The sequence below is a fragment of the Aulonocara sp. 'chitande type north' Nkhata Bay genome, linkage group LG3, assembly GCF_057382095.1.
Source record: "Aulonocara sp. 'chitande type north' Nkhata Bay isolate Kocher_YH1m ecotype deep benthic linkage group LG3, A_spYH_male_GT1.1, whole genome shotgun sequence".
Taxonomy (NCBI): Eukaryota; Metazoa; Chordata; class Actinopteri; order Cichliformes; family Cichlidae; genus Aulonocara; species Aulonocara sp. 'chitande type north' Nkhata Bay.
The window spans coordinates 18,652,360-18,940,717 of NC_141346.1; the positions used below are offsets into that span (position 1 = coordinate 18,652,360).

Genomic DNA, 288,358 nt, shown 5'->3' on the forward strand with positions numbered 1-288,358 from the left:
TGGTCAGCCACCTGGCAGGGCCACATCCACCAGGCATGAAGGTGCCTATCACACCGACACACATACACCTGCCTATACATACAAGCATGAAAACACAGGAACTGCAGCACAGTGCAGCAAAAACAGATAATATAATATGAGTCACCAACTGCTCATGGACCCTCGGTTCCTTAGACCCAGGTGTCATGGTCTGTGTGAAGGCAGGCAGGAAACTGACCCAATATGCAGACTCACAGAGGCGGAAAATTAAACTCAAAGAATCTCAGGTTTATTGCTGGCAAAAAGGAAAACAGAAACCAAACTGGAAAGCTAGAAAACAGAACACACAGGCTAGGATGGGGATGACGCAACAACGAACGGGAACACACGCAGACATTAAAAAGAGAGGTGGGAAACACGGCTGACAGTAATTACAAATATGAGGTGGGGAGGAAGCAAAACAGAATACAATGACCTTCAAAGTAAAAATCCACAGACTAAACTCAGAGGCACAATGCTAACACAGAACCAAAACCTAAGAACTAACAAAGACACATCAAGAAATCTAAGATTAATAATAGAAAACAGAAAACACTGGCGTCACCGACCCAGGACTGTGACACCAGGTTCCTGACAATGGCATGGAGAACAGACTTTGACATATGACAAATATGACACAACCTCTTTCTTGCAACAATATGGGACTTTAGTGCCAGGGAGGGATCTAGAGGGTGGAAATCAAAGATGCATTGTATATATGGTTAAAATTCATCAAATGCAGTTAGTATGCACGTGTTTCATATAAATATAGTCTATAACTTTATTTTCTTAAGCCCACATAATTAAACATTCGAGTTACATAAAACATGTGAATTTTGACTTTATGTAAATAAGTACGAAAGCTACACAATGTGTGGTGGTTCATGCAAGAATAAATGTTTCACATTTGTTTTTTATTTGAAATAATCAAAATGTTACATCAGGGGTGGGCAACTCCAGGCCTCGAGAGCCGGTGTCCTGCAGGTTTTAGATCTCTCCCTGGGTCAACACACCTGAATCAAATGATTAGTTCATTACCAGGCCTCTGAAGAACTTCAAGACATGTTGAGGAGGTCATTTAGCCGTTTACATCAGCTGTGTTGGATCAAGGACAAATCTAAAACCTGCAGGACACCGGCCCTGGAAAGCTAGAAAACAGAACAGAACTGTTTCAAGCCCTGCTTTCCAGGCCCAGGCTCCAGGTCCAGGCCTGCGTTACATGCTTGCATTTACACAAAATATCAGAAATCTGCAATGTCATGAAAGATTTTTCACCAGTAGTTTAGACCTGATTATTCATGCCGATTGCCGTTTTTTATTTTCACAATCTCTCATCCTGTTTTGCTTCCTTCGTCCTGTTATGGCTGGTTAGTTCCTTCTGTGTTCCCCAGCTGCCTGCACTTTTCATTTGTATTTTGCACACCCATATATAAAGACTCACTTTTAGTTAAGGTTCCATTCTGCCTCAAGAGTCTGAATTTGGATCAACATTTAGCGATGTGCAAATAGAAAAGTAAACCAGTATTGAACATTTTTATCAGTTTTATTTAAAATGGGTTCCTTTATTCAATGCTTTGTTTTAGTGACATCTGGTGACAGAAAAACATTTTTTCAATAATCATATGATGATTGGTTTTTTTTTTTTTGTTTTTTTTTTGGCCTGTCCCGTTTGGCTCTTTTGCCATCAGAATTGTTGTCTAAAGGCAAAGAAAGATGCCCAACGGATTTACTTTACTAAATTGACCATCCCAGCCTTGCCGTAATGGTCCATTTGATTCACCTTTTATTGTTTATTTTATTTTCACTTACTGAATACGGGACAGACTTGACTGGGGGAAAGAAGGGGAGAAAGAAAGAGGGAAAGAGAAACAGCTGAGAAGAGGGACGGGGGAGAAGGGCAAAAGACAAAAACCAACAGAACGGGCAGAGAGAAAAAAATGCATATATCAATCACCTGGATCACCTGCTGAGAAAGAAAAAAGAAAGCAAGCAGAAGAGAACAAGAGTAATAGAATAAACAACATCACAATGATATATGGGAATATGACAGTAAATACTAAATGTTAAACATTATTGTGCAGCACATAAGATCAACAGAACACAGTGTGCTTTGAGGTAGGAGCCAAAAAGGGTGTAGTTTGTGGGTGTGATCACCCGTGTGTACACCTGTGAGCATGGACGCGCTTGTTTTTTGTTTTTTTAAAAGGTTCCTTCATGTAATAATCTGCTAGAGGGTGTGGGGGGGCCACAGCCCCGTCCTCCAGGGCGTGAAGCAGGTGTGGAGGAGATCAAAACTCCAGACATCCAGAGGCCCCCAGAACACAAGAGACCAAGGAAGACCAACAGAGGGGCAGCTGCGCCACTGTCCCGGAAAGAGCTGAGGAGAGTCCCAGATGAGGGCTCACTCAGCAGCCGCGGAGCAGAAGCCAGGGGGAGTTGCAGTGACGCGCCCGTGAGCTCCGCCGGCAGCCAGCTGCGCCTGAGTGACCGAGCCCCAGGCCGAGAGGCTGGGGGCACCCCACCTCCGAAGTGGCCCGAGCGAGCCCCAGGCTCCAGGCCCCGATAAGCGGCCGCCAAGGAGTGAGCCGGTGTGTACCTGGACGCCCATCCCCGGACACAAAGAACCACCAACGCACCGATGTCTGAGGGGGTCCGCCACTGGCAGGGGAAGTGGTGGTAGGGGGAGATAGGCCTCCAAACCTTGGAGGGCCTGAGATGTCCCCAGAGAGGTGGCGCCTGACACCCAACCTGACATATAGACACAGACATACAGTCACACACAGATACAAACATCCATTCCCACCCTCATGCTCTCATATGCACTTACTCCACACTCAACCAACGTGGAGACAGACATAAAGAGACGTTGTACACACGATCACACTCCCCAAGCGTACTCTACAAACCGGGTCTAGGTGCCCCCGCCCCTGGAGGGGGGAACTGCACCCAGACCCAGGTGGTGTTTCCCTTTTCCCTGCGGTGGGGGGAGGCAGACCGCCCCGACTCCGCAGCAGCAGGAAGGCTCCACACTCCAGACCGCAGTCGGACGGCCAACTCCTCCTCCTAGTCCTAGCCCCCCTGCTCCAGCAGGTCGCAGAGAACGGGGGTGAGAGAAGACTCCGAACCTCCCTCCACCCGCTCATTGTAATGTTGATGCATGTGTGTTCTAAGGTGCATTTAAAACCCAGGAGGGCTTGGAGCTACCTGCCAGAGAGCAGCAGGTAAGCGCATGGTCCCTCCTGCTAGCCCTCAATGTCTACATGTATTTAAAATTGAGAGGTGGGCAACGATGCCAGGGGTGGGGTGTACACCCTGATGGTACTTTGGACTCCGTGTATCGTGCCCACCCCCAAGATCCTATATGTATGTGTAATGAGAGTGTGAGTAATGTGAATGTCTAAGTTGTGGGATAAAATTGAGGCAGAGGCAGCCAGAAGGGGACAGAGGGGGGGGGTAGCCTCCTCTGCACCCTGGTGACATACCCCTACTCCAAGGCCCTGCATGTGTGGGTGGTTGTGGTGGAGCGGGAAGAGGGAGGCAGCTGGAGATGGGGAGGGAAGGAAGGGAGGGGCAAGTGACCCCTCCCTGGGGCCAGCTCCCCCGCTGACCCCAGTAGGCACCCCCATACTCCGCGACCCGCCAGGGAAAGGGGGCCCAGGCCCATCCAGACCGGGCCCAGTGCCGCAGCGCCGCCCGGCCCCACAGAGCCCGGGACAGTCCACCCAACCCCACCACAGAGAAAACTGCACCCACCCCACCATCCACTCATCTTCCAGACTACATAAGACAATAAACACCCAGGCTGAGATCTTCCTCCACCTCTCCTGTATCTCCCCCTCCTGCAGAGGGAGCTCCCGAGGAGAGGAAAGCTCCTGCAAGATGTGACAATCTCCCCCACCAGTTGAAGAGCCCCCCAGGTGGCTCGACGCACCGGCGGCACCCTGCTCCAGGGCTGGGCCCCCATGCACCCACCCGCCCACAACCCCGGCAACACACCAACCAGGACCCAAGCCCCCGAGGCCCGGTCCGGGTCCCAGCCCAGAGACGGAGCGCCCCCAGAACCTCACGCCCATCCCGGACCCACCCAGGGGCAGCCAGGCTACCAGGTCAGTAACCCACGTCCGTCAGCACAGACCCTCCCCTAGCCCCGCTGCACGCAGCCGCGAGGAAACAGTCACCGGAGAGCCAACAGAGCCCCTAACCGGACATGACCGCTACCCCGGGTTGAGCCCCCCAAGGAAGATGCCTCCGGGGAACCCCCCGACGCCCTAAGCCTGTCCCTACCCCCACACTAATCACAACAGTGAAGGCGGGACCAAACTATGACCCCCCACCCCCACTAGCTGATGGAGCTGATCAAAGGAGCCCAGAGCAATTGATCTGATGTGGTGGCAGAGGCTGTATCAAGACTAATGTAATCTAATAGATAATTTCTATATTGGTTAGAATTAAGATTATTTTTATTTTTCCAGTTCATGAGGACTGTTTTCTTGGCTATGCATAGGGCAGTGAAAACCATATGGGCGATATTCTTTTCTGAAGTGACATTATCTAAGCTGCCCAACAAACACACTAAGGGGGAAGTTGGAATGTTACATTTCAGACACTTCGATAAGTCTTCACATATCTCGCGCCAAAACTTCTGAACTGGTGGACAGAACCAAAGAGCGTGGATATAATTGTCCGGTGAATTGGTTTGGCAGTGTGAGCAGTTGTTGGTAGACGTAAAGCCCATCTTGAACATCCGATGACCTGTATAGTGCACTCTATGTAATATTTTGTATTGAATTAATTGAAGACTGGGATTTCTAATTAGATGAAAGGTTTTTAAGCAAATCTGAGACCAGAAGTTTAGGTCTAAGTTAACTGATAAATCCGCTTCCCATTTTGCAATAGGAAGTGATATTGATTCATCTGTTTTAGAAAGCATTCTGTATATTTTGGATAGTAATTTGGGGGGTTTAAGAGTAAGAAATTGAACCACACTTGGTGGTGTTTGTAGTTCAACTTGACCCGGTTTAAATTTATTTTTTACTATAGATTTAATTTGTTGATATTCTAAAAATCTTTTCTTGTTGATCCCATATTGTGTAACTAGTCCGTCAAATGAAATAAATTCTGTCCCTTCTAGTATATGTTCTAAATATTTGATTCCTTTATCACTCCAATCTGAAAAGTTTATCATATTATTGTTTTGTAATATGTCAGGGTTGTTCCAGATAGGTGTACGTTTGCATGGGATTAATGAAGACGCCGTCAATTTTAGAAACTCCCACCATGCTGTCAGAGAAGAGCTGATGTTGATGCTTTTAAAGCATTCATGTCGTTGGATGTTTGAGCTGATAAATGGTAGGTCTGAGATCTCTAGATTATTGCAGAGTGCTTGTTCTACATCTAGCCAAGGTTCATCTAAGAGGGTGTGTTTTAGCCATCCTGAGATAAACTGAAGCCTGTTGGCTAAGAAGTAGTGCTGAAAGTTAGGCAGTTCTAGTCCTCCTTTATCCTTGGTCTTTTGTAGTGTTTTTAAGCTTATACATGGGGGTTTATTTTTCCAAAGGAATTTGGACATACATGAATCTAGAGATCTGAACCAATCTTGTGGCGGTTTAGTTGGGATCATTGAGAATAAATAATTTATTTTTGGTAAGACCATCATTTTTATAGCGGCAACCCTTCCCATGAGTGATATGGGTAGACATTTCCATCTAGCCAGATCATCTTCTACCTTCTTTAAAAGTGGGATATGGTTTAATTTAGTTAGATCTGCAAGCTTGGGAGAAACATTAATACCTAAATATTTTATATTTCCCGATTGCAGTGGTGTAGAAGAGGAATTATGGAAGGAGCAATTAATCGGTAGGACTGTAGATTTTGACCAGTTAATTGAGTAATCTGATATTCTTGCAAAAGAGTTTATCAATTCAATCACCCCAGAGATATTGGTTTGTGAATTTTGGAGAAAGAGTAACACATCATCCGCATAAAGGCTGATTTTATGTTCCACGTTCTTGCATTTTATGCCCTTAATTACTGAATTCTGTCTAATTGCTGCTGCTAGTGGTTCAATAAAAATTGCAAATAGTGAAGGGGAGAGTTGGCATCCCTGCCTGGTGCCCCTCAAGAGACAGAAGCTGGAGGATGTCTGGTCATTTGTTCTAACACAAGCTGTTGGGGAATTATATAATATTTTTAACCAGTTTATGAAAGAGGATCCAAAACCAAATTTGTGTAAAGTTGCAAATAGAAATTTCCAGTTAACTCTGTCAAATGCTTTTTCTGCGTCTAAAGAGAATATTGTAGTTTCTAGGTTTTTACTGTATGAGTAGTCTATCAAATTAAGTAATCTACGTGTATTTGTTGATGAGTGCCTACCTTTTATGAAACCAGTTTGGTCAGGATGAATTAAGAGGGGGGTTATTTTCTCCAGTCTCTTTGAGAGAGCTTTGCAGATTATTTTAAGGTCTACATTTATAAGGGATATTGGACGATAGCTTGAGGGATATACAGGGTCTTTGCCTGGTTTTAGCAGGAGATTAATGTTTGCAGAATTCATATTTGATGGAAGTCTGCCCTTTTCTTTAATTTCCAACAATGTTCTGTACAAAACTGGTGCTAGAATCGACCAGAATTCTTTGTAGAATTCTGCAGGAAAGCCATCTGGACCTGGAGCCTTATTATTGTGCATACTTATCAGGGCTTCCTGGAGTTCACCTGGTGTCAGTGGTGAATCCAGTGCCATTGCTTGAGTGTCCAATAATTTTGGAAGAGTTATGTTGTTCAAAAACTGATCAATTTCTTTTTTAGATGGGTTTATTTGTGGTGAATACAACGTTTTATAGAAATCCCTGAAAATGTTGTTTATTTGTATCGGATCATATATTGTGTTCCCAGATGAATCTTGAACAGCACATATAGTTGTTTTTTCTTTATTTATTTTTAGCTGGTTTGCTAGAAATTGACCGGATTTATTACCATGTTCATAATTTTGTAGGCGTAGTCTTTGTACTAAGAATTTTGTTTTTTTATCAATTATCTCATTTAATTCTAGTTTTGTTTTGCGTATTTTGTTCAATGTTTCCTGATCTTGGTGGGACGCGTAGGCTTCTTCTAGTGATTTGATGTTTTTTTCTAATTCCTGAATATTTTTGTTTTCTTTTTTCTTTTTATGTGATGAGAAAGAAATTATTTTACCTCTCATCACAGCTTTCCCTGCTTCCCATAGAACAGAAGCTGATGTTTCGGGAGTGTCATTATAGTTCAAATATGAAGTCCACTCTTTTTTAAAATATTTAATAAAGTCTTCATCTTTAAGTAGTGATATATTAAATCTCCAGTTTTTTCTTGGCGTAGTATTATTCTTGTGCATTAGTGTTAAAGATACAGGACCATGATCGCTGACAGCTATAGGGTGAATCTCAGTGTCTGAAATGTCGTTCAGCAGTGAGCTGCTGACCAAAAAATAATCCAGACGAGAGTAGGAGTGATGGACATGTGAGAAAAAAGTATATTCCTTACTGGTGGGGTGAAGGGAGCGCCATGCATCGCAAAGACCAAAGTCGCTCATATACTGTTTGATTATATTTGTGGACTGCCAATTACGCTGAGTTCCCGCTGTATTGAGCCTATCCATGTCTTCATTTAGTCCAAGGTTGAGGTCACCTCCAAGAACAAGTGTGCCATCTAAGTGTTCAGAGAGTGCACTGAAAAAACCGTGAAAGAATGAGGGATCATCAACATTTGGACCATATACACTTGCAATACATAGCTTTTTATCACGTATAGATAGTTTAATGATTAAGAATCTGCCCTCTGGATCTATAACTGTATCGAGTACTGTGAAATTAATATTTTTATGTATTAAAATTGCTGCTCCCCTTTGTCTAGAATTATAACAAGCTGAGAACACATTAGGAAACTCAGGTGTTTTAAGTTCATTCGAACCTCTAAGAGGTCTGTGGGTCTCTTGTAATAGGACAACATCTGCCTGTAGATATGATGATTGTAACTAGGGTTTGGGTGAATGATATGTAATTTTGGGAAAATGGCTTGATTGGTCAGTTGATTCTATAAACTTATGTAATGTAGTAGTTGGCTGTAGAAGTGCTTGGGGAACAGAGGGTGCTGCTTGTGTAACTAAGGAGGATCTGTCATGAACCTCTACAGTAGCAGTGCTGTGGAAGGGGACATTGATTTTTACGAAGCATCTCACATTGTGTAGCAGTACCCATTGGTTTAGACCAGCCATACAATCAGTCAGGGGAAGAACAATTATTGTTCATGTGTGTTTTTCTGGCATTTTCCCTGAATGGTTCAGGAAAAATGCAACTTCGAGTTTGAAGCTTGTATCTGTTTCATATCAGCCATCATTAGTTTAATTATTTTAGAGAATTAAAATGATTATTTAGGAAATGCTTGGGAGAATTACCAGAAATATGGATTTTATGCTTGTGAGGAATGGTACAAAGCAGCATAAGCCTGACTCTCAGAACTAAATCAACAACTGTATTTGGCTGCCTAACTCATTTTTAATAAAACAATATAAATTGCCATTCTTGTGCAGTTTTACTCCTCTAGGGGGCACAGTTACCCCATTACAGGCCATAACAAATATATTTTCCTAAATACGCCACCATCTGATCTTAATCTGTTACACAATGTTAGAGGCAAAAGGTACAGAAACCTGTGTTTCTGGCTGACTTTTTACTAAAGGTATTTCAAAGACGTAAACAAGAAGAAAATTTGTAGGAAAGAACCTTAAAATAATTTTTTTTTTGGCATGTAAAATACTTTTTTTTAAAGTTCTGAGTTCAGGTTAACCCGTGAAACCTGAAAGCGGGAAACTGGAATGCAGGAATCAAAGAGTAGCCAGGAATATTGCTTAGTCTGGATCCACTAGGATTTCAAGAAGTGCTGCCTGACTAACAACCTGATTTAATGTCAGGGCCTAAATGACAGCTGAACCTGCTAAATCACTTACACTTTCACTTACTTAATTCGTTAATTGCATCGCTCTCTTTTTTCCTTTTATCTCATTGGTTCAGATTCTTTGTCTTTCCTATAGAATAGCGACATTCTTAAAAACTGCACCAATTTTCTTGGTACATTTTCTGCTGTGCACCTCAAGTAGTGGTGAGAGAAAACCACACTACACTGTAAATCTCAAAGAGGAAGGAGGTGGGCTTAACTGCTGTAAGAAATAGTCTGAACCTCATGTGACTTAACGATACGATGGGACAAACCACTCTGCTTTGCCTGCTCTGTAAGTATAGACATTTGCCTATATTATAAAATAATTAATTATTAAAATCTGTCTATATTATAAAAATTACATTACTAATGTCAAAGTTGTACAAAAAGAACACTAAGCTTTTACTTTCAAAGTTGCAGACTTTAATTTTACAAGACAAATTGAACTCTAAAACGTGAGTTTCAACATAAGGAAACAAATGCGATGACCAAATGTGCAAAAAAAAATATTAACTGTTTAAAAGCTGGTGTATGAACTTTGTAGCTACCGATGAATAACATATTCTTTTGTGGGGGGGATTTTACTGTTATATCTTTTTCACACATTTGAGGTATGAAAGGCATAAACTTCAAGAAAGAAGAAAAGAGCTCTCAGGATACAATCACCGTTGAAATGACCAGAAGAGGTCACCTGTAAAACAAAACACTAAACATTAAACTGGTTAAAACTTTTCTTTTGAATGTGATGATGTTTTCATGGATTTAAGCTGGATGCACAGATGCCTTCCTTTGGGTTAAGTTACAATACAATACAATTTTATTTAGATAGCACATTTAAAACCAAAAGTACACCAAAGTGCTTCACAGTAGTGCAATAGTCATTGTTATTAAACATTAACAAAGTACAAAAACAAGCACTCGTACTATCAGATGGGAAGCACTATTTAAACCAGGAGTGTGGGTTAAATAAATTGACCAGATGATCTTAAGGCTCGACTAGGAGTATACAAGCTAAGAAAGTCGGCAAGATAGCTAGGCGCAATGTTATTTATAATTTTAAAGGTAAGCAACAAGATTTTAAAATTAATACGATATTTGATGGATAGTCAGTTTAAGTCAGTGTGAACTGGAGTAATGGAAGCAAATGTTCCAGGAGACAAGCCGCAGCATTTTGAACAAGCTGAAGTCTATGAAGATGGATGGCAAATCCAATAAAATGAAAACAGCGGGGTGACCTGAGTCAGCAATTAAAAGAAGATCGTTAAAGACCCTCTGCAGAGCCGTTTCGGTACTGTGGCGTGGTTTAAAGCCAGACTGAGATTTATCACTAATACTATTTGTGTTTAAGTAGGCCTGTAGTTGCAATAACACAATTTTCTCCAATACTTTAGATAAGAAAGGGAGTTTGGAGATCAGCCTATAGTTTGCAGGATCATTCTGGCTGCTCTTTTTTTTAGAACAGGTTGCACTATCACATGTTTAAAGCGGGACACACAGCCCACTAGTAATGATAGTTCATCATCATCCAAGATAGAATATAAGGCCCAATTCCAACAAAACCATCCACCATCCAGAATTCGAACTGCTCAGCTGTTTAATTAATCTCTTGAGGGTGGACAGTGAAATTGGCTCAAACTGATAGAAAGTTGACATTCATCCTAAAGTAGGAAGAAGATTCACCACAGAAGGGTGTAAAAGTGAGGCCCTTGATAATAATTTTTTTTCTTGTAAAATGATTTAAAAATTGCTCACAGAGAGCTGCGGAGGCCAAAACTGACATTCCCGGACAAGGATTGATCACAGAGTTACAGATTTTGAACAGGATTCGGGGGTTGTGGCTATTAGTCTCAACAATATCCAACAGGAAAGCAGCTTTAGTGAAAAGAAGGAAAAGAGACAGATAGAAATGCATGAGGCAAAACATGAAATCTCAAGACAATAAAATGAAATTGGGCCAAGTGTGCAAAGAAAATCTGAAGTGGTTTAAAAGCTGTTATTAATTACAGTGTTTAAGATGTACTTCTACCTTTGACCTGTTTCAAAATTCTACATGTTGTATGAGTATATACAAAACTATATAGAAAGGAGATGGATGCAGTTTTGTTTTGTTCAAAAGTTGAACGAAAAGAAAACAAAGGAATTGCATGTTGAAGTGTTTCAAGACTGTTCTATCAGCCAAAATTAGCCAAAATTAAATTATTTCCCTCATATACATGACCTTTGATGAACTCCTTAATTATGAGTTTGGACACCTTACTATGTATCAATAAAGACATTGTTCGATAATCATGGCTTTTCCAAGGGTAGCCCTAGTGAAATGTAGGCAGAGATCAAACCCAGCCATTTTTAATGGAAAATGAAATGAAAATGAATCGCCTGAAATATAACAGAACCCACACATTTCAGAAAGCAGAAAAAAAAAATTAAAACGATTAATTGACATCCGAGGGGGAAACAGCTACTGTTAATTATGAATGCATCTTGTTAACTGAGCTATCTAGCAAATCCCAGAAAAACTCATTGGTTCTACCTGCTTGTGCAAATTTGCCAAATATGGTCTAGTTTGTTCTGCACAAGCTGTCACAGTAGCTACTTCCTTTTTAAAATATGGTATCTGATCTTAACCAGAGTTAAAACTAACAGACTCATTTCTCTGCAGTGCAGACATCTTTGCTCATCAGCAGATCAACACAAGGTAAGTAAACCTCTTGGAAAAAAGTAACATTTTCAGTGCGTGTGTTTCTATATTTTTTTGCTATATTACTAATGAAATATTCACACGAAATACAAGAATGTGAACATTCTACACATGATGCAATAACAGTGAGTGTAATAAATTCTCTCACAGCTAATCTGACTGTGAGTCCCAGCAGCTCTCAGTTGTTTGAGAACGAGTTTGTGTCTCTGAGCTGTGAGGATGTTCAAAGCTCTGCTGGATGGACCCTGAGGAGAAACACAAGTCAAGACATCAGTAGTGAGTGTGGACCTGGTTGGGGAAAACCAGCTGGTTCTTCTTGTAACATCAGCTACACTGACACAGTTGACAGTGGAGTTTACTGGTGTGAGTCCAGAGAGGGTCCCATCAGTAACATGGTTAACCTGACAGTCACTGGTAAGCTGAGTGTGTGGAGTTAGTGTTGATGAAGCTGTGTGTAAATGGATGAAATGCTGTAGTTTGTCTCTGTGTTGAGGTGGATCAGTGATCCTGCAGAGTCCTGTCCTCCCTGTGATGGAGGGAGATGACGTCACTCTGCTCTGTAAAACAAAGACCACTCCCTCCAACCTCCCAGCTGCTTTCTATAAAGATGGCTCCCTCATCAGGAAGCAGCCTACAGGTCACATGACCATCCAGCATGTTTCCAGGTCTGATGAAGGCCTCTACAAGTGTGACATCAGCGGTCATGGAGAGTCTCCATCCAGCTGGATCACTGTGACAGGTGACACACTCACCTGTCTGTGTTTCTGCAGGTTTCAACATTCACAATGTGACGACAACTTAATGACTGTGTTTGCTTTATTTTAGGGGAAGACACCACCACACCTCCACCTACATCCACACCTCCACCTCGTTCTACTTCTCTTCCTCCATCACTTGCTCCTCCAGTTCTCTTTGTGTTGTCATTTGTTGGGTCAGTCTGTGTTGTGACTTTACTGGTGGTACTGGTTCTGCTGGTGAGACGACTTGTTAAAAGGAAACTTAAAGGTGAGGAGATTTCATGGTTTCTCTCTTTTCAGCTTCAATTTTTAGTCTTACTTCATTCACATAGTAAGCATATATAGCAGCTGGATAGCGTATTCAGCTTTGGAACTTCAGATCATCCCTCCATGATGTCTAGATCCAGTAAGGGTCCCCAGGCTAATCAAGCCTAGCCTACCTTGAACATAAGCAAGCAAGAGCAATAACTGGTGTCATATACTGCCCTTTACTTTCAGTGACAAACAACAATGGAGCCGAAATCAAGCCAATATCAGTCACCATCTAATGCGGGATTTCCCAAGGTGCCCTGTCCACACTGCTGTTATAACTTTGTGTGATTATCAACAAGACTGGCTACAGATCCCGACTAAGGAAAGGAGCAAATCTGAACTACCTCTTCTATATGAATGGCATCAAGCCGTATGCCAAGAGTGATTGATAAAACCTCCAGTTCAGTGGAAGGCTCTAACCTATACTTCCCAAATGAAACATCTTTTGCCTGGCTTTGTATTTGCCATCAGTGACATCCGTAGTGGCTCATTCTGCAGCATTATTTGTCCTTGAGATGCTTTCAAAGAGTTGAGACATACTTCAAGATGACAAACTGATTTCAGGTCACAGACAGGAAGGCAGAGATAAGGAGACAGGGCCTGCTATTACAAGACAAAGATCAACACAGCACTAGCGTAACATCACAAAGTGTTCTGGTTATTGTAGGGACCACAGACCTGTTTTGATGATTGTGGGCCATAGATTGCAGAAGCAGCATGCTTCCACTACCCACATGGCCTACTTTTAATCCTTTGGGGGGCGGGGGTTCAGCTCTGTTTTCAGTTTCAAAACAAGACATTTCTGTATGAAAAAAACTTTTCTGTTCTTGTATCCTGTCTTATTTGTACCTGGGATATGGTGCCTGCATCATCTGCACAGTTGCGTCCTCCCTAAAGCAGCTGTTTCACTGCTAGTCGCTGATTTAAGAAATTTAGTTTTTCATTATGTCCAGTTTGAATACTGGAGACAAAAGAAGGGGATCAAATAATTTTGCATCATAATCAAAATATTAACAGCAGTACTTAAATGACTATCTGCAGTGATGTCCTCTGTGTGTGTTTTATTGTGCAGAGACTGATCCAGCTGCAGTCTACTCAGCAGTGAGAACTGAAGACGTCAGTTATGGGCAAATCACCATCAAAGAGAAGAAAAGAAAATTAAAGAAAAGAGGTACAGCTGCGCTTCTTTGTCTTCATCATGGATAAAAAATGAGAAAGAGAGTCCAGCAGGTGTTGAGATTACTGTCTGCATGAATGTGACACTGTTTACTAATTACTGTTGAGCAAAGCATCTTTATTTAAACAGGGCTGAAGTCAGTGTGAGATCATCACAGTTTTTTCACGGGACGCAGACACGTTTCTTTCATCAGATTCATAAAGCTGTGTGCATGCATGCCTCGGCTTTAATTACATTTCCACTCTCATCTGTAGAAGTGAAAGCTCCCGCAATGCTTGAAGCAGAGACACCAAGTTAATTGTCCGTTCAGACTTGTAAGGCCATCGCCTTCAGACTTTTTCATCTTTTCTGTGCATCATGGAAGATGCATGATGTGAAGTTATGGCAGAAGTCTTGACTAATATCTTTAATCATGTGTGGGTGTAGTCATTGCAATATTCATTTTTTTGCATAGAGAATCACTATTTGCACCAAATGTTATAAGCAGTGTTGGGTAAGTTACTTTAAAATAGTAACTTAGTTACATTACTAGTTACTTCTCTCAAAAGTAACTCAGTTACTTCAAGTTACTCGTTACTTTCAAAGTAACTAGTTACTAGGGAAAGTAACTTTGGTTTTACTCAGAATTCTCTTGTTAATGTGTTGCTTCCATAACTTTGCCAGTCTTCTAGCTTGCTTACTTGCCACAAGTGCACTGTGCCACCTACCAATAGAAAGGAAAAGATAATGTGCATATTTCCACTAGAGAAATCCCACGCCTGGACCGTCATTGACTGCTGCCATGATTCTAGCCTACGTCACAGTGTCATGTGCGCCTTTTACATCAACACAAAAACTGCAGTCGTGGTGCTTTGATTGTACTCAGAACTCGGAAATTCTGCCTTCTGAATAGGAAGATGTAGGTAACACCAGACTGCAGATGAGCTGCATACAGAGCTGGACTGGGACAAAAAAATCGTCCCGGGCATTTTGACTAGAGACCGGCCCACCATTATAGGAAAAATCATAAAGCCTTTGAATGAAAATAAACACTGTTGTGACAGTGATGTACACTGTTTTGATGGTATATATGCATCAATCTATCAATCGTTTGTTGTAAGATTCAGATTATTATTTTTTAAAAGATAGACATTTTAAATGAGAATAAGAAAGAAAGGTATTTCTTTGTGCCCCCCTCTCCCTGTTAATGCCCTACATGGACCCCTGGCAACACTTTGCTAGACCCGCACCTGCACAGTTACCAGCTGTCAGCTACGTAGAAAAGGATCCTGGTGTTATTTGTCTCTCAGAAACAGTTCATAACTTCAACTCATTCATGTCACCTAAAAGGTAAACCTGTTTCTCCATCACCTGTTCAGCTCTGATGATTCGGTAAGGACATCTCCTGGTTTCATCTTCATGTTTCCCTCTCACCAGATAACCAAACCATATCATGACCAGCATCTTTTTTGCAGCTGTGGCTCCAGCAAACATCAGCTGATACTAGAAATTAATATTAAATAAATTCTAACAACAGCTGATCAAGCTTAAAAGTGCTGCTGTTGTTTATCGCGACATCCGCTGGTTTCCTCTTTCGGCGCAAAGTGAGCGATAAACAAACAAGAGAGCCGATCAGCTGATCACTGATCAGTTTTCATGATTGAAGTAGAAACGGGAGAGGGAGGGTGAGAGGATGAGAGAAGAAGAGGCAGCTGTGCAGCAAAGACACAGAATAACTCCAGCTTTGTGCCTTTTCCATTGTAGCTGAATTACGGGACAAACTGTTCCTTTTCACCTCAATAAGAAACGCGTAATATTTTCTCTGAATACCAGACGGGATGGTTGGCAACTCTAATAACTTATGAACAAAATAAAGTTCAACATCATTAACTTCATAGCACCATCCAGCTGTATAGAAACTCCGTCATGCTAGCTAGCACGCAGTACGGAAAAAGTCAGCACAACGAAAATAAACTACACCTAAACTCGGTTTATATCTGACCCAGAGAGACTGCAGGTCATAACTTCTTACCTGAAGTTCAGTTCACACTTGGACCGGCGGCCGCCTCGGGTCTCTTTTCCTTCTGCGTCCCTTTTCCTTCATCCACCTGCTGCCTCCACCACTTGCTAATGTTACTGAATCTGTGGAAGCTCCGCGATAGCCACCACATGAAGTAACGAGTAACGAGCCTATCTAAATCCCAGTAACGAGTAACGCGTTCCTGATTTTGGCATAATAACTAGTTACCGTGCTCGTTACCACAATAATAACGTAGTTACTGTAACGCGTTACTTAATAACGCGTTAGTCCCAACACTGGTTATAAGACATGTAAATATCAAAGAAGTGCAAAGAAGTGCAGCTCAGTTAAAAATATTGCAGTTAGTGTGATGTACATGCATCCCATGATTTTAGCATGTTTTCATGAAAACAGTGCTTTGATCAGTTGTTTGGTTTAATAATAACCTTCACTTCCAGTTCTGTTTTCTTCTTTCATGACAGTAAAGAAAAGGGTCAAATACTATATGAATACATAATAAACCTATAAATGCCAACAGTTTCAGTTTAACATTTTTGTTTGATGTTTGCTGCAGCAGCACTAAACAGATGTGTGTCTGTCTTATTCCTGTTCATACAACATAAAAAAAGAAGTGTAAATAATCGAAATAGTTTTTTTGTCATATTAAATGTAATGGTAAGTGCCAGTATGAATGTAGAACTGCACTGATGTCTTCTTTGTGTGTTTTATTGTGCAGAGTGTGATCCAGCTGGAGTCTACTCATCAGTGCGAACTGGAGACGTCAGTTATGGACAAATCACCATCAGAGACAAGGAAACAGATCAAAGACCAGAGGTACAGCTGCTCTTCTTTGTCTCCATCATGGTTCAGAACAAGTGTTTTTTTCCTTCATAAGGCCGATATTTATTCTAAATATTGAGATGCTATTTGATTATCTGTTTATCTATCATCTATCTATCTATTTTACAATTCGTCTTTTCATTGGAACGTCACAAAAACTTCTAATTCATTACCTTTATGCTAACCATCATTTCAAAGAATTTGAAGTGTGCACTTTGTTTTGAAAACTAAAAAAAATACTGTGTTAGTGCAGTTTTGCAGTTTTTTAAAACTCAGTTTGCTTTAAAATCATTGTAAGTTTAGTGATCTCTGAGGATATTTAGATGTGTTTGCACTTTTTTGTCTCCATAGAAATGCATGCCTTAGTCTACTTTAGCTTATTAAAGACAGTACTATACCATGTAGGGTATATTTTGTCACAAAGTGCTGCTGTTTGGGTTTGGAGTGTTAGGATCAACTTTTCTAGCTTGAGTAAGAAGGCAAGCCACAGCATTCAGAATTTAATACAATTGCACATAGCTCAACATCAGACATGACCAAAAAATGGTCAGAAATACCAGCGTTGTCGATGTTCATATTACAAATATCCAGAGAAAATGAGAGGACCAAATCCAAAGTATGTCCTTTTTTAAAAAAATTGTTAGGCGAAATTATAATGATGTAAATGTTTCCAGTCTCCTGGTCACGTTGGTGTACAAGACAGCCCATTGACTTCAAATATATGAACACTTCAGGAAAAGAAAATCATTCCCACTATGAAGATGTCATAGTGAGTGATCCAAACAACACAGCAATGTATTAATGATTAACTGCGTTTGAGATTTTGAGATTTCCCTTCTTCTTGTGTCACACTGTACGCAATTTGTGGAGAACTCAGGACTACGAGGTGAAACAAAAAAGCTTTTATTGTTGGCTATTCAACAAGTTCAAAGCAAACCACAGAAAAAAGACTTCTAGGGGAAACAAGGAGCAGACAACTGTGAAAGTAGAACGGACAACTTGACATGAAAGCAGTGGGAGACAGACAATAAATACACAGCAGGTGATTGAACTGGTGGAAAACACAGAAGGAACAAATTAATGTGACAGAGGACGTTAAATTAAACATGATGTACATGAGCCAAGAGCCCTAACAAAATAAAACAGGAAACAGAACAGTGGGACAGAAAATAAAAATAAAACTCAGAGCAGAACAAGATGAGACAGTAGATCAATATATTATGTATATTTTTTGTATATATATATATATATATATATATATATATATATATATATATATATATATACACATATATATGACAAAGCGGAAAAATGGAAAGAAACTAAAAACAAATCAAATACCCTCATAAATGATGATGATTATTATTATTATTATTATGTATTGCTGATGCCAGAACAATAAACTATATTGTAAAACCTGGGCAAGCAGCCACACTGATTATTTTAACTGAAGGCACATTCTTAAAGTAATAGAGTACTTCTTCGATTTTATCAAGAGTATTTAAAGCAAAACCCATGTGTTTAAGCCGTGAGACCAGTTTTCCCGTGATTCACTCGTGTACGTCAGTTTGAAGAGGAAAAAGAACTCCACGGGACTCCGATGTGAAAAGATGTAACAAAAAATTTATTCCACAGTTTTTGCATCTTACAGGAGTGGTCAGGTTTAACTTGTCCTCAACAAAATAACCTACTACGGTAGGAAAACCGTGTGGCTCTGTTCTACCCTGCTGCCCCGTATAGCTTATGCCGTGTTAACTCCTTTTCTCTCTCTCTCCCCCCTCCCGCACCGCATGCACTAATTTGCATACATCCGTGATGCCCGGATTTTACTATAAACACGAGTCTTTAAGGCACATGTATTCATGGTACTACGTAACCTAGTTCCACCATAAACATGCATCTATTTCCTAAAATTATTAATTACACAAACAAGCTTAACAACAGCGAAATATAAATACTAAAACATATGAACTATCTTAACTTGGCTCCCACATACCGGCCCCTAATTGTGACCCTATTACACAATTACCAAATTACACTTGTGGAGCCAAGGTACACAAACTTCAGTCTCTGCAGTTGATTACTTCAGTCCGATTCCTGCAGAAGGCAAATCTTCGTAATGGGCCTGTCCAGTACACTCGTCTTGGTTTTGATCCTAACCTGCCGCACCATTCCTGCCTTGTCTGAGATAGCATGGATTACTTTCCCTGTAATCCAAGAGTTGCGTGGGGCTGTATCGTCAACAATAAGCACAATGTCTCCAACCAAAAAGTTGCGAGATGGACGGGTCCACCTTTGCCTCTCTTGAAGTTGTGGTAAATATTCCCTTGCCCATCGTTTCCAGAATATTTCCGACATGTATTGCACTTGCCTCCATCTTCTTCTTGCGTAGAGATCTTGCCTGTCGAACAATCCGGGAGGAAGAGATGGTTTGTTCCTGAGCAGCAACAGGTGATTGGGAGTGAGTACTTCCAGATCATTTGGATCACTGGACGCTTTGGTTATTGGCCGACTGTTAATAATGGCCTCCGCCTCACACAGAAGTGTATGCAGGCTCTCTTCATCCAGTGTCTGCAGCCTCAAGGTAACATTTAGGATTTTCTTCACTGACTTGATCAATCTCTCCCAGACCCCTCCATGATGGGGTCCTGAGGGAGGGTTGAACATCCACTGAATGCCTTGTTGTTTTAGGTGGTCTTCAATTTTGGACACATTCCATTCAGCAATGGCTCTTTTAAGTTCACGCTCTGCACCAATGAAGTTAGTTCCATTGTCAGAACGAAGGGTCTTTATCTGGCCTCGTCTGGCTATGAATCGACGGAGAGCATGGATGAAGGAATCTGTGTCCAGCGAGGCTGCCATCTCCAAGTGTATTGCACGAGTGGTATAACTGTATGGCTTCCTCTTCTGAGCTCACAGCCTTCAAACAGTCGTCCACATAGAAGTTGTGCAGGACTGTGTCAACCGCTTGGCTGTTGGCTGGATCTCGGTTGTCTTCAGCACATTTGCGCAGAGCAAAGCTGGCGCAGCTTGGTGACGAAGTTGCACCAAAAATGTGAACCACCATCTTGTACTCCACCATATTCTGAGTAATGTCACCAGATGTCCACCACAGGAACCGAAGAAGGTCAGAATCCTCATCAGGCACCTTTACTTGGTGGAACATTGCTTCCACATCTGCCATGATGACCACTTCCTCTTGTCTGAACCGGATAATTACCCCAAGAAGGGTACTGGTAAGATTTGGTCCTTGTAACAGCTGATCATTTAAGGTGGTGCCTTTGTACGATGCTCCACAGTCAAAGACCACTCGAAGCTTGTGTTTCTTGGGATGGTAAACTCCGTGGTGCGGTAGGTACCAAACCTTTCCATCGTCACGATCAAGGTCCTGTTCTGGCACTTTCACTGCGTAACCGTTGGTTATGACGTTACTCATGAAAGCCGAGTACTCTGCGTGGAATGAAGTATTCCTCTCCAACTTCCGCTTTAGGTGTAACGCACGTTGCTCAGCCACTTTGCGGTTGTTGGGCATCTTAATGCGCTTGTTCCGCAATGGCAGAGCGATGCTGTAGTGTCCATCCACAATAGTAACTGACTCTGTTGCTATCTCCAGAAACTGCAAATCCTCTCTTGACATTTCCTGTTTCTCGTTTCTTTCACGCTCAGGGAAATCACTTTTAAACTGCTGGTCCCAGAGTTCATCCAGTTTGCTAACTGATATTCGGTTTGCTGCAACCTGAATCAGTCCGCATGGTGCCTTTTGTGAACTGCTTCCTTGGAGGGGTTCGCTGATGGTCCAACCGAGCCTTGTCTTCACAGCATATGGACCGCCATTCTCGCTGGCTATAACTTGCCAAGGTTCAACAGCTTTAGGTGCATTAGCCCCGATTAGCAGTCCAATCTTTGCTTCAATCCTAGGTATAGACACCTGCTGAAGGTAGGTCCACCTGTTCACGTAGTCTTGAGAAGGAGCATTGTCGGCAGAAGCAGGAATGTCACTGTGACTGTACATTTCTGGCAACTCAAAGAAGTCATTGCTGTCTAAGCTGCTTATTTCCAACCCAGACACAATGTGGCTACTGACGACCTTTCCCTCTCCCATTGTTTTCAGCAAAATCTTTGTCTTTCTGCCAGACAAGTTAAGCTCATGCATTAACTCTTCAGTACAAAAGCAGGCAGTACTGCCAGGGTCCAGAAAAGCATAAGTGTGTGTCACCTTTTGTCCTCTTTTAGGTTTCACTTGTACTGGAACTATTGCCAAAATGTGCTCTGTTTTCTCTGCAGCGTGAGCAGGTGCCTCCATTTCAACAAATCCATTCACGATTGACTCTGTTTGGTCTTCTCTTTCTAATGATTCCACTTCAGAAGCTACCCTTTTGCTTGTAGCACTGGGCTTAGTCTTCATGTGTAACACTGTGGGGTGCAGTTGTGCACAAACCTGACAACTTGCCTTTTCTTGGCACGAACCACTCATGTGTCCCTGCTTAAGACAGCTGAAGCATAGTCCTTTAGTTCGCATGAAGTCAATCTTTTCCTTATGAAGTGACTTCTTCATCCTCTTGCACTGTTCCATGGTGTGCTCTTCACCACGACAGAAAAGACAGGGTTTGGAAAATGCACACACCTGCTTCCCGCTGACCTTGTTCCTTTCTTTAGAGGGTATGTCCTGTGTAGTGGTGATAGTTGCAGCTGCAGTGAATCCTTTTCTGTTTCCACTTCTCCTTTGCAACCTCTCATCCACTTGCCCTCTAACTTGGACCTTTAATGTGCTGTCCTTTATATCACCGAACAATGGATGCAAAACTTCTTTGGCCTGCTTATTGACAAACTCCACCAGATCTGCAAATGTGACTCTGCGTTTTGCCTTGTCTAAGACCCCACAAGCATATGTTCTCCACCTTTCTCTCAGCTTGTACGGAAGCTTGGAAACGATAGCACGCATGTTGGCCGTGTTATCCAACTCCTCCATGTACTCCACATCCATCATTGCATTACGACATCCAGTAAGATAGAGGCCGAAAGCATGCAGAGCCTCTCCATCATCTGACTTGATGGTTGGCCAGTTAAGAGCCTTGTGAATGTATGCCACTGATATCTTGTAGGCATTTCCAAAGTGCTCTTCCAACAGTCTCTTAGCCGTTTGATATCCATGTGTAGGTTCCATATGAAGACAACTCCGTATCAATTCTCGTGGTTGCCCACTTGTGTATTGTTCCATGTAGTACAATCGATCCTTGTCGCTCTCTGTTCTGTCCTCCACACCATGTTCAAAAGCTCGCATGAACAGCCGATACTCTAATGGGTCCCCTTTAAACACAGAAATGTTCTGCGGGGGCAACGTAGCTAACTTCTGTTGCTTAGTTAGCGCTTCGACCACATCCTGTAGAGCACTTGGTGTCTGCGATGGCTGGGAGGTAACAGTGTGTGTTTGCTGTGCGTTTTGGAGAATGTTCTTCTTCTGCGCTTGTCTTTCTCGCGTGGGGGATGGGCTATTTGACTGCTGTGAAGTAAATAAATCTCCAACCTTATGCGATGCCACGTAGGAGTTCATTCCATCCCGAGTGGATACGCGACTGGATGCCTTGGATGCACGACTTTCGTATTCCGATAAGATCTTGATCTTTGCCTCATTTGCTGCAAGAGCTGTTTGTATTTCTAGCTCCTCCTTTTCAGCTTGGAGCTTAGCCTCCCTTTCCTCCAGCAAGCGTTTCTGTCTTAAAGACGATGCCTTAATCAATAAGGTAGCTCGCTCCACCTCTGCCTTCATGCGTGTGGACGACACCGATGACGAAGCGCAGGAGCCGCGTTCTGTCAATGCCTTATCACTGCGTTTTGAGACAGATGCATTAGATATGCTGTCAGATGGATCCACATCTTCATTGCATTTTTCAGCCTCCACAGCGCGCATGGCCATCTTGTCAATCCAAGCCGAAGCTGTCTCAGCAAAAGCCTTAAAGGAATCAGCCTTAGGTTCAAACCAATTTTCCTGGTCTTTAGTTAAATCCTCCTCCGGCATTTGCTGGAGCACCTCTTTAACATTTGTGTTCAAACCACAAAACTCTCCAAACCGCTCATTAAAATCCTTCATTAACTGTGTTACTTCTGTTAGGCTGGTATCACATTCATTTTCCATCAGCTGGCGCACTTGTTTCACTGTGCCTGTTAATTTGGCTAGCTTGGCCTTCCGTAAATTGATAATACGTTGCAGCCTTTCCTCCATAGCTTTAGGTGTGATTTTCACCGCCCTAGCTTCCAATTCTGCTACTGTGTCTTCTTCTTCGTTGTTCATGCTATTAATTTCCCGAATAGCAACACCAAAATCCTTATTTTATCATCCAAAAATCATGCAGGTTGGCTACCACACAGTTCAGCATCCACCATGACTCAGCAATTTTTCCTCGTGAATTAGCTCCACTTACTCACGTTTGTTGTCGCTGCAGCAGCTCGGGTTTTTTCCTTCTTTAGTCGCGTCAATTACTCCACAACGAGCGGGTTTTCCTACAAAATGTTTAAGCCGTGAGACCAGTTTTCCCGTGATTCACTCGTGTACGTCAGTTTGAAGAGGAAAAAGAACTCCACGGGACTCCGATGTGAAAAGATGTAACAAAAAATTTATTCCACAGTTTTTGCATCTTACAGGAGTGGTCAGGTTTAACTTGTCCTCAACAAAATAACCTACTACGGTAGGAAAACCGTGTGGCTCTGTTCTACCCTGCTGCCCCGTATAGCTTATGCCGTGTTAACTCCTTTTCTCTCTCTCTCCCCCCTCCCGCACCGCATGCACTAATTTGCATACATCCGTGATGCCCGGATTTTACTATAAACACGAGTCTTTAAGGCACATGTATTCATGGTACTACGTAACCTAGTTCCACCATAAACATGCATCTATTTCCTAAAATTATTAATTACACAAACAAGCTTAACAACAGCGAAATATAAATACTAAAACATATGAACTATCTTAACTTGGCTCCCACACCATGCATTATTTTAACTGTGGCTGGTCCCATGTTGTTTGAACTTTTCAGAGTCGTCGCCTAGTCCTTGCTGAAGTCCAACCGCTGGAATCCAACTGCTGTTCCACGTGACCTGAGGACATTCATTACAAATCAGATCTGTATATATTGTCTTTAATCTTTTCAATAAATTCAAGTCAACTCCTACTCAAAGAGAAATTAATGTTTGTGGTAAAATAAAAGCTAAACTTCTTTAACGACTTTAAAGAAAAAAAAATACATGTATATTTTCATCACCCTGTCTTTCAGCATCTCAGTATGGCCATAACAGCAACATGTATCTATATAATACATGTTATGTGAACAATAAATAACAATCCTATCTAGTATATATCTAATATATACATGTAAAGTAATATATTTAACATACTTAGTTACTTGTAGAACCCTGCTGTTGTCTCCACTGCAGTGATCTGTATTCTCTGCAGGACTTTAGTTGGACTTGTTCTTCTCGTGTGGTTCTGTGGGTTTCATGAAGATGTCTGATGGAAAATGTGAACTGTTGTTGCTAACACATGCACATGTCTTCAGTGCAGATCAACAAAAGCTTAAGAACAAAGTGTGGATGTGGTTAATGAGTTTTGATTTAAGGAAATGAATTATGTGAGAATTTAGATGCTGTTTAAACTAAAAAATTCTCCATCAGTAGATAACAGTTTGCATGTGCATCTTAGTTACAGTGTTGTTGATATCTGTGGTTGTCCTTGCACAGGACAGTGAGGACATATGTGCTGTCTATACTCATTCAGTCTGATATGATCTCAGTTTCCATTCAGTCAAAATCGGGGTCAGATTATGCTGCAAAAACAAATGCTCAGAGAAAGACTGATGTACTAAGAGATATACTCAAGTAGAGTTACCAGAATCACCAGGATCTTTCCAGCCACTTTAATTATATGCATAATTAGTCAGTTCACAGCCAACTATAGGTGCATTCCAGCAGCATCCACAGACAGCAAAAAGCACTAACCACAGTTTAAAGCACGGTCTGGTGCTGCCATCTAGTGACACTGAAGAGCTCCAACGACTGATTTTAGGATCATTCTGGGTCACTTTAACTGCTGCACGTATTTTTGATTTCTTCTATCGATGTTTACAAAATGTATAGCGCATAGGGAACACAGAAAGACACATCTATACTACAATCATTATAGTATAATGTTGTGGACATTATAGCGTGACTCATTTTAATCTGACATTTCATTCTTTGCTCAACTGCACTGTGAAAAGCACAGATGTTTACAGTATTTGTATAAGTTATATACATGCTGCCACTCACAGTGCCTGTGTAATGTTAATGCAAAGTTTCATCAAGCTCAGCCCACTCATCTTAGGGAGCACACAGTCACACATGCATGTCTATGCTGCAGTTAACACAGTATGATACACACAGCAGTCATGGAGTAATGCAGAGTCTTTGTCATTCTCCCAACTCCTTCAGTTCATCATCTCTCACTCACTGTCATCTACATATAGACCTACACATAAACTAGCATATATATATATATATATATACATATAGATAGATAGATAGATAGATAGATAGATAGATAGATAGATAGATAGATAGATAGATAGATAGATAGATAGATAGATAGATAGATATAACAACAGTTCTAGATATAGAAGGAAGGGGGCCAGGGACTGGTGAGTGTCAGCACCACTGTCCAGGAGGAGAGAAGGAACATCCACGAATACATCACGAAGATGGCCCCAACTGACCGAGTGCTCAGTGAATACCTCAGGCAGCAGAAACCCAAGAAAGAGGAGGGAGACGAGGAACCATCATGGAAGGACAGGCCCCTGCACGGTATGTACCACCGGCAGATAGAGGAGGTGGCTGCTATCCAGAAATCCTACCAGTGGCTGGACAAAGCTGGACTGAAAGACAGCACAGAGGCACTAATCATGGCAGCACAAGAACAAGCTCTGAGCACAAGATCCATAGAGGCTGGGGTCTATCACACCAGGCAAGACCCCAGGTGCAGGCTGTGTAAAGATGCCCCAGAGACAATCCAGCACATAACAGCAGGGTGCAAGATGCTAGCAGGCAAGGCATACATGGAACGCCATAACCAAGTGGCCGGCATAGTGTACAGGAACATCTGTGCCGAGTATAACCTGGAAGTCCCGAGGTCAAAATGGGAGATGCCCCCAAGGGTGGTGGAGAATGACCGAGCTAAGATCCTGTGGGACTTCCAGATACAGACGGACAAAATGGTGGTGGCTAACCAACCGGACATAGTGGTGGTAGACAAACATGAGAAGACGGCCGTAGTGATCGATGTAGTGGTCCCGAATGACAGCAATATCAGGAAGAAGGAACACGAGAAGCATATAATCTGTTTCTTAGTGTATTTTCTTTAAAATGCGGTGTGTTTTTAATATCTTAATTCTATTAATCCATAATTATGTGATATGGATATTAAATACTTTTAGTGAAATATAATCCCTCCAGAAAGGCAGGAAAAGCCCTGTAACTTACTTTAAAACTAAATATGTTCCCTAAAACGGTGACAGAGCTACAGACCCATGACACCGTTACCCAGTTAGCTAGCAGCTAATGACCACCACTATTTGTGCAGTTAATGAAAATATAGGTGATGTTTGTTGTGGTGTTGCAAACACAGCACACTCATTTGTTTCAATTCGTCAGTTGTCTAAATGGATTGGTTCTTATAGAGCACTTTTCTACTCTGAGCACCCACAGCGCTTTACACAACTTGCCTCATTGACCCATTCACACAAGCACTTTTTTTTCCTATCTAACACGCACACACATTGGGGTTTAATCTTGGCCAAAGATATTTGCCACGCAGGCTGGAATTTAACCACCAACATTGCCACTTCATTGGGTACACCTGTTCAACTGCTTGTTAATGGAAATATTTAATCAGCCAATCACATGGCAGTAAGTCAATGTATTTAGACATGTATCATTTTATGATGCTTCATGCTACATGTTGATTCCTAAGTGTTTAGTTTCAATTTGATCCCGGTTATAATATAATATTATTTGGAAACTTTTCATGGGAATCATTCAGTCTAAGTCATTAGTCATGCAGGTCTTTCCACACAGCAGCTGTTTCTATGCAGTTTGTTTTCCTTAAATGGAAAGAACTGCTGACCTCCATGGGGAAGTAATTAGACAGTGTTTACAAATTTCAGTTGTTCATTGAGTCATCAAGTGTGATCTGTCAGGGGAGTGTGAGACAGTCCAGGAGGAGAAAATCACAATCAAGCTCAGTATGTTTGTGATGTCATGAGTATGACTAAAATACTTGTTGATCATTATTGATGTAGGTCTTTCATTTTTTTAGGAATAAAGTATTTATTTTGCTGCTTCTTGGCAAAATAAGAAGACTTTGTTCATGGATGAAGATTAGATATGATATGAAGGATAACCTGAGACAGGTCTGTAGTCTTAAAAACATCTTCAGCACAGAGGATCATTGGCTGTGCTCTTCTCTCCCTGGAGGTGCTGTAGGGGTCCTGCTGCCACAGGAAAGCCTGCAGCATCCTGAAGGACGCATCCCACCCATCACCTGTCAGAGCTGTTACCATCAGGAAGGTGGTTCAGGACCATTAAAGCCAAAACAAACAGACTGAGAAACAGCACATATGCCAGGGCTGTTGCATTAATAAATACAATCGGGGGATAAATCGCTGCGAAAACACAACATTCAACTGTGCAATATTTTCTTTTTAACTGTGCAACATTCTCAGGACTAAATCACAGTGCTCCAACCGTATCCTCACTTGTTTGTATTCTCACTTGTTCATATACAGTCTTGTATATACTATATTTATTTATTTTATTTATTTATATTTATTTTTAATTTATTGTACATATATGTTTCCTCCTCTTAAAAGTACCCTCTTTCAAATGTACTGAACGGGTCTGCATACAATTTTGGTTGATTCTGATTCTGATTTAACAAATATGCAGTTAATCACCACACAGACCCATGAAACTTAAGAGTCTGTCAGAGTCCTGCGTTCAGATTCAAAAGAGGTGATTTTTTTTTCTGATGCAGAATCAGCGTATGTCTGTGGCTGCAGGTCTTATCTCTGAAAACAAACAAATGTTTAATCTCTTTCACAGATCAGAACTGTTTTGTTGTGACAGCTTTGTCACAGTGATGATGATGAAAACAAACTGCAAACAAAGAACACACATTTTATCTAAGAGCAGCATTTAGCTGCGTGTCATACCAGTTTTCTTTCCTTAAAAAGCAGCTCACAGAAAGTGAAAACTGCACGCAATGAAAAGGTAAATATTTATTTCAGTTTTAAGTGCTTTCATAAAACTTTATATTTGCTGCTCATCTCAGTGTCGTCTTCACACTCTTTATGATGAATCGACAGACAAGAATATATGAAAATATGAAGCCCATCACATTCAATCTCAGTAGTAATAATTCATGTGACATTAGTTCCTACTCAATTAATGAACATTTTTAGAAGAAAAAAATGTCACTTCTGTGCAGCTTCTTTGCAACATATACAAACCTGGTCATGAAAGGAGGCTCTGTGTTTGAGCATTGTGAGGGGGGATGTTACTCAGGTAAAGGGACCAGGCGAGCTACAATGAGGCCCTCAGGTATTCTTCCATTTTCTGGTATGTTATTATTCCCGATGAGTCAACACACATCCAGACATGATGCAATCGTGTTGTGTTAGTCTGAGTCCAGAACTCAGAGTCAGAGAGTAACAGATGGCATCTCAGTCTGACATCAGGTTTGTTTCTTTAAATATTCATGCTCACCTGGTCATCAGTGGATTTCTGTCTCCCTGCTGGACTTGACACCCGAGGTCTGTTTCAGCGAGATCTCTGCTCATATCCTTTTTCTGATAAGCTTAAAGAAATCATGTTCATCTTGGATGTGTTATTAAATCTACTGAGTTACTGAGGCAGCATCACCTGAAGCAAATATGTGTGACATGAGAGGTATGAGTTCACATCATACTCTGAAACTGATACTGTCAGCCTGCAGTATCACAGAGACAATATACATGACGAATACATCATAGAAGATCATAGAAGACCCACTGTTTTAAAAAAATAAAGACACGTCTGTGTCCCATTGTTGGCTTTTAGAGTACAACAGGTTTTCAGTAACTTGTCTGATTCTTTTGTAAGAGAAAAATGCATGACGTTGAACCACTGGATGAAACTGAAATACGTATAATACACAAACAGGTTAAACATGAACAAAATAGATCACAGAGTTTCAGATTCTGCCCACATGTCAAGTGTACAGCACTTTGTGTTCAGCTGGTGGCTGATCTGAAAGCGCTACATAAATAAATTGCTTGCTTGCACATGATGTCAGCAGTAATAACTTTCCATTCAGTAAAACAAGTCCTTGACATCTTTCAAACCTCTTTCATATTCATGTAGGAGTTTTGTTTTGTTTTTCTGTTGTGTGTGTGTAGTTTACGTCATCAAGGTTATAATTTAATAACATGTTTATAGTGATTGGTGTATGAAGCCCTCTGACAGTTCTTCACCAGCAGGTGGCAGCACAGGAGATTCTGTCGACCCAACAACACATGGAGGCTTTCTCTGTGACCTCTGACCTTTAAGCCTGAAAACTTTTGAATTAACGAAGCGTGGTGCTGCTCTCTGTTTTCCTCCATGTTCCTCCAGCGGAGCGGACGAAAAGAAAAGAAAACCCCCCAAAATGAATCAAAGCACCCCCAAAGATTTCTTACTTTTTTGACAATATTTGGTGTTTGTGTGATACACTACAAAAAATATAGAAAGCATATAGTACTTGGTTGAGATGTAATATTTTAACAACAAAAGTATAGTTACCCCCAGTCCCAAAATGGTTTGTTCCAGCTCGCCTCTCCCCATCTCTGGCTCTGGTGCCCTTTGTGCCAGAGCGATAGTGGCTGAGACGCAGTAGAGCGGAGGTGTAAGTGCCTGGCTTAAAACAGGACATAATAGCTGCAATTAACCTTCAGTTACTCTTTATATACTTTGATAGGAGTCAGGCCATGTTTCTTTTTAGCTGAAAAACATTACACCAGGTAACCTGCAGTGTTGAAAACATGTTTTCCGACAATGTTTGCTACCCTACAATCCGTCCTGTTCTGTAGTAAAATCAGCGACATTTGACCATCCTGTTACTGTGTGTGTGTGTGTGTGTACAGAGAGATATATATAATATTGTTTTCCCTGAGACACGCTGGCTCAATTAAATTAGCAAATAAATAAAAAAGAAAAAAAATCATTTCAATTCAATGTTATTTATATAGCACCAAATCAAAACAGCAGCTGCCTCAAGGTGCTTTATATTGTAAGGTAAAGACTGCACAACAATACTGGGAAAACAGAGAAAACTCCAACTATCATATGATCCCCTATGAGCAAGCACTTTGGCAAGAGTGGGAAGGAAAAACTCCCTTTTAACAGGAAGAAACCTCCAGCGTAACCAGGCTTATGGAGGGAAAACCATCTAACAGTCAAATGTTTGATCATTTCTGAGACAGTCCTACACTTGTACGGACAAATTCAGGTATGAAAGTATGAATGTTTTGTGTGTGAAATTCACTGTTCATGAACGAGGCACTTAGACTGTAAATATACAGCATTTTAATGTCACAGCTATTTGAGCTGAGGGTAACTCTATCAGATGGAAGCAAATACTATTTTTATAATGGGTCTATCTGATGATTATTTATTAATCTTTCAACAGTCCAGTACTAGAAAATATTAAAACTATTACAAATACACAACGAAAATGGTGATCACAGTTGTGGAGATAGAATCGTGTGAATGGGGGAAATTTTGGTTGTGTTGTTATGGATGTTCTTCAGTTTATTTCATAAAAAGGATGAATAATGAAGAAAAACATTCTAGATTTTTGCATTTTTATTGTTAAAAACTGCTCAAGATGTTGCTCAGTCACATTTCCATAACAGATGGTGTAAGATCTTTATGCAGTGTCGGTGAGACGATCTTGCAGCAGATCAGTCAGGCAAAACACTCCTGCGGACACTCCTCTGTAGAAGGAAAAATGGAAAGTGTACGGTAATCAGTGCACATCAATTTGTATTTCAGGCTATTTTTATATAGAACTTCACCACCAATGTAAAAGTACCGGTTTTAGGAAGATGAACAATATTTTCAGGAAGGATGCCGGACTGCAAGCAGAGCTGGTTGAACTTCTCCTTCACCTCAGCGCTGAGGTCCAGACTACGTCCTGTGAAACCACGTGATGTAAATCTGCTGCAGTGGCTGCAACTTTACTTAACAGTTTACTGAACACAGCTAAATGCAACTTTACCATATAATTTGTTTTCAACATAGGTTCCATTCCGTCCGGTGTTGATGTAATGATTCAAGCAGTACTCGTCAGGCTTCCCATCGACCACACGAATTTCAGTCGCTAACCCCTTGACTGACAAAAAGGGAAACAGCAGAAGAAAAGATGTTGGAAAAAAAGTAATACTCAATGATGATGATGATGGAGCATTAACCGTGGTGGTTAAAATGTTTCCTGGCTTTGTGGGCGTACTCACAGGGAATGCTGTATGTGAATTTTCCAGGCACGTCAGTCTTGGATGCCACCATGTCTATTTTCAAACAGTTATCGCTACGGGTGCAAAGACATAACATTAATCATCAGTGTAAATATTTTAATGCTATCCAAATGGTATTTGCTTTGTCTGTCCTCTCGCACTCACGTAGGAAATGAGAAAGCCGCCTTAAAACCCCCATCTTCAGTTGGCTCAAGCATGACCGTGCCAGACTTAATACTGGCTTTGCGACAGACGAACCACTTGGAATTAGAGCACATTCCAGTCAAGTACCACTTACCTGTACCCTGTGGACACACAAATGGAAAGCATTGAGAATTATAGAGAAGCACAAGAGCTGTTTATTGTAACACTGTGTGCGTGTGTGTGTGTGTGTGTGTGTGCGCATTTGTAATACACTGATGTATATTAGCTTTATTCATGCTATATCTTGAGAAAACATTTGCAGAATTTTACATCAAAGTTTGCAATGCTTATATTTTGTTGTTCACACTCTGTTTTATATTTATATAGTTTTTTTGTTTGTTTGTTTTTAAAGCAATGGACAAAATAAATATTATCACACAAAATCCAGGGTGAAAAATAACCAATTAACTTAAATGGTGAAGTCATTATAGAAGTAAATTTTGCAAAGGTCAGCCTCCTGTAAAGACTGCTAAACTGTCTGGGGGGTGCCCTGCCTATCCTTGTTGGATAAGGTCCAGCACCCCTTCTTTCCATAAGACGGAGATATTTGTATGAAAACAGATGGGCGGTGAAATAAAAAATAAAAAGTATTATGGATGACTCTTACCGCCTGTAAATCAAAGTCCGCCTGAGGTAGGATTTCAGAAGCAGAAACCATGAGGGAGCACAGTACCACTCCCAGAAGGGCACGAAGTGAAGCCATAGCTGCTGAAGAGTGAAGAAATGATGATGATGGGTGAAGGAAACGGTTTCCAAGGCCTAATCCATGGATCGACTTCCTTCGAGGCGTGGACGTCTATCAGCAGAGAATGTACCTTAGTCTGTAACACAGTCAAATATATTCTCAAGTAATATTCAAGCATGCCATTCAGCGTGTTAGTACGAGCTCGGGAGCAGCTTGGGAGAACAAGAAAACAGAGACTGCTTCAGGTTGTCTTCCCAAAGTGACTCAACTTTATTCACAAGTACAACAGTTTATATAGAGGGTAAAATTCATGAGACAGCAGATTATCAGTTTAAACCAGTACAGACCAAGATAAGGCAGCGTCTTCCTGCCCTTGGGTGAAGAAGCATCCTTTGTGTAGTGTATCAGTTCAGCTACAATTGTGATTATCTCAGCGACATATTTTCAAGGCACAAAACAAAGAGTTCTTACATTAGTGAAATCTGAAACAAACCATTTGGCCTTCAACAGGCGTCTAAAAGATTAAGAAACTAATGTAGCTGAGGGAGTGATCTCTGTGGTATTTCAACCTTGTACCAGCCTGTGATTCTCACACATCAATTCTTGGGTCAAAGAGAAAAATAACTAAAACAAAGGGGCCTTATTGAATGACAGAGTTTTCCTGTATAATGTCACTATAAAACAATATCCAGTAAATGCTCCCATGGTACTAAAATACCTAACAATGGGGGAGTTCACAAATGAAGATCTGGAAGTTGCTGCCTGGTGACTCTTTATATAGAAGAGTGAGATTATCTCCCCACCAACCGGTTCACACAGTTTTTTTCTAAAGCTGACTGATTAGGAATCTCAAAGTTGGCTTTCCTTATAAGTAATACATGGTCTCAGTCAGACTGGACATGATCACTCCTACAGGAAGCAAAGTAAATGTACTATGATTTTATTTCACCTGTGAAATGATGAAAAACAGCAGAGTAGCTAACGCTAACAAAAGCGTGTTGAAATGTTTCATTTTCTGCTGTTTCATAGGTCAAAAGGGCGTTGAACCAAACTGAACCTGAACTGCTGCTACTGTTGTAGTGCAGCATCTGCTGTGTGGTTAATCATATAACATTTTGTACACAGCAGACAGAGGCTACTGGCACTTAAGTCCATCTGCTAGATAGCTTTTAAAATTGGTTAGGGAAGTGGCTTTGATAATACTGATACACGTTCTTTGCTACTGTGACAGGACAGGGATCCACCAGGGAATAGCTGTCAGGATAAAGAGCCTTCAGTTCTCTAAATATAAACTGGGTACTTGTAGGAAACTTTGGGAAGCGGCATTTTTCCTCATATCGTCTAAATTTAAGTTAGCTCAGGTACTTCTTACATACTTGCTCTACAGAAAGCCCAAATAAAGCCAAGGAGATATGTGAAAATAGGAATAGTAAAATATGCATCATAATCAGTTGTATGTGTCAACTATGTGGGCACCTCAGTCTTGTTGGCATGAAGAAAAGTTGTGTAATGTGTGCCATAAGAGCTGCAAAGGCATCATTTAAACAGTAGTCGTCTATTAGTCATAACGTATCTCCTGTTAAATAGTTAAATGTCCGTTCTCCATCTCTGTCCTCTCACAGCTCGGCGTATACCAACTCCAGGTCCCCACCAGCAGCTGTGGTAACAATGGCTGTGCCCATCAACACACTGAAGCTGAGAAGCCACCGGTTACTATTGGCGGCTCCAATAGGGTTACCTGTCAACTGTGGACACATGAAAGGACACCAGCAGAAGTTAAACAGAAACACAAGACAAGTTTACTGGAACATTTCCTATTGATAGCTTTATGGAAAAGTGTGTTTAAACAATTTTCTATTTTTTATTTTGTTTATGATTAGATTTATTGTGAAAGGAATTTCAAACTTTTACATTTAATTTGACCTTTCCCCTGTTTTTCATACAGAGTGAAGACGAATGGATGGTGCTTTCTTTGTTTGTTTAAAGATAATGAATATAACTCTAAAGACGTCTTAAACCACCCCTCGTTTCTATATATTTTGTTATATAAATGGAAATACAGTATACAAGACAAAAACTGAGCTTATATGATACTAAGGACCCTGTAAGTCAGTCCACCTTTATTATTCAGCACAGCCTTAAGTCTCTTAGTCAAGCTTTTTTGTATTTTCTGTAAAGAAGTATTCAGGAGCAGTTCTTTTCTTGGATGTTGGTTCCCTTTTATTCCATTCTCTGTTAAGACGTTTCAGTAATGTTGAGGTCTGGGGAGGCTAATCCATGACTGAAGTCCTGTGATGCTTCATACTGCATTAGCAGTTTGTTGTCATAGTGAAAAATGAAGCCACTGCCAATCAGACATTTGCATAGTGGATCAACTTCTGATGGTACTTTCCTGAATTCCATACCTATAATATGTTTGCACATGCTGATGAATATTTTCAACTGATTTTCCGTCCAGTTCCTGTGTAATGTGACATACGCCAGTCTTTCTCCCTGTGTCCCTTCCTTAAGAATAGAGCCATCCTTCCATTGAGACTGTTTCTGATGAGGCTTCATTGAGCAGTAGATGGATCCCTCAGCTCATCTAATCGTCCTATTTCTTAACACGTGACTTTCAGAAACTGTTAATCTGCAGTAGCTCGTTAACTCTTGCACTTCTTTTTTTTTTGTAATCTCTTAGTTTCCTCATTTTGTTAAGGTGGCACTGCACACCAAATCCAAAGTCAACATACTTTTATATAATGGAGTTGAACCTGTAACTGAGTTTGATTTAAACCAACCTAAGCGATTAAGTGAATGATGATGAGTAAAGGCGGAGGTCGTGGATGAAGACAGCTGTTGGCTTCTCATATATTGCAGAGTGAGGTTGTGTTTGCGCATTATTATAAAACCATGTTCACTATATATTTTAGCTGCAGACAATAACATTATTTGTTCTGCTGTGCTGATGTTATTCCACTTTTTATTCCAAGACCCTCAACACAAGCCTTGTAGTCCAACCATATACAGACAAATAAATGGTTGTGGTTGTAACAGCTCATGAACATGAATCATTCCACATTACTTTAAAAATCATTGTAAACTAAAATGGAATAAATGAGTGTTTATATATAGTTTTGTCTCAGCTGTTTACACACAGTGTTTCAGTTCTTATCAGAGAGTCCCACCGTCTCACATGTGATGAACCTTTAGCTCTGTTGTAAGCGTTTTGTTAGACCAGGTTTCCCTCATTTAAAAAAATAATCTCTCATTAGAAATGGATATGATGTCTAAGACATAGAAATGCTTATTATGGGTTCACTTGATGCCATTGAAAAGAGAGATGCACATAGGTAACGCGCAGGCCATCCGAGGTTTATCTTCTCACCTCGAGTTTGCGACACTCTCAGATAAGGGCGTGCACGTTTCTGCGTGATCTTCTAAATTAGAAAAAAACATTTCACAAAACAGAAGCTGACCATCACAAAACACTCATCACAAACCAAAAATGGCTCCACTGAGTGTCAAATTATCACCAGAATTTACTGATAATCTAAAGACTCACAGAACTAATTTTGTCTCATTTTGTCTTAGTTTGAGACATAAGTGCATGATTATAATACTGTGTAGTTAGATGAGACAGAACTGATGGTTCCTCTTAATTATCCTCTTCATTTTTCCTGAGCCTCAGTAGTGGTAGCTACCATGGATAGAAAAACAATGACTCATCTTAAATCTACCCAACCACAGTGTTAGGTGTGGCTGTGTGCAGGCAGGAATAGGACCCAAGGTGCAGACTCCGGAGACGGACGTGAACTCAAAAAGGCTTTAATTAGGTACTCAAAAATATAACATAACTGAAAAACTCAAAACAAACTTAAACTGGAGAAATGACAGAACACACAGCTAAGAAAACGGTAGATCGCGACACAGACACTAAGAAACACAGGGCTTAAATACACAGAGGGAGCAATCAGGGAATGAGTAACAGAAGGGAAACACAGCTGGGGCAAATCAGAACTGACGAGACCAAAGAAGCGTAAACTGCACACACTGAGAAAAGACGGAGACCTTCAAAGTAAAACAGGAAACACATAACACAGACTGAACAAAGACACAGACTCACATGCAGGCACTACAAAGGGAACAGAGACGTGGGACCAGGGCAGACACAAACACTGACTGAACACGGGGATATAGGAACTTAAGATACACATAGACGCGAACTAGACAAGGGGATGCAGGTGATAGAGGAGACAGAGCAACTAGAGAAGACAGAGACATAAACCATAAGACAGAACTTAAAGAAACCAAAAACTAGACAGTATAAATAATATCATAAACTCAAAAACCCTGGGTCGACGACCCAGGCATCCTAACACACAGACTGCAAATCTAAACAAACAAACATACGGTGAAAGAAAACAGGGACTTTAACCGGGGAAGTACACACTCAGACACTGTTGACTTAATGGTATTCCTTATCTGCAGCTGGACTTTCGTCTGAATTACACTGAAACTGGCAATTTCACTTAGTTTTACTGTTTTTTAAGCTATTAGGCTGCTTTGTGGCTCACTTAATACTAAACTAAGATACTTTCAGTGTGAATCATTTGCATGAAGCAGGATTTAAAGTGGCCTGCAGAACTTTACAGTCTCTGTCTCAAAACATGCTAACAGGTCTTTGTTTTTTTTTGTTTTTCCAATTTTCACTGGTTTGATGTAATAAAAGAAATTTTAAAGAAGCAGACAATTTTTCTTATTTTAGTTAGTATTTTAGTTTAGTATTTTATAATTTCATAAATCATGGTATGGATCCAAGTCAACATTAAAAATAAATGAGATAATACAGCACTTTTGATGTTTGCCTTTTTATTTTCCCAGCAGTACTCAAGTTGGTTCTCGGCTACGTTTACATAACAGATTTTAATGTCTTCAGCAGCTGGACACTCATCTGAGGAAGGAACATTGGAAAGGTGGTCAGTGCACAACTGCATTACAAATTTTATATACGACCCTGTATTTTATTGTATTTATATATTTTTAACATTTTACTTAATAGCTAACCTAGTATTGTGGATAGATGATCTCAGTTGTTCTCCTGACTGAAGTTTAGTCCGTTTACAGCATCCTGCCATGAAATTGCATTGCATTACATTACAGTACCACTTTTGGGAAGGATGAAATTATTTTCAGGAAGGAAGTCAGTCTGCAAGGAGAACTGCCTGAACTTCTCCTGCACGTCAGCACTGAGGTCCACACTGCACCCTGTGAAAACATTAGGTGTTTCAGCTAGACGTTTTAATAATAATAATGGATTGGATTCATATAGCACTTTTCTAGGCACCCAAAGCGCTTCACAATACCACTATTCAGTCACTCTCACATTCACACACTGGTGGAGGCAGCTACAGGTGTAGCCACAGCTGCCCTGGGGCAGACTGACAGAAGCGAGGCTGCCATATTGCGCCATCGGCCCCTCTGGCCAACACCCGTAGGCGGTAGGTGAAGTGTCTTGCCCAAGGACACAACGACCAGGACACAGAGAGCAGGGGGATCAAACCGGCAACCTTCCTCCCCTGAGCCACGGTCGCCCGAACCCTTAAAAAAAAGGATTCGTCAGAGTGTGAAATTATGCCTAAATACTGTTACTGTCTAGTTTGTTAGCAGATAGGTTTCATTCCCCTTGGTGTTGATGGAGTAAGTCAGGGTGTATTCATCATACTTCACATCAACAATGAGCAACTCGCTCAAATGTCCAAAGCCTGACAAAAGAATATAACTGAAATAATGAAAATTCTAAAAGGTGAAACTATTAATATCTTTCTCCCAGTGTGGGCGCACCCACTCTGACTTATGTGTCTCAACTTTCCAGGCACGTCGGTCTTATTGGCCACTTTTTCCATTTTCCGACATGTGCCATTATAGCTGAAAAGACATCATTGAAACCTGATTAATCTTCATTTTAAATTATTTATTTATATTTATATTTATTTATATGTAAAAGACTACAAGTTTAACTTCACATAATTATATGTTAATTGTTACCCTGAAAAAATGCTGTAGCTGGCATTTGTAACCAGTTCTGTTTAGAAACTCGTGGGTTTGCAGTGTGCTATGGGTCACTATTCATTTGAAATGGGAAGTGCTGTTCAGTTTTGTGATGGCTGCTGAAGGTGGCTGCTGTAAAGGCCTAGCAGAGCATCTCAAGGGAGGAAACACAGCATTTGGTAGTGATGTGACGTTCTGTATCGAGGCTTCGAAGCGATGCGCGTTTTGAGGCATGCTTCATTTATGGGAGGAGCTGAAAATGATGACGTCCGAAGCCTCGCTGCCCGGCTGTACCACGTGACTGGTTCATGAAGTGGTTCGAACTTAGCCGCGAGATATGACAGCGATATAAACCCCCTCAGATTTCATTCAAAATGTGGGTGTTTGATGGAGAGTTGCGGTTAGTGAGAGTTTGGAGACAGTTTGGAGGTTTAGGAAAGTGAGGAGAGAAAGTCAGGAGAGAATGGAGCCAGCTAAGAAGAGGAGGATGTCCTCCCCTGTGTGGGAACATTTTGATTTTATTCCTCCCAACAAGGTATGTAAATTTCTACAGAAGATGTATTTTCATAATACTGATGGTGCAATACAATTTATGTTAAGCTGTCTTGACTTTTGTACAAGGTGAAGTGTTTGCTATGTGCCAGGGAGCTGGGATATAACAACAACACCTCATCCATGCTTAGGCACTACAGAGCTTTGCATGAGAATAAGGGGAACACCGATTGTGGAGCAAGACCAGGTGAGCCATCAAATGCAATGATAATATAGCATGCAGTAATGTTACTAAATGATATAACAATATTATACAGCTGTTATAAGTTACGTGTGTGATATTTATATTTGTGCTTTGTCTTTATTGTCTTTCCTCAGGAGAACAATCTCCAATAGATGAAGACCTGGTTACCATGGTGATTGAGGACTCCCAGCCAGTTAGCATTGTGGAGGACAAAGGATTCAAAAGATTTGTTAAATCATTAAATCCTAGCTATGTTCTCCCCACTAAAAGGTCATAAAAGCAGTGAAAATTTAGTTTTTACAGAATAAAATGTGAACAGGCAGGACTGAAGCTCAAAGCCTCAGTGTGTAGCTGTCCATACCTCAACGTTACAAAAGCACAACCACTGTCCACACCCCAACCACACCTCACCTCACAGTAAATGATCATTTCCATTTCAAGCATTTCCAAATAATCATTTTCCATACTGCCAGTATAAATATACACAGTATACTGCATCACTACAATATACATGTTTTACACACTCCTTTTGTTGTTGACATTTACAGGCTGTGTGCAAAATGCCACACTCTTCAAATTCATGCCAACGAATATTTTTACGTCCAGTAGGTGTCCTGCTAGAGCAAATGAAGCTTCAAGAAGCTTTGCGCTGGGGTGAAGCAATTGGATGAAAAGCTTCAGTGCTTCATGAAGCTTCATCTGCCCATCACTAGCATTTGGCACTGTCCATGAATTCTGTGCTTCAGAATTTCACCCAAGCAATATAATCAGTTGTTAAAAAGGGCACATTATGTGCAAAATTGCTGTAATTAATAATTAATTAATGAATATAGTCAGGGGCGATTCTAGGATCAGAGCTTTGGGGGTGCTGAGCACCAGGAGAGCTGCCCAGTCAGGCAGGGTAAACTTTACTCGTCACAATGAGACTTCTTCCCCGTCTCTGTCAGTCCCTGCGTCCTTAAATGTCTCCAGTTGTCCCGGGTTCCCTCTGACTGTCTCCTTGGTGCATTTAAACCCCTGTCCCTCCCTGTCCTCGTCGTCTGTTGTCTTCATCTCCGTTATCAGTCATCATAATTTTACCATCTCTGTGCAAGTCTGCAAATTTCTTTATTAAATCATAAGATTCTTAAATTCATCAAGTCTCAAAACATGACATCATTGTTTTGTACATTTTAACACAATTTAATAAGCATATGCTTCAGCCAGTACCTTTTGATTATTGTCTCGGTTTCTTGCTTTGTGGTAGATCTTTATTCTGTTTTCACTAAGATATTTGAATGCTAATGAATAAATCAATATTCAATTCTAAAAAAAATAGAATCCCCACATTTGTGAAAGAAACGCAAAACACTTTTTTGAAAAGTCTGTAACAAAACCATCAAATCTGATAAAGGTTATTTAAATGCTGCAAAAGAAGAATGGATTGGAATAAAAAAATTACATATCCTAACCTTACTTACTGTGGGAGAATAATCAATGATGCTCACAGTGAGTGAAAAGTAAACTGAGTGCATTTTTTGGACAGAGATTCACGTTTAAAGTGTACGAATAATATAATACAGATACATAGAAAATACACTGCAAAAATAGAAGAGCCCTTGAAATGTACAAATGTACAAAATCTTAATTAAAAAAATTATAAAAATGGAGGCAACTGTGCCTATGGTATGATGTATGAAAGGATCTTTACTGCAGATGCTACTACCATGGCTCTGCAGATTTAGTCTTTTATTTTAACCTATGTCACCTCACCTTGAGGTTGGCAAATCTGTCACTGTTTGGTGATCAACTCTCTCGAGCAGTTTAACAGTTTGTGTTGTGCCTGTCACTGTTCCCTGTCTGTTTCCTTACCTGATTCTTCCTGATCTTGTACTTTCCTCTTTCCTCTCTCCCTCTTTGGACTGACAATCATACGCAAGATTGTATTAGATGAAAAAATTTAATTAATATGAAAAAAATTACTATTGAAATCACTAATAATAAAGTCCTCTCTCAGTGTACTTTCAACCAAAAGGCAAATAACCAAAGATTAAATATTGAAACACTGATCCAACATTATCCTTTATTGACGGATCATTTGATCTTACAATTTTACCTGAATGTGGCTCCTGTTTTTGAAAAAACGTCCTTATATCCATTATGAACCTGGCTGTCTCTCTGTACACCACACACAAACACACACACACACACACACACACACACACACACACACACACACACACACACACACACAGTAACAGGATGGTCAAATGTCGCTGATTTTACTACAGAACAGGACGGATTGTAGGGTAGCAAACATCGTCGGAAAACATGTTTTCAACACTGCAGGTTACCTGGTGTAATGTTTTTCAGCTAAAAAGAAACATGGCCTGACTCCTATCAAAGTATATAAAGAGTAACTGAAGGTTAATTGCAGCTATTATGTCCTGTTTTAAGCCAGGCACTTACACCTCCGCTCTGCTGCGTCTCAGCCACTATCGCTCTGGCACAAAGGGCACCAGAGCCAGAGATGGGGAGAGGCGAGCTGGAACAAACCATTTTGGGACTGGGGGTAACTATACTTTTGTTGTTAAAATATTACATCTCAACCAAGTACTATATGCTTTCTATATTTTTTGTAGTGTATCACACAAACACCAAATATTGTCAAAAAAGTAAGAAATCTTTGGGGGTGCTTTGATTCATTTTGGGGGGTGTTTAAATGGGCTAAAACGGCCCTTCTTACTAAGAAGGGGTTCAAATCCACAATCTGGTTGGTTTGCAATGTGTAATTAGAGTTAGGTTAATTGGTGATTGTAAATTACCCATGAATGTAAGTGCAAATGGGTGTTTGTCTCTATAAAACCATCAACCCCCATATTGGTTCATTAAGGAAGACTAGCAGTAATTGCCTTGATTAACAAAGTAGTTCTTCAAACAACAAGATTTCATTGTGTTTTCCTAAAGTTTTTAACTTGTGTAGAATGAATTAAAACAAATTTTACTCTACATACTTAAATAAATCACTTCAAGTCAATCATCGAGTCCATCCTCACCTCCTCCATCACCGTGTGGTACGCTGGAGCCACTATCAGGGACAAACAGAGACTGCAGCGTGTTGTGTGCTCTGCTGAGAAGGTGATTGGCTGCAGACTCCCATCTCTGCAGGACCTGTACACCTCCAGGACACTGGGGCGTGCAGCCCGGATCTCAGCTGACCCTTCTCACCCTGGACACAGTCTGTTTGACCTGCTCCCCTCAGGCAGGAGGCTCCGGTCCATTCGCACCAGAACCTCTCGCCATAAGAACAGTTTCTTCCCCTCTGCGGTCGGACACATGAACAATAACCGTATGACTGTCCCCGCCACTAACACATGACCCTACGCTGTGTTCACTGCATCATTCCATGTTTGGCACTGATCACCACCTGCACTCATATATATATCATGTATATATCTATCTACTTAGCACTTTTAATTCTTATTCTTATTTTTATTTCATGTCTATTTAAGCGTAATTTATGACACTATGTTTGCACTGAAGCACCGCAGCAATTTCCTAATGTTGTAAACCTGCTCAACATTTGGCAATAAAACCCTTTCTGATTCTGATTCTGATTCTGATGTATGTATACTACATTGATCCAACGTAATCTGATTACATTAAACCACCAAATGCCAAATGTGTTGGTTTGATACTGTCAAAAATAGGTTTTTGTACTTGGTTAAATCACGTGGAAAAAGGTGCCATGATTAAATTGTGTTCATCCAACAACAGATTTTTTTGAGTTTACGTTACAGTAGATCAGAGAAGTTAAACAATCAGTGAATATTAAACAGAAAATGGGCTTCTCCTGCCACCACCAGACACTAAATATTCTAAACAGCCAATTATATAATAATAATAATCCAGATTAGCAGTAATGTAGGCGATAAGAGTTTCTCAGGTCTTTGAATTCCAGCTAAACACCCCCACAGTAACAGCTCAGCCAGCTTCAGCTCCTGCTGTAGATGAATCCAGGAACGTGTTTAAAGCTTTTTTCTATATTTGCTCTGACTGTTAGGGACAAACATACAAATGAAGGTTATATATTTATATAGAGGAGGAAGGAGGCAGGCAAAGGAGAGATCAGATGTAAACAGGACACTCAGACTGAAAGTCAACCAGTGCCAACATGTTTTCTTTTGAAACATCACGACCTCAGAAGTTTCTAAGAAACGGCTGAACTGCATTCCAGACATGATGAGACAGGATTGAATGCTTCCTGATAGTTCCCAACAATAAACACATTCAGACACTCCTGTAAGTCAAAACTCTGATTAAAGAGAATTTCTAACATAAATATTAGAGGTCCATGAATAAATATGTGTCATGTTCACAAGAGCAGCCTCTGTGTTTAAATCTGACCTCCAGAGGGCCCCAAAGCTCCTGCTGGCTCATCTATAATGAGGTCATTTGTTTTAAGTGATTCTTTTTTCTGCATATTAAAAAACCTGCAGCGAAGCTTCTGTTCATCCATCTGAGTCATGCACAATGTTCCTTATATCATTAAAATGTCTAAAACGAGTAAAATCACAGAATAAATGTTGGAAACTTTCCACTGATAAACAAAATGCTGGTGGGTGTGGCCTTCTCTCTCACTTTCATTTCTTCTAAAACGAAGCTCAGTGCGTAACTTTCTTTTTCCCTCTTTTGGAATTTTATGTTTTAATACTTCAGAATAACTGATAATAACCAGTGAAATTCCCTGACTCCTAAACAGCTTCAGTTTAACTCATTTGTTTGTTTGTTTTTTGCTCTTCACAGAGCCATCACACTGTGAAATATATATATATATATATATATATATATATATATATTTATATATATTTATATATATATAAATTATATATTTATATTTATATTTATATATATATATATATATATATATATATATATATATATATAAAAATCAAACTGGACTGACACCAAATTGTAAAATAACTGAAGAATTATGAATAACCTTTAGACACATGGTTGAAATAGACACACCTCACTTCCGATGTTTCCGGCTGTCTGTGGACTGAAGCCCTCAGAGTCTGTGTTTTGTACACACACACACAGTCAGGGTTAAACTACTGTACACTTTGTCCTTCTGAAGTATTAACACACACTCACATTCTACCAGGCTGCACCTTCTTCTCCTAATTATACACCATTTAATATTTAAAAAGTTGTTAGAAATGAAATTATAAATCTCATCTCTCTTTGTGTCTTGTGTCGCCAGCTTCTCCTGCTATGCTGAGCAGAAAGATGAGTGATGCATGAGCTGAGGCTCTTTTAACAGACAGACTTTGATGTAAGGAAAGGATGGAGGCGCCCGTGTGTGCGACTGTTTTAGAGGACTCCACAAAGTGCATCCCACAATCTTACAACACAGTCCAACACGAGTTCCACATCATCAGTGATGTGACACAACTGCAACCTCAGCTCTCTCTATCAAATATTTTTATTTGTTTTTGCCAATAGAGCGCACAGAGTATTTGCAGAAATTACACGGACCTCACAGCAGGAAACAGGAACAGGAAACTGTTCATCCCCCTGAACACAGGATCCTGATATTGTCTTGGGTTGTACCTATGAAAGAGTTCATAAGGCAGAGCTGTATTCGTTTTTGGGCTTCTGGTCTATTGTTTACATCACTTCGGCTTTCCCGCACTTTAAAACTCATTTCTGTTGTCATCAGTCTGGTCCAATCATCTCACAGCCCTCCTTCAGTGAGCCAATCAGCCTCTGCTCTGTGCACTTCAAATGTCAATAAAGTCTGTCCCTCATAACAGCGCCTCATTAAACCCCACCCTGTGGCTCAGAACAAACTTAAACACTATTACACAACCGTATAGAAACACTCTTCATGTGAGCCTTGGTCACACAGACCTGAGGGCGGGATTTGCCACAGAGTGTGACATGAGGAAATGTGACACTCTGGATTTTTTATGAGAGTCGGCCTAAACAGAAGGCTCTCTGCATGTGTGGGACGAGTTTCTCCATTACGTGGAGTTCACTTTGTTTGACATGAATAAAATATTTCCTTTAGGGAAAAAAAAAAATGTTGACGTGTCATGTGGGCAAGCTGAGCTTTTATGCAGACTAACAGTGAAACATAGTAAAACTGTGTTTCTCTAACCTTGTTTTATAGCCTAAAGTCTGTGAGAAACATGTTCTTTGTCTGGTGCATGAAGCAACTTCCTGATTCAGTCTGCAAGCTCGAAACCACAGTGCAACAGCTTCAACCACAAACACTGTGCACATATGTGTGTACACCCATTTTGTTATCTCTGCTGTCTCTCAGGGACGGACCCCTAACTGACATTTAGAGATAAACACATTTTAGTTTTGATTCTTACACAGTAAAAACAAACTTTACTATTTGTATTTTCCAAGGAAATTTTTTAAAGCTGAGTTTTTCCCCCAGAGCAACATTTATGTTTCATCTTTCTGAGTCACAGAGTGACTAACCACACACACCAGACGGCACATGTGGAACTTAACCTGGCCCACATTAAGACCTTTATAGCTGAGGAGCTGACGAGGTCTAAAATGAGTGCTGTGTGGGCCAGATGTGGTAGAAGTGTCAGAAAACAGCGTACGTCTGACCTATAAGAGATGAAGCCGTGGCTGAGTTGAGACAGTCCGACTCACTCAACTTGTCACTTTCACATACGTTCCCCTTCAGGTTCATGTCCATATTTGACATTTAAAACCATCTTATCAAATTACTGCATCCCACAAATATCACAGTGTCACATGACCTCCAGCTTTAACTTCCTCTGATCCAGATGATGATGATCTCTGCTGTGATGATGACCTGGATGACTGAGAACCTTCACAGACAGATCTAACCACACGATGCAAACCACACGCGGCCATTTTGAGCTCTGTTTACTGTCGCAGGCTCATTAGGAGCTGTGCAGGTTACATTTTAACTTCAGTTTCTTTGTTGCACACTGCAGTTAAAGCAGGTCAATGATCAGGTTTAGTATCAGCCTCTGCATAAAGAAATATGTTTAATTATTCAGTGCTGCAGCTGCTCTCTGAGTGTTTTTCACCTGGTGATGCCTGAAGCTGATCTCACGTGGTGTGTTTGACTCTGGAACTGGATCAGCAGGTTTCCAGTAAAACTAGACCTGCATGAACATGCCCACTCGCAACGCTGAACACATCAACAGAAAAGAAAACAAGCATAAATCCTTTTTAAATACAGAAATGCATCACAGTACAATACAGAAACAGAACAATTGTTTTCATAGTTTGTTTTTTGAGTATGTATTAAGAACATCATAATAGAAAGTTTTAATACAGCCCTTGTTATTATTTAAACCACTGTTTTCTCTTTTAGGATCATATATTAATACTTACAGTCAGACGATTAAACAACCTTTCGGTTCTTAAAGATTTCAAGCATTTTACAGTAAAAAGATACTCTGCAAATAAGTTCATGGCATCAGGAATAGGCACCAAATTAATTTTGTGCAAACGCTTTTAAAAAGCATGTTTAAACATGCAAAATATTTAAGGACGATGGCTAAGCCTTTAAGAGGGAGCCTGCTCTTATCCAGGAGCTGCTGAGCTGATAAATGTGCAGATTAAACCATAACCTGAAGCAGCTGAATCAAAGATCAGCAGTGTTTACACATCAGGCTTCGTTTGCACTTTAGAGTCAGAGAAGAAGAACTGAAAACGTCTTCCTGCCTCAGGCTGAGAAACAGCTGAAGCTGAACTTCAGACAACAGCATGAACCTTTTTGTTTCTAGTTACAGTCACAGGCTCATCAGGAGCTTTGGCTGAACTTAAGTTTAATCCAAAGTATTTTTGCTACATACTGTAGTTAATGAAAGTCACTCCAATCACTTTATCACCAGCTTTTATTGAGTATAATCAGCGTGTGTTCTACACAGAGAACTTTGTTCAAGGAATAACTGATAAGCAGCCTTTATATCAGGTATAAAGAGCTTTAGACTCAAATGTGTCTTGAGGGAAAAGATTATTGACTTTTAAATCTTCAGTGCTGCAGCTTCTCTCTCTGGGCTGAGTTCAGGTGGTTCCCAGTGAGATTAGACCTGCATGAACATGATAATAGCTAGTTGTTGCTTTTTTTTCATATTCACCAGTAAAGGAAAGAACCTGAGCACGAAACAACAGAAAAAAACAAAAACAATATAAACTGATAGTTTTCCCTTTAATTTCATTTCACACTAGTCCTTCAAAAGGCACATTAAAGCATCAGAAGGTAATCATACAGGTAATATCACCAAAACAGGATTTTGTTTAAAAAGCTGATGCTAAATAAAATGCAAGAAACAGTAAAGAAACAGTAAAATGCATACTATGTTTAACTGTAGCTTATGAGAGGACTTCTGCTTCAAACAAGACATTGATATTAAACAGAGAATTATTTCAATTGGCTCACAGTGACTGATCTACTTATATACGTCATTACCAGACAGACCCTCAATCCAAACAGCAGAGCAGCAAATCTTTAGTTCATGTTCTGACAGACAGAGACAGAATGCATTCAATTTATAATTTATATAAAACTGTGGAAGTTTTAGTTTTTGTTATTTTCTATTCTTGCATTTTTCTTGTTGTTTTATATTTATTTGCCCTTAACAGACATTTTATTGCTAGACCAGCAATAAAAGGCTTAACATTTAGATTAAGTGATTTCATTTTATCTTTGCTCTCTGTTTTGAGGTGAGGATGAAGAGGTATTCCTCAGATGATGAATGTTTATTAACTGCCCTGTACAAAGAAACTGAAGATGAAAGGCCTATTGGGAGAATTTTTCTTATCCAGGTAACTTCAAACTTCAGGGTTCAATCTGTACTATGAAGGTGGTTCACTTTTTCCTGGGGTTCCTTGTTAATCTATGACCTAACCTGTTCAATAGCAGGTTAGGTCATAGATTAGAGATCTGTAGGTATGAAATGAGGTGTGAGATCACTTCCTACTGACAAACTAAGTCTGTGGCAAACAGCATCACCATTCCTGGAAGATCCTTCAGACCAGCGTGTGGATAGTAGTAGTTGTCCAAACTCTTTATATTATATTATTATTATCTTATAAGATTTTACATCAGTTCCAGGTGGACAGAGTGTACATTGGACAGTATACAGTATGTTATTCATATTGTAGTCTTATCTTTGCTATATAACACTGTCTGTGAAGGTTCTCAGTCATCCAGGTCATCGTAGTCAAAGGAGCTTGGAAAGAAAAGTGTCTGGACATCTTTAAGTTACTTGAAGATGTTTCACCTCTCATCTGAGAAGCTTCTTCAGTTCTGAAGAAGCTTCTCGGAAACATCTTCAAGTAACTTAAAGATGTCCAGACACTTTTCTTTGCAAGCTCCTTTGACTATATAACACTGTCCACTTTTTGCTGTGACAAAACAAATTTTCCACGTGTGGGACTAATACAGGTTATCTTATCTTTATTCACTCATGGGTTAACCAAGCAACTAGATGACAAGCTTCTTATGACCACCAATATCAGGAAAGATACCCTGGGTATTTTGAACTTGCTTCATAGTACAGGGCCCAGATTCGGACCTATATTATATTTCCACATGCTGAATGTCAGAAGTGAGAACTTGGAACAGCAGCAGGAAATTTAAAGTAAAGCTGAAAAAAGCTCTGAAAATTTTCAGACAGGCGGTTGTTCAGCTGGAGGCTGGTATGATTCCTGACTCTGTTGTTGTTTATGTTTTCTGTAGATCAAAAAGCCAACAACAGCAGCAACAAGAAGCACAGCAAAAACTGACAGAATAGCTGCAGGTCCAACAGATCCAATCTTCCCTCCTCCAGCGTCTGGGTTTTCTCCTGTCTGACCTGCAGGTGAGAAACAGGTGTGAGGTGTCAGCTGTCAGGTAGGTGATGAGTGAAGAACAGAACAGAATCAAACTGCTGTCAGACATTATCTACTGCACTCTGATCACATCACTCAGACCAGCTGCTTTCTACAAAGTCTCATCAACAACATCTTTAGAAACAAACATCAACAAGCAGGAAGCAGCTTCACCTCTGATCACACACACACTCAACTCTACTCACTCACCTGGAGGATCAACAACACTCAGGTTTATGCTGCTGATGGTTTTCACAGCTCTCTTTCTCCGTTCTCCCCTATGCGTGAGGATACGGCACTCGTATGTTCCATTATCTGCAGCTTTCACTTTCTCCAGAATCAAAGACACGTCTCCATTTTTCATCTGTTGGTCCTGGAGTTCCACCCGGTCTTTAAAAGATGGTTGCTGGTCTTCTGGAACAATGTGCCCGTCTCGGAGCAAAAGAACATATTCTGGCTCCAGGTCCTGTCTGCTCCACTCCACACCTGCGAGGTTGTTGCTGTTTGGAGCTCGACATGGCAGAGTGACTTTCTCTCCAAGCCTAGCTGTGATGGTTTTTATGTCTGAAAGAGGAAACAACAAAGATCAGAGAGGTTAAAGGGGTCAGAGTATAGGTCTTTACTTCTATAGCAGCCAATAAGAACAAGTAACTTTAAAGAGGAACTGCAAAGCTCTGATGAACTGGGCAAGAGATAAAACAACAGACCTGCACTGATGTGTGTTCCCAGACCTTGACCTTAAATGACTTTAACCTGAACATTAAAATCAGGAAAATCATATCAGTGTCTTCTGTACTATAGTTTTAGACTAAACCATGAAAACACACACACACACACTTCTCCTTCTGTTGACTGTTCCCTTTGATATGAATCTCCACAGCCACTGAGTTTGCTCCTTTGTATCCTTTTGATCCACATATTTAATAGGAGTGAGGAAAAAAATTGAAGCAGCCAAAGTACCACAATATTATAATTGGCTATACTGTATTAATACCTTAGTAGCATCTATTATTGTAGGGTCTTTTCCTTACAATATAGAGAACCTTGAACCAACTGTTGTTGGGATTTGATGCTAAATAAATAAAACTGAACTGAAATTATAAACAAGGAGAACACCTCAAGTCTTTTCATTTAAAGGGATAAATTAGAATTAACTACAAATTAAAACTAAGGCGATGGCAGCTTCTAGCTTTGCTTGCCAGTGTCTAGAAAAAAAACAGATGGCGCAAACTAGTCTTAGAAGCTTAGAAGTCAAGAAAAAACACATCACAGTTACTGACAGTTTGATAATAATACGTTTGTTTGCAGGTTTGCAGGGGCGATTTCCAATACGCCAGCAGATGTCGCTGTTTGAAATAGCAGGAAACAAATGCGTCAGCGTTTCCGTGTTTTACGAAGCCTTTTCTTTCCACCTCACTATCGATACTGTTTTTAAAATAGACATATTTATACGTTTCTGTCATACGAATCTTACAGGCACTTTGTACTGTCGCATTAACTTCCCATGTAAAGGTTTTTTTATGAAAAACAAAAAGACTAAATATAGACTACAATAAAAAAGCAACAAATTAAACTCACATAAAATGTATTAACCTGTTATTTAATCGTTTTTCACACATTCACATTGATCTACTAATACAATGCTCACCTTGTGCGGCAGAAATCAGTGGGTTTAGAAACAGAAGAATCAGGAAGGGCAGCATTTTCTCTCTCTTTTCATTATGTACACGTTTGTGTACTCCCCAACGCCAGACCTAGCAAACAACTGAAGTTTAATATTAAATTTGTAATATTACGCCTCTAATATTAAACTTCAGTTGCTCGCTGTAGAATCTTACAGCAAGAAGTGCTGTTAACTTTTGTTTTCCTTTCCACACAAAGGGAACATCCACGCCCTGTGCACACCACGTGATTGCCGATAACACATAGGTTTCATGCATTCCTACTTCAGTTCCCTTCCTAGCTCAGACGCCATATATATATATATATATATATATATATATATATATATATATATATATATATATACACACATATATGTGTGTGTGTGTGTGTGTGTGTGTGTGTGTGTGTGTGTGTGTGTACATAGATAGATAGATAGATAGATAGATATGGCGTCTGAACATTTTATACAGATAAAAAAATATAAAATATAAATAAATAATATGTATGTACCCTTACATAACAGGAAACAGTTTTATGCTGTTTAAGTTGTGTTGTGGTGAGAGTGCCATTGTCATTAATGGGTGTGTATAGTCTAAGAATATGTCACAGTTAAAACCAGGAAGCTCAGAGCAGCAGTTTTTACGCGCTTTTACGTTACATTACAAAGTTTGACTGAAACAACAGACCGCGCACATATTTGAACTCTCTGATTGGCTCTTCTTCAATTTATTGACCAATAGCTGTTCTCCTACAGCAGCGCACACTGTTGTCAGGTGTGTGTGGTGTAGCCGATTCTGTGCTGAGTGTTTTTAAATCCACTCACGTTCGTTAGCTGTGAATATTCGTGGATAACACTTTTTAACTGTAAACTGCTAGACCAGTTAGTCTGGGTGGTAAGGACAATACTATCGGTCAGGTTAATGTGTAAGAATATTTATGTACTCTAAGGAGCTTAGAAAGGAAAATGACTGGACTTCTTTAAGTTTCTTGAAGACGTTTCATGTGTTTGTTCTGACAAATAACAAAGCAGTGTTGTAGGTACGAAGTTAAAACAGAACTGCACGAAACTAGGATGTATTTGTATTATGTGGAGGGTTGTAGTTTTTTTTTTGTATGGCACTTTGCTGCTCTCTAGTGACAGACACAAAATAAAGTAGTCAACTGAGTAATTACTGTTACGTAATATTTTGGGATATTTTTACATGTAGACAACAATCAGCCAACACGTAAATAAAGACTTGAAGTCCATTTGAAACAGAGGCCATCTGACAACAGCACGAGCACAGGCAGCTCCTCGTGTGATGGTTTCTTTTCTTCCTTTCATTCTTTCTCTCTCACCTCTCTGATGGAACTGTAATCTGGTTTTACACGTTTTAAGGTGGCTCCTGTTCATTATCAATTCATAAAGCCTGCAGTATTTAAAGACACAAGTCCTGTACTGCACGCTCCCTCATTGCTTGTGGCATCTGTGGCATTTTGCTGTGAGACAAAACTGCACATTCCAGGGTGGCCTTTTGTTGTGGGCAGTCTGAGGTACACCTGTGCACTACTCATGATGTCAGATCAGCATCCTGATGTGGCACACCTGTGAGGTGGGATGGATTATCTCAATATAGCAGATGTGCCCACTACCACACATTTGGACTGATTTGTGACCACTGTTTGGGAGGGATGGTTATATTGTGTATCTGGAATGAATTTTAGGTCTCTACGTCCATCCCATGGGGAATGGGAGCAGTAACAAAGGTGTTGCGTTTATATTTTTGTTGAGTGTATGAAGCAGGGTTGTGGCTTATTCAAGTAACTCCACATTCACAGTACTATGAAGGTGTGTCTGTGAAGATGCTCAGTCATCAAGGTCAATTGTAGAACCACCTTCTCTACTATGAAGGTGGTTCAGTTCTCATATCTCTCGTATTAGCCAGTAGAATGTTCTTGGATTATTCCTGCAAACTCAACCCACTTTGGTCGTGTACTACAAAGCAAATCCACCATAACCTGGATGTCTTTTCTTTGATTTCATTAAAAACTGAAATTGAACATTAGTAACAAATACAGATTAGTAGACATAATTATTCGTTGGTCTTTCTTTATTCATTGATGTATATAAAAGAACTGAAGAAGCTTCTCAGCTGAGAGGTTAAACATCTTCAAGAAACTTAAAGTCCAGTCACTCTTCTTTTCAAGCTCTTTAGAATATATAAATATTCTTCAACAATGTACACATTAACCTGACTAACCAGTCTAACCATTTACTCTTTAAGCATGATATCCAGAGTTATCCATTACAGTCAAGCTGTGTGATGTAACAAAGCAGAGTGTGGTGCTCTGATACAGCTTCAGAGTTTTAAACAATTGATGGGTTAAAGTTCCTTAATCAATTTTATATTTGACATATTTTACTCAGCTGAGTGTTGTTACAGACACACACACACCCATTAATGACAGTGATAGTCTTGCACAAAGCAAGGTCCATAAGGTCAGGTAACATTTCATGTCTACAGATCTTTACTCATAAAGTGCAGTGTCAGCTTGAGTAAGCAAGAAAATGTGTTCTTTTGCTCCTTTTTGCTTTGGCTGTGCAGAATTGTTCAGTATGAGCGATATGGGGTTCTGACGCTGGTCAACCCCTCTGGTGCAGACACGGGGGAGTACACATGCTACCCAATGTACTGTGAACACACTGACTGCAGGAAGGAATACAGCAAAGCTGTTAGTCTTCGTCTTCTTTCCAGGTGTGATTAATACATTTTATTGATGCTTAGCCTTGCATTTCTCTGAACTGCAGACTTGACATGAATCTTTTTTACATCCTAATAATCTCATCATAAATTTGTCATATCTGGTCTCTGTACGGACCAGATCCACAACTGTTTGTTCCATCATCTGAGTATTACAAGGTGATTCAGCTGAGGGGCAACTGGCCTGCAGTCCTCCCCTGTCAGGTGACCTCACCTGAGGCTAAAGTAACTCTGCACTGTGAGTACCCACCTGTGGAGGTGGAGGTGGACAGAAGGGAGATCTCCTTTAATGTAAGAAGGGCTTCACAATCCATCGACCTCGAGCATATCATGCCGGAGCTTTATACTGTGTTTCCAGTCTGGAAAAACCTGAGGCAGAGCTCTATAAAGTACATGCTCATCTATGTTAACACAATGCTGCACTCCACTCTCTTGACTGCCCAGCACAGAGTCCTGACATCCACTCATTAGAACACCTTTGGGAGGAATTGGAGCGGAGACTACAACCCGGGCCTTTTTGTCAAACATTAGCGTCTAACCTTACAAATGGAAAAATTAAGAAAAATTCCTATAAACATGTTCCTAAACCTTGTGGAAAGAGTTCCCGGAAGAGATGAAACGGCAATAGCTGTAAATCATATTAAACCCTATGAATTAAGAATGGGATTTCACTCAAGTTCACATGTGTGTGAGCGCACACAAAACAATACTTTTGGCAATATAGTGTAGCTTTGTGTGACAGTACAGGATGTAAAGCCTATTTGCACTCACCTGTATTTATAAGGTGGCATCCAATATCACCAGTGGACAGTGTTGGGGAGTAACGGAATACATGTACCGCCGTTACGTATTTAAAATACAAAATATGAGTAACTGTATTCCGTTACAGTTACCGTTTAAAAAGGTGGTATTCAGAATACAGTTACTTTGTTGAAATAAATGGAATACACTGCGGTACTTTCCTGTTTCATTTTGTCGCGGGTCAGGACTGTTTGGGTTTTGTTTGACAGCTACGTTCTGTTGTTCCAGGCGGCAGCGTTATGGTTGCCATGGTTACAGGGCGACGCTCTCTCTCTCTTTTTGCGACTGTGTGTTTCCTGGGTGAGAGAGCGCCTTTTCGTTGTTGTTGTGCTAAGCTAACAGACAAAATGCTACAAGCATAGCTCTAAAGAATGTAGCATCATGGGCAGTGTAGTCCGTGTTGCAGGGAGAATGGACTGCCATACACGTTATGTGTCTGTGAGCGAGGAGGGAGAAAAAGGGGAGTGGAAAGGTACGAGTTGTCATCGAGGAAAAACGGGAGCTGGAAGCATGTAAATATAATAATAACCACTGCAGCCAAGAAGAGCCCTGACGAGCCCAGTTGTAAGTAAGCTATTAAGACTCGACTGTACACTGTGTTCGTGTTTTCCTCATAAACAATAAGTTCCGTTGGAGCAGCCTTTCAACGCCTCTCTCTGTCTCTCGCAAGAAAAGTTGACCCACACAACAAAGTAAAGCTATTTTTCGGCTACGAGCCGACAGGGACCCCGCCGTATTAGTCAGAGGTCCCTTTACTACAGTTCGGAGTCGCGGACCTTCAGTAATAGTAATAAATCACACAGCAATAGTACATTCACGTTGTTGTAAAAAGAATGATAATATATTAAGTAATCCAAAGTATTCAGAATACGTTACTGTCATTGAGTAACGTAACGGAATACGTTACAGAATACATTTTGGGGCATGTATTCTGTATTCTGTAATGGAATACATTTTAAAAGTAACCTTCCCAACACTGCCAGTGGATAGGAGTCGTGGCTTGGCAGTGTCTGGCACAGGAATGGCAGATGCAAAGTAACTCTGTTACATTGCAGGACATGGTATCAAAAAGAGAAGCCGACAATAACACAAGACTGCTTGTTGTGTAGTGTTTCAACACAGTAAACATCAGCATGCATCTGAGTGAATACTGTGTTCATCCAGTGTGTTATAGATATAGTAAATTAAGCAAAAAAAATCGTTCAAAAACATTGGACATGGATGTCATGCTCAATATTGATGTGTGGCTCAAAAAACCCATGTCAGGTGACCACGGGTAACTGAGGTTTTGGTGCATGTTGAGTCATGGCTTGCCCGCTGGTTTGGTTGCCAGAGTATTGAAAAATATTTATGATGCCACAAACTCCCAGACACACACACACACAAACTACAAGCACTTTTTCTAGGTCCAAGTGCTTTCTGTCTCACATTTGCACATGTTCAAACGCCAGTGACAATGTGTGACAATAGCAAAAGTGGCCATTGGGTGTCGCTGTTCAGATGGTTTTGAAACCTTGACTGACCAATAGAAGAAGAATGTTTGGTCTAGGGGACAGAGGCACTCTCCCGTCCCTAATGACAGAGCAATCATTATTTATTCCCATCTGGCAGACCTGATAGGGGAAAAAAATTAGTGAAGGAGGACAAAGAGAGAGAGAGCGTAAGAGAGAGAGGAAGCAAACGCAGGGGAGGGCTTACATACAGTTAGGGGAAGGGGGCGGGCTTTAGTTGGTGTCATTTAAAAATAAGAAAAAGAAATCCAATTACCGAGAACAGAAATAAAGAACACAACCATGCCAAGTAAGTAATATATATATTTATACATCTTTGTACTCTGATTGTATGCTTTGGTTGGTAACTGAGGGCTGGGTTTGGGATGATGACAGAGAGCAGAGTCTAAACTTTGATTTAGAAGTTGTGGCTTTGTTATGTGTATCCCATGTCACAAGCATAGCAAAGGAAGAAGGTGTAAAATGAACATTAATGGCATCAAATATGAGCTAAAGCCTTACACAAACAGTGGAGCATGAACAATAATTATAGAGAAGAATTTGAATTTAAGTGTTAGAGAGCGCACACGTGTGTGGGTGGGAATAGTTATGACTATTAGTTAATTGTTTAAATTCTGTTGATCTACTGGACAGTTGGCCATGTTGTTTCATAACCAAGAACTGAAGCCAAACCTGAAAATCTTTTATATTACGTTTAGTTTTTGGTTCAGTTTCAGTGACACCAGTTTCTCTATGATCGTGTTCAACAAAAGGCACAGGGGTCCTAAATATCCTAAAACTGCTTGAAATTTGAAAATTTCGATTGTGGATTTTTGAATGCTGATGTTTTAAGATTCAAAGCAAAAATAACTTTAAGACATGAATGATCTAAAAATGTTTGTGCATTATTCTTAAATCAACCAAATGCATTTACAGTCATGGCTCTAATTTGACAAATAAATGTTTTTGACAAATAAAGTGGGATTTCTCCCACTGATAACACTGCGTCCAGATGAACAGAATCAACTTTTTGGGATTGAAAAATAAACGTTTTAATGATTATTGTTTGTTTTTAAATTTTGCCTCAACATGTTCCAGACTTTGACATTAATTTGATGGCTTTAGGAAAAGTATTGCATTAGCTTTTTAGAATAACAGCAATATTTATAGACAGTCCCTCATATTCAGAGGTTTTAAAATGACTGGTCAGTTCCTGTGTTATTCTATTATAAATTAAGCAGATAAGGAGTGGTGGAGGTGGAATCTTCTGGTGCCACCTTCATTACTTCTTGATGCATGCTCAATAAGGTAAGTGAATCCCCACAAGTTGATTCTGCTCATCTGGACGTAGCATTTTCCACCCCAGAAAAACAAAAACAAACAAAAAAACCCCGCAACATCCAGATGAACAGAATCAACTTTTGGGCACCTTCACCAGTATTTCTCCATTGCTCTCTCTTTGGCTTTCTTGGTATCATGGTATTATTTGCTTTATCAACAAGTAATGAGGATTTTTAACCCTCACAGCTCGTCTGACTGTGAGTCCCAGCAGCTCTCAGTTCTTTAAATATGACTTTGTGTCTCTGAGCTGTGAGGAGGACGACAGCTCTGCTGGATGGACTCTGAGGAGAAACACAAGCAAACAACAGAGGACTCAGTGTGGAGATGGGTGGGGAGAAGGTGCTGGTTCTTCTTGTAACATCAGTCACATCTTCACATTGGACAGTGGAGTTTACTGGTGTGAGTCCAGAGAGGGTCCCATCAGTAACATGGTTAACCTGACAGTCACTGGTAAGCTGAGTGTGTGGAGTTAGTGTTGATGAAGCTGTGTGTAAATGGATGAAATGCTGTAGTTTGTCTCTGTGTTGAGGTGGATCAGTGATCCTGCAGAGTCCTGTCCTCCCTGTGATGGAGGGAGATGACGTCACTCTGCTCTGTAAAACAAAGACCACTCCCTCCAACCTCCCAGCTGCTTTCTATAAAGATGGCTCCCTCATCAGGAAGCAGCCTACAGGTCACATGACCATCCAGCATGTTTCCAGGTCTGATGAAGGCCTCTACAAGTGTGACATCAGCGGTCATGGAGAGTCTCCATCCAGCTGGATCACTGTCACAGGTGACACACTCACCTGTCTGTGTTTCTGCAGCTTTCAACATTCACAATGTGACGACAACTTAATGACTGTGTTTGCTTTGTTTTAGACAAACGCACCACCACACCTCCACCTACATCCACACCTCCACCTACATCCACTCTTCCTGCATCCCTTTCTCCTGCTGTTGTCTGCATTTTGTCAGTTTTTGGATCAGTCTGTGTTATGGTCATGCTGGTTGTACTAACTCTACTGGTGAGGCGATTTGTTCACAGAAAGCCTGAAGGTGAGAGGATTTCATATATACGTATATATACGTGTGTGTGTGTGTGTGTGTGTGTGTGTAATTTTGTTTATTTATATGTTGTTTATTTTTTATTTTGGCTCATGTCATCATAACTTGAAGAAGACGACGTCAGAGATGATATCAGATACAGTGAAATCAAAATCTCAAATCCTCATCAACAGCCAATGAGGCGGCGTAAAGGTGTGTGACTGTGTCTCTGTGTGTGTGTTTTCTAACAACATTCAAAAGAAGGAGAAAACTTGTTTTGATGGTTAATGTAAAGTGGCTAAAGTATAATATTATGTTGCACTTTTCAGGAGAAATATCTAAATAAGTGCTTCAGAGGAAAAATACTAAAACATTGAAACAGTAAATTTACCAACAGCACTTTTAAAAAGATGATTTTTAAACTGCAGTTTAAAAGAGACCGCAGATTTCAGGCTTAGAGCGAGAGCACTACAGAATTCGGGGTTATGGGTTTATTCTGGTATATTTTGTTCATAGTGAATAGTGATGTGTCGGTCCCAAATGAAACGATTCTTAGAGTCGGCTCTTTGAAGTGAACAAAGGAGACGTGCTTCTTTTCTTTCTGTCTCTCTCACACTTTTTTTTTTTTTGCTTCACGCTGCACGTGAGTCTTGTGTTTGCACTGAACACAGGGCGGAGAGGCGGTAGTTACACTCCCAGTAGCACAGGAACAGGTAGGAGAGGGAGAAAGAGAGCCAGGGACAACAACGTCACATTAGAAAGTTATAGTATAGGTATAGGTAAAGGTATAGTAATAGTAATCATCCACAACTATTTTCAGTTGTTCAGAAAGTTTATCCATGCTGTGAATCCTACGTATGCAATTCCAAGCAGGAAAACACTCTCCCAAAAAATCATCCCAGACCTATATGACAGAATATGCATCTTCTTGTTGTTTTGCATATTTTAATTTATATTTTATTGTGTTCTGGTTTGAAGTGTTTTGTGTTGTTTCACTTTAAATTTGTTTAAAAGAAAAAAGCTGAAAATTTAAATAGTTAAAAGTTGAAATGTAAATAGTTGGTTTTTGTATTTTATATTTAATTTTTTACATTTTATGTGCAGTGACCGGTCAGAGCGGGCACACTCTGTTTTGTGTAATTCTTTTTAAACCCCTGTAGAACTGCAACCACATAAGCTAGCGCAACAATTTTTTGTTTTGCACATGAAACCGGAGGAGTTGTACTTAGATTTTATGCCATCAGCTTGTCCTAAGTCACGGTTTCCGTCCACATAGGCCTTGCAAAAATTTTGTAAAAAGTATTTGCAGGAACAAAAACATAATATTCCAGAAACACGTTTTGCCAATCTGATCAGCTGTTTGTAACACTTCCTAACTGGAATAGACGTCAGCGCGAACTATCGCGTGTCCGCCATTATCTGCCCGAAACTGGAAGCAACATAATTTATGGGCCATATAAGTTATACTGGTGTTTTTAAAAGTCATGTTTGACTTTATGGTTTTCTGTATCGTTTCTGGGATGCTTAGAACTCAAATCACACTGCTGGAACACACATGTTGTTTTTGTTTTTTTGCAAATTTGCATTATATTAATTTTCCGGTTTTCCTTCAGTATTCAGGAGTGTCTATGAAGACACTCTAAAAAAAAAATTCCAGAGGTGGGAAACTACGTTGTCCAACTTTTTTGTATTTACAGTTTTGAGGGATAAATCTCTGAAATTTCTCTAACTAGAAATTATATGTAAAAAAAAAAATAATAATAATAATAATAATAGCGAAAGGTAAGGAATTTCAGAAAAATTATGCATAGCTATAAAATATAAAATATAGTGTTTGTATTGGTGTTGTACTTTTTTAAATGTAAACTTATCATATTTTACAAAAAAAACTGTATGTGGTGGAGGGAAATGGAGATCAAACATATAATTTACTAAAAATATCCCATGGAGCTGAATTTTTATTTATTAAATTTTTTTGCAGACCTGTGTAATTAAAAGACTCTCTCTCTCTTTGCTCTCTATAGATAATATAGGAAGAAAGCTTTTGTGTGGTGGTAAAATCCTAGGTTATCCTGATCTTAAAAACACATTAAAAACCTTTAGCCTTGGCAAATGTTGAAGACTAGTTTCAGAAAGTCTTATTAGTGAATGCCTTGGAAATGCCTTTAATTTCTGTGACATATGCCTCTAGGTTTAATCTCTTTGATTGAGGGGACACAATAAAGCTCTTCTCTGTAGATGTTATCTTCATCAATAAACCCAAGGCACATCACTCTCCAGGCACTATTCACTTGGGAATAGTATTATATTGTGTTTATATATTTATTTTATTGTATTTGTAGTTTTTAAACATACTATAAGACGTTTTTAGTGCAGTAAAAATCAGACAAGGGCAGCATTAACGAAAAAAGCATCTATTAATAGAAAAAATGGATTATTCAGTGTATTCAGATACACAGCTGTCGTCATTTTTTAGGCACGTAACATTTCTGGACCCAAACCTTCATTTTACAGCTACTTGGTGACGTTTTTTCTGCTGGCTGTGTATTTGTCATCAGTGACATCAGTAGTGGCTCATCCTGCAGCATTCTTTGTTCTTGAGATGCTTTTAAAGAGTTGAGACATACTTCAAGATGACAAACTGATTGTTTTTCAGGTCACAGACAGGAAGGCAGAGATAAGGAGAGGACCTGAGATTACAAAACCAGATCAACACATTGTGTAATAGCAGAGGCCTAATACTAGAGGTGTAACCTCGTAGAGTGTTCTGGTTATTGCAGGGACCAGACTTGTTGTGATGGTTATGGACCATAGATTGCAGAAACTGCACCCTTCCACTACACACATGGTCTATAATTAATATCTTGTGGTTTAATTTCACATTAGCATGCAAATGAAATAATTCACTTTATTTATCTTAGATTAGGTTTGTTTAAGTGATGCAACCAAAACTTAGTCTATAAATGTTCACACTGCTCACCCGCTGAACCGTTCACACAGTTGTTTTTTACATGCTGGACTGCCTGTTTGTCAGCCTGTGGTTAGTCTGTTAACATAACACAGCAGCTCTGTGGTTGTCCAGTTTCCTGTTTCTAATGAAACACCTCAACTGCTCAGGTTTCGCTGCAGGGCAGTAAAAGGGATTTTTAAACTCTGTATAGGTACAATACATTGACAAAAATATTCATTTTCAAAATATTAATTTTATGTATTAAAAAATAAAAATGTACAGTTCTGTTAATCATACCTGCCATCTGTCTTGCACCTCAGATAAGGTGCCTGCAACATCAGCACAAAGCAGCTGTTTCACTGCTAATTTGAATACTGGACACAAAAGCAGTAGCTGAAATGGTTTTGCATCATATTTAAAATATTAAAAGTAGTATAAAAATGACCGTACTGTCTGCAGTGATGTCCTCTGTGTGTGTTTTATTGTGCAGAGACTGATCCAGCTGCAGTCTACTCAGCAGTGAGAACTGAAGACGTCAGTTATGGACAAATCACCATCAAAGAGAAGCAAAGAAAGTCAAAGAAAAGAGGTACAGCTGCTCCTCTTTGTCTTCATCATGGATAAGAATGCGAGGAAGAGTCCAGCAGGTGTTGAGACTCCTGTCTGGATCAGTCTGACACTGTTTACTAATTACTCTTAAGCTAAGCATCTTTATTTAAACAGGGCTGAAGTCATGAAATAATTAACAGGGAAATGCATTAAAGTGCGAGGTCATCACAGTTTTTCCACCCCCAGAAACAAGTGATGCTGACACTTATCCCTTATGAGTTTCACAAAGCTATGTGCATGTATGCTTCAGCTTTATGCAGCTTGTGGTTACTGTACACACATGCACACGTGTGATTTCCACTCTCATCTATAGAACAGAAAGCTCCAGCAACACTTGAAGCACAGACACCAAATTTATTGTCTGTTCAGACTTGGAAGGCCATCACCTTATACTTTTTAATCTCTTCTGTTCATCATGAAAGATGCATAATGTGAAGTTATGGCAGAAGCATAGAAAATCACTATTTGCACCAAAAGTTATGAAATCTGTAAATATCTGCAAAGAAGAAGCGCAGCGCAGTTTTTGCAGTTAGCAGAAATTTTGCACTTAGTGTGATGTACACGCATCCCGTGATTTTAGCATGTTTTCATTAAAACAGTGCTGTGCTCAGTTGTCTGCTTTAAATATAACCTTTAGTATCACTTCTGTTCTCTTCTTTCTTGACAGTGAAAGTGTTATTGACATCTGTGTTATAAGAGTTATTCCTATTTACACAATTTAAAAAAGTAAATAATCTAAATAGTTTTTTGTGTTGTTTCTAATGTAATGGTAAGTGCCAGTATGACTACTGCACTGATGTCTTCTTTGTGTGTTTTATTGTGCAGAGTGTGATCCAGCTGGAGTCTACTCATCAGTGCGAACTGGAGACGTCAGTTATGGACAAATCACCATCAGAGACAAGAAAAACAGATCAAAGACCAGAGGTACAGCTGCTCTTCTTTGTCTCCATCATGGTTCAGAACAAGTGTTTTTGTCCTTCATAAGGACGATATTTGTTGTAAATATTGAGATGCTATTTGATTATCTGTAGTGGATCCTCTCAGCTGTTACTAACATGTTGCAGCCTGTGTTGGAGGATGGTGAGAGGTCAAGCAAGAAATCCTTCTTTATACATACAGGACAGATGTTACGAATTTCTTTTAGGGACACTAGAGGAGATCCTGCCAAAATGAAGACAGTCAGGGATTTTTTGTTGGGATAAATGAGCTGCAGGCTGTATGAGTACCTCTGAAACACCTCTGCTCATATGCATCCAGGCTTGTGTGATACATCCTTGCAACCATTCATGGGGTTTGATAATTTACTGATTGATTTACCATCCATCTGTTTTAAAAGTTGGAGGTTTTGAGAGCTTATTGCAGGGCAAACACAGGAAGACAAACTCAAATTCTCATGTATGACCAAGTTAAAATCAACATCTAATTTAACATGCATGTCAGAGGCCACGTGGCAAAACTAAGTAACAGTTCCCTCTAAGCTGAGCGCGTGAGCAATCGCACACTGCTGACACAGTCTCCACACAGAAAACCAGCGGAATTAAAATAAGTACATGTACTTAATACTTCAATTTCAATTCAGGCTGGATTTTTTTTGTGCGCAGTGCAGATTGTCTGTGTCAGCAGTGTGCGATTGCTCACGCGCTCAGCTTAGAGGGACCACTGGAACATTTAACATGTAAGAACTGTGATGAATTGTCCGTATCATCATATTTAAAGCAACCCTGCTTTAAATATGACATCATTAAGTCCTGATACTGAATCAAACTAACGGTGTCTTAGATGAAATGTTTAAATTAACATAATTTCTCACACAAATTTATCATTTATGTGTTATTGTATAAAAAAGTCTGAGCATTAAATATATTTGATGGCTCTGAGGTGATTCACAATAACAGGTAACTGGAACCTGGATTGTAGCTCCATCAGAATCAGAAAGACCTGAAATATATGACAGAGCAGCATGATGTTGAAGATAAGCACAGGGCATAAACAGGCAGTAAGAGTGAGATAAGAACCTGCAGAGCTGCTCTGTGTTGTTCATATGGATGTGTTCTGATAAAGTTAGAAGTTCTTCTTTTTTTAGCAGAGTATCACAAAAAAAGGTTGGTCTATATGTCTGAGAGTAAGCTTAAGCATTATACTATAGACTATTACAGTTACAATCTTCATAAAAGAAACATTAAGCATTAACACCTGAATTTTAAACATCTATATTTACATATCTATAGCCTCCTCTTTCTGAAATGCTTTTTGAGCCGTGAACTCAGTTAAAGCCTTTCATCAGAAACAGGAAACTGGATGACCACAGAGCTGCAGTAGAGTTTTGTTTAAAAAGTTTTAAAGATTGACTTCTCATCATAGTCCTGATGATAGTGTGTATATGTAGTGATAAAGTATTGGTCTATACAGTACTCTCTGGTAAAATGACACAGGAAAGATGACCACAGGGCCTCTGAAACCTGCTGGCAGTTTCTAAGAAATCTGATCATGATGCTTACTGGGAAATAACTTCTTTTAACACACATCCTGTATACTGACACCACTTTCTATGTTTCACTTCCAGCACTCGTGTCCTGTTAGACACTGTTGCTCATTATGCAATGACGTTACATACCTTTTAATTTTTGTAACCTGGCGCATACAGAAGCACTCAGGTTGAAGACATGAGATTTATTTTTGTTTTCTTCTGGCTCACCTGAAGCACCAGTAGTGCACCAGTGACAGGCCTGTGGTAACGTCATCGTTAGTGCATGCCAGAGATGGGCAGTAACGCGTTACTGTAATCCGATTACTTTTTTCAAGTAACGAGTAAAGTAAGGGATTACTATTGCAAAATCGGTAATTAGATTACCGTTACTTTCCCGTAGGAACGCTGCGTTACTGCGTTACTAAAACCGTGATTTTTTTTGCGAGAATGTCTCATGACAGTGACGTAAGCGAGTGCACCGTTCGTGACAACAGCTGTGTGCAGATCAACAATGGATCACATATCGAGTGCAGGAGAGAGTATGAGCGTGCAGCGTTTAAAGCGTGGAAGTACTGACCTTACTTTGAGTTTGATCCCAAGTGACAAAAACATTAGCGTCCATCATGCGTGGGAAGCAAACTTTTTACCGCGAATAAAACCCCTAAACTTCCAAGCAAGCATCGAGTGCACAACGACGTAATGGGAAACTCACAGAGAAACTCGCGGATTCTTCAACTGACCACGGCACACCTGCACCAGGGTAAACCACCGCCTACCGCAGTCCTGCTTTACAGGTGATAATAGAGCAACAGGACCGCTAGTCTTTGATTTTATTTATTTTCTGCTGTGTTTTACTTGCATCTATTTGAAAGAGTGAGTGTAAACACAAAAAATATTTTATTTTATGTGCTGGAATGTGCAGAAAATAGGTTTAAATGTTAAACTAATTTATTCAAGTCAGAGAATGTTGCATATAATTAAAATTTTGCTTGATACATAAAGTTAAAATATTAAAACTGATAAAACAAGTTAAAAAAAAGAGACTTTTTCATTTGATTACATTCTGTATGATGGATTATGTAGAAAAAGTAGAATTGGGCTGAAAGATCTATCGCTTTATCACCTCTTCAGGTTGTAAATCATGTTTTTAAAAAGTAACTAAGTAACTAAGTAATTAATTACTTTTGAAAATAAGTAATCGGTAAAGTAACGGGATTACTTTTTGGGGGAAGTAATCAGTAATTAGTTACTGATTACTTTTTTCAAGTAACTTGACCAACACTGGTGCATGCAACAACAAATATGGTGACTATAAAGTAGAGTTAATAGATTATTGATCCTTATGCAGCCAGAAGACCACAGATTCTAAAGTCTGAAGATAAACTGATAGAACTGAATGCATTTACTTTTTTCTAGCACAACTTTTTTAAAAGAAGAATTTCTTGCCAACTGTTGTTTTCACGTGGACACATTTTAATCACATTCAAAGTGACATCACAATGACGTGAATGTTTCTAGCTCTAGGTTTGAGTCTTGGGTCACCTTTCAGCCTGGACATTAAGCTTAGCACCAGGACTTTTTCTTAATTAGAAATCCGAGGGCTAAATTTGGTCTGTTTTTATTCTTCATCTGGTCATATGATGGTTATTTGCGCCCATCAGGGAATCACAACTTGAGCTTTTACTGAGAAATATTTAACTCTCATCAGGCTCATCAGGTCAGTATCAGCAGAGGTTTATAGTGAAACCATTGTGAGACGTTACCTGTGATGAGGCACATGATCAATAGTGGGTCAGTGGGACAACTCCCACTAGGGATTAAATACTTGGGACTCTCCACAATTTGACTTTAGAACTGAAGAAGAAGAGACGTGAAATGTGAAGAAACGTGATGAAGTCCAGTCGCTTTCTTTCCGAGTTCCTATACAGACACAGAACCACACAGATGGTGTTTTTGGAGCTGTAAGAATTTGGACTGTTTTAACTGGGAACTGAAGGAGCGTTGAATGGGCTAATTGTGTATTTTATCATTTTAACAAGTGTTTACAACATAACATGGAACAAAAACAAAGCCTTAATTACAACCTTAAAAAAATTGTAGACCCTGAACAACCAAGACATCAACAATATAGAATTATGTTTCTTATATAGTTTTTGTAGGAGCAACTTCTTGAGCCACACTTCTTTTTTAACATTTCATATGCAAGGAGATAGAAAATAAGAAGTGATTTTCTTGTAATGCATTAAAGTCTTGAGCAATAGTTCTCCAGGATCTCTGAAGACTTAAAGTTTTGTTTTGCACACTGGCTGCTTTTTCACTCATTTTCATCTTTCATCTTTCTAGTTTCCATTTTCAGAGGTACATTTCTCTTTTTGTTAATTTCTTAAGCCACTTAACAATCATTGAAGTACAAAAAAATCACCTAACTTAAGAAATGAACCAGTGTTGTGTTTACACATAAAAGAAACCAAAGCAAAACTATTTTTTTCTAAAAAGCACACAAACACACAGCTTGTGTCCCATTGCAGACAAGAAAAAGAAGGAAGACCAACTTTCTTAAATGTCCAGTGAGATTTATTATGCAATCATCTATATTTATCTATATGTTTATTTTGGTTCATTTCAGCCAGTGGAGGGAAATCTGGAGGTGATGACATCACATACAGTGACCTCAAAATATTACATCATCACCAGCAGCAGCCAACCAACCAGAGCAGAGGTATTGTTTTGTGTGGAAGGTCGAGTCAATAAAAAAAATCAATAAAAACTGAAGTTAAAGTGATCTCTCTGCTTTCAGCTCAGACAAGCTTCTCATGTATTTGCATCCATCCTTGACATTAATGCCATCTTATGCTATCAACAATTGCTTGTTGTCAAGTTTGCCTCCCATAGAGACTGTAGCATCTTCATTTCACAGGCGTTACTGTTAACAGTGGCTGGAGCTAAGATGCCAGCTGCTTTTACTGATTGTTTGCACATTGTGGATAAGCCTCTAGTCTTTGGGGGGAGATTATCATGCTAGACAAGCTTCCTCTGGATCTACTTTCACTTGTCCTGAGATCAGCTGCAAGTCTTGCTTTGTGTGGAAACACAGCTAGGATCAGCAAAAAGAGGAGTTTCTATGTTTATCACAGATATTCTTTTTTTGAAAAACTGAAGGGGAACATTAATCTCTAGAATCTCTAGAAATTTTTAAGGGCAGGGACTTAAACATTTAAGGAATCATTTCCCTTCTACACTAAAAGTGACATTGTGTGGTTGTTACATTTACAAGAGACAAACATGTAACTTGAACACAATGACTTTATGTTTCTATGGTGAACGTAATTAAATCATGTAGGATCTGCTTTCAACAACTTAAAACTAGTTAAATTTATTCATGTATAGCAACAGTGCGTAACTGCCTGGATTTGCGATATCACAATATCACATGCAATTTCAAACACAGAAGACAGAACATACACACACCACATGTATGCTATCTCCATTTATTGTGGCTTAACCTGTCAAGGACAGAAAAGTAAAGAAAATTCGGTATCAATCAGCTTTCCCACTTTTTTTTTAGTTTGGATTGACAGTTTGATGGTGCAGTGTTTAGCACTGTTGCCTCAAAGCTAGAAGATCCCAAGCTCAAATCCATCATCAGGCAAGGCCATTTCTGTGTGGAGTTTAAATAAACATTAAAAAAATCATTGAGTGAATTTCCACGCGGTTAAATTGCTTTATTTGAGCATTATGCAATTCTTTTATTCCAACTTTATGAACCAACTTCATTAACTCATGATGAGTGAACTTGTTTACTGCAGTTGAGTCCAACTGAATTCAGTTGAGTTGACCCAGCCCGTGCAAATTGTGTTAGTCCAATAAAAGTACTTAATAGAAAGACATTTATTAATGTGGAAATCCTTCCCATGATTATTCTAACTTCATTTAAAGAGTCTCGATGCATGCTCAATCATGCAGATAAGTAAAAAGAGTTTAAAGAGTTATTCTTTGGAGTGATCAACAAAGTCAAATTCTGGTTGACATAAAATTGTCATGTGCGTCTTTTTTTCCTCCAGTTTAATGGATTTAGGACACAGCTGTCATCTGTCCATCTGTACATCAGGGTTGCAGGAGGCAGGAGTCTATTCCAGCTGTCGTAGGGCCAGAGACACCCTGGTCACCAGTCTATCGCAGAGAGACAGACAACCTTTCACACTCACACATGTGGGCATCTTAGAATCATTAACCTAATCCCACTAACTTGCATGTACCCATGGAGACACAAAGTCCACACAGAAATGGCCTTGTCTGTTTTGCTGTACGCCAGGGACGACAAGGTTGCTTCTCTGCAACTTTGAGCAGGGGAATGGGTCCTTACTGTCGTCTATTCAAACATGCTGATTGACTGTTCAGAGTATCCGATACAGTGTATATATTTTGTGACAAAGTTGAGTCCGTTTGGCATTTCGCGGTAAAATGTGTGTTCTTCTTTTAATATTAATCACAAATGACCAGATATAATGGGCGGGTCCTTGTTCTTACTCAGTTAAACTATATCATGGACGTCTGGGTGCTGAACTTTATCGTAACACCCGGGCAAACAGCTGAAAGAATTTGGCCCCAGGAATCAGTGTTTAATACTACAAATGATACAGTTTATTATAGTGATTGAATCCCTTTTTGTAGGTCATGGGCAAATTACTTTGCCAAAGGATAATGTTGAAGTTTGGATTTATGCTCATATTTAATGATTTATGAGTCCCATGTTAACGTTCAGTGTAAGCACAGGATGTGGTTTGAACTTAGTGAAGAATTTAAGGGAGGTGAAACTGTAAAAGTTCAGGCAGTCAGGAAGGAAACCACTGCCTGGTTGTTTTGCACTCTTTGGTCAGTTGCAGCCTTTTTGTTGTTATCCACAGAATCCACGTATTTGAGCCGCCTGCTGGAAGTTCAGATTTAGTCTTTCTCTGAGTTTGAATAGAACACCTAATAAAAAGATTACCTATATATGTGAATATGTTTCCAATTTGGATCCTCCAACTTAAATTTTCGTGGCGCTCATCAGTATGTTTTTTTGAAACAGGGAGGCTCTGAGTCGCACTTCCTGGTTGGTCTATTTCACATTATTTGTGACAGTTTGGCTCCAAGACTATTAATGTGAAAATGTGGCACCACTGATGTTGACTTTTTTTAAATAAATGAGTGAGTTATTTTAACTGTGACTGGTCTCATATTGTTTGAACTGTGTGTTCTTGTGTTTTCAGAGCTTCCATCAAATCCAAATGTTGTCTATTCCTCACTGAAGAAATCTGCAAGTCCAACCTAACAACCAGCTGCTGGTCCACACAGGCCGTCAGACCAGAGGGCTTTCGTTATAAAACAGATGTGTATGTATTCTGTTTGATCTCTTCATTAAATGCACTCACAGAACTGCAGACGGACAAAGAAAAACTGAATGTGGTGATGAGACGTTTTTGTAAAGAAGCTCAAAAAAAAGTATTTTTGTCACACTGCCTCTCTATGTCTGCAAGGCCAAAACAGAAACATTATACTGTATGTATATGCTATGCATTATATAGTCTATAACTGATAAATAAACATAATGCAATGTATTTAAAATAATCAGTAACTTGTGGGACCCTGCTGTCGTCTCCACAGCAGAAACCTTTTTCTTTGTGCAGGATCAATAAACTTTGGTCGGACTTGTTGTTCTTCTCGTGTGGTTCTGTGGGTTTCATGAAGCTCTCTGATGGAAAACATGAGTTGCTGTGGCTAACCCATGCACGTCTCCACAGAGCAGATAGAAAACAACAAATATCAATAAAACCACAACCTCAGACTGAGAGCAGCACTAACATCACTCAGTGGCTGGAAACTTCACACAAAAGCTTGAGAAGCTCGTATGTGTCTGTGTACAGTAAGTTTAGATTCAAGGAAATGAAATATGTGAGACTTTAGATGCTGTTTGAAATAAATACGTCTCCATCAACAGATATTTTTCAGATGCATCTTAGTTACTGTGTTGTTGATATGTGTGGTTGTGCTTGCACAGGACACATAGTGACGACATCTGTCCTCATTCAGTGTGATGATGATGATCTCGGTATCGATTCAGTCAAAATCGGGGTCAGATTATGCGGCCATAACAAATGCACACTAACATGAATCATGTGTTTCTGAAAGAGAATAACTTCTACTGATATTTATTTATTTTGAATTTCTGCAATACCAAATACCACTGGGACCCGTCATATGACACATTTTTATTATCAAAAAGGTGAAGTAAACCATTCATTCATAATTTAGAATAATCTGGAATGAATCAGGAGAGAAAATCTAAGATTAGCACTGGTTCAGGTGGAAAAGTGAGACTTGCATTTAGCAGCAGTCTGTGTGAAAGTTTTCTTGCATCGCTTGTTGTTGCTTTTTTGTTTGCTTCATTTTTCAAAGCAGCGCCTCGAGTTTGTGTTAGAGTGATTTTTATACAGTGTCTCTCTGGTTTCCTTCAATCCATGCTTACACGCTCCTCAGTAAAAACATGAATTTAACTTTGTTCTCAGAGAGGTAGGAAGAGGTTTGAGCTCTACATGTTTATTATTATAGGTATGAGGATGAGTGTCATCTGTTCAAACCCAAATAATTATCTGTCTGTAGATGTGATCACGTCAGTTTTGTGCCTAAACTGTCCCCACGGTCTTTCCGGCCACTTTAATTATATACAATCAATAACTGGTCAGTTTACAGCTGACTGTATGTAGCTGATTCCAGCAGCATCCACAGACAGTAAAAAGCACCAACAACAGCTTAAAGCACAGTCTGGTGCTGCCATCTAGTGACACTGAAGAGCTCCAACCACTGATTTTAGGATCTTTCTGAGTCACTTTAACTGCCTCGTGTAATTTCGACTTCTTTTTATCTATGTTTAAAAAACTTATATTACACAGACAGACACATCTATACTACAATCATTATAATATGATGGTATGGACATTATAGCGTGACTCATTTTAATCTGACATTTCATTCTTTGCTCAACTAGACTGTGAAAAGCACAGATGTTTACAGCATCTGTATAAGATATTTGTATAAGTCAAATAGATGCTGCCACTCACAGTGTCCTATATAATGTTAATGCAAAGTTTCTTTAAGACCAGCCCACTCACCTTAGGGAACATACAGACATACGTGCATGTCGATGCTGCAGAAAATTCTTCATCTATGTTTCATGTGATGATCAGCTTTTCTGCTCCAACTGAGCATTCAAAGCCCCTTTTGGCATATTTGGCATGCAGACTGGAATCGAACCACCGACCTCCATGATTAGCAGTTGACTTTGCTCTACCAGGTCTGGATTGGTTTCAAATTTGCAGTGATGCACATTTAGGTCAATGTTACTGGCCACTTTATTGGGTACACCCCTTCAACTGCATGTTACTAGAAATATTTAATCAGCCAATCACATGGCAGCAAGTCAATGTATTTAGACATGTAGCAGCTTCTTCTCATGCTTTGTGGACTCCTCAGTACTCAGTCTGAGTGAATTTTAACCTGAGTGTTTGTGAAACTTTTTTCCTCTGTTGGACTTAAGGTGTCGGTCACTGTTTACACTGACCTCAGTGTATTTTAAGTTCTTTTGTGGTTTCAGAAAAGCATTGTTTTAACTCTACTTTGACAATGGTGGGAACTAAACAAAACCTTTGTAATTCAATACTTTGTGTTCTTGTGCAACATTTTTATTATTGAAAAAATCGCTATAACATCAACAGACGAACAAATTACCAACTACTGACCAAAACATGGTCTTGTGCTGCCAGTGTAGTGACACTGAAGTGCTGACAACTAAATGAGTCGACTGCAGTTCTCATTAGAAGTTGGACTCTGACAGAAGAGTAAACAGTAAACAAGTATTAGAATATAAAGCTATTACAGTTACTTTCAACAAAAAGAACATCGTGGGGGTGAAAAGCCTTATTTTTATCATAAACACATGTCTAACATTTGCACCAAACCTTGAAAATCCAGTGCAGCACTTTAGCGATGTTTCAGATCCACATCATCAAATGTGCTGAAGCTGTGCGATGCTATCATCTCTATACGGACCTCTGAGTAATATTTCCAGCACCTTGTTGAGTCCATGCCATGAGGGATTATGTCAGTTCTGAAAGCAAAAAGACGGTTCAATCCAGGACTAACAAAGTGTACCTAAAAATGTGGCCAATGAGTGTATGCACTGTGTAGAAAGACATCAGTCATAGGGCCAGTAGGTGGCAGCAGAGGAGCTTCAGAATGCTCAACAAATGGTGGTTTTCATCTGACCTTTGACCTGTCTGTTGATAATAATGATAACTGTTAATAATAATTTAAAAACTGTCTCACTGTCAACAGCAGATGAGTCTGTTTCTTTTGCATTTTTAGTTCCTGATCCAAAGAGATGAATTGGCTCAGACTGATGATCCAACAGTTTTATTCATGTCCTTTATTCTTTTAATTACGATTACATTTGTGGAGCTTTTAGTTTGTTTAATTTTGGCTTTGCTCATCTCTGCTATCTGTTCTGAGGCGAGGATGATGAGGCATTCGCTCCTCAGGTGGTAGAAGTTTATAAACTGCCCTCCACAAAGACGCTGAAGACCAAAGGCCTGTAGTATGAAGCAGAATTTTGTCTTATGCAGGTAACTTCAGGATTAACCCTGGATTTTTCTGTACTGAATGTTGGTTCACTTTACTCACCTAACCTAACCTTTTCCACAGCAGGTGGTAAAATCAAAACAAACAGAAGGCGAGAAAGAGAAAGAGAGAGAACACACCTCGGCAGAAAGTCAGTGAAAACGGGGTCCATGACAGAAGCTGGAGTCTTTTGGGTGTTTGTTTTTTCATAATGACTTGTTAACAGTGACCAGAGAGAGATTGACAGAGATAGACAGACAGACATGTCACCAGTTGCTACTGACAACTGTTCTCTAATTCTTGACTGATGGATGTTCATCTTTTTAGAAAAATAAAGTGAAATAATCTCAATAGTTTGTTGGAACTTTTTAAATAATACACTTACCATTCATGGCAGCGTACTGTTACATGCATACATACAGAGATATAATCATTAAAATATAAGAATGGTCCCTGATGAGTTTGTGACATTTTGTTTTGATTCAGGCATGATATCATCATGTTTCTCAAAAAAATAAATATTCAGATGTCAGTTTCTTTAATTTGTGCTGGCCAGACATTGAACTTTGTAAAGATTTGCATATGTGAATTTACATCTGTTTATGATTCATGTACAAGAAATCAGGCACCAGGTGTATTGAGTCACTCAGGTATTCTCCACTTTGCTCATATGGGGTTATCCCATTAGAGTCAGAGTCACGATTGAAGACTGAAGATTTATTTTTTTGTCATTATGTTGCTAGAACATAATAAAAATTGCAGTGTTGCTCTCAGTGAAAAAGAAAATGCAGAAAAAGATAAATAAATGAATAAAAAGACTTAAAAAAAGATAAATGCTTAGCATTCTTTAGAGTACAGTAACAGGATGTGAGTGTACGCACAGGGGGCCAATGGGTCTATGTGACGGTGTTTCCACAGGAGCAGAGGGAAGGGTGGGTGGACAGATGGCTTTCACAGATCTTGGGAAAAAGCTGTCCATCAGCTGGCTGCTGGTGGTCTTTATGAATCACTGTGATTCACCGTGTTAGGTAATGTCTTTGTTTCCATGATGAGTAACACGATACAGACTCTTGCATACAGTTTTACACTTATTGTTCCATATTTATCGATGTGATCATAAAATAGGACACTGTGGACTTTATGTCAAATTTAAATAATAAAACTGAACTGAATATTAAAACCTGCTCTGACACCGTCACACTACTGACTAGTGTTTTGTGTCACCTCTCACATCTGTACCATATGAAGTGAAGGTAAGGGGAGGCAGTTACACTCCCACTAAAAGTCCATTTAAACATCTGTATTGTGAAGTGTTTACAAAGTGTTTTCTTTATGTTATGTAATGTCTGTGAAGTCTTACGTCTCTAATCAGAGCAGCTCTGCTCTCCCCCAGACTCTGTGATACAGAGATAAGCATGAAAGTTGTATTGATCACAGCTTTTACACATGTACATCTCTTATAGAGACAGGTTAGACATAAACTTGATGGTAGCTTTATACAGGTTATGTCACTTCACCTTGAATCACATCAGAGAAACCTGGCAGATAAACTGCACTTCAGTCATACAAAAAATATGTTCACTGTGTGTGTGTGTGTGTGTGTGTGTCAGAGGTAATGAATGCTTGTGTTTTTCTTTACATTTGCCCCTGGTATCTTTGTGACACTCGCCCTGTCAATCAACATTCTTCGGTTGTTAAACACAAGTTAAGATAATATTCCATAAATGTTAGGCATCAATGGCATCTCTACTTTCATAACTTGTTATTAATAACCAATGAAATGCTTTGGATGCCACTCAGTCTGGTTTTCCTGCCACATTGTTTGATGATTGTGAAGAATGTCTTTAATCTTTTGGGCAGTAGCAGATCACAGAACAAGCCTGGAAGTGGAACCCGTCAGTTTATCCAAGTGTCTCAGCAAACCAACTTTCATCCAGATCTCCACAACTTGCCATTACTCCTCCTTAAGGAGATTATACTCATCACCTCCTGGCTCCTCTAAAAGATCATCTGAATGCATGCCAGTGTCTTCCTTTTGCTTAAATAAAACCCCGCTCTACATACCACTGTTTCAGACCATTTCAATCTTCTATTCATCTTCTACTGTATTCACACTAGCTCCTAAACTTTGGAAAAGCCTCCATCGGCCTGTCAGGTTGACTGGACCTTTGATTCTTTTTAAATCACTACTGAAAACTCAGTTGTATAAGTTAGCTTTTCTTAAATCTTTTGGTCATTATTCCAACAACTTATTTTGTGAATCCGGTACATAAATAAATAAATATCAGGCAAGCATGTGCTCACCTCATAAATGAAGGGTAAGTCAAAGTGTAGTATGTTCTGTAACTGTAAACTCTTGTTCATGGAGAACAGTAATGGTGGTTTTAACTTTCTTAGTGCAAACAGAGTGAACAGGGAAGTGGGTTGTGTGCGCCCATGTTACGCTGACGCTCCATCACAGTGTGACGCTGTTACTGCCAATGTTCTTTTAAATTTCACAGAGTTGAGAGAAAGTGATGTTTTTCTTTGCTACAAGCAACAAATCAAACTTGAATCCTTTTATCACCGAAAGTTAAAAGCAAATAAAGACATTATGTGATCATTTTCGAACTGAGTTTTATTGTTTTTTATCTTGAGGTTTACAGCAAAAATATTATAAACATTCGCATACTTTAAACACACAAAGTTTCACATCAAACATTCAGACTGCATTAAGCCGATCACAAAGACCTCCAGACTTTGTTTTAAACAAATTTAAAAATTATAAAAATAATATTGTCTGCAGATACTAATTTCATTTATAATAAAATCAATAGTTATTCCAGTACAAGGATAGGAGTTGGTAGGAAGGAGTATTAGGGACACATTAAGAAAAAAATAATATTTTTGACCATTTTGAGAATAAAGTCGAAATTTCGAGAGAAAAAAAAAGTCAAAACATGTTTCAAGATAAACTGCCACGGTTGATACATCATCTGAGTTAGCGAATTCAGGTGTGTTTAATTTATTAATTAATTTATCTTTTAACACATAAACACAGTTTGGTGATCTGGACGTTATAAATTTCTGCACCCTCTGGTCAGACATGACACACACAAACTCGGAAGAGTGGACTTGTACAAAAACGGACCGATGCAAAGTTATCGATGATTAACACTCGTGCAATAAATTAGATGTACGTTGTACAAAACGGCTGGTCAGTTTGTTTGTTTCAACTCATCTAAACATGGAATTTGGGTACAGCGAGGCAGTTTGTCTTATAACAACAACGTAATTTGCACACTCGAATTTTTATTTCGACTTTACTTTCAAAATTATCAATAATATGTTTTTTTTCTTAATGTGACCCTAATACTACGCAGGATGGTGAGGTTATATGGTCAGTGAGGTCAGATGAAAAAAAATCGTACTCCAGTGAAAAAAAGAAAGAAAAGAAAACCAACAACAAATAACAAAAAAAATAAAACAAACAAACTTAAACTGTACAATGTATTAAGAAACACACACACACACACAACGGCAATACAACTAGAAAACCGGTGTCCGAAAATGGGGAAAATCCGTGTGAACCCACAACCAGCCCAATATGATTTTAATTACTCTAAAACAAACACTGAAATTATTATAAAAATCTAGTCAAGACTCAGGAGTCCACAGACCATTTGTAAAAAGCTGAACCTGAACGGAAAGGGCTGTAAAGCGCGTGAGCTTACCGTCAGAGGCTAAAGCCAAACTGAAAAACGAGCCGACGGGGGCACCAAGAAAACCGACTTGAAATGAAAATGTCACCATGCGTTCAGTACAAAATGATTGCCCGGACACATCTCTTGGTCTGTGTCCTTAGAAAATGGCTACGATTGCGCATGCGTCGCTCTTCGGGGGCGTGGTCTCCGTCTTCTTGCTGGTTTCTGCTGCTGTAGGTGAGATTGACACTGGCACACATTCAAAACTGATTTTATACCCATTTAGCATGAGAGATTTTACACGTGTTTCTATAATGCTTAACTTAAAAAAGTTTTAGTGGTTATAAACTCTGGATGTTCAGACCCTAGACAACAGATTATTTTTGCCCTTCATTTGTATTATTTTAAATAACCGATGTGTTACTGGACTATTCATTGAAAATATGCTATCAGTTACCATAACAACTGTTTGAAAGGCTTGGGGCTACTTAATATTTTGTTGTGTTTCAGTCTTTATGTACTACCATGATAAACAAATCTCCACTGAAACCTCCTCAGTATTATTTTGGCCAACATTAATTTACTTACCAAACATCATACTGTTATGTAAATTTGGAAATTTTTTTGCATTTTGACCTTTGTAACTTCTCTGCTCTGTGTTGTTTCCTCTTTCAGATCAGAAACACATAACAGCTAAATCTGGACAAAAGAACGTCACTCTGACATGTCGAGTCCCAGACATCAGCTTCACAGCTGTACAATGGAGCAGAACTGATCTGAATGAAGAATATGTCCTTTTATACCGGGATGAGCACTTTGAGCCATTCAGGCAGCATCCATCTTTTAAGAGCCGGGTGGATCTGCAGGACAGACAGATGAAAGATGGAGACGTGTCTCTGATTCTGAAAAATGTGACGATTAATGACGCTGAAACATACGAGTGTCGTGTCTTCATGGAGGAAACGCAATCATGGTTGTACAGCGGCAACATCACACTGACTGTTGTTGATCCTCCAGGTGAGTGAGTAGAGTTGAGTGTGTGTGTGATCAGAGGTGAAGCTGCTTCCTGGTTGTTGATGTTTGTTTCTAAAGATGTTGTTGATGAGACTTTGTAGAAAGCAGCTGGTCTGAGTGATGTGATCAGAGTGCAGTAGATAATGTCTGACAGCAGTTTGAAGAGGAAATGGATTCTGTTCTGTTCTTCACTCATCACCTACCTGACAGCTGACACCTCACACCTGTTTCTCACCTGCAGGTCAGACAGGAGGACACACAGAGGATGGAGGGAAGGAGGATGGAGGAGAGAAGATTGGATCTGTTGGACCTGCAGCTGCTGTGACAATTCCTGCTGTGCTTTTTGTTATTGTTGTTTTTATCTATAGTCAATATAAACAACACAGTCGAGGTCCACACCAGCCTCCAGCTGAACTGCAAGACGTTTGAAATGTCTACACTCTAAGAAATAAAATGTTGCATTTACTCCACCCAGTTATGTCAACCGGTTCCACATAACTGGGTTAGTGAAATCTAAAATGTATGACACATTTAATTTGAACAACAAATTTTAAGTACATCTGATAAATTGACTAACCCTAAACGAGCTCTACTGAAACTATAGGATTAAATTACTTACTCTATTTAAAGTAAATTGAATAAATCAAACAATTTTATTCAGTTAACCCAACTTTAATAACACTTGGTGTAAAATGTGCTGAAGCAAACTTTGAGCTGTTCAAAATTCTAGATCAATGCCTTTTTCCTAAACAAAAATATCTTCACATGTATCCAAGTGCATATTAAGTTCAGGAAGACATAATACAGAATGTTAAAATCAAGTTATTAAAACTGGAAAGTGTTGTGATTCCAACATTTTTAACATTAACATGACTTAATTTAAACTTGCTTCAGGTACAATGGAAAACTCACAATACAGTCCTATAAACAACAAGTAGAAATGATTTTAGTGGCATTTTTGTCCATATTTAAAAAAAACTTTTTTTTTTTCAAAACTTAAAATGAAGTCCAAACTTAGGAGCAGTCTTGTTCAATGCAGCTGGATGGTGGTAAAAGTTCAACATGAACAAAGCATGCCAAAAAGTATGAGGCCTTGCAGAAGTTCTTGCGGAATTCAAACTGAACAGTTTATAAAGTGCAAGGAGATGGGTTTGAGAATCTTGTAACCAGTTCAGTGTCCTCTATAGTTCAGTGCAGGCTGTTTCACTCAAGCAGTTTGTTTTTCAGAACTTGCACCTTCATGGATAGGTTGTTCCCATCCAACTCCATCAGCACCTTCTGAAGAAATTCAAATATGTATTTCAGGTGCTTTGGGTACCTCAGATTTAGACTGTAGATTAGTCCAAGCAGGAGGGCACACCCCTTTGCCACATCACTAAGAGCTTTCAGCACAGTGTATCCTTCTATGATGACACAAATGTCCTCAGGTGTATCTGCAGAGTCTGCTCCTTCATGTCTGACAACACAGACTCCTAAAGTCAGCTGCTCCGTTTCTCTTCTTGCACTAAGATCCACATCCTTAAAATGAAAACAACGGGGGAAAAAGCTAATTGCATATAGATACATATGAACAAATGAGCCCATCTTCAATTTACTATCCCAAATTAAAAAAAAACAAACAAACAAACTGATCTTTCCCCTTTTCTAACTTACCAAGAATTCCTTGAACAGGTCATCTGGCTTTTTATTTAAGTAGACACAGTTTTTGGGACGCATTCCTGTCGAACATCAATGCTGATATTCTGGTGGAGATAAGAACTCAATGTGAGACAAGATTTTGGTTCTTTTCCACCTCTTCTCAAACCAAAGTCAAAAATATTAACAGATGAGTGATTAGCGATGAGTAATTAAACAATGTATACACATCTTACATTAGTGACATTCAGTGAGGTTAATGATTGGTTAGGCACTGACTCTTCTGAGTCAGATCAACAAATATATGAACAAGAAACTAGAAGCTTTTCAATTTTGACAATACATGAAAGCTTTCACTTTTGCTTTAATCAATTCTAGACTGTTCAACAATATAATTATTAATTGTACCCCTAAAAATGTTAAAATGAAATAGAAGATTAGAACTCGGCAATATGGATTCAAAATCCTATCACAATATTTTCTGGTATTTATTACGATAACAAGAGTTACAATAAAAGATAACAGTAACCACAATCACATCTGAGGCACTTTTGTTGCATCTACTGACAGACAGAACTAGCTGACCAACATAAAATGAAGGGGGAACACACAAATTGTCACTTTGATAATCAATGGAACTGATACAAGGAGTTAAATAAATTACATATAGCTATATTACACATAATGCTGCATTTTAATGACACAAGATAAATGCATGTCTTACACTTTAATCACTGATATTAACACTAAACCAGATATCAACACGGGGTAGAATTCCTTCAAACAATGTAGCAACTTATTTGATGCATGTTTCTAAAATACACTATACATATATTTCATTCTTCAAACGGATCGGATCGCTGGCGCTCCTGGTGCTCATTACTGACACCAGGGAGCATGCGCGGTAGATGTTGGGAGTAATTTTAAAGCTGCAGTTCTTAGTAGGCAAGTTGCAGCTTAACATGAATCGTAAAACATTTTGGGAAATTACACCGAAGTGGGCCCGATAATATTTGTTAAATGCCTGACTACTAACACCTGTGAGAGGCATACAAGCTAGAATGCTAAAAAAAATTACCAGACATCATTTGTTTTAAAATAAAACATACAGAAGTACTCCCGAAAATGTCGGATGTTTATCATTTAGTACACATTAACCAAATTTGTCATCCTTAAATGGTTGTACTTACCAAATAATCCTCAAATGGCAATGGATTTTATCCAGGCTTCTGAGCATGATGGCGGTTGTTCAAACTTCCACACTGCACATGTGCAAACTGAGAAGTACTGAGAGCCTGTTAGGACAATCCTCTTCAAATTAAAGTGCTGTTCATTTTAAATGAACTTTTTACGTTGGATTTAATGTACTGCATTTTGTTGTATTGAAATATTGTGTTATTAATTAAAATCAAAACAATATCCTTGTGTTTAGAGTTAAAAATCAATTGGTGACATTAATTTTAACATAAAACGTTTACATAATGCTAGCAACATCAGTGTATCATTTCTTAGCTTTTTCCAGCCTAACCACGAGTCTCCTGTTACTGCTCCAACTTCTTAGTGCTGACATTCAGCACATGGAAATTTGATGAAAATGAGCCTTTGAATTTATCTGCTTGTAAGTAATCCTAGTATTGTAAAACAACCTATCCCCACAAGCTGCGTGACTTTGGACAGTGGGAGAAAGCTGGAGTACCCGGAGGGAACCCACGCAAACACGGGGAGAACATGCAAACTCCACACAGAAAGACCCCGACCTGATGGTGGAATTGAACTCAGGACCTTCTTGCTGTGCAGCAACAGTGTGAACCACCGTGCAACTGTGCTGTGTGGATAGGTTAATTCATTAATCCAAATTGCCCATAGGTGTGAATGCGGGAGTGAATGTGAGCGTGAATGGTCGTCTGTCTCTGTGTGTTAGCCCTGCAACAGACTGGCGAACTGTCCAGGGTGTACCCCGCCTCTCGCCCTTTGACAGCTAGGATAGGCTCCAGCAACCCCCACAACCCTGAGAAGGATAAGCGGAAGCGAATGGATGGATTAATGGATTGTAAAACAAAAATAAATCTTGTAAAAGCATTACTGTTTCTGTTTGGGTTCTTTTCTTTAAAAATAAATGTGAAAAAAATGGCAGTGATCATGATCATGTAGGTCTAATCTCACTGGAAACCACCTGAAATCAGCTCCAGGCAACACCAGGTGAGAACGACAGAAAGAGAAGCTGCAGCACTAGAGGTGATTTCTTATTCCTTAAGACATATTTAAGAGTTTTTCCTCCCCTCTGTCACCAAAGTGCCTACCCATACGAGGTCGTCCCAGTTTTCTGCATAATAGGGTTTAATCTGGAATCTAACCTGCTCCCGGGGAGGTTAGATTCCAGCATAATGATAAACCACCATTCACCATTCGGGTTAACCCTGATCTTACTTGGGTAAAAAAAAATTCTACTTTATCAGAAGTACCTGAAGGTGCTTCAGCTGTGATAAGCTGAAAAGCACCTGGACAGGCCACCAGTCTGTTGCAGGACCAACACACATTCACGCTTAAAGCCAATTAGGAATCACTGGTTAAGCAAACAGGCCTGTATCTGGACTGTGGGAGGAAACCAGTCCATAGAGGTACAGGGAGAGCATGCACACTCCACACTGAAAGACCTGAAGTAGATTCAAAGGTGTACAGTAGTTCCACGTTATTTTAAAGCACATTAAACTATATTTAGCTTTTATTAATGACAATATTTGAAAAAACAACAAAAATATACTGAGTCAATCAAAATGACTACTTAACCTTAATTCTTTGGAACATTAAACACTTTTGATATAAACAAAAAAAAGGTGAAGGTGAGTTCACATTCAGGTCTTTTATGAAAACAGAGACATTCAGAAACTATTTTCCAAGCAAACTAAAGCATATTTATTGGGTGTTTGCATGCCTGAATTTTTCAGTGTTCAAATGCTTTTCATTACCTTTCCCAGGAAAAATACTCCTTTCTCACATTCCTTCTGTTACAGAAAATTAATCATTCATGAACCTGTACTAAAGAAAAACAAGCAAAAACAAAAACAAAGTGATGAATTTCACATTTAGCTTTTACTTTTTTTTCTGTGCTGAGGTTTGAAGAAAAGCATAGACACGAAGAAAAAATTCTGTAAAGGCTTTCAAAAATGGAAGTGTTAATCATTTATTGTCATCAACCAACAAAATGCAGTGATAGAAGAAAAGAGAAATCTAAATCAAATCAATATTCTGTGTGACCAACCTTTGCCTTCAAAACAGCATCTATACACTTGCACACAGTTTATGAAGGATCTCGGGTGATAGGTTGTTCCAAACATCTTGGAGAACTAATCACAGATCTTCTGTGTCTTCCTCTAATCCCAGACATACTCGATGATGTTGAGATCAGGGCTCTGTGGGGGCCATATCATCACTTCCAGTACTTCTTGTTCTTCTTTACGCTGAAGATAGTTCTTAATGACTTTGGCTGTGTGTTTGGGATCATTGTCCTGCTGCAGAATACATTTGGGACCAAAAAACAACCATTTTTATTTCTGAGAGCATTCTATGTTTACAGCATTTTTTCCACACCTGTAAAACTTTTGCACATTACTCTATATAGTAAATTCAGATCAGGCCACAGCACAGAGCCTGTTTTCATCATAATCTGTGATGCTGAGTCTGCTCTGCTCTCAGGTTTTAGTCTGTGAGTAGCTGCTGTTAAAGTATTTATATGACTAAAGTTCCTTTAACATTACCAGAAGATTTCCCCTTTATTCATTACAGGAACCTTATTCTTCTACTGAATGGCAGGAACAAATTTTTTCAAACTTCCCTTTTTTGTCTTGTTTCCTGGAATTGTAAAGAAAACATCACGAGGTGCAGGAATGATGCAAGGTCTTTTTTTTTTTTTGATTCATCTATTTTAGAAAGTGTTTTGTATATTTTAGACAATGATTTGGGCAGATTAAGAGTAAAACATTGTACCACACTTGGTGGTGTTTGTAATTCAACTTGACTGGGTTTATTTTATTTTATTATTTTTTTACTGTGGATTTAATTTGTTGATATTCTAAAAATCTTTTCTTGCTGATCCCATGTTGTATAACTAGTCTGTCAAACGGAATAAAGTCTGTTCCTTCTAATATATGTTCCAAGTATTTAATTTCTTTGCAACTTCAATCTGGGAAGTTAGTCAGAATCAGAAATACCTTATTAATCCCGAAAGAAATTATAGGTTACAGCAGGCAGCACGCTAATGGTGCATGCACACTTACGAAGGAACCCTCTGACCAAACATACTTTACACAAACATCACATTGAGGAGACATGTCAGAGAGCTAAGCTGATAGGAAAAAAAACAACGAAAAGTTGTTGTTTTTTTACTGCTTTATTGTCATAAAGGATGCTCCATTATTTACTCTGCTAAAAGAAGTCATAAGGGAAGCATTGATGCATATTTCCCTATTATTTAAAAAATCGAACCAGCTCTGATTGCAATTAATCGACTGAAATCTGAGTTGTATTTGTACCTCATGGTTGCAGTTTGTAAGAAATTCTTAGAGCAATGCAATGTGGTGGCAGATTTCTTTTCTCATGTATTAATCACATATTTAATCATATCACATTAGTTATAGCAATATTACTTTCTCACTTTACCATAGTAAGAGCAGTCCTGCCACTACTTTACATGCATGTGGAAAGTTAACACAGTGAGGCCATTGTAATGGGAGACATTAAACAGATAGTGGGACTCCTGCTTATCAGGGATGTAAATCCTTAGGTGAAGGCTAAGCAGAAAACAAGGTCATAATTCTCTCTGTGAGGGAGGAGGTATAGCCCCCCACCCCACCCCATGAGAGGGGCCAACATGTAAGAGTTTGAGAAATGTTCTTTGTCTGTGTGTCTGTATATAAGATGTAAGGGCGGTGGCCACAATTCAGAGATGGTCCTGGTGTTTCACTGGGATGCTCTCTCCACATTGCAATGTGTTTATTAAACCCACATCAAATCAAGCTCACTGGGTGTGTTGCAGGTTATTGTTAAAAATGTCCATAACAACAGAAAACAGCAGACTCTCTGATACATGAGACTGCTGGGAGTATTTGACCTTAAGACAATAAATAGAACCAGGTGACACCTTATACAGTTCAATTCAATTTTATTTATACAGACCCTATAAAGACCCTGCAATAACAATAATAACATCATGCACTTGGTGACAGTTGGTAGGAACTCCCTTTTAGCAGAAAGAAATCTTAGAATCAGGTTTGGGGAGCGACAACCTTCTGCTGTGAACAATTGAAGGTGAGGGGAGGAAACCAGGACAACCACTGTGTGTTAGGCAAACACTAACAATCCTTTCCCACGCTGTGAAACGCCTTTGTGTTGTCAGCAGTCTGGTCCAATCATTTCTTAGCTTTCTTGTAATGAGCCAATCAGCCTCTTTTCTGTGCACTTCAAATGTCAATAGTCGTGACATGTTTGAAAAAGGAAAGGTGACACTCGGGACTTTTTATGTGAGTCAGTCTAAACCAGGGGTCGGCAATCTGCGGCTCCGGAGCCGCATGCGGCTCTTTAGTCCTTGTACTGCGGCTCAGCGTGGTTTTGGAAAATAAATTAGAAGTATTTAGCTGAAGTGTATTTTATTTATGTTAGGTCTTTTTTAACTTGTAGTTCTAAATTGGAAGATTATTGTGATATTGAAATATAAAAATAAAATTATATTCTATTATTTTTTGCCTGTGAACTTAACAAACTGCTGACTGTTTAAAATGTATCAGCATAGGATCAAGCTCTGCTGTAAAATACATCCTGCACCTCTGTGCAGCATATGTTAGTTATTTAATTACATGCTGTGTGTGTGTTTGCAGTTTTACAGTTGCACTGAAATAAATGACTTGAATGTACAGTTGAGGGTGTGGTGGATTTTTTTTTTTCAGTTGGCCAATCATTGCAAACAGTCATGCAGCTTCAGCCAATCAGAGACTCTCCCCTAAGGCAATGTCAACGGACCTAAGCGTGCACGTCCATGCCTGCAGAGATTGTCTTTGAAAACAGTCACTGCATGTTATCCAGCTCGACCTACTCCACACATACTGGGTTGTTTTTCTAGCACATAGACAGATGTTGCATCACCTTCAGCGGTCTCGCAGGGTCATAGCTGTTTGCTGTTTCAGAGGGAGTAATGATGAAAAGAAACTGCACACAAAGTGCAGCATTCATCTGTTTGTTTGTTTGTTTTTACCACAAAATAAAAGTTCACAGAAAGTGCAAATGTGCAATGCACACAACGTGGACAGTGACACACATGTAGAGAAAGTGAATTTTCTCTAAAACATGTTTACTTTTCATGATAATAAGAGAAGCTGCTTAATGGACAGAGGTTGGTTTTTACAGTTGTAGACACATCAAACAGAGTTCAACACTGAATTTTTATGTAACTATTTGTGCTGATTTATTTCAGTTCATGGTGAACATTATTGCCCTTTGCCCCTTCTTCACTGCCTAAGAAATGAAAAAAATGTCCAAACCTAAATCCAATAAATCTCAGATTTCAGCCTGCAGCTGGCACAACCACACAGCATCTGAACTGTAGATGGAGTAATGTGCTTTACATCAGCAAGTTAAACAGGTGTACTGTAAACTAAATTAAACTAGAACATTAAATACATAAAACAAAATGCACCTCATCCTCCTGTGAGATGTGAGGAAGCCTATATTTGCTGCTCAACTGAGTGTCGTCTTCAAATTCTTTACGATGAATCCACATACAGGAGTAGAAAAATATGACAATATGAATATGACATTCTTACTTTCAACCAGTCATTACTAACACTTTCATCAAAAAGTAATTTCAATAATTTTACAAATCATCAGTTAACAAAAATAATCACACAAACTGAGTATAAATAAGTCATGTGATATGTCTCCCATTCACACTCAGGTAATTCCTAATCGATCAATGATCATGTTTTTAGAGGGGAAAAAAAGTCAAATGTCGCTTCTGTGCAGCTTGGTCCAAAATAAGAACCCGGTTCATGAAAGGAGGCTCTGTGTTTGAGCATTGTGAGAGACCCATTCAGCAGAGGGTCAGACGATGAATCTTTATGCACCAATCTTACCATTTTACATCAGTTTATGGGGGATGTTACTCAGGTAAAGGGACCAGGTGAGCTAGAATGAGGCCCTCAGGTATTCTTCAGTTTTCTGGCATGTTATTATTCCTGATGATTCAGCACACATCCAGATATGATGCAATCTTTTTGTCTTTGGCTACGTTCACACTGCAGGCGAAAGCGCATCAAATCCAATTTTTTTGACCCTATGCGACCCATATCCGATCATGCTATGACAGTGTGAACGGCACAAATCCGATATTTTCACATCCGATCTGGGTCACTTTCATATGTGGTCCTGAATCCGATACATATCCGATGTTTTAGAAAGCGACTGCTGTTTGAACGGTCATGTCGCATTAAATCCGTCTTTTACATCACTGACACAAGACAGACGCCAATTATCAGCTCCGGAGAAGACATCGCGAACGCTTCCTGGCCAATAAGTGTAGATGTTAGTGAAACTGTTGGGAAGACAACGTTGGGGAAACGTGAACATTTTATTTTCACGTATATTTTATGTACTGTATAATCTGCAGATTCTGACAGAAATCTGCAACTATCCTTTGAAGCACCGCTCCTCTAAAACAGCAATAAGGATCATTATTAGGTTATCTACGTTATTATGTAAATAACAAAACTTAAAGCACAAAAGTGGGAAACGTGAAGTCCGAAGTCTTTATATTAAGGCCCATCAGTCAAACATTATTGTTTGCTCTGGGTCTAAACAGAGCGCGTTGTGTGTGACGTCTTCTTTTGCGCATGCGGGCCGCTTTGAGCGTTCACACTAGAGCACCTTTGCTGTCGCATTTTATTTGTAGTGTGAACAAGCAGACAAAAAAATCAGATTTGATCAAAAAATCGGAATTGAGCATCAACACCTGCAGTGTGAACGTAGCCTTAGTGTGAGTCCAGAACTCAGCGTCAGAGTAACAGATGCATCTCAGTCTGACATCAGGTTTCTTTTGTTTCTTTAAATATGCATGCTCACCTGTTCAGTGGATTTCTCTCCCTCTGCTGGTCACCTGAGGTGTGTTTCAGCGAGATCTCTGCTCATATCCTTTTTCTGATAAGCTTAAAGAAATCTTGTTCTTCTTGGACGTGTTATTGAGTCTACTTAGTTACTGAGGCAGCATCACCTGAAGCAAATATGTGAGACATCAAACGTATGAGTTCACGTCACCTCTGAGTCAGCCTGCAGTATCACGGAGACAAAATACATCATAGAAGGTCATAGAAAACCCATTGTTGAAAAAGAAAGATACATCTGTTTCCCATTGTTGGCTTAGAGTACAACAGCTTGTCAGTAACTCGTCTGATCCTGTTATTAGAGGAGAAAAATGCATGATGTTGAAACAAAATGAAATACTTATAATACACAAACAGGTCAAACATGAACAAAATATATCACTGAGCTTCAGATTCTGTTCACACGATGTGAATAGTAATAAGTTTCCATTCAGTAGTAAAAAAAAAGTCCTTGACATCTTTCAGACCCCTTTCATATTCATGTAGGTTTTTTTGTTTTTGTTTTTCTGTTTTGTGTGTGTGTGTGTAGTTTATGTCATTAAGGTTATAACTGAATAACATGCTTATAGTGATTGGTGTATGAAGCCCTCTGACAGTTCATCACCAGCAGGTGGCAGCACAGGAGATTCTGTCCGACCAATAACACGTGAAGGTGTTCACTGTGACCTCTGACCTTTAATGAGAGGGAAAAAACCGAAAATGATAAAAATTGTAAATATGAGCTGATAGAGAGCAAACAATCTACATTACAGTGGATCAATAAACATCAGAGAAGTTAAACAATCAGTGAATATTAAACAGAAAATGGGCTTCTTCTGCTGTGCCCTCTGCAAAGAGCCAGCAGACACTAAATATTATAAGCAGTCACACCAATTATATCAATGAAAATTATCCAGATTAACAGTAACATGTGCAGGACACGTGTTTCTCAGTTCTTTGAATTCCAGTAACAGCTCAGCCAGCTTCAGCTCTGCTGTAGATGAATCCAGGAACGTGTTTAAAGCTGTTTTTCTATATTTGCTCCGACTGTTAGGGACAAACATACAAATGAAGGTTATACGTTTCCACGGAAGGGCTGAACCGAATTCAGGTTATGATAAGACAGGGTGTATGTGTGAGTCAGCGCTGATTAATGCTTCTTGATATTTCATACACACATTCAAACACTCCACTTGTCAGTCAACACTCTGGTTTATAAATATTATTAAAGACATAACATAAATATTAGAAGTCCATGAATAGATACGTGTCGTGTTCATAAGAGCAGCCTCTGTGTTTAAATCAGACCTCCAGAGGGCCCCAAAGCTCCAGCTGGTTCATTTGTAATGAGGTCATTTGTTTTAAGTGACTCACTTTTATCTGCATATTAAACAGAGAAAAACCTGTTTATCCATCTGATTCATGGACAGTGATCTTTATATCATTAAGATGCCTCGAACGAGTAAAATACCAGGACAAATTGTGAAAACTTTCCACTGATAAACAAACTGCTAGTGGGCGTGGTCTTCTCTCTCGCTCTCTCTCGATTCTTGTGAAACAAAACTTACTGCATAACTTTCTTTTTCCCTCTCTTGGAGTTTTATTTCATAATAACTGACAATAACCAGTGAAGTCCCCTGACTCTCAAACAGCTTCAGTTAAACTCATTTGGTGTTTTTGGTACGACTTCACAGAGCCACCAGAGGAAACATGAGAGCGGAAACTTTGCACGTTTGACATTCAAAGTTTCCACTCTCACGGCCAGTTTTATCAGAGATCTGTGTGCTGCGTCTGCTCTGGGGTTTCAGTCTCTGAGTAGCTGCTGTTATAGCACTAATATGACTAAAGTTCCTTTAACAGCAACAGCAGATTTCCCCCTTTATTGATTACAGAAAATTTTACTTCCCTGAATGACAGGAACAAATACTTTCAAAGTTACAGTATGGTAAACGTCCCTCCTCTATCCTCTATCCAACAGTGGGAAGAAAAAACTCCCTTTTAACATTAAGAAACCTCCAGCAGAATCAGGCTCAGGGAGAGGCGCGATCAATTATCTTTAAACCTTTAGTGCTGCAGCTTCTCTTAGACCCGCATGAACATATAGTATACGTTGTATGTATAGTACGTTTAGCTGAGAAACCTGCTTTAGCTTCAAACATGGCATTCATATTGAAAAGAAAATAATCGTTTTATGTATATTTTTCTTGTTTGTAATTTATTCCTTCCTATTAGCATTTATATTTTATTCCCAGTTGGCGTGGAACACTTACAATTTAATTGTACAATGACAACAAAGGGCTATTGTATTCTAATTGACTCAGTGTGACAGATCCAGGTTTCTGGATCACTATCAGACAACTCTCTGATTCAAACATCACATCTGTAGATCTTTAGTGGATTTTCAGCTCCTCACACAAAGTGATGAATTGCATCGTTCAGGCTGATGCATGATTATGTTGATATATTTTACTGTTTATTTTTTTAAATTTATATCTAATTTCTATAAGTTTTTATTATATTTATTTATTTTTCATTTCATTTTTTGCCTAACACACCCTTATTGCACCAATAGTATGGAAATGCTTAAATTCATGGATCCAAAATCCAATTCATTTTCATTTTTTATCACCTCTGCTGTTTGTTTGTCAGATGAGGATGATTAGGTAGATGGTAAAAGTTCATGAAGTGCTTTATTCTACATAGCAGAAGCAGAATTTTGTGCTATCCAGGTAACTTTACGATTAAACCTGTTTTTTTTCTATACTAAAAAAATGGTTCACGTCTTACTGGTACATCGTTAATCTGGGGGGACAAAATGAATAGCTGCATCTAAAAATCTGTATTTATTACTGATGCTCATCAGAAAAACAAACGCTAGATAATTTTCTCCTAGTACCAGTGCAGAGATTAGAGGGGTCCTCCAGGAACGGTGATGTTATTTCATAGAGAATTGATTGCTCAGAAAGCAGTGATTTCATACCTGCGGATCAGGTTAAGATCCAGATTGGACTGTGTATCTGGACTGTGGGAGGAAACAAATCCATAGAGGTACAGGGAGAGCATGCACACTCCACACTGAAAGACCTGAAGTGATTCAAAGGTGTACAGTAGTTCAATGTTATTTTAAAGCACATTAAACTATATTTAGCTTTTATTAATGATAACATTTGAAAAAATCAACAACAACAAAAAAAAAACAACAAAAATATACTGAGTCAATCAAAATGACTACTTAACCTTAATTGTTTGGAACATATATATATATATATATATATAAGGGTGAAGGTGAGTTCACATTCAGGTCCTTTATGAAAACAGAGACATTCAGAAACTATTTTCCAAGCAAACTTGTTACGGTTCTGGGTCAGTTTGACCCAGTATTTTGAGTTGTTATGTTTTTGCATTTTGGATTCTTTTCCGATGATGATGATGATGATGAATCTATGTTTCAGTTATTCTTGTTTAGGGATTAGTTCGTAGGTTTTGTGTTCTCATGTTTATTGCAGGTTTAGTTCAGTGTCTACTCTGTCTCTCAATGTCATGTCTGCGTCTTTGTTTAGTGGTGTCTTGTTTCCTGTTTTACTCTGAAGGTTCATGTTCCTGTCTTATGTCAGTGTTTCTAGCTTTGTTCCCCCCAGTCTCATTAGGTCTTATTCCTCCCAGCTGTGTTCCCCTTCTGTCTCTAATTCCTTGATGACTTCCTCAGTGTATTTAAGCCCAGTGTGTCTTTGTGTCAGTGTTGTGTCATCTGTTCATGCACCCTGTTATTTATAGCTGCACGTCAGGCGTCTAGCCTGCAAGAGTTGGCATTGGATATGTTCATAGTCACTTTCTCAGTCATGTTTCCCTGCACGTTCATGTGCCAGTACCGAGATCTTGTTCACAGTTTTTCATGTCGTGTTCATAGTCTGTCCACGGTACTTTGTCATAGTTCAGTCCTCGTTCATAGCCTTTAGTTACTCCCAGTTTAGGTTCTTTCTTTTGTCATTCCCATAGTTTATGGTTTATTTTGCCTTCTGTATCAGACCTGATTAAAGGCTCGCTTTGAGCTTAGCAAAAGTTTTGCCTCCTGCGTCTGTGTCCGCACCTGGTCCACCAAACACACTCTCTGACAAAACTAAAGCATATTTATTGGGTGTTTGCATGTCTGAATTTTTCAGTGTTTGAATGCTTTTTATTAACTTTAACTTTTTCCTTCTGTTACAGAAAATTTATCATCCATGAACCTGCACTAAAGAAAAACAAGCGAAAAACAAACAGTGAAGTGATGAATTTCACATTTAGCTTTTACTTTTTTTCTGTGTTGAGGTTTGAAGAAAAGCATTAATTACAGATCATTCAGATATTTTTTACAAAACTGACAAACAAATAGGTGGGCAGGACCTCTCTCTCTTTCTCTTTCCTGCTTTCATGTCATGTATAACAAAACTTACTGCTTTACTTTTTTAATCTCTTCTAGTTTTATTTTTAAATAATTTATAACAACTTACAATGATAAATGAAATCCTCTGAATCCCAAACAGTTCCAATTAAACTCATTTGGTTTATTCGCTCTGGGTTTAACAGTCAGCACACAGAGAGAGTACACAGACATGAGAGCAGAAACTTTACATATACAGTAATGTGCAAAAGTTTAAGGCAGGTGCAGAAAAAAATGCTGAAAACTAAGAAGGCTTTCAAAAATGACAGTATTAATCATTTATTGTCATCAACCAACAAAACGCAGTAAATGAACAAAAGAGAAATCTAAATCAAATCAATATTAAGTGGGACCACCCTTTGCCTTCAAAACAGCATCTATTCTTCTAGGTACACTTGCACACAGTTTTTTTAAAGAAAACATCACGAGGTGCAGGAATGATGCAAGGTTTTCTTTTTTGTTTTGTTTGTTTTTTACCGCTTTATTGTCATAAAGGATGCTCCAGTATCTACTCTGCTAAAAGAAGTCAGAAGGAAAGCACTGATGCATGTTTCCCTATTATTTAAAGAACTGAACCAGCTCTGATTACAATTAATCGACTGAAATCTGTGTTGTATTTGTACCTCGTGGTTGCAGTTTGTAAGAAATTCTTAGAGCAACACAGAAAATAGCAGACTCTCTGATACGTAAGACCGCTGGGAGTATTTGACCTTAAGAGAGTATAAGGGGTCACCTGTTCCAGGGTAGTGGAACAGGTGACCCCTTATACAATTCAATTTTATTTATACAGACCCTATAAAGACCCTGCAATAACAATAACACATCATGCACTTGGTGACAGTTGGTAGGAACTCCCTTTTAGCAGAAAGAAATCTTAGAATCAGGTTTAGGGACCAAAAAACAATCACTTTTATTTCATTCTATGTTTACAGCATTTTTTCCACACCTGTCTAAAACTTTTGCACACTACTCTATATATTAGAGTACTGTGCACAAAGCCTGTTTTCATCATAATCTGTGATCCTGAGTCTGCTCTGCTCTCAGGTTTTAGTCTGTGAGTAGCTGCTGTTAAAGTATTTATATGACTAAAGTTCCTTTCACGTTAACAGAAGATTTCCCCTTTATTCATTACAGGAACAATGGCAGGAACGAATATTTTCAAACTTCCCTCTTTTGTCTTGTTTCCTGGAATTTTAAAGAAAACATCACGAGGTGCAGGAATGATGCAAGTTTGTCTTTTTGTTTTTTTACTGCTCTATTTTCATAAAGGATGCTCCAGTGTTCAGTCTGCTAATAGAAGTCATAAGGGAAGCACTGGTGGATGTTCCCTTGTTATTTAAAGAATCGAACCAGCTTACAATTCATTTGTACATCCTGGTTGCAGTTGCAAATTCTCAGAGCAACACAGAAAACAGCAGACTCTCTGATACATGAGACTGCTGGGAGTATTTGGCCTCAAGACAATAAATAGAACCAGCTGAACGGAACAGGTGACACCTTATACAATTCAATTGATTTTAGTTATACAGACGCTATAAATACCCTGCAATAACACATCATGCACTTGGTGACAGTTGGTAGGAACTCTCTTTTAGCAGAAAGAAATCTTCGAATCAGGTTTAGGGAGCGACAACCTGCTGTGAACAATTGAAGGTGAGGGGAGGATAACAGGACAAGCATTGTGTGTAGGCTTTTAGGCAAACACTAACCATCCTTCCCCGTGCTGTAAAACTCCTTTGTGTTGTCATCAGTCTGGTCCAATCACTTTGTAGCTCTCCTGTAATGAACCAATCAGCCAGTAGGTGGCAGCAGAGGAGCTCAACACGTGATGGTTTTTATCTGACATTGAGTCTGGCTCCAGCTTGTCTGCCTTCAACAGGCCTCATGTTCATCAGTGATATATTTATAGGTAGTAATATTTGAATCTCTGTGTTAACTTACTGCTAATATGTGTAAATGCTGATACTTACTGACCTAGTAAGAGATGCAGTAGGAGCATGTAAAGCCTGAGCCCCACAAATCATAAAAATGAAGTGAGAAGTCAGTCATTGACTGATCAGTGTTTATGTTTTTAAAAATATATAAACGTGAAATAATTTCAACAAGTTTATGAGCTTGTTAAATTCTCTTCTTACTGTTCATCTAGTATCCTCCTAAAACTCTATAAGATGGGTTATAGAAATGCATTGATAAAGGAATATAATCACTAAAACACGAGACTTGTCCCTGAGGAGTTCGTGACATTTTACTTTTATTTGAACATTAATATTGTTTGAACCTGCTCTGACACCCTTACACCACCGACTTGAGTTCTGTGTCACGTCTCACATTTGTCCCATATGAAGTGAAGGTAAGTGGAGGCAGTTACACTCCCCCTAAAATTCCATTTAAACATTTGTATTGTAAAGCCTTTGCTTTGAAAGATGTTTCACAGGCTAGCAAAGAGGTTTTTTTTAATTATTTAATGTCTGCAAAGTCTTAAGTCTTTAATCAGTACAGCTCTGATCTCATCCAGACTCTATGATACACAGAGATAAACATGAAAGTTATGTTGATCACACATGTACATCTCTTCTTATAGAGGAGGACAAGTCTAAAGACAGATTAGACATAAAATTGTTGGTAGCTTTGCAAAGACTATGTGTCACCTGGAGTCATTTCTGATAAACAACCTCCAGAAGATTCCAGATAAACTGCATTTTGTATGACTGAAACACAGATGCCTTTCTAACAAAGCCATCTGTGTTTGTGCGTGTGTGTGTGTGTGTGTCACAGCTAATGAATGCTGCATTCATAGCTGCAGTCATAGCTGTATTAGGAGCTGCATTCATAGCGGGTTTTCTTTACATTTCCCCAAATGTCAGAAATTCATAAATAAATAAAGTTACTGTTCTCACAAGGAGCCTCATGGTGAGTAAATCTGACCTCTGACCTACAGAGGATCCCAAAGCTTCTCTATGGAAGTTATATGCTACCTCATGTCAAAACTGATTTGATTCTATCTGCATATTAAACAGAGAAAACTTGCAGTGAAGTTTCTGTTCATCTCACACACACAGTGATCTTTATGACATTAAAAAGGTTTCAAATGACTTAAATCAGAAGAAAAATTACGGTCTTTCACCTGCTGCATACTGCAGGTGCTCTTTCTTTTCAAACGAAATGTACTTCTCTACTTTCATTTTCTCTGAAGAGGGATATTTTTTCTTCTTCTTTCAATTCATAATAACGTCTTGAATAACCAATGAAATCTTCTGGATCTACTTTCAGTTAAAAGTCGTTTGTTGGATTGTTTTGTTTTCAGTTTAACTTGGCACAGACTCATGAAGCAATGAGGAAATAAAACAGAGCCAGTTTTCTGATGGGTCCAAGAAGTTTTTATCACCTGAAATCTAAACATTTCTTTAATCTGTGTGTTTGTGTTCAGATCCTCCATCAGAGCCACGGGTCACCTACTCCTCACTAAAGTCAAAGAGGACACCTTCAAAACAGCTAAACCAGTTTGACCAGTGCTGACAGGCTGGCTGCTAAATACAGTCCTGCACACGTCTGTGGATCATATGTTATGTATTTATCACATGCTGTGTGTGTTTGCAGTGTTACAGTTGGACTGAAATAAACAGCTTAAATTTAGACTTCAGACTCTTTAAAAAAATAAAAAATAAATAATGCAACAACTCAGTCACTTGCTCAAGTAAGTACATGCAGCCAATCACAGTCCTGCATTCTGATTCAAAGGTTGAATGTTTTCTTGCCTGAAGAACAATCAACGGACTTCAGTGTTCTTGTCGGTGCCTGCAGAGCTTATCTGTAAAAACAGCTGCTGTAAATCTTCACAGCCCTCAGAGAGTGAGACGTGTTTTCTTGTGCAAACCTGTTCACAGAGTTCTGGTTAAAACAATAGGCACACAGAAAAACATCCATTCTGTGTGCAGCTTTTCTGTTGCTGCATGTCACATACAGACACGATCCTCTCCTATATGTGTTTATGTGAGTGCAGACCTCAGAGTCAGAGAGTAAACATTTCAGTCTGATAACAGGTTGCTTCTGTGTCTTTAAATATGCACCATCACCTGGTTAATTTATAAGCTGAGGTCTGTTTCTGTGATCTCTGCTCATCTTTTTCTCTCCACTGAAAACACAAGATGCACGTCTGTGTCTGAGATGAGTTCACACTCCTCTTGCATGTGTTATTGAGTCCGCAGACTCTGGGTGGAGCACAACCCTCCCCCTCTCTCATTTCTTGTAAAACAAAACTTACAGCATTACTTTCGTTTCCTCTGTGAAATCTTTTTTTTTCAGACTTATAGTGAATTATAAATAAATTATAATATCCCCTGAACTCGAAAAGGCCTCAGTAGAATTAGCTTTCTTTATTTGCTCTGAGTTTATCTTGGCACTGAAGTACCAACAACACAAAGAAGAGACTGTAAATATGACATGAGCACAAACTTTGCATTTGATTTGAAATTCAAATCATTCATGTTTTACTAAGATATGTGAGTCTGATTTGCCTAACTTATCCTGATCGGACTCTCCTCTACTCTCCATTTTAGTGTCTGACTAGTCATAGTCATAATATTTATTTAACTTAAGTTATTTTAACAGCAAAAGCAGAATAAAAACTTGTGTTTTGACATAAGACACAATATGACTTGTGACTGTATGTTTATATTATTTTAATATTATCAGAGCCTGACTTTTTCTCAGATGGTGATGATAAAATGGTGATTAAAAATCTATAAAGAATAGAAAGAAATGTGCAAATACGAGAGCAGCTTAATGCTGCTGAAAATCATTCATCCTGGGATTTATTACACAGAGCAGTAAAACAAATATTTTAATTTCTGCAAATTTTGGTATCGCTGAGTGTGCTCTCATGGCTTCTGTTTATGGTTGGACACTAGAGCCTTGAAACTTAAGTTCTTATTTCTCCTGACAATATTGTCAGTTAGAGAGGTTTTTTTTTTTTTCTCATCCTTCGGGTCTCTGTTTTGTGTGTGTGTGTGTGTGTGTGTGTGTGTGTGTGTGTGTGTGTGTGTGTGTGTGTGTGTGTGTGTGTGTGCAGTCGGGAGAGTTGGGGTATCCAATTTCCTTTTTTTGGGTGCCTTCTTGTGAGGGCTGTCTGTTTTCCACATTCTGCAATGGTAAAATACGACTTAGAGGCGGATATTTGTTTTACTTATGGGCAACAGTTGTCTGCCCTTGTTCTTGCTCGTGACAAAACTCGCCTCCTGTTGACAAAACTCGCCTCATGGTTTAAACTTGACTCTGAGAAAAAAAACCTCTTTCCCACAGAGGGGGGTGCTTTAATAAACTTATTCGAATATGAGCTTTTTTTCCCACTAAGGCTTATTTTATGGGGAGATGTACGAAATTATTTACCGGGTTACAAGCAATGATAATATCGGCTGTTGACTCCTCAGTGTCATCATTTTCATTTTCTGTCTATTGAGAAAACCCATTGTAAAGGTATTGAAGAAAAAAACTCTACCAAGGAGCAGGCTGCGCAAAACCTACCTCATATAGATGTTTTAATAATAATAATATTTTTTGGGGGGGCGCATTATAGGAAATAAGCATTGAGAAAAAACTGATATCTGCTGTCTCTCTCCTCCTTGACCCGCGGTGTGTGTGTGTGTAACAAGATCGTCTGTCATGGTAATTATGGTTTGTTTTTCAGTCCCTTGTAAAAGGGACTCTCAAAAGGAAAAGTAGTATTCAAAGAAAAGTATTCACTAAGGGATATTTATTCATTTTTACACATACGGGGTAGACAGCCTGTAGGTTACAAGCGGATAGAAAGTTCTTCTTTTCATCACTGAAAGAAAAAAATGTCCATCCCGGTTTTCCCTCCAAGGCACGAGCGATAAGCAGAGTTTTGTCCTTTCCTTCTAAGATTCCTAATTATTTAAAGTAACACTCAGGTATGCCATTCAGCGTGTTAGTACGAGCTCGGGAGCAGCTTGGGAGAACAAGAAAACAGAGACTGATTTAGGTTGCCTTCCCAATCGACTCAAAGGTTTATTTAGTACATAACAGCTTATATAGAGGAAAAAAAGGTTCGTGTGTCAGCAGGTTCCGGTACAGACCAAATAAGGAAACGTCTTCCTGCCTTGTGAGCAAAGAAGTATCCTTTGTGTAGTTTATCAGTTCAGCTACAATTTATGATCATCCCAGCAAAATACACTCCTAGACATAAAATACAGAGTTCTTTCATTAGTGAATTCTGAAACAAACCACCTGGCCTTTAACGAGCCTTTTTCTAAGAGATAAAGAAAAAGGGAGGATGGGAGTAAGGAAGTGGTCTCGTCTCTGTGGTATTTTCGACCTTGGGGTACCAGCCTGTGATTCTTACACATCAATTCTTGGGTCAGAGAGAAAGAGAAAAACAACTAGTAAATGGGCCTTATTGAGTAACAGTTTTCACTACAAAGCAATATCCTGTAAATGCTACCATGGTATCAAAATATCACAACAATCACAAGCTATGGTGTGTGTTGGGGGAAAACTCTGTAAAAAACCCAGGAGAAATAAAGACACAATGAGACAAAGTTACTTTCTTTATCAAACGTGTACACGGGTGAGCTGCTAAGAACAACTCACACCATGCACAGTGGCTTGGTAATTTTTATAGGCACAGAGCACAGAGACAGTGAGAACAGGATAACAAATAATAAACAGATAAAATAAAACAACTCCATATATGGTGCTAGTCTCGTCAGCAGAGAGCTAGGGAAGATAAAACAATCTAAAACAATATGTCCCAGAAACAAGATGTGTTTGCTGGGAAAGTCTAAAAAGATAATTCTAAACTAATCTAACCATAGACAGAGGGCAGACAAAAGGCATCTTTGTACATTTAAAAGAAGGTAAAGAAACATAGAATCATTTTTCCTGTAACAGTGTGAAAATGCAATTTGTTCACACAAGACACATGATTTACTCAGTCCATCACTTTTTTTGTTGAGCTGCTCTTAGTCTGGCTCATCACCTGAAACCTGTTTGTCATGGAACTGAACGCTCCAGGATTTGAGCACAAAAGCCTCTCCACCACGACAAGGTGGCAGCCCGAGGAGAGGAACTATACTGTTGGTGCAGACATGAGGAATAGCTAAATCTACTGTCGTTAATTTTGTTCCAGCTGAACATTTTGTGGCATATTTCCTTATTTTTTTGAAGGGTTTTGGGTTCCCTTGGTTTCTACCATATTTATAGTTAAAATTAATGGGAACCCTGAAACATGTTGATACTGTTGCTTTAGATTTCTTTGTTGTAACGACGGTGGATGATAATACAAGATCCTCTGGTTTGTCTGCTGTGACATAAAAATTGTCACAGCAGTGCAATATTTCATGCCACCTGCGTGTCAGTTGCTTTATCACGAGTACGACAGAAATACTTTACAGTGGTCAAAATACAAACTACACAAATAAATGATAAAGATGCTATCAGTGGAAAATGTCCTCTTCCATGACCTCCTGTCAGTCCAACAGATCCATCGTCCTTCCCTCCATCCTCCTTCCCTCCATCCTCCTTCCCTCCATCCTCTGTGAGTCCTCCTGGCTGACCTGCAGGTGAGAAACAGGTGTGAGGTGTCAGCTGTCAGGTAGGTGATGAGTGAAGAACAGAACAGAATCCATTTCCTCTTCAAACTGCTGTCAGACATTATCTACTGCACTCTGATCACATCACTCAGACCAGCTGCTTTCTACAAAGTCTCATCAACAACATCTTTAGAAACAAACATCAACAACCAGGAAGCAGCTTCACCTCTGATCACACACACACTCAACTCTACTCACTCACCTGGAGGATCAACACTCAGGTGGATGATGTGGATGGGGTCAACACCTTGCTTTCTGCGGTTTGCGAGGACACGACACTCATATGTTCCAGTGTCATTAATTTTAACATCATGCAAAATCAAAGTCAGATTTCCATCCTTTATCTCAAGTTGTGTTCGGTTCTTAAAAGATGGATTCTGACTGTCTTGATCAAACTGTTTATCCTGGTACAAAAGGACACATTCTGGGTTGAGGTCAGGTCTGCTCCACTCTACCACTTTGATGTTGCTCGCAACTGGACATGGTAGATAGGCAGTTTCTCCAGGCTTAGCCTTGACCTCTATTGGCTCTGTAAACAACACAAAGCATGCACAACCATTTACTTCTACAGAAACTCCAGAAGGACTCTTGAGCTCTGCTGAAGTGAACCAAAGTGGAAACTTTGTGCACTGAAATTATGCACACTTGTTAATCCCTGCCAACTACCCAGACAGTTTACTGACAGACAGACATTCATGGTCATGAAACTGTATCATTGAAAGTACAAAATATTCCAAATCTAATTCAGTCCATTATCTGCAAGCCTGCAGCTGATCCTTTTATAATTAGCCTGAATTTCCCCACCTTATATGAAAAAAAATTTTTTTTATAAAAGATTATGGGCGACCGGTATTAGTTGCTCTGTGGTCTTCAATTTGTCATTAAAAATGCTCTAATATCTCACTGCATTAAAAGTAGCTTGAAATATAAAACATTTCAAGGCTGCTGTTAGACTTGGTGTGGTAAATGCCAAACTGCAGTTGGACTAACAAAATTTATTTTTATTTTTTAGGTGTGTTTTGTATTTATTTAAAATTGACAGTTTTCAGTAAAGATTGTCCTTCTTCTTGGATGTTGGGGAACTTGACTCTACTTTCTTTCTTTCTTATCATAATAACATAAAGTGAGAACATGTGTTGTTACACAGGAAGCACTCTTTTTTTTTTTTCAAAGACGTCCATAATAATAACAGCTTCACTGTGCAGTGTAATTACAAAGGTGATGAATTGTTGTCTGGATTTTTTCAGAAGGGTGTGTTCCATGTACGTAGGCTTGGGTTCAGCAGGATACCAAAGACATCTGGTGTAACAACAACGTAACACGTAACAACAGCCTCCATTCCTCTGATCTAAGGGACTTTTATCCACTCTAAAGGTCCGTGGAGGAGGGGATATTCCGAGCGCTTCTCTTCACTAGCTCCTTCTTGATCTCAAAAGTCTCATCCGCTTTCTGACATGACAGAATTGTTTTTTTGACAAGAAAACTGTAGTATCGGGTAAATGATAGGAGGTGGGAACGTTTGTGCTGGGTTCTTGTGGGGAGGGGGTTGAGAATAATAAAGGATACTCGCTGGCGTAATGGCGAGTCTCGTGTGTAGTTCAGTAAGATAACATCAACCACCTCCAATGACGGAACAGAAAGTCCTGAATGTCTTCGTCTGCATTCAGCACAATCAAAACTACTATCGTGAAACAGTACTTCACAGGAAAAAAGGACAGAATAAACATTTTTAAATCTTACGTGCAGATGTAAGCCCCAAGAAGACGACACCTGGTAAAGTCAACAGCAGAGATATTAAAGCCGCCCTTCCCATGTCCGCTTCTGCAGAGCTGTTGAAGCTCACCAGATGTCTGTGTGTCACTGATAGTCACAGTGAGTGTGCCTTTTTATAGGCCTCCCCTCTCTCTCCCTGGCGATCTCTCGTGTACGGTCGTGTACGAATGGGCGTGCGATTAAAGTGTTCGACTTCCGCGAGGAAGTACACGATATCTCAGGCTTCATCGTTAGTTACGCTGGCGCAATAAAGTATGATTCTGTTTACTCTGAATTAGTTAAACTTTTTTTTTTTGCTTTATACCAGGAGTATTTCATTAAAATTTAAGACAGTCCAGTTCTTTGCAGCAGTTTAAAATAGGCTCAGTCATGCAGTATTATAAAAATAATGATGGGAAACCAGTCAATCAGTCTGCAGAGACTTCAGCAAACTTTGCAAGTCTTATTTTTTTAAAATATATCTTTTAAGACGAATCTGCCTAAATTCAAAGTTACCATGAAAATTTTCATCCACACCCATGTAGGCCAGCCTAAAAGTGTTAAGATTTTTTTTACATTTATTTTATATCCATCCATCCATCCATCCATCCATTCGCTTCCGCTTATTTTATATCACATTTACATAAATATTAAGACCTTTTTGAGAAAAAAAACACACTTGAATTTCAGCTCAGGACCCTTCCATTTCTTTATCATTGCTGAGATGGTTCTGCACCCACTGGAGTCCACGGTACACTGAACTATAATTTATTACCCATTGTTTAAAAATTGTCTAAGCCATTTATTACAGAGTCTAAGAGACTATTAAAATGTAGCAGACAAGTTAAGAAAAGGCAATACAGCATTGTACTACTACTACTGACTAATCCACAGAAGTACTAAATGTGTTGGCAATGTCTTGAGGAACATTAATCTAAATGTATAATATATATACTATAATAATCGTATTATGTTGTTATTGTTTGTCATGACTTGAGTGTCATTCTGCAAATGGGGTATGCTTCTGCTTTATTTGATGGCCTCTACCCATGAACTACACTTAAGGTCTCAGAAAATACGCGAAATACAAGTTGCCACCATAAAAATGGTGCCAGTAAGGAATATCTTTATTACACGTTGACTGGCCCAGGTCTGAAGGCTGATGAGGAACTGGCTTGGGTGTGAAGCTGTTGCTCTCATAGGTCCAAGCTTCCTCTTTGATGGTATAACAGAGGAGGTAGGCTCAAACAGGTGGATTGTGGCAGCAGCATCTTTGGATGCAAGCCGCTGTTAAAAATGAAAGATGTTTCAGCATGCTGTTCTGCCTGTAAAATGTTGGTCATAAAGTCTATGGAGATTAAATGGTATTAGATGCCAAAAAAGAAAAAGGAAAAGCTTACACACTTTGATGTGACATGGAAATGTTTAAAAATTATTTCAGTTTTTTTTTTTTTTGCTACTGGTAGGAGCACTCATTTTTGAACTGCTCCTGTGGATTGTATTTGAGTGTAGGAATAAATGACTTATATCACTGACTGGACTGGACTGGAGGACCTTTTGAGATTTCCTCACCAGCAGGTGCCTGTCTCTGTAGGAACCTGAACAAATGTGTTGGCAATACATATCATTTTCATGACACTGCCAAAATCACCTTTGAAGTCTTTCACAACTGTGTTTCTAACTGGTACACACCTCTATTCAGAGCAGATAACAAAGAACAGACAAACAGCTAAACCTCAACCACAGACTAAAAACAGCAGGAACATCATCGAGTGGCTGAAAAGATTCAGAACACAGTGTGTGTGTGTGTGTGTGTGTGTGTGTGTGTGTGTGCGCGTGTGTGTGTGTGTGTGTGTGTGAGTGTGTGTGCGTGTGTTTGTTTGTTTGTTTGTTTGTTTGAAGAGTTTCAATTCAAGGAAATCAAATCTGTAAGAATTTTCTCCCTGGCTAGCTTGGTGTTAGCATGCTCTTTGTGCAGATGTTTGCACAGTTAAAGCCGCAATGTGATTTTTTTTCTGTCCTTGATGCAGTTTACACTTTACCATCACATTCTCAGCCTCTCATGCTACAAAAATAAGAGGAATATCTCCACTCATCCAAAGTTGTGGACCTCACCACCAATTTCCTCCTCCGTGCACACAAACTTCAGCTGCTTGTAGCAGGAAGGAAAACACATCTGATATGTATTTAATCCGTCCATTGTGCAGATATTTAAAGAGCCTTTGTAATGCAAGTAGCAACAAAATTGTAATATTATTACAGAATTTTGTACAGTAGTGTGTTGTATTACTACATTATGCTAATGTAAATGTGTTATTTTGGAAAGCATTACACACAACAGTAAACCAGTTACATCAGGAGGTGTCCTGGTAACAGTCAGTGCTGCAGGGGATTTCATTTGTTGTAATACCAAAAGTGACCACTTGTACCTAAAACTACACAATTTGTGTAAAAGAAGTAAAGTAGCCAAAGTGCAGATGATAGTTTAGGTGTTGATTTGGATTTTACATTTGGAACCACACATCTGTGTGTGTGTGTGTGTGTGTGTGTGTGTGTGTGTGTGTGTGTGTGTGTGTGTGTGTGTGTGTTTGAAAGCTTTGTGATGAAAATTGCTCTTCTAATGACCGTCCCAAGGCAAAACCATGGTCTGGTGCTGCCACCTACTGACACTGAAGTGCACCAGCAAACCCTCCAGCACTGTCAAGATGACAGAGTCCAAAATGCACAGCATGTGAGACCAGAGAAGTTTGGGGATGCATGCTCAGGGTGCTGTGATGGCTTTAAGGTAAAATAAATAAATCTGTGTCCTCCAAAGTTTGACCTGGGAGTATAGAGTATGTCTGGGGAGTATGAATAGGTGTATAGTGCTCATTTCTGTTTGTCTCCACGTTGGGTGAGTGCTGAGTATTTGTGTGAATGAGGGTTGGGAACGTATGCTTGTGTCTGTGTGTGCCAGTTTGTCTATGTCTATGAGGTCGAGTCCCCACATCCGCCTCTCCTGGAACATCTTAGGGCCCCCAAGGGGTGGAGGCCTAGCTCCACCCACCACACTACCTCCCGGTGGCCGATGCCCTCAGCCGTCAGTGCGTTGGTGCTTGTCGGTGTTCGGGGCTGGGCGCTCAGGTACGTACCTGCCTCAGTCCTGGCGGCTTCTTGATGGCGCCTGGAACCCGTGGCCTTATTGCCCTTGAACCTGGACTTCATGTGTATCACTGAGACTTGGCTTAACACACCATAATACTTGTTGTTGAACATATTTTGACACTGTCCCCTGTTTACAGCATACAGCTTTGCATAGTGCCTGCCGACTACCAGTACAGTCATTGGTGGGGACCTTGACTCCATAGGAGCTGGTAATAGCATGAAGTAAAGTCACCAATGATAAAACTGCTGGTTTTAGGTTATTTAGGCTAATTCTGGCTGTGCATTTTTTATTTAAAGAAAATGAGTAAGAAAATACGAAAGAAAAAATAAATTTAGTGTGACAAATACTTGCACACACTCACACGCACATAGAGACAGAGAGAACAAGAGCGACATTAAGGAAGTGGGCGGGCTCTCGTTGGTAATATTAACAAAAAAAGGTGTAAAAAAAATCACAAAACTGAGAAGTGCCATGGAGGAAATTTCATTACAATTTCAGTTCTGTAAGTATTTTATTTACATGTTATGTGTTAAATTCAGTGTTTTAGTGTTTAAAAATACAACAATTTTTTTGGAGAAAAATAACAACAGTTTGGTTTTATCTCTAAAAACTGTCAGTGAATGAAAACTCTGTTTCTCTGAAGATGGAAATATAGAGGGCATGATCTATAATCTCTATTTTATTATCTCTGTGATACCACTTTATTTATTTGTTTTGCCATAAAGAAAAACAAAGTTAAGTATGTTAATTAACCGTGTGTCATTTATCTTTAGTTCTGATCTTATGGCTGCTCTGCTTTACAAACCAAGGTCAGTAACCTTCTATCACAGTTTAAATCTTTTTAATTATTCTGCGACTCCCCAGGTTTGAGGCTTTTAATAGGAATCTTCAGAGCAGACATTTTTGCTCCTCAGAGCAGAAAAGTGCAGGAGTTACTAATAACAAATAAACTAAATTATGAATTTAGGTTAGCTAGTTCTCAGGTCTTGGGATTGTGCTTGTGATCTTAATATTAAGTCCTACTAGAACGGTTTTCATGTTGTGTTCTGGTCAAATTTAACCCATTTAAAAGTTTTATCTCTTAAAAAATGTAGTTAATTTGATTAGACTGACCTAAGATTCCATGAGTTTGCCCACAAAAATGATTTCTTAACATTTTCAAAAAAATGTGAAGCTTTGATGTGTAATACTATTTTGAGACATGCCTCAAAAAGTTTTCAGTTCATTATGTAGCAGCTCCAATACACTATAAATGAGGCTCTTTTCTAGATATTTGATCACTACACTAGTAAGGAGGAGAGAGAACGGCTCCTGACTGAGTCCATCAAAACCATAATGGTAAATGCGACTTACAACATCAAAGCATACACGAGTCTTAATTCTAAGTGGTGTTTAGAAATTAATCTATCAGGAGTTTATGGTATGCAGAGTCTGGTCAGACAATTTCTCGGGCAACTACAACACTTCATGTTGTTATGGATGATTTGCTTGTCCTTGGTCTTGTGATACGAGACGAGGCTGTCGTCAATAAGACAAACTGGCAGTGATCACAGGCAAGTGTGTGGAGTGCCAGTCACTTATCTAGGTCCTAAATTCAAACATCATGGTGAATGAGTGCCTGGTCATTTTTAGGGAGGATTGTCCTTTCATACAATATATGCCAAGCAAACAGTTTAAATATGGCATGAAGATATGGGCAACATGTGGGCAACAAGTTATGTTTGGAACAATATGTCTGTGAAGGTTCTCAGTCATCCAGGTCATCGTAGTCAAAGGAGCTTGCAAAGAAAAGCGTCTGGACTTCTTTAAGTTACTTGAAGACGTTTCACCTCTCATCCGAGAAGCTTCTTCAGTTCTAAGGTCAAATGGTGGAGAGTCCCAGATATAAACCTAGTGGGAGTAACTGGGTGTGAAACTCTGGGCCAATCAGCCAGAGTTTCGGGTGAACTCATTGTGTTTGCATGATAATGTGGGGCCAGGTTTCACATGAACTTACTTTTTTTCATATACGAGGTTGAGATAGTTGAGGTTTGCTGCAACAAATGAAATTGTATTTTACATGATGATCACACTTTTTGTTTGAGCTGAAACATGTATGTGTGAGAAATTTGCAAAAAAAAAAAGAGAACTCAGTAAAGGGGCAAATATTTTTCACAGCACTGAAATAACATTAAAAACATATCAAATGTTTAAAAATTATTTAATAATTTAAAATGGGAAACTAGACAATTTTTAAGACAAAAAAGTCACTTAAATTTGATGGCAGCAACCTAGATCAAAAAAGTTGGCACGGGCTACCTTTGACATATGCTCTCTTTTATTAACAACCGTTCATAAACCGTTCATGGGAACTGAGCTGCTGGAATTTTAAAGTTGTGGTTTTTGGTTTCTAGTTTAGTGAACCTCTGCCAATCTTAACTTCTGGAAATTCTGTCTCTCTAAAATGCTCTTTTTACACCCAATCGTGTTAATAACCTGTTGTCATTTAACTTTTGCAACTAATTTGTTGCAAAATCTCCTCCAGCTGTTTCTTTTTGCAACCACTTCCTTTTCCTGGCTGTTGTCCAAACTTTTTTGAGACCTGATGCTATCATCATATGTCTCTTTTAGAATTTCATTAGTTTTCTATGTTGTATTATGAAAAAAAAACACTTGTTTAAGAGACTGAACAAGTCACTTAGATGATTATTAAAACATTTTTCCCACTAAAAATTACACGTCCGGATGAACAGAATAATTTATTTATTATTCAATCAGTGCATGCATTCAAAAAATTCCATGATCATTTGCATCAGACTTAAGTTACTGTTTCTAGATCTCATCAATGATTTATGTTGAAATTTAGGGGGATGACAGTATTGATGCAACTACATGACTTTATCATCTCTATGCTTGTAGTTATGGCCCCCAAAATCACAAAAAAAATTGTACAGTATTATATGAGCTGCTCATTCTTTAGATTTGGTGAAGGGTTTCTGTGATTGAATGAATTTGCAATTGTATTAACATTATAAGAAAGATGATTTTTCATTTTAACACTTCACAGCTCGTCTGACTGTGAGTCCCAGCAGCTCTCAGTTCTTTATTAGAGACTTTGTGTCTCTGAGCTGTGAGGAGGACGACAGCTCTGCTGGATGGACTCTGAGGAGAAACACAAGCAAACAACAGAGGACTCAGTGTGGAGATGGGTGGGGAGAAGGTGCTGGTTCTTCCTGTAACATCAGTTACATTTACACATCACACAGTGGAGTTTACTGGTGTGAGTCCAGAGAGGGTCCCATCAGTAACATGGTTAACCTGACAGTCACTGGTAAGCTGAGTGTGTGGAGTTAGTGTTGATGAAGCTGTGTGTAAATGGATGAAATGCTGTAGTTTGTCTCTGTGTTGAGGTGGATCAGTGATCCTGCAGAGTCCTGTCCTCCCTGTGATGGAGGGAGATGACGTCACTCTGCTCTGTAAAACAAAGACCACTCCCTCCAACCTCCCAGCTGCTTTCTATAAAGATGGCTCCCTCATCAGGAACATGACTACAGGTCACATGACCATCCAGCATGTTTCCAGGTCTGATGAAGGCCTCTACAAGTGTGACATCAGCGGTCATGGAGAGTCTCCATCCAGCTGGATCACTGTCACAGGTGACACACTCACCTGTCTGTGTTTCTGCAGCTTTCAACATTCACAATGTGACGACAACTTAATGACTGTGTTTGCTTTGTTTTAGACAAACACACCACCACACCTCCACCTACATCAGCCTCCATTAATACAACCACACCTCCACCTACATCCACACCTCCTCCATCACTGTCCTCCACTGCTCTCTCTGTGTTGTCATTTCTTAAATCAATCTGTGGGTTCTTACTGGTGTTACTGGTTCTGTTAGGGAGACCATGTGTTCACAGGAAACCTGAAGGTGAGACTCAGACTTTCTATTTCATGGTAAATTATTTTGATGTGATGTTCACTAATATTTTATGAAAGAGTAAATTATTTTGCTGTTCATTCTGACTGATTTCAGCTGATGGGGGAGAAGTTGGAGATGATGACATCACATACAGAGAGAGAAAATCTCAAATCATTGGCAACAGCCAATCAGAGGAAGCAGAGGTAGTGTTTAATATGCTGTGTCGAGCGTTTTTTAGTTTTTACTTTTCACCAGCAGGACGCTCCTAATAAAGTTAAACAGTTACACAGTGAATTAGCGTTATTTATTATATTTACAAAATAACAAAGTTTTTGTCTTCGTCGTGTCATTTTATTTTGTTGTATTTATTTCTAAGCCTTCATGGTCGACGTGGGCAAGGTCCTCCAAAGACCGAGAAGGCCAGAAATGCGAGGCTGTGAAGTGGGACGGTGTAGCCTTCAGATTTGCGTCACCAGTTGTCTCACCAGTTACCGCGCTATGATTTCTGAGACATGGTAGGCCACGAAGAATAGAAGACCCATCTTTCAAATCAGGGGAAATGAAGGACGCATTTGTCGGCCCTGTTTGGAGCAGTCTTAGAATTGGGACAGCCTTCGTCGTCTGGCTGTGACGTAATTGGCCTTCAAATGTGGCCTCCGAAGGATGCAGCTCCTGAATGAAAACGCTATCTGCTTTTTGCACAAAATTATCAAATTTGCAGCTTCAGTTAAGTTAAGTAGGATGGTTTGTCAGAACACCGGCTGTAGGTGTGAACGAGTGTTTAGTTGTCTGTCTCTTTGTTAGTCCTGTGATGGACTGGTAACCTTTCTGCTGTGTATCTCAGCTGGAATAGACTCCACACTTTGTGCTTCCATAAGATGGATCAGTGATTCAGAAAATGGATGATTTCATTCAATGATACCATTTTACAGAACTTATTTAAAGACTAGAATTGAACTCACTGTAGGTGTTCTGAGTTTGTAGGTGACCGTTAATGAATGCTGCTCTTTGCATGTGTTTTTCAGCCTGTGGTTAGTCTGTTAACAGAAACAACAGCTCTGTGGTCGTCATGTTTCCCCTGTCAGATAAAAATACTTCAGCTCCTCAGGTTGTACTGCAGGACTGTTAATGTCACAGGTTTGTATTTCACTGGTATGATTGCAATTATTTTGTAGTTTGCATGACATCCTGGTCCAGTGAGTCTGTGAGGACCCCTGATTCAGCGGTTCTGTGTTCCACACGTACAAACATTATATTTGTATTTATGAGTAAATCTGTTTTATGCTTGTGATAGCCTAGCTCTGTATTTGTCAAAGTGTGTGGCATAGTTCTGAGTTGGGGCACAAGTTACCTGGCAGAAGATTCATGCAGAACTAATGTTTAACATTGGAATCACTTTTACAATGGAACAAAGAAATTTGCAGCAGTTACTTTAATAATATGCACATCCGCTGAAAAACTGCAGCCGTGTGTGTAAGGGGACAGCCACAATGAAGAAGAAGTGTACTGCAAAGTGCGAACATGTGGTCGGGTCTGTCGTGCTAGGACTAAGACTAGGACTGAACTTTATTTTTCAATGTTTGACAATATCTAAAAAAAAGTTGCAGCTTTTCTGTCATTGTTTTGTTTGGATGGGGCGTGAAAAAATGTCTTCCTGCTATTTGGTAAAAGATGTAAAAAGTTTGAGAACCACTGGCCTAGATGAAAAAGATTGTGAGTTTATGAGAGGCCACAGTATCTCACATAGAGTTGTTATGCCTGTGATCAGGATATATTTATGCAAGACAGATTATGAAGACGTCATAAAATGTGTGTTTTCTTCTCATATTTAAAAACAATAAGCGAACAAATATATCTAGTGGGTTTTTCCCCCCAAAAAAGAGCTGATCAAATTTTTAGGAATTTTTTTCATTGTGCTACATAGGAATAGTAACTTTTATCTTTTTACACACATCCTGTTCAATAGCATCACTTCTATAACTTCTAGTATTTGCAGTGATGTCCTCTCTCTGTGTTTTGTTGTGCAGAGAGTGATCCCGTTCCTGTCCACTCAGCCCTGAGAACAGAAGACATCAGTTATGGACAAACAGCTGTAAGAACAAACACACTCTGGTACAGCTGCTCTTTATTCACTAAAAACAGAGTAATTATTTTTCATTATTATTATTTTCCACATTCAGCAAATTAAAGTCTAGGGTCTTCAGAGACCTGCAGCAAGCTTTCTTCTCCACACTGAACCAGGTCCTAGCTTACTATGCTAGTAATTAACAATTTGGAATAAATCATCAACAGCTGAGCGAGAGAAAAACTAAACTAGAAATCCAAGGTGAACAAGATGATCCCTTAAAAATGTCATATTGATTTTATTGATGATTGATTTTATGTATGAATTTAAACAGTTACATCCTACTGTAATGCTTTACTGTTATAAAGAATTTAGCAATCAGATGTCATGTTTACTGTGTAGGACAAAAATGTTCATTTTTTGCATTTGTTTTTTACTGAAATGAGCTCAGATGATGAGAAACACCAACTCCCTCAAATGCCTTGAAATGTTTGACTCTGTAAGATCTGAATTAAAAATGTTACATAAGTCAAGAATAGATTTAGAAAAACGTGTCCCAAGAATGAAAGTAAAAGTAGATCTTATGACTCATATCTGATTTTACCTGACTTTATTGCATTACTGATCCTGGTATTCAGGAAGGATATTGTCAGGGAATTTTTAACTTTTATTGTCATGAAATGTAACTGAGTGATATACTGATAAGCAGAGATGGGCAGTAACGCATTACTTGTAACGCGTTACAAGCTCACATAGATGAGGCCCTCATCTATTTAATGTGATGCAGTGTTTGTCTCTTTTCTTTAATGAAAGTGAGCTTCCAGAAATTATTAAGTTGTTCTTCTTGGCCTCTTTTTATAAATAGACCAATATTATATACAATACCACAGAATGTGACAGATCTGACAGACTCAGTAGATCAAATTGTAAAAATGACTTTTATTAAGATAAAATCACATCAGCAGCAACCTCCATCTGTAAAGTGTAAACAACCTGTAAAATGTGTGAAAATAGGAAGATATGTCCATACTCAGCAGTTAATTTATTTTAGTTTATTTCGTATTTTGTAGTTAAAATTCTTTTGTACAGCCATGTGGACTGTTAATCTGTTAAACTTTAAACTGAACTTACATAAATGAAGCTTTATCTGGAGTTTGTTTCTTCTGTCACAGTTTAATGTTTCAGAGAGACGAGGTCTCAGCGTCACTGTCTGAACACTCAACAACACATTTAAATTTAAATCCTCTCCCCATTCTGTCAGTTTACTTTACATAAACATAACTGAGTTTTCAGAGCTGCTTATCCTTCTCATGTTGAACTGTGTGTGTTTGTGTTTAGACTTTAAGCCAGTGCCCAACGTCGTCTACTTTTCACTGAAGCAGTCCACCGGTCCAACCACTGATGTCCAGCTGCTGGTCTCTAACTGGCCCACGCAGCCCTTGTAATCACTCTCAGTGGTTGTATAAGTCTGTCTGCATATAGTGTAACAAAGCGTAACTAAAATATAAATGTAATGAATTATTTTAATAAAGTTTGCTTTTTGTTACATTTCATTTCTAAGTGTGGCACCTCTGTTGCTTCTATACAGCAGTGAACTGCTTCCTCTGCAGCGTCAGTAAACTTTGCGCTCATGTGTCATTCCTGTCGTGTGGTTCTGTGGGTTTCAGAAGTAGTGCTGATGGAAAATTTGAACTGTGTTTCTAACTGGTACACACCTCTATTCAGAGCAGATAACAAAGAACAGACAAACAGCTAAACCTCAACCACAGACTAAAAACAGCAGGAACATCATCGAGTGGCTGAAAAGATTCAGAACACAGTGTGTGTGTGTGTGTGTGTGTGTGTGTGTGTGTGTGTGTGTGTTTGAAGAGTTTCAATTCAAGGAAATCTGTCACAGTCTGGCGAGGGCAGACTGTAGGGGTTGACAAAAAGACCCAAAACGCAGACTCCAAGGAACAGGGAACAGAACTTGAAATGTTAACAAAAGGCGAGCCGTTTAATATAGCTGGTAGAAAAGGTACAAACAAAGGGCAAGGCAAACTGAAGCAAAATTAACACAAACCTAAACTGGGGAATCTAAACAAACAATAAGAAAAACCTAGACAAGAAACTTGGAAGCATGGCATGGCATAGGAAGCATGGCGTGGGCAACAGACGACCTGACAATCACACGGTGAAAACAGAGGACTTAAATACACAGGAGGTGATTAGGGGAAGTGGGAACACATGGAGGAACAGCTGACTGACATGAGCCTAAGGACAGGACAAGGGAAGTGAAACAAAATACAATGAACAAAGAACACACGACTCCTTCAAAATAAAACAGGAAACATGAGACAGACATGATAATACAAACTTGATAACATAAGACATGCAGCATGAAACATGAAGGGTGAAGGGAAGCTTAAATACAGGGGAAGAAAACACAAGGAGTCTAATAACCAAATGAACTTAGATAACCTAATGAACAAAATAAACTCAAACTTAAAACGCTGGGTCAAAAGACCCAGGATCATGACAACATCAAATCTGTAAGAATTTTCTCCCTGGCTAGCTTGGTGTTAGCATGCTCTTTGTGCAGATGTTTGCACAGTTAAAGCCGCAATGTGATTTTTTTTCTGTCCTTGATGCAGTTTACACTTTACCATCACATTCTCAGCCTCTCATGCTACAAAAATAAGAGGAATATCTCCACTCATCCAAAGTTGTGGACCTCACCACCAATTTCCTCCTCCGTGCACACAAACTTCAGCTGCTTGTAGCAGGAAGGAAAACACATCTGATATGTATTTAATCCGTCCATTGTGCAGATATTTAAAGAGCCTTTGTAATGCAAGTAGCAACAAAATTGTAATATTATTACAGAATTTTGTACAGTAGTGTGTTGTATTACTACATTATGCTAATGTAAATGTGTTATTTTGGAAAGCATTACACACAACAGTAAACCAGTTACATCAGGAGGTGTCCTGGTAACAGTCAGTGGTGCAGGGGGTTTCATTTGTTGTAATACCAAACGTGACCACTTGTACCTAAAACTACACAATTTGTGTAAAAGAAGTAAAGTAGCCAAAGTGCAGATGATAGTTTAGGTGTTGATTTGGATTTTACATTTGGAACCACACATCTGTGTGTGTGTGTGTGTGTGTGTGTGTGTGTGTGTGTGTGTGTGTGTGTGTGTGTGTGTGTGTGTGCTTGAAAGCTTTGTGATGAAAATTGCTCTTCTAATGACCGTCCCAAGGCAAAACCATGGTCTGGTGCTGCCACCTACTGACACTGAAGTGCACCAGCAAACCCTCCAGCACTGTCAAGATGACAGAGTCCAAAATGCACAGCATGTGAGACCAGAGAAGTTTGGGGATGCATGCTCAGGGTGCTGTGATGGCTTTAAGGTAAAATAAATAAATCTGTGTCCTCCAAAGTTTCCAGACACTGAATGCTTGCTGTATTTCAATTAAAAAATGTGCTATTTCCTGTGTTTTAATGAATCAAATATCACATTTCCTTCACTGTCTAATTGCCCTTGAACCTGGACTTCATGTGTATCACTGAGACTTGGCTTAACCCTGGTGAGTCCAGTATTTTATCAGAACTTTTACCAGCGGGTTGTTCCTTTTTAACACACCGAGGGAGAGGAGGAGGTGCGGCAGGTGAATTTTAAAAATGATTTTAAATGTAAAGAGTTCTTTTTGAAGTCTTTATCTTCCAGCTCTGATCTGACGTGTTTTGAAGTCAATCACTCCAACTCAGTGCTCTTTGCTGTTATTTATCGTCCCAATGAGAATTTTGTAAATGACTTTTCAGAATTTCTAGCTGGGATAATGTTCTTATTATGGGAGATTTTAATATCCATGTCTGCTGCACTGACAAAGGAGGAGAAGTTTTATTGACTCTTTTAATCTGGTCCAGTCCATACCTGGTCCTACACATGAACATGGTCACACACTAGGCCTGGTCTTGTCACAGAGTCTACCTGTGCCTAATGTGGAAGCTGTCGGATCATTAACCCTTCTACTGCTGCCCTGTTCTCCTCTGCTTTTAGCCAGCTGTCTGTCCCCACTGTTTTCAGCTGGGAGTTGTTCTGAGAGTGAAAATAAATACAGGGAGTACAGAATTATTAGGCAAATGAGTATTTTGTCCACATCGTCCTCTTCATGCATGTTGTCTTACTCCAAGCTTTATAGGCTCGAAAGCCTACTACCAATTAAGCATATTAGGTGATGTGCATCTCTGTAATGAGAAGGGGTGTGGTCTAATGACATCAACACCCTATATCAGGTGTGCATAATTATTAGGCAACGTCCTTTCCTTTGGCAAAATGGGTCAAAAGAAGGACTTGACAGGCTCAGAAAAGTCAAAAATAGTGAGATATCTTGCAGAGGGATGCAGCATATATTACATATGATATTTATTTATTTTGAATTTCTGCAATACTAAATACCACTGGGACCCGTCATATGACACGTTTTTATTATCAAAAAGGTGAAGTAAACCATTCATTCATAATTTAGAATAATCTGGAATGAATCAGGAGAGAAAATCTAAGATTAGCACTGGTTCAGGTGGAAAAGTGAGACTTGCATTTAGCAGCAGTCTGTGTGGAAGCTCGCTTGCATCGCTTGTTGTTGCTTTTTTGTTTGCTTCATTTTTCAAAGCAGCGCCTCGAGTTTGTGTTAGAGTGATTTTATACAGTGTCTCTCTGGTTTCCTTCAATCCATGCTTACACGCTCCTCAGTAAAAACATGAATTTAACTTTGTTCTCAGAGAGGTAGGAAGAGGTTTGAGCTCTACATGTTTATCATTATAGGTATGAGGATGAGTGTCATCTGTTCAAACCCAAATAATTATCTGTCTGTAGATGTGATCACGTCAGTTTTGTGCCTAAACTGTCCCCACGGTCTTTCCGGCCACTTTAATTATATACAATCAATAACTGGTCAGTTTACAGCTGACTGTACGTAGCTGATTCCAGCAGCATCCACAGACAGTAAAAAGCACCAACCACAGCATAAAACACAGTCTGGTGCTGCCATCTAGTGACACTGAAGAGCTCCAACCACTGATTTTAGGATCATTCTGAGTGACTTTAACTGCCTCGTGTAATTTCGACTTCTTTTTATCTATGTTTAAAAAACTTATATTACACAGACAGACACATCTATACTACAATCATTATAATATGATGGTATGGACATTATAGCGTGACTCATTTTAATCTGACATTTCATTCTTTGCTCAACTACACTGTGAAAAGCACAGATGTTTACAGCATCTGTATAAGATATTTGTATCAGTCAAATAGATGCTGCCACTCACAGTGTCCTATATAATGTTAATGCAAAGTTTCTTTTCTGCATGTCGATGCTGCAGAAAATTCTTCATCTATGTTTCATGTGATGATCAGCTTTTCTGCTCCAACTGAGCATTCAAAGCCCCTTTTGGCATATTTGCCATGCAGACTGGAATCGAACCACCGACCTCCATGATTAGCAGTTGACTTTGCTCTACCAGGTCTGGATTGGTTTCAAATTTGCAGTGATGCACATTTAGGTCAATGTTACTGGCCACTTTATTGGGTACACCCCTTCAACTGCATGTTACTAGAAATATTTAATCAGCCAATCACATGGCAGCAAGTCAATGTATTTAGACATGTAGCAGCTTCTTCTCATGCTTTGTGGACTCCTCAGTACTCAGTCTGAGTGAATTTTAACCTGAGTGTTTGTGAAACTTTTTTCCTCTGTTGGACTTAAGGTGTCGGTCACTGTTTACACTGACCTCAGTGTATTTTAAGTTCTTTTGTGGTTTCAGAAAAGCATTGTTTTAACTCTACTTTGACAATGGTGGGAACTAAACAAAACCTTTGTAATTAAATACTTTGTGTTCTTGTGCAACATTTGTATTATTGTAAAAATCGCTATAACATCAACAGACGAACAAATTACCAACTACTGACCAAAACATGGTCTTGTGCTGCCAGTGTAGTGACACTGAAGTGCTGACAACTAAATGAGTCGACTGCAGTTCTCAATAGAAGTTGGACTCTGACAGAAGAGTAAACAGTAAACAAGTATTAGAATATAAAGCTATTACAGTTACTTTCAACAAAAAGAACATCGTGGGGGTGAAAAGCCTTATTTTTATCATAAACACATGTCTAACATTTGCACCAAACCTTGAAAATCCAGTGCAGCACTTTAGCGATGTTTCAGATCCACATCATCAAATGTGCTGAAGCTGTGCGATGCTATCATCTCTATACGGACCTCTGAGGAATATTTCCAGCACCTTGTTGAGTCCATGCCAGGAGGGATTATGTCAGTTTTGAAAGCAAAAAGACGGTTCAATCCAGGACTAACAAAGTGTACCTAAAAATGTGGCCAGTGAGTGTATGCACTGTGTAGAAAGACATCAGTCATAGGGCCAGTAGGTGGCAGCAGAGGAGCTTCAGAATGCTCAACAAATGGTGGTTTTCATCTGACCTTTGACCTGTCTGTTGATAATAATGATAACTGTTAATAATAATTTAAAAACTGTCTCACTGTCAACAGCAGATGAGTCTGTTTCTTGTGCATTTTCAGTTCCTGATCCAAAGAGATGAATTGGCTCAGACTGATGATCCAACAGTTTTATTCATATCCTTTATTCTTTTAATTACGATTACATTTGTGGAACTTTTAGTTTGTTTAATTTTGGCTTTGCTCATCTCTGCTATCTGTTCTGAGGCGAGGATGATGAGGCATTCGCTCCTCAGGTGGTAGAAGTTTATAAACTGCCCTCCACAAAGACGCTGAAGACCAAAGGCCTGTAGTATGAAGCAGAATTTTGTCTTATGCAGGTAACTTCAGGATTGACCCTGGATTTTTCTGTACTGAATGTTGGTTCACTTTACTCACCTAACCTAACCTTTTCCACAGCAGGTGGTAAAATCAAAACAAACAGAAGGCGAGAAAGAGAAAGAGAGAGAACACACCTCGGCAGAAAGTCAGTGAAAACGGGTCCATGACAGAAGCTGGAGTCTTTTATGTGTTTGTTTTTTCATAATGACTTGTTAACAGTGACCAGAGAGAGATTGACAGAGATAGACAGACAGACATGTCACCAGTTGCTACTGACAACTTTTCTCTAATTCTTGACTGATGGATGTTCATCTTTTTAGAAAAATAAAGTGAAATAATCTCAATAATTTGTTGGAACTTTTTAAATAATACACTTACCATTCATGGCAGTGTCCTGTTACATGCATACATACAGAGATATAATCATTAAAATATAAGAATGGTCCCTGATGAGTTTGTGACATTTTGTTTTGATTCAGGCATGATATCATCATGTTTTTCGAAAAAATAAATATTCAGATGTCAGTTTCTTTAATTTGTGCTGGCCAGACATTGAACTTTGTAAAGATTTGTATATGTGAATTTATATCTGTTTATGATTCATATACAAGAAATCAGGCACCAGGTGTATTGAGTCACTCAGGTATTCTCCACTTTGCTCATATGGGGTTATCCCATAAGAGTCAGAGTCACGATTGAAGACTGAAGATTTATTTTTTGTCATTATGTTGCTAGAACATAATAAAAATTGCAGTGTTGCTCTCAGTGAAAAAGAAAATGCAGAAAAAGATAAATAAATGAATAAAAAGACTTAAAAAAAGATAAATGCTTAGCATTCTTTAGAGTACAGTAACAGGATGTGAGTGTACGTACAGGGGGTCAATGGGTCTATGTGACGGTGTTTCCACAGGAGCAGAGGGAAGGGTGGGTGGACAGATGGCTTTCACAGATCTTGGGAAAAAGCTGTCCGTCAGCTGGCTGCTGGTGGTCTTTATGAATCACTGTGATTCACCGTGTTAGATAATGTCTTTGTTTCCATGATGAGTAACACGATACAGACTCTTGCATACAGTTTTACACTTATTGTTCCATATTTATCGATGTGATCATAAAATAGGACACTGTGGACTTTATGTCAAATTTAAATAATAAAACTGAACTGAATATTAAAACCTGCTCTGACACCGTCACACTACTGACTAGTGTTTTGTGTCACCTCTCACATCTGTACCATATGGAGTGAAGGTAAGGGGAGGCAGTTACACTCCCACTAAAAGTCCATTTAAACATCTGTATTGTGAAGTGTTTACAAAGTGTTTTCTTTATGTTATGTAATGTCTGTGAAGTCTTACGTCTCTAATCAGAGCAGCTCTGCTCTCCCCCAGACTCTGTGATACAGAGATAAGCATGAAAGTTGTATTGATCACAGCTCTTACACATGTACATCTCTTATAGAGACAGGTTAGACATAAACTTGATGGTAGCTTTATACAGATTATGTCACTTCACCTTGAATCACAGCAGAGAAACCTGGCAGATAAACTGCACTTCAGTCATACAAAAAATATGTTCACTGTGTGTGTGTGTGTGTGTGTGTGTGTGTGTGTGTGTGTGTGTGTGTGTGTGTCAGAGGTAATGAATGCTTGTGTTTTTCTTTACATTTGCCCCTGGTATCTTTGTGACACTCGCCCTGTCAATCAACATTCTTCGGTTGTTAAACACAAGTTAAGATAATATTCCATAAATGTTAGGCATCAATGGCATCTCTACTTTCATAACTTGTTATTAATAACCAATGAAATGCCTTGAATCCCACTCAGTCTGGTTTTCCTGCCACATTGTTTGATGATTGTGAAGAATGTCTTTAATCTTTTGGGCAGTAGCAGATCACAGAACAAGCCTGGAAGTGGAACCTGTCAGTTTATCCAAGTGTCTCAGCAAACCCCGTTATTTAACTTTCATCCAGATCTCCACAACTTGCCATTACTCCTCCTTAAGGAGATTATACTCATCACCTCCTGGCTCCTCTAAAAGATCATCTGAATGCATGCCAGTGTCTTCCTTTTGCTTAAATAAAACCCCGCTCTACATACCACTGTTTCAGACCATTTCAATCTTCTATTCATCTTCTACTGTATTCACACTAGCTCCTAAACTTTGGAAAAGCCTCCATCGGCCCATCAGGTTGACTGGCCCTTTGATTCTTTTTAAATCACTACTGAAAACTCAGTTGTATAAGTTAGCTTTTCTTAAATATTTCGGTCATTATTCCAACAACTTGAATCCGATGTTAGGAAATATCAGGTAAGAATGTGCTCGCCTCAGAAATGAAGGGTAAGTCAAAGTGTAGTATGTTCTGTAACTGTAAACTCTTGTTCATGGAGAACAGTAATGGTGGTTTTAACTTTCTTAGTGCAAACAGAGTGAACAGGGAAGTGGGTTGTGTGCGCCCATGTGACGCTGACGCTCCATCACACAGTGTGACGCTGTTACTGCCAATGTTGTTTTAAATTTCACAGAGTTGAGAGAAAGTGATGTTTTTCTTTGCTACAAGCAACAAATCAAACTTGAATCCTTTTATCACCGAAAGTTAAAAGCAAATAAAGACATTATGTGATCATTTTCGAACTGAGTTTTATTGTTTTTATCTTGAGGTTTACAGCAAAAATATTATTTGCAGAACATTCGCATACTTTAAACATACAAAGTTTCACATCAAACATTCAGACTGCATTAAGCCGATCACAAAGACCTCCAGACTTTGTTTTAAACAAATTTAAAAATTATAAAAATAATATTGTCTGCAGATACTAATTTCATTTATAATAAAATCAATAGTTATTCCAGTACAAGGATAGGAGTTGGTAGGAAGGAGTATTAGGGACACATTAAGAAAAAATAATATTAACGACTATTTTGAGAATGAAGTCGCAATAAAGTCAAAACATGTTTCAAGATAAACTGCCACGGTTGATACATCATCTGAGTTAGCGAATTCGTAGAAATGATCATTTATCTTTTAACACATAAACACAGTTTGGTGATCTGGACGTTATAAATTTCTGCACCCTCTGGTCAGACATGACACACACAAACTCGGAAGAGTGGATTTGTACAAAAACGGACCGATGCAAGGTTATCAATGATTAACACTCGTGCAATAAATTAGATGTACGTTGTACAAAACGGCTGGTCAGTTTGTTTGTTTCAACTCATCTAAACATGGGATTTGTATAGTATACAGCGAGGCAGTTTGTCTTATAACAACAACGTAATTTGCACACTCGAATTTTTATTTCGACTTTACTTTAAAAATTATCAATAATATGTTTTTTTTTCTTAATGTGACCCTAATACTACGCAGGATGGTGAGGTTATATGGTCAGTGAGGTCAGATGAAAAAAAAATCGTACTCCAGTGAAAAAGAAAAAAGAAAGAAAAGAAAACCAACAACAAATAACAAAAAAATAAACAAACAAACTTAAATTGTACAATGTATAAAGAAACACACACACACACACACACACACACACACACACACACACACACACACACACACACACACAACGGCCTACAACTAGAAAACCGGTGTCCGAAAATGGGGAAAATCCGTGTGAACCCACAACCAGCCCAATATGATTTTAATTACTCTAAAACAAACACTGAAATTATTATAAAAATCTAGTCAAGACTCAGGAGTCCACAGACCATTTGTAAAAAGCTGAACCTGAACGGAAAGGGCTGTAAAGCGCGTGAGCTTACCGTCAGAGGCTAAAGCCAAACTGAAAAACGAGCCGACGGGGGCACCAAGAAAACCGACTTGAAATGAAAATGTCACCATGCGTTCAGTACAAAATGATTGCCCGGACACATCTCTTGGTCTGTGTCCTTAGAAAATGGCTACGATTGCGCATGCGTCGCTCTTCTGGGGCGTGGTCTCCGTCTTCTTGCTGGTTTCTGCTGCTGTAGGTGAGATTGACACTGGCACACATTCAAAACTGATTTTATACCCATTTAGCATGAGAGATTTTACACGTGTTTCTATTCGTGGGATCAGAGATAACTTAAAGAAAGTTTTAGTGGTTATAAACTCTGGATGTTCAGACCCTAGACAACAGATTATTTTTGCCCTTCATTTGTATTATTTTAAATAACCGATATGTGTTACTGGACTATTCATTGAAAATATGCTATCAGTTACCATAACAACTGTTTGAAAGGCTTGGGGCTACTTAATATTTTGTTGTGTTTCAGTCTTTATGTACTACCATGATAAACAAATCTCCACTGAAACCTCCTCAGTATTATTTTGGCCAACATTAATTTACTTACCAAACTGTTACGTAAATTTGGAAATTTTTTTGCATTTTGACCTTTGTAACTTCTCTGCTCTGTGTTGTTTCCTCTTTCAGATCAGAAACACATAACAGCTAAATCTGGTCAAAAGAACGTCACTCTGACATGTCGAGTCCCAGACATCAGCTTCACAGCTGTACAATGGAGCAGAACTGATCTGAATGAAGAATATGTCCTTTTATACCGGGATGAGCACTTTGAGCCATTCAGGCAGCATCCATCTTTTAATCAGAATCAGAATCAGAATCAGAATACTTTATTGATCCCTGGGGGAAATTATTTTTTGTTACAGTGCTCCATTTTAAACCAACATTAAAACAAGACAGACAATACGCTAACTAAGAATAGTACAATATATACATATATATACATACATACATACATAAGTCACTTATAAATAAATATTTGGAAAAGAAACATGTGTAGTTATAGCAGCAAACAGTGTGTTAAGTGGATGCATTGTACAGGGAGATGGCCACAGGCAGGAATGATTTCCTGTGTCGTTCAGTGGTGCTTTTCGGTAATCTCAGTCTCTCACTGAACGAGCTCCTGTGACTGACCAACATGTCATGGAGTGGGTGGGAGGTGTTATCCAACATTGTCTTTATCTTGGACAGCATCCGCCTCTCCGACACCACCTTGAGGGAGTCCAGCTCCATCCCCACAACATTGCTGGCCTTACGGATCAGTTTATTAAGTCTGTTGGCATCTGCGACCCTCAGCCTGCTCCCCCAGCATGCAACAGCATAGAGGATCGCACTGGCCACCACAGACTCATAGAAAATCCTCAGCATTTTCTGGCAGATGTTGAAGGACCTCAGTCGCCTCAAAAAATAGAGACGACTCTGGCCCTTCCTGTAAAGTGCTGTGGTGTTTTTAGCCCAGTCCAGTTTATTGTCAATGTGTACTCCAAGGTATTTATAGTCCTCCACAATGTCAACACTGACCCCCTGGATTGAAACAGGGGTCAAGTGCCGGGTGGATCTGCAGGACAGACAGATGAAAGATGGAGACGTGTCTCTGATTCTGAAAAATGTGACGATTAATGACGCTGAAACATACGAGTGTCGTGTCTTCATGGAGGAAACGCAATCATGGTTGTACAGCGGCAACATCACACTGACTGTTGTTGATCCTCCAGGTGAGTGAGTAGAGTTGAGTGTGTGTGTGATCAGAGGTGAAGCTGCTTCCTGGTTGTTGATGTTTGTTTCTAAAGATGTTGTTGATGAGACTTTGTAGAAAGCAGCTGGTCTGAGTGATGTGATCAGAGTGCAGTAGATAATGTCTGACAGCAGTTTGATTCTGTTCTGTTCTTCACTCATCACCTACCTGACAGCTGACACCTCACACCTGTTTCTCACCTGCAGGTCAGACAGGAGGACACACAGAGGATGGAGGAGAGAAGATTGGATCTGTTGGACCTGCAGCTGCTGTGACAATTCCTGCTGTGCTTTTTGTTATTGTTGTTTTTATCTATAGTCAATATAAACAACACAGTCGAGGTCCACACCAGCCTCCAGCTGAACTGCAAGACGTTTGAAATGTCTACACTCTAAGAAATAAAATGTTGCATTTACTCCACCCAGTTATGTCAACCAGTTCCACATAACTGGGTTAGTGAAATCTAAAATGTATGACACATTTAATTTGAACAACAAATTTTAAGTACATCTGATAAATTGACTAACCCTAAACGAGCTCTACTGAAACTATAGGATTAAATTACTTACTCTATTTAAAGTAAATTGAATAAATCAAACAATTTTATTCAGTTAACCCAACTTTAATAACACTTGGTGTAAAATGTGCTGAAGCAAACTTTGAGCTGTTCAAAATTCTAGATCAATGCCTTTTTCCTAAACAAAAATATCTTCTCATATATGCAAGTGCATATTAAGTTCAGGAAGACATAATACAGAATGTTAAAATCAAGTTATTAAAACTGGAAAGTGTTGTGATTCCAACATTTTTAACATTAACATGACTTAATTTAAACTTGCTTCAGGTACAATGGAAAACTCACAATACAGTCCTATAAACAACAAGTAGAAATGATTTTAGTGGCATTTTTGTCCATATTTAAAAAAAACTTTTTTTTTTTCAAAACTTAAAATGAAGTCCAAACTTAGGAGCAGTCTTGTTCAATGCAGCTGGATGGTGGTAAAAGTTCAACATGAACAAAGCATGCCAAAAAGTATGAGGCCTTGCAGAAGTTCTTGCGGAATTCAAACTGAACAGTTTATAAAGTGCAAGGAGATGGGTTTGAGAATCTTGTAACCAGTTCAGTGTCCTCTATAGTTCAGTGCAGGCTGTTTCACTCAAGCAGTTTGTTTTTCAGAACTTGCACATTCATGGATAGGTTGTTCCCATCCAACTCCATCAGCACCTTCTGAAGAAATTCAAATATGTATTTCAGGTGCTTTGGGTACCTCAGATTTAGACTGTAGATTAGTCCAAGCAGGAGGGCACACCCCTTTGCCACATCACTAAGAGCTTTCAGCACAGTGTATCCTTCTATGATGACACAAATGTCCTCAGGTGTATCTGCAGAGTCTGCTCCTTCATGTCTGACAACACAGACTCCTAAAGTCAGCTGCTCCATTTCTCTTCTTGCACTAAGATCCACATCCTTAAAATGAAAACAACGGGGGAAAAAGCTAATTGCATATAGATACATATGAACAAATGAGCCCATCTTCAATTTACTATCCCAAATTAAAAAAAACAAACAAACAAACTGATCTTTCCCCTTTTCTAACTTACCAAGAATTCCTTGAACAGGTCATCTGGCTTTTTATTTAAGTAGACACAGTTTTTGGGACGCATTCCTGTCGAACATCAATGCTGATATTCTGGTGGAGATAAGAACTCAATGTGAGACAAGATTTTGGTTCTTTTCCACCTCTTCCCAAACCAAAGTCAAAAATATTAACAGATGAGTGATTAGCGATGAGTAATTAAACAATGTATACACATCTCACATTAGTGACATTCAGTGAGGTTAATGATTGGTTAGGCACTGACTCTTCTGAGTCAGATCAACAAATATATGAACACAAAACTAGAAGCTTTTCAATTTTGACAATACATGAAAGCTTTCACTTTTGCTTTAATCAATTCTAGACTGTTCAACAATATAATTATTAATTGTACCCCTAAAAATGTTAAAATGAAATAGAAGATTAGAACTCAGCAATATGGATTCAAAATCCTATCACAATATTTTCTGGTATTTATTACGATAACAAGAGTTACAATAAAAGATAACAGTAACCACAACCACATCTGAGCCACTTTTGTTGCATCTACTGACAGACAGAACTAGCTGACCAACATAAAATGAAGGGGGAACACACAAATTGTCACTTTGATAATCAATGGAACTGATACAAGGAGTTAAATAAATTACATATAGCTATATTACACATAATGCTGCATTTTAATGACACAAGATAAATGCATGTCTTACACTTTAATCACTGATATTAACACTAAACCAGATATCAATACGGGGTAGAATTCCTTCAAACAATGTAGCAACTTATTTGATGCATGTTTCTAAAATACACTATACATATATTTCATTCTTCAAACGGATCGGATCGCTGGCGCTCCTGGTGCTCATTACTGACACCAGGGAGCATGCGCGGTAGATGTTGGGAGTAATTTTAAAGCTGCAGTTCTTAGTAGGCAAGTTGCAGCTTAACATGAATCGTAAAACATTTTGGGAAATTACACCGAAGTGGGCCCGATAATATTTGTTAAATGCCTGACTACTAACACCTGTGAGAGGCATACAAGCTAGAATGCTAAAAAAAATTACCAGACATCATTTGTTTTAAAATAAAACATACAGAAGTACTCCCGAAAATGTCGGATGTTTATCATTTAGTACACATTAACCAAATTTGTCATCCTTAAATGGTTGTACTTACCAAATAATCCTCAAATGGCAATGGATTTTATCCAGGCTTCTGAGCATGATGCAAGTTTCGGTTAAAAATGGCGGTTGTTCAAACTTCCACACTGCACATGTGCAAACTGAGAAGTACTGAGAGCCTGTTAGGACAATCCTCTTCAAATTAAAGTGCTGTTCATTTTAAATGAACTTTTTACGTTGGATTTAATGTACTGCATTTTGTTGTATTGAAATATTGTGTTATTAATTAAAATCAAAACAATATCCTTGTGTTTAGAGTTAAAAATCAATTGGTGACATTAATTTTAACATAAAACGTTTACATAATGCTAGCAACATCAGTGTATCATTTCTTAGCTTTTTCCAGCCTAACCACGAGTCTCCTGTTACTGCTCCAACTTCTTAGTGCTGACATTCAGCACATGGAAATTTGATGAAAATGAGCCTTTGAATTTATCTGCTTGTAAGTAATCCTAGTATTGTAAAACAACCTATCCCCACAAGCTGCATGTCTTTGGACGGTGGGAGAAAGCTGGAGTACCCGGAGGGAACCCACGCAAACACGGGGAGAACATGCAAACTCCACACAGAAAGACCCCGACCTGATGGTGGAATTGAACTCAGGACCTTCTTGCTGTGCAGCAACAGTGTGAACCACCGTGCAACTGTGCTGTGTGGATAGGTTAATTCATTAATCCAAATTGCCCATAGGTGTGAATGCGGGAGTGAATGTGAGCGTGAATGGTCGTCTGTCTCTGTGTGTTAGCCCTGCAACAGACTGGCGAACTGTCCAGGGTGTACCCCGCCTCTCGCCCTTTGACAGCTAGGATAGGCTCCAGCAACCCCCACAACCCTGAGAAGGATAAGCGGAAGCGAATGGATGGATTAATGGATTGTAAAACAAAAATAAATCTTGTAAAAGCATTACTGTTTCTGTTTGGGTTCTTTTCTTTAAAAATAAATGTGAAAAAAATGGCAGTGATCATGATCATGTAGGTCTAATCTCACTGGAAACCACCTGAAATCAGCTCCAGGCAGGTGAGAACGACAGAAAGAGAAGCTGCAGCACTAGAGGTGATTTCTTATTCCTTAAGACATATTTAAGAGTTTTTCCTCCCCTCTGTCACCAAAGTGCCTACCCATACGAGGTCGTCCCAGTTTTCTGCATTATAGGGTTTAATCTGGAATCTAACCTGCTCCCGGGGAGGTTAGATTCCAGCATAATGATAAACCACCATTCACCATTCGGGTTAACCCTGATCTTACTTGGGTAAGAAAAAATTCTACTTTATCAGAAGTACCTGAAGGTGCTTCAGCTGTGATAAGGTGAAAAGCACCTGGACAGGCCACCAGTCTGTTGCAGGACCAACACACATTCACGCTTAAAGCCAATTAGGAATCACTGGTTAAGCAAACAGGCCTGTATCTGGACTGTGGGAGGAAACCAGTCCATAGAGGTACAGGGAGAGCATGCACACTCCACACTGAACGACCTGAAGTGATTCAAAGGTGTACAGTAGTTCAATGTTATTTTAAAGCACATTAAACTATATTTAGCTTTTATTAATGACAATATTTGAAAAAACAACAAAAATATACTGAGTCAATCAAAATGACTACTTAACCTTAATTCTTTGGAACATTAAACACTTTTGATATAAACAAAAAAAAGGTGAAGGTGAGTTCACATTCAGGTCTTTTATGAAAACAGAGACATTCAGAAACTATTTTCCAAGCAAACTAAAGCATATTTATTGGGTGTTTGCATGCCTGAAATTTTCAGTGTTCAAATGCTTTTCATTACCTTTCCCAGGAAAAATACTCCTTTCTCACATTCCTTCTGTTACAGAAAATTAATCATTCATGAACCTGTACTAAAGAAAAACAAGCAAAAACAAAAACAAAGTGATGAATTTCACATTTAGCTTTTACTTTTTTTTCTGTGCTGAGGTTTGAAGAAAAGCATAGACACGAAGAAAAAATTCTGTAAAGGCTTTCAAAAATGGAAGTGTTAATCATTTATTGTCATCAACCAACAAAATGCAGTGATAGAAGAAAAGAGAAATCTAAATCAAATCAATATTCTGTGTGACCAACCTTTGCCTTCAAAACAGCATCTATACACTTGCACACAGTTTATGAAGGATCTCGGGTGATAGGTTGTTCCAAACATCTTGGAGAACTAATCACAGATCTTCTGTGTCTTCCTCTAATCCCAGACATACTCGATGATGTTGAGATCAGGGCTCTGTGGGGGCCATATCATCACTTCCAGTACTTCTTGTTCTTCTTTACGCTGAAGATAGTTCTTAATGACTTTGGCTGTGTGTTTGGGATCGTTGTCCTGCTGCAGAATACATTTGGGACCAAAAAACAACCATTTTTATTTCTGAGAGCATTCTATGTTTACAGCATTTTTTCCACACCTGTAAAACTTTTGCACATTACTCTATAGTAAATTCAGATCAGGCCACAGCACAGAGCCTGTTTTCATCATAATCTGTGATGCTGAGTCTGCTCTGCTCTCAGGTTTTAGTCTGTGAGTAGCTGCTGTTAAAGTATTTATATGACTAAAGTTCCTTTAACATTACCAGAAGATTTCCCCTTTATTCATTACAGGAACCTTATTCTTCTACTGAATGGCAGGAACAAATTTTTTCAAACTTCCCTTTTTTGTCTTGTTTCCTGGAATTGTAAAGAAAACATCACGAGGTGCAGGAATGATGCAAGGTCTTTTTTTTTTTGATTCATCTATTTTAGAAAGTGTTTTGTATATTTTAGACAATGATTTGGGCAGATTAAGAGTAAAACATTGTACCACACTTGGTGGTGTTTGTAATTCAACTTGACTGGGTTTATTTTATTTTATTATTTTTTTACTATGGATTTAATTTGTTGATATTCTAAAAATCTTTTCTTGCTGATCCCATGTTGTATAACTAGTCTGTCAAACGGAATAAAGTCTGTTCCTTCTAATATATGTTCCAAGTATTTAATTTCTTTGCAACTCCAATCTGGGAAGTTAGTCAGAATCAGAAATACCTTATTAATCCCGAAAGAAATTATAGGTTACAGCAGGCAGCATGCTAATGGTGCATGCACACTTACGAAGGAACCCTCTGACCAAACATACTTTACACAAACATCACATTGAGGAGACATGTCAGAGAGCTAAGCTGATAGGAAAAAAAACAACGAAAAGTTGTTGTTTTTTTACTGCTTTATTGTCATAAAGGATGCTCCATTATTTACTCTGCTAAAAGAAGTCATAAGGGAAGCATTGATGCATATTTCCCTATTATTTAAAAAACCTAACCAGCTCTGATTGCAATTAATCGACTGAAATCTGAGTTGTATTTGTACCTCATGGTTGCAGTTTGTAAGAAATTCTTAGAGCAATGCAATGTGGTGGCAGATTTCTTTTCTCATGTATTAATCACATATTTAATCATATCACATTAGTTATAGCAATATTACTTTCTCACTTTACTATAGTAAGAGCACTCCTGCTGCCACTTTACATGCATGTGGAAAGTTAACACAGTGAGGCCATTGTAATGGGAGACATTAAACAGATAGTGGGACTCCTGCTTATCAGGGATGTAAATCCTTAGGTGAAGGCTAAGCAGAAAACAAGGTCATAATTCTCTCTGTGAGGGAGGAGGTATAGCCCCCCACCCCACCCCATGAGAGGGGCCAACATGTAAGAGTTTGAGAAATGTTCTTTGTCTGTGTGTCTGTATATAAGATGTAAGGGCGGTGGCCACAATTCAGAGATGGTCCTGGTGTTTCACTGGGATGCTCTCTCCACATTGCAATGTGTTTATTAAACCCACATCAAATCAAGCTCACTGGGTGTGTTGCAGGTTATTGTTAAAAATTTCCATAACAACAGAAAACAGCAGACTCTCTGATACATGAGACTGCTGGGAGTATTTGACCTTAAGACTATTGTCTTAATAGAACCAGGTGACACCTTATACAGTTCAATTCAATTTTATTTATACAGACCCTATAAAGACCCTGCAATAACAATAATAACATCATGCACTTGGTGACAGTTGGTAGGAACTCCCTTTTAGCAGAAAGAAATCTTAGAATCAGGTTTGGGGAGCGACAACCTTCTGCTGTGAACAATTGAAGGTGAGGGGAGGAAACCAGGACAACCACTGTGTGTTAGGCAAACACTAACAATCCTTTCCCACGCTGTGAAACGCCTTTGTGTTGTCAGCAGTCTGGTCCAATCATTTCTTAGCTTTCTTGTAATGAGCCAATCAGCCTCTTTTCTGTGCACTTCAAATGTCAATAGTCGTGACATGTTTGAAAAAGGAAAGGTGACACTCGGGACTTTTTATGCGAGTCAGTCTAAACCAGGGGTCGGCAATCTGCGGCTCCGGAGCCGCATGCGGCTCTTTAGTCCTTGTACTGCGGCTCAGCGTGGTTTTGGAAAATAAATTAAAAGTATTTAGCTGAAGTGTATTTTATTTATGTTAGGTCTTTTTTAACTTGTAGTTCTAAATTGGAAGATTATTGTGATATTGAAATATAAAAATAAAATTATATTCTATTATTTTTTGCCTGTGAACTTAACAAACTGCTGACTGTTTAAAATGTATCAGCATAGGATCAAGCTCTGCTGTAAAATACATCCTGCACCTCTGTGCAGCATATGTTAGTTATTTAATTACATGCTGTGTGTGTGTTTGCAGTTTTACAGTTGCACTGAAATAAATGACTTGAATGTACAGTTGAGGGTGTGGTGGATTTTTTTTTTCAGTTGGCCAATCATTGCAAACAGTCATGCAGCTTCAGCCAATCAGAGACTCTCCCCTAAGGCAATGTCAACGGACCTAAGCGTGCACGTCCATGCCTGCAGAGATTGTCTTTGAAAACAGTCACTGCATGTTATCCAGCTCGACCTACTCCACACATACTGGGTTGTTTTTCTAGCACATAGACAGATGTTGCATCACCTTCAGCGGTCTCGCAGGGTCATAGCTGTTTGCTGTTTCAGAGGGAGTAATGATGAAAAGAAACTGCACACAAAGTGCAGCATTCATCTGTTTGTTTGTTTGTTTTTACCACAAAATAAAAGTTCACAGAAAGTGCAAATGTGCAATGCACACAACGTGGACAGTGACACACATGTAGAGAAAGTGAATTTTCTCTAAAACATGTTTTCTTTTCATGATAATAAGAGAAGCTGCTTAATGGACAGAGGTTGGTTTTTACAGTTGTAGACACATCAAACAGAGTTCAACACTGAATTTTTATGTAACTATTTGTGCTGATTTATTTCAGTTCATGGTGAACATTATTGCCCTTTGCCCCTTCTTCACTGCCTAAGAAATGAAAAAAATGTCCAAACCTAAATCCAATAAATCTCAGATTTCAGCCTGCAGCTGGCACAACCACACAGCATCTGAACTGTAGATGGAGTAATGTGCTTTACATCAGCAAGTTAAACAGGTGTACTGTAAACTAAATTAAACTAGAACATTAAATACATAAAACAAAATGCACCTCATCCTCCTGTGAGATGTGAGGAAGCCTATTTGCTGCTCAACTGAGTGTCGTCTTCAAATTCTTTACGATGAATCCACATACAGGAGTAGAAAAATATGACAATATGAATATGACATTCTTACTTTCAACCAGTCATTACTAACACTTTCATCAAAAAGTAATTTCAATAATTTTACAAATCATCAGTTAACAAAAATAATCACACAAACTGAGTATAAATAAGTCATGTGATATGTCTCCCATTCACACTCAGGTAATTCCTAATCGATCAATGATCATGTTTTTAGAGGGGAAAAAAAGTCAAATGTCGCTTCTGTGCAGCTTGGTCCAAAATAAGAACCCGGTTCATGAAAGGAGGCTCTGTGTTTGAGCATTGTGAGAGACCCATTCAGCAGAGGGTCAGACGATGAATCTTTATGCACCAATCTTACCATTTTACATCAGTTTATGGGGGATGTTACTCAGGTAAAGGGACCAGGTGAGCTAGAATGAGGCCCTCAGGTATTCTTCAGTTTTCTGGCATGTTATTATTCCTGATGATTCAGCACACATCCAGATATGATGCAATCTTTTTGTCTTTGGCTACGTTCACACTGCAGGCGAAAGCGCATCAAATCCAATTTTTTTGACCCTATGCGACCCATATCCGATCATGCTATGACAGTGTGAACGGCACAAATCCGATATTTTCACATCCGATCTGGGTCACTTTCATATGTGGTCCTGAATCCGATACATATCCGATGTTTTAGAAAGCGACTGCTGTTTGAATGGTCATGTCGCATTAAATCCGTCTTTTACATCACTGACACAAGACAGACGCCAATTATCAGCTCCAGAGAAGACATTGCGAACGCTTCCTGGCCAATAAGTGTAGATGTTAGTGAAACTGTTGGGAAGACAACGTTGGGGAAACGTGAACATTTTATTTTCACGTATATTTTATGTACTGTATAATCTGCAGATTCTGACAGAAATCTGCAACTATCCTTTGAAGCACCGCTCCTCTAAAACAGCAATAAGGATCATTATTAGGTTATCTACGTTATTATGTAAATAACAAAACTTAAAGCACAAAAGTGGGAAACGTGAAGTCCGAAGTCTTTATATTAAGGCCCATCAGTCAAACATTATTGTTTGTTCTGGGTCTAAACAGAGCGCGTTGTGTGTGACGTCTTCTTTTGCGCATGCGGGCCGCTTTGAGCGTTCACACTAGAGCACCTTTGCTGTCGCATTTTATTTGTAGTGTGAACAAGCAGACAAAAAAATCAGATTTGATCAAAAAATCGGAATTGAGCATCAACACCTGCAGTGTGAACGTAGCCTTAGTGTGAGTCCAGAACTCAGCGTCAGAGTAACAGATGCATCTCAGTCTGACATCAGGTTTCTTTTGTTTCTTTAAATATGCATGCTCACCTGTTCAGTGGATTTCTCTCCCTCTGCTGGTCACCTGAGGTGTGTTTCAGCGAGATCTCTGCTCATATCCTTTTTCTGATAAGCTTAAAGAAATCTTGTTCTTCTTGGACGTGTTATTGAGTCTACTTAGTTACTGAGGCAGCATCACCTGAAGCAAATATGTGAGACATCAAACGTATGAGTTCACGTCACCTCTGAGTCAGCCTGCAGTATCACGGAGACAAAATACATCATAGAAGGTCATAGAAAACCCATTGTTGAAAAAGAAAGATACATCTGTTTCCCATTGTTGGCTTAGAGTACAACAGCTTTTCAGTAACTCGTCTGATCCTGTTATTAGAGGAGAAAAATGCATGATGTTGAAACAAAATGAAATACTTATAATACACAAACAGGTCAAACATGAACAAAATATATCACTGAGCTTCAGATTCTGTTCACACGATGTGAATAGTAATAAGTTTCCATTCAGTAGTAAAAAAAAAGTCCTTGACATCTTTCAGACCCCTTTCATATTCATGTAGGTTTTTTTGTTTTTGTTTTTCTGTTTTGTGTGTGTGTGTGTAGTTTATGTCATTAAGGTTATAACTGAATAACATGCTTATAGTGATTGGTGTATGAAGCCCTCTGACAGTTCATCACCAGCAGGTGGCAGCACAGGAGATTCTGTCCGACCAATAACACGTGAAGGTGTTCACTGTGACCTCTGACCTTTAATGAGAGGGAAAAAACCGAAAATGATAAAAATTGTAAATATGAGCTGATAGAGAGCAAACAATCTACATTACAGTGGATCAATAAACATCAGAGAAGTTAAACAATCAGTGAATATTAAACAGAAAATGGGCTTCTTCTGCTGTGCCCTCTGCAAAGAGCCAGCAGACACTAAATATTATAAGCAGTCACACCAATTATATCAATGAAAATTATCCAGATTAACAGTAACATGTGCAGGACACGTGTTTCTCAGTTCTTTGAATTCCAGTAACAGCTCAGCCAGCTTCAGCTCTGCTGTAGATGAATCCAGGAACGTGTTTAAAGCTGTTTTTCTATATTTGCTCCGACTGTTAGGGACAAGCATACAAATGAAGGTTATACGTTTCCACGGAAGGGCTGAACCGAATTCAGGTTATGATAAGACAGGGTGTATGTGTGAGTCAGCGCTGATTAATGCTTCTTGATATTTCATACACACATTCAAACACTCCACTTGTCAGTCAACACTCTGGTTTATAAATATTATTAAAGACATAACATAAATATTAGAAGTCCATGAATAGATACGTGTCGTGTTCATAAGAGCAGCCTCTGTGTTTAAATCAGACCTCCAGAGGGCCCCAAAGCTCCAGCTGGTTCATTTGTAATGAGGTCATTTGTTTTAAGTGACTCACTTTTATCTGCATATTAAACAGAGAAAAACCTGTTTATCCATCTGATTCATGGACAGTGATCTTTATATCATTAAGATGCCTCGAACGAGTAAAATACCAGGACAAATTGTGAAAACTTTCCACTGATAAACAAACTGCTAGTGGGCGTGGTCTTCTCTCTCGCTCTCTCGCGCTCTCTCTCTCTCTCGATTCTTGTGAAACAAAACTTACTGCATAACTTTCTTTTTCCCTCTCTTGGAGTTTTATTTCATAATAACTGACAATAACCAGTGAAGTCCCCTGACTCTCAAACAGCTTCAGTTAAACTCATTTGGTGTTTTTGGTGTGACTTCACAGAGCCACCAGAGGAAACATGAGAGCGGAAACTTTGCACGTTTGACATTCAAAGTTTCCACTCTCACGGCCAGTTTTATCAGAGATCTGTGTGCTGCGTCTGCTCTGGGGTTTCAGTCTCTGAGTAGCTGCTGTTATAGCACTAATATGACTAAAGTTCCTTTAACAGCAACAGCAGATTTCCCCCTTTATTGATTACAGAAAATTTTACTTCCCTGAATGACAGGAACAAATACTTTCAAAGTTACAGTATGGTAAACGTCCCTCCTCTATCCTCTATCCAACAGTGGGAAGAAAAAACTCCCTTTTAACATTAAGAAACCTCCAGCAGAATTAGGCTCAGGGAGAGGCGCGATCAATTATCTTTAAACCTTTAGTGCTGCAGCTTCTCTTAGACCCGCATGAACATGTTGAACATGTCAAATTCACTTCTAGAGTAAAGAACCAAAGCAGGAAAACAGACAACAAACATCAGGAACTGTGTTATATTATTATTTATTTATTTATTTATTTAGGTTTTCTTTTGCAGGATAGAAGTCAAAAATAAGCAGGATACTTTATTCGTTTTACATTAATCCTATTCAGTCTTAATGGGGGAAATTTATATTTTAAACAAATCTGGAACGAACTTCATTAAATTTTAAGGCTGTAGCAGTTGTTCACAAATCCTTCATTGTCTGCCAAAAGTCCTTGCTTCATCCTTATTTGGTTTAAGCCAATGTTATTTTCTTTAAACAGTGGTGCACTGTTACTGAAACAATGTGCATTTGAGCCTCCTGCCCTATGACAGCTGGGATAGGCTCCAGGCCCCCTCCCTCACAACCCTGAGAGAGGGTTGGAAGAAGACTGATTTAAAAAAAAAAAAAAAAAAAAAGATTGCTAATCTCCTCCATTATTTATGATAACATCTACAGAGACAGCCAATGAACCAAAATATAGGTACAAGCATAGTACCTATCCATATCACACCTTGGAAAACTCCAACCCCTGAGCAACACTGACTTGGACAAGTGGAAGAAGGAAGATGGATATTGGATTTTTTTTTTTTTTTTTTTAAATCAGGATGCACTTTTTGCTAATCTTCTCCATTATCCAAGATAACATCTACAAAGACAGCCAATGAACATGAAATATATGAACAACCATAAAAAAAGAAAGAAAGAGCACGTGGAGCCTATCCCATATCTCAAAGGGATCTCAGTACTTTGGGTTATTGTTTTTAATTTATTTTAGTTTTAATTTCAATACATGTTACTTTTTAATATTTATTATTTTTACGGTTTTTAATTGGTTTTCTTCATAAGCATAGTTGGTATGTGTTAACTTTTGAGACAGCGGGAGATAACATTGTTAAACCTATGAATAACTGTGAGCCACTGCTAAATAATGTCAAGAATGTCAACGAGTCAGAACGTTGTATATATAGTATACGTTGTATGTATAGTACGTTTAGCTGAGAAACCTGCTTTAGCTTCAAACATGGCATTCATATTGAAAAGAAAATAATCGTTTTATGTATATTTTTCTTGTTTGTAATTTATTAGTTCCTATTAGCATTTATATTTTATTCCCAGTTGGCGTGGAACACTTACAATTTAATTGTACAATGACAACAAAGGGCTATTGTATTCTAATTGACTCAGTGTGACAGATCCAGGTTTCTGGATCACTATCAGACAACTCTCTGATTCAAACATCACATCTGTAGATCTTTAGTGGATTTTCAGCTCCTCACACAAAGTGATGAATTGCATCGTTCAGGCTGATGCATGATTATGTTGATATATTTTACTGTTTATTTTTTTAAATTTATATCTAATTTCTATAAGTTTTTATTATATTTATTTATTTTTCATTTCATTTTTTGCCTAACACACCCTTATTGCACCAATAGTATGGAAATGCTTAAATTCATGGATCCAAAATCCAATTCATTTTCATTTTTTATCACCTCTGCTGTTTGTTTGTCAGATGAGGATGATTAGGTAGATGGTAAAAGTTCATGAAGTGCTTTATTCTACATAGCAGAAGCAGAATTTTGTGCTATCCAGGTAACTTTACGATTAAACCTGTTTTTTTTCTATACTAAAAAAATGGTTCACGTCTTACTGGTACATCGTTAATCTGGGGGGACAAAATGAATAGCTGCATCTAAAAATCTGTATTTATTACTGATGCTCATCAGAAAAACAAACGCTAGATAATTTTCTCCTAGTATCAGTATCAGGGGTCCTCCAGGAACGGTGATGTTATTTCATAGAGAATTGATTGCTCAGAAAGCAGTGATTTCATACCTGCGGATCAGGTTAAGATCCAGATTGGACTGTGTATCTGGACTGTGGGAGGAAACCAGTCCATAGAGGTACAGGGAGAGCATGCACACTCCACACTGAAAGACCTGAAGTGATTCAAAGGTGTACAGTAGTTCAATGTTATTTTAAAGCACATTAAACTATATTTAGCTTTTATTAATGATAACATTTGAAAAAATCAACAACAACAAAAAAAAAACAACAAAAATATACTGAGTCAATCAAAATGACTACTTAACCTTAATTGTTTGGAACATATATATACATATATATATATGTATATATATATATATATATATATATATATATATATATATATATATATAAAAGGGTGAAGGTGAGTTCACATTCAGGTCCTTTATGAAAACAGAGACATTCAGAAACTATTTTCCAAGCAAACTTGTTACGGTTCTGGGTCAGTTTGACCCAGTATTTTGAGTTGTTATGTTTTGGTGTGTTTTTGCATTTTGGATTCTTTTCCGATGATGATGATGATGAATCTATGTTTCAGTTATTCTTGTTTAGGGATTAGTTCGTAGGTTTTGTGTTCTCATGTTTATTGCAGGTTTAGTTCAGTGTCTACTCTGTCTCTCAATGTCATGTCTGCGTCTTTGTTTAGTGGTGTCTTGTTTCCTGTTTTACTCTGAAGGTTCATGTTCCTGTCTTATGTCAGTGTTTCTAGCTTTGTTCCCCCCAGTCTCATTAGGTCTTATTCCTCCCAGCTGTGTTCCCCTTCTGTCTCTAATTCCTTGATGACTTCCTCAGTGTATTTAAGCCCAGTGTGTCTTTGTGTCAGTGTTGTGTCATCTGTTCATGCACCCTGTTATTTCTAGCTGCACGTCAGGAGTCTAGCCTGCAAGATTTGGCATTGGATATGTTCATAGTCACTTTCTCAGTCATGTTTCCCTGCACGTTCATGTGCCAGTACCGAGATCTTGTTCACAGTTTTTCATGTTGTGTTCATAGTCTGTCCACGGTACTTTGTCATAGTTCAGTCCTCGTTCATAGCCTTTAGTTACTCCCAGTTTAGGTTCTTTCTTTTGTCATTCCCATAGTTTATGGTTTATTTTGCCTTCTGTATCAGACCTGATTAAAGGCTCGCTTTGAGCTTAGCAAAAGTTTTGCCTCCTGCGTCTGTGTCCGCACCTGGTCCACCAAACACACTCTCTGACAAAACTAAAGCATATTTATTGGGTGTTTGCATGTCTGAATTTTTCAGTGTTTGAATGCTTTTTATTAACTTTCCCTTTTTCCTTCTGTTACAGAAAATTTATCATCCATGAACCTGCACTAAAGAAAAACAAGCGAAAAACAAACAGTGAAGTGATGAATTTCACATTTAGCTTTTACTTTTTTCTGTGTTGAGGTTTGAAGAAAAGCATTAATTACTGATCATTCAGATATTTTTTACAAAACTGACAAACAAATAGGTGGGCAGGACCTCTCTCTCTTTCTCTTTCCTGCTTTCATGTCATGTATAACAAAACTTACTGCTTTACTTTTTTCATCTCTTCTAGTTTTATTTTTAAATAATTTATAACAACTTACAATCATAAATGAAATCCTCTGAATCCCAAACAGTTCCAATTAAACTCGTTTGGTTTATTCGCTCTGGGTTTAACAGTCAGCACACAGAGAGAGTACACAGACATGAGAGCAGAAACTTTACATATACAGTAATGTGCAAAAGTTTAAGGCAGGTGCAGAAAAAAATGCTGAAAACTAAGAAGGCTTTCAAAAATGACAGTATTAATCATTTATTGTCATCAACCAACAAAACGCAGTAAATGAACAAAAGAGAAATCTAAATCAAATCAATATTAAGTGGGACCACCCTTTGCCTTCAAAACAGCATCTATTCTTCTAGGTACACTTGCACACAGTTTTTTTAAAGAAAACATCACGAGGTGCAGGAATGATGCAAGGTTTTTTTTGTTTTGTTTGTTTTTTACCGCTTTATTGTCATAAAGGATGCTCCAGTATCTACTCTGCTAAAAGAAGTCAGAAGGAAAGCACTGATGCATGTTTCCCTATTATTTAAAGAACTGAACCAGCTCTGATTACAATTAATCGACTGAAATCTGTGTTGTATTTGTACCTCGTGGTTGCAGTTTGTAAGAAATTCTTAGAGCAACACAGAAAATAGCAGACTCTCTGATACGTGAGACTGCTGGGAGTATTTGACCTTAAGAGAGTATAAGGGGTCACCTGTTCCAGGGTAGTGGAACAGGTGACCCCTTATACAATTCAATTTTATTTATACAGACCCTATAAAGACCCTGCAATAACAATAACACATCATGCACTTGGTGACAGTTGGTAGGAACTCCCTTTTAGCAGAAAGAAATCTTAGAATCAGGTTTAGGGACCAAAAAACAATCACTTTTATTTCATTCTATGTTTACAGCATTTTTTCCACACCTGTCTAAAACTTTTGCACACTACTCTATATATTAGAGTACTGTGCACAAAGCCTGTTTTCATCATAATCTGTGATCCTGAGTCTGCTCTGCTCTCAGGTTTTAGTCTGTGAGTAGCTGCTGTTAAAGTATTTATATGACTAAAGTTCCTTTCACATTAACAGAAGATTTCCCCTTTATTCATTACAGGAACAATGGCAGGAACGAATATTTTCAAACTTCCCTCTTTTGTCTTGTTTCCTGGAATTTTAAAGAAAACATCACGAGGTGCAGGAATGATGCAAGTTTGTCTTTTTGTTTTTTTACTGCTCTATTTTCATAAAGGATGCTCCAGTGTTCAGTCTGCTAATAGAAGTCATAAGGGAAGCACTGGTGGATGTTCCCTTGTTATTTAAAGAATCGAACCAGCTTACAATTAATTTGTACCTCCTGGTTGCAGTTGCAAATTCTCAGAGCAACACAGAAAACAGCAGACTCTCTGATACGTGAGACTGCTGGGAGTATTTGGCCTCAAGACAATAAATAGAACCAGATGAACGCAACAGGTGACACCTTATACAATTCAATTGATTTTAGTTATACAGACGCTATAAATACCCTGCAATAACACATCATGCACTTGGTGACAGTTGGTAGGAACTCTCTTTTAGCAGAAAGAAATCTTAGAATCAGGTTTAGGGAGCGACAACCTGCTGTGAACAATTGAAGGTGAGGGGATGATAACAGGACAAGCACTGTGTGTAGGCTTTTAGGCAAACACTAACCATCCTTTCCCGTGCTGTAAAACTACTTTGTGTTGTCATCAGCCTGGTCCCATCACTTTATAGCTCTCCTGTAATGAACCAATCAGCCAGTAGGTGGCAGCAGAGGAGCTCAACACGTGATGGTTTTCATCTGACTTTGAGTCTGGCTCCAGCTTGTCTGCCTTCAACAGGCCTCATGTTCATCAGTGATATATTTATAGATATTAATATTTGAATCTCTGTGTTAACTTACTGCTAATATGTGTAAATGCTGATACTTACTGACCTAGTAAGAGAGAGGCAGTAGGAGCAAGCCTAACCATTACTGCATTTAAAGCCTGAGCCCCACAAATCATAAAAATGAAGTGAGAAGTCAGTCATTGACTGATCAGTGTTTATGTTTTTAAAAATATATAAACGTGAAATTATTTCAACAAGTTTATGAGCTTGTTAAATTCTCTTCTTACTGTTCATCTAGTGTCCTCCTAAAACTCTATAAGATGGGTTATATACATACATTAATAAAGGAATATAATCATTAAAACACGAGAATTGTCCCTGAGGAGTTCATGACGTTTTACTTTTATTTGAAGTTTGACCTTAAGACAATAAATAGAACCACGTGAGTGGAACAGGTGACACCTTATACAATTCTATTAAATTTTATTTATACAGACCCTATAAAGAACATACAATAACACATCATGCACTTGGTGACAGTTGGTAGGAACTTCCTCTTAGCAGAAAGAAATCTTAGAATCAGGGAGCGATGACCTGCTGTGAACAATTGAAGGTGAGAGGAGGATAACAAGACAAGCATTGTGTGTAGTCTTTTAGGCAAAAACTAACCATCCTTTCCCGTGCTGTAAAACTCCTTTGTGTTGTCATCAGCCTGGTCCAATCATTTTATAGCTACCCTGTAATGAGCCAATCAGCCTCTTTTCTGTGCACTTCAAATGTCAATAGTCCTGACCTGTCTAAAGGAGGAAATGTGACACGCGGGACATTTTGTGAGTCAGTCTAAACAAAAGGCTCTCTGAATGTGTGGGTTGATTCTGTCCATACAGCACCTGCTTCCATTACGTGGGTTTTACTTTGTTTGACATGTGGCACAAATGTCACAACCCAGCTTACGTGTGACATATAAGAGGTGAAGCTGTGGCTGAATTGAGACAGTCTGACTCACTAAACTTGTGATACCCATTGTGAACCAGAAATTACACACAGCCAGCCTGCTGAGGAACCAGCACACATACTAATATAACAGAATTGTAAAAAGACTTTTCCCTGCAGCTTTACCTATATACATTTGAAATTTAAAACCAAAGTCAGAAATAATAAATAAATAAGAGCCAGTAGGTGGCAGCAGAGGAGCTCAACACGTGATGGTTTTCATCTGACATTGAGTCTGGCTTCAGCTTGTCTGCCTTCAACAAGCCTCATGTTTAAAGGCCTCATATTTATAGGTAGTAATATTTGAATCTCTGTGTTAACTTACTGCTAATATGTGTAAATGCTGATACTTACTGACCTAGTAAGAGATGCAGTAGGAGCAAGCCTAACCATTACTGCATTTAAAGCCTGAGCCCCACAAATCATAAAAATGAAGTGAGAAGTCAGTCATTGACTGATCAGTGTTTATGTTTTTAAAAATATATAAACATGAAATTATTTCAACAAGTTTATGAGCTTGTTAAATTCTCTTCGTACTGATCATCTTAGTCTCCTCTTAAAACTCAATAAGATGGGTTATATACATACATTAATAAAGGAATATAATCATTAAAACACCAGAATTGTCCCTGAGGAGTTCATGACATTTTACTTTTATTTGAACATTAATATTATTTGAACCTGCTCTGACACCCTTACACCACCGACTTGAGTTCTGTGTCACGTCTCACATTCGTCCCATATGAAGTGAAGGTAAGTGGAGGCAGTTACACTCCCCCTAAAAGTCCATTTAAACATTTGTATTGTAAAGCCTTTGCTTTGAAAGATGTTTCACAGGCTAGCAAAGAGGTTTTTTTTAAATTATTTAATGTCTGCAAAGTCTTAAGTCTTTAATCAGTACAGCTCTGATCTCATCCAGACTCTATGATACACAGAGATAAACATGAAAGTTATGTTGATCACACATGTACATCTCTTCTTATAGAGGAGGACAAGTCTAAAGACAGATTAGACATAAAATTGTTGGTAGCTTTGCAAAGACTATGTGTCACCTGGAGTCATTTCTGATAAACAACCTCCAGAAGTTTCCAGATAAACTGCATTTTGTATGACTGAAACACAGATGCCTTTCTAACAAAGCCATCTGTGTTTGTGCGTGTGTGTGTGTCACAGCTAATGAATGCTGCATTCATAGCTGTATTAGGAGCTGCATTCATAGCGGGTTTTCTTTACATTTCCCCACATACCACATACATTCTTGGCTTATTGAACACAAGTTAAGAGCAGTGCAAATGTCAGAAATTCATAAATAAATAACATTCCTGTTCTCACGAGGATCCTCATGGTGAGTAAATCTGACCTCTGACCTACAGAGGATCCCAAAGCTTCTCTATGGAAGCTTTACGTTAACTCATGTCAAAACTGATTTGATTCTATCTGCATATTAAACAGAGAAAACTTGCAGTGAAGTTTCTGTTCATCTCACACACACAGTGATCTTTATGACATTAAAAAGGTTTCAAATGACTTAAATCAGAAGAAAAATTACGGTCTTTCACCTGCTGCATACTGCAGGTGCTCTTTCTTTTCAAACGAAATGTACTTCTCTACTTTCATTTTCTCTGAAGAGGGATATTTTTTCTTCTTCTTTCAATTCATAATAACGTCTTGAATAACCAATGAAATCTTCTGGATCCACTTTCAGTTAAAAGTCGTTTGTTGGATTGTTTTGTTTTCAGTTTAACTTGGCACAGACTCATGAAGCAATGAGGAAATAAAACAGAGCCAGTTTTCTGATGGGTCCAAGAAGTTTTTATCACCTGAAATCGAAATATTTCTTTAATCTGTGTGTTTGTGTTCAGATCCTCCATCAGAGCCACGGGTCACCTACTCCTCACTAAAGTCAAAGAGGACACCTTCAAAACAACTAAACCAGTCTGACCAGTGATGACAGGCTGGCTGCTAAATACAGTCCTGCACACGTCTGTGGATCATATGTTATGTATTTATCACATGCTGTGTGTGTTTGCAGTGTTACAGTTGGACTGAAATAAACAGCTTAAATTTAGACTTCAGACTCTTTAAAAAAATAAAAAATATATAATGCAACAACTCAGTCACTTGCTCAAGTAAGTACATGCAGCCAATCACAGTCCTGCATTCTGATTCAAAGGTTGAATGTTTTCTTGCCTGAAGAACAATCAACGGACTTCAGTGTTCTTGTCGGTGCCTGCAGAGCTTATCTGTAAAAACAGCTGCTGTAAATCTTCACAGCCCTCAGAGAGTGAGACGTGTTTTCTTGTGCAAACTTGTTCACAGAGTTCTGGTTAAAACAATATGCACACAGAAAAACATCCATTCTGTGTGCAGCTTTTCTGTTGCTGCATGTCACATACAGACATACAGACACGATCCTCTCCTATATGTGTTTATGTGAGTGCAGACCTCAAGGAGTCAGAGAGTAAACATTTCAGTCTGATAACAGGTTGCTTCTGTGTCTTTAAATATGCACCATCACCTGTTCATGGTTAATTTATAAGCTGAGGTCTGTTTCTGTGATCTCTGCACACAAGATGCACGTCTGTGTCTGAGATGAGTTCATACTCCTCTTGCATGTGTTATTGAGTCCGGAGACTCTGTGTGTGCGTGCATGTGCAAAGAAGTTACATTTATTTAAAGCTTCTGACCTTGAACTAGAAAACTCATCATTGTTAACTGATTATTGTGAAAAATAGGTCTATTCTGTTTTCACTGCTGGGTCTTTATGGCATGTATGTGATAAATGCAGGGACAGGAGGGAAGCAGCACAAGTAGAAACTTAGATCTAAATAGCTGAAGTTAACTGAATTATTTATTTGAAGGTAATCAGACCCAACATGATATTTTTCAAACCACTGAACACATGACTTCTCATCAGCCAGCAGCTGAATGCCTTCCAGTCAAGTTCAGACGTGTATACTGGGTGTATGCTTTTGTGTGGTAAGACTGATTGATGTTTGCGTGTTTCTCTTTACTCTTCGACGCATTCACATATTTCTCTTGACTCTGGGTTTAATAGATATGCTTAAAGAGCAGAATGAATATCATTAATGTTAGAAATCTATAAAATATCTATAAATAAATGTCTGTCCTGTTTAAAAGTACAGCTCATAGTGTTTATATCTGACCTCCAGAGGGCCTCATAGCTTCTGCTGTTTGTATTGAGCTCAGTTGTTGCAACTTTATAATTTGTGCACTTTTTTTCTGACAGGGTAAAACCTGCAGCAAAGCTCATGATATTCCATCTGAGTAATGCACAATGAGTTATATGTCACCAATATGTTTTAATGGATTAAAATCAGAGAATAAATGTTGGAAACTTTCCACGTGACGCAGCTGCTGCAGGATGTGGGTGGAACACAACCCTCCCCCTCTCTCATTTCTTGTAAAACAAAACTTACAGCATTACTTTCGTTTCCTCTGTGAAATCTTTTTTTTTTTTTCAGACTTATAGTGAATTATAAATAAATTATAATATCCCCTGAACTCGAAAAGGCCTCAGTAGAATTGGCTTTTTTAATTTGCTCTGAGGTTATCTTGGCACTGAAGTACCAACAACACAAAGAAGAGACTGTAAATATGACATGAGCACAAACTTTGCATTTGATTTGAAATTCAAATCATTCATGTTTTACTAAGATATGTGGGTCTGATTTGCCTAACTTATCCTGATCTGACTCTCCTCTGCTCTCCATTTTAGTGTCTGACTAGACATAGTCATAATATTTATTTTACTTAAGTTATTTTAACAGCAAAATCAGAATAAAAACTTGTGTTTTCTATTCAACTTTATTCATATCCAGCACTTTTCTCTTCAGTTCTTGATCACCTTTAATCCTTGCTGTTTAAAAGTTGAGGAAATGATGAGCAAAAGAAACTAACCTGAGGACAGACTGTCACCAAACTACACCCTCCACTTGGGCCATTTTATGTCATTTAGTTCATTGTCCTTGTTAAACCACGTTTAACTGAGTTGCCCTGTGAGTTTAACAACCTGTCAAATGTTAAAACATACCCACTATACATCAAGATCTGCTGTAAGAAACATCATGACTGCAGCATTCATACGCATGATGATGTGTCACTCATCAGTCATGCTGACTGTCTGGTCTGATGGTGAGATGGTTTCTTATTGCTTCTCCTTTCAAAACACTCTGGTGTCACCTCAGCTGATTAAGTTACTTTTTTTCTAGAAACAGTCCTGAGAAGAAAATAATCTCGATTCTGTGTTGAATATTTTCGCCATGTTTTGCAGTTTGTGACTCTGGGCTATGAGAAAACAGCAGATCGACATGTGAGAGCCACTGGGAACACTTCACCTTGTGTTTGCACAGTAAACAGAGAATGAATGAACTCAAACAAAAGCAGGCAGGGAACAGATGACATGTATTGTTTGCTAAATGAAACAGAATGACGCGGGGAAAAATTTCCACCCTGAGCTGTAAAAACAATATTTTACCAGCATCTACCTGCTCTGAAGGACAACACATCACCTGTGACTTGTGTTAAATAAATCATGTTTAACAGGTAAATAGTATAGTTCTCTATTCTGCTTATGTACACAAACACGGTTATACAACATCAAGACTTTTACCATGAGCTGTGGTCAGTGATAGGGGATGATGACAGATAAAACAAGCACGTGCAGGCAGTCATCATGGCTCGGAAATTTCCCAGGGAAATGAGACACTACCCATGAGTCAGAGGACAGACATTAGAGGCATTGTGTGCTGTTCACTCCTTTTTTGGTTTGGTATGAGAGAAACAAAAATACTTCCATTATGGCAGTAAAAGGGAAGTGTTTATGTTTAAAATTAAACATTTTTCTCATGATTTCAACTTCCAAAACGGAGTTCAACTGAGCAGTACTTATACTCCACCCATATACTTCAGTTGTTTGTGCAGGACGGAGGTAGTTTTAGAGGGAAGCTTACAGCAGATGAATCTAATGCACACTTGCAACATGCTGTAGATGTTTCTGTTAGGTGTGACAGTGTGGTGTTAATACCACGTAGATGCATCATATAGACAGACTGAGTCTGCTTGGGTCGCATACTGCATAATACTAAAAGTGTGATACTTTAACCCTGTTTTATGTGTTGAGTTAAAGAAAAACCACTATAAAAATTGTAAAAACTGTAAAAGTTATTTTAGTTTAAAGTGGATTTTATAAAGTTCATCTAACTGTCCTGCACAGTCCTGTTAACCCTCTCAGGCTCAAATTAAGTTTTTGTTGCTAATGCACAACCAAGTCCTGCAGTGGTATTTCTGAGTAAAAAAAACTCATACAATATGTATGTGGAGTAATCAGGTTGTTAGTTTTTAACTGTTGCAAATCGGCAACGCCTGCCTCGAGAGGGTTAAAGAGGAAGTTTCTGTGCTCTGTGTAGAAGGCAGCGCTCTGCTGTTTCTATGGTGTGGGGGAGGTGTTCAAACTACATTGCAAAACAGTTTCAAACAAAGACATGTCATCTGTTTCCTGGCAGAGCCCGGCCCTGAACACAGACTGAAACACAGTTTTAATTCTTAGTCGCACAGTCTCTGTATTAACCACAGAAATTCCACAGCAATGTTTCTGTTTCATCTTTCTGAGTCTCACATTGGGAATATGAGACAGCAGAGGAAGGCTAAAAAGAGTTGTGTGGGCCAGATGTGACTCAAATGTCACAGAAACGCTGACCTACATGAGGCAGCCTAGAACTCTCATTGAGTTACTGAGTAAATGAGTCCCACAGATATCACAATGTCAGTTACCTCGAGCTGTAACTCCATGTGATCCAGTTATTACATTCAGCTCTGCTCTTTGCATTTCAAGTCTTTCATCAGCAGCTGTGTTCTGACCACATGATGACTTTAAGAGGAACAGTCTGCTTCTCATAAAACACAGAGAGACAAATTACAGGAAAGAAAAGAACCGGTTCAAACTGGAAACGCATGACTGATAAAAGCGACCGGATCTCATTTTTGACATTCAGAGTCTCAGGGAGAGATTTGTAAAGATTTGAATGATGAAATGGTTTTAAAGTCTGAAGATATTCTGAAACTAGTTTCTGATTTCTGTTCTCTGTAAAAGACAACAACAACAAAAAAAACACTTCCCCGTTTCAACAGTGACTGAAGGTGAAGCTGAGCAGCAAACCACAACCTCCATTTTGTTCTCTTCTTACAGTCACAGGCTCATTAGGAGCTGTGAAGGTTACATTTTAATGCGTTTTATAAAATTATATACTGCAGTAAAAGAAGCTCAAAGTCCAGGTTTATCATCAGCCTTTAGGAAGTAATAATCCTGTGTTTTAAAGGTGGGACTTTGTTCAATAAATAACTTATCTGAATCCTGCTTTATGTAAGTCAAACAGAGAAAAAGGCCAGAGTGTAACCTTTACCCAACATGTTTAAAAGGACATCTAAAAAATTAGATAAATAAATATGAAACACATATCTATAAGCCTTCAGTGCTGCAGTCTCTGTCAGCGTGTTTTTCACCTCGTGTTGCCTGGAGCTGAACTGAGATGAGAGCTGCACAAACGTGACCGCACCCAGCACCATTGAATGTATGAATCCTTTTTAAACAAAGAAGTAGAACGCAACATAACACAAACAGAACAATGCAGCGATTCTTTATAATTCTTTAATGTATTTTTTTGGGTGTGTTTTGTATTTATATAATGTATTTATATATATATATTTCTCCCTTAAAACCCAGCGCTGAATCAAGCCGTGGTAGGAACAAACTGCAAAGTAAAACTCCTGCAACTTGTAATAAGAGCTTCATTTTGTTGTCTCTAATTACATGAGCAGGACCAGACTAGCTAGGAGGATTATTATCAGGAGACACGCAAGGATGTTTTCAAAAAATGCTCTAAGGATTAACTTGGTAGATAATGAATGGGTATCTGTGTTTTTCCATCTGTGGTTACTTGGAGCAAAGCCCAGAGGGTGTGTCGCACGTACTTTAGTGCTGTTTCAACAAGATACTGGGTGTGTACCAACAGGATCAGGATTACACACTGAATGGCTTTTGTGATCATTTCTGGAGAAAGGAAACCAAAAGCAAATGTTATTTTCAAAATGTGGAACACAATTTATTCTCGACAAAAATGTTTATGCAAATATGCATCTAGAAAAAATGTTTTCTTTAAGTTATTTTGTTAAAGAATATAAATCAAAAATAAACAAAAAACTCCAAGCAGGTTTCACAAAAAATCTACTTTTAGATCACTTATTAAATATAAAGATTAGTTGATTAATACACATTTCACTCTGTGCTTGTAATAAAGCCTGAACCAAAACTTCTGATAGAAGAAAATGTAATACATTCATTTTCCTAAATGAGTAGATGAAGCACTTGACAGCAGCAGGGGATGAGAACCTCCTGTATATTCACTGATTTATTTATCTTTTTTGTTTTTTTTAAAGAAAAACAACAACACATTAACAGTCTGAAGCAGTTAATATATAGGAGCTCCACCAGTCCTATCTACAGCAACAAACCAGAGTTCTTGTATTTTACAAGTAGATTTTTTTATCTGGTCTGTTAAAGATGAAGTTTTGCAAAGTACTTTAGGTATTATTATTATCTATTTGATATTTGTATCACAAATATCCACAAAACCATCAGTCTGCACCTTAGTTTAAGGGCTTCTCTTTTATTTTTACTTGTATTATACAACTAGAAGTCACACACAAGTAATGATTTACTCATTCTATCAGTGTTTTTTTCCTATATGATTTTATGTTTTTAGCTGCTCTTAGTCTGGCTCATCACCTGGGACCTGTTTGTCATGGAACTGAACGCTCCAGGATTTGAGCACACAAGCCTCTCCACCACGTCAAGGTGGCAGCTCGAGGAGGGAAAGTATATTATTGGTGCAGACATGAGGAATGGCCACATCTACTGTCGTTAACTTTGTTCCAGCTGAACAGTTTGTGACATATTTCCTTTATTTTTTAAAGGATTGTGGATTCCCTTGGTTTTGCCTAAAACACATCTGTACTCTTGCTTTTGATTTCTTTGTGGTAACGACGGTGGATGTTAATTAACATACAGTTTGTGCTATATTTCATGCCGGCTGCATGTCAGTTGCTTCATCAGGAGTAAGAAATACTAACAGAACAGAATCCATTTCCTCTTCAAACTGCTGTCAGGAGGACAAACTAGTTCATTCTCAAGTGTCAGAGTGACATCAGGGATCCTTGTGGAGTGTCCATGACAGTTGTTTGCTTCCAGGTCATTTCTGGTCAGGAGATTCAGAGTTTAGAAAACTCTCAGACATTTCGATCTGTGGTTCAGTGGGAGGATGGTGTGAGTCCTGATTACATTGTTTATGTTTTCTATAGATCAAAAAAAGAACAACAGCAGCAGAAAGCACCACAGCAGCAACTGAAAGACCAACTTTCAGTCCAACAGATCCACCCTCCTTCCCTCCTGCTTCCTTCCCTGCCTCCTTCCCTCCATCCTCTGTGTGTCCTCCTGTCTGACCTGCAGGTGAGAAACAGGTGTGAGGTGTCAGCTGTCAGGTAGGTGATGAGTGAAGAACAGAACAGAATCCATTTCCTCTTCAAACTGCTGTCAGACATTATCTACTGCACTCTGATCACATCACTCAGACCAGCTGCTTTCTACAAAGTCTCATCAACAACATCTTTAGAAACAAACATCAACAACCAGGAAGCAGCTTCACCTCTGATCACACACACACTCAACTCTGCTCACTCACCTGGAGGAACATTTAACCTGATGGTGGTGATGGGCTTAGTCTTCAGATAAGCTCTCTTCCCTCGGTTTGTTCTTCTCGTGATGACACGACACTCGTATGTTCCTTTGTCTGCAGTTGTGATGTTCATCAGAATCAAAGACACGTCTCCATCCTTCATCTGTCTGTCCTGCAGATCCACCCGGTTCTTAAAAGATGGATGTTGGTCATCTGGAACAAAATACCCGCCGCGGTACATAAAGACATATTCTTTGCCAAGGTCGGCTCTGCTCCACTCTACAACAATGATGTTGTTGTTTGGAGCTTGACATGTCAGAGTGGCGTTCTGTCCAGACTCAGCTGTGATGTTTTTCTGGTCTGAAAGAGGAAAAAACAGAGAGCAGAGAGGTTAAAGGGGTTGCTGAACTGCAGAGCTCCTTCAGTGACAGACTGCGTTTCCCTAGGTCCTTCCTCCTGCAGCTGTCTGTACAATCAGAACTGCTCCCAACAAACATAGAAGTTTACATCTGCGCTGTAATTTGCACTATTTTATCAACCAATTCACTCTATAACCTGTCTTTGACTCTTATCTGTTGTTATTTTTATTTAATTTAATAACTGTACAGTACTCTGTTTATAGTAACCATTGTCCTTAATTTAAATATGTAAGAAAAATTGTGTATGTTTCTGTTCTGTGTCCTGTGTACTGTTTGTTTGTATATGTGTCTTTCTGGCAGCTGTTACAAACAAATTTCCCCTTGTGGGACAATTAAAGGATTATTCTATTCTATTCTATTCTTCTATTAAGTATTAAAGTGCATAAAAAAATGCTTTTCATGTGAAGTTTTATTTCCCAAAGTAAAATTAAGTCTGTCAATAAATTATTCTCACAGACAACATCAGTTTGAGGTGCCTCTTGGTGAACATTTAACATCCATCATCATGTAAAACCCAGAAGAGAATAATAATGTTAAAGCATATTTAAAAAAAAAAAATCAAATTCTTTTTATGTTCATAAAGTATTTTAACAGTTAAGTGAAATTTTGATTAGTTTTGAATTTGTAAATATTTCTGAACATATCATATTTAACAGTGTGTACACAATCTTTTCATAAAATATTTAGACCTCTACACTTTATGTAAACATCGTGTTGGAGACTATACATTTTAAATGAATCTCCCTGATCCATTCAGACTTTATACACCACAACGATAAAACAAAAAAATATTGCGAATACACACCCAGCTCATCTTGTGAGTCAGCTGAACGTAGAACCGTGACAGCCAGCCAAATCCACCAAAGTGACAAAGATTTTAAAGGAGCCATTTGCGCTCTGAGTTGAGTTTTGCTGATTTCACACGAGGCTGGAATGAAATATCTTTACGCAGACTGCTGCTGAAACAGGTCCAGCACAATAAACTGGTTTCATGACCTTTTTGTTTCGCCTACACTGTGGGTGTCTCGTCTTTTAGCTCGTTTTAAAAGCTAAGACCACATGGTACAACCGTAGAAGCCGCCCACTGTAGTGATGGGATTTCCGGATCTTTTTAGAGAACCGGCTCTTTCGGCTGGACTCACTAAAAAAAATCGACTCTTCAGGTTGTTTTGTTGCTTTAATTAATTTATTATTAACAATAATATAAAATTATGCACAAAAGGAATTACTAATGTAAAAAAAAAAGTGGTTTTATTTATATATGTTTATATATAAATATATGCGGTGGCCCCTTGAGACAAAACACGTACAAACTCCAAAACACATTTCTAGCGTTAACTGAACTTCCAAAACAGAGCTACCTAGATCACTTAAATTACACAATTGAAAGCATGTGTGTATTGTTTGTTTATTTATATACAAGCACTCATATATATTCAAATAATTTTTTTCAAATGTTCATTTACCTGTTACTACCACACACCAAATCCGGTCATTGGTAATTGCTGGCTTGTGTAGCCACTAGGTAACAAAAGCTCAACACTGTGCCTAGCATCCTGGAGCACTTCTGTTGTCTTTTGTACATGTTTTGGAGTTTTCACGTGTTTTGGAGTTTGTATGTGCTTTGTCTCTAGGGGCCACCGTAAATATACTTTTATTTATTCACTCCACATAAAATCTAATAAATAAATCATATAATACAAAAACCAACTTTTAACTATTTAAATTTTCAGCTTTGAAACAATACAAAACACTGCAAACCACAACGCAATTAAATATAAATTAAAATATGAAAACAAAAAGAAGATGCACATTTTCTGTCGTATGGGCCCGCATGAATAAACTTTCTGAATCCTTTATCATCCGCAACTGAAAATAGTTGTGGATAAGGAGCCGGCTTGCGTCGGTCACGTCAAAGAGTCGGCTCTAAGAGCCATTTCGTTCGCGACCGACACATCAAACTGCAATCAACTTTGAAGTACTGCCCTCTGGCGATACAAATGTGCAATTACACAAATCAATGACATTAACATGTTCAAGTGAACAAAACATGCAGAAAACAAACAAAATAACACACAAAAAATAATTATTCATTTCATTCATTCATAAACACTATTGCTGTAACATAAAGAGAATTAAACATATTTAAGACCTCTTTTCACATCTTACAGGCATATATGTATTAGAAATGTGATATGTGATATTAGAATGTGATATTAGAAGTGTGTGTATTTTAAATATTGAAATATTTTTTAAGAATAGATAAGAATTTATGCTTAAAGCTTAAAGGCTGAACAAAGAAAAATATTTGCATTCATAAAACAGTGGATTAGTAACAAGCATAAGATAGAAAGAGGCGATGTAAAGAAAATCCAAGTAAATTAAATAAAAGTTACATTCGATCACTGGTTCTGATTATATTAGTGATTGTATATCAGTAGTCGTACCACCCCCTGCTCCACCTCTATTCAGTCAGTGTTGGGTTATTTTAAAAAGTATTTAAAAAAGTATTTAGTTATAGTTACTAGTTGCTTCTTCAAAAATGTAACTGAGTTAGTAACAATATTATGAAAGTAACTAATTATAGTAAAAATTAACTATTGCGTTACATTAAAAAAATGTTTAACCCTCTGGGGTCCAGGGTATAACTGGCCGTTTTTGACTACTTTTGATTTTACCTCTACATTTCACCTTTAAAAACGGCTTGCTTTGTTTAGTTTCATTCTTTTCATCACCACCTCCCATGCCTGAATTTACAGTTATTTTTTTCATTTTGGCATACTGTATTACCACAAATAATCTAAAATCAGAAAAAAAAATCTGAGTAGAAACTTTTACTGTAACAACCACAAAAATTTTTAACGAATCATTTTCATAATGTCATGGTTCTGAGTCATTTTGACCCAGCATTTTCAGTTTCTTGTATTTTTCTGTGTTATGATTTATGTTCTGTTTCTTTAGTTGTGCTGTTTTGATTATTATTATTCTAGGTTTCAGTTTGATCCTGGTTATGAGTTTAGTTGTTAGAGTGTGTTTTTGTGCCCTTGTATTTAGTGTATGTTTAGTTCAGTGTCAAGGCTGTGGCTGTCATGTGCTTCCTGTTTTACTTTGAAGGTCCTTGTCTCATGTTAGTGTTTTCAGTTTTGCTTCCCCTTGTCTCGTTATGTCCAATTAGGGGGTGTCCAAATTCATGGGCTGCATCCTCCTGAGGCCGCATTTGTAGACCGATTACGTGACAGCAATGCACCGAAGGCTGTCCAAATTTGCAGACTCCTCCAAATGCAGCCGACAAATGCGTCCTCCTTTTCCCCGAATTTGAAGGATGGGTCGAGTGTGTCCTTTGTGGCCCACCATATCCCAGAATTCATAGCGCGGCCCATAATATATAAGTCACTTAGACAACCTAAAAATGTTATTGTTTGGCTTTTTTCATTGTTTTATTTGTTCGTGAGTAAATCGGTTTGGCTGAGATTAAAGTTATTAGACTAGAGTAGATAAAACAAAACTTTATTAATCCATTGGGTGGGTTCCTCCTTGGTTTTCACACAGCTGAATAAACGTCAAACAGAAAACTGATTAAACAGAAGTGTGAGACGGTCAAGAATTTACGCCAGTGTCCTGTTATATTTTAGATAGCAAGGAGCAGACGGCCGAGTTTATTAAACTCCACCAAGACAGCGTTGACGCAAACCTGAAGGCTAGACCGTCCAATTTCACAGGCGTTTACTTCCTGTCTGTCTGCCCCACAGCACTCACCAGTTTGCAGTGCTACCGGGATTTAAAAATAGTTACGCAAAACAGAGCGTGCCCGATCCGACAGGTGTTCTGGGAATCCATCCTACCTGGCAAACCATCCTACCCGTTGTTTCTGCGCATGCGCACAACACGAAATTCAGTGGCAAATTGTCCTACTTTTGTTAATCTGAGCTACATTTCAGTGGCGAACCATTCTACCTTTCTGAATATGAGCTAGAAGCATACTTTAACAGCTAAAATTCAGTGGCAAATCATCCTACCTTTGTTAATAACAGCTACACACATGTATACACCCATACTCTGACGGGTAAAATTAAGTGCCAAACCATGCTACCTTTGTGAATATTACCTACAAGCAATGTTCCCTCTAATCTTTCATGTGTCTGAGCGACCACACAAACTCCCTGAGCACAAACTCCCTGAGCACAAACTCCCTGAGCGATCCCTTGGACCACTGTGAGCAACAGCAGACATGTGCACTGTGGTCACGCCAGCATCGAATCCATCCAAGTTACATGGTTTATTAAAATAATGGTGGTGGTCAGAGGGCCCAGTGGCGCCTGTGTCCGGCTGCCTCGCCTCTGTCAGTGCGCCCCAGGGCAGCTGTGGCTACAATGTAGCTTGCTATCGCCAGTGTGTGAATGTGTGTGTGAATGGGTGGATGACTGAATGTAGTGTAAAGCGCTTTGGGGTCCTATGGACTAGAAAAGCGCTATACAAATGCAGGCCATTTACCATTTACCATAATCAAATTACAGCGTTTACATTTATGTTAGACTACTTTTAATTAACTGCTTTAGCCCACTTACAATGAAAATGTAAAAAAAATCTAGCCATTGACCTGTGTAGTATGTTAACACTATTGGAAGTTAAAATAACTTGAACTCCAATTTTGAAAACATAACTTTCTTTCTTTTTTTAAAAAAGCTCTGACTTGTATTGTGAGTCTGTGGTCTGGGAGAGAGTCCTGTAACTCTCTGTCTGCAAACTACAGTATATAAAGACCAATTCTGGGCAATTAATTATATAGTTACTTCTTTAAAAAAGTAACTCAGTTTGGCAAACAAGTTTTTTTGCAGCTATTTTTTTTAAATGCAGCCAATGCATTTTTAAATAAACATTTCAAACTATTTACAGAACAATCAGCTGTTCTGCATCAAATTTGATGCCACACAAATTATTTGTGCCACTCCAAAAAATAATTTCTGTCCACTATGAGATAAAGGAGAACAACAGCCTGATACCTGCAGGCCTGACAGCAGGAGATGTATCACTCCTGTAACACCTGTAACGTTCAGCAGTCGCCTCACTGTTCTGACTCACACAACAAAACTATTGACTACACTACACACTAACTACACAAGAGTTGCGCTAAACGTGGCAAATCTCTCACCTCTCAAAACACCGCTGTCACTCCTAAAACTTCCCCCTGTTTCTTAACAACTAGATGCCACGTTGCCATATCATTTTTTGATTGGTCGACATGGTACTTTTTTGGACGAATAGGAAATGAAGAGGGGGTGGATTTTGTTTTTGCTCACAGGCTTTCGAGCCTTTTTTCTTATAAAACGCCGTTTTTATCGTTTCTTCGGGAAGTAAATATAAACAAAGACAGTATTCAGCAAGGAAACCAAATATTGCATATATTTTTTATCACAACTCTGGTTTTATGTGGCCTATCAACACAATTTAAAAACTGGTATAAAGTCCACACTTTTTCTGTCAATTGTTCTGTCTGTCCTGCTCACATCTCCAATGGTTGTCCACGTTGTCATTAATGTGGCTTCACTCCTCATCAGCCGCTTTGCTAGCTAAAACACCGGTGTCGGCACATAAGGACGCTGTCATAGCCTGTCAACGACGTGGATTAGCTGCGTATATACAAATGTGAATCGCATCATTGGCTGGACTATGGGTTAAGGTGGAATCGTTCTAATCCCATAGGGGAGCAGCCAGTCACTTACTGACTAACACTGCAAAAAAGAATTGTTAAAGTATTTTAATTTCAATTCAGGTTAGATTTTTTTTGTGCGTAACAGAGATTTTCTGTGCGCAGAGACCGTGCCAGCAGTGCGCAATTGCGCACGTGCGCAGCTTAGAGGGAACATTGCCTACAAGCATACTTTCACGGGCAAAATGAAGTGGCAAACCATTCTGGCTGTATGCATATGAGCTACAAGCATACTCTGATGGGCAAAGTTAAGTGGCAAACCGTCACACCTACTTAAATTGGTGCTGGAATTACTCTGTGACAGCAGAAATGTGCATAAACTACTTACGGTAGGACGTTTTGCCAAAGTAGGATGGTTTGTCAGAACACCGACTTTAAAGGGTTAATAAAACCTCTGGTTTTATGTGACCTATCAACACAATTTAAAAACGGGTATATACAGGGTGGGCCATTTATATGGATACACCGTAATAACATGGGAATGGTTGGTGATATTAAAGTCCTGTTTGTGGCATATTAGTATATGTGAGGGGGCAAACTCCCCAACATGGGTGGTGACCATTAGGGGTGGGTTTTGATAATCGATTTATGGATTAAAATCGATTCTGGCTTGGATAACGTGAAATCGATTCATTAAAATCCTTAATCGATTTTTTAATATGAATTTATTTTGCCCGAAATGCCAGAATCTCAGGTGAAAGATTCGACAAACAGCTAAAACAGTAAATGAGAGCTGGTACACTGATTCTGCACAAAGACGTAAACACAAAGCGCGGACCCGCAGACGGATCAGAATCAGTGAGATGTGGCTTTCTCACCCGACGGCACGGACACGGTCAGGGCTGAAAGCTGACAGCTCACGGATTCTGATGTTTCGGCGGGTCCACGCTTTGTGTTTATGCCCGCTTTGCACTGATTCTAAAGCTGTTAGTTTTATCTCTCTCCAAACAATATTGACCGAACCAGCAGGAAAAGAAGATCCAAACTATGCTTCACATAAACATCGTCATGGATTCCCTTTTACTTTTGCTGTTTTGCTTCTACCACGATAAAATCACACTTCATGCGCAGCTCTAAAAGTTACGTTGAAACCAAGCACACCATTGTTTTTCTTGTGACATTACCAATAAGTTTGATGTGTCACATGGCCCTCTTCCTATTGAAAAAACAAAATTGTATCCAAGATGGCCGACTTCTAAATGGCCACCATGGTCACCACCCATCTTGAGGAGTTTGTCCCCTCACATACACAAACAGGACTTTAATATCACCAACCATTCCCATTTTATTATAAAAAAAAATAATGGATTGCATTTTATATAGCAATCAAAGCGCTGTACAATTCCTCTATTCATTCACTCTCACATTCACACACTGGTGGAGGCAAGCTACAGTTGTAGCCAGAGCTGCCCTGGGGCAGACTGACAGAAGCGAGGCTGCCATATCACGCCATCAGCCCCTCTGGCCTTCACCACTAGGCGGTAGGTGAAGTGCTCTTGCCCACAACGACCGAGACTGCCGGGGCTCGAATCGGCAACCTTCTGATTACAAGACGAACTGCCAACTCTTTGAGCCACGATCGCCCATATTATGGTGTATCCATATAAATGGCCCACCCTGTAGTTTGAAGTTCACACTTTTTACACAAAAATGAACACTCAGGGTTGTCTTGGGTTGACATAGCATCTTGTTGCTATGTCATCTTAAGTGGGTCATGTGACTGGTTTACTATGACTACATAAATCTTCCTCAGCCAATCAGCAGCACCCGCCACAACACCGGGTAAACTGAAATTGAAGCTTCAACCATCTTTGTGTAGAAACTAGTAATGCGTCCACGTTGTAACTATAGAAGTAGTAACTAGTTAGATTACAAAGCAAAGTTATTCTCATCACTGTATTCAATCCCGTGTTTTAAGAAAGAAACACACTGATTCATGGGTGATGATAGCTTTTTATGACTGTTACACCACCTGTTTTGTTGACATTTAATTAAAATGTCAGGAAAATTAATAATTAGTAAAACTGACTTAAGCATTTATTCCTAAATTTCTTCCATTCTATTATTTCTTGGCTCTCGGAGGAGGCGGACACATCTTTCGCTCTCTCCCTCCCTTATTTTCCCTGCTTGTTGCTCCTATGTCCTTGTCTGGTCTCATCTTACTCTAACCCTGCGAGAACCTCTTATTCTCGCTCTTGTTCTCTAAAACCTAATGAAGAACTATGGATTTGATCAACTGGTCCCTTAATGCGTTTGACAATCTATTCTCGACAAGAACCCTAGGATCGGGAGAAACTGAGTGCCCTGGAGGGACGTTCCCTGCTGGATGGCAGAAGTAAGGCGTTGTGTGAGCTGGCTTGGCCCTGGCATATCAGAAATTGAAGAAAGCGGTGACTGCTGTTCAAAACCCCACGAGGCATGCCGCTATGGTCGAAAGTGTGGGAAGAGCCGTGAGTGCTCAGACTGTTCTTACTGAACGAAATATGGGAAAAATCTTGGAGGAGCTCATGGCTTTTAAAAGAGAGAGTAGACACCTGGTGACCAGTGATGGTCACTGAAAAATTGATGCACTCTGTCCGCCCTAAATGCGGCTATAGCCCCAACCCTGAGGTTGCCAGCTGCTTGAAGGTTGACACTGAGGAGAACAACAACATTCTTCCAAAAGATATGAGAACGAACTGACTCCTCTGAACTGACATTCCTCAAGGCCACCTGTGTACGCTATGGACTGTTGATATTAGGCGAAAGGACATTTTCTCAGGCTGAACTCAGGACACACATCCTGACACGCATGCACACATGCACACTGATACTGATACGCCCTCACCACCACCCTCGCTTCCCCAGATCCAACGCCTCCTCCCATGCTTACCTCCCACCCAATGGAGACAGCGGCTCAGCCAGATGCGCGGTAAGGTCGCAGCATCCATGACACGCTGTGCACATTGGCGTACTCCCACCCTATGTTTCTTGTCTGTGTTTCATGGTGTTATAGTGTGATGATATCTGTGCTTGTTTATGTGCTATGGAGTTTTTTGTTTTCTCCTCATAATGACTCCCTTGTTGGGAGTCATTATAAGCAGAAATCAATTTTTCAATCAATTTCAATCAATCTCCTGTAACATATATGTAACCCTATATGTTACATATTTCATTATCTATTCTTTTTTGCTGCTTAGCCTGACCTGTCTCCCCAATGTAAAGTTTGTATATTGTATGTATGGTCGACTAGGTCTGTCATCTCAGTTGCAGGCAACTGCAACCAACAAATAAAGCTTGTCCTTATCCTCTAAAGTTTTCTTGGATAAGATATAATAAATGTAAAAATGTAACAAATTCAGCAAAAATGGTCATGTTGCTGTGGCAGGCAGGATGAGGACCCAAATGTAGGTTTCGAAAAAAAAAAAAGGTTTAACTGAAGAAGACAGCTTTAATGGCTGTTCAAAACTCAATAGAAGAAAACATAACCAAAAACTAGTAACAAAGAGCTCAGAGAAACACACAGCAATGTGGTACAATGCAACAACAGATGGAGAAAAACACAGGGCTTAAATACACATGGGAAGTAGAAACATATGTGGAAAAATGGGTTAATAAAATATAATATTGCTGACCCCACAACACAATCAAACAGTTTTTAGATGTTTTCCATCATGATCATTTACATCATTTCCTGAGGTTGTATTTGCATAAGAATAATAAGACTGAAATTAAGTGGTTTAAGCACAAGTCACAGCCAATCCTTGTGTTATTAATACAAATGCTATGCAATATCCCGCCTTCACTAGAGGCATGGCTTTTTCCTCTAACTTAACTCGAAATTTAAAAAAAGTAACTCAAAATTTCAAGTTAGCTCTGCCAATCAGTAATCTACATGAATGACGTCATTTTCTTTTTAATCCCGAAGGATATGGCCCAGAGGAATGCGCAAAGCTGGACTGGCCATCGGGCATACCGGTGGGCTGATGGTGATTTTTCGCTTTTATGGGCCGACGTAGGTTTTTGCTGTTGTTGTTTTTTCGTAATGGTGTAAACAATGAAAGGTAGTGGATTGGCCAGATGCTGGCAGATGTGTAAAAATAACTCAATTGTTTGGTGGTGGCTATGGTGGAGCTTCCACAGATTCAGTAATAGTAGCAAATAGTGGAGGCAAGCAGGTGACTCGTGTCAAGACAGCCTCCAGTTTGTTTTCTGTTCCCTCTGTATTCAAAGTATTACGGGAAGAGATGTGGAAACCTGATTTCAAAATAAAATCCAACTTCGAGTGAATTAACAGATATGTTAACAACATAATAAAATATAATTTAGTGTTGTTTATACACTCTAATGTTAGATCCACATGACACAACCTTGTACCCTAGTAGCGCCCTGTCAATATCAAGGCCACTTTATTTGGGATTTCCTGTGAATTTTTGTTTTTGAACTATTCTTTGAATGATTCAGAATGCTCTTAAAAGCAAAACTTATATTTCCAAAGACTAGTTGTGCTTTATATCAACAGTATCCAACCCCACAGTGATACCATGTCAATATCAACTCATTCTAATTTTGCTTTTCATAGTTGAAATTGCCCATTTATGACTTACTCTTAACGATTTCAAAATGCTCTAAAAATGAAAATTGCTGTTTCCACAGGATAATTTTACTTTAGATCAACAGTATCCAACCTCTCAGTGATACCATGTCAATTTCAAGTCAGTCTGATTTTGCCTTTCGAAATAAAAGCATTTTCAAATTGCCCATATATGACTTAACTTTCAATGATTTCAGAATACTTTAAATAGGGAAATTCATGTTTCCATGGGATAGTTTCACTCGTCATTCTGATTTTGCCTTTCAAAGTAATGGCCCATGTAAGAGCATTTGTTAAATGAGTAAGTCATATATGGGCAGTTTCAATGGGCCATTACTTTGAAAGACAATATCAGAATGACTTGAAATTGATATGGTATCACCGCGAGATTGCATACTGTTGATCTAGAGTGAAATTATCCTGTGGAAACATGAATTTCCTTATTTAAAGAATTCTGAAATTATAAAAAAATTGAGTCATATATGGGCAATTTGAAAATGCTTTCACTTGAAAAAAGTAATCAGATTACAGTAACGCGTTACAAGTAACCCCTAAACTTCCAAGCTGTTACAAGTAACGCATTACTGCCCATCTCTGGTTACAATACACAACACAACACAAGCACCGCCCACCGTAAAACCCCCATGGTTGCAAAAGACAAGGCACTGTGTGTGTGTGTGTGTGTGTGTGTGTGTGTGTGCGTGCGTGACCTTCTGATCACAACTGTTTTTAACAACATCCTTGGTCAAAAGAGGGTAATCTCCCCCACACCCAATACAGTGGCTTGCAAAAGTATTCGACCCCCTTGAACTTTTCCACATTTTGTCACATTACAGCCACAAACATAAATCAATTTTATTGGAATTCCACGTGAAAGACCAACACAAAGTGGTGTACACGTGAGAAGTGGAACGGAAATCATACATGATTCCAAACATTTTTTACAAATAAAATGAAAAATAAATAAAATAAAAAATAAATAAATAAATAAAAATTCTTGCCCTTTTTCTTTGCAAAACAGCTCCAGTTCAGTCAGATTAAATGGACAGCGTTTGTGAACAGCAGTTTTCAGATCTTGCCACGGAACACTGGTCTTATCAAACCAACTGGAGGAGTGATATTAGATTAATATGTTAATGCTTCTATTATACAACTACAAAGTTGTAAAATGGTAAATATATCTACTTAATGATAAAATATTGTTGTTTAAATTTATTTATGTATTTATTGCTAAAAGTGACCTCCTGACCCAGTATGAACCTTCCAGATCCCTCAGGTCATCTGGATCCGGTCTTTTATCAGTTCCCAGAGTCAGAACCAGACACGGAGAAGCTGCATTCAGCTTTTATGCTCCTTATATCTGGAACAAACTCCCAGAAAGCCTCAGATCAGCTGAAACACTCAGTTTATTTAAATCCAGGTTGAAGACTCACCTGTTCTCAGCTGCATTTGAATAAAGCACCAAATCCACACTTTTAAGCTTAAATTTCAAAACTTACATTAACTACTGATTTTATCTATTTCTGATTTTATCTGTTTTGATTTTATATACTGTTTTGTTTGTTTGTTTGTTTGTTTGTTTGTTAAGTGGGTTTAGAGCTCTGGGTAGCTCCCCAGCTGGGTCTAGACTGGGTCTAGAGAGTATTTTAAATTCAGGGAATTTAAAATAGAAAGTAGCTCGTCCACAGAAGGACTGGTAGCTCCCCTTACGATAAGGGTTCAGATCGCGCGAACAGGTGTGAATGTGAATGTGTGTGTTTAGTTAGTTTGTTTGTTTGCTTGTTTTAATCAATTTTAAATCATGCTTTTTATTTGTTCTTGTTTCTAATGTCTCTGTAAAGCACTTTGAATCACCTTGTTGTTGAATTGTGCTATACAAATAAATTTGCCTTGCCTTGCCTTGCCTAAAAGGTGATATTAAAAACAACTAAAAGTCAGAAGAATTTAAATTTGATATGACCACCTTGGTTTAACTAACGCTAAAACAAGCACCAAAACCAGCTGTCTAAAAAACAAAAAAGAAGGCTAGTCAGTATATTTTACATAACACTTTTACTTTGAAATGATAAAACCACTGAGACACACAGACTCAGAGGAAGAGGGCGGGCTTTACTTGGTGTCAGTGACAGAAATAAAGAAAAGCTGAAATGAGTGAGAAGGACGATGAAGGAAACATCTGTGCTGTGTCTGCTCTGTAAGTAGAATCTCTGTGTTTGTTTGAATTCTTGTACTTTGACTGCTCTCCTGATAACTGATGATGGAGGAGAAGACATGGAAAACAAATCAGGCTGAATTCAAGTTCAAAACACCATGAGGACCAACTGCAGGTCTACATAGAAACTTTATATAGCTTAACCAGGAAACAAGAAAGAGAGGTTCAATCAGTGTCATCAACATATCAACATATATATCATATCAACATAACGTCAATGTAGACATGTATTCACTTTTGTGTAATTTAGTGTTTGTTGCATTACATGTACTAAAGCAAAAGGCTAAAAAAAATAGAAGACAGAGCAGCTGTCATAGTTAATACACTACAGTGATGAAAATTTATGTCTAACTTTGGATTTATTAAATTATGGAAAACCAATATGGTTTATACCTGATGTTTTGAACTCCAATGATTATTGTTAATCCATAGTTAATCAGAGTTAATCAGCAACAGTGTAGCATGGAGAGTAATTTTTATTTATTATATGTTTTCATTCTCTCATAATACAACATTCACATGTACAGCAAGAGCTACTAGTGCTAATAATCATTTTTACAGTGAAAACAAGGCTCCACTTTTCAATGCAAATCTACATGCTAACAGATGAGAGACATCCTTCCTTTTTATTGGAGTTTAGTTTGTAATTTAGGAGCATCCTTCAGAAACTCAATTTGTGTCCAACATCAAGACAAGTCTTTCTGTATGTACAACTGGGTTTGTAAGTTTTTTGGTGGCAAATTTTTTTTAAATCATATAATCACTTTAAACTAACCCAGATCTAATTTATCTTCAGTTTTGTCCTCATTTCTTTGCTGCACAACAAGCCAAGGTCAGTAAACTTAATTTCTATGCTTCTAAAAATTTCATTCACACAGAAAACTTAATTTTATAAGATGTACTTTTTTTTACCCCAAAGTTAAGAAATACATGTGTCAAAGCAGCTGAAACAGCAAAGGCAAACTGAATATATTAAAGCATTTCAAAAGCTTAACAATTTATCCATTTTGAGGTTTTGTGCTGTACACTATTGCAAGAAATATATGAGTTAACTGTTTTTGACAATAGTAAAATAATCATGAGTTTTTCCATTTTAACCCTCACAGCTCGTCTGACTGTGAGTCCCAGCAGCTCTCAGTTCTTTGAAGGAGACTTTGTGTCTCTGAGCTGTGAGGAGGACGACAGCTCTGCTGGATGGACTCTGAGGAGAAACACAAGCAAACAACAGAGGACTCAGTGTGGAGATGGGTGGGGAGAAGGTGCTGGTTCTTCCTGTAACATCAGCTACATCTTCACATTGGACAGTGGAGTTTACTGGTGTGAGTCCAGAGAGGGTCCCATCAGTAACATGGTTAACCTGACAGTCACTGGTAAGCTGAGTGTGTGGAGTTAGTGTTGATGAAGCTGTGTGTAAATGGATGAAATGCTGTAGTTTGTCTCTGTGTTGAGGTGGATCAGTGATCCTGCAGAGTCCTGTCCTCCCTGTGATGGAGGGAGATGACGTCACTCTGCTCTGTAAAACAAAGACCACTCCCTCCAACCTCACAGCTGCTTTCTATAAAGATGGCTCCCTCATCAGGAAGCAGCCTACAGGTCACATGACCATCCAGCATGTTTCCAGGTCTGATGAAGGCCTCTACAAGTGTGACATCAGCGGTCATGGAGAGTCTCCATCCAGCTGGATCACTGTCACAGGTGACACACTCACCTGTCTGTGTTTCTGCAGGTTTCTACATTCACAATGTGACGACAACTTAATGACTGTGTTTGCTTTATTTTAGACAAACACACCACCACACCTCCACCTACAACCACTCCTGCTGATTTCTCATTACTTCGCCGTGTGTTATTTCCTGTTGGATCAGTCTGTGTTGTGATCCTACTGGTGTTAGTGATTCTATTGGTGAGACAATGTGTTCACAGGAAACCTAAAGGTGAGACTAAGAATTATTTCTTTAAATAGTTATGTAAATTATTTTAAAATGCAATTTACAAACATGTTCAATAGTTTTCTTAAGTGTCCATTAAGACTACTGTAAAATAAATTACATTGATTTTCATTTTGGCTCATTTCAGATGATGTTGGAAAAGTTAGCAAAGATGACATCACTTACAGTGACCTCAAAATATTACATCACCAACAAAAGCCAATCAGATGGAGCAGAGGTGGTGTTTTATGTGGTGTGTCCATATGTGAAGTATATATTTATTGCTGAGTTTTTAAAGTTTTTCATAACATTTAGTATTTCTTAAGAAGGCGTTCTTCAGTTCCACACCAACATTTACAAACCTAATTTCTTAAAGACATTACTCTCTACATTGGTGTCAGTTTAACTCTTAGGTGCAATGACACCTTAGACTGTATATAAAAGATCGGCATACAATCAGATGTTGGTTATTGCCATCTGTTTTTTTTGTAGCCACAATTAGGCATGGTTGAACAAGAAGTTTGGAGTGCAAACTTCTCAGCTTCAATGCTTGGATATTAAGTTGCATCCGTAGTCTATCTGGGATAGTAGCTGTTAGCTCGCCACTCCAACCAACTGTGCAACCATCCATCTGTCAGTGAACAAAACTTTTATTAAAGAAATGAATATTACCCCCTGTAAATGGCCTGCATTTGTATAGCCCTTTTCTAGTCCCTAAGGACCCCAAAGCGCTTCACACTACATTCACACACAGGTGATGGCAGCTACATTGTAGCCACAGCCACCCTGGGGCGCACTGACAGAGGCGAGGCTGCCGGACACTGGCGCCACCGGGCCCTCTGACCACCACCAGTAGGCAAACATGGGGTTAGTATCTTGCCCAAGGATATTTGGCATGCAGCCAGGAGGCAGCCTGGGATCGAACCACCAACCTTCTGATTAGTGGCTGACCTGCTCTGCCACCTGAGCTACAGCCACCCCAAAGTTGATATGAATGGTGTAATTAGCTATGGAGGCCAAAACTATTATTTTCATCAGGTTACATGTGCCAGGGCTCTGTGTGCGGGCAGGCGGAGATGAGGATCCAAACGCAGGACTCGAACACAGAATAGTAACTCAAAACCTCAGCTTTATTGCTGGAACCAAACAACACACAGGCAGGATCTGAGGGTATGACGCAGCACTGAGAAAGGGCAAACACAGGGCTAATAAACACAGGGACATAATCAAGGAATGGAAAACAGGAGGGAGACACAGCTGGGAGAGATTGGCCCTAACATAATTTAGCCTGCTATTTTAATCTGAAGGCTTTCAGAACAGTTCAACATGAATAAAAATCTTTGTTGATTTGTTTCTTGACTTTAAAACTAACGTGACCCAAAGATCTGATTTGACTATGTAAGTGGGGTCCTGTCAAACCAGGTCTGCTCCTCGAGTGGCCACCCACAGGGGTGCATGCTCTCGTTCTTACTATTTATCCTGTACACAAATATTTGTTAGAGTAATTTTGAAAATAGGAAAAATTGAAAATATGTAGATAATTCTGTTATTGTCTATCTGCTCCAGGAAAATGAACCCATCCATGGCCCAGTTTTTGCTAATTTTGTCCAATAGTGTGATGGGTCCTGCCTACAGCTGATCATACTGAAAGCATATCATTGATTTTACGAAAAGTACTCATACACACAAAGTCACTTTTATCAAATGTCACACTGTGGAATGTTTTCAGTGCTATAAATATCTTGGAACAGTTAATGATTCAAAGCTTAATTTAAAGCAAAGTCTCTGCTATATCCAGTGCAGCATACAGAGAGATCAGACAATGAGGCTCCGGTTACATCAGTGCAAAAACAGCTAATAAATAGATAGAAAAAGGAGAAAAAGTAAATATACGCTTAAGTCTTAGGGGATCAAGAGAAGTTACAATTCGAATTTACAATTTACAGTTTGGAGTGGTTTGATTACCTGTGTTGACCAGTGTAGCAGCTTGCAAACCTGAAGTAAAAAAATGTCCATAGAGTAGCATGTCTTACAGACGCAGGGGTTTGTAAAGAATCGGTTAACAGATTGTGTGTGTGTTGGGGGGAGGGGGGGGGGGGGTGCTGGCAATGGGTTCAGGAGTCTGATGGCTTGTGGGAAAAAGCTATTGCGCAGTCTGGAGGATCAGGCCCCGATGCTGCGGTAGTGTCTGCTGGATGAATGCAGAGAGAAGAGTCCATGTGAGGGGTGTGACAGGTCAAGCACAATACAGGAGGTCTTACTGATGCAGCGGTTTTGGAAGATGTCCTGTAGCAGAAAGAGAGAGAGATGTTCCAATGATCTTAACAGCTGCTTTAAAAAAGCTGCTTGTTTAAGTGAAAATACATTGATGTGTTTTTTGCACTAATAAAGTTGAGGAGTTGTAAAGTATTTTGTCTAGTGTCAATTATATCGTCAGTTATATCGTTATCGCAAATTTTCAAATGCATATTGTGATAAATATTTTTTGGTCATATCGCCCTGCTCTAGTGTGTAGGGTGGTGCAGTCATGTGTCAGGATAGTGAACAACAGAGGGCTGAGAACACAGCTCTGAGGAGCTCCTGTGCTCAGCCTGATGGTGCTGGAGATGTTGTTGCCAATTCGGAAGGACTGAGGCCTCTCTGACAGGAAATCTAGTATCCAGTTGAAGAGAGAGGTGCTCAGTCCCAACTTGCTGAGTTTATCAAACATTTTTAGGGGATAATGGTGTCAGAATGCTGAGCTAAAGTCTATGTGCAGAATTCTGACATAGCTGTCTTTCTTGTCCAGGTGGGAGAGGTGAAGTGCAGTGGAAATAGCATCCTCTGTCAATCTGTTCGGTCGGTATGCAAACTGCAGCAAACTGTGAAGCTGTGTGCAGAAGGGTCACCAGCGACTCATGTCTGAGAAACTTTTCTCATTTCAATGTTGACAAAACCATAAAGAACAGAATCTCACTCAATCAAATTGTTAAGTCATCTAAGAACCACAGCTCAACCTAGCATCCCTGCATACCAGTTAGATCGTCTGGCTGATTCAATTTTCCTTGACAGAAACCCATTGCATAGTGAGTTTTAGTTCCTTTTTTGTGTGTACTATGTGCAATCATTGTCTGTTATGGCTGTATTAAGAGAAAGAAAAGAAAGAAGAAAGTGCACTTTATTGGTCCCCGTGGGGAAAATCCCTCTCTGCATTTAACCCATTCACTCAGTGAAGCAGTGGGCAGCCACTGGGCGCCCGGGGAGCAGTGTGTAGGGACGGTACCTTGCTCAGGGGTACCTCAGGGTAGCTGTTCAGGGGAATCGAACCCCCGACCTGTGTGCATGTGACGATAGATGACTCACAAAAGCAGCACAGATGTAGCTAAAGGTACAAATAAAGTAACCTGAACCTTCTTTGTGTAACTTGGAAATAAGTGAGGTGGTGCCAGAAACCTCTGCTGCATTTCCACCCCCACTGGAGCTAAGATTGCCTCAAGACAATTGCTTCAGTGATTTTATTAAAATAGCTTTTTGCACCACAAAATCTCAGACAATGACATGAAAAGAACAACAGAAGCACAGAATGCTGTAGGCCAGTGTATTGTAGCCGGTCAGGGCTGTTCGGGGTTTTGTTTGACAGTTATGGTTTGTTGTTCTGTTGCCATGGTTACAGGTCACGCTCTCTCTGCGACTGTTTGTTTCCGGGTGGGAGAGCGCCTTTTTTTGTTGTTGTTGTGGTGGTGTGCTGGTCTGCCTGTGTTAATAAACGGCTGTGCTCCCTGGCTAGCTCACGGGAAGCAAGACCAAACGATACCTCCGTCTCCTCCTTGTCTGAGCTCGCCACAGTATGTTATGTTCTAGGTTACACAACATATTTACATCCTGTGGTTTCAGCAAGTTTTCATGAAAACAGCTGTGTTATTTTTAATGTAATAGCAAGTACATATATGACTGCACCACTGCAGTAATGTCTGCTATATTTGTTTTACTGTGCAGAGAGTGATCCAGCTGCAGTCTACTCAGCAGTGCGAACAGAGGATGTCAGTTATGGTCAAATTATCATCAGAGACAAGAGAAAAAAATCAAAGAGAAGAGGTACAACTACTCTACTTTGTTTCCATCATAGTTCAGAACTACAAAAACAGTGCAACAGGTCTTCAGAGCAAATAAGAAAGACCTGATAGAGGTTTGATTGCATTTCACAGGGGCAATATTTGTTGTAAATACTAGGATGCTGTTTGATTATCTGTGGTGGGTTCTGTTAGCAGTTTGCTTGCATGTTGTAACATAGTTGGAGTGCCTCAAGTGTGTAACTCCAGTGAGGGTTCAAGGAAGAAATAAATCTTAATACCCAATTTCATTGCGCAAGAAACTAAAACGTTCTAAGTTCTAATGCAGGAGAGAAAATCACAAAGTGCTTAAAGGGAAAACAAATGAGATCCCACCACTATAAATGCAGGCGGTATTTTTTACTGGAATACTAAATGAGCTGGAAGGGTTTTTTTCTACGGTGGTATGAAAAGGTTAGAAACAACTCTCTTGTTACATAGATACCCCATGCAGACTTATGAGATGCATCTTTCCAGCTCCTCAACAGTTTGATTGTGGGAGCCCATAGCAAGGCTAACACAGTGAGACAAGGTCACATTCACACGTACTGCCAAGGTAGGAACTAGAGCTAAGCTAGCGTATGTGTTTAGGTAGTTGAAGGCCAAATACCAAAACTAAGCAACGGATAAGGTTAAGGTAACATTCTAAATTCTCTGAGTATTAAACCTGTTTCCACAATGACTAACAGAAACAGGTAACTTAAAGCTGAAATTAAGCTCCAGAAACCTGCAGAGCTGCTCAGCGATGTTTGCAAGGAGTTAGAAGATGTTTATGAAGCAAAAGAGACAAAATGAGTTATCTGTAGCTCTCATGTTAAGTCGGATTTTAAATGGACATTAAAACTGTTTAAATGATGGACAAACATCATCATATTTTACATTCTGCTTATTTAGACCAGAACTTAACGTGTTGATAAATGTGTTTTCAGCAACTGTTCTTTACCTAAATTAGTAGGTTTGTGTGTTTTAAACTTGTGTGAAACCACAAAGGGTTATTTCCTTCTTTTGTTTCCATGAAACTGACATGTGAACGCAGAATTCTGATCATAGTGTTGATGATAGTGTGCATATAGTGTGACAAAGTGTGAGTCTGGTATATATTTTGTGGTAAAATGTGTATTTTATCTTCCTCTGGTGTTAAATACGAATGACCAAAAGTAATGTGGCTGTTTGTCTGAAACAGGAAAGATGACCACAGAGCTTCTGAAAGCCGCTGACAGTTTCTGTGAAAGGCTTTAATAGAGCTACCTGGGAAATGATAACTCTTCTTTTAACGCACATCCTGTGCACTAAGAGTACTTTTTATAACCTGCTGTATGTGCAGTGACATCTTCTGTATGTGTTTTACTCTGCAGAGTGTGATCCAACTGCAGTCTACTCAGAAGTGAGAACTGATGATATCAGTTATGGAGAAATCACCATCAGACCAAACAGACCCAGAGGTAACTGATGCTCTTTGTTCACTGAGAAAGAAAATTAGTTTGTTGTCTGATAAGGAACTGCTCCTTTTTTAAAACATGAGCTGCCGACATCAGTTGTTCAGGAGAAGACTTTACTGACTCCAACATGTAACAAGTGCCAGTACAAACAGAGCAAAATGTTTTTGTTTTTACCCCTGAATAGGAACAAGATAAATCATCTTTGGATGAAAACTTCCTTAATAACAAACTAACATCTAACTTGGCAAATATTTGTAAAGTAACTTTTTCATTGATGCTTGGATGTTAAACTTGGATGTGTTAAACACCTGGTAAAACAGCCACAATGGCCATTTTTTTAAGCTAAAAAAAAAGACTAGGTTTGAGACTATTTGTATCTCTCGCGTGTGCCTCAGTCTTTCTAGGAACTGAAGGAGTCTGGAAAGAGCTGATGGAGATTGTGTATTGTATGGTAAATGGTAAATGGTCTGTATTTATATAGCGCTTTACTAGTCCCTAAGGACCCCAAAGCACTTTACATATCCAGTCATCCACCCATTCACACACACATTCACACACTGGTGATGGCAAGCTACATTGGAGCCACAGCCACCCTGGGGCGCACTGACAGAGGCGAGGCTGCCGGACACTGGCGCCACCGGGCCCTCTGACCACCACCAGTAGGCAACGGGTGAAGTGTCTTGCCCAAGGACACAACGACCGAGACTGTCCAAGCCGGGGCTCAAACCGGCAGCCTTCCGATTACAAGGGAAACTCCCAACTCTTTAGCCACGATCTTAGCTCTTAATCGCCATGATCGCCCGTAATTGTATGACCCCGAGTACAGGAAAGTCTGGAACTGACTATCTGTTTAAAAAGTCTGAGTCTCTGATCCTACAGTATGAGTATTACCCAGTAGAGTTTGGATGGACCTGGGGAGGACAGTACCCTAGCTCTAACTGCTTCTCAGTGCTCTGGATGTTGTTCCTTGCTCCCACTGAAGGCATGCTTGCCAAGGTGGCCTTCCGGGCCAATGGCTGGATGGCAGGACTTCTCTTTCAATCCCACCTCTCTCAAGACAAACATAAATCACAATCTGAAAACAAAACCTGCAAAATAAATCTAATGCCTGTAGTACTATATTGGAAAAATGTTAAATATTATATAATGTTCCTTATATTTAACTCATTTTTTAAATTAAATTGTTTTTTTTATATTTTAGCTGCAACATTGGGATTATGATAATTGAAGGTGTACTGAGTGCATACCAGTGTTCCCTTTCACATCATTTATTCACTTGGTGTGAGCCAGAACAAATTTTAACTACTCTGACATATATCACTCTCCCTCATGTTGAAGTAAAATGAGTCTACAATGTGCTGAGACTGTCTTCCTTTATATGAACTACATAACACTTCCTGGTGGGCTTCTTTCACATTAAAAGGTTTGACTGCAAGGCCTTTAATATGAAACTAATGAAGAAAGCGCTGAGTTTCATTCATGTAACTTTGATATGATTCAGGTGTTGAGGAGCAGCTGATGCTTTTTTTGTTCAAATAAATTGGTGCTTTCAAAATGTATAAGAACAACCGGAGAACAGGGAAGAATTGTTGAACTGGAGGAAAATTCAATCCCAAAAATGACTTCTGGATTATTTTATTTTTTATTATTATTATTATTTTCCCTTTCACTGGTCTCATACTGTTTGAACTGTGTGTGTTTTTATTTTCAGAGTTTCTACCAGAGCCAAATGTTGTCTACTCCTCACTGAAGTAATCCACCAGACCAAAACACTCAAATCCAGCTGCTGGTCCTCAACACTGAGGACATTTATTGTAAAACAGATTTGTATACATTCTCATTGTTCTTCTCACTAAATATGCTCTTACAACCTCAGCAGTGACCTGTTTTTTCTGCAGGATGAATAAACTTTGGTCTCACTTCTTCTACTTGTTTGATGGAAAATGTGAATTATTGTGGCTAACCAATACAGACCTCTCTTCAGAGGAGATAGCAACAAACAAGCACAAATAAAACCACAACTGCAGAGTCTGAGCAGCATCGGTCCCAAAGTCTTAGACATGGCTTTATAACCTTTTCCAGGCTGATATGTGTCAGTGACTTTATTTCTCAGGTGTTTCTTTAGATCGTGGCAGGATGTGTTGCTTTTTGAGATCCAGTCTACCTCACTTTATCAGACAGGTTCTATTTAAGTGATTTATATAATATAATATAATATAATATAATATAATATAATATAATATAATATAATATAATATAATATAATATAATATAATATAATATAATATAATATAATATAAGTGATTTTTTGATTCAAAAGGTCTGCCAGTAATCAGGCCTGAGTATGTTTAGTGAAACTGAATTCAGTTATCCAAAAAATGTGAATAATGACAATTATTTCACAATTTCACAAAGGGACAATTACTTTTTCAAACAGGACCAGGTAGTTTGGACAGTTTTTTCTTTTAATAAATTAAATCATCAATTAAAGAGTGCATTATGTGTTTTCTCGATTTGTCTTTGTCTAATGTTAACATTTGTTTGATGTTTGATGATCTTAAACAAGCAGACAAATTTGCAGAACATCTTGATATCAGAAAAGTAAGACTGTAATTCAGTGTATTTACTTGAACGCTTATTTGTATTTTATTTCTAAGTGTGCTTCTGTTTCCTGCACAGATCTGGTTTCTCTGCACAATCAATAAACTTTGGTCTGACTTGTTGTTCGTCTCGTGTGGTTCTGTGGGTTTCATGAAAATCTCTGATGGAAAGCACAAGTTGTTGTGGCAAACCCATGCATGTTTCTCTTCAGAGCAGATAACAAAGAACAAAATAAATACAACCACAGCCGCAGACTAAAAGCAACATGAACACTATTCAGTGGCTGGAAACTTCACACCAAAGCTTCAAATAAAGGTTGTGCATGTGTCAGTGGTTAAAGTTTTGATTCAAGGAAATGAAATCTGTGAGACTTTATTTTAGATGCTCTTTAAAATAAACATGTCTCTGGAGATTTTTCAGCTTAAGACGCTGCACACATTCATCTTAGTTACTGTTTTATTGATATGTGTGGTCCAGCTCTCTCACTGGGGACATCCATGTCGGTCCTCAATCACTGATATATCTGGGTTTTAGTTCAGTCACAGTCAGAATCAGTTTATGCCACCATAACATGAGTCATGTGTTTTAGAACGAGGAACACTTCTTTTATTATACTCCAGTAGTGTTTTCAAAGGAAGTAGTTTGTGTTTATGAATGTGATATTTATCTGTGAACAAGTTTATACAATCTGCACTCATTCTGTTTCTGTGTGAACAGATACATATTATCATCACTTAGTACAGTGTTTTACACATGGAGCACACACACAGAGTCTCTAAGTTATTGTAAAAGATGCAAACTTTTAAAAATAACCAATAAGAGTGCATTTATGTATCATGTGATCTCATACACAAACTGGAAACACAACGGTGTCGTAATCTTTCAACAAATGTCTCAGAGCAGCGTCTGTTTATAATAAAGTGCCCTCTAGTGGGCACAATGGTTAAAAACAAAGCAGGAAGCAAACACTTGGCTTTAAAAATATGGACATTTCCTTTGACTCACCTACAGATTTGAAACTTTAAAGAATTTCATTTCTAAGATCTGGTGAAATATTAAAGAAAAACCTCTGTGTGCATTTGATGTTCTGTAAACCAGCACGATCCCCAACCCCCACGGATCAGAGTCGTTTGGTACCTGGCCGCGAGAGTTGAGGCTCGAGCGTGAAATTTTTCAGGGTTTTCAGGGTTTTTATCATTATTTTTTAAAATCGTTTTTATCATTAACTCGGTTTCCCTGGGTCTTTTCCCGTGTGTTATGAATAAATCTTTTTTTTTGTACCGGCACTGGTATTAATTTTGTTGTATTTATCTGCGACACCTTAAAGGCCGCAAATATTGTGGGACATAAACCAGTCTGTGGCGCAAAAAAGGTTGTAGACCACTGCTGTTAACAGTCTGTGCTGGAGGATATTTACATTTTTTATTGCAGTACCAAAAATGACCGCTAGTATTGCTCAAATGGCATGGGCTATATTGTGAAAAAGTGGGACGTCGCTGTATTTTGGAACAAATTTTGTATGTTTGATGTGTCTTTCAGGGTCTGACTTTCAGGCATTTTTCTCCTGAGATGTTTCCTGAAAATCATCTCAGCAATCCTGAAAAGAACAGACACATGACTTCCCCAAACGTAAGACCAAAGCATCCCGATGTTAAAGTAATTCTGTATCCTTGTGCTTATGACTGAGATCCTCTCTGCATTAAATTCCATTATAGTTCCATATTTTGGTTTTCCTTTAAATATTAAAAGACATTTCCATTATTTATTAGTGTTTTAAAGATTCCCCAGAATTCCAGAGAACTCCAGGGATAAATACATTTAACACAGACCAGTTCAGTTGAATTAGTTGAATTCCACTCATCATGTTACAGCAGATCTAGGTTTGAAATTTGGTGAGATTTCTGTTAGAAAACAAAAGAACGTATCCAATAATCAGCTGGCACTGTGAGCTCTAGTTCAGCTTCCAGTTTCTTCTTAATGTGTGTCACATTTTTGCCCTTAGACATATGTAACACCAAGAGAATTAAGGACTCTTTATGGATGCTGACTGTAACTTGTGTCACTATCACGTCAATATGAACCAGATCCTTTGAGTAATGTTTCGAGCACCTCTTTGAGTCTGTGCCATGAAGATTTAGGGCAGTCCTGAAGAAAAACAAGGGTCAAACAAAGTACTTACATTTACCTAATATAGTGGCCAATGAGTTTAAGTTCTCTGTATAACAAACAGTAGGTGGCAGAAGAGAAGCTTCAGTTTGCCCAACACATAATGGTTTCATCTGACCTTTGACATTTAATGTCACAGGAGAAAAAATGTAAATATGAGGTTAGAAGTGGAAATAAAAATTTGGGTATTAAAAAAATAACAGGACGGAACAGTCGACTGACATAAAGTATTATGCGCGTTGTGCAAGACAGAATTTTCTTTTCACCGAAGCACTTCCACCTTAAAATATCACATGGGCTGTGTCCTAATTCAGGGTCTGCATGCTTGAAGTACGCATTTTAAGTGCGATTACATCACCGCCACGCGACGACGGCTGTCCCAATTCGAAGTATACTCCAAATGCGCCGTCGATTTCCCCAAATATCAAGCGTGGTCTGGTGCACGATTCGCGGTCCCATATATCCCACAATTCATAGCGCGGCGGTGGGTGTGGAGAAGTTTGCAGCAAAATACGGCAGAAGAAGAGTGAACTGTCAAAAGTAAGTACTGAATATACTCAGGGCCTTCAAGTTACACACTATGAAAGGCGGCAACAAGTTTAATATTCAGAAAAATAAAGTATGTATCAGCAGCAGAATGGAGCTAAAAATAAATGTTTGTTTCAGTTCTATGAAGCTTTGAGTATTTTGGATTAGTAGTACTGCTGTGTTTGTTGCTGTAATTGTTTATATGCTTTATATATTCTGAGGTAAGTTGATCTATAGTGTTACATCATATTCTATAAGGATGTTATGTGTTTGTGTACTTTCTGCCCAGTTTGACCCATTTAGCAGAATTCAGCCTGTTTAAGGCTCTGATATCTATTCTGTATGACTTAAAGCAGTTATGACATGGTCTGATTTTCTCACCCAATAAAGGAATATTTCATATATCAGTCTACTCTTCATTTTATCAGAAACAGTTTTCACAGCTCGTACATTTGCTTTTTACACATACTGTATATGTAAGCATTGAGCCAAATTTAGTAATGCCAACATATTAAACGAACAATATTTGTCTCTTATATATAACACATCTATATATACACTGTTTTTACTGTTAATGCAATTACATTCCATTTTGGATGTGACTTACATGAACGTAATTTTTGTGTTGTGACATCCTGACATGTTGATAGCTGGTACGTTCATCCTGTAGTTTCAGCTCTTAGCAGCTTTGTGCCCAGTCAGTTTACATGTAGAACTTTATATTGTTATTTAGAGCACTGATATTTAAAAGGAAAATGCTAGTGTCGGGTTTATCTAGGCACAAACACGAGACACTCAATAACTGCACGACGACAAAACAAGGCAAGAAATGTTGAAATGTTTGTCTGCTATAGCATTGTTCTAAACTTTTCCCTTTCACAACTGTACAAATAGGAAGAAGAATAAATAATGTCACCTTTGTGTTATGATTTATGTGACTGGCATTATGTATGTGACTGAACTACCTGCAATGATGTCCTCTGTGTGTTTTATTGTGCAGAGACTGATTCAGCTGCAGGCTACTCAGCAGTGAGAACAGAAGAGCTCAGTTATGGACGAATCATCATCAAAGAGAAGGGAAAAAAAGAACAATACCAAGAGGTACAACTCCTTTTCTTTGTATCCGTTAGGACACAGTTAGCTCATGGGTAAATAATGGAGAGCAAAGATGAGCTGATGGCGTTTTTTGTTGTTCTCAGGACTGAATTTTTGTAGTGATACACTCTGTATTGGTTTAATATCCTGTTGCTTACTGGTAGACCTGCTGCTTGATTCCACAGGTGTTAACGATGAATTGCTAAAGATAACGGGTGGGTTTTCCAAAACAAACAAAAAAGACAATAACCACAGAGCTGCTTAATTTCTAAGAAATGTGTTATAATGTCCATGAAAACAGTGAGTGTCATATTTTAAAGCACTTCTGTGGACTAACATTTGTATAAGTTGCTTTTCAAATAAAGATGTGGTAAAGGCCATATAGCCTTTGAATGAAAACAGACGCTGTTGTGACAGTGATGTACAGTCTTGTTGGTATATGAATGATTTCTATACATTTTACATCAGATGAAAACTTTGGTTGTAAGATTCTGATAATTATTTATTAAAACTAGACATTTTACTATGAAAGTGTACCTAAAAAACTGGCCAAACTGTGCGTTGCGCATACAAGGTCACAGTCAGAATGACAACAGCCAGTAGGTGGCAGCAGAGGAGCTTCAGTTTGCCCAACACAATGTGTCTGACCTTTGACCTTTAATGTAACAGGAGGATCAATTAAATTAAGCGGCTGTGGTAAAAAAAAAACCCCAAAAAAAACTGAGTTATGAGCACTGTTATGCCTGTTAAGTTCATAAAATCCAGTTTTAGCTGAGATCTAAAAAAAAACCAAAAAAAACACCTGTTTCCTTGTCTCTCTTTCCTTGTGTCTCTTCCTTGTCTCCTCTGCTCTTATCTCTGGTGGAAGCGAGTAAGACACGAGGAAAAGAATCAAGGAAGTCCAAACTGTGAGAGAAGAAGAGAGTTACAAAGGCCGACTGAGTGATAATATTGGGTTGAGGTGGCAGTAGGTTGAGCAGGGTTTTCAGACAACCTTCTTCCCAGGCACATTTCCCATTTCCTTCTGGGGGATCCCCAGGCATTCCCTGGAAAGACAAGAAACATAACCTCTGCTCTGAGTGCCTGGAGGGTCTGGATGTACCTTGGGGTCTCTTTTAGAGTGCCTGAAACACCTCCAAAGAGATACACAGGAGCAAGCAGTATCAAAGACTTGTTCTTTTGATATTACTAACCAGTCAAATCCAAGTTCAGATTATTTGATCCCAGTTTATTTTGGCACAGTCAACTTTCTTATATAGTTATATATATTACATTAATTTACATTAATTCTCTGAGTGTTAAATGTGTTTGATGGCAATAAAATGCACAGTTAGCAGTAACTTGAAGCTGAACTAAGCCTTAGAGTAATGTTTACAGGACCTTTTTGAAAATCTGCTATGAAGGATTAAGGCAGTTCTGAAGGGGGTTAAATCCAGTACTAGCAAGGTGTACCTAATAAAGTGGCCAATGAGTGGATGTACTGTGTATAAAGGCACAGAATAATAAAGGTCAATAGGTGGCAGCAGAATTCACCTAACACATGCGAGCTTATCTGACCTCTGACCTTTAATGTCACAAGAGCGAAAACAACTATAAATATGAAGTTAGAACTCAAATTTCACTGACATCTCATTCTGACTCCTCTCTCCTCATGTGTCTTTCTCGCCTCCTCTGCATTCATCTCTGGTGGAAGCAGGAGGCCATGCTGATAAATGTTTTTCCTGTTCATAGGTATAGCATTGCTATTATATTTGTTTCATGTTAGAAAGTACTATCATCCTCAGATCACCACAGTCCAGCTATTTTGTGTTATTGTAGGGCCTTTACCTTACAAAATAAAGTGCCTGGAGGCAGCTGTTGTTGTGATTTGACACTATATTAATACAGTGGAACTGAATTGAATTGAGGTGGCTGTAGCTCAGGCGGTAGATCAGGTCATCTACTGATCGGATGGTTTTATCCTTGGCTCTCCAGTCTGCATGCCAAGTATCCTTCAGCAAGATACTAACCTCAAGTTGGTCTAAGGTGCCTCCATCTGAGTGTGAATGTTGTTAGTTAGTGAGCATTTAAACAGCATAGAAGAAAGTGAATGTGCATGTTGTATAAAATGCTATGAGTGCTTCGTGAGAGTAGAAAAGCACTACATAAGATTCAGTCCATTTACCAACTGAATTGGTTGCACATTACCAATCCAGCCCTATTGTGCAGCAGGCGCAACAGATGGGGTCTTGTGTTTAGTGTTTCCAGTGGTGTTACATAGGTTAAGTGAGGTCAGACAGGAGTCTCCATGGACTGTAATGTTTGCAGATGGCACTATCATCACCTCTTTCTCGAGGAAGAATAACCTGGACCAGAAGCTGCAGCTTGCCTTCTACTGCTCCTCATTGGAGAGCATGCTGTCCTACTGCCTGGGTTTTTGGAACACAGGGCGACTACCGGTATGAGCCTAGGTCTAAATAATCCTTATCACTAGGACACTAGGACAGCTGGGTGTCCTGGTGTGATATATTTTATCAATATAAGCCTATAAATAAAAGAATACTATAGTTGTTCTGTGTTTGGAGATGACCGTTAACTGTGAGAGCCGTTCATTGCTCAACATCCTCAAGCATGTTTTTCACTCTGTGGTTAACAGAAACTAACAGCTCTGTGGTCGTCCGGGTTCCTGTTTCAGATAAAAACACTTCAGCTTCTCACGTTTTACTGCAGGGCTGTTAATGCACATACAGAAAAACTAAATTTTGTACAACTATAATAAAAATTTAAAATATATAAAGAAAGAAACAAGAAAGACAAACAAGAAATCTAACAGTACATTTTTTGTTCTTTTTGCAGTGACATCCTGACATGTTGACCAGCTGGTACGTTCAACCTGTGGTTTCAGCACAGCTCTGTGCTCAGTCTGTTTAAATATAGCCTTTAGTATCAGCTCAGCCCCCAAACTACTTTTTCGTGTCTTTTTATAAATAGGGGAATTAAAATTGTTTTTAACAATATATCAAAGAAAAAAAATGAAATTACAAGTTTTTATGATTTAAATACCATAAAAAGTATTAGCCAAAAAAATGTGGTTTTGACTTTTCCAGCAGTCAGTTGGAAGTGTGGAAATGTTTTTCTGCTGCAGCATTGCTCTGATTTATATAATATCTATGACTGTACCACCTGCACTGATGTCCTGTGTGTGTGTTTACTGTGCAGAGACTGATTCAGCTGCAGATGCTCTGTGTTATGATTCATGTCCTTTTGCTCACATGTTCTAACACAGCTGCAGCTGTTCATGAATGTCCCAGTAAAAATAAATAAAAAAAAGCAATCAGGGTTTTTACAGATATATGATATGGGAGATTCCTCCAACATAAACACATTATATAACAGGTATTCAGAAGAGAAAGATTTTGGTATGAAAACCTACATTTGAGATTATTACCCTGTATCATTAAAACACTTCTAGCATTCGTAAGTCTGAAAATCACTTTAAATGTATTGAATTGTCATCAGTTTTTCATTAAACCCCAAGAATTAATCACTGGATGGTCAATGTTTGCATAAAAGGTTTAAATAGAACAGCTTCAGCTTGTTTCAAATGGACTGTGTGATGCTACAGAGAGATTTGACACTACGGTTCTAATCATAGTATGAGACATGACATAGTGCTGTTTTGTACCTTGCTGTAAAATGTGTTGTGGGTTTTTTTTCTTCTTCTGGCGTTAATGACGAATGAGATAAAAAAAACACAGTGACATTAGTTTCTATGGAATTTTGTTTTTTATTTTTATAATGTCACATGAAACTAATCATTTCCATGTCATCATCACGCACTAACACTACATTTATAAGTTGTGGTATCTTTACTATTATTATGCAGAGGGTGAAACAGCTGCAGTTTTCTCACGACAGAGCAGACTGTAGCTGATAGAAAAGCTGCTTTTCAAATAAAGATGCGATAAACGAATCAAATTTATGAAGAAGGTAATATTCATTGTAATATTTAAAGCTGCAGAGTCACAACCCTACTGAGGCTCTTCAGACATAAATTGCCAAACGCTTCCTGGTGGGTTTCTTTCACATTAAAAGCTCATTAATGAAAGAATGTTCCAAGAGTTTTAATGTGGAAATTCTGGAGGAAATGCTGAGTTTCACTGATGACAGCTTGATATTGTTTAGAGTTCATCAGTGCTCCAGAAAACAGGAAAACATGAAATGCAGAGTTTGTGTTGTGGGAATATATTATTGTGACTTTAGAGATTTAGCTGCAGAACTGTTAGCAAGCATCATACTTGTTAGTCATTTAAATAGATTATAGGTCAGTAGGTCTAACACGCGCAGACACACACAGAGGGAGAGAGAGAGAGACCCTTTACTAAGGTAAAGAGTCGGGTGACAGGAGGTGAGGGTGCAAAGTGTAACTGCTGAGTCAGGGGGGTTCAGATCAACTGGTGTTATGTAAGGGCATACCAGAGTTTGTGTGCAACTGATTGATCTCCAAATGCACATTTGTTTAATTTGTCTGCAATAAAAGTTGAACCTAGTCAATTGTCTCGTCGCACTTCTTCTGCCAGTATCAAAGGATCGGGGAGAGACGGTGAGGGCTTTAGTCTCTACAGTGTGTGTGTGTGTGTTCAGACTTTAAACCAGACCCAGACGTCATCCGCTCCTTACAGAAGTAGTCCATTAGTCCAACCACTGGAATCCAGCCTTCATCTGTAATATTCATTTGTTTGTGTGCTCTTCTGATTAAATTTATGTAGCCTGGCTAAATTAACCAGCCCAGAACACAGATTATCTTTGGGGTTCTTTTAATCTGAATGATAAAGTAAGCGCTCAGAAGAAAATAAAAAAGCTTGTAAAAATAAAGAAATAAAATTGTTACAGACAGTTCTTATCTAGTAACAGCTTTGTGCACTGGTAACCCACTGCTACTGCAGGTTATTTCCCCAACTTTATCAGCATCTGGAACTCAAGTATGGAACGCCAGGACTGCCATAATGAATTAATTAAATACACCATTAAATAATTAATTAAATGTGGCAATAATTAATTAAAATTGGAATTAATTAATTAAATAAATAGTTATGATATATGTAATTAATTAATTATTGACACATTTAATTAATTATTTATGTATTTCACGTTTTAATTAATTATTGACACATTTAATTAATTAATTATTGACATATTTAATTAATTATTTATGTATTTCACATTTTAATTAATTATTGACACATTTAATTAATTATTGACACATTTAATTAATTATTTAATGATATATTTATTTATTTCATTTTGGTATTCCTGACGCCTGGCTCTCATCATGAAATAATTTTATCTGTCAGCCTCACCCATCAAACTCAGGGGGCGGGGTTAACGCTGATCGAGTCAAAACCATTGCTTTGGCCTGGTGGCCATTGTTTCTAGCACACAACAACCGGCATGTGGAAGCTAACAGAACTGAGCTTTGAAAAACCCTGTTTGTGTGTTACCAAATACCGTTTTAATATTTTTTTAGCCGAGAATGTAGTGGTTTAATCTTCATGTGTCTGGTCGGTTTGTCAAGATACAGCCTCTTTGCAAAAGTGTTTCGATGATTTCGGAGATGTCGTCCCAGTCTCACGGCAAAGCGTGGGATAGACCCGCTCGCCTCGCAAGCAATCCCACCGACAAAGCGCAGGCCCCGGTACACAGCTGTAGTAACCCCCGCTGACTTCTTTTACTGAGGTTATATTTATCGGTGTTTTATTTCCTGATGTTCTTATGTGTCCTACGTGTTTCAGTCGCCAATTCTGAATTATAACTAACATTAAAAACATGTTTAAGGAGGAGAGAGAGCAAATAAATCTGTTTAACATCTGATCTTTGGGTTTTTGTTCAGTAATCAGCGTGACCTGTGTATAAACGCATAAAAGAGATAACGTTGGTGTTTCCGTCATGTAGTAACTGCTGGCTTTAACTGTACAAAGGTTGTTCGACACTATGAAACACATACAGACTTCATGATGTTCGGCTAATATTTTTATTGTGAATATTAATCATGCTGACCTCGCTCTGTACACCACGCAGCGAGGTCAGCATATCCACGATATCCTCAGCTCCATGAGTTAACACAAAGTTTCCCAGCTGACTATCTAACTGCCAACTATTCCAGAGACGTGAAAATATACAGCATAAAGAAAAGTGTAAGAGACTCAGCAGCAGATTAGAATAACAGTTTGTGGCGTGAATAAGACACGGCGGGACCACGGAGCAACGTTCAGAGTCATCTTTATTTACATCTCACCACACCACAACACCCCCAAACCCCTCAGTCCCCGTGTTTTTAACTAGGCGGGCGTGATTAAGGATGCCGTGCAGGTGCGTCCGCCCTCCCTGCACGGCACCGCAGACCACGCCCCACCACATACCCCCATCGCCCGATTGAGGCCGGGGAGCCATCCGGCCGAACCTACTCCCCCACCGCCAGTGGGAGAGGGAATCAGCCCGGACAGCTGGCACCCCCAGGCCCCGGCCAAGCGACGGGGAGGTGCGAGTTCAGGCGGCCGCCCGCGAATCCAGCGGCGCAGGCAAAGCTGGTTCGGAAGTCGGACACGTGACAGGTGCACCCGGCGCGGCCGGCACAAGCGTGAGCCCCAGCTCACAGGTGGCTGGGCAGAGGTGTGGCGTGTACAGGCCTCTGGTGGTGGTGAGGCCGTTCTGGCGAGCACGGCGATCTCAAGCGTGGCGCCCGCCTCGCTCGCCAGTTCCACTCGAGCAAGCTCCCCTGGCACTGGGACCTCCAGCTCCTTGCGCGGCCCCTCCGTCACCGCTGTCGCTCCCTGCTGGAGCAGCCCATAGCGCGACTCCTCCGTCACTACTGCTCCCTCCGCCGCCACTCCCGGCTCGAGCAGCCCCTCGTGCAGCTCCTCTTTCTCCAACCGGCGCAGACCCTCGCGCACCTCGTCTGCCGCCTCCGGTTGGAGCGGCTCATCCACCACTCCCGGCAGGAGCAGCCCTTCACCTGGCTGTTCCCCCTCCTCCGGCAGGCGCAGATCCCCGCGCGCCTCGTCTGCCACCTCCGGCTGCTGAGGTGCCTCACGCGGCTCCTCCACCGCTTCACTGTCCTCGGGACACACCTGTGGGGGTGGCGCCCAGAGCAGCGCCGCCAGCTCCCCAATCCTTTCCAGGTGCCGCTCGGACTGGTCCTGCAGCTCTTCCTGCTGGCGACGCACCTCCGCCGCCTGCTCCCGCTGGGCGGCCGCCATTTCGGCCACCCTCTGGGCCAGCTCCTCCATTCCCTGGCTCCGATATGGACCCGCCGTGCTGCCTCCTGGGTTTCGGCACCAATGTGGCGTGAATAAGACACGGCGGGACCACGGAGCAACGTTCAGAGTCATCTTTATTTACATCTCACCACACCACAACACCCCCAAACCCTTCAGTCCCCGTGTTTTTAACTAGGCGGGCGTGATTAAGGATGCCGTGCAGGTGCGTCCGCCCTCCCTGCACGGCACCGCAGACCACGCCCCACCACACAGTTATACATTTAATAAATCACCAAATGAATCCAAGAAACGAGCAAACCTGTTCCGACAATTTGAATTTGTATTCCCTCAGCTGCAGACTCGCTGCTGTTTAAATGTTTGAAAAGGAAGATTAGATATAAACAAACGTCAAACATAGACTCAGTCTGCCTTCACATTTGATATGAGGCCAGCACGTATAGTGGCCTCAGCAGGCTATTACTGAAATACACGTGCTATATCATAAACTATGATATAAACAGGGAGGTCCTATTAACATGTTTAGTTTTAAAGGACACCTTCCTGCCTTTAGTCTCATTCATGAGCAGTATTCGTTTTCTTCTAACATCCAGAAGTCTGCACAATGTGTTTCATAGTTTGTAACAAGCCTTTGACAGGTAAACATAACATGACCGAAAAAGCAAAAAAAAAAAAAAAAAAAAAAAAAAAAGAGAGAGAGAGAGAGAGTGTTGACATAAGAAGAGAAAATGCTCTCAATTATGGAGACAGGCAAATGGTTCATTTATGTTTGATGTGTGTTTATTCCTCCCTAAATATCGTCGGTGAAGTTTGCCATGCACGTCAGATTTTCCTGCGCATTTTTATACGTCTGCCAACAGAGAGAGAAAAAAAATCACATTCTAACAGACAGCTGGTGCTTAGAATACAGTTGAATAACTATTAAAAAACAGATGATATTTAGATGATAGTTCAGTCTAACACATGTGCCAGTGGTTCATTAAACGTCTGTGAAACTATGCAGTTATGAAACGTAACTTTAACCTCAGCCAAACCGATTTGCTCAGTTGTAAATAAAACAGCGAAGTAAACGTGACCCGACAGACAGAACCTGAGTGAATGAAGTCCAGCGTTTAACCACTGAGAGCTAAAACTCAGCTGAGGTTTGAAAGCTGTGTGCCGGTGATTGGACATCAGCCGCTGATAAAGCTGGCTCGCCTATAAAGTGCTCTGTAAGGAAACAAGCTCCAGCAGCTCTGCGCTCGGGGAAAATACTATATTTACTTATCTTGTGCAGTTAAACTGTGACTATCACCAGGTAACTAGGCGTGTTTCTTGAATTAGCAGCAGGTGTTAAACAGCTGACAGATGAGGAGGAGGATGCATGCAGGTAAACTGAGGGTCTGCTGAGCTGATCGCTGGTTTCGTGAGAAAAATGTCAGCTCGTTCTTTATGTTACAGAAGCACAGAGACACAAGACCAGGCGGAAAGAGACGATCGTTCGGTGAAAATGAGAATCTGCGAATGCAACATGTGGAACACGGAGAGTGGAATATGTAAACAAACCGGTTAATGTACCCCCTCGGTGCGCTCTGCATGCTAACTGTTAGCAGAGCTAGTGAAATCTCTGAAAACATCTGAGCACTTTTGCAAACATGTTCTATGTTGACAACCTGACCAGACATACCGACATTCGCGGCTAAAACACTGTTAAAAGTGTAGCTGGTGACAGAAAAACGGCCTGTGATTTGATCTGCATTCTGGGATACCTGGCTGCCCCAAGTCTACACAAGCAATCGATTATCTAGGATCGACCTGTTTTGACTTACTTTGCACGGCAACCAATCAAATGTTAGAGAAGCTGCATGGGCAGCGTTAACCCCGCCCCCTGAGTTTGATGGGTGAGGCTGACAGATAAAATTATTTCATGATGAGAGCCAGGCGTCAGGACTGCCAAAATGAAATAAATAAATATATCATTAAATAATTAATTAAATGTGTCAATAATTAATTAAATGTGTCAATAATTAATTAAAATGTGAAATACATAAATAATTAATTAAATGTGTCAATAATTAATTAATTAAATGTGTCAATAATTAATTAAAATGTGAAATACATAAATAATTAATTAAATGTGTCAATAATTAATTAATTACATGTGTCATAACTATTTATTTAATTAATTAATTCCAATTTTAATTAATTATTGACACATTTAATTAATTATTTAATGGTGTATTTAATTAATTCATTATGGCAGTCCTGGCGTTCCATACTCAAGGACGTCTAGCGTCATTTTGTGTCTGATATAAACCCATACATAAATAAAACAAACTTAGCAGTGCAAAAGTAACTGTAGTGGCTTCTCCTGCTAAGATACAGAGCCAAGATTAAACAGTTAACAAGGTACATTTCCCTCTTACCCACAGAGATAGTATAATACAAGTGTGAACTCAAATACATGCAGTGCATTAATTCAGCAGAAAACGGAATATAGATCCCTCTGAGATGAACGGGGAAGTTGGTTGCAGCCACTCCTGGTGCCTTAACTGTTGCACACTTTGCATTTAAAACATATCAGGCAGCGAAAAAAGGCATTGCACACCCACATAACACCAATGCAAGCTAGCACTCCCGTGAATGTCTCTGTAGATCCCCATGATCCCTTGCGCTCTCAGGGATACCCCAAAAGAAACAGCGCCATCCAGTGGCATGTCCCATAATATCGAACTTCCACCTGGCTACATTTAGATTTAGTCACTTACAGTTATTTATTCACATTTCAGTCACTTTAATTTTTAAAACTGTGTTATTTTAAAACTGTATATACTGTATATTCTGTGTATTTATTATTTCACTCCTATTGCCTGTTCTTATTGTCCTTATCTTCAATGTTATGCTGCTCGGTTGTTTGTTAATTGCCCCTTGGGGATAAATAAAGTTTTCTGATTCTGATTTTAATTAAAACCAGGGTGATCGTGGCTCAAAGAGTTGGCAGTTCGTCTTGTAACCGGAAGGTTTCCGGTTCGAGCCGCGGCTCAGACAGTCTCGTCGTTGTGTCCTTGGGCAAGACACTTCACCTACCGCCTACTGGTGATGGCCAGAGGGGCCGATGGTGTGATATGGCAGCCTCGCTTCTGTCAGTCTGCCCCAGGGCAGCTGTGGCTACAACTGTAGCTGCCTCCACCAGTGTGTGAATGAATAGTGGAATTGTGCAGCACTTTGAGGGCCCCGAAAAGCGCTATATAAATGCAATCCATTATTATCATTATTATTAAAACCACAGAGAGAGTGGTTATTAGAATTCATATAATAAAAACGTTATGTATTATCACAAAAAGTAACTTACATATATGCAATGTATGATGTGCATTTAATTTCAGAGCGAAGTTCAACACAGCCTTAGTGTTCGCTGGCTTGACTAAACATAACTTCAGTAGAAGATACCGGGTATCAGGATCGTGGTTATGAACTTTCTCTATTAAGCTGGATTCCCTGCTTCAGGCTCTGTGCACGCTGAGCAAAAAAAAAAAAGTTAACATGACTCTTTTTCTTTGCACAATTATTCCTGTGAGTGCCACTACTGTAGTACTCTACTCTACTAGAGACAAGGTCAGATGATGAGGATGAGACTAAAATGAAAAATTACTGCAAGTAAGATGAAATTTAAATGCTGCAGGAAATCACTAATCTTGTGATGATAAAATAAATCAAGTGCACTCTCAGTGCTGCACTTTATTTCTAACATGCACGTCAGGGTCTGAGACTTTAAACCGGACATTAAACATTACTGTCTCACAGCCAAATAAAGGAGACATAGAAATCACTTTCATTTGTGAAATTACTTTTATCAGGTATTATTGATGTGCTTTCTGTGCTCTAGTGTAAAATAGATTTAGCAGCAGGTTAAAATTAGATTAAAAATACAACAATGTATGTATGTCATCAAATAAATATATGTACTTTCCTTTGACATGTAGTTTCAGTAAGGTATGAATTATATAAACTGTATTTCCCCTGTCAGAGAATGTGTATTTCACCTGCAATGTGCTGTAAAATAAAGTATCTGTGAAATTGTTGCCCTTTTAGGGGATTTTATATCAAAACTTAGAACATAACCTGCTCCTGGTTAATGAGCTCAGTGTAAGTTAACAAGTTATTTAGGAGGAACAAAAGAGAGCCACTTTAGTGACTACAGAAACACAGTTACATTATAAATGTCTTCTCTTTTAACCCAAATAATTATCTATCTGTAAATGTAAATGTCTTTGAGCTTTGTGCCTTTTGTAATTTCCTGCTTTAATTTTCATTTCCAACAAATGAAAATCCAACAGAGCACCTTTGGACGTGATGTGACGGGAGATTTAAATCATGTGTACTGACATATCTGCTCTGTCCAATCATGTCAATATCAACCAACATCTTAGAGAAATTTTTCCAGCACTGTGTTAAATTTATACCATGAAGAATTAAGGCAGTGCTGTAAGCTAAAGGGTATACCTAATAAAGTGGCCAGCAAGTGTTTGCACTGTGGATGAAAGATCAGTCATAAAATGATAAGAGCTAGTAGGTAGCAGCAGAGGAGCTTCAGGAGGTGATGATTTCCACCTGACCTTTAATGTCACAGGATAAAAAACAAACAGTAAATATCCTCTGGAGACCAGGGGCCCGTTCTTCGTACCTCGCTAAGTAAGTTAGCTGGATTAGATTGTTGACGATTTCGCGTGATCCTGGATCGTTCGGTTCCCCGAAGCTCATCCGGGACTTGCTGTCATAGCAACAGAGCCGTAAGCGTAAAGCTGCTCGGGAGCAGGTTTACTTTATGTAAACAGGATTAGATCGCGGCCACGCAGGTATGTCCGCTTCATTTATACGAAAGCAACAGCGATATTCCACCACTGTTTCACCATAAATAAATAACATCAATGTAACTAAAGATAATGCAGCACTTGATCCTTTTATTGATGTCACACAGATACATACAGGTCATTTCCTAAAAAAGGGAAATGTACTATTAACATTCTATTACATGTATGTGATTATTACGGATGTAATTCATATTTCAGAGTAGTAATTGTAAATTACTTCGTGTAATCAAGATGAGAGACCACGGCTATAAAAGCGAAGGTGGATTTGGGAAGCCTGTCGCAGCCATGTCCTGTCCGTATACGCGAGCAACCCATTGCGGAAGGTGCAAGATTGATAAGGAGAGTCCTCAGAATTCAGTGTATATTGCGGGACAGACAGGATCCTTTAGCTCAGCGCGACAGTGTGCTCATAGAGAGATATCGATATTCCCGTGAGGGTATTATTTACTTAACCAACTTGTTGACGAGGGGGTGCAGGACCACCACCTGTCTTTTTTTTTCCTCTGCCCTTTTCTTGGTTGCTGTTATGAACAAACTAACAGAGTATTACAGGCCAGTATTACCTTGCTAAGAGACGAAAAGCAATCTAAGAGATAAATATTACCATTCTGTAGAATACTCCTGTATTCCACTTTTACTTGTTCCCATGTTCTTGTGGGTCCTGTTGTGGCTCTAATGTGAAAGGGGATATAATATAACATATTATAATATAATATAATGCCATATGATATTGGACAATATAGTGTCATATGATAGATCTACCCTACCGCCTACTGGTGTTGGCCAGAGGGGCCGATGGCGCGATATGGCAGCCTGGCTACAACCGTAGCTGCCTCCACCAGTGTGTGAATGTGGGAGTGAATGAATAGTGGTATCGTACAGCACTTTGGGTGCCTTGGAAAGCGCTATATAAACCCAATCCATTATTATTATTATTATTAAATTACCTACGACTTTGATTTGTCAGCAACTTTCTGCCAGCCCTCTCTCCTTGCTTCTGCAGCCTTTGCAGTGTTCTCTTGCGTTTTAATTAAACTCTGAAACTCCTGAAATCCCTCACTCATGAGTTCTTGCTCTGCTGCCGGAAAATACCGAGCACGCCCCTTCGACATTTTCGCCGACCAATCAGCGGGTTGCCGATCAATGTTTCTACTATCGATGCGTAGCCCCTTTTACGACACCCAGTGATGTCACATTACTGTGTCCAGCTGTACTAATCGTCAACAGCAGGTGTGTTCGGGGAATCGGATTAGCGAGCTCACGGTTAGCGCGATGGTTTGGTCTTGGATGTGTCATTTGATCTTGGATGTAGTAAGCGACGTACGAAGAACGGGCCAGGGGCCCGTTCTTCGTACCTCGCTAAGTAAGTTAGCTGGATTTGATTGTTGACGATTTCGCCTGATCTTGGATCGTTCGGTTCTCCGAAGCTCATCCGGGACTTGCTGTCATAGCAACAGATCCGTAAGCGTAAACCTGCTCGGGAGCAGGCTTACGTTATGTAAACAGGATTAGATCGCGGCCACTCAGGTATGTCCGCTTCATTTATACGGAAGCAACAGCGATATTTTACCACTGTTTCACCATAAATAAATAACATCAATGTAACTAAAGATAATGCAGCACTTGATCCTTTCATTGATTTCATACAGATACATACAGGTCATTTCCTAAAAAAAGGAAAATGTACCATTAATCATTCTATTTCATGTATTTGATTATTCCAGATGTAATTCATATTTTAGAGTAGTAATAGTAAATTACTTCATGTAAGCAAGATGAGAGTTTTGCGAGATCCCGAGTTTGTTTTGCGAGATCTCGCAAAAGTTTTGCGAGATCCCGAGTTTGTTTTGCGAGATCTCGCAAAAGTCCGTCTTAATTTTTTTTTCCTCCCATGTCCCCTGCGGGGCTCCATACTTTGCAGTGTTCCCTTGCGTTTTAATTAAACTCTGAAACTCCTGAAATCCCTCAATCAAGAGTTCTTGCTCTGCTGCCGAAAAATACTGAGCGCGCTCCTTCGACATTTTCGCCGACCAATCAAAGGGTTGCCGATCAATGTTTCTACTATCGATGCGTAGCCCTGTTAAGCCACAGTATGTTATGTTCTAGGTTGCACAACATATTTACATCCTGTGGTTTCAGCAAGTTTTCATGAAAACAGCTGTGGTCAGTTAGCTTAAATACTGTATAGCCTTCAGTATCAGTTATTTTTCACACATTAGTACCAGAAAAAAGAAACATAAAACTTTTTGTGTTATTTTTAATGTAATAGCAAGTACATATATGACTGCACCACTGCAGTAATGTCTGCTATATTTGTTTTACTGTGCAGAGAGTGATCCAGCTGCAGTCTACTCAGCAGTGCGAACAGAGGACGTCAGTTATGGTCAAATTATCATCAGAGACAAGAGAAAAAAATCAAAGAGAAGAGGTACAACTACTCTACTTTGTTTCCATCATGGTTCAGAACTACAAAAACAGTGCAACAGGTCTTCAGAGAAAGACCTGATAGAGGTTTGATTGCATTTCACAGGGGCAATATTTGTTGTAAATACTAGGATGCTGTTTGATTATCTGTGGTGGATTCTGTTAGTAGTTTGCTTGCATGTTGTAACATAGTTGGAGTGCCTCAAGTGTGTAACTCCAGTGAGGGTTCAAGGAAGAAATAAATCTTAATACCCAATTTCATTGCGCAAGAAACTAAAACGTTCTAAGTTCTAATGCAGGAGAGAAAATCACAAAGTGCTTAAAGGGAAAACAAATGAGATCCCACCACTATAAATGCAGGCGGTATTTTTTACTGGAATACTAAATGAGCTGGAAGGGTTTTTTTCTACGGTGGTATGAAAAGGTTAGAAACAACTCTCTTGTTACATAGATACCCCATGCAGACTTATGAGATGCATCTTTCCAGCTCCTCAACAGTTTGATTGTGGGAGCCCATAGCAAGGCTAACACAGTGAGACAAGGTCACATTCACATGTACTGCCAAGGTAGGAACTGGAGCTAAGCTAGCGTATGTGTTTAGGTAGTTGAAGGCCAAATACCAAAACTAAGCAACGGATAAGGTTAAGGTAACATTCTAAATTCTCTGAGTATTAAACCTGTTTCCACAATGACTAACAGAAACAGGTAACTTAAAGCTGAAATTAAGCTCCAGAAACCTGCAGAGCTGCTCAGCGATGTTTGCAAGGAGTTAGAAGATGTTTATGAAGCAAAAGAGACAAAATGAGTTATCTGTAGCTCTCATGTTAAGTCGGATTTTAAATGGACATTAAAACTGTTTAAATGATGGACAAACATCATCATATTTTACATTCTGCTTATTTAGACCAGAACTTAACGTGTTGATAAATGTGTTTTCAGCAACTGTTCTTTACCTAAATTAGTAGGTTTGTGTGTTTTAAACTTGTGTGAAACCACAAAGGGTTATTTCCTTCTTTTGTTTCCATGAAACTGACATGTGAACGCAGAATTCTGATCATAGTGTTGATGATAGTGTGCATATAGTGTGACAAAGTGTGAGTCTGGTATATATTTTGTGGTAAAATGTGTATTTTATCTTCCTCTGGTGTTAAATACGAATGACCAAAAGTAATGTGGCTGTTTGTCTGAAACAGGAAAGATGACCACAGAGCTTCTGAAAGCCGCTGACAGTTTCTGTGAAAGGCTTTAATAGAGCTACCTGGGAAATGATAACTCTTCTTTTAACGCACATCCTGTGCACTAAGAGTACTTTTTATAACCTGCTGTATGTGCAGTGACGTCTTCTGTATGTGTTTTACTCTGCAGAGTGTGATCCAACTGCAGTCTACTCAGAAGTGAGAACTGATGATATCAGTTATGGAGAAATCACCATCAGACCAAACAGACCCAGAGGTAACTGATGCTCTTTGTTCACTGAGAAAGAAAATTAGTTTGTTGTCTGATAAGGAACTGCTCCTTTTTTAAAACATGAGCTGCCGACATCAGTTGTTCAGGAGAAGACTTTACTGACTCCAACATGTAACAAGTGCCAGTACAAACAGAGCAAAATGTTTTTGTTTTTACCCCTGAATAGGAACAAGATAAATCATCTTTGGATGAAAACTTCCTTAATAACAAACTAACATCTAACTTGGCAAATATTTGTAAAGTAACTTTTTCATTGATGCTTGGATGTTAAACTTGGATGTGTTAAACACCTGGTAAAACAGCCACAATGGCCATTTTTTGAAGCTAAAAAAAAAGACTAGGTTTGAGACTATTTGTATCTCTCGCATGTGCCTCAGTCTTTCTACTTTCTAGGAACTGAAGGAGTCTGGAAAGAGCTGATGGAGATTGTGTATTGTATGGTAAATGGCCTGTATTTATATAGCGCTTTACTAGTCCCTAAGGACCCCAAAGCACTTTACATATCCAGTCATCCACCCATTCACGCACACATTCACACACAGGTGATGGCAAGCTACATTGGAGCCACAGCCACCCTGGGGCGCACTGACAGAGGCGAGGCTGCCGGACACTGGCATAAACGGACTCTGACCACCACCAGTAGGCAACGGGTGAAGTGTCTTGCCCAAGGACACAACGACCGAGACTGTCCAAGCCGGGGCTCAAACCGGCAACCTTCCGATTACAAGGTGAACTCCCAACTCTTGAGCCACAATCTTAGCTCTTAATCGCCACGATCGCCCGTAATTGTATGACCCCGAGTACAGGAAAGTCTGGAACTGACTCTCTGTTTAAAAAGTCTGAGTCTCTGATCCTACAGTATGAGTAGTAGAGCTTGGATGGACCTGGGGAGGAGAGTACCCTAGCTCTAACTGCTTCTCAGTGCTCTGGATGTTGTTCCTTGCTCCCACTGAAGGCATGCTTGCCAAGGTGGCCTTCCGGGCCAATGGCTGGATGGCAGGACTTCTCTTTCAATCCCACTTCTCTCAAGACAAACATAAATCACAATCTGAAAACAAAACCTGCAAAATAAATCTAATGCCTGTAGTACTATATTGGAAAAATGTTAAATATTATATAATGTTCCTTATATTTAACTCATTTTTTAAATTAAATTGTTTTTTTTATATTTTAGCTGCAACATTGGGATTATGATAATTGAAGGTGTACTGAGTGCATACCAGTGTTCCCTTTCACATCATTTATTCACTTGGTGTGAGCCAGAACAAATTTTAACTACTCTGACATATATCACTCTCCCTCATGTTGAAGTAAAATGAGTCTACAATGTGCTGAGACTGTCTTCCTTTATATGAACTACATAACACTTCCTGGTGGGCTTCTTTCACATTAAAAGGTTTGACTGCAAGGCCTTTAATATGAAACTAATGAAGAAAGCGCTGAGTTTCATTCATGTAACTTTGATATGATTCAGGTGTTGAGGAGCAGCTGATGCTTTTTTTGTTCAAATAAATTGATGCTTTCAAAACGTATAAGAACAACAGGAAAACAGGGAAGAATTGTTGAACTGGAGGAAAATTCAATCCCAAAAATGACTTCTGGATTATTTTATTTTTTATTATTATTATTATTTTCCCTTTCACTGGTCTCATACTGTTTGAACTGTGTGTGTTTTTATTTTCAGAGTTTCTACCAGAGCCAAATGTTGTCTACTCCTCACTGAAGTAATCCACCAGACCAAAACACTCAAATCCAGCTGCTGGTCCTCAACGCTGAGGACATTTATTGTAAAACAGATTTGTATACATTCTCATTGTTCTTCTCACTAAATATGCTCTTACAACCTCAGCAGTGACCTGTTTTCTCTGCAGGATGAATAAACTTTGGTCTCACTTCTTCTACTTGTTTGATGGAAAATGTGAATTATTGTGGCTAACCAATACAGACCTCTCTTCAGAGGAGATAACAACAAACAAGCACAAATAAAACCACAACTGCAGAGTCTGAGCAGCATCGGTCCCAAAGTCTTAGACATGGCTTTGTAACCTTTTCCAGGCTGATATGTGTCAGTGACTTTATTTCTCAGGTGTTTCTTTAGATCGTGGCACGATGTGTTGCTTTTTGAGATCCAGTCTACCTCACTTTATCAGACTTTTTGATTCAAAAGGTCTGCCAGTAATCAGGCCTGAGTGTGTTTAGTGAAACTGAACTCAGTTATCCAAAAAATGTGAATAATGACAATTATTTCACAATTTCACAAAGGGACAATTACTTTTTCAAACAGGACCAGGTAGTTTGGACAGTTTTTTCTTTTAATAAATTACATCATCAATTAAAGAGTGCATTATGTGTTTTCTCGATTTGTCTTTGTCTAATGTTAAAATATGTTTGATGTTTGATGATTTTAAACAAGCAGGTGTGACAAATTTGCAGAACATCATGATATCAGAAAAGTAAGACTGTAATTCAGTGTATTTACTTGAACGCTTATTTGTATTTTATTTCTAAGTGTGCTTCTGTTTCCTGCACAGATCTGGTTTCTCTGCACGATCAATAAACTTTGGTCTGACTTGTTGTTCGTCTCGTGTGGTTCTGTGGGTTTCATGAAAATCTCTCATGGAAAGCACAAGTTGTTGTGGCAAACCCATGCATGTTTCTCTTCAGAGCAGATAACAAAGAAAAAAATTAATACAACCACAGCCACAGACTAAAAGCAACATGAACACTATTCAGTGGCTGGAAACTTCACATAAAAGCTTCAAATAAAGGTTGTGCATGTGTCAGTGGTTAAAGTTTTGATTCAAGGAAATGAAATCTGTGAGACTTTATTTTAGATGCTCTTTAAAATAAACATGTCTCTGGAGATTTTTCAGCTTAAGACGCTGCACACATTCATCTTAGTTACTGTTTTATTGATATGTGTGGTCCAGCTCTCTCACTGGGGACATCCATGTCGGTCCTCAATCACTGATATATCTGGGTTTTAGTTCAGTCACAGTCAGAATCAGTTTATGCCACCATAACATGAGTCATGTGTTTTAGAACGAGGAACACTTCTTTTATTATACTCCAGTAGTGTTTTCAAAGGAAGTAGTTTGTGTTTATGAATGTGATATTTATCTGTGAACAAGTTTATACAATCTGCACTCATTCTGTTTCTGTGTGAACAGATACATATTATCATCACTTAGTACAGTGTTTTACACATGGAGCAGGAGCAGAGTCTCTAAGTTATTATAAAAGATGCAAACTTTTAAAAATAACTAATAAGAGTGCATTTATGTATCATGTGATCTCATACACAAACTGGAAACACAACGGTGTTGTAATCTTTCAACAAATGTCTCAGAGCAGCGTCTGTTTATAATAAAGTGCCCTCTAGTGGGCACAATGGTTAAAAACAAAGCAGGAAGCAAACACTTGGCTTTAAAAATATGGACATTTCCTTTGACTCACCTACAGATTTGAAACTTTAAAGAATTTCATTTCTAAGATCTGGTGAAATATTAAAGAAAAACCTCTGTGTGCATTTGATGTTCTGTAAACCAGCACGATCCCCAACCCCCACTGATCAGAGTCGTTTGGTACCTGGCCGCGAGAGTTGAGGCTCGAGTGTGAAATTTTTCAGAATGGTTTTCAGGGTTTTTATCATTATTTTTTAAAATCGTTTTTTATCATTAACTTGGTTTCTCTGGGTCTTTTCCCGTGTGTTATGAATAAATCTTTTTTTTGTTACCGGCACTGGTATTAATTTTGTTGTATTTATCTGCGACACCTTAAAGGCCGCAAATATTGTGGGACATAAACCAGTCTGTGGCGCAAAAAAGGTTGGAGACCACTGTTGTTAACAGTCAGTGCTGGAGGATAGTTACATTTTTCATTGCAGTACCAAAAATGACCGCTAGTATTGCTCAAATGGCATGGGCTATATTGTGAAAAAGTGGGACGTCGCTGTATTTTGGAACAAATTTTGTGTGTTTGATGTGTCTTTCAGGGTCTGACTTTCAGGCATTTTTCTCCTGAGATGTTTCCTGAAAATCATCTCAACAATCCTGAAAAGAACAGACACATGACTTCCCCAAACATAAGACCAAAGCATCCCGATGTTAAAGTAATTCTGTATCCTTGTGCTTATGACTGAGATCCTCTCTGCATTAAATTCCATTATAGTTCCATATTTGGTTTTCCTTTAAATATTAAAAGACATTTCCATTATTTATTAGTGTTTTAAAGATTCACCAGAATTCCAGAGAACTCCAGGGATAAATACATTTAACACAGACCAGTTCAGTTGAATTAGTTGAATTACAGCAGATCTAGGTTTGAAATTTGGTGAGATTTCTGTTAGAAAACAAAAGAACGTATCCAATAATCAGCTGGCACTGTGAGCTCTAGTTCAGCTTCCAGTTTCCTCTTAATGTGTGTCACATTTTTGCCCTTAGACATATGTAACACCAAGAGAATTAAGGACTCTTTATGGATGCTGACTGTAACTTGTGTCACTATCACGTCAATATGAACCAGATCCTGAGTAATGTTTCGAGCACCTCTTTGAGTCTGTGCCACGAAGATTTAGGGCAGTCCTGAAGAAAAACAAGAGTCAAACAAAGTACTTACGTTTACCTAATATAGTGGCCAATGAGTTTAAGTTCTGTGTATAACAGACAGTAGGTGGCAGAAGAGAAGCTTCAGTTTGCCCAACACATAATGGTTTCATCTGACCTTTGACATTTAATGTCACAGGAGAAAAAATGTAAATATGAGGTTAGAAGTGGAAATAAAAATTTGGGTATTAAAAAAATAACAGGACGGAACAGTCGACTGACATAAAGTATTATGCGCGTTGTGCAAGACAGAATTTTCTTTTCACCGAAGCACTTCCATCTTAAAATATCCCATAGGCTGTGTCCTAATTCAGGGTCTGCACGCTTGAAGTACGCATTTTAAGTGCGGTTACATCACCGCCACGCGACGACGGCTGTCCCAATTCAAAGTATACTCCAAATGCGCCGTCGATTTCCCCAAATATCAAGCGTGGTCTGGTGCACGCTTCGCGGTCCCATATATCCCACAATTCATAGCGCGGCGGTGGGTGTGGAGAATTCTGCCGCAAAATACGGCAGAAGAAGAGTGAACTGTCAAAAGTAAGTACTGAATATACTCAGGGCCTTCAAGTTACACACTATGAAGGGCAGCAACAAGTTTAATGTTCAGAAACCTAAAGTATGTATCTGCAGCAGAACGGAGCTAAAAATAAATGTTTGTTTCAGTTCTATGAAGCTTTGAGTATTTTGGATCAGTAGCACTGCTGTGTTTGTTGCTGTAATTGTTTATATGCTTTATATATTCTGAGGTAAGTTGATCTATATCTATCTCTGTTACATCATATTCTATAAGGATGTTATGTGTTTGTGTACTTTCTGCCCAGTTTGACCCATTTAGCAGAAGTCAGCCTGTTTAAGGCTCTGATACTGTTTAAATATGAAGTTAGAACTCAAATTTCACTGACATCTCATTATGACTCCTCTCTCCTCATGTGTCTTTCTCGCCTCTTATGCATTCATCTCTGGTGGAAGCAGGAGGCCATGCTGATAAATGTTTGTCCTATTCATAGGTATAGCATTGCTATTATATTTGTTTCATGTTAGAAAGTACTATCATCCTCAGATCACCACAGTCCAGCTATTTTGTGTTATTGTAGGGCCTTTACCTTACAAAATAAAGTGCCTGGAGGCAGCTGTTGTTGTGATTTGACACTATATTAATACAGTGGAACTGAATTGAATTGAGGTGGCTGTAGCTCAGGTGGTAGATCAGGTCATCTACTGATCGGATGGTTTGATCCTTGGCTCTCCAGTCTGCATACCAAGTATCCTTGAGCAAGATACTAACCTCAAGTTGGTCTAAGGTGCATCCATCTGAGTGTGAATGTTGTTAGTTAGTGAGCATTTAACCCTTTAAGACCTACCATAGAACCAAGTCCGCCAGAGCTTATATTATATTTTTACCTGCTCTGGAGCCATTTTTGGGAGCATTTCAAGTTGCTATACATCAATACAACCATTATAGCCCAAATTTTAATAATATGTCTGCATTAAGTGCATAGTAATTACATAAATTGCAACAAAGTGCAATAAACTACAAAAAAATTTAAAATCGTTTTTGCTTTTTTAACATATATTTCTAGTTAGAGAAATTTAAGAGGCTTATCCCTCAAAACTGTAAATACAAAAAAGTTGCACAAACTAGTTTCCCACCACAGGAAATTTATTTTGAGTGTTTTCGTAGTTTTATTTTTGAGATACACGATGCAGTTTTTGCAAAGCTATATGTGGAAGGAAACTGTGACCGAGGACAAGCTGATGGCATAAGATGTAAGTACAATTCCTCCGGTTTCATATGCAAAAAAAATTATTGCGCTAGCTCACGTGGTTGCAGTGCTACCGGGATTTAAAAATAGTTACGCAAGGGTTTTAAACGGCATAGAAGAAAGTGAATGTGCATGTTCGGGAGAGTAGAAAAGCACTACATAAGATTCAGTCCATTTACCAACTGAATTGGTTGCACATTACCAATCCAGCCCTATTGTGCAGCAGGCACAACAGGTGGGTTTAAGTCTTGTGTTTAGTGTTTGCAGTGTTTAAGTGAGGTCAGACAGGAGTCTCCATGGACTGTAATATTTGCAGATGGCACTATCATCACCTCTTTCTCGAGGAAGAATAACCTGGACCAGAAGCTGCAGCTTGCCTTTAACTGCTCCTCATTGGAGAGCATGCTGTCCTACTGCCTGGGGTTTTGGAACACAGGGCGACTACCGGTATGAGCCTAGGTCTAAATAATCCTTATCACTAGGACACTAGGACAGCTGGGTGTCCTGGTGTGATATATTTTATCAATATAAGCCTATAAATAAAAGAATACTATAGTTGTTCTGTGTTTGAAGATGACCGTTAACTGTGAGAGCCGTTCATTGCTCAACATCCTCAAGCATGTTTTTCACTCTGTGGTTAACAGAAACTAACAGCTCTGTGGTCGTCCGAGTTCCTGTTTCAGATAAAAACACTTCAGCTTCTCACGTTTTACTGCAGGGCTGTTAATGCACATAAAGAAAAACTAAATTTTGTACAACTATAATAAAAATTTAAAATATATAAAGAAAGAAACAAAAAAGACAAACAAGAAATCTAACAGTACATTTTTTGTTCTTTTTGCAGTGACATCCTGACATGTTGACCAGCTGGTACGTTCAACCTGTGGTTTCAGCACAGCTCTGTGCTCAGTCTGTTTAAATATAGCCTTTACAGGGAGTGCAGAATTATTAGGCAAATGAGTATTTTGTCCACATCATCCTCTTCATGCATGTTGTCTTACTCCAAGCTGTATAGGCTCGAAAGCCTACTACCAATTAAGCATATTAGGTGATGTGCATCTCTGTAATGAGAAGGGGTGTGGTCTAATGACATCAACACCCTATATCAGGTGTGCATAATTATTAGGCAACGTCCGTTCCTTTGGCAAAATGGGTCAAAAGAAGGACTTGGCAGGCTCAGAAAAGTCAAAAATAGTGAGATATCTTGCAGAGGGATGCAGCAGTCTCAAAATTGCAAAGCTTCTGAAGCGTGATCATCGAACAATCAAGCGTTTCATTCAAAATAGTCAACAGGGTCGCAAGAAGCGTGTGGAAAAACCAAGGCGCAAAATAACTGCCCATGAACTGAGAAAAGTCTGACTGTACCACCTGCACTGATGTCCTCTGTGTGTGTGTTTACTGTGCAGAGACTGATTCAGCTGCAGATGCTCTGTATTATGATTCATGTCCTTTTGCTCACATGTTCTAACACAGCTGCAGCTGTTCATGAATGTCCCAGTAAAAAAAAAAAAAGCAATCAGGGTTTTTACAGATATATGATATGGGAGATTCCTCCAACATAAACACATTATATCATAGACATTCAGAAGAGAAAGATTTTGGTGTGAAAACCTACATTTGAGATTATTACCCTGTATCATTAAAACACTTCTAGCATTTGTAAGTCTGAAAATCACTTTAAATGTATTGAATTGTCATCAGTTTTTCATTAAACCCCAAGAATTAATCACTGGATGGTCAATGTTTCCATAAAAGGTGTAAATAGAACAGCTTCAACTTGTTTCAAATGGACTGTGTGATGCTACAGAGAGATTTGACACTACGGTTCTAATCATGTGTTGTGGTTTTTGTTTTTTCTTCTTCTGGCGTTAATGACGAATGAGATAAAAAAACACAGTGACAATAGTTTCTATGGAACCTTTTTATAATGTCACATGAAACTAGTCATTTCCATGTCATCATCACGCACTAACACTACATTTATAAGTTGTGGTATCTTTGCTATTATTATGCAGAGGGTGAAACAGCTGCAGTTTTCTCACGACAGAGCAGACTGTAGCTGATAGAAAAGCTGCTTTTCAAATAAAGATGCGATAAAGGAATCACATTTATGAAGAAGGTAATATTCATTGGAATATTTAAAGCTGCAGAGTCACAACCCTACTGAGGCTCTTCAGACATAAATTGCCAAACGCTTCCTGGTGGGTTTCTTTCACATTAAAAGCTCATTAATGAAAGAATGTTCCAAGAGTTTTAATGTGGAAATTCTGGAGGAAATGCTGAGGTTCACTGATGACAGTTTGATATTGTTTAGAGTTCATTAGTATTCCAGAAAACAGGAAAACATGAAATGCAGAGTTTGTGTTGTGGGAATATATTATTGTGACTTTAGAGATTTAGCTGCAGAACTGTTAGCAAGCATCATACTTGTTAGTCATTTAAATAGATTATAGGTCAGTAGGTCTAACACGCACAGACACACACATAGAGAGAGAGAGAGAGAGACCCTTTACTAAGGTAAAGAGTCAGGTGACAGGAGGTGAGGGTGCAAAGTGTAACTGCTGAGTCAGGGGGGTTCAGATCAACTGGTGTTATGTAAGGGCATACCAGAGTTTGTGTGCAACTGATTGATCTCCAAATGCACATTTGTTTAATTTGTCTGCAATAAAAGTTGAACCTAGTCAATTGTCTCGTCGCACTTCTTCTGCCAGTATCAAAGGATCGGGGAGAGACGGTGAGGGCTTTAGTCTCTACAGTGTGTGTGTGTGTGTTCAGACTTTAAACCAGACCCAGACGTCATCCGCTCCTTACAGAAGTAGTCCATTAGTCCAACCACTGGAATCCAGCTGATGGTCTTTGCTGGTCCTCAGGACCTTCATCTGTAATATTCATTTGTTTGTGTGTTCTTCTGATTAAATTTGTGTAGCCTGGCTAAATTAACCAGCCCAGAACACAGATTATCTTTGGGGTTCTTTTAATCTGAATGATAAAGTAAGCGCTCAGAAGAAAATAAAAAGGTTGTAAAAATAAAGAAATAAAATTGTTACAGACAGTTCTCATCCAGTAACAGCTTTGTGCACTGGTAACCCACTGCTACTGCAGGTTATTTCCCCAACTTTATCAGCATCTGGAACTCAAGGACGTCTAGCGTCATTTTGTGTCTGATATAAACCCATACATAAATAAAACAAACTTAGCAGTGCAAAAGTAACTGTAGTGGCTTCTCCTGCTAAGATACAGAGCCAAGATTAAACAGTTAACAAGGTACATTTCCCTCTTACCCACAGAGATAGTATAATACAAGTGTGAACTCAAATACATACAGTGCATTAATTCAGCAGAAAACTGAATATAGATCCCTCTGAGATGAACGGGGAAGTTGGTTGCAGCCACTCCTGGTGCCTTAACTGTTGCACACTTTGCATTTAAAACCAACACGTTCTCACTCCCAACTCGTCAAACGTGTGACGCATGGTCAGGCTCCCTCTGCTGCACTTATGGACGCGCAGGGTACCCCCCTGGCGTCGGGAATTGACGTGAAGGGTCCTCCGATGATTGCCGCGGAAGAGCCTTTTGTCCGTATATTTATATATTTCCGAAATCACATTGTAGTGACGTATACAGAACACAATAAATTATATAATGTAAACAACTACCTGAGAAACAGGCAGAACGATACTTTTGTATGGTTTATTGCATTTACGGAGGGAGTGGTGTATGCTGGGTAATGGCACAGCTAGCTACTGGGTGACTTTATTCACCCGCTTCGGCTGTTATCAGTCCAAACAATGGGCGTTATTAGCACAAATCTGTCCCATAGATATGGGCTATCTCCTGCTAGATTGTTCAGAAGGTTGTTCTCATCCATCCAGATGGAGGATCACTAACAGGAGCGTGGGAAGACTCCAGAATCCACTCTGGCTGGAATCCGGTGGATATGCAGTGTGTACAGGTAAGACCGTTTAAACGGACAGCATTTATAGAATGACTATTAAAAGTCAGCGAGTGTCAGTAATGTTAATGTGGTTATGTTAGTAATACACCGAGTGCTAATATAACAGCTTTAAGATGCATTTGTAGATATTATTACGTGTTTTACCGTCTTTATGGTGCTAGCTTAAAGTTACGGTGTAAACGTTAGCTTATATTGGAGTAAAGCTGTTACTGTTTAAACGATGTTAGCACAGAAATATTAGCTTCTGTCATGACTGATGAAGTTACTAGTTAATAAAGTTTCCAGTAAAGTGTTTAATGGCAGCCACAGATTGACAGCAAATATCTCGATTAGCTTCAGTGCATCTGTAATAAATATGTGCAAGTTTCAGTGCTTTGTTTAAACTGTATGATACTTATACTGACCCAGGGTCAGTGTAAAATACAATCCTAGCTGTGTGAACAAAGCCTGGCTCCTTTAATCCTGCATGACAAACCTCAGGATGCAGGCTATTATTACTCTTTCCTGCTGGCACACCTGTCACACCTGAGAGTCAGCTAGAAACTTACAGTGACGTGGACATCATGCAAAGACTGCCAGACTCTGTAATACTGCAAATGATCAGTGACTCAGGTTAACACTAAACTTTAAACGGCACCTCTGTGTCTCTGTGTGCTGCATATGCTTAGTTGTGACACTGTTACTGTTCAGTGAATGTTTCTAAAACTAGATGAACTTACTTCAGCGTCAGCAGTTTGAGAAAACAACTCCCTTTACAGGTGCTGATAAGGCCAAGGGCACAAAACAGCATAACCATTGATGCGTTAGGTTTCATAGCGAGACACGTGAAGTGTGATAGGATCAGTTTGTAACTTCCTCCCTCTTCCTTGGAAAGCATAAAGGAGTAGGAGCACGACCTCTGTGGCAGCGCTGACATGACTGAACTGTGATGTTTGATGTGTGTTGGTGCAGTAATAAATAGCTTGATCACAGTCTGTGTTGCAGACTTTATTTAAAAAATTCCATGACACCCCCCCCCCCCCACCCCCCCACCCTCCCACTGTGAAGTGAACCTGAATTGAATATTCAGAAGACATTTGTTTAAATAGTTCTAGAAATCTGAGCTGTTGGTGTGTCCTTGGATTGTATGGTAATAATATTAGAGCCTGCAATCTTTCTTACTGAATCTATGAGTCATGTTACCTGAGATTAATTCTATGTTTACCTGTCAGCCTGGACGAATGTGCTGTGTGAAGGAAATTAAATTAAATCAGATCTAAACTGCGTACATTTAAGGAACCTGTTCATATTTAATATGAACCAGTGATTTTTTTGATTGCTGATTCCAAGAGAGTCTTTGTGGAAATCCTGTTTGGCTTTTTGTTATTTCAATTCTCTTCTCTGTTTTCCAGAACAGTTCTCCACTGTCGCTGTCCACATGGGTCAGTGGCGCCAAGAAGCACTCTGCTAATGTGGGACTCTGACCAGCAACATCCAGACCCAGACAGCGTTTTCTATCTCCCAGCTGGAGGTTTTGTTTGTCTGTGACTGGAGAGTCAGATTTTTGTTGAGCTTCACACTTGCAGAGGTAAGTCAGTTTGCAGAGATCCCTCCCACCCTGGCTTTTATGTCCTCTTATCTGAAACAGTAATATTTCAGTGACTGCTGCTTATACCACAGGTTAATACACTCTACTGATCCCTGATAGGAGAATCATCAATTTTGGCAACAAAGAAGCCTGGTGGATGTTTGTTTACAGTCTGATGATGGGACATCATGCTCTGCATCTTCAAAGTTTGCCTCCTCATTATTTTTCATACCCAGTAATGTGAAGTATGCTTATATCTACTATAACTGAACCAACCTGGTGCTCTTCATTTATGGAGGCTGTTGAGTCTGTTGGATGTTGTGTATCTCGTGTTCTCTGGGCTTTGTTGTCCTCAGTCTTTTTGCAGGACCAGAAAACAAAACCAGGAGGCGTGTAAATGTTTCTTCTCCATGATGTTTCTTCAAATGTTTCTTCTGGATGATGATAAGACTGTGACACGGGATGCCACCTTTGGTCTTGTGATGAAGCAAAGCTCAGGAAGAAGTGGGATTAAATGGTACCCACATGTGTGCTGCTGAGAAGGATGTACAGGGGCACCTGCAGCCAAATCCAAGCCTCAGGTTAGTTGTAGTTGCAGAACGCTAGAGGACTGAGACAGCTGAGGCATCAAATGTTTGATTAAACAGATGAAAAAGAGAAGTTTCTTCCCTATAATTATCACTTCTTAAAATCTGTAGCAACTTCAAGTCTGTCAGCGTGCTGAGCATGCTCAGAATGTGACAATATATTTTTGTTCAATATTTAATTTCTTTCAGTTGCAATTGTTAAATAAAAAAAAATAAAAATATATTCTTATAATTTAGCAAACTAATTTATCAAAAAAAATGTACATATATCTGTATTAGTTTTAATAAATTAATTTGACACCTGTATTGAAAATACCATATTGTATTCATACAGAATCAGTATGGTATCATTGTTTGTCTGTTCACTGATTGTTGAAGCTAAGAGCTGCTTTGATCTGTTTGATCTAAAGTATCCAAAGTTGAGCTCTGATGTTTCGTCACCCCTGTGTGTGATATGTGATTCCTACATGCTGGCAGAGCAGAGCAGCAGTTTGTGCTCACAGATGGTGACGGTGTGGAGAGACGGTGGTGTTTCCTCAGAAGAACCAGCAGAGTCACAAAGGACACCAGTCCATCTCACCACCTTGACTTGCTGACTGATGCTCGTCTGCACTGCACAGAGGAAATCAGCTGACCGAGGTTTGTCCAGTGACGTGTTATGAATGTATATTTGTTTTATGCTTACAGATGTGTTTTTCTTGACAGAGGCTCTGCAGAGGTTAGACAAAGCAGAGAAAACATGTGCTTTACATTTTACTGTGATTTATTGAGATATTTGTTGCCTGATGTTCAGCAGGAATGGAGAAATAGAATCAAAGGGAGATGTTTTTGATGTTTTTGTAATGATGTAAGTAAATCTTCAATATTATTTATTTGCTTGGTTATATTAGGAGTGTTTCTGAGTGAGGGGGGAGGAGTCATCATCCAGGTAAAGTGACGTAGATCAGTGGATACACGTGTCTCCCCTTTAAAGGAGACGATCCAAGTCATCCTTAAATGTTAGTGCTTTCAAATACACAAACATTTTTAAAGGACAAAAATGAACATCCAACTTTGACTGTAACACAAAATAAATCTTTGCATGTGTGTTTTCAAACTCTCAGATGGGCAGCATATCAGTCTTGGACTGTCTAACCTGCCGGAGCAGCACTGAATGACCACCACACATGAGCATGTTCCTGCAACATTTAGCATCTGATCCTTCATCTGTGTGCTGCTGCTTTTGGTAAGTAGAGTTACCCAACTCCAGTAACTCTAAACACATGCCATCCATTTCTGATGGCCTGGTTACTTCCTGTCAGTTACTTTAGAAACCATGTGGTCACCTGACCTAACACTGTTTCTTCTTCTTCCCCTTAATGTTCAACTGTCACATGTCAAACAGCTGGAGAGGAAACTACACCAGTGTACTGGGATGTTTCACCAACACGTGCCAGATGCTGTTCCTTCATGGTGACATCACCAGAGACAGTCCCGCCCACCTCAGGACCTCGCCATTGATCATGATGATTATAATGATGACAGCGAGCGGAACTAAGACTGTAAAAATCCACAACCAGAATTTTTCTTTCTAATTATTAATGAATACTGAGAGCCTCTTTCTGTGTTTTGTATGTTTTGGGTTTGTTGTTTTTTTTACCTCATTTGTTACTAACAAAGTTCACCAAACTCACACAGTTTACATTCTGTTCGTCTCCATCTTTACCAGCCACACTCTAACTGCATTTAAGAAAATAATCCTTAGAAATCGTCGTTTTTCTCTTTTGTAATTGATGATAATTCAGTGAATATACTGCGCTGCTTCCTTCTATTGCGTCACACATTGCTTTAAGTTTTTCAGTGTCCAGTTATTTTTACTGCTGTTTGAATTCTCTGTATGTTTGACCCTGTAGACCATAGGTGTCAAACTCTGGCCCGCGGGCCAAATTTGGCCCGCAGCCTAATTACATTTGGCCCGCGAAGCCATACCAAATTACTATCAGAGCTGGCCTACTGGTATTATACAGCTAATATATATATTGTTTAGTATTCAGCTTTGCTTGTTCCATATTCAGTTTTTCAGCAAAACTTGTTTGAGTCCATAACAAAAGATTCATTCTTATATCTGGAGGAAGATTTTTTTTCAATAAATATTAACGTTAGCCCGCGACTTTGTTCCAGTTTTGAATTTTGGCCCACTGTGTATTTGAGTTTGACACCCCTGCTGTAGACTGTTTGATGGACTGCTTGTCTTCCTGTTTGTTACCGCCGCCTGTTTTTTAATAAAGATTTGGATTTCTGACTTCAACACAGCCTCTGCGTGTCCTCCCTTTGTGTCCTCTTCCTCTGTGAATGTGTTGCATCTGTCACAGATTCATTTTATTAGCAGCTTTCCCACAGTGAGTTGCATCAGCATTCATTCACAGCACATTTCAGAAGGATTCAGATTAATACAGTGATCTTACAGTCAGAATGATCCTGACAGAGTGCCACTGTAAACTATCTTTCATCAGGTAAATTTTAAAGTTCAGGAGCAGGAGTTATGAAGACTCATACTGGCAGGACTAATAATATGTACTTACAAAGTCAAAGTTTTTTAATTATGCTAGAATATTGGAAGATAATCAACTTTTAGTGTTTTCCGCATATTAATTATTCTGAAATAGAGACGGTGACCCTAACTGTACAGAAGCACTAAACAACTGACAATAACAGACATCATTGGCCTGAGCTGTCATGCACAGTGAGTCTGATCCTTTGGGGTGAGAGTCTGACAAGCATGTTTCTGGTCAGTTTGGAAGAAATAATATCACAATGTTGATCGTTCTTTCAATATTCCTTCTCTTTTACAACATAAACTGTGATCAAAGCTACTTATGTTCGCAGCATGTAATAATACTGACAGTCCAGGGCATTGTGGTCTGTTGAGCTAGGGTTAGGGTTAGCAATTCAGACATATGTAATCAATATTAAACGTCTCTGACGTGGGCCACTGTCCGCAGTGTTGGGAAATCCATACCAGGCTGGAACGAGTCAAGGTAGGTGAGCATCCACGAGAAGACACAGCAGATGCATCCTACTAATATTGACAGGACCAGGAGGCTCCAGAAACCGAGCCTCTTCTCTTCAGTGCCATCCTCTCCTGTCACCCTCTCTGCCCGCAGCTCTTTGAGTATGGGGTAGATAAGGGCGCAGAGAAACCCTTATTACTAATTTGTATTATAATTCAATTTTCATGAAATATTCATATTCAGTATCGGTCCTTTTATATTAATAACCACGTATCCACCCAGGCTCATGGTGGGCAGGGCTCTGTCCTGGGATGCTTGAGTACAAGGTAACGTACACCCTGACCAGGTATCCAGTCTGTCAGAATTGTTTTCAATATTTGGTTCAAAAACATGAGTGACAACAGAAATCCAACTAGGATTCTTGCATATGATGAATGAAGTCTGTCTTTGACTGTATTGTCCAGCTGATCCATCAAACCCCCAGCAGGTGAACCTTATTCATGACATAACACGGCAACAATGTAAAAAGTGAAACAGCAACAGTCTAAATGTAAAGTGCATTCTAAAGTCCTCTTCAATAAATCATATGCAAAGAGTCATTCAGGACTGTAAAACGTGAACTACAGAACCCAGAGTCTTCATCATTAAATCTCTGGTTGCTTCATTTTTCTATCCTATATCAGATACTTTAAGGTTAGGTTAGGTAAACTTGCATTCTCATGGTGAGGCAAAGTGCTTTATGTGTGTGTGTGCGTGTCATGAACGGCTATAAAAGGGCCTATAATTAAAGAACAAAGCGGGGTTTGAGTTCGAGTTGCGGCAGACTGTCACTACTTGTAAATGGAACGCAGCCTTCCTGCGGCGGACAGCTAATAACAGGAATCGGACAAGGTCCACACAAGTCCACAGCAACCACCATAGCAACCGCCTAGCATGACCTTAAAAACATATTCTGTCTTCATAACTATCAAAAACATGAAATGATTTGCAAAGTGTGAAAGTGTTACAGCTGCAGAGAGCTATGGCGGTATCTTTGGAAGCTGTTTACATAGCTAATAATATACGATGTAACCATGGAGACAGTCAGTCACGTGAGCTAGCGGTGTACGTTTACTACAGTGAATAAGGTGATTGCGTGCACAGCGTGCACACGCTGCAGAGGGTAAAGACATTACTTCAATATTGTTTTATATTGATATATATTTGCCTTCTGTTGACCATCACCTCAGGTTCACCATTACAGTTTCAGCATACAGATGCACACTGTCTAAATATGAACACATTCAAAAACTCATGTCTCAGAAATAAGCACAGCTGTTCATGTTTGTCATCAGAGTTTTATTTGTAAGAAAATTATGAACTTCATATTGTGCATCAAATAAAAGAACATTTCACAACTCTGAGTCAACAGAAACAGGAAACAGAAATGTCTCTAATGTAGACATGTACAGTGTAGTGTAAGCATCAAAAGATCATAAAAGGAAACACTAACATTTATGTGAAACTAATTGTAATAAAAATGAGCAGGTGCTTTATAGATGTAAAAGAAAGAATCTGAAAACAACACTTTTTTGGTCTAAGTGATCAAAGTAGAAAACAGAAGTGATGTTCAAGAACAAACCGTAGCTGCACTAATATTACACATCTCCATTGTTGTGGTGAACAGACATGTTGCTTTTAAAACCACATGCAGTGTGTGACCGTGACTGTTCACTGAGACCATGAACGCCACTTCGCTGAAGCCTTCGCCTTCTTCTTCTAAATTGGAAGCAGAAGGAGCACGAGCTGCTTTGATCTACTGAAAGGAAAAAGCAGAACATCTGAGCTGAAACCAGTCAGCTGAAACCATTAAGATAGAAACAATCGTTCAATGCAGTGTCTCGGGTGGCTTAGCCTGTTATAACTGTTGATACAAGCTAAATACGGTTAACACACAGTGTCAGGGAGCTCCAGTGTGGGAACTAGTGGCTTTAGGTTTGTAGTCATTTGACTCTCATCCATTCATTCATTTAATTCAGGAAGAAGAAATGCCAGGTTGGTGCAGGCTGGTTACATGCATTTGGTCCCATGCTGTCTTTAACTAAATGACTTGGTTCACTTTATGGCTGGGCTGTATGTGGGGTTATATCATGTTATTTGGGCAGGAGTACCTGTCCTCTGTTAGACTTAGAAAGTTTCTCCATAAGTAGAGTTTCTAACTCTTCTAGCACATCTGTGGCTGACAGCTTTTTGGTGGCTCTTTTTACCCCACACTGGTTGTGAGTGTGTAAATAGCCCCACTAGTTCTTTTGGGTTGCAGTTAACTGGGGAGGAAGAGGTGGGTCTGCCATGACTGGATGAATAACAATTATCTGGGATACATAAATTTCATAATGCATGCATATATCTCTATAAACCTGCCTGAGGGCTGCCATTTTTTACATTCAGTTATTTCTTTGTTGAATCTAAATAATGAATGTGTTACAGTTAGACTGACACTGGTCAGTGTAAATGGCTTATTGGGACACAGAAACCTTTAAATTAAACCCATCACCTGATATTGAGTGTCAAACCATATCAAAGCTGTAAAAGATGTTTACAGTCAGAATTTATAAAACTATAAATAAATGTAAATAAATTCAAACAAGTGAGCTTTTCTCTTTGTGCTGAATATCAACACTGTGATTTCTTAGACTGTAAGCTTTACTTTAGCACAACCAGTTGTAGAAGCTGCCACTCCAAATGTCTTTTGATAACAAGAAAAAAATACCTTTTCAGTACACGGCCTGAAGTTCTTCTCTGACATCTTCTGCAATCGGCTTTGTCTGCTGGTTTGAAGACAATAAACCTCAAAAAAGATGATTTAGTCACTTTGTCTGCGTCATGCAGCTCGAATGTGTCGTGTAACGATGTTGAATAGCCGTCGTTATCCCTCTGCTGTGTCAGTAGTGTACAGCATCTCATTGATATGTGAGGAATGCTAATGTAACACGATAACAGACTTACATCATTAAAACATAAAGGACAGGAGATATTTAGATATTCTTATATTTATATTACAGTTTATAGCTGACGGATATTACTAAATAGAAAGAATTTACTAAATAGCTGGATGAACATGAAAAATATGTCTATAATCACAAATGACCATGAGAGGCAGTAGAATTAATTCAACTGGACACTCGAAAGATGTCCTTAAATGCTCTTTAAGTGGCAGAACAGACGAACAAACAGTTAATTGCTTACTTGAGAAGAAATCTGCTCAGCTACTTTGAAAACAGCTAAGTGGTTCCTCCTTTAACAGGATGACGGCTCAGGGGTAAGGCCATCATGCAGTCCAGCAACCTTTATGGTTCTGCTTTGATTCACCAGGAACTATTAGGGAAACCTTCCAGCGCCTCCTGTGAAAGACACAGGGATAAACACACAAACATTTATTAACATGTTCCACAGTCTTCCAGTTTGATTTTCTCATCCTGTGGACAACAACGAACAGAGATGCAGGTTTATTGTTAACTTTTGTAAGGTTTATTTAGTGAACATATCCAGCTGCAGCTCCACTGTGATCCTGAACTGGATAAGCACTTAAGAAAATGTGTCAATAAATGGACAAACATCAACATACTATAATTATCCAAACAGACGGGACCAATAATGCTTCACTGAGTTAGAGACTTTAACGTCTCTTCTATGTAAGAATGTCTCGTGCTGATATACCTGCAAACTTGACAACAAAGGTTTTTCAGACTGCATGTAGCTGTCCTCTATGTCAGCTCACACATTTACATTCATGTCACACTTATTTCTGCTTTCCCATTTTATAATTATTACTTACATTTTGATTAGATACCTTGAGTTTGTAAATGATCAGATTACATAATTGGAATACAATGTATCCAATTCAGGGTCGCGGGAGGATGAAGCCTATCCCAGCTGATACAGGACAAAGACAGGCTGCCAGTTTATTGCAGGGCTAACACGATATGTGTAACAGAAAATCCACTTAAATGTTTGATATTTCTTATAATAATCATAATTATGACTATTATTTAAAGGTTTCTTTATAAATACATTTTGATTTTTTATAACCTCTAAAATATAAACCTGAGCCGTTTCAGATTCTGACCTCTGACCTCACTGCAGCTCCCTCTTGGAAGTACATCTGCTTCCCCCAGTGTTGACCGCCTGCCCTTGATATCACGTACTGTACCTGAGGAACAAAAAAGGACAAACACTTGCCTTCATTTAAGAAGTACATTCATACAGAGGTAATCTATGAAAACACACTAGTTCAACCTTTGGGAGGAATCAGTTCCTGTGAAACATTTCTGTAAATGAACATCATGTGGAGAATGAATGAAATGAGTTCTTCAGGTGACTCAGCAGTCCCACACTGACAAATGAAATCTAGTTAAACTATTAAGCATATTTGCTCTTCTGAAATCTGTGTTAAACAACAACAAACATAAGTTAGTAACAAAAATACAGCTGAGTAGAGGCTTTACAAACCACCAGCAGCCATAATGCTAAATTTTAATCTTCAAATGTTTCTGAGCCGTCTTCAACCTGCTTTTAACACATTAAAGTCCCTTGGACTAAATGAAGAAATGGATAGGCTCAACACAACAGGAACTCAGCGTAATTGGCAGTCCACAAATATAATCAAACAGTATATGACCGACTTTGGTCTTTGCGATGCATGGCGCTCTCTTCACCCCACCAGTAAGGAATATACTTTTTTCTCGCATGTTCATCACTCTTACTCTCGTCTGGATTATTTTTTGGTCAGCAGCTCACTGCTGTGTGACATTTCAGACACTGAGATTCATCCTATAGCTGTCAGCGATCATGCTCCTGTATCTTTAACACTAATGCACAAGAATAATACTACGCCAAGTAAAAACTGGAGATTTAATATATCACTACTTAAAGATGAAGACTTTATTAAATACTTTAAAAAGGAATGGACTTCATATTTAGACTTTAATGACACTCCCGGAATATCTGCTTCTGTTCTATGGGAAGCAGGGAAAGCTGTGATGAGAGGTAAAATAATTTCTTTCTCATCACACAAAAAGAAAGAAGAAAACAAAAATATTCAGGAATTAGAAAAAAACATCAAATCACTAGAAGAAGCCTACGCGTCCCACCAAGATCAGGAAACATTGAACAAAATATGCAAAACAAAACTAGAATTAAATGAAACTATTAATAAAAAAACACAATTCCTTATACAAAGACTTCGCTTGCAGAATTTTGAACACAGTAACAAATCAGGTCGATTTCTAGCTAACCAGCTAAAAATAAATAAAGAAAAAACAACTATATGTGCTGCTAAAGATTTATCGGGGAACACAATATATGATCCTGGAAGAATAAACAACATTTTTAGGGATTTCTATGAAACTTTATACTCACCACAAATAAACCCATCTAAAAATGAAATTGATCTGTTTCTTGACAACGTAACTCTTCCAAAATTACTAGACAGTCAAGCAATGGAATTGGATTCGCCACTGACGCCAAGTGAACTCCAGGAAGCCCTGATAAGTATGCCCAATAATAAGGCTCCAGGTCCAGACGGCTTCCCTGCAGAATTCTACAAAGAATTCTGGACAATTTTGGCACCAGTATTCCACAGCATGTTGCAGGAAATCGAGGAAAAGGGCAGACTACCACCAAATATGAATTCTGCCAACATTAGTCTCCTGCTAAAACCAGGCAAAGACCCTTTATTTCCCTCAAGCTATCGTCCAATTTCTCTTTTAAATGTAGACCTTAAAATAATCTGCAAAGCTCTCTCAAAGAGATTAGAGAAAATGACCCCCCTCTTAATTCATCCTGACCAAACTGGTTTCATAAAAGGTCGGCACTCCTCAACAAACACTCGTAGATTACTTAATTTAATAGACTACTCATACGATAAAAACATCGAAGCCATAATATTATCTCTAGATGCAGAAAAAGCATTTGACAGAGTTAATTGGAAATTTTTATTCGCAACTTTACACAAATTTGGTTTTGGAAACTCTTTCATAAACTGGATAAGAATATTATACAATTCCCCAACGGCTCGTATCAGAACAAATGACCAGACATCCTCCAGCTTCTGTCTCCTGAGGGGCACCAGACAGGGATGCCCACTCTCCCCCTCACTTTTTGCAATTTTTATCGAACCTCTAGCAGCAGCATTTAGACAGGCTACAACAATTAAGGGCATAAAATGTAAGAACATAGAACATAAAATCAGTCTCTATGCGGATGATGTGTTGCTTTTTCTGCAAAACACACAAACCAACCTCTCTGAGGTAATTACTTTAATAAACTGGTTTTCAAGAGTTTCAGATTATTCAATTAACTGGCCAAAATCTACAGTTCTCCCCATTAACTGCTCCTTCCATAATTCTTCCTCTGCCCCACTGCAATCCGGAAATATTAAATATTTAGGTATTAATATCTCTCCTAAGCTTTCAGACTTAACTAAACTAAACCACATCCCACTTCTAAAGAAAGTAGAAGGCGATCTGACTAGATGGAAATCTTTACCCATATCACTCATGGGAAGGGTCGCCACTATAAAAATGATGATCTTGCCAAAAATAAATTACTTATTTTTGATGATCCCTAACAAACCATCACAAGATTGGTTCAGATCTCTGGATTCATATATTTCCAAATTCCTTTGGAAAGATAAACCCCCGCGTATTAGCTTAAAAACGCTACAAAGAACCAAGGATAGAGGAGGATTAGATCTGCCTAATTTTCACCAATACTTCTTAGCCAACAGGCTTCAGTTCATCTCAGAATGGTTAAAACATACCTTCTTAGTTGAGCCCTGGCTAGATGTTGAACAGGCACTATGCAAGGATCTAGAGATTTCAGACCTACCATTTATTAGCTCAAACATCAAAAGACATGAATGCTTTAAAAGTATCAACATCAGCTTTTCTCTAACAGCATGGTGGGAGTTTCTAAAAATAACGGAGTCTTCATTAATCCCATGCAAACGTACACCTATCTGGAATAACCCTGACATATTACAAAACAATAATATGATTAATTTCCCAGAATGGAGTTGTAAAGGAATTAAATACTTAGAACATATATTAGAGGGAACAGAATTTATTCCATTTGACAGACTAGTTGAACAATATGGGATCAACAAGACAAGGTTTTTAGAATATCAACAAATTAAATCCATAGTAAAAAAGAAATTTAACCTCAGTCAAGTTGAATTACAAACACCACTAAGTGCGGCACATTTTCTTACTCTTAAATCCCCCAAATTATTATCTAAAATATACAGAACACTTTCTAAATTAGATGAATCAATATCCCTTCCTACTGCAAAGTGGGAAGCAGATTTATCAGTCAACCTAGACCAAAACTTCTGGTCTCAGATTTGCTTAAAAACTTTTAAATTAATTAAAAATCCCAGTCTGCAATTAATACAATACAAAATACTTCATAGAGTGCACTATACAGGTCATCGGATGTTCAAGATGGGCTTTACATCTTCCAACAACTGCTCACACTGTCAAGGCAATACACCAGACAATTACATCCACGCTCTTTGGTTCTGTCCACCAGTGCAAAAGTTTTGGCGCGAGATATGTGAAGACTTATCAAAATGTCTGAAATGTAATATTCCAACCTCCCCCTTAGTGTGTTTGTTGGGCAGCTTAGATAATGTCACTTCAGAAAAGAATATAGCCCATATGATCTTCACTGCCCTATGCATAGCCAAGAAAACAGTCCTCATGAACTGGAAAAATAAAAATAATCTTAATTCTAACCAATATAGAAATTATCTATTAGATTACATTAGTCTTGACACAGCCTCTGCCACCACATCAGATCAATCGCTCTGGGCCCCTTTTATCAGCTCCATCACCTAGTGGGGGTGGGGGGTCATAGTTTGGTCCCGCCTTCACTGTTGTGATTGGTGAGGGGGTAGGGACAGGCTTAGGGCGTCGGGGGGTTCCCCGGAGGCATCTTCCTTGGGGGGCTCAACCCGGGGTAGCGGTCACGTCCGGTTGAGGGCTCTGTTGGCTCTCAGGTGACTGTTTCCTCGCGGCTGCGTGCAGCGGGGCTAGGGGAGGGTCTGTGCTGACGGACGCGGGTTACTGACCTGGCAACCTGGCTGCCCCTGGGTGGGTCCGGGATGGGCGTGAGGTTCTGGGGGCGCTCCGTCTCTGGGCTGGGGCCCGGGCCGGGCCTCGGGGGCTCGGGTCCTGGTTGGTGTGTTGCCGGGGTTGTGGGCGGGTGGGTGCATGGGGGCCCGGCCCTGGAGCAGGGTGCCGCCGGTGCATCGAGCCGCCTGGGGGGCTCTTCAACTGGTGGGGGGGATGGTCACATCTTGCAGGAGCTTTCTTCTCTCAGGAACTCTCTGCAGGAGGGGGAGATACAGGAGAGGTGGAGGAAGATCTCAGCCTGGGCGTTTACCGTCTTATGTAGTCTGGAAGATGTGTGGTTGGTGGGGTGGGTGCAGTTTTCTCTGTGGTGGGGTTGGGTGGACTGTCCAGGGCTCTGTGGAGCCGGGGGGCGCTACTGCACTGGGCCCCGGTCTGATGGGCCTGGGCCCCCCTTCCCTGGCGGGTCGCGGAGGGTGGGAGTGCCTACTGGGGTCAGCGGGGGAGCTGGCCCCAGGGAGGGGTTACCTGCCCCTCCCTTCCTTCCCTCCCCATCTCCAGCTGCCTCCCTCTTCCCGCTCCTCCACAACCACCCACACATGCAGGGCCTTGGAGTGGGGGTATGTCACCAGGGTGCAGAGGAGGCTAACCCCCCCCCCCCCTGTCCCCTTCTGGCTGCCTCTGCCTCAATTTTATCCCACAACTTAGACATTCACATTATTCACACTCTCATTACACATACATATAGGATCTTGGGGGTGGGCACGATACACGGAGTCCAAATCACCATCAGGGTGTATACCTCACCCCTGACGTCGTTGCCCACCTCTCAATTTTAAATACACTTAGTCATTGAGGGCTAGCAGGAGGGACTATGCGCTTACCTGCTGCTCCTTGGCAGGTAGCTCCATGCCCTCCTGGGTTTTAATTGCACCTTAGAACACATATGCATCAACACTACAATGAGCGGGTGGAGGGAGGTTTGGAGTCTTCTCCCACCCCCATTCTCTGCGGCCTGCTGGAGCGGGAGGGCTAGTAGGAGGAGTTGGCCGTCCGACTGCGGTCTGGGGTGTGGGGCCTCCCTGCTGCTGCGGAGTCGGGGTGGTCTGCCTCTCCCCACCGCAGGGAAAAGGGTAACACCACCTGGGTCTGGGTGCAATTCCCCCCTCCAGGGGCAAGGGTACCTAGACCCGGTTTGTAGAGTACGCTTGGGGAGTGTGATTGTGTGTACAGCGTCTCTTTATGTCTGTCTCCACGTTGGTTGAGTGTGGAGTGAGTGCATATGAGAGCATGAGGGTGGGAATGGATGTTTGTGTCTGTGTGTGCCTGTATGTCTGTGTCTATATGTCAGGTTGGGTATCAGACGCCACCTCTCTGGGGACACCTCAGGCCCTCCAAGGTTTGGAGGCCTATCTCCACCCACCACCACTTCCCCTGCCGGTGGCGGACTCCCTCAGGTGTCGGTGTGTTGGTGGTTCTTTGTGTCTGGGGGTGGGCGTCCGGGTACACACCGGCTCACTCCTTGGCGGCCGCTTGTCGGGGCCTGGGGCCTGGGGCTCGCTCGGGCCCCTTTGGAGGTGGGGTGCCCCCGGCCTCTCGGCCTAGGGCTCGGTCACTCAGGCGCAGCTGGGGGCCGGCGGAGCTCACGGGCGCGTCACTGCAACTCCCCCTGACTTCTGCTCCGCGGCTGCTGGGCGAGCCCTCATCTGGGACTCTCCTCAGCTCTTACTGGGACAGTGGCGCGGCTGCCCCTCTGTTGGTCTTCCATGGTCTCTTGTGTTCTGGGGGCCTCTGGATGTCTGGAGTTTTGATCTCCTCCATACCCGCTTCACACCCTGGAGGACGGGGCTGTGGCCCCCCCACACTCCCTAGCAGATCATTACATGGAGAAACCTTTGGAATGCAAGCATGCTGATCCACACAGGTATGCACACATGGGTATTCACAGACGCGGACTAAAGCTTTCTTGGCTGCTGCCTCAAAGCACACTGTGCGCTGTCTATCTTGCGTGCTGCACAATATCGTTTATTACTTAGTAAATACTGATATCTATGACTAGCTAGTTTATTGTGATGGTGCTTTGTTTTCTCTATTATTATGTTGCTCTTTGTTGTTTGCTGTCTCCTCTGTTTGTTTTTGTTTGTTTGTTTGTTTGTTTTTTTTCTCCATACAGGTGACCCAGGAGTTTTTTGTTTTTTTTTTGTCTCTCTTCCCCCCCCTTCTCACCGTCTCTTCTCCCCTTTGGTTTTCTTTCTTTCTCTCCCCCTCTCTCTCTCATTCATTCCCCCTGTCCTATTTATTAAAAAAAAAAAAAAAAAATGACAAAGGATGAACTGAAGCTCTGCCATCACGTAATGTCGCATACTGCTGTTTCTGATGTCATTTAAAAAAAAAAAAAAAAAAAAAAACACATTAAAGTCCCACAGTCAATGCAGCCTGACTCAATCCTAAATGTTCAGCACACAGAGACACAGAGGTACTGTGGATACTTATTTTCCACCCTAATTTACAAATAAATTCTTTACAAATCCTACCATGTGGATTCATGGATATTTTTTTTTTCACATTCTGTCTCTCACAGTTGACGTGTACCTCTGGTGCAAATTACTGACCTCTGTCATCATTTTAGGTGGGGGAACTTGCACAATCGGTGGCTGACTAAATACTTTTTTGCCCCACTGTACATGCTGAATGCTAAGTCACTTAGTACAAGCTCTAGTGAAAGGACAAATGTCACATTTCTCTTTTGTAAGAAACCTGGTCACACACTTCAGAAATGTCGCAAGATAATGGACAAGTCAGTTGAAGAGAGAGTGAAGTTTGTGCAGTCTGAAAAACTGTGCTTTGGTTGCCTCAAGACTGGTCATAACTCTAAGAACTGTACTTCCAGAAGTGTGTGTGACAAATGTCAAAAGCCTCACCCAACTTGTCTACATCAAGACAGAGAGAAAAGAGACAAGGAACAAAGAAAGAATAGCCAACAACAATCAAAGACTAACCAGGAAACAGAGGTTTCTGAAATACAAGAGCAAATATCTAACCAAGTTACATCCAACAAAGTTGTGCAACAAAAGTCAGAAGGTTTTACTTCCTCAGTTATCCCAGTTTATGTATCAACTGTGGATGAACCAGAGAATGGAAAGTTGGTGTATGCTTTGCTCGATACTCAAAGTGACACCACTTTCATCTTGAAAGGCACAGCTCAGTCGCTCAACGCCATGTTAGAGCCAGTTAAACTCAAGATTTCCACTATAATGTCCAAAACAAAAGTTGTTTCAAGCAGCAAGTTAAAGGACTTACAAGTAAGAGGCATTTACTCTGAAACGAGAATCAAACTACCAACAACCTATACCAGAGACTACATTCCTGCTAACAGATCACATATTCCCACAAACAAAACAGCAGAGAACTGGTCACATTTGAAACATTTATCAAAGGAGATGGCTCCCAAGCTTGATTGTGAAGTTGGACTACTGATCAGATATGACTGTCCTCAAGCATTGCTCCCTCTAGCGGTGGTCAGTGGTGATTGAGACCAGCGTGGTGATCGAGACCAGCCATTTGCACAGAAATCTCTGCTTGGCTGGAGCATCATTGGCTACAGTGACTCTGAAGGTGATTGTGTTAAAAGTCCGCTTGTTCACTGTAGCTGTTTTATACTACGTTACCCATGATGCACCTCGGTATCTGTACTTCCGGTTGGGAACGTGTTCAGCGCAGTGATGCACAGATGAGAGGTGTGTCGGAGGAGTAACGTATTTACGTGCATTCGGTGTGAGTTAATACTGCGTGCGTGCTTACCATGTGAGTATTGTAAGATGAGAGTGATGCTTGTTGACTTTATCTATGTAATTTGCTATCGGTAAGAGGCTAGTCCCGTTGCTATCGCTAAGAGGCTAGTCCCGTTGCTATCGCTAAGATGCGTTTGTTTGGCCTACTACAGGCGGCCTTGTGTTCAGCTCATATTTCATTCCATATACGACTTACTGTCAAGTATTGTGGTTGTAGGTGGATGTAACTATTTACTATGTTTATTCTCTGAATCGTTGTAATCTGCAGAGGTCTGGTTTACCAATGTATATACGAGCCAGAAATTCATTTATGGTCTTAGGGTGCCATCTAGTGGCCATGAGGTTATGGCAGATTGTATAACATTACGCTGGGAACCCACAGTACTGTATAAGGGGTACACTGCTATCCATAGTGGTTAATACAAATGTTTGTTCTTTCTGTTACAGATGACCACACACACACACCCATATACACACTCACACCCCCTTTACCTGCATGTGAATACTGTAATGCCTCCCTACCAACGCTGTACATCCTGTTGATGTCATCTGCCACCTCCTTAGTAAAGTTATTTGAACTACATCACTGTGGAGTACCATTCCTTCTGACCGAGGACGACTCAGTTGAAGCGTGATCGGCAATCAGTGCAAACATACATTACAGATTGTGAAGATGAAATAGGAGTAAGCCATCGTGTTATTGTTAGACAAGTCTTGCCAGCTGTAGGACCAGCTCACAAGCTCAAAACAGAAGTTCACTTTGTAAGCAGAAACAAAGTCAAAGAAATACTTACTCCAGCCGAGATACTTAATGTGCTAGAGATGGACTTTGTTGAAAAAAGTGTCGAAGAAGAGAACAGAATACAGAGAATCAGATCAAGTACAGAACCAAGTCAATGGCGATATGTTGCCTCTGAACAAAATCCTGCAGATCACGTGTCACGTGGAGTTATGACAAAAGAACTAGTACAGTCCAACTGGTTCACAAGACCAAGATTTTTATGGAACTACCAAAAGAAGATGCTAAAGTGAAAGAGATCAGTATCGAAGATCCAGAACTCAAAGTCACAACAGTCTTCGCTGATAGGTTTGTAGCATAAACCTATTCGCTGGAACGTTGAAGGCAATATAATTACACCGCAAAGCAAGACACGAAGTAGGCAAGTTCTTCATGTTACTCGTGCACGGGAGAGACTGGACAGAGCGCCGTCCCTTCGCTTGACCCCAGTTGCTCTCGTCCGTTCTCCCGTACCACTGTCCTTTTATTGAGGTTACATGAATATGCATAGGTTCATTAACATATGACGTCTACATTCACACAAAGAGTACCTTGCCTGTGTGTGTGTGTGTGTGTGTGTGTGTGTGTGTGTGTGTGTGTGTGTGTGTGTGTGTGTGAGATCTGTGTGAGGTCAAGATGTGACCCTGTGAAGACTCCCTAAAGCTAGTGCCAGGACGTCTAAGTCCATCTAACGAAAGGCTCTTATACTTAAACAGATATACGTGTGCTTGCTATACCATAAATCAACAAGAAAAGATAAACTCTCCTAGGGAGTGTGATCTATGCCAGGACACTCTGTGTAGAGGAATGTACGCACCCCCCTCTTTATGCTACACAGAGTTAGTACAGACCTCTTTAGGATGAGACATTCTTTCAATCTACAAATGATTATACACTTCTAAGCATATATGAGTAAATGTTTCTAAGCATAAATGACAATCAACAATACAAAACCTATCATTCGCAGTTAAGGCAAAAGAAGAGAAATCCATTATAGAAAGACTGGAAGCTACCCCTCCATTTACATATAGCGGTATGGACTGCTTCGGACCATTCTGTGTAAAAGAAGGGAGGAAAGACTTGAAGAGATATGGACTCTTGTTTACATGTATGTGCTCGAGAGCTATACATATAGAAGTTCTAGATGATCTCAGTGCAGACCGTTTTCTCAATGCACTCCGTTGTTTCATAGCAATATGTGGCAATGTAGGCCAGCTGCATCAAGGCACCAATTTTATCGGTGCAAGAAATGAGCTTCTAACGCAAGCAACTCAAGAGAAGGTCAAAGAGCTGGGAATAACTTTCGTTTTCAACCCACCTGCTTCTAGCCACATGGGAGGAGTCTGGGAGAGGCAGATTCGGACAATAAGAAATGTTCTGAAATCCATTCTTGGTCAGTCAGCTTCAAGATTAGACACTTCATCATTGAGAACATTCATGTATGAAGCTATGGCAATAGTAAACAGTCGACCACTAACTGTAGAGTCTATCAACGGCCCTGTAGAACTGGAGCCGTTGACACCCTACCATATTTTGACGATGAAATCAGCAGTGATCTTACCACCACCTGGAGAATTCGCTAAAGAAGATCTCTACCTCCAGAAAAGATGGAAACGAGTACAATATACAATATTTGGCGAATGTATTTTGGACAAGGTGGAGAAAGAAATATCTGTTAAACCTGCAACAGAGAAGCAAATGGAATAAAAACAGAAGAAATGCAAAAATAAATGACCTTGTGTTATTACAAGAAGACTGTCTTCCAAGAAATCAATGGAAACTCGCCAAAGTCGTGGAAGTAACTCCAGGAGCTGACGGCAGAGTCAGAAAAGTTAAACTTCTCATCGGTGACTCTACTAGAGACAATAAGGGGAAGCACACAACTAAGACGATTTTAGAGAGACCCATACATAAGACTATACTTTTACTTGAAGCAGAGTAAAGACTAAACATAATGTTTATTGGTTAACCTTTGCTAAGTTCATTGTTGGGTCAAATTCCTTTAGGATCACACATGCTGTTGCGATAGTGTGATGGTTGGAGTGTAACAGTTGGTGAAATGTTAGTATTTGACCACTAGGCAGAGCTCTTGTAATGATAATGTAATTAACGCATTTTATTTTGTATGTTTTACTTTTTTGCTGAGCATGTTAACATTTTCCTTTTTTGCCTACCTGATTGGTGTACAGTTAATTTGATACATGGAAAATAACCGGTTAATTTTGTAAGTAAAAGGTAAGGGCAGAGGTCACTTCCTGTTTTGGGAAGTAAGGTCAGAGAAGCTGCTCATGGTGACGGTCTAGCCGTGTGAATGTTAAAGAAGAAATAAGCCCTAAGTTCCAATTACACCGGTTTGTCTACTTGGAGGCCAAAGTGGTATGTTTGTTTATATTTTGTGAATTTTATATTGCAATATGTTTTAATGCTGAAACATAATTTTCTTGTACATTTGTATTCACCAGTTCTACGGTGTACCTGTGTACGTTAAGAGAAGCACAGTAAACATCAGTAAAGAAGAACTCTCGTGTCTCTCGTGTATGTGTACAAGCTGGCATATCTACTTTCACAATGGTAGTAACTGTTCAAAGTTTCTGTAATAAAATACTTTATGATCTTGTGCCGAGTTTTCATTATCGTAAAAATTGCAATAACATCAGCAGACAAAAAAGCACAAACTACTGACCAAAACATGGTCTTGTGCTGCCAGTGTAGTGACACTGAAGTGCTGACAACTAAATGAGTCGACTGCAGTTCTCAGTTGAAGTTGGACTCTGACAGAAGTAGGGCTGCCACAAACGATTATTTTGATAGTCGACTAGTCTCCGATTATTTTTGCGATTAGTCGACTAATCAGATCATCATCCATTGGACATAAAACGTACAGCTTATTGCACTAGCATGCATCTGCTCTTATATAACTATCATTAGCTTACAGCTTTAAGTGTTTAAGGTATGTGCTAACTAAAAATAAAGACAAGATGATAGTTTATCAAATTTAAATGAAATTTGCAGATTGTTTCGGTGGAGTTTAATAAACTCCTTGCTATCTAAAATATAACAGGACACCGGAGTATATTCTCAAGCATCTTTAATCTCTTTTCAACTTTAATCTCAGCCAAACAGATTTACTCAGGAACAAATAAAATACTAAAAAAGCCAAACAATAACATTTTTAAGTTATCTAAGTGACTCATATATCATGTTTAACCTGAGTAGCGAAAGACGGCGGTGGGTTTGAAGAAGATTTGCGGGGAGTCCGGTGTTCTCACAGGCTCTAGTGAGCCTTGCCCCTGGCTCGCTATCGAGCTAGTGGGTAGTGGGTAACGAAAACGTCGGAGCGCTTTTGAAAATATGTGGTGTCTTGATAAACTGAGCAGATATTTGAGGTTTACACAGCTACAGTCTTGCCTAAATGTTTATTTTGTGACCCAGAAAGAATAATGAGAGTAATATTAAAACTAACTAGCTGCCGCCATTGTTGTAAACTGCGCTGGGCTGCGCTATGAATTCTGGGACACAGCTTCTTCTTCTTCGGGGTTTAACGGCAGCTGGCATCCTTGTACATGCAGTGCTGCCATCTTCTGTTTGAGTCCGGTATTACACTCTTAAATCCTGCTACTTATTCCTGCGTCTTTTGGGATCTTACAAAGCTTCAAACGACGCGTCGACTATTAAATTAGTCGTCGACGATTTTGATAGTCGACGTAATCGTGACTAGTCGACTAATCGTGGCAGCCCTAGACAGAAGTGTAAACAGTAAACAAATATTTGTCCTGTCTAACATTTGTACCAAACCTTGAAAATCCATGCAGCACTTTAGGGATGTGTGGGATTCACATCATCAGATATACAGAAGCTGTGTGATGCTATCATTTCTATATGAATCTCTTAGGAATGTTTCCAGCACCTTGATGAGTCCATTCAATGAGGGATTATGTCAGTTCTGAAAGCAAAAGACGGTTCAATCCACGACTAACAAAGTGTACCTGAAAATGTGGCACTGTGTAGAAAGACATCAGTCATAAAATGATAGGAGCCAGTAGGTGGCAGCAGAGGAGCTTCAGAATGCTCAACAAATGGTGGTTTTCATCTGACCCTTGATCCCACAAATAACCTTGATAATAATGATAACTGATAATAATGATTTAAAAACTGTCTCACTGTCAACAGCAGATGAGTCTGGCTCTAGTGCATTTTTAGTTCCTGATCCAAGAGACAAATTCGTTCAGAGGATTTAACAGTTTTATTCATATTCATTATTTTTTAATTACGATTACATTTGTGGAACTTTTAGTTTGATAGTTTAATTTTGTCCTTGCTCACCTCTGCTATTTGCTTTGAGGCGAGGATGATGAGGCATGTCTAAATACATTGCTACATGTTGATTCGTCAGTGCTTAGTTTCAATGTTATCCTGGTGATAATATAATTTGGAAACTTTTCATGTGAATCATTCAGTCTAAGTCATCAGTCATGCAGATCTTTCCACACAGCAGCTGTTTCTATGCAGCGTTTGTTTTCCTTTGGCATAAATGGAAAGAACAGCTAACCTCCATGGGGAAGTAATTAGACAGTGTTTACAAATTTCAGTTGTTCATTGAGTCATCAAGTGTGATCTGTCAGGGGAGTGTGAGACAGTCCAGGAGGGAAAGATGTAGGAGATCACAATCACAATCATGCTCAGAATGTTTGTGATTTCATGAGTATGACTAAAATACTTATTGATCATTGTTGATATAGGTCATTCATTTTTTAGGAAAAAAGTATTACTTTTGCTGCTTCTTGGCAAAATAATAAGACTTTGTTCATGGCTGAAGATTAGATATGATATGAAGGATAACCTGAGACAGGTCTGTAGTCTTAAAAACATCTTCTGCACAGAGAATCATCAGCTGTGCTCTTCTGTCCCTGGAGGTGCAGTAGGGGTCCTGCTGCCACTGCTGTGAAGAACACATCCTGCCTATCAGAAGGTGGTACAGGACAATTAAAGCCAAAACAAACAGCCTGAGAAACAGCACATATGCCATGCCTGTTGCATTAATAAATACAATCAGGGGATTAATCGCTGCGAAAACACAACATTCAACTGTGCAATATTTTCTTTTTAACTGTGCAACATTCTAAGGACTAAATCACAGTGCTCCAACCGTCTCCCCACTTGTTTGTATTCTCACTTGTTCATTCTTATATACAGTCTTGTATATACTATATTTATTTTACATGTATTGTACATATATGCTTCTTTCTCTTAAAAGTACCCTATTTCAAATGTACTAAACAGGTCTGCATACAATTTTGGTTGTTTCTGTTTTAACACATATCCAGTTAATTGCCGCACAGACCCAAGGAACTTAAGCCTGTCAGAGTCCTGTGTTCAGATTCAAAAGAGGTGTTTGTTTGTTTTTTCCTAATGCAGAATCAGCGTACCTGTCTGTGCCTGATCAAATGTCACTTCTGTGCAGCTTCTTTGGAAAGTATAACAACATGGTTCATTAAAGGAGGCTCTGTGTTTGAACATTGTGAGGGACACACAATCTTACCATTTTACATCACTTTATAGGGAATGTTATTCAGGTAAAGGGACCAGATGAGCTACAATGAGAGCCTCAGATATTCTTCAGTTTTCTGGTATGTTATTACTTCAGATGAGTCAGCACACATCCAGACATGATGCAGTCTTGTTGTGTTAGTCAGAGTCCAGAACTCAGAGAGTAACAGATGGCATCTCAGTCTGACATCAGGTTTGTTTCTTTAAATATGCATGCTCACCTGGTCATCAGTGGATTTCTGTTTCCCTGCTGGACTTGACACCTGGGGTCTTTTTCAGCGAGATCTCTGCTCATATCCTTGTTCTGATAAGCTTATAGAAATCTTGTTCATCTTGAATGCATTATTGAGTCTATTGAGTCATCATCATCCGAAGGAAATATTTGTGACGTATGAGTTCAAGTCACCTCTTAAACTTATACCTTATAGAAGATCACAGAAGACCCACTGTTGAAAAAAACAACACGCCTGTGTCCCATTGTTGGCTTTTAGAGTACAACAGCTTTTCAGTAACTCGTCTGATACTATTATTAGTGGAGAAAAATGCATGACATTGAAACAGTGAGTGAAACTGAAACACTTATAATACACAAACAGGTCAAACACAAACAAAATACATCACTGAGTTTCAGATTCTGCCCACATGATGTCAGCAGTAATAACTTTCCATTCAGTAAAACAAGTCCTTGACATCTTTTAGACCCCTTTCATATTCATGTAGGCGTGTTTTTTGTTTTTGTTTTTCTGTTTTGTGTGTTTACGTGTGTAGTTTACGTCATCAAGGTTATAATTTAATAACATGCTTATAGTGATTGGTGTATAAAGCCCCTGACAACCCGGGAAGGTCTGTGCTGACGGACGTGGGTTACTGACCTGGTGGCCTGGCTGCCCCTGGGTGGGTCCGGGATGGGCGTGAGGTTCTGGGGGCGCTCCGTCTCTGGGCTGGGGCCCTGACCAGGCCTCGGGGGCTTGGGTCCTGGTTGGTGTGTTGCTGGGGTTGTGGGTGGGTGGGTGTATGGGGGCCCAGCCCTGGCGCAGGGTGCCGCCAGTGCATCGAGCCACCTGGAGGGCTCTTCAACTGGTGGGGGAGGTTGTTACACCTTGCAGGAGCTTTCCTCTCTTCAGCAACTCACTCTGCAGGAGGGGGAGATACAGGAGAGGTGGAGGAACAACTCAGCCTGGGCGTCTATTGTCTTGTGTAGTCTGGAAGATGAGTGGATGGTGAGGTGGGTGCAGTTTTCTCTGTGGTGGGGTCGGGTGGGCTGTCCCGGGCTCCATGGGGCTGGGCGGCCTGCTGTCCTGGGCCCCCTTTCCCTGGTGGGTTGCGGAGTATGGGGGTGCCTACTGGGGTCAGCGGGGGAGCTGGCCCCAGGGAGGGGTCACTTGCCCCTCCCTTCCTTCCCTCCCCATCTCCAGCTGCCTCCCTCTTCCCGCTCCACCACAATCACCCACACATGCAGGGCCTTGTGGTAAAGGTGTGTCACCAGGGTGCAGGGGAGGCATCCCCCCCTCTGTCCTCTTCTGGCTGCCTGTGCCTCAATTTTATCTCACAACTTAGACATTCATGTAACCCAGTGTTAAAAACGGGATTAAAAGTATAAATATTCATACTCTCACGATGGGAATAAATATTGATAAAAACGAAATTAATTATAATAAATACTGATAAAAAGCATGTAAACATAAGTTTAATATGTACATATGTATATGTGGTATATAGATGGTGTGGGGGCAGGACTTAGTCCTTTAGAGTGTGTTTGTCAGATCCACTGAGCGACCAATCTTTGGCCGGTCTGACCCTCCCCCAGTCTGTGCGCTGCTGAGACACCTGTGTGTGCCTTCGTGTGCCAGTCAGATACGCCAGAGACACAGACGGTGAAAGATCAGTTTACCCGTGCAGCGAAGAAGCTAGCTGGATAGTGAAAGCCCTTTTTTCTGCAAGAATAATAAGAGTGATACTGTATTCCAGAGGCCGTGAGCCAACGTGAGCACTGTGAAGCCCCGTGTAGCATTTGTTGCTTTGCATGGTAAGTCCCAGGCAGTACACGTGCGCTAGCATAGCATGCTACTTGCCGCTAGCTCCGATGCTAACTTCTGTTAGCCATTTTGCAATGAAAGTGCCTTTTCTGAGGCTAAAGCAATTAGCACTGAGTCTGCTGCACTTTATACGAGATGTTCTTTAAAGGTTTATGTCACATTACTGTGGTATTGATGTATAATGTATGGTTTTGTGCGACGCTGTTATGTTAGCACATGTTCACTTTTCTCATGGTGCTAATTATAGTTCTGCACAATTAAGTATTAGCAACGTGAAATTAAGTGCCTTCACCTGCACTGTACTTAGCTGAAACTTGATAAGTCTCAAGCCAATGTGCATTTTTAATGCACTGCTGAGCTATTTTGTATTGTTTTAAATGTGTGTTTCCTATGCACTTTTTCCCTTTGAAATGAGAATAATTTGTTGTACAACATAGAATATTTTGAAAGACATTTAGAAGCACTACAAGCAACCAGTAGTAATAATAAGTTACAGGCATGATAGCTTAAATGTTGAACTACTGTGTTCTGGCCTGGTCCCCAGGTCAGGTTTTTTCCTTTGCTTATTTGGATTGGATTGGTTTTGAGGACCTGAGAAGAATCGAGGATCCCTTTTCCAGTACTGGATGGCGAGCCCAGCCCAAAGAGCCGGATGAACTGGTAGATTGTAACCCGACTGGTTACAAACACACTGAGTGACTATTGGACATTGAAAGACTGAAATTGACTTTAAAAAAGACACAAAAGACAAATATATCCTTAGGTCGACCATTTGTGGGGTTTATTTTATTTTGTTTTCAAGAAGCGCGCTCTACATTTGTTAAATGTGCACAACTTTAATAATTGCTAATAAATGCAATTGTGTTTTCTACACCTACTGTGTACAAGTCCTCTGTTGTCATACACCCTTGGCTCCTACGAATCTGGAACCTGTCTGATCTGGTCCATATTTCCCTTCTGTCCGCGTATGGTGGTTAAAGGTAACTATACTACATGCAAAGAAGGCAAGAAGTAGCACTAATAGGTCTAGTATTGCACCACCAGTGTTACATTCACATTACTCACACTCTCATAAAACATACATATAGGATCTTGGGGGTGGGCACGCTACACGGACTCCAAAAGACCATCAGGGTGTACACCTCACCCCTGGCGTTGTTGCCCACCTCTCAATTTTAAATACACTATCAGGCTATCAGGAGGGGCTATGCGCTTACCTGCTGCTCTCTGGCAGGTAGCTCCATGCCCTCCTGGGTTTTAAATGCACCTTAGAACACACATGCATCAACACTACATATGAGCGGGCGGAGGGAGGTTTGGAGTCTTCCCACACCCCCGTTCTCTGTGACCTGCTGGAGCGGGGGGCCAGGAGGAGGAGTTGGCCGTCCGACTGGGGTCTGGAATGTGGGGCCTCCCTGCTGCTGCGGAGTCGGGGTGGTCTGTTTCTCCCCACCGCAGGGAAAAGGGTAACACCACCTGGGTCTGGGTGCAGTTTCCCCTTCCAGGGGCAAGGGTACCTAGACCCGGTTCTTAGAGTACTCTTGGGGAGTGTGATTGTGTGTACAGCGTCTCTTTATGTCTGTATTCACGTTGGTTGAGTGTTGAGTAATTGCATATGAGAGCATGATGGTGGGAATGGATGTTTGTATCTGTGTGTGCCTGTATGTCTGTGTCTATATGTCAGGTTGGGTATCAGACGCCACCTCTCTGGGGACATCTCAGGCCCTCCAAGGTATGGAGGCCTATGTCCCCCACCACTTCCCCTGCCGGTGGCAGACGCCCTCAGACATCGGTGCGTTGGTGGTTCTTTGTGTCCGGGGATGGGCGTCCAGGTACACACCGGCTCACTCCTTGGTGGCTGCTTATCGGGGCCTGGAGCCTGGGGCTCGCTCGGGCCACTTCGGGGCTGGTGTTCCCTCGGCCTCTTGGCCTGGGGCTCGGTCACTCAGGCACAGCTGGCTGCCGGCGGAGCTCACGGGCACGTCACTGCAACTCCCCCTGGCTTCTGCTCTGCGGCTGCTGAGTGACCCCGCAACTGGGACTCTCCTCAGCTCTTTCTGGGATAGTGGCACAGCTGCCACTCTGTTGGTCTTCCTTGGTCTCTTGTGTTCTGGGGGCCTCTGGATGTAGAGTTGGATGGAAGGCCCAACAGTGCCTCTACTACCTGAGGAGACTGCGGAGCGCACACATTCCCAGATCTCTGATGTTGAACTTTTACAACTGTGCCATCAGCAGCGTTCTGACGTATGGATTGCTAGTGTGGTTCCCCAGCTGCACCAAGGCCGATCAGCAAGCACTCCAGCGGGTGGTGAAAGAAGCTGGCAGAATTATTGGAACAAGTCTGCCAGAGATTAGTAATATCTTCCCCACTCGCTGTCTGAGGAGGGTGCACAGTATTCTGCGCGACCAACATCACCCTGCGCGCCACCTTTTCCACCTGCTGCCCTCAGGGAGAAGGTACAGGTCTATACAGGCCAGAACATCCAGACTGGCCAACAGCCTGTATCCACAGGCTGTGAGGCTCCTGAACTCTCTGCCCCCCTCTCACGGACAACAACCATATCCAACTTCTTAATAGCAATGAACTGGTCTGCATTGGTGCATCATATTTTTATTCTCTTTTCCCCTCCTGCCCCCCCCCCCCCCCCCCCCTCTTTCCAAAATAGATAACTATCATATCCGACATCATATCTCACAGTACAATAATATTGAATGGGTTGCATTGTTGTACTTTGTCATGTTTCTCAGGTCTTTGTTTGAATTTCTTATGAACATTACTTGTCATGTTCTTATGTTGTTGTTAAGGATTGTCTTATTGCACTGGAGTCACACTGGGTTAAATATTTACACTTGGGTTTTAAGGGGTATTTATTATTCTCTTCATTATTTTATTTACGGGTTGTATGCAAGCCCCAAACGCAATTTCATTGTTCTCTGACAATGACAATAAATACTTAAATAAATAAATAAATAAATAAATGTCTCGAGACCAGTCTTGGTCTCGACGTACTTTTGTCTTGGTCTTGTCTTGATTTCGACAGACTTTGGTCTCGGTCTTGTCTTGGTCTCGCTGTCTCGGTCTTGCTGTCTCAGATCAACATAGTGGTCAGGAGATTTGGAGTCAACAGCATCCATGACACATAGCATAACGTTCGATAATGTATCATGCGCAAAAGCTTTAGCTCTAAGAGCCGTGCTAAGAGAGTGCTTTGTAGTGAATCAGAATAGTCGACTCCCATTGAGCGAGAGCCGGCTCCTCAATTAATTTCCTTTCGCTGCTCAGCTGTCACACAGCGACACACAGTGGCTCAGCCATGCTCAAATCCCTCCACATTGTGGCATTTTATTATTTCGCCTTTCGCGCCCTTCAAACACAACTAAATGCAATCCGTTAGATTGAGCAGTATGCCCGGTCAGTAACTTACAGAAATGTCAGCGACTTCGTCTGTCATAAAGTTTGCGTTCATAGAACACAAAGAGTTTTTGATAAATGCAAAAAAGAAGCATTCGGCAAAGTGTAGGTTTTGCAATTCTCCTTGACCGAGACAGCAGGGACTACCTCAACCTTCACCAGGCACCTGGAGCGCAAACACCCTCAAAGGTAAGCTAGCCAGTAGCCATCTATCCATCTTCAAACTCTTCTAACTACCTTTCCAACCTCAGATGACCAGGTCATGTTTATGTAATATTGTTATTTATAATGTGTTCTTCAAACATTATAAATTATGTAGGGACAGTTTTTTTGCAACCGTCCCTGCAGACTTAACTTTTACTTAACTTTTACTTAACGTTACGTTACATGCTATGTACAGGTAGCTAGCGCTAGCAGTGGCTATCAGCTACTTAAACAATTTTCACTAACTTTAGGTATTTTGGTGAATTCATTGAGCAGAAATATATCGAAACCATTTCAGTGAGCACTTTAAGGGCTGGTATTGTGTGGTTTGTTGTCGACTTTAATGGGCATATTTATGTGGTTGCTGACTAGAGTTGGATGTCTCGAGACCACTTTTACGTGGTCTTGGTCTTTTCTTGGTCTCGGATTAGGCGGTCTTGACTACAAGTCTATCTGGATGTCTGGAGTCTTGATCTCCTCCATACCTGCTTCATGCCCTGGAGGACGGGGCTGTGCCCCCCCCCCCCCCCCACCCTCTAGCAGATCATTACATGAAGGAACCTTTTAAAAACAAGCGCGTCCATGCTCACAGGTGTACACACGGGTGCTCACACACACAAACTACACTCTAAAAAGTAATTCATCAGGCCTTTTACCACCACTTGATTAAATCCATAGCTGCAACATAAAAATTCTAATTTATTGATTAAGATAGGTCTTCTAAGTTGCAAACTTAATTTTTTGGGTTGTGTTGAATTAATAATGTTGGTAATTACATTACATTAATTTTACATGTAATTTGAAATTAAATCCCAATGTTAGTGGGTTCAAAATAAAATTCAAGTTGTAATTACTTAAAGAAATTGAATAGATAACTTATTTTTTTTCTTCTGATTTCAAATTCCCTCCCCTACCGACTTAACTAGCGCGGGCAAATTCACACATGTTGGGTTGCATGGTGCAAGCTTTTGTAAAAGACATTTCAAGGTAAGTAACATTTCATTTACAAATAACAGTTCTACCAAAGCAAAGCATTTGTGCTAGTCACCTGTAGTGGATTTGTGTATGATGTGATGCTCATACAGATAAGGAAATACTTTGCACTACCACATGTAGCTAATGCTAGCCATTCTAAACTTTAGCACAGCAGAGGATAAGACTTATAAAGTTTCATTTGAGTCTTCAGCTTCAGCTAGAGAGTGCAACTGTGGCTAGGAAAAGCGTGGTTAAAGTTTTGCTACACAGTGCAATCTAATTTTGATCTTAGGCTAATAGGCTAATCTTGTTTTTCTTTTTACCAAAATTAGAAGCCTTTAAACTGTGAATAGTTTTGTCAGAGGGATAACCTAGAGGCTTCTTTTTTCCATCTGGCTCACCTATTTTATGTCTTTATAAAACTTGCATGACCTATACGTAATATTGCATTGTAAATGATTTTGGTTAGTATTGTGATACAGCTTAAAGTAAGTATTGTTCTTGATCTTAAGAGTTGTAGCTATCTTTGTTTTGTTTTTTGTTTTTTAAAAATCAGATTGTGTGAAATATTGTTAATGTCATTCCAATAGCATTATTCTGGCATAGGCTATGTGAATCTACTTAATATTAAGACTTTATGTAAGCAGTTAGTATAGTGTGATAATCTAGGGTCATTAGTGCTTTGTTAAGTTGGGACACATTTTTTACAAAATGGGCTGGGAGTGAACAATGTGTAAATTCAAAACCTCTGCAAAAACAGGGTTGCTAAAACATTAGAGATTACACCACGGTTATGGTGGGGAAGTCTCCCTGTCTTCACCAAGATTGTTTTTCTTCCCTCAAAACTTGGGGTAGCCTTAGATCACTTCTATCCTCTTTAAATAATGTATTAGAGCATTCATTAATGCAGTATAGCTAATAGTCTGCAAGGTTTAATTCTTCTGTTTGTGTCTGGTCTACAGATAAAGGAGGAGTTCAAGAGAATAACCACTGTAAGCCTTGAATGGCTACACTTGACAATTGCACCCCAAAACTGATGGATGTCATTTTATCAAGGGGAGGAGCTAAGGGAGTGAGAATCAGGCAGATCAAGGACATGCTTCTTGAGGTAGGACAACCATTTAGACTTTGGGTAGCTTTGAAATGCACTTTGTTGTCAGTCACCCATGTATTTTATACTCATATTTTATTTTTTCTTAAATAGCACAATACAATTGAAACACGCAGAGAAGTAGCCATCTGCTGCCTTATCACTTTCCTTGGAGAGAAGGACGAGGACCTTTTCATGGAGTTTGGTGTAAGTAATTCAGCATTGTGTGTGTGTGTGTGTGTGTGTGTGTGTGTGTGTGTGTGTGTGTGTGTGTGTGTGTGTTCCATTGATCATCTGAATTCATTAAGATTCAGTAAGTATAAAAGTCTAATCTATAATTCACTAACCTATTTTTTAAAATTTGCTTTACAAGGACACCGAAGAACTTAAGGCAGGTGATGAAAACTGCCATCATCAGTGACCGGTACACCCCTGGATCTAACCATAAGACTGCAACCATTGTGGTGGAGGAAACAAAAATCATGGAGGGCCAGAATTTCCCAAGGTGCTGTGTTTTGCTCATGGGCATAATATATGCTCTCAATCTGAGCTAATGCAAGGATCTGAAATATACTTTTGAAGTTGTTCAGAAGCTGTTCCTTGACCTTGATGGAACTATCATTATGTTAAAGATGTTGACTCTGTTTCAAATTGTTAGCTGTTTTGAATCCTGTATGTGTAAAATTGATCTTAAAGGTGTTTGCTGCATTGTGTAATAGAAAGATGCAAGATCTTGTAAAGTTTGTTAGGCATTGAAAGTTAACATTTACTGAACACTTGCATGGAAGTATTACTGCAACAAAATGTTTTCTAAGTAGATTTTTTTTTACCAATTGAACACATTTGTTTCTGTGGTGTTAAATACATAAAGGCATATTCTATAACTTGGCTGTGATGGCATAAATCTAAATTTCTGGTTTATTTTCACTTTTTAAATACAAAGTGTTGAAATGCCTACTGTTAAAAAATAAAAAAGTTATTTGATTAAAAAAATGTTGAATGAATTCCTTTCTTAAAAGCTATTACAATAAAAAAAGAGAGAAAGCTAAAATGATGATAATAATGATGAAAATCAGCAACTTAATATTTTAAGTAATGAACTTTAAAAAATTGTTTTTGTAATTGCTGTAATTGATTACATAACACTTAAAAATCATTTCAAATAATGTGGAAAAAGTAATTGGAGGAACATAATTTTTATGAGTAAACAACTTAAAAATATGTTTTTAAGCTACCAAATATTACGTAAATGGTAATTAAAATCACCTTTGATTATGGAGGATAATTTAATTCCCGTAACTCAATATAGTTTGTTGGTTCAATCTAATTTCAACATAAGTTATCATAACTCAAAAAGAGTAATGGAAACTGTTGCGTTAATTTTTTTTGTTGAGCTTAAACAATAGTTTTTAGAGTGTACACCCTTTTTGGCTCCTACCTCAAAGCACACTGTGCGCTGTCGATATTACGTGCTGCACAATAATGTTTAAATTTTAGTATTTACTGTTATATTCCCATATATCATTGTGATGTTGTTTATTGTATTGCTCTCGTTTTCTTCTGCTTGTTTTCTTTTTTCTTTCTCAACAGGTGATCCAGGTGATTAATATATGTATTTTTTTGTCTGCTTATTTAGTTGGTTTTTGGTTTTTTGCCCTTTATCCCCATCCCTCTTCTCCGCTGTTTTTTCCCCCGCTTCCTTTCTCCCCTTTCTTTTCCTCATTCAAGTCTGTCCCGTATCTAGCAAGTGAAAATAAAAAATAAATAAAATAAACAATAAAAGGTGAATCAAATAGACCATTACGGCAAGGCTGGGATGTCAATTTGGTAAAGTAAATCCGTTGGGCATCTCCACAATAATTCTGATGGCAAAAGAACCAAACGGGACAGGCAAAAACAAATAAATAAATAAAAAAAATAAAATAAAATAAAGCCCCTGACAGTTCTTCACCAGCAGGTTCTGTCAGATTCTGTCAGCCCAACAACACATTCACTGTGACCTCTGACCTTTATTGAGAGGGAGAAAAAGAAAATGAGGAAAATTGTAAATATGAGAGCAAAAAAATCTACATTACAGTGGATCAATAAACATCAGAGAAGTAAAGCAATCAAGCAGTCAAAGGAGAGATCAGATCTAAACAGGACGCTCAAGCTGAAAGTCAACCAGTGCCAACATGTTTTGTTTTGAAACAACAACAAACAACAAACTTCTCAGAAGTTTCTAAGAAAGGGGTGCATTCCACCCTGCATTCCAGACATGATGAGACAGGATTACAGGTGATGTGTGTGTCAGTTCTGATGAATGCTTCCTGCTTTTTCCTAACAATACACACACTCAGACACGCTACCTGTCAGTCAAAACTCTGGGTTTATAAACATGATTTTAAGAGTGTTTCTAACATAAATAATAAAGTCCATGAATAAATACGTGTCCTGTTCATAAGAGCGGCCTCAGTGTATAAATCTGACCTCCAGAGGGCCCCAAAGCTCCAGCTGTTTTTTTTGTGTAATGAGGTCATTTCTTTTAAGTGATTCACTTTTATTTACATATTAAACAGAGAAAAACCTGCAGCGAAGCTTCTGTTCATCCATCTAAGTCATGCATAATGTTCCTTATATCATTAAAATGTCTAAAACAAGTAAAATCACAGAATAAAATTTGGAAACTTTCCACTGATAAACAAAACTGCTGGTGGGTGTGGCTTTCTCTTTCTCGATTCTTGTAAAACAAAACTTAAGGCATAGCTTTCATTTTCCCTCTCTTTGAGTTTTATTTCATATTAACTGACAAAGATCAATAAAATCCCCAGACTCCCAAACAGCTTCCTTTAAACTCATTTGGTGATTTTTTACTCACAGACTTCACAGAGCCATCAAACAGAGGAAACATGAGAGCAGAAACTTTGCATGCACATTTGACATTCAAAGTTTCTCCTCTCGTTGCCACTGCTCTCAGGTTTCAGTCTCTAAGTAGCTAATGTTATAGCATTGATATGACTAAACTTCCTTTAACAGCAACAGCAGATTTCCCCCTTTACTGATTACAGAAGCTTTTACTTCCCTGTTCTGCTGAATGACAAGAACAAATATTTTTAAACTTACAGTATGATAAACTTCCCTCCTCTATCTTTGGTTTCGCTACTATTTAAAGAATCAAACCAGCTCTGATTACAACTAATCGACTGAAATCTGTGTTGTATTTGTACCTCATGGTTGCAGTTTGTAAATGAAAGTTCTCAGAGACACAGAAAACAGCAGACTCTGACACGTGAGACTGCTGGGAGTATTTGACCTTGAAGACATCAAACAGAAGCAGGTGACACCTTATACCCACAATGCTTGTCTTGTTATCCTCCTCCTCACCTTTAACGGCTCACAGCAGATGGTTGCCTGTCCCTTAATCGGACTCTAAGGTTTCTTTTTGCTAAAAGGGACTTTCCACCGATAAACAAAATGCTGGTGGGTGTGGCCTTCTCTCACACTTTCATTTCTTCTAAAACGAAGCTCAGTGCGTAATTTTCTTTTTCCCTCTTTTGGAATTTTATTTTTTATTACTTCAGAATAACTGATAATAACCAGTGAAATCCCCTGACTCCCAAACAGCTTCAGTTTAACTCATTTGTTTGTTTGATTTTTGCTCAGACTTCACAGAGCCATCACACTGAGGACAGAGTACAGCGATAACGTGAGAACAGAAACTTTGCACATTTGACATTCAAATCAGCCACAGCGCAGGGCCTGTTCTAAAAAAACATCTGTGTGCTGAGTCTGCTCTGGTGTCCGGTTTATGTCTGTGAATAGCTGCTGTTATAGCGCTGATATGACTCAGTTTCCTTTGACAGCAAAAGCAGATTTCCCCCCTTGATTACAGAAGCTTTTACTTCCCTGTTCTGACAGGAATAAAGTTTCAAACTTAAAACCCGAATGACCTTTAAATCTTTAGTGCAGCAGATTCTCTCTCTGTAGGAGCTGAGATCAGGTGGTTCCCAATGAGATTAGACCTGCATGAACATGATAATTGATCTTTTCATGTTCACTATCAAAGAAAAGAACCCAAGCATGAAAAAAAACTGACAAAAAAGTCCCAAAGGAATATAAACTAATAGCTTTCCCTTTATTTTAGCGGATAAAAAAATGATCAGTGTACAGAATTGGAATTCCACGTGAAAGACTAATACAAAGTGGTGTCCACGTGAGAAGTGAAACAAAAATCATACATGATTCCAAGCATTTTTTACAAATAAATGACTGCAAAGTGGGCTGTGCGTAATTATTCAGCCCCCTGAGTCAATACTTTGTAGAACCACCTTTTGCTGCCATTACAGCTGCCAGTCTTTTAGGGTCTGTCTCTACCAGCTTTGCACATCTAGAGACTGAAATCCTTGCCCATTCTTCAACCTTCTTAACCCCTCACACCTTTGTAAAAATGGTGTTTTCGTATCAAACAGTACACACAAGCCATCATCTACTAAGCACACAATGTGCCAACTGCACACTGATGGTATGAATACAAAACACATCTGGCTTTTGCTTTCTCTGTGTACAGATGTCAATTTGAGGTCACACCTTTGTCATAGTGTCATGTAAACATACAAGGATCCAAACGTCAAGTACTGGTGTTCATTCACACTCATCAAAACAAACACAAGTGTTTATTTCCAAGTATAGGATTATTTGCAATCGCCATAATGACTATATGGGTTACGTGGTCTGCAGTGAACATGCTTCCTCTGCCCCCTCCTCGTCTTCCTCTTGCTCCTCCTTGTCCTTGTCGTCCTCTTCATCCTACTTCTTCACCTCCACGTCCTCTTCCTCGGCCTCCTCTACTTCTCACTCTTTCTGCTCCCTCCATTGTACTCCGCACACACAGCTTACCTGTATTATAGTGCTTAGGCTGATTGCAAAGTGAACTAATTATCTAAGAAAGTTTTCTTATGTGAAAGTGTGCCAGACAGTTGGCAAATTAGTGTTAATGATAGCCATACATGTGTATACTTTTGCTAGGAGTGTGTTGGAAATGTGGAAATTGAGTGTTGTGCAGTGAATTGTGCCTACAGTTTTGCAAAGTGTGTGTTACGAAATTGCAAACTGAGTGCAAAGCAGTTTTTGTGCTTTTAGTTTTGCAAACTCAGTGAGTGGTTTTGCTATATGTCTGAATAGTTTTAGGAATTGTGCTACAGGAATCACAGTTTGGGTTTAAGCATTCAGAAAAAACTGTAAGCTTTAACTCCCTGTGATCCAGTTATTACAGTCAACTCTGCTCTTTGCATTTTTAAGTATATTTCAAGTCTTTCATCAGCAGCTGTGTTCTGACCACATGCCGACTTTAAGAGGAACAGTCTGCTTCTCATAAAACACAGAGAGACAAATTACAGGAAAGGAAAGAACCGGTCTAAACTGGAAACAGATCAGGGACGTGCAGAGGGGGTGGGGCTAGAGGGGCTTGAGCACCCGCCCCTTTCCTGATGAGTGCCCAAAGTGCCCTTTTGTTGAGGCAACTTTTAAATTTTAAAAAAAAAAAATTATGTGTGTGTGCGTGCGGAGTCCTGTCTGTGCCCCTCAACAATAATATTTAACTATTAATCACAGTTTTGCTAAATAAAAGGATCTGGCTTGCATCAGTCACATGATCACTATTAACCAATGATCGCCCTCGACGGCAGAACGCGCTGGTTACGAGCCGGGAACGAGCTCACAAAGAGCACGCGCATTTTTTGCGGTCCGGAGCTGTAGGAGAAACACAAGTTAACTCAGAGACACAGACTGATGCGACAAAACCAGTAAGTAGGTGTACAGCGCACACTGTAGTGTGCAGCACACAGGAGTATTAGCTTATTACGTACACGTTGGTAAGCTGTCTTGTTGCAACTGACGAACTGAAACAAACGAGCGTGCTGTGTGTGCAACAGCGCGACAAACATTACCTGTCCTTTTATTAACTGCACAAGTAGTGCTGGTCACAGCTGCTGGCTACCTGTGTAAGGCTGTCATGGGTCTGTAGCTCTGTCACCGTTTTAGGGAACATATTTAGTTTTAAAGTATTTAGAAACATATTTAGTTTTAAAGTAAGTTTCTGGGCATTTCCTGCCTTTCTGGTGGGATTATATTTCACTAAAAAACGATCTAATATGCAGGTCCACATAATAATTATTATAATTATAATATACCAGTATTAAAAAACACAAGCAGTATTTTAAAGAACATACATTAAGAAGCACATTATATTAGATTTATATTTTAAATAAGACAAAAGTTGGATTTTACAGCAGTAAAATGATTGTATCTCTACAGTTTAAAAATGTAATAAGCTTTGCCCTGCACAGAGTGGATAGTGAAACAAATGGAATCATCATAAATACATTATTTCATATTTATTACTTCCCCCTCCTCTTTGCTTTATTATTGTAGCTCTAGTAATAAATAATAATGTAAGGATTCTGGATCAGCACCATGATGCCCATAGTATATACAGTATTCTGAAGAAGGTCTAAAATGTCACTGTGTGTGCATGTGTGTGTTTTATGTATATGGATTATTTTAAATTATTACTCATGATATAACATTGTCCAGACATGGCTGGTAAGGACATGAGGAGGAAACAGCAGGAGCTGTGTGAGGCTACTAAAGGCAGTGCTATAACATTTTTCTGTCATCATTTTATTATAGATTAAGTGCAAGAGTTGTTAGGTGTGGATAATTAGATTATAGTTTATTGCAATAGCAAGTTGTGCCTTGTTCTCAGATAGACAGCAAGTGGAGAGTGATATATGAAATGATGGGAAGAAAGGAAGAAGAGAAGCAAAGAGTGATTCACAGGCAGAGCCGAGTTTATGTCACAGTTTTTTGTTGCCTTATGGTTCCAAGCGCTGTCACCAATCTTTGCATTTTGTTATTATCTCATGACACTTGTTTAATCAGCTACCATCTCTCCTGTGGACTTTTTAATGTCTACAGTCTCAGACCAACACAGCCCCGCCCTTCCCATATTAGATTCTTGATGAATGTGTGTTGTTGTTATTCAGCCTGGTTCAATGTGCCCCTTTTTAACTTTGAGCACCCGCCCCTTTAAACCTCTCTGCACGTCCCTGAAACAGATCACTGATAAAACTGATCTGATCACATTTCTAACATTCAGAATCTCAGGGAGAGATTATTAAAGACTTGAATCATGAATAGTATATAGCTTTATAGTCTAGAAAATATTTTGAAGATGACAGCAGGGATGATGTCTGTTCTCTGTAAAAAAATACTTCCTCATTTCAACAACAGTGGGGGAGGTGAAGCTGAACGGCAAACCACACAAACCACAACCTCCATTTTGTTCTCTGCTTACAGTCACAGGCTCAGGAGGAGCTGTGCAGGTTACATTTTAATGATTTGTTTTATATACTGCAGTTAAAGAGGCATACTACCCAGGTTTTTAATCGACCTTTACTGGAAGTAATAATCCTATGTTGTAAATGTGGGACTTTGTTCAATATATAATTTGTCTGAATCCTGGTTTATTCCATGTAAGTAAAAAAAAGAGGAAAAAAAGGTGTAACCTTTGCCCAAAATGTTTAAAATGACATCTAAAAAATTACACAAAAAGAAATATGAAACAATCTTTAAGGCTTCGGTGCTGCAGTTTTTGTCAGCATGTTTTCCACTTGGTGTTGCCTGGAGCTGAGCTCAGGTGATTTGTTTCTGTGTTTAAGGATCAGCAGTTTCCAGTAACACAAGAGCTGCACGAACATGACCGCTCCCAGCACCATTCAATACATGAATCATTTTAAAATAAAGAAATACAATGCAACAGAAGAAGAACAATGAAGTGATTACTTTAATCATTTATTTTTAGGAAAAAATCTCATTGGTGGCTCATACCTCATAAAGATATTATACATATATTGTAATAATAATGGATTGTGTCACGGCCCAGCGGCACGAGGGAACAGGGATGGACACAGGTGCAGAAACCAACCCGAAAGCGAGGTGACAGAGAACAAATGATTTATTTCCGCCCACAGGTAAACAAAGGTAAACCTAGGAGGTAGGAGGTAGGAGCCTAGGAGACGGCTGAACAGCGGAGGCAGCGGGGAGGTAGAAACAGGACTAGGTAGGGACCGGGGGCATTGGTTTCAGGTGGAGGGGACAGGTGGAGCGGAAAGCCCGGAAGCGGTCGAGGCGTGGGGAGGCAGGCAAGTGAGTGGTGGGCCGGCAGGCCACGTTGTGTCAGCAGCAGGCGGCCCAGGTCCAGGAGAGCAGGAGCGAGGGGGACGAGATCTCCACTCCGGGTGCTATCTCTGAGGACAAGAAAACAGGTGAGTCATCACACGGCGTCAGGACAAGGTTTATGATGCTCCACTGAACTAACATGGGGATAGCAGATACTCAGGCGATGAATGGTTGAGAGCGCAGGTCTGATATACTGCTGGCACGATTGTTCACAGGTGGTCAGCCAGGGAGGGGCAACCGAACTCCGCCTAAAGGAGGAGGAGCCGCTGTCGGAGACCTGCAGGTGCCCACCCAGACCATGACAGGATTGGATTTATATAGCGCTTTTCAAGGCACCCAAAGCGCTTTACAATGCCACTATTCATTCACTCTCACATTCACACACTGGTGGAGGCAGCTACAGTTGTAGCCACAGCTGCCCTGGGGCAGACTGACAGAAGCGAGGCTGCCATATCACGCCATCGGCCCCTCTGGCCAACACCAGTAGGCGGTAGGGTAAAGTGTCTTGCCCAAGGACACAATGACCAGGACAGAGAGCCCAGGGATCGAACCGGCGACCTTCCGGTTACAGATACGCTTCCCAACCCCCTGAGCCATGGTCGCTCCATGTACATATATTGTACATAAAGATATTTAAATGGTGACCTTGTCTCTAGTTTCTTTCTCTATTATCATACCTGTTAATATAACGCATGGAAATTTGAACATTATGTGTTGTTACAGAGGAAGTCCTCCATCCTGTAATACAAGCTTAATTCTAAACTTTCTGAACTGGTGCAGGGTGTAGACTCAGGCTTGAATAATGCTTATAAATGCTGAATGTCAGCACTGAGAAGCTGGGATAGCAGCAAGAGCAAGCAACCTAAAAAAAGCTCTGTAACATTTCAAACAGGCTGCATTTCAACTGGAGGCTGGTATGAATCCTGACTCTTGTGTTGTTTATGTTTTCTGTAGATCAAAATGCCAATAACAGCAGATTCAAGAAGCACAGTGAAAACTGTCAGACCAACTGCAGGTCCAACAGAACCACTCCCCCCCTTCCCCATCCTCCTTCTTCCCTCCATCCTCTGTGTCTCCTCCTGTCTGACCTGCAGGTGAGAAACAGGTGTGAGGTGTCAGCTGTCAGGTAGGTGATGAGTGAAGAACAGAACAGAATCCATTTCCTCTTCAAACTGCTGTCAGACATTATCTACTGCACTCTGATCACATCACTCAGACCAGCTGCTTTCTACAAAGTCTCATCAACAACATCTTTAGAAACAAACATCAACAAGCAGGAAGCAGCTTCACCTCTGATCACACACACACTCAACTCTACTCACTCACCTGGAGGATCAACAACACTCAGTTGGATGATGTGGATGGGGTCAACGCCTCTCTTTCTGCTGTTTGTGAGGACATGACACTCATATGTTCCAGTGTCATTAATTTTAACATCATGCAAAAGCAAAGTCAGATTTCCATCCTTTATCTCCATATGTTCTTAAAAGGTGGATTCTGACTGTCTTGTTTAAACTGTTCATTCTGGTACAAAAGGACACATTCTGGGTTAACGTCAGGTCTGTTCCACTCTACGACTCTGATGTTGCTCGCAATTGGACATGGTAGATGGGCAGTTTCTCCAGAATTAGCCTTGACCTCTCTCACAGTCTGTTTCTAAAACCTAAAAGAGAATTATGGATTTGATCAACTGGTCTCTGAATGCAATTGACATGCTCTTCTCAACGAGAAGCCCCGGCTCGGGAGAGCCCTAGTGCCCTGGAGGTACTTTCCCTGCCGGATACATGATGGACGGGTGGCATAACTGGAGGGTCGTGTGCCTGGTGGGACTGCCGATCGAGGACGCTGAAGATATCTACCTATTCTGAACCATGATAACAGGGAGCTGGCTTGGCCCTGACTTATCGAAGAATTAAGAAAGCAGAACCAGCTGTTCAAACCCCCCCAAGGCTGCCCGCTGGGATTGAAACGTTGGGACGAGGCGCGACTTCTCAGAATGGGCTCACTGAGGGCAGCATGGTTAAGATCTTGGAAAAGCTGCCGTGAATACTCAGAATAAGACCTCTGAGCGAATATTGGATTAGATCAAATGAAAATTGACCCAGAATCACATCTCTGACCGGAAGTTGGATTTCATCGTGGAGCAGCTCACTGCAGTCGTGAGTTCTCAGAATCTGCTCTCTGAGCAAAAGAGTGACAAGACCACGGAACGCAAGTTTGATAACATCATGGAGAAGTTAGAGGCTCTCCAATGGGAGATTGAGAGACCAGCGTCGCTGTCGGCGTGTTAGACAACAGCTTTGAAATTCTCATGAGTTGTTCATCTAAAAGAGAAAAAAAACAACATCTAATTGCGGCTACCCCTTCGGCGCCAGCTGTGGGCTCAAGGCTGGAGTTTAACAAAAACTCCCTGATAACGACTAACCCAGGAACACTTCTGGTCCTGCAGAAAGTGTTGCACTTTGTCTTTCTCTGGTGCATTTGTGGCCATCTCTTTGTGAGCACCAATGAAATTAGTGCCGCAGTCAGAGCGCAGTTGCTTTGCGGGTCCTCGGAGGGCGAAGAAACGCCTCAGTGCATTAATGAAACTTGAAGAGCTCATCTCCTCCACTACTTCAATGTGGACAGCTCTTGTACACAGGCACGTGAATGATATTGCCCACCGCTTTCTGTTTGCTTGTCCCCCTCTCGTTCGCCTTGTAGTTACTTCCCATGGGCTAAACATGTCCATGCCCACGTAAGAAAAGGGGGGCTCAACTTGGAGGTGATCTACGGGCAAATCACTCATTAATTGCTCCTCAAACTTCCCTCTCAGCTTCTTGCATGTCACACATTTACTTATGACTCTGCTAATGCATCCTTTCCCTCCTACAATCCACAAGCCACTTTCTCGGACAGTGCCCTCTGTAAAATGCCTGCCTTGATGGCTTACTTTCTCATGGTGGTGGCGCACAAGGAGGGTAGTGATGTAGTGACTGCCTGGCAAGATAATAGGGTTGGTGTCTTTTACTCCCAGCCCCGCGCGATTAATGCGACCACCAATTCTCAGCAGATTGCCACTTCCAATCACAGGGTTTAGTTTTACCAGCAGGCTGTTTTTTGGGAGGTTCTGTTTTTCAGAGATCCGCTTTATCTCATCTGCATATGTTTCAAACTGCACATTTTTAATGATCATTGTCTCTGCTTGATCTAACAGTTCTGGGGTGATGGCCGTTTTACAGATGTGCCATCCTTTACAGTTTGGCTTAACATTTGATTGTGAAAAACATTGTGCGATGTGAATCAAGTTTGACATGGTTTTACAAAGTGAGCGCCATGTTCCTTTTCTCACCCCAACCAGTTGCAGCAGATGGCCGCCCCTCCCTGAGCCTGGTTCTGCCGGAGGTTTCTTCCTGTTAAAAGGGAGTTTTTCCTTCCCACTGTTGCCAAAGTGCTTGCTCATAGGGGGTCATATGATTGTTGGGTTTTTTCTCTGTATCTATGAAGCGCCTTGAGGTGACTTATGTTGTGATTTGGCGCTATATAAATAAAATTGAATTGAATTGGAGAAACGCTCCCAACGTCCTGAGCCCAAAACTTCCTTGGTTATGTTAGTGCAAAGTGTCTTTACCTCTGGGCACACCTCTGCGTCGTTGTCTGGGTCCAGCAGTTTGTAATCATTTCTGGTCGGTCGTAACAAAATGCCATTGCTCTGGAGTAGTTGACTCTCTAATACGACACACACAATTGTTTACATAGACATAAAAACGTCTGGATTGGTTGTGAATATAACCAAGAACCACCTTGCTGTCTGTATAGAAACTAGTTTTGTCTATAGGGTGATCAATCTCTTCACATATGGCCTCTGCCATTTCAACCGCCATTACTGCGGGGCACAGTTTGAGCCTAGGTACAGTGAGCTCTGGCTGTGGAGCGAGTCGTGCCTTACCTAGGGCAAACCCAACCTCTGTCTTGCCATCCCCAGTGGTGCCTTCATGGACGCATCTGAAAAGACACAAAGTTCTACACATTTAGCCTGTGACAGTGACATCTTAGTGTAAGTGCGTGGAACGTTGACGTTGCTGAGGCATTGGAGGGACTGTTGCCATTTTATCCATCTGCCTTTCAGATCCTCTGGGAGAGGTGAGTCCCACTCTGTTGTCTGTAGCGACAACTCTCTTAGAAGCAGACGTCCTCGAACGGTGACTGGGGCCAAAAACCCAAGCGGGTCAAACACACTGTTCACAGTTGAAAGGACTCCTCTTCGTGTGTATGGCTTTTCAGCATGAGGAATGTGAAAAGTGAAATAGTCCTCCATTATGTTCCACTTTACTCCAAGACTGCGCTGATCTGGTAGTTCATCCTTGAACAGATCCAGATTTTGGAGATCCTTGGCTCGGTCTTGAGGTGAGAATGCGTCCATCACTTCAACCTTATTTGATGCTATTTTTAAGAGGCGAAGGTTTGAGGTTTGAGTCTGCTAGCATGTCTTGTGTCCGTTTCAGGAGGTGGATAGCATCATGTTCGGTGGGGACAGACTTTAAAGCATCATCCACATAAAAATCACGCTCAATGAAATGGCGAACATCTGACCCGTATTTGGCTTCTCCCTTTTGCGTGGCCCACCTCAAACCATATGTGGCCACAGCAGGCGAGAGGCTGTTTCCAAATACATGCACGCACATTCCGTAATCCACGAGCTCTTTCTGTGGATCGTTGTCTTTGTGCCAGACAAACCTCAGTACATCTCTGCAGTCCTCGCGCACCAGGAAGCAATAGAACATCTGCTGGATATCTGCGGTTACTGCGACTGGATGTTTTCTGAACCTCACAAGCACACCTAATGGACTGTTGTTCAGATTAGGTCCTGATAACAGCACTGTGTTGAGCGACATAGCTTCAAACTGCGCGCTGGAGTCAAATACCACTCGGATATGTAATGGCTTTTGCGGATGGTACACTCCGAAACAGGGCAGGTACCAACACTCTTTGTTCTCTTGTACTGGGGGTGCGAGCACTGTCAGCATCAGAAGGGAATAAGCGTCGAAGGCGTTTGGAGGGGGAGAGGGTATGAGTGTATGTCTGCATGTGTATATGTCTAGAGTTCAGCTGAGAAAATGTCCTTCACCCTGCCAGGCTAAGTAAACAGTCTTCCAGCCAACCCGGGTGGCCTTGCATAGAATGGGAAGAACAGTCTCAACACAGTCATTATCAGGGTGTTTTGTTCAGCTCCAGCCTTGAGACCGCAGCTGGCGCCGAAGGGGTATCCGCATGAAGTGATGGTGGTTTTAACTTTACTGTGAACAACTCATATAAATTTCAAAGCTGTTCTAACAGTCCAACACTGGTCTCTCAATCTCCTGTTGGAGAACCGCGAGCTTCTCCATGATGTTATCAGACTTACGATCCGTGATGTCATCATTCTTGCGCTCAAAGAGCAGATTCTGAGAACACAGGACCGCAGTGCACTTCCCAAGATGTGATCAAATTTGCGCTCAGAGGTGTTATTCCGAGCGAGCCCCTCCAGATGTAATCCAGTTTGCACTCAGAGGTCTTGTTCTGAGTATTTACGGCAGCCGTGGGGTTCTCCAAGATCTTATCCGTGCTGCACTCAATGAGCCCATTTTGAGAAACTCACGCCTCGTCCCATCATTTCCATCCCAGCGGGCAGCCTTGTGGGGGTTTGAACAGCCGGTTCTGCTTCCTTAATTCTTCGATAAGCCAGGGCCAAGCCAGCTCCGATCAGCAAGAACCTTGTTATCATGGTTCCGAATAGGTAGATATCTTCAGCAGTCAGGCTCACCCTAGCCCAGACTTCTCGTTGAGAAAGGGGTGTCAATTGCATTCAGGGACCAGTTGATCAAATCCATAATTCCTCTTTTAGGTTTTAGAGAACAGATTATGAGAGAATGTTCCAGGGAAAACTAATACAAAAAACACGAGACTAGACAAGGACACAAGAGGCTAAGCAGGGAAGCTAAGGGAGACGAGAGGAGAAGGGAAAAAAGTGCGACCGCCTTCGCCAAGAGCAAGAGAGTAAAGATATCACTCTTCGCTTCGCTAAATTCTCTGAGGCCCTCCTTTAAAACTTGCTGTGATTGGAGTAGCTTCTCTCTTTCGGCCCGCATGGCTCTGAGTTCTGTATGAAATCGGTGTATTGAAGACTCTAGCCAGTTGGGAGGTGTAAATTCAGGCGAGAGATCCCTATTAAAGTCCACATCTTGTTCACTTATTCCCAGTGGAGACGGTATTGTAAGAGGACCCATCCCTGTCGCTTTAGAGGGGTGGTGTATGGCTATATTGAGGCTGAACTCTCTCACTTCTCGTAAGAGGCTGTGGGGTGTCCCACTGCAGCATTTCCCTAAAAGGGATTTCCTGTGTAGTCAACATCGAAGTCATCAAACCGGCTTGGTCGGCATGTTTGCCGTTTAGGCCTTACATCAGGACATGTCACTCCATCTGGTTCCATCTTGATAAATGCATCTGGCTCGAAGGAGGAAATGTTGACGAGTAGTAGGTGAGGGCTAGCTTGTTTAGGTTTAGCAGCTAACAAGATGGTGTATCGGTCAGGATACAGGAATGGAGGATAATAGGCTTCCACTTGGCTGAAAAGTCACAATCAGCTGTTTTATCGTCATCTTGATGCTCAGTGCTTCCAGCAGTCTGTCGCAACAAACAAATTGCCATGAGACCAAATATATACACAGCAGAAGCGCAACATAGGTAAACCTACAATATCCGATGAAATAAACCTAAATATATCCATGCCCATGACACAATAGAGATTGACAGACCACGTGACTTTCGCGCATTGCATGCCGGAAACTCTTGGCAAAACAATCCAAGTACCGCATCAAATGCAAGCATTTGCAGCACCGCAAAACGTTCATTCTCCAGTTCCAATACCTTTTTGGTATTTCTTTGCCCCCCAAAAAAGGAATGTACAAAACGAAGGAGAACAATGCCGGTCCGTACAAAGACAGACTCGACGAAAAGGCATGCTCATATTTATAATTATACGGTTCTTTGAGTGAGTGCATACACTCATGAAGTTTAGTAACTTCAGGTCACTGCAACAAGCCCAGGTACAGTTTACCGACGGATGGGTACAGGACCTTGAAATGCACCGTGTAGAACGAAAGACCGTCGTACGTATCATAAGTTTACCAGTCTCACAAATTGTCTTCATAAATACACACGTTAACCGTTTATTAATAGGACCTTTAAGCTCAACGGTAATTACTAAGTAGTGGAAATAATTTCTGGTATGCATTACAGAAATGTAGCAGTGACAATAATATTGTATGCCGTAATCGCACTGGGCAATTAGTGATACAAAACAACTTTTTTACCCTGTGAATAAAAGTATATGTTATTGTCAATGTACCATGGTAATAACAGAAGCGAAACACAATATTTTGTCAGGACAATTCACTATTTATGCACAATAAATAAAGGAGCATAGCGTGACAATTTCTGTTCAGCGCCAGACTTGCTTGTAACCTATATCACCAATTATGTTATGAAAAGTGACGTATTAACTACTACAAAACACTGACCTTTGTGGGAATGCTTGGAGCAGACTAACATGTGAGCTGGAGTGTTCTGGGACGTTATATTTGGTCTTTGAATGGCTGTAATCCAGGCCATCCATCGGCTCTTTGTTACTTCGGAAACATGGCTCGAACAATTTCTCTTCAACGACGTAATCCGATAACAACCGATCTCTTTACCCGTCAGCTTCCTGTGGCTATCATGCGACCGGCTATTGCAGTTAATAATACAAAAGCTTCTTGCCATTTTTTGTGTTTCTTTTTATCGCTGTGTAACTAATTTCAATTGAAAGCCTGCATGCTCTAGTACCTCTTGCCACGAGTTCCTAGAATTCTTTGCGGTTTCACCCCTGAATGACTTCACATTTTCAATCTCTATATATAACTTGAATTATGCAGATATTATTTTACTTGTTTTAAACAGAAAGAACTCAATTAAGCACAGTGGTAATGCGATACTATAAGCAGAAACATTCACGCTAACCATTGACAAGGAACTTTGGCGCCATCCTGTGGCCGAATAAAATTACTGCGTGATGGCGGTGGCAAATCATGAGGCGAAAAATGCGCTGCTACTACGCAGTAGAAGGTTATTAGAGCCGCATCAATTATTGAGATCTAAAAAATAAACATATTTAAGGAAACTTACTTCTAGTCATGAACTTAGCACTCAGAGCATCATTGTGAAGGATGGCGAACAGGAGCACAACTTACACAATGATGTAAAACAGCTAACCTGGAAATACTATCTCCCCTTCAGGTGTAGCAGCGCAGTACCTCAAACATCTGCCTATGTCATTTCGGCAACTCCACCTCAAACAATGTTGCAAGAACAAAGTCTCAGAGCCTTTTATACGGTATCAGTGTGAGGAGAGTTAACTCCAAAAGGCCTCAGCCGAGACTATGCAGTGAACTGGGAGTTGTAGCTCCCAAGTTTCAGCCAATAAGACAAGTAATGGAAACAGTGGAAGTGCAGCAGGAAAGTGCAATCCCACCAGCTGTATCTCCAAAACCAGCAGACTTGTCAATGCTTGTTGTTTCATCACCAACTGTGAAAACCCAGGAGGAACCTGCAACTGAGGATGTTACAGAGGACACAGGGTTGGTGAGCCATGTGGATAACAGAGACCCTGCCCCAGAGACACCAGAAGGGGATATGCCACCAATACGGAGATTGACCAGAGCTGTGTAACCTAAAGAGGTTTTCACATATAGCCAAATGGGACAGCTTTCATGTAAGCTCTGGAGACCTCGTGCAAACATGATGTTTGCATGTGTGTAACATTTTTGACTATTGGACTTTCAAGACTTTGGGCAAATGTTTTGAAGTGTTGGTTTGGTGCTACATATTTAGTTTTTTTTAAGAAAACCAAACACCCCTGATTTTTGTTATTATTGCGACTTCTTCTAGCACTGTTTTGCGTTACCATACTGAGGTTATACCTCATTATGTATATAGATGGTGCTCTTGCATGGCTGCGGAACTACCAGGGAGACTAGCTACAGTCTTCGAGCATGCGCAGCTCAGAAATAAATGACCTCCAGCTTGAGCAAGAAGCTGGCTGTGACTGAATTCAGGGGAAGGACACTTAAAATGCCATATTTGGATGCAATGATGTCAAAGTGACGCACCGAAGGCTATCCGAATTCAAAGAGTACTCAAAATGTAGCGACAAATGCATCCTACTTTTCCGTGAATATCAGGGTTAGTTGTGTCCGAATTCAGGGGAAGGATGCTTCAATGCCATATTTGGAGGCAATGATGTCACAGCAACACGACAAAGGCTACTCAAATTTAAAGAGTACTCAAAATGTGGCGACCTACTTTTCCCCAAATTTTAAAGATGGGTCCGATGTATCCTTTGTGTCCTACCATATCCCAGGATTCATTGTGGGTCATACAGGAGATTTTATTCTGATAACGATGGTAGTCGAAGCAGGAAAGGAAAACACTTTCAAATCTAAGTATATGAAAATTTGGTTGTACAAAAGTTTAATTGTTATAGCGGTTGTGTTGTTAAGCTTGGGGCATCTGCATATACATGTTTGTTTTTTTTTAATAACCGTAAACCAGCTTGTATGGTGGGACCCGTGGTTTTTCATGTATTGCTGCTACATACAGCTAATTTTGATTTTTTCGATTTGGTGATATGTTGTGGGGAACAAAGACCAAATGGCTTAATTTATTAAAACGAGGAGAAAACGATCACCTCTTCACTGGGGTGAAGAATTGGGCCGCTATGGCGTGGAGGTACAAGAATAAATCAGTTTACACATCATATTCATATGAGTACGGTTCTATTAATCCTCATGCTGTATGGCAGTGGTCCCCAACCTTTTTTGCGCCACAGACCAGTTTATGTCAGACACAGAGTGGCCTTTAAGGTGTCGCGGATAAATACAACGACATAAAATGATCCGACCAAGACAAAAACTGTGGTATTTTGTAAATATAATAATAAACATGAATGTACTGTGTAATTGTGTAACTTTATTAGCAGCATCCTCCTGAAAATGCGCCAACAACATTAAGAGTAACATTCTCCTCTCTGCCGCTTAATGCTCTCTGGTCACTATGGTAATGTCTAAATATTTCTTTCAAAATAAGACACAACTACAACAAGGAAAAGACCCGGGGAAACAGAGTTAACGATAAAAACCCTGAAAACCATAAATTTCACACCATAGCCTTAAGTCTCGTGGCCCGGTACCAAACAACTCACGGACCGCTGCTGTACAGAACCTGTAATGTCCAGACGGTATTCCTCTGGTGTTCTGCTGTGAAAACTTTTTGATTTAACATAGTTGCCATGGTTTCCTTTCTTCTCTAATTTGTTGTGTGTGATCAGGACATTTCTGGAGAAGATGGGCCTGCAGGTGAAAGTCACCCCCTTGCAGGCCAGAAGACATGGGATAACTTTAAAAAATACAAAGTATGTATGTGTGTTATCAAGAAGATAATTCTTAAGACAAGTTAATAAATGTGCATGTGTCCACAACAACTAATAAAGGAGTTGTTGTGGTGTTTTTATTTGCCTGCTGTCATTTTTGATTTCCACTGCCTTTAGGATTTCAAGTATCCAGGGAGAGGGGGTCAGTGGGAAGCCCGCTGCTGCCACTTGGGCCTCTCTTCCTGAGGACACTCCAGGGCCAACGCACGAGAGGATAGACAGACTGTTAGGTTTTGTATTGTTGATTGTCATTTATGCTTAGAAATATTTAACCATATATTCTTAGAGGTGTATAATCAATTGTGTAGTGATAGGATGTGTATTCTCTAACAGGCTACAAAGGCTTGGTGTGTATTCCACACTAGAATGCACACCCACATCCTGGGAGCACGAGAGAGGTCGTACCTTCTCTTATTGTTTTATGGTAGGATTAACGTAGCTACGTCTGTTTTAGTTTAAGTGCTTGAACTGCTGGACTTCCTCACGGTGTTATCTAGGGTGAACCATCTAGGGTGAAGGGGGGTCTACCCTCTTCCTGACCAAGGATGTTTGCCTTTGGGCTTTCATGTTATATGACCCTTTGATCAGCAGTAACACACACACACACACACACACACACACACACACACACACACACACACACACACACACACACACAGTATTCTTTGTTCACATGTATACCTATGTGAGATGCTATATGTTAATGGCCCTATGCATATTCATGTAACCACAATAAAAGGAGTGCTATGGGGAGCCTGGCTGAGAGTCTGATGGAGGTCAAGTGGTGGGACGACACTTGGCTCTAGGCAGGTCTCCCTCATGCATGAGTAAACCAGAGAACTTTGGTGCCTACTTTGTTCCTTGCTTGCTGTGTAATTATATTGTCTTTAACGTTCCAGCGAATAGGTTCAAGCTACAAACCTATCACAGACTGTTTTCACTTCTTGAAAGATTAGTTCCAAAATGAGTTATGTTTTGAGAAATTTATTTATTTGAATATATTTGTTACATTGTTATATGTGTTGCATTAGTTTAAAGGTTTTATGCTATTAATAAATTGATTCAAACAAACAGTAATTGTCACTAAACTCAATTTGATTTACAGGCATTTTTAACATGTATGAACATAACGCTAACTTGGAACAATATTATATGGATATTTATTTGATAGCAATGAAGTAAATAACAATCACAATTAAACAAGAATATTTCAAATACACAGTATGTAAAGATGGAAAAACAATATTTACAGTTGTTCACACAGGATTAACCCGAGTGACCTGTTCCTAGACAGTTTCTTTAACAACTGTAATAGATTACAGGAAGTCTCTGGCAGTGTTGCTGAATCTGCCCAAGCAAGATCAGAAATGGATGGGGTGCTGCAACTGAGACCTGCGGTTTGTCTTTTCTGGTCAGCAAGTGGAGAATCACACAAGGTGGTCTGCAAAGAGAGCTTTAGGATGTTTCCTCCCACTGTCCACTGTATCGTCCATCCACAGGGTTTGCAGGGCTGGCTCACTCGACGGCTGCCATACCAATAAGATGTTTTCAGAAATATGCAAGCAGGAGCTGGTGGATACTATATTATTAGTATAATAATTGTAACTCTGTAGCGGACAACAGTTCAATAAAGTGCTATGTAAAAAAACAAACTAACAAAAGATTAGATTCTATACGTTTCAAAGATATTTAGTTTATATATTTTATATGATACAGCACATGTGTAAGAATGACCAGTGTTGTGCCAAAAAATGATCGTCTGCCAAAAACTGATTTCTGGTTTTTGCCCTAAACTGATTGCTGGCATTAAACCTGCTAAATAATAAATAACTAACAAATAAATAACTTGTTGGTCTATAATACGTGAAACATATGTCAAATGTATCCCTCATTAATGATATCAAGTCACCTTGAGCCACCAGCAACATTCCTGTAACAAGGTAAAAGCTCCAATCAGTTTTTGACAGTGACTTTTATATATCCTTTATTTATGCAGTTCACAAACAATCTTGTTGACATCAGAAATTTATTCTCTAAGAGTTACCTGGCCAAGAGGACAGCAGACAGTGCAACAAATATATCAATTGTACCTACATTATAACCAGAGTTATGAAGATACATGAAAAACAGGTAATTATTGTATACAGTGGGGCAAAAAAGTATTTAGTCAGCCACCGATTGTGCAAGTTCCCCCACTTAAAATGATGACAGAGGTCAGTAATTTGCACCAGAGGTACACTTCAACTGTGAGAGACAGAATGTGAAAAAAAAATCCATGAATTCACATGGTAGGATTTGTAAAGAATTTATTCGTAAATTAGGGTGGAAAATAAGTATTTGGTCACCTCAAACATGGAAAATCTCTGGCTCTCACAGACCTGTAACGTCTTCTGTAAGATGCTTTTCTGTCCCCCACTCGTTACCTGTATGAATGGCACCTGTTTGAACTCATCATCTGTATAAAAGACACCTGTCCACAGCCTCAAACAGTCAGACTCCAAACTCCGCCATGGCCAAGACCAAAGAGCTTTCGAAGGACACCAGGAAAAGTATTGTAGACCTGCACCAGACTGGGAAGAGTGAATCTACAATAGGCAAGCAGCTTGGTGTGAAAAAATCAACTGTGGGAGCAATCATCAGAAAATGGAAGACATACTGATAATCTCCCACGATCTGGGGCTCCACGCAAGATCTCATCCCGTGGGGTCAAAATGATCATGAGAACGGTGAGCAAAGATCCCAGAACCACACGGGGGGACCTGGTGAATGACCTGCAGAGAGCTGGGACCAAAGTAACAAAGGTCACCATCAGTAACACACTACATCGGCAGGGAATAAAATCCCGCAGTGCCAGACGTGTTCCACTGCTGAAGCCAGTGCATGTCCAGGCCCGTCTGAAGTTTGCCAGAGAGCACATGGATGATACAGCAGAGGATTGGGAGAATGTCATGTGGTCAGATGAAACCAAAGTAGAACTTTTTGGTATAAACTCAACTCGTCGTGTTTGGAGGACGAAGAATACTGAGTTGCATCCCAAGAACACCATACCTACTGTGAAGCATGGGGGTGGAAACATCATGCTATGGGGCTGTTTTTCTGCCAAGGGGACAGGACGACTGATCCGTGTTAAGGACAGAATGAATGGGGCCATGTATCGTGAGATTTTGAGCCAAAACCTCCTTCCATCAGTGAGAACTTTGAAGATGAAACGAGGCTGGGTCTTCCAACATGACAATGATCCGAAACACACCACCCGGGCAACAAAGGAGTGGCTCCGTAAGAAGCATTTGAAAGTCCTGGAGTGGCCTAGCCAGTCTCCAGACCTCAACCCCATAGAAAATCTGTGGTGGGAGTTGAAAGTCCGTGTTGCTCGGCGACAGCCCCAAAACATCACTGCTCTCGAGAAGATCTGCATGGAGGAATGGGCCAAAATACCAGCTACTGTGTGTGCAAACCAGGTAAAGACCTATAGTAAATGTTTGACCTCTGTTATTGCCAACAAAGGTTATGTTACAAAGTATTGAGTTGTATTTTTGTTATTGACCAAATACTTATTTTCCACCCTGATTTACGAATAAATTCTTTACAAATCCTACCATGTGGATTCATGGATTTTTTTTTTCACATTCTGTCTCTCACAGTTGAAGTGTACCTCTGGTGCAAATTACTGACCTCTGTCATCATTTTAGGTGGGGGAACTTGCACAATCGGTGGCTGACTAAATACTTTTTTGCCCCACTGTATATAAAACCCCTTTGTAAACCATGTTCACCGAAGTCTATTTACCAACATACTAGGGGTGCAACGATACACAAAATTCACGGTTCGGTTCGGTTCGATACTTTGGTGTCACGGTTCGATATTTTTTCGATATAAAAAAAATGTTCATGTCTTTTTAATTTGTCATTTATTAAGATTATAAATATATATTTTAACTCAAAAGTACAGTTTTTAAATTTAACCCTAACCCTTGTGCGTGTTTTTTATTTTGACAGCGAATGCGCACCTGTCGCTCTCTATACACAGTTCGCACGATTGCAAAGTGAAAGCAAATTCAAACGCGATTTCAATATGTCACATATTGACAGTGGCTCACCGATGCCAATGACATAATTACCCAGCTACATTTCTGAAAGAATGCAAAAGCATTGACATATATTTTTCCTTCCTACAATAGCCCGACGGGCAGGGCAGAGATAGATTTTGGTAGCCTGACTAAAAAAATCGCTAGCCCCGGGACGTCGGGCTAGCGATATTGCGAGCCCTGTATCTGATTGAGGAATCACTCATCTTTGGAAAAGAGAGTTTATTACAGAGAAATGTCTCTTTCCAAAATAAAAGCTATACTATCCGCTACTTCTGGGCTATATTCTCAGCAGCATATTAAACATATAAGGAGAATCATGTGCTAACAGCTGTCTAAATGACTCGGCTAAAGTTAGTAGCATGCTTGCTTGTTTTTGTCTGCTTCCACTTGTCTTTGCACTAGGATGATGTCAGCGTAAATGTGCAGTCATATTCGTTGTGTTCCCACTAGTGCTTTCAGGTTAATCTCGTTGAAATGACCTTAACGCCACAACACGGCAAATCTCCGTTAACGAGCTACCGCCGATCGCCCCGTGCATGGGGCTAGACGGCCAACACGTTAACGAGCTAACTGCGCTAACACACTAGTTCCCACCCATGTAATTGAGCATTGCATGGCACATCCAACATACTGTTTTACTTTAGTCCATGACTCACTTACCTTCAGGGTCATACGTCACATGAAAACCAAAATAATTCCAAACGCCAGATCTGAATGAGGGTGGGGGAGGTCCATGTTGCAAGGAGAGCTTAACTTCTGTCTCGCTAGCTTGCCCTGCGCTCTTCCTTCTGACGATGCTGTCTGTGTTGAGCGCTCAGTGGATCTGCACTCGACAGTGCAGCCTAGGCGGAGTAGTCGAACGCAGATTCACTGAGCGCTCAACACAGACAGCATCGTCAGAAGGAAAGTTGATAAAATAAATTACAAATTTTGTATTGTTCGATACATATGCGTACCGAACCGAAAGCACTGTATCGAACGGTTCAATATCGATACGAATATCGTTGCACCCCTACAACATACATAAAGATATTACAGATATTACACACGGAAACATTGGAAATCAGTTTTTGGCAGGCAAATACTTTTTGGCACAACGCTGACAATAATTCAATTATCCGTGTAATTAGCTAAGTAATTCCTAAATGCGTGTAGATAAAAAGAAATTATTTTACCTGGATACGATTGTCTTTGATGAGCCTAAGGTACAAAAGTTCGCGCTGACGTCTATTCCAACGTAGGAAGTGTTATGAACAGCTGATCGGATCAGCAAAGCGTGTTTCTGGAATGTTATGGGGTTTTTTTTGCTGCAAGTGCTTTTTATGCAGTTTTTGCAAAGCTATATGTGGAAGGAAACTGTGACCTAGGACAAGCTGATGGGATAAGATGTAAGCACAACTCCTCCGGTTTCATATGCAAAAAAAATTATTGCACTAGCTTACGTGGTTGCAGAGCTACCGGGATTTAAAAATAGTTACGCAAAACAGAGCGTGCCCGCTCCGACCGGCTCTAAAGGGTTAAGTCATACAGAATAGATATCAGAGCCTGGCTGACTTCTGCTAAATGGGTCAAACTTAGCAAAAAGTATACAAGCACATAACATCCTTATAGAATATGATGTAAGACTATAGATCAACTTACCTCATAATATATAAACAGTTACAGCAATATAAAGCAATAAAAAAGGGAACAGTCTGGAAATTTATTTTAGGTACATTCTGCATGATACATACTTTCTGACTATTAAACTTGTTACTGCAACGAGCGATACATGCTTTCACATCAAAAAGTTGTCATAAGTCTCCAATAACACCAGAAAAAGATAAGATAAAGATAAGAGATAAATAAGAACTTTATTTTCATTGTAGATATACTGTAATATATGTTTGCATTGATTGCCGATCACACTTCAACTGAGTCGTCCTCGGTCAGAAGGAATGGTACTCCTCAGTGATGTAGTTCAAATAACTTTAATAAGGAGGTGGCAGATGACATCAACAGGATGTACAGCGTTGGTAGGGAGGCGATTGCATTACAGTATTCACATGCAGGTAAAGGGGGTCTGAGTGTGTATATGGGTGTGTGTGTGGTCATCTGTAAACAGAAAGAACAAACATTTGTATTAACCACTATGGATAGCAGTGTACCCATCATACAGTACTGTGGGTTCCCAGCGTAATGTTATACAATCTGCCATAACCTCATGGCCACTAGATGGCAGCCTAGGACCATAAATGAATTTCTAGCTCGTTTATACATTGGCAAACCAGACCTCTGCAGATTACAACGATTCAGAGAATAAACATAGTAAATAGTTACATCCACCTACAACCACAATTCTTGACAGTAAGTCGTATATGGAATGAAATATGGGCTGAACACAAGGCTGCCTGTAGTAGGCCAAAAAAACGCATCTTAGCGATAGCAACGGGACTAGCCTCTTACGTAGCAAATTACACAGATAAAGTCAAACGAGCATCACTCTCATCTTACAATACTCACATGGTAAGCACGCACGCAGTATTAACTCACACAGGAATGCAAGTAAATACGTTACTCCTCCGACACACCTCTCATCTGTGCAGAACTGCGCTGAACATGTTCCCAACCGGAAGTACAGATACCGAGGTGCATCATGGGTAACGTAGTATAAAACAGTTACAGTGAACAAGCGGACTTTTAACAGCCGCCCCTGCATTTGTAGGCAAATACACTCCCTCTAAAGTCCTTCTGTTTTGAAACAGTGTCATTTGAGTCCTCAGGAACTTTGGGAAGTTCCACCAGCTTAGTTACCGGGCGAACATAGGTTCTGTCTTTAACTTTGACCTCGGCAGCTCGAACAACGCCATCAATCCCTGGGAAAACTTTGGCAATGGTACCCACAGGCCAAAGGCCTCTAGGCAAGTTACAGTCCACAATTATAACAGCTCGTCCCACAGCCATGTTGTCAGTGGACTTCCTCCATTTCTGTCGGAGTTGTAGTCCAGGGAGGTAGTTCTGTATGAACCGCTTCCAGAAGTGGTCGCTGATGACCTGACTGTGCCTCCATCTTGTGTTCGAAAGAGTGCCTGAGGTGCCGTAAACTGCCTGGGGTAGTGCCGAATCATGCCGCCCCATCAAGAGAAGATTTGGTGTGATGGGATCTGGGTCAGCTATGTCAGCCGATGCATAGCCGAGCGGCTTTGAGTTCAAAATGCCCTCAACCTCTATGAGAGCAGTGAGTAGGACTTCTTCCGCCACAACTTGGTCCTTCAGGACTACTTGAAGAGCTGACTTCACTGCTCTGATTTCCCTTTCCCATGCTTCTCCGAAATGAGGAGAGTGTGGGGGATTGAAGCAGAAGTTGATAGTCTGCTTGGCCAGTTGCTGCTCGAGGTCCGGCTCCATGTTTTCAAACGCCGTTTGGAGTTCTCTGTGCCCACCTCTGAAATTGGTCCCTTGATCAGACCACATCTCGTATGGCTTTCCTCGGCGTGCAATAAATCTGCGTAATGACATAAGGAAGGAATCGGTGTCAAGACTAGGGAGGAGATCAAGGTGCATGCATCTGGTTGTAAGACACTTGTAGATAATTCCCCAGCGTTTCTCTCTTCTACGACCTATCTTTATCGTGTATGGCCCAAAACAGTCTACGCCTGTTGACCAGAATGGTGGCTTATAGAGTCTCAGCCGTGATGAAGGTAAGTCAGCCATTTTGGGTGTAGAAGGTGAGGCGCGCCATCTCCTACAGTCCACACACTGGTGCTGATGTTTCTTAATGGCTTGACGTCCTCTGAGAATCCAATAGGTGCGCTGTATTTCCGCAAACAGCCTCTCTGTACCTGGATGAAGGAGCTGGTCATCCTAAGTTTTTATGATGAGCTTGGTCAGGGGATGTTCAGCTGCTAATACGATGGGATGAATACTGTCTGGATCTAAGTTGGCGGCTCGACGGAGGCGGCCTCCAACTCTGATGAGACTGGTAAAACTGTCATATTCAGGGGACAGCACGCTAAGACGGCTGTCTGAGCGGACTGGGTGACTGATCTGGAGGGCTCGGGCCTCCTCTGGGAAGCTGTCAGTCTGAGCCGAGCGAAGCAGCATGGTCTTGGTTTCTACTTGCTCCCCTGCTGTAATAGGAGCGTCGGCCGCCCGGTGTTGGGTCTGGTATGTAGCAGCAATCAGCTCATCTAGCGTGGCATACTGTGTTGGATCCTGTAAGTTCGGAGATGCAGAAGCGTGCCCACAGAATGCAGTCTTCCTGAGCTCTGCCTCACTGCATGCCGGGAACTCTGTTGGCAACCTAGGCCAAGTGTCAGTAGTTTGTGACAGGAAGGGTGGACCATGTGACCAACGATTGGGGACAGTTAGGTCGGTGAGATGTTTCCCTCTGGTAATGTCATCAGCGGGATTGAGATCAGAGGTCACATACCGCCACTGTTCAGGAGATGTCAGCTCCTGTATTTCACAGATTCTAGTCCCCACAAATACCTTATAGCGACAGGAACTACTGTAGACTGGATCCACTGCAGCACCGTTGTAGAGTCTGTCCACAGGTAGATTGACTGCAGGAGAATGGTGAGCTCCATCTGGAGTAATTTGGCCAATTGGGCTCCTGTGAGTGCTGCGCAAAGCTCCAGCTGGGGCATTGACACCTGTTTGCGTGGGGCCACTCTGGAGCGAGCCATCAGGAATGATGTGGCGATGGGCAGTTGTTGCTCGATTACTCGGAGATAAGCCACAGCCCCATACGCCTTTTCTGATGCGTCACAGAATATGTGAGCCTCGTATGTCACATTGCTGGAGTTGAGAGGAGGAGCGTAGCAGCGGGGAATGGTGACATGCTGAAGGTGTGACAGTTCACCTTCCCACTCAAGCCAGGACTGAAGTAGATTCCCTTCGATGGGCTCATCCCATCCTCTCTCTGTGCTCCACAGGGCCGGTACAATCAGCTTGGCCCTTGTAGTGTAGGGACAAATATAACCTAGGGGGTCATACTGGGTAGCTAGTACCTTGTACACATTGCGCAGCGTGACTGTGGAGTAGGTTATAGGGCGGTGCTTATATCCCAGGACATCTGTCGGGCAGTGCCAGCTGAGTCCTAATGTTGACTCTTGTGGGTCGAGACTTTTGAAGTTCAGCCGAAGCTCGCAGCTCTCTGATATAGCTGAAGCGGGCAGGTGAGCAACTACTTCGGGCACGTTGCTCGCCCTCTGCCGTATCTTGAATCCTCCTTGAATGAGTAAATCTCTCATTCGGTCGATGAGCTGCTTTGCCTCTTCTGGGTTGGACAGGGACTGTAAACAGTTATCCACATAGAAGGCTGTGTGGACAGAGTCACAGATGTCCTTGTGGGTGTCTTCGTGCTCCCTTGCATGTCTCTGTAGGGTGAAAATAGCACAACAGGGGCTACATGTCGTTTTGAAGGGCAAAACTCTCCACTCATATACGTCTGGGGGCCGGTCAGTTTCACAATCCCTCCACAGAAACCGTAGCAGAGGACAATCCTCTGGGAGCAGCCGAATCTGGTGAAACATGGCTTTGATATCTCCACTCACAGCTACAGGGTGTTGACGGAAGCGGAGTAATACCCCCAGCAGAGTGGGCCCCAAGGGAGGTCCTGGTAAGAGGTAGTAGTTCAGGACGGCCCCCTGAAACTCAAGCGAACAGTTGAAGACCACCCTAGCTTTATTATTGTGATGTACCATGTGGTGGGGTACATACCATGACTCGGAAGAGCTATGTGTCTCATCTGGGCTCAGCTTAATAACATAACCAGAATCTACTAACCTGTGGATCTCCTGGCTGTATGTGAGGATCAGATCAGGATTCTTGGCCAGCTTACGTTCAGTAGATCTGAGGAGGCCCTTTACTGCTTCAGGAGAGACACACATCCGTGGAAAGTCCCTTCTTCTCAGCAGCGGAGTGGCGTATCTCTTGACACCGTCTACTGGGACTCTGATGGTCTTTGTTTCCAACATAGCTACTGCCTCTCTGTCCTCCTTTGACTGTGTGACCTCCTTCTCTGTCCTGTAGGGGGGAGCATCTAGTTGCCACAAACGCTTCACATCTTTATGCAGGGCCTCTGCAGGAGAAAGGCACATGTTCAGGCACTGCAGGTCCCCCTCAGATGTAGGCATACTGCTGGCTGGCCCCTGCATGGCCCATCCGAGCTTGGTACAGATGGCTACTGGCCCTTTGGATGACCCCCGAAGGACGGGACGGACAGGGGTGATGAGATGAGCGTTATCTGAGCCAATCAGCACCAAAGGTTGGATCTGGTTAAATCCCTCAATCTGGACCTTTTGTAAGTGAAGATACTTCTTCTTTAGCTGTTCAGCTGGACATGACTGAGTAGCTAGGCTCAGTTGTTGGGCTGTGAAGGCATGTGTTACCTTGTACCTCACTTTGGGCTTAGCCCTTGGTGACACCTGAAATGAAACAAAGCCTCCCTTCATCTGGATTACATCTCGATGGATAGTTCTCAGTGAGAGTGTTGCTTCCTTCTGTTCCAAACCTAGAGATTTAACTGCCGCAGGAAGCACAACAGTCTTCTCTGAGCCGTCATCGAGCACAGCAAATGTATCCAGGAATTTGCCACCATGATGTAGTTGGATTGGTACTACCTTAAGCATAACACGAACTGAGTGACTTGAATAGTCTAGGTAGTAGTACTCACAGTTAGTATGTTAGGGTCCCGCTTCTTGGCCTCAACCAGGTCATGGAGCACCGACAAATGCTGGTCACCACAGGTGCTGCACGGCTTCTTCGGAGTACACTGCTCTGGAGAATGTTTACGGCCACAGCGCCAGCATTTGGCCTTCTCGGTAATCCAGGTAGCCATAGCTTTGAGGTCTAGCCTTTTGAATCCATCACAGCCATTCAGATAATGCTCTGTCCCTTCGCAGTATGGACAATAAGGTTTGAACTTCTGTTTCTTCTTAGGTTGGATTGTCGGATCTGGAGCTGTAGATTCTCCCTCCTGTTTTAGCTTGGCTTGGGCTGGATTTGGACCGTAGTAGATGGAAGCAGATTTTTTGTGTGGCTTAATCCCTGCTGAGGCTTTGAGTAGGTTCTTCTCTGGACGTGGCTTGTCCGGGGGCATTTGAGGATAGCTGAAGGACTTGGGATTTCCGTTCGAGTCATTCTGAGAAGTCGTACATATTGTATGTTCGGCTGCTGCCACTGCGGATGATCCCCCGGGTGATACAGTACTCGATGAAGTTGTCCCTGTAGTGCAGAGGGAGCTTGGTAAGCAGTCTGTCCACATGTGAACCACAATGAAGCTCACTGGCTGCTACTTCATCCATGGTACTGAGAAGCTCGACCAGGCTGGACACAGACAGGGAGAGGTCTTCAATAGCTTGAGAGTCTCCGGTTCTAATAGGGGGGCAGTTTAATATAGTGCTAAGCTCACTTTGGACTAACTGTCTTGGCTGTCCATACCTCTGCTCTAGCGCCCTCATCACACTAGTGTAGGGAGTGCGGTCGTGAATGTAGCGCTTGGCTACCTGTAAGGCGCTGGGATGCTCTAGATGATCTAGTAGGACCTGATATTTGTAATCTTCTCCCAGATGAGAATGTGGCCCTAAGGTGCTGTCCAGCCTTTTCTTTAATAAGGCTTAATCACTCTCTCTCCCCGACCGGAAAATCACCAGCTTAGGTTTTGGAATGCCATATGAAGACACCACCATCATCTCCATCAGGTTTGGTAGAGGCGTTCCTGCTGGGTAAGTTGTGGCAACCTGTGGATTATGGTGTTCAGCAGAGGAAGATGATGAATAGTTACTTCCTGAGGGATAAGGAACATAGTACTTGCCAGCTGGATCAGGCAAAGCTTCAGGATGCAGTATGGTGGGCACAGGGCGATGAGCTTCTGCCCACTGTGATGGCTGGGTCACAGGCGCTGGTGGATGTGAAGGTTGCTGCAAGTACACAGGATTAGCTGGATGTCTGACTTGGAAGACAGGAGCAGTGGGATGTAACATCTGCTGCAGACTCATTGGGTCCACAGCCTGTGATAGCTGGTGCACTGAAAGATGAGCATGTTGTAGTGGCTGATCAGCTGGGGATGCAGGATGTAATAGCTGCACCTGGCCTGGCCTGTTTATCAGGAGCTGATGTTCCGATCGCTGATATGAGAAGGGTTCAGCAGTGCATCGTCCAGGTCTCCTGAGTGGTGTCGATGCAGCTACATAAGTGGCAGGGTGCAGCACTGGCTGAGTGTGAAGGCTCACTTTACGAGGAGGTGATGGAGCAGATGTTTCCACTGGCGTCAGCATGTTCACAGGTGTTGTGGTGCCCTGCTCTGAGGGCATTACTGGCACAGTTAGTGGCTCTGTGGTATCATGTAACACCTCACTGCTAGGTTGTAGTGGTGCAACTTCTGTTATGGAGGAAATATGTTGGGTTTGTTCTAGCGCTCCTGTTTCTGGGGGAAGAGGACTGCCAGGTTTAGAAGCTTGCTCCAAACGCTCCACCCGCTTTAGTAATGTCCCACGAGTTTCCTCCATAGACACTTGCAGTTGAGTCATGTGTTGGAGGACACTGTTCCAAACTGATTCCATCTTCTGCCATCTCTCTTCCTCTTCATAGTCGGAGCTGCTTGAACTACTTGGAGCTCTAGATGGCTAGGGTGGCTCAGTTAGGTCATGCTCATAGTCCACCAGATGTCCCGGAAGTTTCTTCTCCCGTGTTGGACAGGGGTTACTCGATGCACCTCTATCCTGAGGGTTTGCCATCTCATTAACCCTTTAGAGCCGGTCGGAGCAGGCACGCTCTGTTTTGCGTAACTATTTTTAAATCCCACGCATGTCCGCCATTACCTGCCCGAAAACGGAAGTGATGTCATTTTCGTGGAAATGTAGTTTTTTTTACCATCAGGGCCTCAGGGCCTATACTGGTGTTTTTAAAAGTTATCTTTGACTTTATGACTTTCTGTGTCTTTTCTGGGATGCTTAGGACTCATATTGCACTGCTGGAAATAGTTTATTTTGATGCATATGCTGCTTTTTTGCAAATTTGCAGTATAATATTTATTTTCGTTTTTACTGCAGTATATAAAAATTGGTGTATTTCAAAAATAAAACTATGAAGACACTCAAAATAAATTTCCTGTGGTAGGAAACTATTTTGTGCAACTTTTTTGTATTTACAATTTTGAGGGATAAGCCTCTTAAATTTCTCTAACTAGAAATATATGTTAAAAAAGCAAAAATGATTTTCAATTTTTTTGTAGTTTATTGCACTTTTTTGCAATTTATGTCATTACTATGCACTTAATGAATACATATTATTAAAATCTGGGCTATAATTGTTGTATTGATGTATAGCAACTTGAAATGCTCCCAAAAATGGCACCACACCATGTAAAGATATAATATAAGCTCTGGCGGACTTGGTTCTATGGTAGGTCTTAAAGGGTTAACAGGAATTTGACAATTTCTAAAGTTCAGGGCTACAAAAGTCCCATAACCTTTAAGAACTTACCATTGCTTTATTTGCCTCTGCTCATTGCAGTTCATCTCATCTATGTTGTTAATTGGCTAATCCAGAGGCAATACCCCAGCATCAACAGGTTCAGTGCTGCAGGATTAACCGAAGGCTCTGAACTCCTCATGGAGGGTCCCGACTTGTCTGATCAGCTCTGTTGTGTCACGGTTCTGGGTCCGTTGGACCCAGTATTTTGAGTTTATTGTGTTTTGATTTAAGTTTGCATCAGGGATTGTGTTCTTGTTCTCTTGTCATGTTATGGTGATGATTATGATTTCTATTATTAGAGTTCCATGTTTCTGTTTATCTGGGTTTACGATGTGGGTTTAGTTTCATATGTCATTTCCTGTCTGTCTCTCAGTGTCAGGTCTGCGTCTTGGTGTGGTGTTCTCATTTCCTGTTTTATTGTGAAGGTCTGGGTCTCATGTGAGTGTCTTCAGTTTTACCTTTGTCTTGTCTTGTTGATTATTCCCAGCTGTGTCCACCACCTGTGTGTAATTCCCCTGTGGTTCTCTGTGTATTTAAGTCATGTCTTCCGTCATTGTTGTTGCTGGTCCGTCTGTGTATTCCACCCTGCCTCATCTGTGTATCTACTATGTCTCACCCGTGTGTTCTCCCTGCTGTCCATCATCATTCTCCTCTGGTCGTTCTCATTAAGGTTTGTGTTCTGTAGTTTAGTTTATCCCAGTATAGTTAGTCATTGCTCCGTTCGCCGTTTGTCCTTTTCCTTTTGTGTTTAATAAACCTCCTTCATTTCCTCCACACGGCTCACCTCACTCGCCGTGACAGTACGGACCAGCCAGATATGGATCCAGCGGCATTCACCCCACCCACGGAGCTTCGGGACCTCATCACGAACTCCGCTTCAAAAATAATCAACCTGTGGCTAGAGCATGAGGGAGAAGCATTCCTCCACGTTCTGGAAGTCAGACTGCAACAGCTGCTCGCGGATTATCCCTGGCTATTGGACTCACTACACCCACTCGTGCAAGACTTCATCCTTCACGAACTTCACCTACACCCACCAGCTGCTACCGCTTCCCAACCCAGCCGGACGCCGGAGGTTTTGCCCGGCCCGCCGGAGGTTTTGCCCGGCCTGCCGGAGGTTTTGCCCGGGAGGAAGCGACGATCGCGCCATCGGCGCGTCGCCCCACAGCTGGAGAATAGGACTTCAGAACTGCCGGCTGTGGTGAGTGGAAAAGACGCTCTGTCTGTTTCACCAGTTCATATGACTGTTCATACCGGGGCTGTGTTCGTTGAGTCAGCTGCTCAGCCGGTAGCTCGGTTAGCTTCCCAGCAGTCGCTAACTCAGTCAGCCACTCAATCATCACCTCCATTACAGTCACAGTCAGACCCAGTAGACACCATGTTACAGTCCATAGCCCAGTCAATAGCTCCGTTGGCAAGAGATTCATCAGCCTTATCAGTTCAGCCAGCCACTCCACCACCTGTTACTACTTTGCTACCTGTAGCTCAGTTGCCACCAGTTCAGCAGCCTGTCCACTCTTTTACCCAGCCTTTATCCTCACAGCCTCATTACAAGCAGGGAACACACTTCACACAGACTTTAACTGGTTCAGTTAAACTGGCCATCTCAGAGACAGTTGCTCCCTCTAGGGCCTCCCCAGAGGCTGGGTGCCAGTCACCAGCCACCTCTGGACCCCTAGAGGTCGAGATGCTAGCACCAGTGGCTTCATTAGAGGACTTTACTGAGCAGTCTCAGCCGTCATCCCCTGCTGAGAGCTCCAGTGAGTCCGCCCCTCTACCCCTGTCCTCTGCTGGAGGACCAGAGGGACCCATTCAGCTGTCAATCTCAGCTGGGGGGCCCGAGAAGCCCGTCCAGCCTCAAGTTTCGTCTGCTGGGGGTTCGGGAGAACCCAGCCAGCCTCAAGTTTCGTCTGCTGGGGGTTCGGGAGAACCCAGCCAGCCTCAAGTTTCGTCTGCTGGGGGTTCGGGAGAACCCAGCCAGCCTCAAGTGTCTTCTGCTGGGGGTTTGGGAGAACCCAGCCAGCCTCAAGTGTCGTCTGCTGGAGGGCCCGAGGAGCCCACCCAGCACCACGCCTCGTTAGCTGAGGGTCCTGGGGGACCCAGCCAGCACATCCTCACACCTGCTGACGGTCCTGGAGGACCCAGCCAGCACATCTCTACATCATCACCTGCAGCATTCACACCACCGCCTACAGCATTCACATCATCGCCATTCGCATCACCGCCTGCAGCGTCGCTGCCGTCAGGTTCCGCAGCCGTCCCTCTGCCGTCAGGTTCCGCAGCCGTCCCGCTGCCGTCAGGTTCCGCAGCCGTCCCGCTGCCATCATCCACGCCTGGTCCGGCCTCCGCCTCTGTCTCGTCTGGTCCGGCCTCCGCCTCTGTCTCGTCTGGCCCGGCTTCAACCTCAGTCTCGTCTGGTCCGGCCTCCGCTTCAACCTCAGTCTCGTCTGGTCCGGCCTCGTCTGATCCTGCGGTTGCCACACCGCCGTCGGAGCCAGCTCGACCCGTTCTGCCTCGCCTCTGCCGGCCGTTTTCCGGGCCTCTAAGATGGCATCATGACCTTCAGGGACGGCCTCCGGAAAGAGTTCTTCGCCGCCGCTGGCATCGCGGCCGTCCTCCGGACCTGCTCGGTGGCCGCCACTACCTTCCAAGTGGTCGGCCTCCAGAACTGTTTGCCCGTCGCCGCCGTTGCCGTGTGCACGGTCGGCCCCCGGAACTGTTTGCCCGTCGCCGTGTGCACGGTCGGCCCCCGGAACTGTTTGCCCGTCGCTGCCGTTGCTGTGTGCATGGTCGGCCCCCTGACTGTGTTGTGGACTGGTGAACAGTCGTGTTTTGGTTCTGGACTCTCGTGCTCCTGGTTTTTTCTGTTTCGGGCCCTCCTTCCTGGGCCCCCTCCGCCCGCCCTGGCTTGGTGCTTGTGCTTTTTGTTTGGGGCTGTCGGGAGCCAGCCCTTTGAGGGGGGGTACTGTCACGGTTCTGGGTCCGTTGGACCCAGTATTTTGAGTTTATTGTGTTTTGATTTAAGTTTGCATCAGGGATTGTGTTCTTGTTCTCTTGTCATGTTATGGTGATGATTATGATTTCTATTATTAGAGTTCCATGTTTCTGTTTATCTGGGTTTACGATGTGGGTTTAGTTTCATATGTCATTTCCTGTCTGTCTCTCAGTGTCAGGTCTGCGTCTTGGTGTGGTGTTCTCATTTCCTGTTTTATTGTGAAGGTCTGGGTCTCATGTGAGTGTCTTCAGTTTTACCTTTGTCTCGTCTTGTTGATTATTCCCAGCTGTGTCCACCACCTGTGTGTAATTCCCCTGTGGTTCTCTGTGTATTTAAGTCATGTCTTCCGTCATTGTTGTTGCTGGTCCGTCTGTGTATTCCACCCTGCCTCATCTGTGTATCTACTATGTCTCACCCGTGTGTTCTCCCTGCTGTCCATCATCATTCTCCTCTGGTCGTTCTCATTAAGGTTTGTGTTCTGTAGTTTAGTTTATCCCAGTATAGTTAGTCATTGCTCCGTTCGCCGTTTGTCCTTTTCCTTTTGTGTTTAATAAACCACCTTCACACCCTCACGACTGCCTGCGTTTGGATCCTCCTTCATTTCCTCCACACGGCTCACCTCACTCGCCGTGACATGTTGTCATGATTATAAGTTTTTGGAAGGCTGCATCTGTTGAAAAGAACAATAACACAAAGAATACTGGCTTGTGATAAACTGGATGAGCATTGTGATGAGAAAAAAAATATCCCATAGGTGATGGCTTCACATTTTGCATTCAGGTTTAAGTGGTACAATCTGTTAAAACTGTTTACAATTTAGCCTTTTACATATAAATGAAATCCTCATTTCATTTATATGTTGTACTGTCAAAGTACAACATTTTAGACCTTGTATCAGACTCTCCAGAATCTAAAAAAGCAAAATATGATGATATTCAGCAGCATAAATTAGTGTTTTGAAGTTAAGATTACAATGAAATTGTGATGCAGCTCATTGTTTCAAAGCATACTGCCGTTAGAGAAGGCACTGAACGCAGACTATTTGCTGCGGAGGTTGCATAGCTGTGTAGGTTGGCGAAAGGAGCCAGTAGCTGGCCGTGGCATCATGATGGTTGCTAGTAGTGGGTTGGGGGGCAGACTGCAGAGTGTTGGAGCCTGTTTAGAAAAAATGTTTAAAAAATTAAAAATGACCTACAACTCGTCTACAAAGGTTCCTGTTCTCTCTCTCTCTCACACACACAGACACATACACACACACTAAACATTACATTATTACCTGGTACTTTCACACGTGCGGCCTTTGATTTTGGAGGTTGCTCATCATCAGAGTCTGTAACTGTATAAGGGATTTGGTCTAAAAGAAAACAAAACATTAGTATTGAACTGCATTGTGTTTTTTGCTTATTTTGCTTTAAGTTACAGTAAAATGTACAACATCACACAAAAATGGTTAAAAACTGACAATAATTTGAAGACACGAGTATCTTACTTGTTTATGGATGGATTGTATTTTACTGATCTGAAATGAGAAAATGAAAAAAAAACAAACCCCAATGTCAATAAAAAGAGGAAAAACATGATATTCAAGATAAGTTCCAGGTAGGGAGAGCATTCATTATCACAGAAACGGAAAGTCACGTGGGCATGTCACGTGATCATTCGGTCTCAGGCAATGCTACAGTCATTGGTCTCATGCGACTCTTTCGCGTGTTTATAAATGGAAGCCGGCACAGTCAAATCTTCCAATGTAACACACATTGTGTACATTTGTAGAGGCAACTTTATGTTTACATTTGCAAATCGTTTGAGGGAATTAACTCTGCATACAGCAGCGAGAGTCGAGGTACATGGTGGGCAAGTCGACCGCAGGGCAAACAAAAGCACTCTCGTAGCTTTACAACAAAAAGACATGAATGTATGAACAAAGAAAAATATTTTCTTTGTTCAGAGTTGGTATTGACTGTGAAATTTATACTTTTCTCCTTCTGTTTAAGTTAGCTTTAGTGATATCATACATACGTCGACCTTCAAATAACAAATAACTAAATTCTTACATTCTTACCTGATACAGCTGAGAGTGCCGTGCAGAAACTGTTGTCTCCGGTGCACTGTTGGACGGACCAATCGGAGTCTGCGCTGCGGGACTGTTTTGATCACGTGGACTGGGAAATGTTTCACGTAGCCGCAAAAGACATTGATGAATACACAGACTCAGTCTGTGGATTTATCAGGAAATGCGTGGAAGATGTCGTCCCATCCAGAACAGTTAAATCCTTCCCAAATCAAAAACCCTGGATTAACGGAGATGTTCGCGCGGCACTGGCGGCACGGAACACCGCCTTTGCCTCCGCGAACACATCGGACTACAAACACGCACATTACCAACTCCGGAAGACGATCAAAGCAGCCAAACGTGAGTACAGGGACAGGGTGGAGCAACAGTTTGACAACCCTCGGAGTATGTGGCAGGGACTAAACACGATCGCAGACTTTAGAGGGAAAACCAGCACACCGCAGACCACGGCCTCTCTGTGTGAGGATCTAAACGTATTCTACGCTAGATTCGACACAGCGAACACCATGAGACCGGACAGTGTGCGCACCGCGGATGACGTCAGTGTGCACACTGTGTCTGAGGAGGATGTGCGGAGGTGCTTCAGGAAGGTGAGCGCGCGCAAAGCTACTGGCCCGGACGGGATTCCCGGCCGCGTCCTCAAGTCATGCGTGGCTCAGCTGGCTGGAGTGTTCACACACATCTTCAACCTTTCCCTCTCTCTGTCTGTAGTCCCAGCCTGCTTCAAAATGGCCACCATCGTCCCTGTACCCAAATCCTCCACCATCTCCTCATTGAACGACTGGCGACCTGTAGCCCTGACCCCCATCGTGAGCAAATGCTTCGAGAAGCTGGTCAGGGACTTCATCCGCTCTGCACTACCCGACTCACTGGACCCTCTACAGTTCGCATACCGCCACAACAGGTCCACTGATGATGCCATAGCCCTGACACTACATACTGCCCTGTCACACCTGGAGAAGAGAGACACGTATGTGAGAATGCTGTTTGTAGATTACAGCTCAGCATTCAATACCATCGTTCCCTCGAAGCTGGACAGGAAACTGCAGGATCTAGGACTGAGCAGCTCCCTCTGCAGCTGGATCCTTAGCTTCCCTTCTGACAGACGCCAAGTGGTCAGACTGGGCAGCATCACCTCATCCCCCATCACACTGAACACTGGTGCTCCACAGGGGTGTGTACTGAGCCCTCTCCTGTACTCACTCTACACCTACGACTGCACAGCCACTGACAACTCCAACATCATTGTGAAGTTTGCGGACGACACTACAGTGGTGGGTCTTATCACCAACGGTGATGAGACGGCTTACAGGGAGGATGTCAGCGCCCTGACCCACTGGTGTCAAGACAACCATCTCACCCTCAACGTCGCAAAGACAAAGGAGTTGATAGTGGACTTCCGGAGGTGCAGAGAAGTACACACCCCCATCACCATCAACGGCGCTGCTGTGGAGAGAGTGAGCAGCTTCCGTTTCCTTGGAGTACATCTGGCTGAGGATCTTACGTGGTCAGTACACACAAACAAAACAGTGAAGAAGGCGCAGCAGCACCTCTTCTTTCTCAGGAGACTGAAAAGATTCGGCATGAGCCCCCGCATCCTCAGGACCTTCTATCACTGTGCCATTGAGAGCATACTCACTGGATGCATCACCACCTGGTATGGCAACAGCACCGCCTACAACTGCAAAGCTCTCCAGCGAGTAGTGCGGTGCTCTGAACGGATAATTGGAGGTGAGCTTCCCTCCCTCCAAGACATCTACAGGAAGCGGTGCCTGAGGAAAGCAGGGAGGATCATCAAGGACTCCAGTCACCCCAGCCATAAACTGTTCAGACTGCTTCCATCAGGAAGGAGGTTCTGGAGCATCCGGTCCCGAACCAGCAGACTGAGAGACAGCTTCTTCCATCAGGCCATCAGACTGCTGAACACGTCATAGACACCTCAGCTTCACTACTGGAACTTCAACACTATGCACTACACACTGTATATAAATGCCACTTGTTTTGCACATATTCAACTCTGTATATTTTTATATATTTATTTATTATTTTTTTTACTATCCATCCATCCATCCATCCATCCATCTTCATCCGCTTATCCGAGGTCGGGTCGCGGGGGTAGCAGCCTAAGCAAAGAGGTCCAGACCTCCCTCTCCCCAGCCACCTCCTCCAGCTTGTCCGGGGGAATACCAAGGCGTTCCCAGGCCAGCCGAGAGATATAATCTCTCCAGCGTGTCCTGGGTCTGCCCCGGGGCCTCCTCCCGGTGGGACATGCCTGGAACACCTCGCCCAGGAGGCGCCCAGGGGGCATCCTTGCCAGATGCCCGAACCACCTCAGCTGGCTCCTTTCGATGTGGAGCAGCAGCTGCTCTACTCTAAGCCCCTCCCGGATGGCCGAACTTCTCACCCTATCTCTAAGGGAGAGGCCAGCCACCCTTCGGAGGAAGCTCATTTCCGCCGCTTGTATCCGCGATCTCGTTCTTTCGGTCACTACCCACAGCTCGTGGCCATAGGTGAGGGTAGGGACGTAGATCGACCGGTAAATTGAGAGCTTCGCTTTTACACTCAGCTCCCTCTTCACCACGACTGACCGGTGCAGCGTCCGCATTACTGCAGCCGCAGCCCCAATCCGTCTGTCGATCTCCAGCTCCCTTCTCCCATCACTCGCGAACAAGACCCCGAGATACTTGAACTCCTCCACTTGGGGCAGGAACTCATCCCCGACCCGGAGTGGGCACTCCACCCTTTTCCGGCTGAGAACCATGGCCTCAGATTTGGAGGTGCTGATCCTCATTCCCGCTGCGTTACACTCGGCTGCGAACCGCTCCAGTGCGAGCTGGAGGCCCTCACCCGATGAAGCCAACAGAACCACATCATCCGCAAAAATCAGAGATGAGATTCTGAGGCCACCAAAGCGAAAGCCCTCCGCCACTTGGCTGCGCCTAGAAATCCTGTCCATAAAAATTATGAACAGAACCGGAGACAAAGGGCAGCCCTGGCGGAGCCCATCACCCACCGGGAACGAGTCCGACTTATTGCCGGCAATGCGAACCAAGCTCTTGCAACGGTTGTATAGGGATTGAATGGCCCGTAGCAATGGGCCAGACACCCCATACTCGCGCAACACCTCCCACAGGACGCCCCGAGGGACACGGTCGAATGCCTTCTCCAGGTCCACAAAACACATGTAGACTGGTTGGGCAAACTCCCATGCACCCTCAAGTATCCTCGAGAGGACAAAGAGCTGGTCCAGTGTTCCGCGACCAGGACGAAAACCGCATTGTTCCTCCTGTATCCGAGGTTCGACTAGCGGACGAACCCTCCTCTCCAGCACCCTGGCATAGACTTTCCCGGGGAGGCTGAGGAGTGTGATCCCCCTGTAGTTGGAACACACCCTCCGGTCCCCCTTCTTGAAGATGGGGACCACCACCCCGGTCTGCCAGTCCACAGGTACTGCCCCTGATCTCCACGCAACATTGCAGAGACGTGTCAACCAAGACAGCCCTACAACGTCCAGAGCCTTCAGGAACTCGGGGCGGACCTCATCAACACCAGGGGCTCTGCCACCAAGGAGTTGTTTAACTGCCTCAGTGACCTCGCCCCCGGAAATTGGCGGGTCACACCCCTCATCCCCAGACTCTGCTTCCTCCCCGGAAGACGTGTCAGTGGGATTAAGGAGGTCCTCGAAGTATTCCTTCCACCGCCCGACAATTTTCTCAGTCGACGTCAACAGCGCTCCGCCAGCACTATACACAGTGCAGGTAGAGCACCGCTTTCCCCTCCTGAGACGCCTGACGGTTTGCCAGAATCTCTTCGAGGCAGTCCGAAAGTCTTTTTCCATGGCCTCTCCGAACTCCTCCCACACCCGAGTTTTTGCTTCAGCCACTGCCCGAGCCGCATTCCGCTTGGCCTGTCGATACCTGTCGGCTGCCTCCGGAGTCCCACAGGCTAACCAAGCCCGATAGGCCTCCTTCTTCAGCCTGGTGGCTCCCTTCACCTCTGGTGTCCACCATTTGGTTCGGGGATTACCACCACGGCAGGCACCAACCACCTTGCGGCCGCAGCTCAATGCAGCAGCTTCGGCAATGGAGACGCTGAACATGGTCCATTCGGACTCAATGTCCCCAGTCTCCCTCGGAATGCTGTTGAAGCTCTGCCGGAGGTGTGCGTTGAAGATCTCGCGGACTGGGGCCTCTGCTAGACGTTCCCAGCACACCCTCACTACGCGTTTAGGTGCACCAGGTCTGTCCAGCGTCCTCCCCCGCCACCTGATCCAACTCACCACCAGGTGGTGATCAGTTGACAGCTCAGCCCCTCTCTTTACCCGAGTGTCCAGAACATATGGTCGCAGGTCTGGTGATACGATTACAAAATCGACCTACGGCCTAGAGCATCCTGGTGCCACGTGCACTTATGGACACTCTTATGTTCGAACAGGGTGTTCGTTATGGCCAAACTGTGATTAGCACAGAAGTCCAATAACAAAGCACCGCTCGGGTTCAGATCAGGGAGGCCGTTCCTCCCAATCACGCCCCTCCAGGTCTCGCTGTCGTTACCCACGTGAGCATTGAAGTCTCCCAGCAGGACAACAGAGTCTCCAGGTGGAGCACCTTCCAGCACCCCCCCCCAGGGACTCTAAGAAGGCTGGGTACTCCGAACTGCCACTCGGCGCATAAGCGCAGATGACAGTCAGGACCCGTTCCCCGACCCTAAGGCGCAGGGAACAAACCCTCTCGTCCACCGGGAAAAACCCCAACGTACCGGCAGCAAGCCGAGGGGATATAAGAATACCCACCCCAGCCCGCCGCCTCTCACCAGGGGCAACTCCAGACTGAGACAGAGTCCAGCCCCTCTCCAGGAGACTGGTTCCAGAGCCCAGGCAATGCGTAGAGGTGAGCCCAACTATATCTAGCCGGTACCTCTCAACCTCACGCACCAACTCAGGCTCCTTCCCCACCAGAGAGGTGACATTCCATGTCCCTATTGCCAGTCTTGGCAGCCGGGGGTCGGTCCGCCAGGGCCTCCGCTCCTGGCCGCCACCCGGCTCACAATGCACCCGACCCCTATGGCGCCTCCTGCGGGTGGTGGGCCTGCGGGAGGATGGGCCCATGTCTCCTCTTCGGGCTGTGCCCGGCCGGGCCCCATGGACTAAGGCCCGGCCACCAGACGCTCGCCCTCGGGCACCCTCCCCGGGCCTGGCTCCAGGGCGGGGCCCCGGTAACCCTATCCCGGGCAGGGTAAACTGTTCCCTCGATATTCTTTTCATGGGGGTCTTCTGAATCGCTCTTTGTCTGGTCCCTCACCCAGGACCAGTTTGCCATGGGAGACCCTACCAGGGGGCAAAAGCCCCCAGACAACATAGCCCCTGGGATCCCTGGGACACACAAACCCCTCCACCACGATAAGGTAGCGATTCAAGGAGTTCAATGTCTCCTTGCTATCTGGGTTGCTTGGGACAGAACAATGCCCAGTAAAGGACTTTGTACATTAGCAGTAGACATGATATAGGGTAAGGAGAAAGAGAGAGAGAGTTAGCTATTGTGTGTTGGGGGAGGGGTGACACAGGCTACAGCTCTGGTGAAAAAGCTGTTCTTTAGTCTGTTTGTGCGGGTTCTGATTGCCCTATATCTCTTCCCCGATGGGAGGGGTACAAAAAGTCTGTGACCTGGATGGGTTGGGTCCTTGATGATGCAGCTAACTCGCTTCTGTAAACAGCTAGCATAAATGGTGTCAAGATTCGGGAGTTTGGTTCCAATGATCCCCTGGGCAGTTTCGACAGTCCGGGTCAGAGCTTGACGGTTTTCTCCAGTGCAGCTGAAGTACCACACTGTGATACAGTGACAGAGGACGCTTCTGTAAATGTTTTCTTAGGAAGAAGAGTCTCTGTTGTGTCTTCTTCACTAAGTGGGATGTGTTAACAAAAGATCTCACATGGACTATTATGTGTAGGCCCAGGAATTTAATGTCATTCCCCCTCTCAACTTCCTCACCATTTATGTGGAGGGGTGGTAATGTTGTTTTCTTGGCTCTCCTGTAGTCTAAAAAGGTCGTTGTTTCCACATCATTCGATTTGATGTTGTACGTCCTCTCTGTAGTGAGACTCGTAGTTGTCTGAAATCCTCCCCACTATTGTAGTGTCATCAGCAAACTTCACTATGGTGTTAGAAGAGGAGTGGATGGGTTTGCAGTTGTGTGTGAATTAGGTGAAAAGAGCTGGACTAAGAATGCAGCCATGCGGAAGTCCTGTGTTAATGGGGATAGCAGATGATGTAAGGTTGCCCACCCTGACCGTCTGTGGCCTGTTTGTGAGGAAGTCCAAAATCCACGAGCAAAGTGTGGTGGTTAGTCCCAGGTCAATCAGCCTGATTACAAGTTTGTATAGCAGAATGGTGTTAAATGCCGAGCTAAAATCTACAAATAGGATCCCAACATACAGTGGCTTGCAAAAGTATTCGGCCCCCCCGACTCTGTTGCTGTCGTTCGGTATCGCTACATTGATCACTACAGCCATCTTCTTCTGTTTGTCTACCACCACTATGTCCGGTTGGTAAGCCATCACCCGTCCCTCTGTATCTGGAAGTCTCACAGGATCTTACCTTTGTCATTCTCCACCACCCTTGGGGGCGTCTCTCATTTTGACCTTGGGACTTCCAGGCCATATTTGGCACAGATGTTTCTGTGCTGGCCACTTGGCTATGGTGTTCCATGTATGCCCTGTCAGCTAGCATCTTATACCTTATCTCAAAGGCAGAGGCCACCCTGAAGATGAGCTCAGCTGTTTTGTTTGTCTTTCAAAAACTGTGAGACAATAAAACTATAATAAAGTAACTATCAGATTCACTTCAACAGAAAAAGGAAAACCCCCACATGAAACAAAAACAAAACAATTCAGTTTATTTATTTGAATTTTTTGAAGCTGAGTCGTGTACTTCTGCTTGTTAATTAAAAAGAAAAACTTTACAAGACTTCAAAAAGATATTCTAAATTAAAACCAGGTTATTTGGAGTACAGCACAATGTGTTATGCAGTAAGATGTAACATAATCTACATTTACAACTGTATAATACACATTATTGTAACCATTTAGCATAGCATTTGTTTTTTTTAGTTGCAATCAACACTTTATTTTTTTAATATAGACTAATTTATTCAGTTACATAGAGTAGATTTATTATCAGTATTACAGTAATATGACAGCCACACGATATCTGATACTGATTTTGCATTAAAAACTATTTGATTCATTCAAAAGAAGAAAAAAGTTTAGATGTGTCTTTACACATTTATACCGTTATGTACAAAAAGGAGCATCAAACCAGGGTTCCTGTATATTCAGCATATTAAAAGGGGATAATCTGGATAAAACCTACTTCGGGTACTTGTCACTGATACTTGTGTAAGTTCATGTCAGCTTTGGCTGGTCCACACCAGCTAACCCAGTGGTGTCCAAACCCAGGCCTCAAGAGTCGGTGTCCTGCAGGTTTTGGATGTGTTCTTGATCCATCACAGCTGATTTAAATGGCTAAATTACCTGCTCAATATGTCTTGAAGTTCTCAAGAGGCCAGGTAATAAACTAATTATTTGATTTAGGTGTGTTGACCAAGGCTGAGATCTAAAACCTGCAGGACAGCAGCCCTCGAGGCCTGAAGTTGGCCAAGCCTGGGCTACCCCAATATTTCTTAACAATTCTCTGATATTTATCATTTCTACAAAAGTTTCACTCATCTTAGTGACTTCTTCAGTCTCAGCTGACAGCAAGTTTCCCCGTAATATGATTATGCATAACTATGATTAAGGAACTGACCTCCTGGCCATTATTCCTACGGTGGGCTAGTATCAGTCATTATGCAAATGTTTGTAAGATTGGGGAAACCTGCAGTCAGCTGAGACTGAAGAAGTCACTTGGATGAGTGACAAAACATTTACTTTGACAGATTAAATCAAAATGGATCCTGTCAGTACCCCCCTCGCCATTTATCCGGGCTTGGGACCGGCACAAAAGAGAACACTGGCTTGTGGCTCCCTGTGTGGCTGGTTTGTGATTCTACAGGGAACTTTGTATTTTCTGCTGCTGGAACATAGACTTTATTGGGTGATTTCTTACAGTCCAATTCTTCAGCCTCTTTATCAGTTGGATAGAAAGAGGTATTATTCTTTTTGTATTTTTGGAAGCGCACTAAAGCAGTAATCACAACCAACACCATACCAAAACATGACAGAGAGACTAACACAGAGACTGGCAGTGCTTTTTTTCTGGTAGGTTCATCCTTCTTCCCTTTATCCTCCTTCCCTCCATTGGCTGTGTGTCCTCCTGTCTGACCTGCAGGTGAGAAACAGGTGTGAGGTGTCAGCTGCCAGGTAAGTGATGAGTGAAGAATAGAACAGAACAGAATCCATTTCCTCTTCAAACTGCCCTCTACGGCACTCTGATCACATCACTCAGACCAGCTGATTATAATAGCTTGGTAATATTTAGTCTTCTACTGTGTTTGGTGTGACCTTATAAGAATCTTTACCAAACGAGTGGTTTTTGTTTTAGATTTTATTTTCACCTCTACTTTAGTTGCTGTGGTAGTGATATAAATTCAAGTATACCCACCAGGTAACTGCTGCCATATTCTCCTAAACAATAGGCATCACCACTCAGCTCAGCTCACCTCCAGATCAGCATTAATGTAGGAGGAAAAACAGTTATAACCACAAGTTTTAGTTGTTATTTAAAGTTTTTTCCCATGACATCTCCTCTTTTTAAGGAGTTGTAACATACCTCTGTACAATACGTGAACTCGATTTTATACTCATCATGCAAAGCACTTGATTTTCTTTAGCTGACATAATTGAACATTTCAGTTACATAAAACAGGAATTCTGTTTTATGTAATGTATAACCTATATAATTGTGATGGTCAAACCCGTGGCCACACTCTAACGTCGGTAACTTTTGTATTTTCATTCTTCATTTGAACATAGTAATACATTTTAGTTACCAATAACTTTATTGATTGGTTTGGATACATTTGTTCTATTTGTAAGTGTGCACATTTAGTTTACATATGTATTCATACTACATTTCTTTGATTTTTGATTAACCTTTGTCTTTTTATTTCTTACCTGCTATCATCCCTGGGAGTTGCTGGACAAAAGATGGTAGCCAGGGTTTGAAACCATTAAATACAAAGGAAGATAATTGGACCACACCACCACTTCCTGCTGAAGGGGCGAATGTGTGTTTTCTTTACTTTTAAAAAAAAGTATTTGTATTTAATTAAATATTTGAGTTTAGGGTTTAATGGGGTTTTTGATTTTCTTCTTTGGTGTTTAGTTTATTAACAAACTAGATTGTACTGCATCGTTTGTGATTTATGATTGTGTTTGTTTGTTATCCCTCATGTATCACAATGGTCTGATCAGCCATTATATATACCCTTGTATGTCATTTCATGTTTAGGTCAGTTATGTTAGTTTGTAGCAGTCATTTGTTTTTATACGATTCATAAATGGGACACTGGACTGTTTTATCTTTTATCTCTTGATATTTTTTTGTCAATAAATTATCTTTTAGAATTTTATTGACTGTCATCTTTTTGCCCACGACTGAGACGGTTGGTCAGACCTAGAGTCTTTCTTTGGGTGTGTTACAACTGGCGTCGTCGACAGGATCTGGCCACCATAATCTGGCCACCATAATCTGTAGTGGGCAAAAGCAAGATGACTGATCAGAGTGAATCACAGTCTGGCCCAAATAGAGAAGCACCAGTTTCTAGTGCAGGGTTTAGGCCCTTTGGTATGATCCCTATGTTTAATATGGTCACAACTAAATTTAGAGGGAAGGATTCAGATATTAGTCTAGGTGAATGGAAAAGTAATTTGCAGACAACATTTGCTTTGCAAGGAGTTCCTGTAGATTTTAGAGCAGAATTAACACTCTGTTGCTTAGAAGGCAAGGCTAAAAGAGAGATTTTAATTCTAGCACCAGAGAAGCGTAATTCACCTGAGCTAATTTTTAATGAGTTAGATAAGTTGTATGGGGATAAAACAACTGCTTCGGTCCTGCGCTCTCAGTTCTTCAATGCTCGTCAAGAAACACATGAAGACATCAGTTCATTTGCACTGAGATTACAAGAACATTTTCTCAGGTTAAAGAGGAAGGACCCTAGAGGTATGAATGACGGAGATATTCTTCTCAGAGATCATCTGGTTGAAGGCTTGAGAGACACTGCCCTTAGAGGTGAATTCAGAACAAAAATTCTAATGAATGATCAGTTGACATTTGCAGAAATTAAAGCAGAACTAATCCTGAGGGAACACGTTTATGGTGAAATGGTTGATCCAGTCCAGTGTTTTGCTGCTAAAGGTGAAAGATACAAGACCTGTAATGCTAAGGATATGGAACAGATCAAATCAGAGTTGTGGGAGGACATGAACAAGCAAATGACCACACAATTCAATGATTTATCACAGACCTTGATCAAAGAAATCCGATCAGAACTTCATCAAGCTACACAAAAGACTTTGGACTGGAAACAGACTGACCAGTACAGATCAAGAAAGAAAGGCGGGAGCAGACCCAGAGTTTACTCAAACAGGTATGATGAACAAGGTAGCCCCATCTGTAACACTTGTTCCCAGCCAGGCCACATAGCTCGGTTCTGTAAAAGCAAGCCTAGATCTGGATCGTTAAACTAGACGACACCACTGTGGCGGCCAAGACAGTGGGTTGTGTCGAAGCCAATGGGCCTCAAACTGATGTGAAAAAACTGATTGGAAAAGTTCCTAAAGTCAGCTTGTGTCTTGATGATGTCCCAATACAGTGTATTCTGGATACTGAATCAAATGTGTCACTGATAAAGAACAGCTACTTCTCTAAACACTTTGGCAGTAATGGTATGAAATTGAAGGATGCAAGCAGCTGGCTGGTGCTCGAGGCTGCTAATGGACTAGATATTCCATACCTGGGTTATGTATTGCTACATGTGAAGATTGGACAGGTGGAACTCCCTGAATGTGGTTTTTTTGGTGATTAAGGACCAATGTTTAACCGACAGTGAAGGCGTCCTGGGTATGAATGTTATTTCACAGTGTTACGAAAAAATGGATCAGGAGAAGCCATTAGCCTACCTCTCCTCTAGTGGAGCCGAACAGAGAGCTTGGACTACCGCTTTTCAGATTTGTGCCAGTCAGGCACGGTTTGCAGCTTTAGATGGGTCCATTGGGTATTTACGTACCATAAATCGCCATCCTATACAGATTCCCCCTTGGAGTGAGATGTTGGTTTGGGGTTGTACGAAGACTGGAGTGGACGGCAGGGATTATCAATGCCTGGTGGAACCTGTCGAGGTGGGTGAAGTCTTAATTGCTAGAACATTATCTACAGTCCATGATGGGAGGCTTTTGATTAGGGTCCAAAACCTTAATGACTCACCAATGTACCTTTACAGACATCAGAAGTTGGCTAAGACTTTTATTATTGACCCAGCAGATATCATACAAGAGAATAGTGTGAACATGACTCGTGTTGGTGTAAACACAGTTAGAGTGAGTATGGACCAAACGCAAGCCCTGCCCAAGGAGAAATGCATGTTCCCTGATTTAACTGGTCTTCATTTGTCCACAGAGGAATTCGAGAAACTGCAGGCTTTATTGCTTAAGCACCGAGCAGTGTTTGCTGTGCATGAGGAAGATTATGGATTGACAAGCACCATGCAGCATTCAATTCCTACGGCCAATGCTGCACCAGTCCGTGAGCGCTATAGACAAATTCCACCAAAGTTATATCAGGAGGTGAAGAGTTTGATTCAAGGTATGTTGGATGCTAACATCATTGTGTGCCTAGTTGCAGTCCATGGGCTTCTCCGATTGTGTTAATCCGTAAGAAGGATGGGACATTTAGATTTTGTGTGGATTATCGTAAACTTAATGCTGTGACCCATAAAGATGCTTGCCCTCTTCCAAGAATAGAAGAGTCACTTGCCAGTTGGGGAACGCAAAGTATTTTTCCACACTTGATCTTGCCAGTGGATATTGGCAGGTTGGGGTGTCCCCACCAGACAGAGAAAAAACAGCCTTCACTACACCCATGGGTTTATTTGAATTCACCAGAATGCCCTTTGGCTTGTCAAATGCACCAGCCACCTTCCAAAGGTTGATGCATGTATGCCTGGGTGAAGAAAACTTACAGTCTGTACTTGTCTACTTAGATGATGTAATAATCTATTCTCCAGATTTTGACACCCACTTGGTTCATTTGGATGCAGTCCTTGGTAAACTGTCAAAGCATGGCCTCAAATTAAAACCCAAGAAGTGCTGTCTTCTAAAACCAGAGGTTCAGTATTTGGGTCATCGTGTTTCAGTGAAAGGGATTGCTCCAGACCCTGACAAGATTAAATGTATTCAAGAATGGCCTATTCCAACAACTGTGAAACAATTACAATCATTTCTGGGTCTGGCAGGCTATTATCGGAGATTTGTGAAAGATTTTGCAAGAATTGCCCAACCATTAAATCAAATATTAGTTGGAGCATCACAGAATTCTAAGAGGAAGGATGTTCCCTTGTCCACTAAATGGAACTCTACATGTGATACAGCCTTTAGTTCTTTAAAAATGGCTCTAACATCTGCACCAGTGTTGGCTTTTGCTGATTTTAATCTACCCTTCATCTTGTACACAGATGCCAGCAACCAGGGCTTAGGAGCCGTACTTGCACAAGTTCAGGATGGAAAAGAGAGAGTGACTGCTTTTGTTAGTAGGAGTTTAAGTTCCCAATGTAAAGCCTGTGTTCTGCGTTAAGCGGCTGCTGCGAAACATGCTCCTTTGATTTCCATTAAGACATCTGCACCTAGAGCTGGGCGATATAAGATTTTTTCATATCACGATATGTTTTTTTCATTTCAGACGATAACGATATCTATCATGATATAAGCCAAATAACTATATTTGTAAGATTTAAATGTGCCGTTGCTCACAAGTAAAATGTGAAATAATCAGCAGCTTGTTTTTATTTAAATATTTATTTCCTATAATAAGTTCAACAGGGTAGATGTACTTAAGGAACATGAGACTTTTTCAGATAAATAAAGGCAAATATTGCAAACTACACAAAAGGCAGCCGCTAAAGCGTTTAAGTTTCAAAATAGAACAAAGGAAACAGATTACTAAATTGTCAATTCCACTTAGTCAGTTTTGTCTGTTCTTCTGTAAAACAAACTAAGATTTATTTTTAGAATTAATATTTTGTTTCTAACTTTTGTCAATATCAAATAAACAGAACTAAAAGGAAATTCTCAATCTCTCCTTCTTGTATAGCTTAGCTTTTCAAACAATTTTAACAGTTACTTTAGTCTGACAAAAGCCAAATTAGCGCTTCCAGTCAGAGACTGAGGCTACGTCCACACGTACACGGGTATTTTTGAAAAGGGAGATTTTCCGTTTTCGTTTTAAAAAATAATCCCGTCCACACATAAAGGCAGAAATGAAGGAAAACGCTGCTATGAACATGCCAAAGCAGCAGGTGGAGGTAGATTCCTAACCGTGCAGAAATGTTGGCCAATCAGAAGTCTAGAAGCCTCGGTGGGAAAAAGTAAACAAAGCTGGGGCATAGAAGCAGAACCGAGTCGTATGTGTGGACGGACAGTAACTGTGTGTATATGTAAGCATTTAAACACTGCAGAGAGTAGAATTAACAGTAACAGTATTGTAGAAATTCATTTCACCGAAACAATAACGTGGCGCACAGTGTGACGTCAAAAAAATGCGCACACCTTTGACGCTGCGTTTTCTCCGTTTTTCTAGTCCACACGTAAATGCAAAAATGGAGTTTTTAAAAATCTTCGTTTTCAGTGACCAAAAACGCCGTTTACGCGTGGACGAAAGGTGCAAACGCATAGAAAAATCTGCGTTTTCAAAAATACCCGGGTACGTGTGGACGTAGCGCATGCACCGGTTTATTGTATTTCCAGACTTGCTTTCGGCACAATTTACAGTGCACGCTACTCTGTTTTTTGTCAGACTTGAAATAGCCGAAATACCTTCACACTACGGAACTTCTATCGCTCTTCCGTTCGACAATCTCTCCGGCATTGGAACCATCATCTGTTTTCCCTTCAGTCATGTTCAGTTGATTTTTCTAGTCGGCACACTCATTTCCTCCATTACCCGGGCGGCGGTATGGTGGCTGGCTGCTTCCCAAACAAATACACATGTGCGGCTTGGCACTTGTGCTGTACGTAACAAGTCACGTGACGTGATGCTGCGGCTGTGATTGGTTAGGTTCTGCGCTACTTAATTTGGATTGGCTGTTCTTTTTTTTTTTCTTTTTTTTTTTAAGAGGGCAAGAGCGGCGAGGTCTATCGCGATAGTTTAATTTTTCTATCGAGAAAAAGTTATATCACGATACATATCGTTATCGTTCTATCGCCCAGCTCTATCTGCACCCATGGAACTGTTGTCTGTAGACTTTTTGTCTATAGGTGGTCCAGAAGATCTGTATCATAATGTTTTGGTCATGGTGGATCACTTCAGTAAATTTGCTTGGGCTGCAGTTACAAAAGATCAGACTGCAGTGACGACAGCTAAAGTACTTTGGAGCAAGGTAATTCAGCCCTTCGGTGCACCGAGACGACTGCTATCAGATCAAGGTCCTAACTTTGAATCGCAACTAGTGCAGGAGCTGTGTGAATTGTATGGCATAAAGAAGGATCATACAACACCCTATCACCCAGCTGGAAATGGGGCCTGTGAACGGCTTAATCGGACTCTTCTGGGGTTGCTGGGCACATTAGGTGAAGAGAGGAGAAACTGGCGAGATCACCTGCCTGAGATGATCCAGGTATATAACCATACAGTGCACAGTTCTACAGGATATTCACCACATTATTTGAGGTTTGGAAGACATGGATTTCTTCCCCAGGATCGGCTGATGGGCCTTACTGAAAATGTGGGCTGCTCTTCTGTAAGCAACTGGGTGCAATGCCATCAGAGATGGCTGCAGTATGCCTTCCGAAAAGCTCAAGACCATAGAGACTTTGAAATGTCCCGGCAAAAGAAATATCATGACCTGAAAGCAGATGCTCTTCCATTGCTGCCTGGAGTGGTGTCCCAGAAACGATGTGGGCTTCATAGATAATTGGCAAAATTTCTGGAGGAAACCTGGTCTTGTTAGGAGAGACGGCATCCATCCCACTTTGGATGGAGCAGCTCTCATTTCTAGAAATATGGACAAATTTATTAAACCCCCCCAAAATATGACTATCCAGAGTTGGGACCAGGAAGCAGAGTTGCAGTCTTACACGCCTCTCTGCAGCTTCTCTTCTCCTGCTATCCCCCCAAAAACCCATCTCCATTGAGACTGTGTCAGCTCCCAAAAAGACAAAAAAAACCCTAAAAACCTGCAATAAAGTTAAACATGAAAAATCATAATGAAAGAACAATACAGTATCCACATCTGAACCAAAGAGTAAAACAGTGAAATGTGGATTATTAAATATTAGGTCTCTCTCCTCCAAGTCTCTGTTAGTACATGACTTAATAATTGATCAACAAATCGATTTACTTTGTCTTACAGAAACCTAGTTGCAGCAGGATGATTATATTAGTTTAAATGAATCAACACCCCCGAGTCATTCTAACTATCAGAAATCGCGAAGCACAGGCTGAGGGGGCGGTGTGGCAGCAATTCTTTACACCAGTCTATTAATTAACGAAAGACCAAGAGAGACTTTTAATTCATTTGAAAGCCTGATGCTTAACCTTGTCCACCCCAGCTGTAAAACTCAGAAACCAGTCTTACTTGTTATCATCTATCGTCCACCTGGGCCTTTGCACAGAGTTTCTCTCTGATTTCTCAGACTTTTTATCTGATTTAGTGCTCAGCTCAGATAAAATAATTATTGTGGGTGATTTTAACATCCATGTAGATGCTAAAAATGACAGCCTCAACATGGCATTTAATCTGTTATTAGACTCAATTGGCTTCTCTCAAAATGTAAAAGAACCCACCCACCACTTTAATCACACTCTAGATATTGTTTTAACATATGGCATAGAAACTGAACATTTAACAGTGTTTCCTGAAAACCCTCTCCTGTCTCATAATTTCCTGATAACATTTTTAGGTTATCAGGATCAGGAGGTTTTAATAGACCTCTCTGCATTGAATCATATCTGTTATTAATCTCTGTCTCTCTTCCACAGCATGTCTTTTATCCTGTCTTCCTTCTCTCACCCCAACAGCAGATGGCCGCCCCTCCCTGAGCCTGGTTCTGCCGGAGGTTTCTTCCTGTTAAAAGGGAGTTTTTCCTTCCCACTGTCGCCAAAGTGCTTGCTCATAGGGGGTCATATGATTGTTGGGTTTTTCTTTGTACCTATGAAGCGCCTTGAGACGACTTTTGTTGTGATTTGGCGCTATATAAATAAAATTGAATTGAATTGAATTGAGTGACACCAGCTCAAACTGATGAAAGGTTGACAAACATCCTGGGGTGGAAGCAGGGCTCACAACTAAAGGGTGTGAAGAGATAACATTTTATCTGTGAAGTAATTTAAAAATTGTTTGCAGAGAGCCAGAGAAGACACCATTGGCATTTCTTGAGAGGGTTTGACCACTGAATTAAAGATTTTGAACAACGTTTGAGGATTATGGCTATTAGTCTCAATAATTACAGAAAAGAAAACTGCTTTAGCCATTTTAGCAGCATTTTGAAACTTCATGCGGCTGGTAGGTAAGACATCTTTTTTCCGCCTCTCAGCTCGGCAACACACACGTCGTAGGGCATGTGTAGGGTCATTTAACCAACGTTGGGAATTGGTTCGAGGATGTTTCATTTTAATAGGTGCTACAACGTCAAGAATAGAGGAGCATGTGGGTAGCAAAGAATTAGCAAAGTCATCAACTGTATGAGGTATGGGACAATAAGTAATAGTGGGTGCAGAATTAAGGAACACCAAAGAAAAATTAGCCAGAGTTTCAGAATTAATTATGTGCATCGGGCGTTGGATGCCCTCAGGGTGCAGTTCTGTATTGCATAGATCAACATCAAAAATAACTGGGAAGTGATCAAAGATCACAGCATTGTGAGTGTTCTTAATACAAATGTCCAGGCCATATGAAAAAAACAGATCAAGGGTATGGTCTTTAAAGTGGGTTGGTTCATTTACCCACTGAAAAGGTTAAGAGAGTCAGTTAGAGCAAGAAAATCTCTGGCTAATGGATCATCCTTACAACAGATATGAATATTAAAATCCCCAGTGATAAGAACACAATCATATTTAAAAAGAACAGATCCTCATAGATTAGCAAAGTCATGTATAAATTCCTTGTTGTATTTTGGCAGTCGGTACCACAACACACAGAGCTTTAGAAGAATCAGCCAACTCCAGTAACTGAACTTCAAAGATAGGGTAGGTAGGGGAGGGTAGCAGCAAAATTTTATTTTTATTTTTATTTTTAAAAACTGAGGCAAAGCCACCACCTTTGCCCATAAGCCTAGGTGAGCTGAAGAAGGCACAGTCTGGGGAGAGAAGCTCCGAGAAGGAGAACGACTCACCAGGGCGAACCCAAGTCTCCGTCAGGAACAAAACATCCAGTCCCGAGTCAAGGAAAAAGTCATTTAAAACAAAAGTCTTATTCACCAGTGACCTTACATTTAGCAGAGCCATCCGTGTCATGGATGCCATGTCTTTACTTGTAGCGCGTCAAAAACAGCTTAGTGACGCACGCCACCTCTGGAAGACGTTATCCAGGTCCGAATAGGCAGGCATGCCACTGAGAGGGCTGGGTAGACTTGTTGTCCGACGGGGCAGA

At 40.4% G+C, this 288,358-nt stretch overlaps 11 protein-coding genes and 4 long non-coding RNA genes across 21 annotated transcripts in view; 8 read left to right on the plus strand and 7 right to left on the minus strand.

The window, feature by feature from the left end:
- The first annotated feature begins 11,751 nt into the window (after positions 1-11,751).
- LOC147334339 (high affinity immunoglobulin gamma Fc receptor I-like) lies at positions 11,752-24,000 on the plus strand. The gene is made up of 6 exons (XM_086271588.1): positions 11,752-12,097; positions 12,177-12,422; positions 12,509-12,688; positions 13,805-13,903; positions 16,645-16,742; positions 23,780-24,000. The coding sequence occupies exons 1-6, from the start codon at positions 11,752-11,754 to the stop codon at positions 23,837-23,839; spliced, it is 1,029 nt and encodes a 342-aa protein (XP_086127714.1). The 3' UTR covers positions 23,840-24,000.
- A 6,632-nt stretch (positions 24,001-30,632) lies between these two features.
- LOC147334340 (lipocalin-like) lies at positions 30,633-32,470 on the minus strand. Its single transcript, XM_086271992.1, has 6 exons — positions 32,112-32,470; positions 31,466-31,605; positions 31,301-31,374; positions 31,066-31,179; positions 30,880-30,981; positions 30,633-30,781 (listed from the first exon to the last, which is right to left on the minus strand). Exons 1-6 carry the CDS (start codon positions 32,205-32,207, stop codon positions 30,753-30,755), a joined length of 555 nt encoding a protein of 184 aa, XP_086128118.1. The 5' UTR covers positions 32,208-32,470; the 3' UTR covers positions 30,633-30,752.
- A 4,778-nt stretch (positions 32,471-37,248) lies between these two features.
- On the minus strand, positions 37,249-41,967 carry LOC147334341 (lipocalin-like; the record flags this gene model as incomplete). Its single annotated transcript, XM_086285910.1, has 4 exons — positions 37,249-37,450; positions 37,834-37,933; positions 38,017-38,096; positions 41,945-41,967. Coding segments are annotated over 4 exons (333 nt in total), but the record flags the coding sequence as incomplete, so codon positions are not given.
- A 5,166-nt stretch (positions 41,968-47,133) lies between these two features.
- Positions 47,134-50,682, minus strand: LOC147334342 (myelin-oligodendrocyte glycoprotein-like). The gene is made up of 3 exons (XM_086271955.1): positions 50,465-50,682; positions 49,027-49,380; positions 47,134-48,800 (listed from the first exon to the last, which is right to left on the minus strand). The coding sequence occupies exons 1-3, from the start codon at positions 50,517-50,519 to the stop codon at positions 48,616-48,618; spliced, it is 594 nt and encodes a 197-aa protein (XP_086128081.1). The 5' UTR covers positions 50,520-50,682; the 3' UTR covers positions 47,134-48,615.
- Positions 50,683-55,816: 5,134 nt separating this feature from the next.
- LOC147334343 (uncharacterized) lies at positions 55,817-69,587 on the plus strand. The gene is made up of 9 exons (XM_086285911.1): positions 55,817-55,823; positions 57,023-57,304; positions 57,384-57,629; positions 57,716-57,892; positions 58,013-58,093; positions 61,321-61,419; positions 62,265-62,363; positions 66,533-66,625; positions 69,156-69,587. The coding sequence occupies exons 1-9, from the start codon at positions 55,817-55,819 to the stop codon at positions 69,215-69,217; spliced, it is 1,146 nt and encodes a 381-aa protein (XP_086142037.1). The 3' UTR covers positions 69,218-69,587.
- Positions 69,588-76,305: 6,718 nt separating this feature from the next.
- Positions 76,306-77,990, plus strand: LOC147334344 (uncharacterized). The gene is made up of 3 exons (XM_086271930.1): positions 76,306-76,478; positions 76,917-77,258; positions 77,497-77,990. The coding sequence occupies exons 1-3, from the start codon at positions 76,406-76,408 to the stop codon at positions 77,682-77,684; spliced, it is 603 nt and encodes a 200-aa protein (XP_086128056.1). The 5' UTR covers positions 76,306-76,405; the 3' UTR covers positions 77,685-77,990.
- Positions 77,991-78,099: 109 nt separating this feature from the next.
- On the minus strand, positions 78,100-80,117 carry LOC147334345 (uncharacterized). The gene is made up of 3 exons (XR_015128580.1): positions 80,081-80,117; positions 78,909-78,997; positions 78,100-78,773 (listed from the first exon to the last, which is right to left on the minus strand). It is a non-coding gene; the product is annotated as an uncharacterized LOC147334345 (long non-coding RNA).
- Positions 80,118-97,992: 17,875 nt separating this feature from the next.
- LOC147334346 (uncharacterized) lies at positions 97,993-100,917 on the minus strand. The gene is made up of 3 exons (XM_086271897.1): positions 100,781-100,917; positions 99,243-99,569; positions 97,993-99,004 (listed from the first exon to the last, which is right to left on the minus strand). The coding sequence occupies exons 1-3, from the start codon at positions 100,851-100,853 to the stop codon at positions 98,787-98,789; spliced, it is 618 nt and encodes a 205-aa protein (XP_086128023.1). The 5' UTR covers positions 100,854-100,917; the 3' UTR covers positions 97,993-98,786.
- Positions 100,918-104,411: 3,494 nt separating this feature from the next.
- On the plus strand, positions 104,412-171,576 carry LOC147334347 (uncharacterized). Its single transcript, XM_086271832.1, has 11 exons — positions 104,412-104,439; positions 104,711-104,746; positions 106,984-107,247; positions 162,792-162,827; positions 163,102-163,365; positions 163,445-163,690; positions 163,777-163,929; positions 164,072-164,161; positions 167,899-167,997; positions 169,367-169,453; positions 171,162-171,576. The coding sequence occupies exons 3-11, from the start codon at positions 107,226-107,228 to the stop codon at positions 171,203-171,205; spliced, it is 1,041 nt and encodes a 346-aa protein (XP_086127958.1). The 5' UTR covers positions 104,412-104,439; positions 104,711-104,746; positions 106,984-107,225; the 3' UTR covers positions 171,206-171,576.
- Positions 147,007-150,500, minus strand: LOC147334348 (uncharacterized). Its single transcript, XM_086271764.1, has 3 exons — positions 150,309-150,500; positions 149,091-149,444; positions 147,007-148,852 (listed from the first exon to the last, which is right to left on the minus strand). Exons 1-3 carry the CDS (start codon positions 150,391-150,393, stop codon positions 148,602-148,604), a joined length of 690 nt encoding a protein of 229 aa, XP_086127890.1. The 5' UTR covers positions 150,394-150,500; the 3' UTR covers positions 147,007-148,601.
- Positions 171,577-201,938: 30,362 nt separating the features above from the next.
- Positions 201,939-206,604, plus strand: LOC147334349 (uncharacterized). 7 transcript variants are annotated; one of them, XR_015126063.1, is made up of 7 exons: positions 201,939-202,156; positions 203,551-203,726; positions 203,819-204,307; positions 204,791-204,952; positions 205,204-205,311; positions 205,417-205,538; positions 205,698-206,604. It is a non-coding gene; the product is annotated as an uncharacterized LOC147334349 (long non-coding RNA). The 7 variants fall into 7 exon arrangements; XR_015126066.1 differs by having other exon boundaries at positions 205,204-205,241; XR_015126067.1 differs by having other exon boundaries at positions 203,819-203,932; positions 204,083-204,307; positions 205,204-205,538.
- A 26,488-nt stretch (positions 206,605-233,092) lies between these two features.
- LOC147334350 (uncharacterized) lies at positions 233,093-234,219 on the plus strand. Its single transcript, XR_015126071.1, has 3 exons — positions 233,093-233,265; positions 233,362-233,454; positions 233,621-234,219. It is a non-coding gene; the product is annotated as an uncharacterized LOC147334350 (long non-coding RNA).
- A 7,170-nt stretch (positions 234,220-241,389) lies between these two features.
- On the plus strand, positions 241,390-242,573 carry LOC147334351 (uncharacterized). The gene is made up of 3 exons (XR_015126082.1): positions 241,390-241,550; positions 241,680-241,747; positions 242,419-242,573. It is a non-coding gene; the product is annotated as an uncharacterized LOC147334351 (long non-coding RNA).
- Positions 242,574-266,733: 24,160 nt separating this feature from the next.
- On the plus strand, positions 266,734-276,571 carry LOC147334352 (uncharacterized). The gene is made up of 3 exons (XM_086285912.1): positions 266,734-268,147; positions 276,275-276,414; positions 276,509-276,571. Exons 1-3 carry the CDS (start codon positions 266,734-266,736, stop codon positions 276,569-276,571), a joined length of 1,617 nt encoding a protein of 538 aa, XP_086142038.1.
- An 874-nt stretch (positions 276,572-277,445) lies between these two features.
- LOC147334353 (uncharacterized) overlaps positions 277,446-288,358 on the minus strand; it is a 16,677-nt gene continuing 5,764 nt past the window's right edge. The window contains exon 3 of the mRNA XM_086271666.1: positions 277,446-278,880. Within this exon, the coding sequence (XP_086127792.1) occupies positions 278,516-278,880 (365 nt within the window). The 3' untranslated portion in view covers positions 277,446-278,515. The remainder of the gene's footprint in view (positions 278,881-288,358) is intronic.

Bases quoted from the DNA above. Each gene is read 5' to 3' on its own strand.
- LOC147334339 (XM_086271588.1), top strand. From the start codon at position 11,752: ATGAAATATTCACACGAAATACAAGAATGTGAACATTCTACACATGAT. The intron at 12,423-12,508 runs GTGACACACTCA...GCTTTATTTTAG, and splicing joins CAGCTGGATCACTGTGACAG to GGGAAGACACCACCACACCT. The intron at 13,904-16,644 runs GTACAGCTGCGC...TTTATTGTGCAG, and splicing joins AAGAAAATTAAAGAAAAGAG to AGTGTGATCCAGCTGGAGTC.
- LOC147334340 (XM_086271992.1), bottom strand. From the start codon at position 32,207: ATGGCTTCACTTCGTGCCCTTCTGGGAGTGGTACTGTGCTCCCTCATG. The intron at 31,606-32,111 runs GTAAGAGTCATC...GTGTGTCCACAG, and splicing joins CGGACTTTGATTTACAGGCG to GGTACAGGTAAGTGGTACTT. The intron at 31,180-31,300 runs GTGAGTACGCCC...CCTTTTTGTCAG, and splicing joins ATTCACATACAGCATTCCCT to TCAAGGGGTTAGCGACTGAA.
- LOC147334342 (XM_086271955.1), bottom strand. From the start codon at position 50,519: ATGCTGCCCTTCCTGATTCTTCTGTTTCTAAACCCACTGATTTCTGCC. The intron at 49,381-50,464 runs GTGAGCATTGTA...TTCCTCTTTCAG, and splicing joins ACTGATTTCTGCCGCACAAG to ACATAAAAACCATCACAGCT. The intron at 48,801-49,026 runs GTGAGTGAGTAG...TCTCACCTGCAG, and splicing joins GAGTGTTGTTGATCCTCCAG to GTCAGACAGGAGAAAACCCA.
- LOC147334343 (XM_086285911.1), top strand. The intron at 61,420-62,264 runs GTACAGCTGCTC...TTTATTGTGCAG, and splicing joins AAGAAAGTCAAAGAAAAGAG to AGTGTGATCCAGCTGGAGTC. The intron at 62,364-66,532 runs GTACAGCTGCTC...GGTTCATTTCAG, and splicing joins AAACAGATCAAAGACCAGAG to CCAGTGGAGGGAAATCTGGA.
- LOC147334344 (XM_086271930.1), top strand. From the start codon at position 76,406: ATGGCTACGATTGCGCATGCGTCGCTCTTCGGGGGCGTGGTCTCCGTC. The intron at 76,479-76,916 runs GTGAGATTGACA...TTCCTCTTTCAG, and splicing joins GCTGGTTTCTGCTGCTGTAG to ATCAGAAACACATAACAGCT. The intron at 77,259-77,496 runs GTGAGTGAGTAG...TCTCACCTGCAG, and splicing joins GACTGTTGTTGATCCTCCAG to GTCAGACAGGAGGACACACA.
- LOC147334346 (XM_086271897.1), bottom strand. From the start codon at position 100,853: ATGGGAAGGGCGGCTTTAATATCTCTGCTGTTGACTTTACCAGGTGTC. The intron at 99,570-100,780 runs GTAAGATTTAAA...TGTTGTTTACAG, and splicing joins CTTGGGGCTTACATCTGCAC to AGCCAATAGAGGTCAAGGCT. The intron at 99,005-99,242 runs GTGAGTGAGTAG...TCTCACCTGCAG, and splicing joins CCTGAGTGTTGATCCTCCAG to GTCAGCCAGGAGGACTCACA.
- LOC147334347 (XM_086271832.1), top strand. From the start codon at position 107,226: ATGGTTAACCTGACAGTCACTG. The intron at 163,366-163,444 runs GTAAGCTGAGTG...CTCTGTGTTGAG, and splicing joins GGTTAACCTGACAGTCACTG to GTGGATCAGTGATCCTGCAG. The intron at 169,454-171,161 runs GTAACTGATGCT...TTTTATTTTCAG, and splicing joins CAGACCAAACAGACCCAGAG to AGTTTCTACCAGAGCCAAAT.
- LOC147334348 (XM_086271764.1), bottom strand. From the start codon at position 150,393: ATGGCTCCTTTAAAATCTTTGTCACTTTGGTGGATTTGGCTGGCTGTC. The intron at 149,445-150,308 runs GTGTGTATTCGC...TTCCTCTTTCAG, and splicing joins TGACTCACAAGATGAGCTGG to ACCAGAAAAACATCACAGCT. The intron at 148,853-149,090 runs GTGAGTGAGCAG...TCTCACCTGCAG, and splicing joins CAGGTTAAATGTTCCTCCAG to GTCAGACAGGAGGACACACA.
- LOC147334352 (XM_086285912.1), top strand. From the start codon at position 266,734: ATGACTGTTCATACCGGGGCTGTGTTCGTTGAGTCAGCTGCTCAGCCG. The intron at 268,148-276,274 runs GTCGGCCTCCAG...TTCTGTAAACAG, and splicing joins CCGCCACTACCTTCCAAGTG to CTAGCATAAATGGTGTCAAG. The intron at 276,415-276,508 runs GTAAATGTTTTC...TATTATGTGTAG, and splicing joins CAGTGACAGAGGACGCTTCT to GCCCAGGAATTTAATGTCAT.